The sequence below is a fragment of the Pongo abelii genome, chromosome 7, assembly GCF_028885655.2.
Source record: "Pongo abelii isolate AG06213 chromosome 7, NHGRI_mPonAbe1-v2.0_pri, whole genome shotgun sequence".
NCBI lineage: Eukaryota > Metazoa > Chordata > Mammalia > Primates > Hominidae > Pongo > Pongo abelii.
In genome coordinates this window covers 10,647,863-10,933,371 of record NC_071992.2, presented here as the reverse complement: position 1 = coordinate 10,933,371, position 285,509 = coordinate 10,647,863, and the positions used below count along the sequence as shown (strand labels likewise).

Sequence of the window (285,509 nt, the reverse complement as noted above, 5' to 3'; positions counted from 1 at the left end):
ACCCAGTAATGGGATTGCTGGGTTGGATGGTAGCTCTGCTTTAAGTTCTTTGAGAAATCTCCAAACTGCCTTCCACAGTGGCTGAACCAATTTATATTCCCACCAACAGTGTAGAAGCGTTCCCTTTTCTCCAAAGCCTCCCCAGCATTTGTTGCTTTTTGACTTTTTAATAATAGCCATTCTGATTGCTGTGAATGGCATCTCAGTGTGGTTTTGATTTGCATTTCTCTGATGATTCGTTATGTTGAACATTTTTTCATTTGTTTTTTGGCTGCTCATATATCTTCTTTGGAGAAGTGTTCATGTCTCTTGCCCACTTCTTAATGTAATTATTTGTTTTTTGCTTGTTGAGTTGTTTAAGTTCCTTATAGATGCTGGATATTGATCTTTGTTGGACACATAATTTGCAAATATTTTCATCTATTCTGTACGCTGTGTTTACTCTGTTGATAGTTTCTTTTGCTCTGAAGAAGCTTCCTTAGAGGTTTTTTTCAATGTATGAATATGCATGTATGGGTGCATTTAGGAAAAGGGAATATAATTTTACATAGAGTTTCGGAAGTAGGAATACTGGCCGGGCACAGTGGCTCACACCTGTAATCCCAGCACTTTGGAAGGCTGAGGCAGGAGGGTTGCTTGAGCCCAGAAGTTTGAGACCAGCCTGAGGAACATGGTGAAACCCTGTCTCTATTTAAAAAAAAAATTAGCCAGGCATGATGGGATGGGCCAGCTACTCAGGAGGCTGAGGTGGGAGGATCACCTAAGCCTGGGTGGTCGAGGCTGCAGTGAGCTATGATTGCACCACTGCACTCCAGCCTGGGTGAAAGAGTGAAACCCTATCTCAAATAGAAATAAAATAAAGTAAGGATATGGTATGATTATGTAACTATTTGCATACAGATATTTGGATTTTTTTCCCAATTTTCCCTATTACAAACCATGCTGGAAGTCTAATTTTTTTCTTTTTTATTTTGTAGGCAAGGCTGGTGGGTATCAGTTCTCCACAGGGACCAGATGATCTTAGGTCTTTCTCTTCATCCTGGGAACAATAAGCAAGCTGTTCTAGTCCTGCCCTAGTGTGGCTGATGTGACACGACCGGCTGTGCTCAGCGTCCTGCTTTCCTTCCCAATTTGTGTCTACGTCCACAAATCCAGCTAGTGAATCATTGAAAAGGTTGGTGTTGCTGAAGATTATTCCCAGTCCTAACTCATTATTGAGGTTTCAGCCTGTTCAGCTGGAAGACAACTGCAGAGATGATCGAGAGATTTTATTTGTTTCCTGTGGCCGTTATAACAAATGATCACAAACCTGGTGGCTCAAAACAACAGACATTTACTCTCTCAATTCTAGAGGCCTGAGTGTCAAAACAAGGGCCTTGAGGCCTTCTGACACCTTGAGAAAAGACTGGCCAAAGACTCCTTCCCTGACTTTTCCAGCTTCTGGTGGTTCCAGGTGTTTCTTGGCTTGTGGCTGCCTCACTCCAACCTATGCCTCCGTCTTCACATGGCTTCTCGAGAACTCTGTGTCCACATCTGCTTCTCTTCTGTCTGTTATAAAGATACCTGGCATTAGACTTAAAGCCCACCTTGGAAGAACAGGATGATCTTGTCTCAAGATCCCTCACGTAATTACATCTGCAAAGGCCCTTTTTCCAAATAAGATCACATTCATAGGTTCTGGGGCTTAGGACATGAACATATCTTCTTGGAGGCCATCATCCAACCCACTGCAGGAATCATTAGCACAGTCCTCTGCTTCACAGATCAGAGTACCCCTCCTTGCCAGGTGGTGGTAAATGCTTTGAAGAAAAATAAAGCAAGAAGCGAACAACTTGGGGTGCCAGGATGGAGATGAGCTTGCGATTTCAAATAGGGTGGTCAGGAAAAGCCTCTCTGGTGACAAGACATTTGACCGAAGAACTGCAGACATGGGAGAGCAAGTCACACAAGGGCTGAGGGAGAAAGCCTTCCAGGCGGAGGGAACTGATTGTTCTATTCTCTGTGTATTCTTGACAGTTTGTTCTTGCTGTAATAATTTGCCATATTGCTTTTATTTTTACCATATACATATTGCACTCCTGGATTAAACTGTGAGTTATTTGGAGATAGAGACTATGTCTTCTTGTAGCATCCTCAGCACTAGTAGAGAGCTTGATGCATGAAACATGGTCGGTAAATATTTATGAGAGAGTAAATAAATGACTGCGGTATAAAAGGATCCATGGCTTAGATGACTTGCTTGAGGTCACATGGCTGGTCAGGGGCAATGCTGAGACTGGAACACCATAATCCTTGCTCTCATCAGAAAGCAAGGTGGTGCATTTCAGGCTGGGTGTGGTGGCTTATGCCAGCACTTTAGGAGACCAAGGCAGGAGAATTGCTTGAGCCCAGGAGTTCAAAACCAGCCTGAGCAACGTGGTGAGATCCTATCTCTGCAAGAAATTTTTAAAAAATAGCCACGCATAGTGGCAAGCACCTATTGTTCCAGCTACTCAGGAGGCTGAGGTGGGAGGATTGCTTGAGCTTGGGAGCTCAAGGCTTCACTGAGCTATAATTGTGCCACTGCACTCCAGCCTGGGCAACAGAGTGAGACCCTGTCTTAAAAGAAAAAAAAAAGAAAAGAAAAGAAAAAACAAGAAGGTGGTACATTTCAAAAGAAGCTTATTTTCTAGCTGGCTCTTTTTAAGGAGACTGCTTGCTGTATCAAGACACATGTGATAGATCTGACATGATGGATGGAGGCCAGGCCTGCTCGGGTCATGAGCCTAATTGAAAAGGAATATCTCCTTGCTCTAAGCTCATTTTGAAACATTTCATAAATGGCTAGTCATGGAACCAAGAAAGAAGAATGGACAAAATCAATAAATTGGTTGGCTCTTGAAAGTCAACCATATTCCAGGGAACAACCACTCACCAAGCCAGGTGGCAGAGAGAGGAGGTGAGGGTGGAGCATGCAGTGCTGGAGGATTGGGTCAGCTGGTTATCAGCAGGGACAGTAGTAGCTAAGAGTAAGCCTTGACCAGCTTGAAGAGTGAGACTCAAGGTCATCATGGACTGCATCAAGTGAGCTCAGGTCCTAGAAAGTAAATGAAAGAGGACAGTGTAATGTGACAGGCCAGGTGTGATGAGGACTAAAGTCAGGAAAGGCTACAGGCCAAGGACAAAGGCAGAATAATGGAGTGGATTGATGATTCAGAGCACAGGTCAAAGCAGTTGCAGGACCTTGGATAGCTCCACAGGAAGCTCTGCCAAGGGGCGTTGGATGACTGAGCTTTTAGCCACAGATCCCAAGGGGTGATGTTTGGATCCACCTTTCATAGACCACTCTAAGATTTCAAGGACCTTGTGCAGTCTTGGTGGTTCTAACCCTTTGGCTGTGAGGGACAGAAAGGCTACGACTCTCTGGACATATTTCCCAAAGTACTGCCTTTCTTGGCATTTTTAAGGTGTTATGCTTACATGACTGACCATTGTCAACATCATGAGGCATGAGAGAGCAGTGGCCAAAGGTGGGGCTATAGCTGTCTTCCAGGTCTCCTAGCTCCAGCGGTGCAAACGCCACCCCCGGCCGGGCTTTCGGGGCTCGCCTCCAGAGGTTGGACATGGCTATGCCTTGGGTGGGAGAATCTTCTGCTAATCAAGAATCCCAGGCATCTTCAGGCCCTTCCAGCACACCATGGGGTGTCAGAGTGTGCATGGACTTTGAAAGCATTTCATAGCAGAGCAAGTTATTTTGGTTCTTTAAGCCTCTGCTCTTGCCACCTGTAAAGTGCGGATAACATCTTGCACAATGATTGTAAGGATTAGTCAAACAACAGAAGCTACATAGAAGAATCAGCTCAGAGCACTCTTCAGCAGACCCACCTCTTACCAACATAACAATGCTGAGGGGATCGTTTGTGGCTAAAAACCTGATCCCCTATAAGGAAGAGAAGACAGTGTGCTGGAATCAGACAGATCTGGATTCAAAAACTCTCTGGTGCTCACTAACTCTAGGGCCTTGGGCAAGTTGCATAACCTCACGGAGCCTCAGTTTTCTCATCTGCAAAATGGAGAGCTGACACCTACCTCAAAGAGCCATGGTGAATAGTAAATGAGAAAACATGTCTACAGCTCCTAGCGCATAGCAAGCACTCAACGACTGTGAACTCCCAACCCTTCCTCCCATCGAACTCAATATCAAGATTTTAAAGGGAATAAAAAGCCTGGCTTTTGGGTTTCATTGGAAGTGTTTTAAGTGAGCTAAACAATGACTTCTCACTTCTCATAGGTAACATAGAATCCCAGAGCTGGAAGAGCTCAGCAGTCACCTATATCATTGCCTATATTTTTACGAGGCCTTAGTAGCAAAGTGGGCTTTTGCATCACAACTCCTTTAGTTTCAAGGGACACACCCCAACTCAGACCAGGATAAGTAACAGTGAAATATTTGGGACCTTGGGTGATACTGAGACTCAAAGGAGGTTTCCAGAGCTTGTTCTGTCTCATCGTCTCCTGGCTCTCACTCCCTTTGGCTGTTGACCTCATTGCCTTCTATGGCTGGCAAGCTTTCTCCATACAGAGGAGAAAGAAATTAATGACAGCTCTAGACTCCTATTGTCAGTTTCGCAACCCCAGTAGGAACTTCCCACTGCCAACAGCCTATATCATTCATCCCAGGGAAGGGCACTAATGGTCCTGTTGGCTAATCATTGACTCCACCCCCTGAGACAGTGGCTGGTACACCAATGGCTGGCCAAGTTTGGGATGTGATGAGTGATCCAGGACCTCATGGCAGGTGCTGGGCAGAGAAGGACAGCATGTCTATCACTGTGTTTGCCAGGTCACCTAGCTGGTGAGGGATACTGATAAAATGAGCATGCAAGCGTTCTGGCTCCTAATTTTGTAGTTTTCCCTTCTATCATCTCACATTCCCAGGCCCATTGGTAGACACTATTGATCAAGTGTTTGAAGTGGATTTGTGCTATTATCATCCCTTAGGAAATTAGGGGGCCTACAGCTCCCACTTAGGGACCAGCAAACCAGAATTTGTGGTAAGGTCAATCTGCAGCTGTAAGACTGTAATCTGGGGGTCTTAAATATTCATCCATAACCAAACCAGCTAAGCCACCCCACACATGGATAAGATGTGCTGGGGGCAGCATTGTTTTCAACCTCCCTGCAATGGTGTCATCATGATGGCTAGCTCCGTCTCCCATCAGAAATTCAGCATCCTCCTACCCAGACACTAAGCATGTGCCCCCGCACTGTCAGAAAAAGGCTCTTATCTGTCCGTGAATCTGGCTGTGCCTCTATAATAAAACATACCAGGTTGATTGCTTAAATTGTTTATAAATCTGGTGCTATTTTACTGTTTATAAAAATTCCAGTGTGGTCAATATTGGTCCCTACTGCTCCAATTAAAATGGCCAAATGAACCTCAGCACCAGCTGGAATTTCAACTGTGGCCAATCCACGTGGAGCTTTTGCACTTCTGCAAGAGTGGAAGTCATGGAATAGTAGAGCTGGAAGCAGCTCTAGTGACTGTCCAGTCTAATTCTTTCCTTTTACAGATGAAGAAGGTGAGGAACAGGGAGAGAACAACATGACTTCAGGGCAGAGGTTTGCAACAACATTTGTTAATGAAATATTGTAGGGCTCTCCTAGTTCCCCTTCCATGGTCATTTGAGTCCTGGGGACACTGGATCTTCAGTCCTTCTGCCTCACGTGGACCAGCATTGGGAGAGTTGTCCTGGCATCTGAGGATTAAAAGCCAGCTCCCCTGATCCCCTGAGGCATCCACTCCCGCTCCCCAGAAGCACTCATGAGACCCAGCTTTGGCCAGCTGTTTCCCGTCTATCTGAAGAGCTGAAATTCTAATAAGGATGATTTATGAGTTTCTGAGCGAGGATAATGGGAGCCATGCTTTCCCCTGACACAGAGCCTGGTCCCGGGGGTGCCGGGATGAGTAATGCTCTCCCATGGAGCAAAGGGCTCTTGTCTGAGTCAAAGGATGATTTAACTCCTCAGAGAGCCAGAGTTTCCCTCCAATAACTCACCCTCTCTGAGAAAAGGAGTGGTACCCCCCTGTCTTGTTGGCATCTGTGCCCACTCAGAGGCAGGAGCTGCCTTGCAGGCAGTCAGCATGGATGTGCCAGACCCCATGGCCAGTGTCCTGCAGGGTGGGGGTGGGGCCAGCAGACACTCAGGGGGACCAGCAAGCAGGGTCTGTACACTGACTGCGTGGGCAGTGGATGCTCCCGTCTGCTGAAGGGACATCCCGAGGAAGAGGAAACAGACTTAGATGGGCTGATTCCCAGGGCCAGCCCAGGATTGTAAATAAAGGATACATGGGGATTTCAACTCAGTATAAGAACTTTCTAACAATCAGATTTGTGCCCCATAAAGAATAAATGGTTTTCTGAGGCTGTGCGACTTTCGTCAGTAGAAATATTAAAGTGCAGCTGGATCCCACTTCACACACATTTGGATAGTTGTTATCAAGGAAAACAGAAAATAAGAAGTGTCGGCAAGGATGTGGAGAAACTGGAACCTTGTGCACTGTTGGTAGAACTGTGAAATGATACAACTACAGTGAAACAAAAAACTGCTATGAAACAGTTCATCAAAAAATTAAACACAGATCTTATATCTAGAAAAACTCAAAGACTCTACCAAAAACCTGTTAGAGCTGATAAATACATTCAGTAAAATTGCAGGATATAAAATCAACACACAAAAATCAGTAGCATTTTTATGTGCCAACAGCAAACAATCTGAAAAAGAAATCAAGAAGGCAATTCCATTTACAATAGCTACCAAAAAGGAAAAGCCTAGGAATAAACTTAACCACAGAAGTGAAAGGCCTCTACAAGGAAAACTACAAAACACTGGTGAAAGAAATCAAAGAGGACACAAGCAAATGGAAAGACATCCCATGCTCATGGATCAGAAGAATTAAGATTGTTACAATTACCATACTACCCAAAGCAATCTACAGATTCAGTGCAATTCCTATCAAAATACAAATATCATTTTTCACAGTAATGGAAAAGATATCCTAAAACTCATACGGCACCAAAAAAGAGTGCAAATAACCAAGGCAATCCTAAGCAAAAAGAACAAAGCTAGAGGCATCACACCATTTGACTTCAAAATATATTACAAGGATATAGTAATCAAAACAGCATGGTATTGATGTAAAAACAAACACATAGACCAATGGAATATAATAGAGAACCCAGAAATAAATCCACTTATTTATAGCCGACTGATTTTTGACTAAAGCACCAAGAACATACGTTGGGGAAAGGACACTCTCTCCAATAAATGATACTGGGAAAACGGGACATCCACACATGGAAGAATGAAACTGGAGCCCTATATCTTAAAGCAACTGAAGATGAATTAAAGATTTAAAAATAAGACCCAAAACTATATAAGTAGAAAAAAAACACAGCGGAAACACTTCAGGATATTGGTCTAAGCAAAGATTTTCTGACTAAGACCTCAAAAGCATAGGCAACAAAGACCAAAACAGACAAATGAGACTATATTAAACTAAAAAGCTTCTGCACAGCAAAGGAAACAATCAACAGAGTAAAGAGAAAACTTGTTGAATAAGAGAAAATATTTGCAAACTCTTCATTCAATAAGGGACTAATATCCAAAATGTAAAAGGAACTTAAACAACTCAATGGTAAAAAAAAATCAAATCATCCCATTAAAAATGACTGAAGGACTTGAATAGCCATTTCTCAAAAGAAGACAAACAAACGGTCAACAGGTATATGAAAAAATACTAAACATCACTAATCATCAGGGAAATGCCAATCAAAACCACAATGAAATATCATCTTATCTCAGTTAGAATGGCTATTACTAAAAACACACAAAAAAAACAGATGCTGGAGAAGATGTGGAGAAAAGGAACACTTATACAGTGTTGGTGGGAATGTAAATTAGTACGGCCCCTGTGGAAAATGGTATGGAGAGTTTTCAAAAAACTAAAAATAGAACTACCATATGATCCAGCAGTGCCTCTACTGGGTTTTTATTCAAATGAAAGGAAATTAGTATAAAAGACCTGCACTCCCGTGTTTATTGTAGCACTAGTCAGAATAGCAAACATATGGAGTTAACCTAAGTGTCCACCAACAGATGAATGGATGAAGAAAATGTTGTATATATATACACATATATATGTATATATATGAATATTACATGATCATTAAAAGAATGAAATCATGTCATTTGCAGTAACATGAATGGAACTGGGGGTCACTATATTAAGTGAGATAAGCCAGGCAGAGAAAGACAAATATTGCAGGATCTCACTCATATATGGGAGATAAAAATGTTGACCTCATGGAGGTAGAGAGGCTGGGAAGGGTGTGTTGAAAGGGAGTGATAAAGAGAGGCTGGTTAATGGGTACAAACATTCAGTTAGATACAAGAAATAAGACCTAATGTTGATAGCAGAGTAGCATAACTATAGTTAAAACAATGTATTTTATATTCCAAAACAGGTGAAAGAGAGGACTTGAAATGTTCCTAACACATATAAATGATAAATACTGAAGGTGATGGTTATCCTAAATACCCTGGCTTGATTGTTTCACCTTCTATGCATGTAACGAAATATCACATGTACCCCATAAATATGTACAAATATTATGTACTAATGAAAAAAGAAAAATTAAAAAATTAAACATAGTATTGTCATTTGATCCACCAATTATAGTTGTGGACGTTGAAGTAGATATATTGGGTACATTTGGGTATATATATATATATATATATATATATATATATATATATATATGCATTATTCTCAATAGCCAAAAGGTGGAAGCAACCCAGGTGGCCATCGACAGATGAATGGATAAATAAAATGTGGTCCATCCGTCAAGTGGATTATTATTCAGCCTCAAAAACAAGGAAATTCTGACACATGGGTGAACCTTGAGGACATCATGCTAAGTGAAATAAGCCAGTCACAGAGAGACAAACACTATATGATTCTGTTTATATGGGGCACCCAGAGGAGTCAAATACATAGAGATGGAAAGTAGAATGGGGGTTGCCAGGGGCTGTGGGGGAGAAGAAATGGGACTTCGTGTTTTATGGAAGTAGAGTTTTAGTCGAGGACATTGAAAAAAATTCTGGAGATGGATGGTGGTGATGGTTGCATAACAGTGTAGCTATTCTTAATGCCACTCAACAGAACACTTAAAAAATAATTACAATGGTAACTTGTAGCTAGGTTTTGTATATTTTATTACAATTTTAATTTTAAAAAATAAAGCTGGATTCACAAAAGAAGGGACTCAGACTTCTCAAGGGCCCATATGATTCTGAAATGAACAGATTGTGAGCACTGGGGAGAACTCGGGCTGACCCTGAGACAGAAATGGCAGAGGATACTCTGGGATGTGCACAGCTTGGTGCCTCCCAGCCCGAGAGGATGCACGCACGAGGAAAGCGAAAATTGACGCAAGGGGCACATCAGCCCTGACCATCAGCCTCCTATGCCACTCTTCTGCAAAGCACCTCCCCGATAACCTTCCTGTAGTAGTGACAATCACTACAAAAATAACCATGGCTGACGTTTTTGGAGCATGTATTCTGTGCCAGTCACTGTGCTGAGCACACTAGAGGCTTTGTTCCTTTAAAACCCACAACAAGCTTAGCAGACAGGAAAACTGAGATGCAATATGACGAAGTATCTTGAGCCAGAGACTCGCCCACCACCCCCCTCCCCAGCTCTGTCCAGAGTGCTCTGCAGCCCCAAGGGGCTGGGGGAGTGGGTGGAGATGGTAGGAGGGCAACATGATGAACTGGGGCTTCAAAGCACGTGGGCCTCTGGCTATGAATCCAGGCATTGTACTCACTGTGGATCACTTAACTCTAAGCTTCAGTCTCTTCATCTGTAAATAGAGGCTAATGATCATTGTACCCACCCCGTGGCTTACCGCTAGGATTCAATGAGACAGCAATGTGAAGTGCTCAGCCCAGCTCCTGGCAGGGAGAAGGGCTGAGAACGTCAGACTCTCCTTGTTGGCATGGTCTCTGCCTCCTCTGCACCTCAGAGCACTTGGTTCCCCCCATCTCTTTGCACGTAGCAACTTCCACCGTGCATGAGAGCGCTTTGATTCAGCCCAGCAACCTCCTCACTCTCCACAGAGGATCTGCTGTTTGGGGCCAGAGGTCATATTTGGCTGATCCCTGGGCTCCAGCAGCAGCATAGAAGTGCTCAGGCAACGTCTGAGTGAATGGTAAAATAATAAATGGATGCATGGTGCTCTTTGACCAAAAAACCCTCCAGTAGCTATAATAGGAGCCACAGCCTAGCCTGCGAGAGGAACGGCAGTGGAGACCCCGCTAATGAGGAAGGCCAGAGCACCCGCCAACCGGTCCCGGCTCAGACAGCCAGACGGCTGGCCGGCCCCTTCCAACTGGCTGGGCTGATCTCGCAGAGGATAAGAGGGAGCCGGCGGCTTCAGCTTGGCCAGGGAGACAGCCTTGGGCCTGTGGGTGCCGGTGCCGGCTCCCGGGCAGACAGACAGACAGGCCAGGAGGAAGTCACAGGCCTGGGCCCTCAGGCCGGGGCGGCAGCGGCTCCAGAGGACCTGACCATGGAACACTGGAGCCTGTGAAAAAAAATGAGAGTGGGAAATGGGAGTCAAGGAGCCAAGGGAAATGGCGGATCTGTTAACAGGCTGTTTTTGCTTTTGTCTCTGGAGAAGGAAAAGAGTGGAGAATAAAGAGGAGCGTCGCAGGCCGGCTTCCTGTGCCCCGGCCAGGGTGGATCGCACTAGATAATGACTGATAGCCGTGGAAACGGGGAGACAAGATAAAGGGGAGGCCAGCTGCAGCGGCAGACCCCCGGAGCCAGGGAGGGGAGCCGGCGGGTCGAGGAAGACGCTGAGGAAGCGCAGAGGAAGGGCTAGGCGAGGGGAGAACTGCGGGCCCGGAGCAGCCTCCCAGGGTCCGGGCCAGGGCCTCGTGTCTGGAACCAGGCTGGGAGGCTGGGCCTGAAAGCAGCCTGGCACGTCCCACTTTCTCCAGCAAGTTCCTAACCAGCTCCAGTGTCCCTTCTCCGCGGAAAAACGGGGCTGTGGAGGGTGGGTTGTCAGAACTCGGCTTCCTCCGTGGGTGTTTGTGGTGTGAACAGAGGTGCTGCAGGGTGAATGGCTGGGGCACCAGGAGCTCAACTAAGTGACTGTTTCCTTCCCTTCCCTGAAAGCGGCTTCAGGCGGAGGTTGGGTTCCTCACTGCCACCCCAGGACAGCCTGGGGGTCTCAGCTCCAGCCCCTGTGAGGCTTGGGCAGCCGCTTCCTGGGGACCAGGGCCTCCTCCGGCTCTGCTATGGGAGGAGAATTGGGAAGCCTACGGCTCCAGCGTGAAGAGTGGTTCATTGTGAGGTTCTCCGGCTGGCTGCATGCCGTTCCCCTCACCACCTTCCCTCCTGAGACGCTGCCTGGTGTTGCCTACCTGCCCAGGGCCCAGACACGGCATGCCTGGGTTCTGACCTGGTCACCGAGGAGGAGGCACGCTCACGCACCGCTCCCTCACGGAGCCTGGCAGGCGCTGACTAGGGCTGCAGAGACAGAAGCAGCCAATGGAGCCAGGGAAGAGCCCGGGGAAGACTCCCCTCCCCCGTGTCCGGCCCCGGCAGGTGGTTTTTCTTCCTGAGCCTCCATCCTGCTCTTCTCTTAAAAGTCTCCAACATCTCTCTGGCTCCTGATCTCGGAAGCTGAGATGTGAGTCCAGGGTGGCCTCCTCACTTGGATTCAAACCCTGTCACTTCTCGTCGTCAAGGTCTGCCTGGAAAACTCAGGGCAGTCCATCTTCCCTGCAATTACTGGTGTTTGCAGAGCACACTGGTCTTTATCCTCATATTTATTCATTCACCCTGTGTTTACTAAACACGTCTGTGTGCCAGCCACCATGCCAAGACACGAAATACAGTGGGAACAAGAGTGGCAGTTCCTGCCTATGGGGCTTAGAGCTGGGGGTAGAGACAAGAAATGAACAAATCATCATCACACAGCATAGCAAATGCTAGTAAGAGTTTGGTGAAAGATACAAACTGGGAAGGAGGTGCCGATTTAGGTGAATAGTCAAGGAAGAATACATCAGTGACCTCTAGGTCCAGGTCACTGATTACTGGAGTGAGTCATTATTTCACAAACAAAATTGCAAATCCCAACGGAAAAAGGATAGAAATGTGAAAGACAGAATAGAAGGGAGGGAGAAAGGAGAAAGGGAACAATTAAAAAGAGGAGCTGGGCATTGTATGCTAACGTGGGTTTTGTAAAGCCAAGGGGCTCTGATAATGCTGAACAAAGTTGTTTGTTCTGGGAAGGGAGAGGGCACTTCAACGTATGTAAGAATTTTCCAGGAAACCCAGCCAGACCCTCCAACACCCTGGACATGAGACACTGAGATCACTGAAGCTTAAGGAGTGTAAGTGCTTAGTTAAGCAAAGAGGCACCCTGGAAACGCCGCCTCAAACCCAAGGATCCAACCGATGGAACGTGTGTTCTAGGCATAAGCTTGACAGGAGAGAAAATCCCACCCTTAAAAAAAAAAAAAAAAAAAGTGGCAGATCTGGAAAACTGTCAAGAACTGTTTTCTGTTTCTATACCCTCTTCCTCTTGGGCCTTGTCTGTTCTCCCCTCAACATCTTTGGTCTGCACCCGGCACTCTCAGAAGAGTACATGTGAGTTGCTCATTCATGCTGAAGTGTTCATGAATTTGTGCGTTGGCCTGCCAGAAATATTTGCACCTTAAATTAGGACAGATGGAAGTCTCATTGGTGGGATTTTACCCCATCCACAGACCTTTGGAAACCCTTCAAGTCCCTTAGGGTAAGAGAATTTACACTGCTTAAAGCTGCCCCCTGAAAAGCACTATCTCTTCCTATCCAGGCCACACACAGTATTCCTGCTTCCTTCTTGTTTCCCGATTTCAGCCTTTGGAATTTCCAGAAGCGTCCTATCAGGAAGGAGAAGAGGGGTCTCTTGCTATCTGGAACCAGGGCAAGGTAGTATACCCCTATCCTGGACTTCTGGCCACCTTAGTCCTGGGCTCTGGGCCAAGATCCCCAAGGACTGTAGTGCTCATGAGAACCTGGCAAGACCCTGAGGAGTGACGATCACACAGTAAACATGGTGACAAAGCAGACAGACCCTGCTCTCCTTTTTAGGCCTCTCTTCTTCCCAGGAATGTGTGTTTCAGAGACAAAGTCAAGTGCTTTATCTGGTGTCACTTGAAGTCACGGAAAAGTCCTGGATTTGGACGCGGAAGGCCTAGGCTTGCATTCTAGCTCTCTGTGAGCCCCTATAGCTTCCTCTGCTCAGACATAATGATTCCTCCCTGATGTGTTTCGCAGAGTCTGGTGAGAACCAAATGAGATGGTATTCCCATGTGGCCCCTGACCCTCAGGGGCTGTGCTGGTCATTACTCTAGGGTCGGCTTCACAGCAGTGTAAGCAGCTCCTCTGTAAGACATGGGGCAGGGGGCTGGAGCTGGGTGGCTCAAGAGCACGGCCACATTCTATGTGTCATCAGACTGGTCTTGAGCCTCTCACCCTCTTGCAGAGAACAGGACCTGCTCGCAGAGTTTGTGTGTGTGTTAAATTAGATTACCGTGGTGTGGCCACTTTGCACAGGCAAAATGCACCTTCAAGATGCATTTGCCATCTGTGCGCTTGCCATCTGTGTCCCAAATTGCATTCCATCAGGAGCACTCCAGAATATACTCATGGTCTATACATGTTGACTCCATAGAAAACCGCAGCCTCCAAATGCTTATGGTATGCACTTATTTGCTTTTTAAAGTTGATGCAAGAACTTGAGGCCCAGCAAGCTTGCTTTTTCCACACAGGCTGGCCCAGCCGGAGGGGACCTCAGCCTCCCTGTCCCAGCTCTCCAAGGAAGAGTGCCAGGAGAATGGCACTCTGCCGTGCTCGCCAGTTCCCAAACTAGGCTTTTGGTCAAAGCCCACAGAAAGCTATACCGGTAATAGCTGCCATTTCCTGCATGCCTACTATGTGCCAGGCAGCATGCTAAGCACCTCAATCGTTTCATTTCAGCCTTCACTGCAAGCCCCTGGGAAGCTGCCTTGTGGTACCTGTTTAACAGACAAGGAAGCTGGGTCTTGGAAAAGTGAAGCAATTTACCTGAGCAAACCATAGCTGAGACTACCCCACTCCAGAGTGCACTGCGTCCTCTCTTAACCAGATTCCCTGGGGCGCTGTACACCAGCTGCACCTCTAAAACACACACACATTCGCATACGCATGTGCATCAGGCATACGTGCTGTCTCCCTGTGTGCTGACCTCCACTATGAACGAACAGAATCAGAGAGGGACAGAAGGACAGGGCATGTGGGGAAGGCACAGAGTGTATTTCTAAGACTTCCCTTAAGAGCTGACGCAATACGGTGGGGTTTAGGAGAATGGAGATGAAGACGGGCCTCACATTGTCTATGTTCTCAGACTGGAGCTTCCGGCTGGCTGCCATTCGCATTAGCCCCTCACATATCTGTGGAGCTCCTACTAAGAGTGGTCTCTGGTGGGGCCGTCAGGGGCTGCAGAAGATTCAGAGAAGGAAAAGTCCTGTCCCACCCACCCAGAGCTCTCCATCTACCAAAAGGATAAAGCAGGTCCCCAAAATCCCCAGCCCAAAGCATGGTGGGACGAAAGTGTCCCCCTGTCCTTGCACCCACCTCGATATTTCAGCCCTGAGGGTGGCCAGTGGGGTTGAGACCCGGTGTACCTACTTAGGGAAGAGAGACAGACCAGGAATCACAACTAGGAACCCACCCCACCAAGCCTCCTCCGTGGCCCTGACTGAAAGGAGGAACGGGGTGAATTCTCATGAGAATTCTGATAAATGGGCTTCTCCACCCCTCCTCCTCCCCCACCCCCAATTAAAGTGAAGCTGTCCCAGGGCCGAGCAGCAGAAACCACTTCCAAGCCAGGCATGACATCAACATTTTAGTGATAAGGAGTGGACAATGGGGTGTTAGACTAATAGAAAAACACCACTGGATAAGGCCGGCTCCTGATACCCAGGCTGATGGGAAATACCATTGTCCGTCCGCTGTCAGCTGAGTCCCAGGGCGACAGGGATTCCAGCGGCCACAGGCAGGGCGGGGGAGGGGTGGTCCTGCCAGATCCAGCACTGGCTGAGTGCCAAGGAGGGTGGGGACGGGGGCTGAGCCTCCGGGTGCAGCCCGAGAGTGGGTGGGATGGGCATCGTGCAGAGGTGGGAGTGGGGAGTTGGGAAGGAAGGTGTAGGGGGAGGGTGGTGTAGGGATAGGCAGAAATTACATATGACCCACCCCTCTGTCCATGCCACTTGGATGATGCTTGTGTGACCATCTTAGCAATGGCTCACAGGTGTACTTGGTTCATTGATTTTCACAGAAATTTCTTTAAAAATTTTTTATCAAAGTAATATGTACGCATAGTTTTTGTATTTTAAATCAATTCATATTAAAAGAATATGTAACAGCAACAACTAGAAACTGGTTTCCTGTCTACCACCTCCCAATTCTCCTCCCAGCCCCTTCTCTGCCCAGTCTTGCTCACCAGAGGCAACCAAACCAGCATCAACTCCCAGCTGCTGCTTCTGGTATTCGCCTGTATATTTCTGAATAATTTGCTTATATGGCTATGTCATCACTTACCAATTTTAGGCATCGTCTCGTGGCTTCTTTGAATGGCAAAAGAGAACTTAGCAATGTTACACTGCACTCTCCTTCACAGTTTCTCCCTCATCCTTCCATTATCAGGATGATATTGGACTCTCACTCTGTCGCCCAGGCAGGAGTGCAGTGGCATGATCTTGGCTCACTGCAACTTCTGCCTCTTAGGTTCAAGCGATTCTTCTGCGTCAGCCTCCTGAGTAGCTGGGATTACAGGCATGCACCACCATGCCTGACTAATTTTTGTATTTTTAGTAGAGACGGGGGGTTTCACCACATTGCCCAGGCTGGTCTTGAACTCCTGACCTCAAGTGATCTACCCATCTAGGCCTCCCGAAGTGTTGGGATTACAGGCATGAGCCACCATGCCCAGCCGTATGGCATTTCTTGAAAGAAATTTTTGAGCTTTTGTATGGTGGTGCTGCCTGGCTGCCAGCAGCTTGCCTCTGGCCATGGCTCCCACTGTCTCTGCCTGTTTACCAGGCTTATTAATGCAATTATTTCTATTATATTAGCACATTTTCCTTCACTGTGTTATCCAACTAAGTAGAAAACAAAAATAAAAGCACTGATACTAGTGATGGGAAGGATTAGGTCTCAGGAACTTAATTCAATAGAGACAAGAAGACACAAGTGGCAGATCAACTTCAAGCTGAAGTGTGTGAATCAGCTTGGCTGGTCAGTTACGTTCCTCTGTGAAGGAAAATCAGAGGAAAGGCACAAAATCAAAGACCAGCACGATGAGAGGACAAGTACAAAAGGATATCATCAAACATTAAGTTTAAAAGTAAGTTGTAATTGGAGCATTTATAGTATTGTTTTTAGTTCTTAGAGAATAGAATCCCTTTACAATATATAAATCTATTGCCTAGCTTAGCACATTTGAAACTGTCTTAGTGTGTGTGTGTGTGTGTGTCTGTGTGTCTGTGTGTGTGTGTATTTGACTTAATGAATTTGGAGGGAGAACGTGGATAAGACGAGGAGATTGTCAGTCTCATTGTTGCCTGAAACTGAACCAGGATCAGCGTCCCACCCAGGCAGCCGCTGAGCCCATGAAAACCCGCAGAGAAAGCTGCCAGTCCAGAATGTTCTTAGGATTCTCTGACACCTGTGTATGAGGCTTTGTTCCCTCCTCTTGCTTCCTGGACCATCTGCTTCCCCAGAGGACGGCTCCCGGGGCTGCTTCAGGAGGGGGCTTCTCTTGCTCGTCAAGGCCCCACTCCTATGCCCAGCCCAGTATCCCTGTTCTCTGTGTCTGCCAGGAAATCGGGGAGTGGTGAGGTCTGACCAGAATAGGCAGGCTGGCTTTTCCTACCCTGCCTGGTTCCCATGCCCTCACTCCCCTATTTCCTCCTCTCCCGGACTTCTTGAGGCTCAGGAGAAGACAGAGGGCTCACACACCTTTGGTGAAGTCAATGAAATGCTCACAATATTCCAACTGTGTTCCCCAAGTCACTGGAGCCGAAAGGCTGGGAGCCATCCTCACTGCCCTGGAGCCTCAGGTCTGACCTCCAGCCACCTCCTGTCAATTTCCATCCAAAGCCCCCGAGAAATCCCCACCGAAGCCCCCGAGAAATCCCCACTGCTGCTGCTCCGGCTCAGGCCATCACTGCAGCTCCTCTGTGCTATTTCAACAGCCCCTGCTACTCTTTCAGCCCCAATTTGCCTCTGTCTGCTTCATTCTTCCCACTGTTGCCTAAGGGATCTTTCCAGAGTGCCACTCCATCACCTCAAATCCTGATGAAAACACTTCAGGGCTTCTTACTGTCAAGGTCCAGCCTCAGCATTCACAGCCCACCTGCCTCTCCAGCCTTACTTTCTCCTCTCCTCCCCACCAAGCCCAAGCAGAAGCCACAGGAGGCCATCAGCGAGTTTACCCACAGTGTCTAGAACACCCCTGCTCCTTAGGGGCGTTCACACCCTTACATGTCAGATCTGCCTTGCTGCTATTCCTCATCCCTTTCCCCAAGACGAATTAATTCCTCCTTCCTATGCTTCCACAACACTCGAAAAATATCTATTCTCCCTTTAACACACCCTGTGCTGTAGTGATGACTCTCATCTCTCTTCTTTATGGTAATCTTCCCAAGGAAACCCCATCTTCCATCTCCAGCTGCAGGGCCTGGTCCAGCCTTGGCACGGAGTTGGCACTTAGTAAATATCTATTGAATTTGTTTAATTAGACTGAAAATATGTAGCCCCTGACTATGTATGGTTTACTATCAAAAAAGTGGTTACAGAACTGTTTACATAGAATCAAAGATATGCCTCTAAATACCAAGACAAAGAGTTTGCTTTTAAAATAATGTATCAGCAGCGAGGCAGGGTGCCACTCAATCAATGCATGTTCACCAAACATATGCAGAACTGGAGAGACTCTCCCATAAACAGAGGATGCCCTCTTTATGGGACCATCTGCTAATCCACATTCCAGACACCTCAACCTTCTCAATCAGAACAGGAGATAAAATTATTGGCATGGGAAGGAGTGGGAATTAGCATCCCTTCTCTGTGTAATGCAGAAATTAAGGGTAGTAGCAATAGCTATCGTTTCCTAAGTATCTTCTGCATGCCAGACGCATCTAATAACTCATATCTAATCTAATATCTAATAATGACCACACACTGTGGTTATAGTAGCCTCTCCTCACTTCTTTTTCTTCTTCTTCTTTTTTTTTTTTTTTTTGACATGGAGTATCGCTCTGTCACCCAGGCTGGAGTGCAGTGGCATGAACTTGGCTCACTACAACCTCCACCTCCTAGGTTCAAGCGATTCTCATGCCTCAGCCTCCTGAGTAGCTGGGATTACAGGTGCCCACCACCATACCCAGCTAGTTTTTGTATTTTTAGACTTTCCGCGCATGTCCAGGCTGTCTCCCTGCCCCTTTCAGCCCTCCTGTGCTCCCCATCTCTACCCTGCCACCCCCTCACTGCCAACAGCTGAGGCTAATTTCATCACTCTTCTCCAGCCATTTTGTTTATCGTTGACTCCAAGCTCCTAAGCATTTCTTGGCTTCCCCCAGGTGCCCTGTTTTTGAATTAACCTGAGATTATGGCAGACCACAAGGGCTGCTGTTCTCCCCAACAGCCTGTTGGATCCTGTTCTCCCCAAGATCTGCCAGATTTCCTCTACCACCAGATGGGGTTCAAAGTAGGGTGCTCTCACTGATGACCCAAGACTCTTGGGTATGAGGATCAAAAACCCAATTCAAGCCAACCTGAGTGGGAAAAGAGAAAAATCCCTGGTCCTAAAACTGAGCAGTCTGGACTATAAGGACTCTGGGCAAGGCTGAAATGTCCAACAACATCATCAAGTGTTTGCTTCTTTCTCCAGACCCAGCCCTTGCTTACCTTATGTGGCTATCTTGACACTCATAAAAGGCTCACAAACATAATAAGAAATAGGACCATGGGAGCCTTTGGGCCATGTCTTCATAGCTCAAAATCCAAAAGGAAGGCAGGCTCTTCCAGACTCCAAGAGCCAAATCTTGTGGGAGGATTCTGATTGGCTCTGCTCAGGTCACCTGCCCACATCTGAACCAATCACTATGAATTGGGGTTGGGGATATAAACAACTGGATTTGGACCAGTCTAGGTTGGATGTCATCCCTGAGGCTTTCGTGCTCAGTGCCTCCATAGGAACTGCATGAGGTTGGACTGTGTTTCCCCCAGTGAAAGCTTGTTGGCAGACAAAACATGTGTCCTACGGTCATGCACGCAATGGACAACTCATGAGCTCCTTCTCAGAATAAGGCACTGTACCAGGCTTAGTGGCGGAAAACAATGATGAGTCAGACTCATCCCGGCCAAAAGGGGCTTAGACTCAGCAGGAAATTTAGACACAAACACAGATGTCTATAGTAGGATGCAGTGGGCCTTAAAAACACAGTTTTAAAGGACACGGGAGGGAGGGATCAGACGGGTCAACCTTGGGACCCAGTGCAGAAGAATAATCCAGTGAACTTGGTGATTCCGTGGCTGGTAGTTTAGGGTGAGGCACCAGCCCTGTCTACCCAAGCTGGCTGGATGCATGGACATGACTTTCCAAGGTTCTTCCAGGCATCCATGATGCTGTTTGTTCTCAAGTCTAACCTCCCAACCTTCAATTCGCACCTGGCCCACGTCAGGGCCCTGATTCTTCCTTTCATAATCCACCTGTCTGGTCCATCCAGTGCCACCTACTTCCTGCCTCCATCATCACAGACATTTCTATGAATACTACCAATGCCTGAGCCCCACAAGGGACCTGGGTGGTGAAGCTCCTTGTGTCCAATTTGGGCCCAGGCTTTGTTCTCAGGGCCTCCTAACCAAATGCTACAGCCTTTCAGCCCTATCCTCCTAACTGTCCTCTGCCAGCCAACAGGCACTTTGTCTGCAATCCCAGAGGCTCAGTGTCTTGGGACAGCCTCCTTCTCATCCCACCACACCCCAGCCTGTGACCCCAGCAGTGGCGAAGCTACTAGAAATCTCTATTTTAAGTATAGATGGGGTTTCACCACGTTGGCCAGGCTGGTCTTGAACTCCTAACTTCAGGTGATCCACCTGCCTCAGCTTCCCAAAGTGCTGGGATTACAGGCATAAGCCACCACGTCCTTTGGAGGCAGGGATGTATCTGGTTAGGAGGAAAATCTCAGCCAGCTAGACTAGCTTCTGGGGTTCAGCCAGTTCATAATTTCCGTTTACGCAGTACATGTGTTTTACGACTCTGCTTTGTTGAAAATCAATTGGCCATGGGTGTATGGGTTTATGTCTGGCTTATTCTGGTTTAGTTCTGTTCCACTGGTCTATATGCTTATCCTTATACCACTGCTGCAGTGCTGTAATGACCACAGGGTTGGAGTAAGTTTTAAAACTGGGAAGTGTGAATCCTCCAACTCTATTCTGCTGTGTTAATATTATTTTGGTAAATGAATGCAGCTTTTATTGCAGGAGGGTCTCTGTGATTGGGGAGATTCACCCTTGCCATTCCAGGAGACAACTTTTTATAGAGTAAGGATCCTTGGGGGAGGAACCTAGAGACCAGGGTTCCAGTTCTGGCTTTACTGCTAACTCGCTAGGTGTCTGTTGCAAACCACTTCTTCTTTTTTTGTTGTTGGTCCTCTTTTTTTTTTTTTTGATTTCCATTTTCATCACCTGCTATATCATGTGGTAACATTAGAGTGTGGAGGTGATGGCGGCTCACACACGATGGGGGACCAGGGGACCGATTGCATCTGGCAGGGGGACAGAGAGAAGGAGGCATTGAGAATGACTCTGAGATTTCCACCCTGCAGCCCTGTTTAGTTGGTCCTATTCAGTGGGTTCAGAAGTACCAAGGGGACCAGGTTCAGGGTGAAGAGCGGGGCCCCACTTTGCTCAACGACGCCTGTGGACTTCTGCAACACTGGCGTCTTGAGGAATATCATGTATTCGGTTCTAGGCAAGTTATGTTTGAGGCATCTTTGTGGCATCCAAATGACATCAGAAAGGAGGTGGATGAAGAACACAGGAGAGCGCAGGGCTGGAGACATGTGGATGGTGGTAGAAGCAGTGGGTCAGGATGAGCTTGCAAAGGAAGAAAGTTGAGAATGGGAAGAGAACCCAGACCTGAGCCCGGAGGAATGCCGGCTTTCAAGTGCTGGAGAAAAAAGGCTTCCTGCAAAGAAGAACTGGGCTGTGTGGTCAGGAAAACAAGGAGCAGGAGGACGCACAGAAGCAGAGGAAGAGAATGTCCTGAGCAGTGAAGGGAAGTGACAGTGTCCAATGCTGCCAAGAAGGCAAGATGAGGAGAGAAAATGTCTACAGGATTTAGAGACACTGAGGTCACCAGTGGCCTGAGTAAGAGCTGTGTCTGCAGCGTGATGGGGGAGGCAAGGTTGGGTGGGCCATGGAGCAAGTAAGGAGATGGGGAGAGAAAGCTGGGGCAAGTTGTTCAGGAGGTCTGGCTTCCACAGTCTATTCCCAGTCCTTCCCTGTCTTGGCAGACACTGGGGAACTTTAGGGAAATCTCTTCACTCCTCTGCATCCCAGTTATTCACCAAAGAATGGTGGGGAGGGGGCTGTACGCTATCCCAAGCACATTGGTGATCAATTGCAAACCCAAATCAGCATACACAATCTGAAAACAAAAACTGGGCATGCAGAGGAACCGCGGATCAAAAGAGAGCTGGTGGAGCATTTCTCCAGGGCTTCCCTGTCTCTGAGTTGAGAGGAGGCACAGGACATTTCAGCCTGGGGGACGGAAGGCACTGGAGCATCTCCAGGGTCCAGGGAAGTAAGCCTGCCTAAGGAAGATTCTGGAGGAAGCAGAGAGTCAGAGATGGCAGAGGGACAGGACAGACCTGTCCCAAAAAGCCTCAGAGAGCAACCAGCGCAGGAGGAGAGGAACCTGGTCTCACTGAAGTGTTCATTTCAGAAACTGCAGAGAGGCGAGGGAAGCCAGGCAGGACTGCATGCCTGCACCCAGCAGGCCTGGGGCAAAGCAAGGCTGGGCTGGGAAGGGCTGAGGAAGGCAGAGAGGAGGGGCACAGGAGTAATGACCAGAGCTGGCAGCCAGCCTTGGCTGGAGAGTGACCCCTGGGACCCAGGGTAGAAAAGAGCCGAGGGCGCCTTTAATGGCCACAGGTGTTGGAGTAGAAAATTTTCCATGGAAAGGGGGCTGTTCCACATGATTAAAGTAACCACTTGGGCCCTCTTGGCAAGCCCAGGCCCTGTTTTTTTCACACTTTGCAGCATGTCCCTCAACTCTTTTCAGAGGCTGTTCAGAGGATAAACTGCAAAAGAAATTCCTTTTCTTTTCATGCACGCTAATAAGGAAGGAGTGGGAGAGAGCAGCCCCCCAGGGCAGGCTGGGGAGGTGAGGCAGGGGGTAGGGTTTTGCTGAAGACGGTGAGGGAGGCTGGGGAAGGCCAGATGAGGTGGGGCTGGCCGAGGTGAGGTGGGGGTTGATTCAGAGACGTCGCTGGGTAGGGGCTGCTCTGCAGGAAAAGTGACCCCAGAACCATCTGAGCATGGGTGCCCTCACACTGGGCACCCCCTGGCGTCACGTCCAGGCTTAGAGAGTCCTGGGGTGAGTTGAACAGAGCAATAGGTTGTGAGGACGCTGGGGGATTTCCTTGGTAATAAGCAGATAAATCTCTATCCCTTGGGGTGGTTTGGAGGCTGTGCCAAGAGACAGCCTGAGAGCAGGTGACACTCATTCCTAAAACAGCTGTGGGATGCCTTGCTGTTCTAGCTTCCTGCCTGCAGAATGGCGCTGCTGTGGGGAGGCAAGAGAGCATGCCTGGAAAGCACGTGACATGTGGGCCATAGCAAATGATGATGACATTGATCATTACTGACAATGATGACATCGATGATAATGATGACATTGATCATCATTGATAATGATGATGACATTGATAATCATTGACAATGATAATGACATTAATAATCATTGACAATGATGATGACATTGATAATCAATAATGATGATGATGATGATGATGATGATGATGATGATGATGATATGATCTATCAGTCCTCATTCAGCCCAAGATCTCCAGGGTTTCCAACCATTCTCATCCCCACTGAAACCCTAATTGCACTAAGTTTATTTTATTTTTTAGTCCTGGACCAGGCATTAGACACAAGTTCCTTCCTCTTCACCATGGAAGGTCCATTTAGTCCCTAGAAATGTGCGTGGAAAGGCACCCAATTCCACGGAGGCTAGGTGGGCAGAACACTTTTTGGCTTTGCATTTGTGACATCATGGTTACTGAGCAAAAGCTGACCATGGCCTTTTTCTGCTCACCTAGCTTCCTACAGATTGCCCTCTGCCCTGGTGGCTGCCCCTCACCACAGGAAGACCCTGAGGCCCTTGCCCAGGCTGCCCACTGACCTGGGTCTCTCTCCCTTCACCCCGCCACTCTTTCCCAGGTTTTCCAGGCCCTGCTAGGGGACATGAGACTGCCTGGCCTCGACCCTAGGTGGCCTTCCCTGACTGTTTCAGGTCTCACTGACCCTCTATCCCTTTGAACAACACTCTCCAGGCAGCCGTTTTACAAGATGTGCTCTATGGATCACCTACATCAGATTCCCTTGAAGAATTTGTTGGAAAAGTGGATTCCTGAGCTCCTCTCCTGTTCTGAATTAGAATCCCTGGGAAGGGTCAAGGAATCTGCAATTGCAATAATTTCTACATGAGAACTTTAATAGATACACTGGCTTGTCTGTCTGTACCACATAGTTAGACAAGTAGTCATCTGTCATCCCTCATCTTCTGTTCCGGTGGGCAGGATTGAGAACATCACAGCACCTGTTGCAGTGTTTTGTCCACGGCAGGGTTCAATAAGTGATTGCTGCTTGTTGCCTAGCTATATAGGTAGACATGGATGGATGGATGGATGGATGGATGGATGGATAATGGATGGATGGAAGGATAGATAGATGGATGGATAGGATTGATAGATGATGGATGGATGAATGGATGGATAAATGGATGGATGGATGGATGGATAGACGGATGGAGAATGATGGATGGATGGATATCTGGATGGACGGATAAATGGATGGATGGATGGATGGATGGATAAATAGATTATTAGATGGATAGATGGATGAGTGGATGAATAAATGAATGGATGGATGGATAGATAGATAGATGGATATATAGATAGATAGATAGATAGATAGACAGATAAAGTAAAACCTTGTTACAGTAGTGTTGGTCACAGTTCTTCTGGTATCTTGTGGAACTGAAGTGTGAGATGTACAGAAAGTTCTCATGAGAGACCAGGGCCTGGATCTACAAAGCTGCTGGGAGCAAAGGTAGGAGAAATGTTACACTTGGACTCTGTAACTCAGCAGGACGGGGTTCAAGTCTCCCTCTTATTGGCTGTGTGTGTTTTGGTGAATTACTTAACTTCTCTAAGCCTAATTCTCCCCATGTATAAAAAAGGACCTTAACAGTACCTATATCTTAGGAGGGCAGTGAGGGTTGGTTTAGATGATATATGAAGCAAAATCATCCGCAAGCTGGGCTATGAGTTCCTGGTCTCAGCTCCTCTGTGCACCTCTGCCTCCTCCTTCTGTCTCGTGGTCTGGTTCCCACTGCTCCCCGCTACAGACAGCCCATAGCTGGTTGTATCTTGTCAGAGGCAAACACCCAGAGATGGAGATGTGTCTCTCTCAGTCCTAAGCCCAAGTCTCCAGAGAAGAGAATCTGGAGGGCCCTCCAGGGTCCATCCCAATCCAAATCATCTATAGTCAAGAACAAGGAGCCAGTGGTGCAGACACAGATGCAGTTCCATCTCTTGGGCCCCACCAAGGAGAGAAGCAGTTCTCAGAGGCTACAGTGGAGGATGGAGACAGGCTGGGTCCACACCCCCATGCCCCACAGGTACCTACGGCGACTCCCCAGAAATAAGCATTTCCCCAGTCCTGACTCCACGGCTGCCTTTTATCTCCCAGAGCCTCCCCTCCACATTTTACTGGGATTGAGGTCTCTGGCCTCAGAGCTGCCTGCCTCTACCCCTGGATCTGTCCCCTGTTCCCACAAGCCCACCCCTCACCAATATTACCCTCCCAAAGTTACCAGTGTGCCCCCACTAGGGACGATCCCAAAAGTGAAGCCCTACCCTCAAGGTGCTTACAATCTAGTTGGTGATACCAAACCAACACACAGGAACAGACTGAAGAAGTGTCTGGTGCTAAACCGTAACCCAGGGCTCCAGGGTAGTAGGGATGCAGGGAAGGGGGCGTCCCATGGAGGCTGGTCAGGGACAGCTTCCTTGGGGAGGGAGACTAGGGAAGGAGCTATGGAAGTTGGAAAGAGCATTCTAGGCGGGCACTGGAGGAATGGAGAAGGCCCGGCTGATAAGCTGCCCTGGTGGGAATGATTGCATGAAGGAGCGGGAGAGACTGCAGGTGCTGCCGTCATGGAAGGCCTAGTTGGCTAAGCACAGGCCTTCAGACTGCATGCTGGAGGTTGGGTGAGCCTGGCCTCCCTCCTGTCCCACTGAGGCAAGCTGGCCAGGCCTCCCAGAGGTCCCAGGGATGCTCATTGATTAGCTTGTGAAAGGCCACTGGGCTAGCTGGTTGCTGAGAGACGGCCCCAGAGGCCAGGGCTAGGATTAGTGAGTGGCCCTGTTTGCTCTTCTTGCTGGGCGGAAAGAGGACTTTGGTCCCAGCTTATCAAACTGCCCGGGTTTGAAAGCCCAGGAATGCAGCCTTGGGCAAATGTGCAGGTTCACAGGACACCCATTAATCAAACAGCTCCCTTCCCTCCACCCCCAATAACCCGACCCCCACTTCACACACACACTCCTATCGCACTCACGTGGTCTTTCAGAGGTCCCAGAAAAGAGCGGGTCCACCATGTCTCAAGCCAGCTGGCAGCTGTGCAGGCCCAGGTGGAGGTACTTCAGGAAAGCGGGCCAGGCAGACTCTGTCTTTCCCTGAGTTTGCCCAGTGGGCCCCAAGAGGCAGCCGGAGGTCCCTCTGGGGGCTACCAGATGGTGGACAGAGCTGGCCCCAGCTGCCTCACTGCTCCACACAACTAGCAGTGTTATTCTCTCAAGATGGAATGAAAAATATCCCAGGCAGCAACTTCTAGGGAAAACTTTTGCAAAATATAAAATTCTTTTTTCAAACTTTTTGGAGTGAAAAAGGGCATGATTTATGTTTTTATAAGCAGATGGAACTAAGGTTGAAAGTCACAGATCAATCCAGAGGCCAATCCTCGAGGCTTCTGAGCCAGGGCTCCTGCTTTAAAGGGGAAAGTGGTGCAGGTGGGAGGACTTGAATCGAAGAAAATTGAATCTCATTGGGATAATGCAAAGAATAATCATAAATGTGGGTTCCTGTTATTAAGCACTAGACACCAACTGCCGAGTTCCACAATGAGGGCAGAGGGAGTCGGCTTGAAACAGACAGCATGGAGGAGGTTTGGGGTCTTCAGGACACACTGTGAGTCCTGTAGGAGCCTACTGTGCTCTGTGGCTACCAGGCCACTAGTGTCAACCTTGGTGGCAGAGAAGATAGAGGCGAGAAGGAGGAAAACAAAGTGCCGAAATAGCCCACACTGTCAGATGTCACCTAGAAGTCTGCATCCATCCTGAGCACTGCGTTTGAACTTTCTCGACCTTGCAAACGGGGGCCAAAGAGAGGGAGCTGGCTGACCAGGGAGGGCTTCGAGCTAGATCCGTAGACATCTGTGTGGACTCTGGAGCTCCATGGCCAGAGGAGAGAGGGCTTGGTCTGCCCAACTCCACCTACAGCTCCGAAGCCCCGTGGCCACTGCCACAACTCACACTTAGGCACCACCACCTCTCGCCAGAGCCACTGCAGCCCCCCGTGCCGGACTCTCTGCCCACACCACTGGATAGCCCCTGAAACCCCTTCTCCACCTAAATTCGCACCTAGTTCTGCACCTCCTGCTGAAAACACTTCAGAACGCTGCTACCCTCCCGCCCCTGCCATGGTCCTCAGGACAAGGCAGTGCCCTGATGCCCTGCACACGCTGCCGCTGTTTGCAACCCATATTTTCTTTTTCACTTAATTTTAATTTTAGGTTTGGGGACACATGTGCAGGTTTGTTACAAGGGTATATTGGATGATGCTGAGGTTTGGGCTTCTATGGATCCCATCACCCAGACAGTGAACATAGTAGCATATAGAAAGATTTTCAGCCTTTGCCCCTCTCACCCTCCCATTTCTTTTGAAGTCTCCAGTGTCTGTTGTTTCCATCTTTATGTCCATGTGTATCCAAGGTTTATCTCACAAGTGAGAACATGTAGTATTTGGTTTTCTGTTCCTGCATTAATTGGCTTAGGATAATGGCCCCCAGCTGCATCCCCATGTTGCTGCAAAGGACGTGAGTGCCTTCCTTTTTATGGCTGCATAGTATTCCACGGTGTATATATACCACGTTTTCTTTATCCAGTCCACTGCTAATAAGCACCTAAGTTGATTCCATATCTTTGCAATTGTGAATCATGCTGCAATGAACATACAAGTGCAGGTGTCTTTTTGGTAGAATGATATATTTTCCTTTGGGTGTATACCTGGTAGGCTTGCTTGAGACCCACACATTCTGAACCACCTGCAGGTCAGGGCACTGTGCTGCACCCCCAGCCTTTGTGCATCCTGTCCCCTCTGTCTGGAGCACCTTAAGGCCCCCAGCTCCCCAGCTGAGTAACTCCTGCATGTCCTCCTGCAGGCTTGCTGTCCCCTCCCCCAGGCTCAGCACACTGACCAGGGCCTGCTGTCTGCCTCCTCCACTAGCCCACCAACTACTTGTAGCAAACCATGTGTCTGTCCCCAGCTCCCAGCACCAGGCCTGGCACCCAGTCAGACTTGAACTTTCCCTAACTTGCAAATGGGGGCCAAAGAGAGGGAGCTGGCTGACTGGGGAGGGCTTCAAAGCTATATGTATCTGAATGTATGAATGCAGCTGTTTTCACATATGTGGAAGAAGGGTTAGTCCTAATCTGAGTAGCTCAAGAGGTGCAGTTAGGGCCACTAAGTGGAAGTGACAGAGAGGCAGAAACCTGGAGAGGCTCCCCCATCCATAGGCTGCCCCTGGTAGCAGTGAGCTCCCTGAATGTGTCAGGATGAGCCCTTGAAGGGAATGCCAGCACAGGGGGTTCTGTTGGGATGACATGACCTCCACAGCCCTCTAGCACCAGGACTCTCAGGGTTAGCTCAACCTGTGGACACCCACACATACACACACCAGTCAAGTTGCAGCTGGACCACCTCCAGCCTGGGATGAGTCTTGGAAAATCTGTCACCATCCTGGAGAAGCTGCTTTGGGCCTGCAAAAAGGCAAGGGGGTTGGAGTCGGACCCTTAGCCTGCAGCCCCTAAGGGAGAGCTGGGCTGTTCTCCACCTGGGTCTGCAGAGCAGTGCTCTGCCCTCACCTCCACCCTGAGAGCTGGGCCTTGTGTTTCCGACACAAAGAAGGCCAGGAGCCCAACCGGGAATGGAGCGGGGGGAGGTCTTTGACATCAGAGCCGACCCAGGTGCAGCGGGGAGGAGAGGTAACCTCAGCTCTGCCAGCACAGCTCCTTGGCCTCGGCGGGGCCGTCCTCCCTCAGCAGCAAGGTCACTGTTATCTGCTTTGTGAGTGGCTTGCAGGGCCTGGAGGCTCTCCAAATATGTGGAGGGAGTTTACCCTAACCCAAGACCAAAAGGCCTCCCACGCCTGACATTTTCCAAGTGCTGTAAACTCCAGACAAGGACAAGAAAGAAAGGCCCTTGGAAGCACTTCTACAGCCACAGGCTGTCAATGTTACCTGTGTGTGTGTGTTTGTACGTGTGTGTGTGCACGCGTGTGGGCACACATGTGTGTCAAGTGTGTGTCAGAGCATGTCAATGTACCTGCACATATGTGCATGTGTCCATGTGTGTGTCCCTGTGTATGCAGGTGTCACTGTGTGTCTGTGTATGTCTGTGTGCTAATGTGTGTGCCTGCGTGTGTCCATGTGTGTGCACGTGTGCCGAGAAACATGTAGAGATCTTGAGACTAAATTCATAGAGGCGTTTTGTTTAGAACTTCTCTCCAAGGCCAGAAAGACAGGCTAAACGGCTCCAAATCTCAGCCTCCAAGTGCTTGTCGGATGTGGCCACCTGAATCCCAACAGCGCCTTTGATATCTTTAAACGTGAGCCATCTCCATTCCCACAGAAGCCGCCCCCCTTTTTCCTGTTTCTGTCAAAGCCCCCGTCACTTTTCCGCTTTGAGAGCCTAATCCTCCAAGCAACGTGGAAAGAGTGGAACCTTCACATCACAGTCCTGGATCCCAGCTGCCCCAAAACCAGCTGTAAGTTTGCCTCTCTGAGCTTTAGTTTCCTTCGCTGGCAAATCTGTAAACGTTCTGGGTCTGCCTGAGGTACAGCGCAGATAGGACGGTCGTGCAAGGCTGCCCAAACCCCTAGGGACATTCTCTCCGTATTTTTATGATTTCCTTATTGTAAATCCACTTTCCCAATGTAGAATTTAAAACAAAACAAAACAAAACAAAAGCAAAACACACATAAAAAGCTGTTTCCCAGCCTCTGAGGCTGCAGGGCACACAGGCACGGGACTTGGATTGTAGCGGAGGCCACATGGGGTCAGGGTCTCACAGCCCGGCTCCTGACCAGGCCAATTTCATAAGGCCCAGAAAGTCGTTCCTGCAAGATCACCCCCAGAGCCTGTGCCCCCACTGTTCAGTGAGCCTGGAGCTCACTCACGTCTCTCATAAAGGCTTTCCTGTCTTCATTATCAGCTTATGCTGCTTCTGCGGTCTGCAACTAAGCTGGTCAAGCCCTGAGAATTCACTCTCACAGCAGGCATTTGAGAATAAGAACAATTCAGATCGTGAAGGTTAAATGAGATTATGTGCACAAAACATCCAGCGTGGTGTCAACTGCTCCCCACAAACAGGCTCTGGCGTCGTCCCTTGAAAGAGAACTAGGCTCCCCGGGAAGCACCTGCCCTTTCCTCTGCTGCAGCAAAGCGTGGGCTGTGTGTGTCAGGCTCTCCAACCACTGGGGGCAAGGCCTGGACCTGTCTCGTCTCTCCTGCTCTCTGAGCTTGGTGCTGGGGAAGACAGTGGAGATGTGGTGAGTTCAAGAGACCGAACTTCGTGTGCGAGGCCCTGGAAAGCAGCCCCAGGGCCTTACTGCCTAACTTTGAGATTCCCCTCCATGGCCAACGAAGTCCCACCCTAGGACAGAGACTGGGCAGTCTAGGGACTCTAAAAAAAAGAAAATGCAAGATTCAGTATCCAGCACTAAAGAGGCTGGTCTGATTGGGGAGACATCTCAATTGTGTGGGGAAGAAAAAAGTGGGCTGGGCTCACCATTACTGAGGGTGTGGGGGTATGAGATGGTTTTTGCTGGAGTAGACAGAGAGGACCTCCCAAAGGAAGCAAGGCAGGGTCTCAGTCTTGAAAGGTACACAGGACTTGGCGGAAGAAAGAAGTCTGAGAAGGGGGTTCCAGGACGAGGAATAGCAGAAGTACAGAGGCAGGGGAGTGGTCCGTGCTCAGGCTAATCTGCCAGGATGGAGGCTTATGGGGAAGTAGAGGGCGATCTCTCTCCAGAAAGTTCCAACTGCGGGCTTGGACCAGTTCCTGGGACCACTGAGGCCTGGATTGAGGAGCTTGGGTTTCAGTCCAGGATGAACATGTGGCTGGGTTTGAACAGAGGTGATGCCGACCTCACCTGTTTGACTCCAATATTTCGACTCTGTCATTTTTATCTCATCCCCTCTCCTCCTGCCTCCTGGGGTCCAAATGCCCTGTACCCATTAATGGAAGGTTAATCCACTGTGTTGTTCCTCTCCTCCTCCTATTCCACTGAAACTGCACTGGCGAGGGACACCATGTCCGCCCTGTTTCCCAGCGCACAGCACTCTTTCCAGGCTTCGTCTCTGTGGACCTGGAGTGTGGAACGCTATACATTTCTCTTTGTTCTTCGAACCCTCCTGTGGCATCATCCACATGCTCCTCGTTTCTCCTCCCCCTTCTCCGACCATTCGGCCACCTTGGCCCACTGCAATTTTCTGTCTATGACCTGGGTGGTATCATCCATCCTCACCATGCCAGCTGCTGTGGATCTGCTGACAACACCACACCCACCACCCAGCCTTCTCCTCAGAGCTTAGACGAGCATGCCAGAGCGCCTGCTTAGCATCGCCGCCTGGGTCGCAACACCTTCTAATAAGTGGAACACGATCCAGGCACTCCAGGCACCTTAACTCCAACACTTTCCGGAACCAAGTCATCTTTTCTGATCCTCCAGCACCATGGTTCTTCCTTAGACAGTTTCCCCTCCCTGTGTTAATGGGCAGTGGCAACCAGGCCAGAAACCTGGCAAAGGCCTTTTATCCCTCCCTCATCCCCACCCCTACTAATCACAGGTGCCCTCAGATCTACCCCGTCCATCTCTGCCCCTCCTCTCCCACTGCCCCTACCTGGGCCGAGGCCTTGGCACCCCTCCCCAGCCCTGCACTAGCTCCCACCTGGGTGCCCACCTCCCTTCACCCCACCTGCCCTGGGGCACTCCACTCACCTGAGCTCCTGACATACAGACCTGACTGTGCCATGCCCCTTCTTGACACCTCTCAGTGAGCCCCCAGCACTCACAACGTAAAGTCCCAGTTCCTCAGTGGAACATATCTGCTCCTCCATGGCACAGCCTCATCCCGAGTCACACTCCAGGGGAACCCATAGCTGCTTGTAGAGCCCTGAGACCCATGTTGCTCCCTGCCCCGATGCCTGCAGCTGGGCTGTTCCCCCTGCATGGAATACCCTTCCCTCCCTCCACTATGCCTGCATGAGTCTCATCTGCCCCTCAAGACAATCTCAGGGAGCATCTCCTCTGGAAAGGTTTCTGGCCCCAGACTGGACTAAGCGTCCATCGTATGTGTCCTCAGTGCACCCCATATTAAGACCCATACACTGCACTGCGATGCTGTTACCTGATGACAGCCACACCTTCCCCACTAGCCTGTGGGCTGAAGGACTGGGACTCAGAACTCATTCCTATACAACATTGCAACCCTGTCCCCTAGCTCCATGCCTGGCACATTGCGGGAGCTCAATACAGTCTGTCCAATGGAACTAAACAAACTACAGGATGCTTTGGAAGGGATTGGCCCGGGAGCAGGGAGGACAGAGGGGAGTCTGGTACAGGAGCCAAGGCACAGGTGATGAAGTTCAATCGTGAGCACTTTCCTTTTTTCTTCTGAAATCAGGAAGAATCCCTGCTGTAGGCAACTTAGCAGGTTGGGGAAGGAGAAATTTCTCTTCTCCCTGGGGTGCTCCTCTCCAGTGTCCTCTTGCCCTTCAAGGAGGTATTGAGCCATAGGTCAGAATAGCCTGGGCCACGGGGAAGGGTAGAGGCATCTGGAGCCTTGGCCTGCAGGACCTGCCAGCTATGGAAGAAACAGGGGACACAGCGTCAAGCCAGAAGACCCTGTCAGGGAAGTGACCAGAAAAATCCAGCAGGGGAGACAGCGCATAGAGCTCCACCAATTAAAAGAGACACAGGGAAGTGACAGCCAGGTGCAATGCATGATCACAGACTGGGTTCCGGTGGGCACGTCAGGAGAAACTGAACACAAAATAGAGGTTAGAGAATACTAATACATTATTATTAGTTTCTTAATATTATACTGTTATTTTGACTGTATATTAGGTCGTTCTTGCATTGCTATAAACAAATACCTGGCCTTGGGCTGTGGCTCACCCCTGTAATCCCAGCACTTTGGGAGGCGGCTGCAGGTGGATTACCTGAGGTCAGGAGTTCGAGACCAGCCTGATCAATGTAGTGAAACCCTGTATCTACTAAAAATACAAAAAAATTAGCCAGGTGTGGTGGCGGACACCTGTAATCCCAGCTACACAGGAGGCTGAGGCAGGAGAATTGCTTGATACTGGGAGGCGGAGTTTCTGGTGAGCCGATATTGTGCCATTGCACTCCAGCCTGGGCAACAGAGCGAGACTGTCTCAAAAACAAACAAAAAACAAGAAATACCTAAGACTGGGTAATTTATAAAGAAAAGAGATCAAATTGGCTCACAGTTATGCAGGCTTTACAGGAGGCATGATGCTGGCATCTGCTCAGCTTCTAGGGAGGGCTCAGGAAGCTTCTGATCATGGCGGAAGGTGATGGGGGAGCAGGCACGTCACATGGCAAAAGCAGGAGGAAAGGAGACAGAGAGACAGAGAGAGAGAGAGCATACACTTTTAAATAACCAGATTTCACAAGAATTCACTATCACGAAGACAGCACCAAACCATGAGAGATTTAAACACCTCCCACCAGGCTCCACCTCCATCCTTGGGGATTACAAATCAATAGAAGATTTGGGCAGGGACACATACTCAAACTATATCAGACTGTGTAAGAAAATGGTCTATGTTTTAGAGATACATTTGGAAATATTTAGGGGGGACATACCTGCAATTCACTTTAACATATTTCAGCTTAAAATATATAGTCAATTTACAGGGGAAGATGCAATTGTGAGAAACTGCAAGTTAGAAATACTATGAGTTTAAGCAATTATCTTATGAAAGTAATTACAACTGCCTGAGTTCATGCTGCGAATAGCTTCATGTCATGTTATCTATGTTATGTGTAATAGGTCAAATTGTTCATAACTTTGTCATACAAAGAGCTGTAGAGGTGTGAGCAAAATCAGTGTATTCAGTCAAAATGGTGTTCATGACAAGGGGAGCCCCTTGGGTATCTGAGGCCATGCATGTGCAATTACTGGGGAGTCTGAGAGTTATCCGAGGGGGGAGGGGGTTCAAATGCCCGAGGAGTGACTGTAGGATGATATGCAAACAGTACTTGGCAATGACCAAGACCATGTACCTGCAAAGCTCACTTCCATGAAGACCAACTCAAAGACCAAAACCAGACTCCAGGCTATGCTAGAAATTTAGAAGCCAGAACCAAGGAAAAGCTGGCAAGAGGAGCCCAGAGGGAGGACTCTGCAAAGATGAGGAGCCCAGAGGGAGATGTCTAGGACAGGCTCCACACAAAACCATGCTGTAGGCATGCTGTGGTCCTCCTTTGTCACGGCCTGTGTGACATCCGTCCAGTTAGTGATTATAAACTGTGTTTATAATCACAGTTATAAACATCGATTCTGCAGCTTAAAGGTGGTCACACTGCAGTAAAGCAGTGAGTGTGTATATATGTGAGGGTGTGTGTTTGCCACAGGGTCTGACCCATGGCACACTGAAGGGAGATCCCGAAGAGAAAGGAATGCTCATATTAGTGAAAACTGAGAGCTGACAACCTAAAGATGGGATAGGAAACTTAACTTACTTAAAGCAGACCAATGTGGACATATAGTTTCAGGGTAGATAGTGTTCTACATCTCAATGGTCATGGAGGCATCACTGTGTTACTCTTTGTCATCAAGAATAGATTAAAATAGGCCGGGCACCTATAGGCATGGCTCACGCCTGTAATCCAAGCACTTTGGGAGGCTGAGGCGGGTGGATTATTTGAGATCAGAAGCTCAAGACCAACGTGGCCAACATGATGAGACCCCCGTCTCTACTAAAACTACAAAAATTAGCCAGGTATGGCAGCATGTACCTGTGATCCCAGCTACTCAGGAGGCTGAAGTAGGAGAATCACTTGAACCTAGGAGGCAGAGTTTGCAGTGAGCTGAGATTGTGCTACTCCACTCCAGCTTGGGAATCAGAGCGAGACTCCGTCTCAAAAAAAAAAAAAGTATACATAATAATAGCCTTTATTTAGGGAAACAGAGAACTATGTGCCAGTTTTTGAGTCATTAAACATTATTAACATCCTTTAAAGTTTTGTTTTCAGTGTCATTTATGAGACAATGCTACAAACGTCTCATGTACAAACACCACATAACTGAAAGTGACTGCATTAAGTAGCCTGTACAAATTTTTTCCCAATACACAAGTGATGGAAACCAATACTCACAGTGGAAGGGCTCTTAGAGACTAATTTATTCAAACGTTCTCCTACTATAGGAAGAAAACATGAGGACCGGAGATGGAAAAAGACTTGCCGTGTACACAAGTTAAATGTAAGATTAAACCAAGGCTGTTCCCCGATCCCGTCTCCTCTAGCTCAAATCACATCCAGGGGCTCAACTTCTCACAGAACTATGTGATTTTATACAATCAAATTGGATTCCCCGAGATACTTGTCCTGGCTACACCTTCATGGGACAAACAAGCCTCATATGCTTATTTCCTCATCTGTAATGTGAGGATAATGACCCTGATTTCACAGGACTGTTGCAAGGGGAAAAGAAAGGATTCTGTGTATTCTCACATGTCCTGTGATCAGTGAATGAAGGGCTGTCATCATCACCATCGTTACTATCACTCTCATTATTAGACCAACTCCATAGAGCGGAAGAGTGCAAGGTCACAAGGCAACAGCACCATTCATTTATTTAACAACAGAGCTCCCCCATACACAAGTCCCTGAGGGTGGCAGTGTGCAAATCAGAGACGCTGCCCATCTGTTCTTCTTCAGGGACTCCAACATACAGTCTCACAGCTCACTAATGTTCCATTTGGGCTTTTATTTTCCAGTATTTTTCCCTGTGTTTCATTTTGTCTTCCTTCCTTCCTTCTTCCTTCCTTCCTCCTTCCTTCTTTCCTTCCTTTCTCTCTTTCTCTCTCTCTCTCTTTCTCTCATTCTTTCACAGGGTCTCACTCTATCGCCCAGGCTGCACAATCATGGTTGACTCCAGCCTCAACCTCCTGGGCTCAAGTGATCCTCCCACTTCAAGCCTCCCAGGTAGCTGGGACTACAGGCACATGCCACCACACCCAGTTAATTTTTTAACTTTTTGTAGAGACAAGGTTTCACCATGTTGCCCAGGCTGGTCTCAAATTCCTGGGCTCAAGCAATCCACCTGCCTTGGCTGCCCAAAGTACTGGAATGACAGGCATCAGCCACTCTCACCTAGACTCTCATTTTCTTGTTTCTTTTTTTTGAGATGGAGCCTTACTCTGTTGCTCAGGCTGGAGTGCAGTGGCGCGATCTCAGCTCACTGCAACCTCTGCCTCGGGTTCAAGCGATTCTCCAGCCTCAGCCTCCCGAGTAGCTGGGATTACAGGCATGTGCCACCACTTCCAGCTAATTTTTGTATTTTTAGTAGAGACAGGGTTTCTCCATGTTGGTCAGGCTGGTCTCAAACTCCTGACCTCAGGTGATCCTGCCTCAGACTTCCAAAGTGCTAGGATTACAGACGTGAGCCATTGTGCCTGGCCTGTCTGGACTCTCATTTCAAATAGTTGCTATTGCTATTAGGTTGGTTCGAAAGTAATTGCGGTTTTTGTAAATTACTTTTGCACCCTCCTGCTATTTCTTCAAGTTAAGTAATGTTTTCTTTTTTTTTTTTTGAGACGGAGTTTCACTCTTGTTGCCCTTGTTGCCCAGGCTGGAGTGCAATGGCTCGATCTTGACTCACTGCAACCTCTGCCTCCTGGGTTCAAGCGATTCTCCTGCCTCAACCTCCCGAGTAGCTGGGATTACAGGCATGCGCCACCACGCCCGGCTAATTTTGTATTTTTAATAGAGACGGGGTTTCACCATGTTGGCCAGGCTGGTCTTGAACTCCTGACCTCAGATGATCCGCCCACCTTGGCCTCCCAAAGTGCTGGGATTACAGGCATGAGCCACTGCTCCCGGCCAAGTAATGTTTTCTTGTACAATGTCAAAACTGTCCCATCCTGTCTAGTTGTTACCTCAGACATTGAGATAACAACTAGGTTTGTTTTTCCATCTCTAGAAGTTATATTTGGGTCTTTTTCTATCTTTCATATCTCTATTTTAAGTGTTCATGTTTCTCTTGACCTTTCTGAACATATAAAGAAATACTTATAATAACAGTTTTAGTGTCTTTGTTTACTATCATCGGTATCACTTCTAGCTCTATTTCTATTGATTGCTAGTTCTCTTCACGAAGGGTTGTATTCTTTGTGTTCTTGGTAATTTCTACTCGGCTGACAGACACTGTGAATTTTACCTTCTTGGGTGATGGATATTTTTACATGTTCTTCAGATGTTCTCGAGTTTTTATTCTGGGATCTCATTCAGTCACTTGGAAATAGTTTATTCCTTTCAAGACTTGCATGAGATCTGTTAGGACCAGAACAGCCTTAAGTCAAGGGCTAATTGGACTAATTGCCACTGCTGAGGCGGCAGCTTTCTAAATGCTCCTCCTGATGCCCCATGTCTTACAAGCTTTCTCCACTCTGGCTGGCAGGACCAGGTTCCTGATACCTGTGAGCTCTGGGAATTGGTATGCCCGTTCCTTCAAGGGGCTGTTTCCCCAGGCTCCAGTAGTTTCCTTGTGTGAATGCCACGGTCTGGTCCAGTCCATTGTCTGCTGAATGTTCAGCGGGGACCTTCTGCAGGTCTCCAGAGTTCTCTCTCTGTGCAGCTCTCTCCAGGGACCTGCAGCTCCCTGTCCTCCCCAGATTCCCGGGTCCGCCTCTGCTCGTGGAGACGACCAGGCTCCACCTGACTCTCCGGTCCCAGTGCTGCAGCCTAGAAACTCCCCAGGCAGGCCGGGTGGGGTGGCTCACGCCTGTAATCCCAGCACTTTGGGAGGCCGAGGCGGGCGGATCACGAAGTCAGGAGATCAAGACCATCCTGGCTAACGCGGTGAAACCTCGCCTCTACTAAAAGTACAAAAAAATTAGCCGGGCGTGGTGGCAGGCGCCTGTAGTCACAGCTACTCAGGAGGCTGAGGCAGGAGAATGGCTGGAACCCGGGAGGCGGAGCTTGCAGTGAGCCAAGATCGCCCTAGTCCACTCCAGCCTGGGCGACACAGTGAGATTCCATCTCAAAAAAGAAAAGAAAAGAAACTCCCCAGGCAGAGAGCAGGGGCAATTGGGGTCTCAACTCATTCTTTTGCTTCCCTTGAGGGTCCCTGTCCCCAGCTGACTGCTGTTTCTTGTCTAAAAACCATTGCTTCCTATACTGGTTTTGAGTGTTTAAGGTAAGAGTGAACATGGCCTTTCACTCCATCTTGCCTGGAGCTGGAGGTCAGTCCTGCTTCAACTTTTAGAGCAGAGAGCTCTTCTTCCCTGGGCCTGGACCTCAGAGGACGCCAGGGATCCCGGTGGTTGTTGCCATTTCACCTCTTCGAGGAGCCTGAATCTAAAGCCAACACAGTAAAAGGCAGACCCAAGAGGTGGAGAGAGATCAGCTGCTGGTGACATCCTTGCAGCCCTGAATCAAGCTTGTTCACTAGATTCTTAACTACAAGAGACAGAGAGGAAAACAAAATCCCTTTGCTCAGGCCAGTTGGAGTCAGGGTTTTCTAACATTTTTGCAAGCGAACAAGTCTCAAGTAATTCGCTCTACTGTTTAAAAACGCATATGATGACGGCATGTGTGTACCGAGCTGGGGCAGAGGTTAGAGAAATTTAAAAATGCGTATGAGTAACAGCATGTCTCTACAGAGCTGGGGCAAAGGTTGGAGAAAGCGATCTATGTAAACGAGCTGCCAGGCCCGTACACAGTAGGTGCTCCGTGAAGGCTGTCTCCCTGCCCCATCCTCAAATATCTGCTTCTTGATCTGGGCTTCAAAGCTGATCCCATTCTCTCTCCCGTCACCTCTCAAACTCCTCCTTCTTTTCTGTTAAGTAGCAAGTCTGGTCCTTGCTTCTCTCCGAGCAGGACCCAGAGCTTTACAGTTAATATCCTGCCGCCTCTGATTGCAGCTTTAAGAGGTGTAACATTTGATAAGCTCCATTTAGCTTGGCTGAGCTGCATTGTTTAAATTATTCGAAGACAGATTGCTCCCTCCCCCTACCCCGAGGATTTCTGCTCTACTGAGCTTGCCCACAGCAAGTTACCAGGAAATACGGCAGGGAAGTCAGCAGGGCAGTTTCTCACCGTGAGGCTGAAAATCAGTTCCAGCCGCTGTTCTGCAGTCATCACACCCCATTATTCCCTGCTAATTGCAAGCCTGGTATGCAGGTTAACTCTTTGAGAACAATGCCAGCTTTGATTGCTGAGGAGGCTTATTCCCCACCGCACCGCCTCCCGCCCGCCCCCGCCCTCTTCTCCCACCGTCCTCAGCTGACTCTGCCTGTCTGGGATTCCAAGCACCTCACACTGGGGAAGAAGAGTCTGGGTTGGGAAGGAATCTGAAGTGAAGCCCGTTCCCCAGGCATTCCGATTGGGGGAGGGAAGGAGGGCACTGAGGGGACGGCTGGGTGAGTCCCAGCCCCCTGAGACGTGAGCAACCTCCATTCTAAATGATGTGGAAGAGCCGGCAACCCAGACACAGCTGCTCTGCAAGCCCATCTGCCCAGCTCAGGGCTCAACCTCAGGACACGGCCACTCCTCCTGGTCCAAACGAGGATGGGGCCCCTGGAGCCTGTGCTCATGGGCACTTGTCTCACTGCACCCGAGCAGTGCTTAAAACACACTGGATAAATGCGGATCGCTGTCAGACGCTTTTAATGAGGAAATATTAGAGGAATATTAGAGGAATAATGAGGAAATCATAGAAAAATCAGAGACTGTGGTTTTTTAACCTACAGAATCTATTGGCCTAGATTTGCCAGACATTCATTTAGAAACAATAAAAATAACTGTAAGGGTGACTACATGGCCTGCAGAGCCTAAAACATTTCGTATCTGGTCTTTTATAGAAAAATGTTGCTAACCCCCACCCTCCCAGCCGCCAGAATTTGGATTAAAAGAGACTAAAGTGATGTGACAATGAAATGCAATGTGTGAGCCTGTCTCGAATTGGATCCTAGACCAGAAAAAGGACATTTGAGGGGAAACTGGCACAATTTGAAATGAACCTGCAGATTAGACAATAGAGTGCCTCAAGGTCAGTTTCTTGATTTCACTGGTTTTACTGTGGTTCTGTGAGCTGTTAACCTTTGGGAAATCTGGGTATGTGGTGATTCTTTGTACTATTTTTGCAACTTTTTTGTTAAGTTTGAAATTATTTCAGAAAAGAAATCTTTAAAAAATGATCATAAGGAGAGGAGACTCTTACTCCCCAGAATTCTTGGAGCCTGGGAAAGGTGGGTTTGGTGGGGAGGAGTCTGGGAAAGAAGTTCTTAGAGCAGATGCAGTTACTCCCAGAGAGCTGGAGTGTCGGGGGCGTGGAGTTGGGGGGAACCCAGGGCTCCGGGGAACATGGGCTTTTGGAAAGGACGTGGAGTGAGGAGGGAGGCGAGGCAAGGTGGCAGAAGGACGTACCTGAAGTGATCCTTAAAGCTGCAGTGAATTCACTAACCAGATGACATACAAGAGTGGCGAGATTTCTGCTTGAAGAGGTGAAGGGTCCAATGTCGTGCCAGCTGGCAGGAGGCTGACCAGAGCTAACAGATCTGGATGTAGGGGCCAGGCCAAGGGCCATAAGGAAGAGAGGCTGGCCCTTCACAGGAGTCCCAGGAGGCCTCAGGGCTTCCCCAGGCTGTGCCACAGGATCAGAGCGAGGTGCACCTCAATTGCCAAGGGGCAGAGAGGCTCCAAATGCAGGGCTAGCCTCTCATGCACTACAGAACACACAACGGGCATTACTTCTCGCAAGGGAGCTTACCGCCTCTGCTCTCTTGAGAACACACAGCCCAGGCTGATATGGGGCCTAAGCTGGGCACCAGCAGTCACTCCATCAGAACTCAATGCACTCGCTGAGCTGTTTGCTTTCTCCAGCCGTAGAACCTGCTAACCAAACTCTGAAGGAGGCATATTTGCTGTGCTGTAAGCAGCATGATCGATCTGTGGATTACCTATGAATAGTAACTAATCACAAAACAGAGAAGTCTTGCACACTGCAAAAGTATCTTTAAGCAGTCATGGATGTAAAGAGGCCAGAAGATCCCTATCAGGTAGGTAGGAAAATGGCCAGGTTAGGCAGCGTGGCCTTAAGAATGCACCTTACAGACACCCTCCCACCCCACCTGCCCACTAGGGCAGCGCTAACTGACCAGGACGCACCGCTGCTCTGAAATCCAGGGCAGCTTTTCTAGGAAGGCCTCCCTTCCCACCATGCATGGGCTGCTCCCAGCCACAAATGAGTACAGCAGGGAGAGCGAGCGGGCTCCTCCGGTGGCCAGCGTGAGCGCAATGACACCTTGACTGCTTTGCCAGACTTGCCTTTGATGGCATCTTGGTCAAGAAATTTCCACCCAACTTTCTCTCCCTCTTTCCTTCACCCAATTTACACTAGCTTTGCAGACTGACAGTTCCAGATTCTTTTGCTCCTTCCTCATTTTCTCTCACACATGCATTTCCCCTAATAAAATCTTTGCATGTTTAATACCATCTTAGCATCTGTTTCTGGGAGGATCAAGACTGACCCAGGCGGTTTTGGAAGAGGCTGGTCTGCTTCCTGTGTGCTCTTCCCAAGATGCTTCCCTCCTCAAAGGTCACCCTCGAGGTGCTGCAGCAAGGCTTTGGGAGGAAGATATTTCCATAGTGCTTTTTAAATAGTTAAATTCCAGCTATACAACCTTTACTATGACTGTAAGAAGAGGTAAAGTATACACCCTGGGGGAAAAAAACCTTCAAACTGTTGATTTCTAGTTAGATACCTTCCTACCAGTTGCAGTGATATCACTTTTGTGCTACTTAGTGCCAATGTCTTTAAATGTTTTGTTGAACAATTAGTGAAGGCAATTTATAGGGAAAAACATGATCCTCCACCTCCGCCCCCCAAAAAGTGAGAAACTATTTCAGATGAATAAGCCTCAGAATTAGGGATCAAGTCAGAAAGCACAGTGGAAGATCATTAGATTGATTGAACCTCTATTTCAACAAGAATCACATAATGCATATTTACAATATGCAATTGTCAAAGCCATACAGTTTTTCGTTGGCTTTACTTAATTTCTGCAAATGCTTTCTCCAACATAAAAATATATGTATAGGTATGCCTATTTACAAACTAGGAAGCTGCATCAGAAATAGCATGATTTAGAGGGAAAGGGGGAAAGATGAAATAAAGGCAAGAGCCAGCAAGGAAACACAGAAGGGAAGAATGAGGGAAGAGTGTCCACTCTGTCTGTGAGTTGGCAAATTCAAATGACGTGCATTTGGGCAAGGGAAGGACCATTGGCTCTCTGGCCAGGGATCCCCTTCGGAGGACGAAGCAGGGAGATGTATGGGTTTACCAACCCTGCTACTGACAAAAATCCCAGCCTGAAGTGCCCAAGATGTGCCCCACGTCATCCTGATGGGTAAAAACGTGGAGGGGGAATCTTATCTCTCAGAGGAGGAGAGGGAAACATTTGGAAAACATTCCTATCTCCACACATGCCAAGGATGTTGGGAACATTCATTTTGTGGGAGCCCCAGGAGGAGGGACCCCAGATCAGTCAGAGCAGGGGTCCTGAGGAGGGCAAGGAAGACAGGCTTGGCACTGGCTTCAGCCCCTCCCTACGCTGAGGAAGCCAAAGGCTCCCTTAAAACAGTCAAGGAGGTAAAGAGCCCTGGAGGTTAGTACTGAGCAAAGCCTGGCCCTTTTGGTACCCAGTCCACTTGCTGAGGGTTAGGAAATGGGGCTTGGAGAGGCTGAAAGCTACTAAGTGAAGAGCTGGGGTTAGACCTGCCTGAGGGCACCGTGTTGGTGCCCTGACACTGTCCTGTGACTCTAATCAAGAAGACATTCCTGAACTCGCCTGATGACTGTCTCAGCACTCACTTCCTTGGCTGGACTTTGGACTCAAAGCTGCCCAAGTGATGACATCAGATTTGTCTTTGCTTAAGACAGCTCTTTTAAATTTTTTTCAGCACAACTCACAGTAGCAAATATATCTTTACCTGCGATCCAATACACACATGTGTGTATCAAGTACCTGAAACAAAAGTGTCACAAGACAATACTCATCCTGAAGATTTGCTATGCATCTAGTATCTTCTTTTCCTGTCTCTTCTTGTCCTTTCTCTATCATTCTTAAAAAGAAAAACGCGCTTGTAATTGGACAAGCACTAGCTGAAAGATCACAGCTCTGGTGACCCAGGGGCACCTGGTGGCCTCCACAGATTCCCCTAAAGAGGTAGCAGGTCATTAGTGAGGTTATATGGAATTATGTGGACCCTGTACACCATGGGTCAGTCCACTCCACTAAAACACTCGTATTCTAAGTCCAAGGGACATGCCTTAACTCACTCTTACAGCTTTTGACTACAGCAACAATGATTTATACTTTACTTACATATATTATCCCAATAGAAAATGCTCAGAATGGCCAGGCACAGTGGCTCATGCCGGTAATCTCAGCACTTTGGGATACCAAGGTGGGGGGAATCACTTGAGGCCAGGAGTTCGAGACCAGCCTGGCCAACATGGTGAAACCCCTGTCTCTACTAAAAATTCAAAAAGTAGGCCAAGCATCGTGGCTCACTCCTGTAATCCCAACACTTTGGGAGGCGGAGGCGGGTGAATCACCTGAGGTCAGGAGTTCGAGACCAGCCTGGCCAACATGATGAAATCCTGTCTCTACTGAAAATACCAAAAAAAAACAAAAACAAAACAAAACAAAAAAAAGCCGGGTGTGGTGGTGGACACCTATAATCCCAGGCACTTGGGAGGCTGAGGAGACTCTATCTCAAAAAAAAAAAAAAAAAGAAAAGAAAAGGAAAAGAGAAAATGCTCAACCTAGCAAAATAACTGATGTGATTTTCTTGTTTAACAGAGGGAAAGTTTCTTATGGTCATCTTACAACAATCTTTGCCCCTCCAATAGGGAATTCAGCCAAAGTCTGCTCCGCAAAGCACGAGCAAATGTTCAGGGTCTGGAGACAATAGATTGCTCCAGAAGAAATATGAAGGAGCCACCGTGATTCCATATCTGCCTGGGAACTCTTTTAAGCTGCTGAGGTCAGAAGAGATTTGCAAAGCCCTCCAAGAGACTTGACCAAAGACATTGTGTGCTGGGGGTTAATGTTTTTCTTCATTAGTTGTGTTTGTAGCTTCTTGAAATTATTGTACATGGACTGGCACCCGCCTCGGCCTCCACTCATCAGCACAACTGCATCGGGGGATGGCCTCCTGGCTTCATCTATCAAACAAGCCACTGTCTGCAGACGTTCCGGGATTTGTTGTATTTGGGATTAAACGGGGGAGGAGGGAAAATTAACGGGTTTCTATAAATAATCACTTCTCTGGTTCTTGTTAAAGCTCTGGGGGTCACAGGAAATCTCTGGTTTCAAACAACTATATGTGGCGTGATCTTGTTTACTTGAAATGTCTAGCTAAGGCCTAGCTTTGCCACATTAATACTAAATAAATAATATCCACAGAAGCTATTTTTTGGTCCTCTTTGCCAAAAATCTTCAGGAAGGGGTCCAGCACAGAAGCCTTACATGCATGTTTCATATAGAAGCCACAGGGTCAATGGAAACTAGGCTTCCTTATTTTTTTTTAAGCTGTTTCATGACAGATAAAACTCAGCTGGTAAGCCAATCCATACCAAATGACCCATCAGGGCCACCGTACTTGTTACCACCCAAGAGGTAGTTCCATAAGCTTCAAATTTATTCTCTTTCTATCTAAACTCCCTCTCTGAAATGGATCCAATGGACGTATTTACCTGAGGTGTAAATGGTTGGTAAGTAGAGTTGCCAGATTTTGCACATAAAATACAAACTCCTCAGTTGCATTTGTATTTCAGACGAATGATGAATAATTTTAAGTATAGTGTGTCCTGTGCAATATTTGAAACATACATAAGCTAATTTATTACTCGTTGTTTATCTGAAATTCAAATTTCATTGGGCATCTTGTATATTATCTGGCAGCCCTACTGCTAAGGCCCAATGTGCTACCCTTTAAAGGAACTTGATGTCTAACAGGAGACAATAATAGCCAACGTTGTGATTAGGAAGGAGGGCTTATAGGCCTGGGAGAGTTCCCCAGATGAGAGGAGCTTCCTTGCCTAAGAATTTGCTTCGTGTCAGAAGGGGCAGCTTATCCGGCCATCCGGTCCCTAAACAAGCTCTGTGCCATGGCCTGTGAGGATGGTGGCATTGCTGGGTGCCCACTGCTTTACATTCATGATGAGGGGGATATTATCATCTGCTTTTACAAAAGGGGAAACTGAGTGCAGGGAGGTTAGAAACGTGTCCAGTTCACCCCATGGGAAGCGGTCACCTGAGCCGTTCAGGACCAACATGGGAGGGAGGGAGCGCTTCCTTAAGCTGCTGCCCTGGGCACGGAGAGACATAGATGGATGGCAAGGATGCAGAGGGATGCTTGGTGTCCCCGACACTTCGTGGATGGTCCCAGCGAAAGGAGGTTTGTGCAAAGTGTTTTATGATGCTTATGCATCCGGGAAGCTTCAGGGACGAAGTGATTTTGGAGAAAATCAGTTAAAGATTTTTAAGGAGGGGATTTAATTGGAGGGAGGCAGAAGAGGTGCCAACTTGATTTCTGAAAATTATAATCCCAACTGCTCTCAGAGCCACTGCCTGGTACGGAAAGTGTATCCTCTCCCACTGGCTTTGCACACCATTTAACAGGAAATTCAAGTCGAAATCTCGGGGGGAAAAAAGCCTCCTAGCCTTATTACTAGAAGAAGGCCCCTCCCTCCCACCATTTGTAATAGAACCCACTTCAGGACAAGGCCTCCAGAATTGCTGTTTATCTCTTATTCGTGCTGTAATAAAATCAATATCTGTGTCCTACTAAACTTGGATCTACCAACAGTGAATTTCAAAAGATTCCGAACTCTCTGCAGGCCTACATCAGTGGTTCTCAACTAGGGGATTTTGTCCCCAGGGAATATTTGACAGTCTCTGGAGATGTTTTGGGTTGTTACAACTTGGAGGTGGGGGCAGGAGTGCTACCTATGTCTAATGGACAGAGGCCAGAGATGCTGCTAAATAGCCTACCCTGCACAGCAGCAAAGAATCCCTTCTTTGCGTCTCCCCAGCAAAGAATCCTCTGGCCAAAAAATCTGACCTAAACTATTCATTTATTTCCTTCATTTGAGAAGCATCTATTGAGCACCAACTATGCCCCCAGTTGCTGGGCTAGATGCTTGGGATGTGAGGATAAATAAAGCATGGCCCCTGGTGTCATCAGCTCACACTCTGGCAGGGAGGAAGACACACAGATGACGTGTTGCCACACTGCGTGCACAGCGCTGGAAGGAAAGAGGGAAGAGCTTCCAGGAGAGAAACACTGAAAAAGGACTTTGAAGGATGAATGGGAGTTTGATGGGCAGGAAAGGGAGGAAGGTCTCAGGCAGTGGAGCCCAGAGGCCCAGAGGCATGAGAGTAACATGGCATGTTCTGGAAACTATGCGGGTCCTGTTCAGATGTCCATGCAGCCTGTGGTGGAGGAGAGACATGGCTGGTCATGGAGGGCTGGCCATCCAGCCCAGCGATCTGGGCTCTCCTGGAGTCTAATGCATCAGGATCTGAACCCCGCCCCATTGTGTGCTTGTGTGCAAAGCTGACAAACATGCCTGTGGTGGAGGGTGGTGAGGAGCAGGCTCTGGCAATGACACAGAAGGAGACCTGGGAGGCCGAGGGTTACAGTGGAGGAAAAGCTGGGAGACTTTAGGATTTGGTGACTGGTGTTACTTGGGGGAAAGGAGAAGGGAGAGACGAAGGATTTAGACGTTGCAGGAGGAGGGTGAGTGCTGATGTGGCTGATGTGCTATAAGGCTGGAGCGGGGTTGAGGTGGGGAAGTGTATCTGTCAGTTAGGGCTGCCTAAAGTGCCACAGATGCAAGAGCTTTAACGACAAAAAGTATTCCTCACAGCCTGGAGGCTGGAAGTCCAAAGTCAAGGTTGGCAGGATCAATTTCTTCTGACGCCTCTCTCTGTGACTTGTAGATACCGTCACCTCCTCCCTGTGTTTTCAGTGGGTCTTCCCTCTGTGCGTGACTATGTCCCTAATCTCCTCTTCTTATAAGGATGCCGGTCATATTGGATTAGGGCCCACCCTAATGACCTCGTTTAACTTTAATTACCGCTTTAAAGACCCTCCAAGTACACAGGGAGTTAGAACTTCAACATATGAATTTTGGGCGGACACAATTCGGCCCCTACCCAGAAGGAAAGGAGTTCAGTCTCTTCCCCACATTCCCCCGGAGCCATGGGATTGCCACGACTCACGGCAGGAAGACTGAGGCACCTTCCCACAGACCAGGCAGCCCGCCGGATCTCTCATCCAGAAAAAAGAAACACCTGTTTATTGAGTGACTGCTGTGTGACAGTGCTTTGTGCACCATGGTGTCATTTCATCCACATGGTAACACTGCAGGCAGCTGCTGCTATCTTTGTACAGATTGAGACTGAGATTCAGATAGATTAGAAATCCTGCCAAAACTCTCAAAGCTCAGATGAGCAAAATTCAGCCCAACCTCACCTCCGGGGCTTCTGCTGCACATGGACATGCCTGTCTGAAGAACCCAGCTCTCCACTGGAGGGTCCTGCCACTGTGTCTCTCAAGGGTACCCTTTCCCTCTGTGTGGCCCGTCCAGAGCCCCAGCCAGACACATCTATCCCACTGCGCCAGGGATGTGCCCGTGGTAACCACAGGTAGCTCCTGGGACACCGGAGCCTCTGGTCAATATTTACCCAGTAATTCAAGCAGGTAATAAACAGCTTACAGGTAGCCTCCCTCACACACACACCAGCTTCCTCAGCCCTCAGACTGGGAACAGCCCCAGCAAGTCTCGGCTGGAGCCTTCTCTGTCTGCCCCAAAGAGCAGTAGCTCCCAACTGGCTGCACATTAAAACCCCAAGGGAGCTTTGAAAGCCTGAGCCCAGGCCACCTCCAGATCAATTAAATCAGGGCCTCTGGGGTGGGCCTCAGGCACCCACATTCTTATAAAGTTTTCCAATGTGCAGAAAAGATTAACAAAACACTGATAGCGACAAATATGGAAAGACTCTTCAATATTCGTCATCTGAGGACCAAAATGAGGGCTGTGACCTTCAGCACAGCAGCCCCTCCCTCTGTGCACACACCGCTAGGACTTCCCGCCTCCACACCCCGCCATGTAGATGGATACACCCATGTGTGGACATACACACACTTGGTCATATATGCACATATGTGCACACCCGCCAGGATCATCAAATGCCAGAGTTAGGCTTCTCCAGTAGGGGGAGCACAGGTCACCCCTGTCTTTTACCCCTCATCATCCGGAGCAGCAGAATAAAATCCACAGGCCCCGCCCCCAGTAATCTTCGTTCCAGATCCTGGGAAGGGTGATGCCCTTCCCAGCATGCACCAGTAGGGAGCACCACTGCAGGGAAGGAGAGGGGCCTTGGCCACGGTCCCACCATATCTGTTCTGTGTGGGGAAACTGAGGCCCAGAGAGGTGAAGGACTGTGCCCAAGGGCTGACCATCCCTGAGCACGAGCCAGCAGAAGGACAGGAAAGACCATCACACTCTTCATTGGTGTCACTGATCACTGACTTTGGGCTGGATCATTTACTGAGGGTGTTAGACATATCACAAATTCAACCCTCATCACTCTCAGAGGCAGGGAAGGCTTTTTCACCCAATTTTAGAGATAAGGAATTTGGAACTTTTTAAAAATTATTGTAAAATACACAGAACATTAACCATTTTAAGTGTGCAGCTCAGCGGCATCACATGCCTTCCGATTGTTATACAACCAATGTTCTCAAACAGAAACTCTGTACCCATTAAACACTAACTCCCATGTCTCCTCCCACTAGCCCCTGGCAGTCCCCATTCTACTTTGTCTCTATGAATTTGACTACTCCAGGTGCCTCATGCAGTATTCATTCTTTGTGTCTTGCTTACTTCACTCGGCATAATGTCCTCAAGTTGCATCCATGTGGTAGCATGTGTCAAATTTTCCTTCCTTTTAAGGCTGAATAATACTCCATTTATGTACATTTTCTTTATCTGTTCACCTATAATGGACACTTGGGTTGTTTGCACCTTTTGGCCCTTGTGAATAATGCAGCTGTGAACCTGGTATCCACATATCTCTTCAAGACCCTGCTTTCAATTCTTATTGGTATATACCCAGAAGTGGGATTGCTGAATTATATGGTAATGCTATGTTTAATTTTTGGAGGAAACTCCATGCTGTTTCTCACAGTGGCTGCACCATTCCACACTCCCACCAAATGCACAAGGGCTCTGATTTCTCCACATCCTCACCAACACATATTTTCTGTTGATAGTAGATGGACATAAGGTAATATCTCATTGTGGTTGTGATTTATATTTCTCTAATGATTTGTGATTTTGAGCATCTTTTCATGTGCTTGCTGGACATTCGTATATCTTCTTTGGAGAAATGTGAAACTTACGGCTTTTAAGTAACTTGCCCAAGTCTATTGAACTAGCAGTGGCAGGACCAAATTCATACCTAAACATTTACCTGCAGGAACTTGCTCCTAACAACTAGCACTAAGATGACACATGTAGAGCTCTTGAAACAGTGCCATGGATGTATTTATTAGTAATTGTCCAATAAATGTGAGCTATTACTACTGTATTAGTTTGTTCTCGCACTGCTATAAGGAGCTACCTGAGACTGGGTAATTTATAAAGAAAAGAGGTTTAATTCAGCTGACAGTTCTACAAGCTGAATAGGAAACATGGCTGGGAGGCCTCAGGAAACTTACAATTATGGCAGAAGGCAAAGGGGAAGCAAGCACATCTTACCGTGGTGGAGCAGGAGAGAGAGAGTGAAAAGGGAGGTGCTACACATTGTTAAACAACCAGATCTCATGAGAACTCACTCACTATCATGAGAACAGCAAGGGGGAAATCTGCCCCCACAATCCAATCACCTTCCACCAGGTTCCACACCCAACACTGGGGATTACAATTCAACCTGAGATTTGGGTGGGAACACAGAGCCAAACCATATCAACTACCACTAATGTTACTGCTATGGAAGTCCTAGTAGAGCAATCAGACAAGAGAAAGAAATAAAAGGCATCCAAATTAGAAAGGAAGAAGTCAAATTATCTTTGATTACAGATGATATGATATTATATTTAGAAAAACCTAAAGACTCCAGCAAAAAAACTATTAGAACTGATCAACAAATACAGTAAAGTTGCAGGATACAAAGTCAACATACACAAATCAGTAGCATTTCTATATGGCAACAGCAAATAATCTGAAAAAGACAACAAGAAAGTAATTCCATTTGCGATAGCTACAAATAAAATTAAATACCTAGGAATTAACTTAACCAAAGATATCATAGAGACAGAGTAGTTGAAACAACAACAACAAAACTTAACCAAAGAAGTGTAAGATCTCTGCAATGAAAATTATAAAACATTAACAAAAGAAATTGAAGAGGACACAAAATATGGAAAGATATTCCACGTTCGTGGATTGGAAGAATCAATATTGTTAAAATGTACATATTACCAGAAGCAATCTACAGATTCAATGCAATCCCTATCAAAACACCAATGACATTCTTCACAGAAATAGAAAAAACAATCCTAAAATTTGTATGGAACCACAAAAGACCCAGAATAGCCAAAGCCATCCTGAGCAAAAAGAACAAACTGGAGGAATCACATTACCTGACTTCAAATTATACTACAGAGATACAGTAACAAAAACAGCATGGTACTGGCATAAAAACAGACACATAGACCAATGAAACAGAACATAGCACCCAGAAACAAATTCATACATCTACAGTGAACTCATTTTCAACAAAGGTGCCAATAACATACATTGGGGAAAGGAGAGTCTTCAATAAACAGTGCTGGGAAAACTGAATATTCATATGCACAATAATGAAATTAGACCCCTATCTCTTGCATTTACAAAAATCAAATCAAAATTAATTAAAAACTTAAATCTAAGACCTCAAACTATGAAACTACTATAACAAAACGTTAGAGAAACTCTCCAGGACATCGGACTGGGCAAAGATTCCTCAACTAATACCGCACAAGCACAGGCAGCCAAAGCAAAAACAGACAAATGGGATCACATCAAGTTAAAAAGCTTCTGCACAGCAAAATAAGCAATCAACAAAGTGAAGAGACAACCTGCAGAGTGGGAGAAAATATTTGCAAACTATTTATCTGACAAAGGATTAATAACCGGAATATATAAGGAGCTCAAACAACTTTACAGGAAAAAATATAATAATGCAATTAAAAATGGGCAAAAGATCTGAATAGACATTTCTCAAAAGAAGACATACAAATGGCAAACAAGTATATAAAAATGTGCTGAACATCACTGATCATCAGAGAAATGCAAATCAAAACTGCAATGGGATATCATCTCACTCCAGTTAAAATGGCTTTTATTCAAAAGACAGGCAATAACAAGTGCTGGCAAAAATGTGAAGAAAAGGGAACCCTTGTACACTGTTGATGGGAATATAAATTAGTACAGCCTCTGTGGAGAACAGTTTTGAGGTTCCTCAAAAAACTAAAAATAGGACTACCATATGATCCAGCAATCCTACTGTTAGGTATATACTCAAGAGAATGGAAATTAATACATTGAAGAAATATCTGCACTTTCATGTTTATTGCAGCACTCTTCACAATAGCCAAGATTTGGAAACAGCCTAACTGTTCATCAACAGACAAATCAATAGACCAAATGGGTACATAGAAACAGTGGAGTACTATTCAGCCCTAAAAAAGAATGAGATACTGTCATTTGCAACAACTGGGTGAAACTGGAGGTCATTATGTTAAGTGAAATAAGCCAGGCACATAAAGACAAACTTCACATGTTCTTATTTATTTGTGGGAGCTGAAAATGAAAGCAATTGAACTCATAGAGATAGAGGTAGAATGATGAGATGAGATAGAGAGTAGAGGCTTGGTGTGGTGGGGGCAGTGCAGGGACAACACTATAATTAGAATGAATAAGATCTAGGGTGACTACAGTCAACAACAGGGTAACTACAGTCAACAATAACTTATTGTACATATAAAAATAACTAAAAGAGTATAATTGGATTGTTTGTAACACAAAGAAAGGTTAAATGCTTGAGGTGATGGATACCCGATTTACCCTGATGTGATTATTATGCCTTATGTTCCTGTATCAAAATATCTCATGTACCCCATAAATATATACACCTACTATGTACCCACAAAAATTAAAAATTTTAAAAAATTACTGCTACTATTACAACCATTAATATCACTACCACCATTACTACTATTAATAATTCTACCAGTTCTGCTGCTGTTACTAGAAGACTTCCCAAGACTAGAGTTAGATAGTTCTATCTCAAGACACAGTGGCAACCCCACATCTGTAAGCAGGGGGTTTTTTAGCATGGTTATGGCCAAAGGAAAATAGATCAAGGGATTTGTGATTCATTCCCTATTTCAGCATTTCTCAAAGAGTGGGCTGTGGACTGGCTGGAACAGAATAACATGAGTCACTGGATTTAAATCAGATTCTGGGCCTCCTTCTCAAACCTGCTGTACTGCAATCACTGAGTGGGAGCAGCTGGACATTTGCAGGACACAAGCCCTCAGAGGACTCTGCTCAGTTCGATGAAGCATCTTCGCCCACTGGAGCTGGGACTAGAGCCTTGTTCATTGGTGAGCACTGGATGTCTTTTTTATGGTAAAAACAATCCCCCCAACATACACAAAAATGAAATGAGTGATTTATCTTCTTTTTACTGCTTTCACAAATTTTTAAATTTCTGATTATCCTGTATTAGTTTTATGCTTTAGAAACACACATTTTTAAAGCAACTAAAATTTTTGAGAGATCTATAGTCTTTTTAACAGCTTTATGGAGGTAAAGCTGATATACAATAAACTGCACCTATTTAAATGTACTATTTGATAAGTTTTGACACATGTAGAAACCCATGAAACCATCACCACAATCACAAGGGTAAATATAGTAAATATATTAAATACTCTAAATGTTTCAACCTGCCCCTCTATAGAGATGTTTGTATCTTGTGCCTTCCTGCCATTCCCTTTATCCATGCACTCTCCACCCTTCTCCCAAGATCTTCAGTATTTGAATTTGTGGATTATAAGGCTGTAACTTTTCCCAGTGAGCACTGCCACCAAAACAACGCTGGTGACACTGCCTAGAACAGACCAGGTCTCAGCCAGTGGGAATAAACTAAGCAGGCCCTAGAGAAACTTGGGTTGCAGCAAACACAGTGCAGTGGTACCAGAAACAGAAAGGATGGGGCAGATCACCTGCATAAGCAGGTGCTGGTCTCTGTGCCCAGAATGCCTTCCTTTGACGTCATCCGATTTTCAAACTCCTATTCATCCTTTATAACTCACTTCTTCCTCTAGGAAGCCTTCCTTGGTCCACATGCCTCCAACAGCCTTGTCCAAGGTGGTATCCAGTGGTGGGGGGCATTTTCTGCCGAGCATTAAACAAAATCACAGGACTTGGGACATCCTCCCAGCCACCTCCCAGAAACTGTGATTTCTAAACCTGTCTCTCTTCTTTTCTTTAAACCTTCCAAGGAAGAGTCATAAATGCCCACGGCAGTGCCTAACAGCCTCCTCAGTTATGCCCACCTCCTTGCCCACTACAGCCAGTCATTTGCTACAGTCTTTCCAGCTGGTCCCACTTCCCCCAACTCCTGATCATAGTGCTGTTGGAGCCAGGCCAGCAGCCCTTCAGCACCCTACACCTACCTCAGCTACCAGTAGGGAGAGGGTGCAGGGGAGGGAAGGGAGGCAGGATTGAGGAGAATGGAGTCAGACCTGTTTTCTGAGTATTCTCCGGAAGAGGACAGAAGTGGAGCACAGTGAAGACCAATGGGCTTTTCTTGCTTAATGACATTACATATCTAGCTGTGCACTGGCTATGAGTTCTCCAAGCCAGGGACCATCAGTATAATAGTAGCTAAGTTTTGCTGAGCACTCACTATACAGTGAATTCATTTGCATAGAATATCTTGTTTAATCTTCACAACAACCCCGTAAGGTGGGACATTATTACTGTTACTCTTCACAGGAGGCATAGAGGGGCTAACTCCCCCAAGTCACCCAGCTAATATGAGGCAGAGCCAGGAGCCATGTGCTGACAGCTTGCCTGCTGAGTCTGGGTCCTTCACTCCAGCAGCATTCTGGCACCAGAACCAGCGTGTAACAAGTGGAAAATCAATGTCTGTGTGCACATTTGGCCGTGGAGCTCTCAGTTCATGACTTCATCCTGGGCGCTGGGAGCACTATACCCAAGGCTTTGAGAATGAGTCCAGTTCTTGTCCAGTAGCAGAGCTGAGGACAGACAGGAGAATGCCCTGGGACGTCTGGTTACCACTCACAGCTGTCCGGCTACAGCTCCGGCCCATACAGCCCTGGGAGCAGCCCACAGGCAGGTAAACATGAGGATGGCTCCTGTGTCCAAGCAGTGCTCTGCGCTCTCCAGTCTTCACCGCATGACCTTCTTTCCTTCTCAGAAGACGCCTGCCTGGGTCTTCTGGGAAGAGAAAGGTGAGTGGTGCTCCCTCCCTCCCCAGCCCTGGTCTGCAGAGGCCAGGCAGCCTGATTCGGAGCTGCCTTGTCATGTGTGATAAAGTGGAAGGAATGCCAGGTTTCCAGGCAGCTCCAACCAGGGAGGAGAAAAGGTGAGAACAGGAGGAGAGTGGGGAGAGGGGGAGCAGCACAGCAGCCAGTGGGGGCCTGAGAAGAAAGGTTCTCAGAGCAAAATCTGCCTGGGGGGTGGCCAATGAACCCCAGCACAATCATGTCCAATATTCGATTTAGATCCATGTGCTGTGTGGTCCTGAGAGGTGAGCTTCCCTCTCTGTTACCTCCCTAGACCTTAGTAAAGCCGGCCTCACACAAAGCTGGGATGTCCCTGATGCCTTGGGTTGTGAAGGAAGAGGAATGGCATCGGCAAAGGAGAGTAGAAGAGGGTGGCAGCCATATGGGCTGCAGAGGCACCTTATGGTGTGGGCAGATGAGGGATAAGAGCGGATTTATGGGAAACGCAGAGAAAATCTGGATCCACCGATGGGAGCATAAGCCCTGGAGACCGGGACACATCCGATTGCATCCCACCAAGTCCCCCTGAGGATTATCGAGCCAGGGGGTGGAGCCACATGCCTAAAGACAGGAAGACAGAGGACTTGTGTCATAGGGATTATGGAGAGAATGATGTCCTACAACTACTATTCTCCAGATGAGAAAACAGAGGCTTCTGCCCACTTGCTCCAGCCACTCAACCACGGCCGCTCCCACATCTCCTAAACAAAGGAGATGGAATCTGGGTCTTCCCTCCCCTGCTTCACTCTGGCTGCTCCAGTGACCTGTGGCCAACTGCATCACCCTGCTGCCTGTCCCCTGGTGACTGTCGGAGAAGATCTCTCTCGGTCATTCCTTGAGGGTAGAGCAATGGTTCCTTCCACAACCCCGGACTGTCCTGGCTGCACCTTTAGACTGCAAGTGCCACATGGGCAAGGACTCTGCTATTCGCCTGGGCTCCACCTTCTTAATTAATTCCCTGCCATCCTCATTTACAGCCCTATAAAATGACAGGATTCGAAAGAAATAAATAACCAAGTGGCCGTTGGCACTCCCTTTTCAAGAGAGAGGTTGGGCAGGACCCTACCTTCCAAGTTCAGAAGTGGAAATATCACCTTTCACCCACATAAGAAGTGGCATCCAAGATGTCTTGCCAATCTCACAGGGCTCCGAGCCTTGTCCTGCCTGCTTCCAGAGGGCGGCCACCCGAGGGAAGTCATCTTCAGGGCCCTCTACAACCCCCACTCATCCATCTCCACCCTCTGACTCCCGGCCTCTTCATGACTTGTCCCTATGCAGAGCTGCCCTAGATCCCCAGAACGCTACCATCCCCTGCACCTCTCTGTTTTCCTTTGCTGTGATCCCAGACTGGTGAAGTCCTTCTCCCTCCACCAAAACCCTTTTCCTCCTTTCCCGAGAATTCCCCTCTATGGAGAACCTCTCACCTTCTTCGTAAGTGAAAGAGAATGAAACTAAGAGTCCTTTCCCACTTCCCAGAAGCACCTCCCTCATCTCCCCAGAAGCACCAGCTGGCACCATAGGCCACCTGCCCCTGCTGCTGCCCAGTGGAAAGCATGGTGGACTTTCTCCCCAGGGCACCTTCGGGGAAGTGACAGGGTCAGCCTGCTCCTTAGTTCCCTGAGGGGCCTTCCAGACCTGTGGTCCCCACCCCAGCAAACTTGGTCTGCTCCAAAAGACCCATGTGACTCCACCTCACCATCTCTCTGAGTGAAAAATGTAACTTACGAAATGGGAGAAAAGATTTGCAAACCATATAACACATAAGGGGTTAATATTCATAATATATAAAGAATTCCAACAACTCAACCACAAAAAGAAAACCCAATTTTTTAAAATGGGCAAAGGACTCGAACAGACATTTCTCCGAAGAAGATATACAGATGGCCAGCACTCGTGAAAAGATGCTCAACATCACTAATCATTAGGGAAATGCAAATCAAACTAAGAAAGGGGAGTTTAGACTACACAGTTGGTGGGAAGATGTGGACAGGCCCATGCAGTTCTGAAGAAGTTACCCAGGGAGAGTGAGGCGTCCATTTCACTGGGGGGCGGGGGGTTGAAGCATAAGATTAGACACTCCTCTAGGTGGATAGAGGTGACATGCGAGTTCACACAGGATGTTCCACTGGGTGACTGAAAGGCCACTCCCAGGATTTTCACTCTGACCATCTTGTTATTCAACCAAGAGCACCTAGGAGTGAGAAAAAAGGCAAATTCAAGGCCGACTAGAGCCTTGTGGTCGCCCATGGTGGGTCCCAGGGAGGCGCGGCTCCAGCAGCAGCAGAGAAGGAGTATGTCGCTGCCTTCCTGCACCTCCCGGACCACACAGCGGGGACCACACTCATGGAAAACCAGCTCTGAAGCCTGGGAGTTGGAGGGGCTTGGTCACGGTCTCTCGGCAGGTTAGGGGCAGAGCCTGGCACAGGCCTCTCACTCCACCACACTGCATCCCCTCTTGACCTTCAGCCTGACACCAGCCATCTCAGAGATTTTTCAACAAGTGGCCCCCAAATATCAGCAACTTCCTCATGTCTCATGTAAACTACTCTCCCTCCTTTGACCTTCATCACCTTTCTGCTTTCATCTCCATCCTTATTTCTTTATTATCCAACTGAAGACTCCCTGCCTTACCCAAAGCTCCCCGCGTCACACCATTGTCACTGGCATTATTTTTTTCTGTAGGTGTTTGCAGCCGACCTGATGCAGGAACAACCGCCTCTTGGAGTCTGTGCTCTCTCTGCACCACGGCCCTCAAACTGCATGAAACAAGTGCATCAGTTTGTGAGACTCCGCGTCTTAAAGGCTTCTTCCATCGAGAGAGACGGTACCTGTTCTTTTCCCCTGGGTAGTCTAAACAAGCATCTTAAGAAAAAGACATTTATTGCCAAGACAATTGGAGATAAGGGAAAATCATCTGTCTGCCAAAATGGCTTGCGCTGGGCCTGAGCTGTGGCATTGTCAGAGTGATTTTAGCACAGACCCTGCTAGACATGAGCCTATTACAAAGGCTAGATAAGGCCCTCGTTTTTATAGAGCTCGGAGGAGTAGAGGGGAGACGGGGAGTTGCAGTGATAGTCGCCACTGCAGATAAGGAGAATATATATTTTGTTTAACCAAACCTGTCCGTTGGCTAGAGACTCCAATGCACTGGTATCCATCAAATCCTTCTCTGATTTACACAAATACCTGATTCCCCCGATAAGGAAAAGTGTAAGTCAACACTGCTCTGTTGTAATTGGGTGTTACCTGCCCCGATACTGGACTTTTTATCTGCAGCTCCTTTTGCAGGCTCGCTCCAGCTTTATCTGCCTCTTAGGTGTGACCAAATTGTCGTGTGTGTGTGTGTGTGTGTGTGTGTGTGTGTTGGCTCCAAAGGTTTATTCACGAATCGATCCCAAAGAAATGTCACAGAGCAATAGTGACTTGAAGTCCAAAGAGGAAATAAAGGGAGGCGGCAGGCACATGATGGATCTGTGCAATAGGCATACGTAAGCCGCCATGATGTCCACACCACGGAGACCCCGTCTGCTATGCGTCACCCATAGCACGGGCAGCCGAACCCCAGGGCTGCCCTGATAAGAGGCCAAAACTGTGGTAAATCATCCCACACCTCCATCCCACACCTCTGGACTCAGTTTCTCCATCTATGAAAGGGAAAATTCTGTCCACTGCCAGGTATTTATCATGAGGATAAATGAACTGCATTGCGCCAAGTGATCTTGAAACAGGAAGGCTGGTGGATTAAATAAAGATTTACAAAGAATTATGTCCAAATGATCCTTATTTATGATGTGCTTGGTGAGGGTAATAGATGAGAACTCGAAGAGACCCTGGGAGAACCTGCTTCCAGTGCCTCTTTTTCCAAATGGAAAGAAAAAAAAAAAAAAAACACCAAAATTGAGGCCCAGAGGAAAGAAAGAACTTGCCCAAGATAAACTAACCCCTTCCCAACCTCCATCTTCTTTAGCTGGGTAAGGCAGGGCTCAGGAAAGACAAGCTTGTGCTACAAGCTGTCCTCAAAGCCACCCTTCTAGCCCTGAAAAGGATGTGCCCAAAAAGAATTTTTAGCAATGCAAAGAAAAATTGTAGTAAAATGTTAAGGAACATAGCAGAATAAAAAAAAAATAGCTCACATCCTATGAACTGCAATAATTGTGTGTGGGAGTGGGAAACAGTATTTCCAAACATGAAAATAGTTGTGTTTGGAAGTGGGTTTTATTTTCAAATTTTGTTTCTATTGTTATTGCTTTGTTACTGGTCTGTTACAAATTATTAATATTACATTCTCTTTGGAAAGCTTTTGTTTTCAAGCAATGCAGAAGTGAATAAAATGTTTAAAAATAAATAAATAAATAAATAAAAGCACTGCTTTACTCCCACTACCCAACCCCCTAATCTCATTCTCCCAGAGTAACTATTTTTACATTTGCAGGATCTTTCCAGACCTTTCTTGGATACAAATTTGAACCTAAATGTTTGAATTTCTGTGTTTTGTAATGTAAAGGGGATGGTGGTGGTGGTGGTGGTGGTGGTGGTAGTTCCCTGGTACTATTATTCAACAAACAAGAACAAACCGTTCTGTGACCCAAGCCATTCAAGGGAGGCGAATGCACTCTTAGAGCCACCAGGAAAACGTGGCTTGTGAGCTGGGTGAGAACAGGGTTCATTCACCTCCCTCAGGAGAGACTTTACTCCCAGAAAGACTGACTCAGGCCAGCTCCGGGTGGCCTGGCTCCTTCCCTGTCAGCCCACAAGGCCCCCAAGTTTATTGGCCTCATGGACTCAACTAGTACCATTGTAGTCAGAGGTCAGTTTAGAGGGAGATGGCTCTGAGACAGCAGTGAATTGGTGTATTTGAGTGACTTGACAAAAACGAATAATAAGACAAGAATTCTGGCGAGAGTAGGTAGAGCTGACATTATGTCCAATATATTGTAATGTGTGTGGATAATATTCCTGGGAAATCCACCACCCTTCAGACACCATCTTTGTAAAGCATTCACTTAACTTCAATCCTGGGTTGTCCGAGTGTGCTAATCCAAGCTTTGGAACAGGACACTATCATGATGCCAGTAGCCCTGTGTAGGATCCCACCATTGACACAGCATCCCCATCAACGCTTACCCCATCCCTTGATCCCAGAACACTTGGAGCAGGCTCTCCATATTCAGGGTTTCTAGCTTTAGCAAATAAAAATGCAGGATACCCAGTCACAAGTGAATTTCAGATAAACACCCAATTATGTTTCTTAACTACTTAGTGTTGGTATGAAAGTTAATTTTTTCAGAAACTTCTTTTATAACCAGCTACCGTATAAAACTATCTTATGAGCTAGGGTACCAGCCAGGGACCAGTGAGGAGACAGAAACTATATCAGTATTTTTAACAGATAATTTAATAAAAGGAATCGTTAACTAGGCATGGAAAAACCACTAAAGCAGAAAGATAATCCTAATGTATCATGAAGGTAGAGACTGCAGAGGCAGATATTACTTGTAAAGTTGGGCAATCAGAAGAAAAAGGTTGAAATTATTAACATTTAGACACTTGGAGGAGAGGCCCATGGGGCTGGAAACGTATGTCTGAGGAGGGGGTGAGTGACAGACAGTACTGGCATCTCTGACAGCATCTTGATGAGTTTGTTTCTGCAAGAATAAGAAAAACTGGGCTGGGCGTGGTGGCTCATACCTGTAATTCTAGCACTTTGGGAGGCTGAGATGGATGGAACACTTGAGCTCAGGAGCTCCAGACCAGCCTGGCCAACATGGCGAAACCCCATCTTTACCAAAAATGCAAAAATTAGCTGGGCGTGGTGGCACATGCCTGTAATCCCAGCTACTCAGGAGGCTGAGGCAGGAAAATCACTTGAACCTAGGAGGCGGAGGTTACAGTGAGCAAGTATCGTACCACTGCACTCTAGCCTGGGCAACAGAGTGAGATTCCATCTCAAAAAACAACAAAAAAACCCCCTGAAAACTGGATTCAGCTGCTGCTACAAGAATGAACTGTTGCTGCCATGATAGAGAGGCTAGAGAAAAGCATTTATGACTAGGAAGCAAATGAAAGGTGTATTTCCTTCACCTCCACAAGCCTTGTAGTCTCCCTCCATTGTTCTCTGTGGGCAGAACCTGATACAGAGCCAGCCAGAAAGACAGAAAGGTGGATTACAGAATCTCAACCCCACAAGCACAAGACAGAAAACAGAAAGGTGGATTTGAGGCAGGGACTACAGTTTAGACCTCTGCAGTGTGTAGGTAAAAATGATTTTGCACCTTCCCTTCCAATTATTTTGTCTCATATTTTTCTTATATTATTGCATTGGCTAGCATTTCCAGAATACTGATGTTGGGCATCTTGCTTTTGTCCCTAACAAGAATGAGAATATCTCTTCTGGTTTTTCACAATTAAATAATGCTAGTGGTTGGCTTGAGTCAGATTTTAAACTTTTTTTTATTTCAATAGCTTTTTGGGTACACGTGGTTTTTCGGTTACATGGATGAATTGTACAGTGGCAAAGTCAGATCTTTATGCACCTGTCACCCAAGTAGTATACATTGTACCCAATAAGTAATTTTTTATCCCTCACTTCCCTCCCTACCTCCCACTTTCTTCTGAGTCTCTAAAGTCCATTATACCACTCTGTCTGCCTTTGCATACCCACAGCTTAGCTCTCACTTATAAGTGAGAACATATGGTGTTTGGTTTTCCACCCTTGAGTTATTTCACTTAGAATAATGGCCTCCAGCTCCAGTCAAGTTGCTGCAAAAGATATCATTTCCTTTTTTATGGCTGAGTAGTATTCCATGACATATATATTTGCTCTCTCTACTCATTAGTCAGTGGGCACTTAGATTGGTTCTACATCTTTGCAATTGCGAATTGTATTGTAATAAACATATGCATGTGGGTGTCTTTTTGATATTACTTCTTTTCCTTTGGGTAATTACCTGGTAGTGAGATTGCTGGATCAAATGATAGATCTACTTTTACTTCTTTGAGAAATCTCCACACTGTATTCCATAGAGGTTGTACTCATTTACATTTTCACCAGCAGTGTATAATGGTCCCTTTTCACCACATGCAGCCAACATCTATTGTTTTTTAATTTGTTAAATAGTGGCAATTCTTGCAGGGGTAAGGTGGTATCTCATTGTGGTTTTAATTTGCATTTCCCTGATAATTAGCGATGTTGAGCATTTTTTCATATGTTGGTTGGCCATTTGTATATCTTCTTTCAAGAATGTCTACTCAGGTCATTTGCCCACTTTTTGATGGGATTATTTGTTTCTTTCTTGCTGATTTGTTTGAATTCCTTGTAGATTCTGGATATTAGTCCTTTGTCAAATGAATAGTTTGCAAATATTTTCTCCCACTCTGTGAGTTGTCTGTTTACTCTGATGATTATTTCTTTTGCTGTACAGAAACTTTTAGTTTAATAAGGTCCCATTTCTTTATTTTGTTTGAGTCAGATATTTTTATTATGTTATGGGAATATCCTTCTGTTCTAATTTTTTAGTGAAAGTTTTATTTGTTTTAATCAAGAAAGGTTGCTGCATTTGGTTAAATGCCTTTTCACTCCTATTGGTATAATTGTATAGTTTTTCTTCCTTTGACTGAATACTGTAATAAATTATATTGTTTCCTAATATTTTGTTTTATTTTTTAGAGATGAGAGTCTTACTCTATCACCCAGGCTAGAGTGCACTGGTACAATCATAGCTCACTGCAGCCTTGAACTCCTGGGCTCAAGAAGTCCTCCTGCCTCAGCCTCCCGAGTAGCTGGGATTACAGGCATGAGCCACAGTGCCTGTCTCTTTCCTAATATTAATGACCTGGCTCCCTAAGGGAAAACCCTATTGAACATTGATATTTTCTTTTAATATACTGCTGGATTCAGCTTGCTAATATTTTATTCATTTAGAATAGTTACATCAATATTAACAAGAATAATTTCATTAAAATGACTCCAAATTTATACCAGTTTTATCCTTCATTTATCCTAAAAAAATCAGGCTGGGTGGAGCGGCTCATGCCTATAATCCCATCATTTTGGGAGGCCAAGGCAGGAGGATCACCTGAAACCAGAAGTTTGAGACCAACCTGGGCAAAACAGTGAGACTCTGTCTCTACAAAAATTTTAAAGAATTAGCCAGGCATGGTGGCACACATCTGTAGTCCCAGCTACTCAGGAAGGGAGGTTGAGGTGGGAGGATCAAGAGCCAGGGAAGTTGAGGCTGCAGTAAGCCGTGATCACACCAATGCACTCCAGCCTGGGTGACAGAGTGAGACCCTGTCTCAATTTAAAAAAAAAAAAAAAAGAGGAAAAGTTTCAAATCAGCTATCTAAGCTCTCACCTCAAGAAACTGGAAAAAAAAAGAGCAAAATAAGTCCAAAGCAAATAAAAGGGAAGGAAGTAATAAAGACAGGAGCAGATATCAATGAAATAGAAAATAGAAAAATAACAGAAAAAAAACCCAATGAAACAAAAAGCTGAAAAGGCTGGGCGTGGTAACTCATGCCTATAATCCCAGCACTTTGGGAGGCCGAGGCAGGTGGATCACCTGAGGTCAGGAGTTCGAGACCAGCCTGACCAACATGGTGAATGAAATCTCATCTCTACTAAAAATACAAATTCTTCTAAAAGTATAAAGTACAACCACTTACTTAATATGAAATCGGCCATTTGAATAGCCCTATAACTCTTTTTAAAATTGAAACTGTAATTAAAATTCCAAAAACACACCAATTCAACACGTTTTTTCCAAGAAAAAAAAAAATTTTCCAATGCATTTTGTAAGGCCAGTATTACTGTAACACTAAAACCAGACTAATATACAAAGAAAACACTACAGCCCAATATCCGTCATTGACATAGCTGCAAATCCTTAACAAAATATCAGCAAATAGAATGCAGCAATATGCAAGAATTACACATCATGACTAGTGAGATTTATTTCAGAGATGCATAACTGACTCACTAATTTAAAATCAATGCAATCCACCACTTTAACAAGCTAAGGAAAACAAATCATATGATCATACCAATTGGTACAGAAAAAAGCTTTAGATGAAATTGGATACCCATTCAAGATAAAAACTCTGAAAATTAGGAATAGAGGGAACTTCTATTCCTATTAACTCTGATAAAGTGCTCTTTATCAGAGCACTTACAAAAGACCAACAGCTAACATAATTAATGGTAAAAGACTAAAGCCTTTCCACAAAGGCTGAGAATAAGACAAGAATTTCCACTCTCACTACTTCTATTCAACATAGTAATGGAAGTTTTAGCCAGAAAATAAGGCAAGTAAAGAAAATAATAATGAAAGGGCTGGGTGCGATAGCATGTGCCAGTAGTAGTCCAATCTACTAGGGAGGCTGAGGCAACAGGATCACTTGAGCCCAGGAGCTCAGGCTGTAGTACACCATAATTGCACCTGTGAATAGCCACTGACCTCCAGCCTGGGCAACACAGCAAGACCCCATCTTTTTAAAAGATAGTAACAAAAATAAAAAGACAATGAATACAGGTCAGAAAGAAAGAAATCAAAGTATGTCTGTTTGGAGATAACGTGATCATCTACATAGAAAACCTCGAAGAAATATACCAGAAAAGAAAAAAAAAAAAACCTCCTAGAACTAACAAATGTGTTCAACAACGCTGCAGAAAACAAAATCAACATACAAAAACAAACTATAATTCCATATACTAGCAATGAACATGTGGAAAATGAAATTAACCATATAATATTACTTACAATTGCTCAAATAATTAGATTCTTAAGTATAAATCCAACAAAACATGTATAGGACTTGTATACTGAATGTTACAAAACACTGGTGAAAGAAATTAAGGTTTAAATAAATGGAGAGACATACCACGTTCATGGATTGGAAGATTCAACATAGTAAATATGTCAATTCTTTCAAAATTCATATATAGTTTTAATGCAATTCCTGTGAAAAATCTCAGCAAGATTTTCATATAGAGACAAGATTATTCTAAAATTTATGTAGAAAGGTGAAAAAATTATGTAGAAAGCATAAAAAAACCCACCCAACTAGAAGAGCTGGAAGAATTTTGGAAAAGAAGAGCAAAGTGGGATTTTATAGCTATAGTAATCAAGACTATGTAGCATTGATAGAGAAATAGGCACTACATCAGTAGAACAGACTAGAGAACCCAGAAATAGACCCACACAAGTATGGCCAACTGATTTTTGACAAAGGTGCAAAAGCAATTCAATGGAGAATAGATAGTCCTTTCAACAAATGATGCTGGAACAGCTGGATATCTTGAAACTAAATAAACAAACAAACCTTGAACTCAACTCATACTTTATACAAAAATAACTCAAAGTGGAGCATAGATTTAAATATAAAATGTATAAGTATAAAACTTTTAGAAGAAAACATAGGAGAAAATCTTCATAACCTAAGGTTTGATGAAAACTGCTTAGACATGACACTAAAAGTACAATTCATTAAAAAATTGAACTTCTTCAAACTGAAAATGTCTGCTTTGTGAAAGACCCTTTCAAGAAACTGAAAAGATAAGTTACAGATGGGGAGAAAATATTTGCAAACCAAGGATTCACATCTAGAATATATAAAGAACCCTCAAAGCTCAATAGTAAAATAATAATTATAATAACAATAGTAAAACCTAACTACCCAGACAATGGGCAAAAGACATGAGGAGGATGTCTTTTCATCAAAGGATTTACATCCTTTGTTATAAATCCTTTCATCGAAGGAGAGAATTTCCTTCTTTTTATGGCTGAATAGTCTTCCATTGTGTATATGTGCCACATTTTCTTTATTCATCTGTTAATGGACACTTGGGTTGATTCCATGTCTTCGCTATTGTGAAGAGTGTGGCAATAAACATGGGAGTGCAGATGTCATTTCTACATACTGATTTCCTTTTCTTTCCCACTACTCAGTAGTGAGATTACCGGATTACATAGGTAATTCTAGTTTTAAATTTTTTTTGAAACCTCTATACTGTTTTCTTAGTGGCTATACTAATTTACATTCCCATCAACAGTGTATAAGGGTTTCCCTTTCTCCACATCCTGGCCAACACTTGCTATCTTTTGTCTGTCTGACCATAGCCATTCTAAATGGAGTGAAGTGATATCTCATTGTCATTTTGAGTTGCATTTCCCTGATGATTACTGACGTTGAGCATTTTTTCACATACCTGTTTTTTATTTGTATGCCTTCTTTTGAGAAATATTTATTCCATCTATTCAGTTATTTTGCTCACTTTTAAATCAGATTTTTTTTTTTTTTTTGCTATTGAATTATTTGAATTCCTGACATAGTCTGGATATTAACCCTTTGTTAGATGTAGAGTTTGCAAATATCTTCTGCCATTCTGTGGGTTGTCTCTTCACTTTGTTGATTGTTACCTTTGCTGTGCAGACTCTTTTTAGTTTGATGTAATTCCATGTGTCTATTTTTTGCTTTTGTTGGCTGTACTTTTGAGATCTTATCCAAAAAATCCTTGCCCAGACCAACATCATGAAACATTTTCCCTATGATGTATTCTAGTAGTTTCATAGTTTTGAGCCTAATCTTCAAGTCTGTAATCCATTTTGAGTTGATTTTTGTATTTGGTAAGAGATAGAGGTCTAGTATCATTCTTCTTCATGTAGCTATCCAATTTTTCCGGCACCACTTATTGAAGAAAATATCCTTTTCCCCATGTGTTTTCTTGGTCTCTTTGTCAAAAATCAGTTGGCTGCAGATGTGTGAATTCATTTCTGGGCTTTCTATTCTGTTCCATTGGTCTATGTGTGTGTTTTTATACCAGTATCATGCTGTTTTGGTTACTATAGCTTTGTAGTGTATTTGGAAGTCAAGTAGTGTGATGCCTTTACCTTTGTTCTTTTTGTTTAAGATTGCATTGGTTATTCAGGGTTTTTTGTTGTTGTTGTTGTTCTATACAAATTTTAGAATTATTTTTGGACAGACAGCTTTTTCATTATTAGCCCTGGCTAAAAAGTCCCAGGAAAATTCTTAATGGATCTTCCAATTGGCCAAACTTGGGACACCTGTTGCACCTCAGCCACAGGGAGTGGATGTCCCATAGGAAAGAGGATCTGTCCCTTGAAGAAGGGATGAGAGAGGCCATATGATGGGACCAGCCCTCCAAAAAACCCTCTTGGCCCTTAAAAATGAAATTACCAGATGGCCCTTGGCCCTGTAGACCTTATGTCCATATGTCCCAAGAGGAGCAACAAGATGAATCCAAATACATAATTAATACATAAACACCAGAGATGGGAGATTGCAAATATGCACACACTCAACTTATGAAAAGACATTGATCTGACTAGGACGTTAAAGGCTGAATAATGAAATGTTGAGCTGGTCTCCCAAGTGACTGGAGAGTCTGGGATCAGACAAACCTGGTGCAGAGAGACTCCAAGGAGCAGGGTCAAAAAGGAGGGAAAGTATGAAAACATTCTCCCCTCACACACACAAGGTGGATGGGAGGATCAAATGAAGCAACAGAAGAGAATGCTTTGTAAACTGCAAGCTGCTACACAAATTACTGTTGGTATTACTTCAAGGAGTGTGAGCTTGAGGGTGGGTATAATGAGTAGGTCAGAGTCAGCCTGGCAAAGAAAGAATGAAATAATTTTTTTTTTGAGACAAGGTCTTGCTCTGCCACCCAGGATGGAGTGCAGTGGTGTGATCATAGCTCACTGTAACCTCAAACTCTTGGGCTCAAGTGATCCTCCTGCCTCCGCCTTCTGAGTAGCTAGGACTATAAGTGTGTGCCATCATGCCCAGCTAAATTTTTTATTTTTTGTAGAGACAGGATCTCACTATGTTGCCCAGGCTGGTCTTGAAGTCCTGGGCTCAAGTGATCCTTCTACTCCGGCCTCCCAAAGTGCTGGGATTACAGGCTTGAGTCACTGTGCCCAGCCACAAGAATATGAGAGTGGAAGCCAGAAGACCTCAGTTCTAGGCTTTCTTGTAAAATTAGATAATAAGAGAGAATGCACACAGACGGCTTAGCACAGTGTCTGGTACTGGGAGAACCCAAGAAATGGTGGTCATTGATCAAGACAGTCCCAGTTCACCAGTGTCCCAGTTCAATGTTAATGTGTCAAGGCAGAGGGAGGGAGTGTGTGGCTCAGTTGCAGATGTGGACCAAGAAAAGTGAGCCAGCATGGAGCTGGGCCAGCCAAACTCCAAGGAGCACACTAACTACAATAGCTGGGATTTTACACAAGAAACTTCCAGTAAACATTTACTGAGTCCAATCAAATTGCAGCCTTGGGGGATGACAATGTTAAGATTTCAATACTGATGATGGTTGCATAACATTGTGAGATACTAAAAACCACTGACTCGTACATTTTTAAAGGGTAAATTGATGGTATGTGAATTCTATCTCATTTTGTAACAGTGGAAGCCTAACAGGCTGGAACAGAGAGCATCGCTCATTGCAGGATGGAAATGTCGAGGTTCAGTCGGAACCTGGTCCATCAGGCCACTTGGTTTCAAATTGTTCTCACTTCTGCCCATGCTGTTGGGACTTCGGGTAACTCCAGGGTCCCTTAGCTCTTCTGGAGACTCAGGTGCAAATAAAGTGCCACTCACCAGCAGTTCATCACTTAGGGCTTCCCAGTCCCAAGGGGACACTCTTTCCAGCAGTTCTGTCACCACGATGGGAGAAGCTGCCTGTTGAGCACACCATAGCCCTCAGCTCCTGGGCCTGGAGCAGCCACAGCTGGTGAACACTCAGCAGGCAGATGTCCTCAGGTTTTGGTTTTCTGCCCTAAACACAGGTCAGTCTAGGTGGCTAGAGCAGCGTCACCAGGCTGAATGCAAGATTCCTTTTACCCACAGCTACTAATAATATTAGCAGTGGTAGTAATAGCTAATTGTTTTTAGTACCAGGCATCACACTAAGTGATTCTCATATGGTTATCTCATTTTAACCCTGGAAAGGACCCTATGAGATAAGTATTATTATTGCACTCACTTTACAGATTTGAAAACTGAGGATTAAAGATGTTCATTCATTTGCTACACTAGAGGAAGAAATGTAATTTCTGGAGACTGTCTCTTAATCACATGCTTAATGTCAAACAGCTCAGAAAAAGGACAGTCCTCAGATGGGAAGTCGGAATAGAAGAGCTGGCTGGGGACGGGGAAATGGCAGATGGTCAGAAGACTGTTGTTTTCTACCTTCTGCAGTACTTTTGGGCAGGACGCAATGGCTCATGCCTATAATCCCAGCAGTTTGGGAGGCCGAGGGGGAGGACTGCTTGAGGCCAGGAGTTCAAGGCTTCAGTGAGCTCTGATCATGCCACTGCACTCCAGCCTGGGCAACAGAGAGAGACTGTCTCTAAAAATAAAAAATAAAATACAGTACTTTTAAGTTCAGCAATAAATATGTAACACCTTGATAAGAAAAACTAATAAAAATTTTGTGCACATGCACGCACGCATGTGTGTGTGTGTATGTTTAAAGAACACGGACAGCAGGCCTCAGAAACACTCTGAGGTATTCCCCAGAAAGTCTCTCTCTGGCCCTCTCCCTGGTCTGGATTCCAAGTAATTTTTGGAGTTTGGACTGGTGTTATCAGCAGTCACATCATCCTCATCATCTCTGGTGGCCCGTCTGACTCTACAGGACAAGTGTGGGAGCACAGAGGCACACCAGCCTCCGCCCAGGACAAGGATTCTCACGAGTCACAGCAGGTGGCTTTGCTCACGATGTCTGGATTCCCTGGGCCCTGTCTCCTGGCCCCATTCTCCACCATCCCGGGCAGTAGGGGCCACTGGGCTTCGTTAGATTTTTTTCCCAGGGAAAGACTCATGCTGGCCTGGGCTGGCATAACACCCTGAGATGGGCCTCAGGACAGTGGAGTTTTAGGTTGTCCAAAATATATAAAACCCCTGGAAAATCTGAAACCATGGGGGACAAAAATGGGCTTCCTTTCACCTCACAAGAAATAATTCAGAAATGTAGGGAGAAATAAAAATACCTGACGGTTCACTAACACTCCCATGATTCCTTTTATTTTTTTAATTTTGGAACACAAAAGTGTGTTCTCTAGGACTTGAATACTTTTCCTGGACATTGGTGGCCTCAATAATAATGCCATGAGGTCCCCAGAATCTTGTAGGCACATGTGGAGGATGGAGGCAATGGGATGTCAGAGGTGAAGGTCAAACACAGGTGCTCTTGTTACTGTACCACAAGGCTGGAAGTTATGCTTCCTAATTTTTTAATAAAGAAGTGAGTGTTCTCTCTGCTCCAGTGCAATTCTCAAGAGAACTTCATGTTCCACCTTCTTCCTTACTGCACATCACTCTCTCACAGAACTTTGGAGCAGGCAGGGCAATCTGCCCCTGAATATGACCCCAACTGGGAGAAGTGGATGCTGCTGCTCCCAGTTACCTGCTACATAAACAGGATGATGGAGACCTCCTCTCTAAATTTTGGGTCAAAACTCCATAAGAGGTAGAAAATGGTATGGCAATTGCTCAAAAAACTTGCACATAGATAGGTCCATGTGAGCTGGCAATCCCCCTTCTAAGGATATACCCAGAAGAATTGAAAGCAGCAACTAAAACAGACATTCGCACACCTATGTTTATGGCAGAACTAGTCACAGTAACCAAAAGGTGAAAACAACGCAAATGCCCATCAACAGATGAATGGATAAACAAAATACAGTTTTTGTGTGCAATGGAGTATCACCTGGTCTTAAAAAGGAGGGAAATTCTGGCCTCTGCTACAACATGGATGAAGCTTGAGGACATGATGCTAAGTGAAATAAGCCAGCCACAAAGGAATACATACTGTATGATTCCACTTATAGGAGGTACCTAGAGGAGTCTCATTCATGGAGATAGAAAGTTGAAGGAGGGTTGCCAGAGGTTGGGGAAAGACGGGAATGGAGAATTAGTGCTAATAGGTGCAGGGTTTCTGTTTGGAAAGGTGAAAATGTTCCGGAGATGGAAGTGGTGGTGGTTGTACAACAATGTGAATGTACCTAATACTATGGACGTGTACCCTTAAAAACAGTTAAAGTGGGGCCGGGCACGGTGGCTCACGCCTGTAATCCCAGCACTTTGGGAAGCCAAGGTGGGTGAATCACAAGGTCAGGAGATTGAGACCATCCTGGCTAACACAAAAAATACAAAAATTAGCTGGAGATAGTGGCGCGTGCCTATAATCCCAGCTACTTGAGAGGCTGAGGCAGGAGAATTGCTTGAACCGGGACTTGGGAGGCAGAGGTTGCAGTGAATCAAGATCACACCACTGCACTCCAGCCTGAGCTACAGAGCAAGTCTTAAAACACACACACACACACACACACACACACAAAACCACGGTTAAAGTGTCGGAAGGCTGAGACAAGAGAACTGCTTGAAACTGGGAGGCAGAAGAGATTGCAGTGAGCGGACATCAGGCCACTGCACTCCAGCCTGGGTGAGAAGAGCGAAACTCCGACTCAAAAAAAAAAAAAAATAAAAAAGGTTCAAGTGGCAAATTTTGTAGCATGCATATTTTACCATAATAATCATAAGTAATAAAAATAACTCCATAAGGCCGGGCGCGGTAGCTCACGTCTAATCCCAGCACTTTGGGAGGCCGAGGCGGGCGCATCACAAGGTCAGGAGATTGAGACCATCCTGGCTAACACGGTGAAACCCCGTCTCTACTAACAATACAAAAAAATTAGCCGGGCGTGGTGGCGTGTGCCTGTGGTCCCACCTACTTGGGAGGCTGAGGCAGGAGAATGGCATGAACCCGGGAGGTGGAGCTTGCGGTGAGCTGAGATCATGCCACTGCACTCCAGCCTGGGCGAGAGTGAGAGACTCTGTCTCAAAAAAAAAACAAAAAAAAAACTCCTTAAGGGAAAGCTACAAGTGAACAAGGATCCTCCCCGGTGAAAATGACAGGGCCCTTGGAAAGACAAGGCCTGGCCCTGGCCTCTGCATCTGTGCCTTGTACTGTTGGGCTCATGCATCAGGAATTTTAATGATCCGACACCACAGGGAGCTTTACACTAAAATCTTCCTGAGGCATACTTTCTACGAGTCATTTGGCAGGGGAAGAGTATAAAGACAGATAACAATAATGGACACTTTATTCATCATTTGCAAAAATATTCAAAACCAAAAATTCTTGGAAGGGAAAAAATATTCATGTTTCTTTCATATTTTTCCTCTCTTCTCAGCCTGATTCACCTCTCTAGTTCTGTTCCCACCATATGACCATACCTTTACTCTTTGATTTCTGGCAATTCACTTACCTTTTCTGTTTCAGTTTCCTGGCCTACATTTGGTTTTTTTTTTGTTGTTGTTGTTTGTTTGTTTTGAGATGGGGTCTCGCTCTGTCACCCAGGCTGAAGTGCAGTGGCATGATCTCGATCTCAGTTCACTGCAACCTCTGCCTCCCAGGTTCAAGCTATTCTCCTGCTTCAGCCTCCTCAGTAGCTGGGATTACAGGCACCCGCCACCACACTCGGCTAATTTTTGTATTTTTAGTAGAGATAGGGTTTTGCCACGTTGGCCAGGCTGGTCTTGAACTCCCGACCTCAAGTGATCTGCCTGCCTCAGTCTCCCAGAGTGGTGGAACCACAGGTGTGAGCCACCAAGCTCGGCTTCCTGGCCTACATTTGGAAAAAAAAAATATTAACTTGTCTGGTTTCTCCCTACCTTGCAGAGATAGTTCTAAGCATCTCGGGAGACTGTGAACTGGGAAATACGTTAAAATAGAAAGTTATCGTGTTTCTTCCTTTCCTCCAAACTGCCTTTGTGAGATACCAACTCCCAACAGGGACAACTTCCCTAAATAAAACCAGGCAGGAGAGCAGGGAATTCCACCGCAGACCTGTCAAGGGAGATCTGTTTGCCCGGTTCCTCAAATCACATGACAGCGGCAGCTCCCTGTGCCTGTGTTCCCAGCCCTGCAATGCTGGGTCATTTGGGAAGCAGCAAAGTGTGGTGGTCAGCAGAGCTGCACACCCATGGCACGCAGAGAATGAGCTCCCCATCACCAAGAGTGTTCAAGTAGAGTACGGATAATCGCCTCGGAAGGGATTCCTGATTTAAGCAGCAGCCTGGAATTCTAAGGTCTCTTCCTATTCTAAGAAGCCATGGATTTCTTTAATTTGAAATTCAATACCGGTTCCATTTGTTTCTTGCCGTGTGACTTGACCACAGGCACATTCCTAACCTCTCTGAGCCGGTTACCTCATCCAGGTTAATAATATAGCATCTACCTGCTTGACCCTATTGTAAGGAGCTCAGAAATGCTGTTATAGTAGTACTTGGAAAAAATTGTAATTTGTAATTGGCATGCTAGGAGGAGCTGCACTGCTGTTACTACTATCCCACGCCCAGAGGGCAATCGCACAACATAAGCAAATGCCACAAAGCAGCCCTCCCTACCTCAATCTAAAGGCAAGACTAGAGTCTGAGAGGAGTCCTGGGGTGCAGGAAGAACATACGGTGAACTGAGCATTTCTCCCCATGAACGGCGATTCCTCACGTCCTTCTGAGTGAACTTCCAGAAGCATCTCTGTAACCTTGTGAACATTGACTTTTTAAAAACTGTCCAGCCAGAACTTCATTCCCTAGCAGAGTTTCCTTCCACTTTTACACACACCAAAAAAAAAAAAAAAAAAAAAAAAAGAGGCTTGCTGAATTAATGAACCACTTCTCTTATCTATTTTTCCTGTTATCTAATTCTGAGAAGGAAGCTGGGAGCTCAGAGGGAGCTGGGAGACACGGCTCACAACGTCTCCCTCCCACCCGGCTGAGAACAGCCTGGAATCCCTCGGCAGATTCTGCCTCACACCAGGCCTTGAGCAGCCGCAGGGACGCCGCTCCCCACCGCGGGTGAGTCCCCTCCTGGCCCTCCTGGTGACCGCTCTGCCGGGGGAGGCTGGGATGCTGGGGGAATGGAAGGCTTGGGGAGTCTCCTTGCTCACCACAATCTCCAGCTGTGGGGAGAGGGAGGTGGAGGAGGGGAGGGGAAGCCTTCCCCAGCGTGGGGCCGAGGCGGAGGCTTGTGGAGAGGCTTTGAGGCCTTTGCGGACAGGAAGGAAGGATGAGGCTCTGCTAAGGCCAGGCCGCAGACGCCGGGCTTCCGTCCCACTTTCTTTCTGTGTCTCTCCTTCTTACAATTAGGTGGCATTTTAGTTTCTCTATTTCCTGATGCAGCTTCCCACTCCGACAACTGGAAACGGAGAGGGGTGGCTGGTGTCTCAGGAAAAACCTAAATCAATACATACACACCAGAAATCAAATGGATCTGACCAGGTATCCCAGAATCATCTGGCCTCTGCTTCCTCTAGCACACCCAAATCCCCTGGGGTCCCCCGCAGCCCTTGGTGTCCTCTTAAGAACGCCCTTGGAAAGTTCAGGCAAACTCTTCCTGGCCCCTATCAGACCCAGCCCAGTTTGCTTTTGGGGTCAGAAAGTCTATGCTGTTTCCCGTCGGTTGGCTTCATTAGTTAGTAGCTAGGTCTCAGAGCCCTCAGTGTCGGGTACTTTTCTTTGCCTATTCGCAGATCAAGGGTCAGCCAGGCTTGGTATAGGGTTTAATTTTCGTTTATTCTGGAGCCAGACCTGTGATGGGAAGGAGGGGTGGGGGTGGGTCTTGCAGGTGGACCACAGAGATGGTATTTTTCTTCCCCAGGCCCACTGCCTGCCTTGCAGAGCTTGGTCGCTAATGCTTTTGGTTGCACACGCTTTTGCATACAAGTCGAACTTACCTCTACTTCCTATAAAGCCAAAGTCTGGGCAAATGAGCCTTGTATCTGATTTGTAGCTGAGAAAAGGGCTGAGTGAAAATAATAATAATAATAATAATAATAATAATAAATAGGAGTGACAGCTTTGAGAAGGAGTGCAGCTTTGAGAAGGCACGGGTCAGTGTCATAACCAAGGCTCTGAGAGTTTGAAACCTACCAAGTTTCCTGTGCCTCCTCCACATGCTTGCAGGTTGAAAGCAGACAATGCCATTTGTTCACTCTGTAGCCTCAGGAGGACCCAGCAAGTGCTCTTCTGGAATTGGGTAGGATTGAGGGCAAAGCCTCTCAGTCCTGGTGTACCTATTACAAATATTAGCTTTGCGAAGCAGAGAACAGAAAATTGTTCCCTTTGACTATCTTTCCATCTCCAGCAGCCCGGCCGGCTTCCAGGGGATGAATTGAAAAGCTGTCACAAAACTTACACTCATCTGCATTGCTTATCTTTCCCCTGCCCGACTCTCTGGCTTGCTTACCCTTGCTAATGTTTTCCCAGGGCTGATATTCCTGCTCTTCTGTACGCTGTCCAAAAATAAGGGAAATTGAAAGGGTTTTAGTGGGAAAAGCAGGGACGGGCCAATCTGAGTTGAGGGAAAGCCGTATTATGTAAGGTTGCTAGAATCCTGTGATTTATCATCACAAAATTGGATTGGCTTTTTAAGTAGTAGTAGCAGTAGTTGTTGTAGTATTTGTAGTACTAGCAAATGTTTTGTTTCTGCTGGTCTCATTTTGATAAATCAGTCTAGAGTAAAGGATACTTGAAAGTCCCACTTTATGACCTTTTTTTTTCAGAGTTCGTTTTTAGTGACATAATCATTGCCACAAATTTCCTTTTTCTTCTAAGAATTTGTCTCTGAAAGTGATTTTGCATTCACAAGTTCGATTGGGGGGGAGCCTTAAAGACAATTTTGTGTGCTTAGTATTGAGGAAGTGTTTATAAATTACTCTTTCTCCCTGTTCTAGTCTCAAGTCTAATAAAATATCAATTTCAAATAGCTTTCTAATGTCTTGTTATATTTGCCAAGTGATTTATAGGACAGAAAATTATAGTTTGCATATGTAAAGTTCAGAGATATTTTAGAGCTTGGAGCAGAGGAGAGGAGAGGTTTTAGGGTTCAATTCAAGCCATCAATCTCCAATTGTCTAAACACGGCACGAAGTGGAGATTCGAGGCAATTATCCGAATAATTGGGGGGGGCACTTTCGCCTGAATTATCTAGATAAAAGTGCGACACAGGAGAATGTCAGTGGCCCTGAACGCCCTGCCTCGGATCTCCACGGTCGCGCGAATTCGGGCAATTTTTCTGAAGGTTCTCAGACTCGGGGATGGGGGAGGAAGGGGACGTTTCTAGAAGAAGCTTAAAGGGGGCTCGCGCCGCACGACTGTAGGTGGAGGGCGTGCGCCGCGGGACGCCCCAGCCGGGTCTGATAAAGCCCCGAAGCCGATCTAAGGTCAATAAACCAGGCGGCGTCAGGCTCGGGCCGAGAGCCGGGAGGGGAGGGGAGTGGAGCCCGCTCAGGCTGGCGGCAGAATGAAAAGGAACCCGGACTGCTGTGGTCCGAGCCCTGGGCCGCGTGCGGGGCGCGAAGCCTGGGAGAGGAGCTGGGCGCGCGGCCTGGGCCCCCCACTTGCCCGACCCCAGGGCAGCCAAGCACCCGCGGCCTTAAAAGTATCCCGGCGAGCCCTGAGTGGGCCGGGTCCTGGGCGAACAGTCCTAGCCCTGCACTGAGTTTGGAAAAGCGAACGGAAAGTGACATTTTTACAGGGGCGAGGTTGGGGTCGGGAGGGAGATGGAGACCCCCGAATAATGGAAACGCAGAAGCCTCAGAGACACCACCAACAGGCAGAGAAGTGTCCCTAAGAGGGGAAAATGAGGAAGAGCGTAACAGTATTGTTAACTGGCCATGAATTTTAATCCCTGTTGTGTGTCGCCGAATAGTTTACAAACTCTTCTTGCAGTGGGGTTTTGTTTCTCCCACTCCCCGCATGATGAGAAGAAAGAAAGATTGGGACAAGTTAATTGGCTCAAAGTCACGTCGCCGGAGTCTCCTGCCAGGGGGCTTGGACCAGTTGCTAAAGGACTTCCCGCCGGAGGTCTTCCCAAGAGAGACTCCCAACCACAGCGCGCAGCCCGCGGGGAAAACATAACTCGCGCTTGTAAATGACGCCGCTCCCACCTAGGCCGCTCTGGGGCCGCTTAACGTCCGGAATGTCCCGACCCCCGGCTCAATCTTTGGTGCAAAGCCTGAGTGGGCAGGCGGGAGACGTGGCGGTGCCGGTGGAGCGGGGTACTTCAGCAGCTCGAGGCTCGGAAGATCCCCGCGGACAGGCGCGACAACGCGCCCTGGAGCCGGCGAATCTCTGCAAGTAACTAACCAGGCCCCTCGGATTCATTGCCACTTTCCCGCCCTCCGCCCACGAGGCCGAGGAACTCCCTCTCATCGCCTCTCCGTTCCTGGCAAGGCCGAAGCCGGTTTGCTTTGGATGCATTTCGATCAGTCTGGCCACATGGGCCAGGTCACCTCGGACGGGTGTCGCGCCCACGTCCTTCGTGGTCGCATGCTGGTGGGCCAGGAAGCCCAGGCCATGCCCAGCCGGGTCCGAGCCGCGGTCGGTGGCGTGACCTCTTGCCAGGCCTGGCGCTGCTGCGAACGTGTCTCGGGTCGCCCTTTGTGCCAGAGACCCCCCCTTGGGGAACCCGGAGTCCTCCAGCCGCTGCGCACGGATACCCCGGGAGGCGAGGAGCGCCCGGCTTCTGCGCACCCCTCTCCAGGTGCGAGGTGCTCACCCGCCCCTAGCTCTGCTCGCCCCGACGCCGCTGTCCCCACGCTCTGGGCAGCAAGACACATAGCGAAGCCCCTGACCCATTTCTTCTCAGTTGCGACCCCCTGTGTGAGACCCCTAAAGAGGCCAAGGATCACAGTAGGTGTTTCATCCAAACGGTCACTGTGTCCCCCAGGTTAGGCTGCTGGCATCTCAATATCCCCCTGCAGAGAGACCCCGCACCCCCGAATCCCATACCCCAGCCTGCAAAGCACAGATCCAATGCCTTCTTTCTCTGGCCGGGTTTGGAGGGACACTGAGGGGCATGGGTGGCACCCCAGGCTCGCAGGTTTCGTGGTCCCGAAAACCGAGCCCAGGGAATCTCCAGCTCCGTTCTGTTCGCAAAACCTTCGGGTGTTAGTCATAGGCCCTGGCCCGCGCGGGATCTGGAGGCAGAGATTTCTCGACGCTTGGGGACTTATGCCTTGTCTGGGAGCGACTGGATTCCCAGGCCTCTGCACGCTGAGGTTCCGGGGAAGAGCACTGTCTTCACCACTTCTCGACCTGCGCCTGAACCCATCAAATTTCCAGCGCTCGTCCCCTTAGGTCTCACAAAAACTCCTGGCAGACCCTTCCAGGGCCACTCGTGGCTCAACTCGGGGGCCGTAGCTACGATCCCCGTTGAGACGCCGGAATTCCGGGCTCGGTCCCCGCGCGGGGTGCAGCGCTCGCGGGGGAAGATGGGGTCGGTCCCTCTCGGGAACGGCTGCTGTTGTTTCTTTAGATACTGAATATAATTTCTCCCTCATCCACCCCACTCGCTGTTCTTAACAATTTTATTTATTGGTTTACTATTGTCTTGTGAACGTTTCTTGTCTCCTTCTTGCCTTTTTTCATCCCCTTTCTCTCTTCATTTCTCTCTTTTTCCTTAATTCTGTTGCAAAGTTTCCTTTTCTTACTTAATCAAAATCCTCCCCGCTTACTTTGTTCTTTGCCCACAGCATTCGTTCTTCTTTTCTCCTTGCCTGCCTGTCTTCCTTCCCGCTGTTCTTGGCCGTGGGCAGACCCGGCTGATTTAAGAACTGCAGTTTTTCCCTGGCATACTCTGCGCTTTCAGATGTGGTCCGCGTCTGGCTGGGTCTTTTCCCACCCCAGTCTGAGGTCCTTGCCCCTCACAATAAATTCGTTTTTATTCATTCTGATGTTTGCATACAGAAGTTACTCGATAAAGATGTTTTGTTTGATGAATCAAAAGGCTTCTTGTCTGTGAATTATTTTAATTTCTGGATATTAAACTGCACAGTAGCTATTTTATTTGCCTTTAATAAATTTCTTAAGTTTTCACCTCTAACTAATGGCACATTATAAATAATTTTCCAAGCACTAGGTGGTGTCTGACAAGACTGATTCACTAAAAAACGATGCAGAATTTCTTAAATGTAGAATCTTTTAAAACGGTGTCAGATGGCTTCTCCTGCCACATCGTTTATTTGTGGCTTCCACTAACTCTAAAGATTGAACAGGAAACTGATATGGTAGAAATAGATAACTTTTCCTTGTTCACTAGCTAAGATTTTATTTGCTTTCTGTTAGATCACAGTAGTTCTATCATAATAATGATAGAACAATTAGTCTTTCTTTGTAGATAAATAATGATTTCGAGTGCTTATTATTTGTTTTATGTAGAATTTGTTGTTAGATCATACATGAGAATTTTATTTCATAGAATAGTGCTGATAGATAGTAGATGCTTTTCATTTCCAACAAAACGGAGACAAGATTTTGCTTGTAAGAAGTTTTTTTTCCCTTCAAGAAACTTAAAGAAAACTTTAACTCTTAAAAAAAAAATCTAACAAAACTTTCCTTAAAGAAACAAAATTATTAACGGGGAAAAACTTGACCATGAGAAATTCAGAAGGAAGATGTGAAAGTCAGTTGTGTCTCCTCTGCAATGACTGCAGAACTACAAAAGTTAGGAAAGCTACTATCCTACTGGTCAGACGTAGTAGTCCCCGTTTGTGCAAAAACACCTCTTGGTCGTGTCGATGTGGGGAGGGAGTGTGGTCCAATAGTCCTTCTCACTTCTCAAAGGTTGACACAGAATCTAACAGTTACCCTCTTAGAACTACTCCCGAGAATTCAGTAGGTAGTAGCTAGTTTCCACACCGGGGACCTGCTTTGTTAAATGCTATGGGTTTGGGGACAAGACTTTGGGTTCAGAGAAAGTTCTGGAACAGTCTTGAGGTGGAAACAGCCTCGGTGCGCGCGGGTTTCCCGACAGCTCTCTGGTCTCTCTTACCCCCTAAGTTTTCCCAGCCTTCTCGCCGGATTGCCTTGGAAAGCTCTTGGTGTGGTGGCCACTGGGGTTTGCTCCAGCAGAGATAATGGAGGGGCTCGCTATCTAATCTGGACAGCAGCAGGAACAATCCATTAGACCGCAGCATTTATCCGGGGCGGGGGAGGACGGAGGGACGGGGCTGGCGTGCTCCACCTGGCCCTGGGAGGCGCAGAGCTGCCCCATAGGTGGCAGGGGGATTAATCAGAGAGTTTTGTGCTCAATCAAAACTCACCACTGCGTATTATGCTTGCTGATGCTGGTAAATAGTAATTCTACCCATTGGGACTGTTAGGAAGTAGCAGAATCCCTTTGGGTTGGAGGGATCGTTTTTTTCTTTTAAGAAGTTCAATGTGCTTTACATTGTCTCATTCAAACTCACCCATCAAGGGGCGCGGTTCGATTCCAACTTTCACCGTATTCCTTGAGACTAGGGAGACTAAATCCATCCGCCCATTCTTTCATTCATTCATTCAGCAAACATTTACCAAGCTTTCCTCTGCGCTAGGCATTATGCCTTGTACTGACAGGTTAAATTATTTGCCCAAGATGAGGACTAAAGCCGGCGACTGGGGCGGGACCCTAAATCAACTATTTCAGTCCCGCAACTGCTCACTTGTTTGCCCCAAGACACACAAATAGGAGATGTTTGGCGTCGGAAGGGCCCCAGGGGTTATCTAGCCAGCCTTCCATTCAGTGCAGGAATCCCTCCCCACAATGCCCGGGCCAGGCCCCTACCTGTACTCTCCGCCAGCTCAGGAAACTACAGCTCCCGGGTGGGCTTCCCATTTGAAAGTGGCCCTGTGAACGGGAAAGAATTTTCCTGGGAGAAAACGGTCTTAGCCTGCCCACACCTAAACTTCTTAGACTGCTGAGCCCTTAATGCTACATGACTCCCAAGTCTCTGGGTTTATGCCCCAAGAGTAAGGGTTCCCCTGCCCAAGGGCAACCCATGTCCTCAGCCATAACTTGCTGGCCTCGACCTGGGCTGTGCCATGGCTCCCTTCAGCCTTGCCCTGGTGATGGAGATCCCTGAGCTGCTGGAAACTAGAGCCCCTGCAACTTGAAGACGCTGTGGGCCTTAGTCAAGCCAACCTTCCTCTGTTGCTATGGTGGATATTTGCTGCCAGGTGAGAGAAAACACTATAGGGAGTAGCCAAAGAATTGCCAGAGCCTAGATTCTAGATTCTAGTTCCCACACAAACACCTACAAGCTGGGTGACCTTGAGTAAGTTATTTCACTTCTATTTCTAGCATAGTCTAAAAATAAGGTGCAGGAATGTGCTTCTCAAAAGTTGAAAATGACATCTTTTTCAAAGATAAAATTTCTCCTTATAGTATGTGCTCACAAAAGGCAATTTCTGAACCATAAACTCATTACAAAGAATGTTCTGGAAACTTTTTAGATTTGTGGAGATCCTAAATGTACATTGTCCCTAGATCAGTGTAAGAGTTTAGACTCCAGTGTTAGAATGATGTGATTTGAATTCCATCTCCGCCACTCACTGGCTGTGTTTTCTTGGTCAAATAACTTAACACTTCTGTGTTTCAGTTTCTTATATTTTAAAATCCTTATAAACCTTAGAGGACGGAAAGACTGCCCTAATCCCTGAGATAATCATGTGTTCAGCTGGATGCTAATGTTCTCCTTGTTTTTGTTTGGCTTTGTGTGTTTTGTTTCTTAACCTATTACTTCAAAACTCTTCAGAAATTAAATACATCTAATAAGAGGTAGAAATTTACCTGACACATTGATAAATATATTTTTTATTTAGCTTACCCAAAATTGACTGCTGCTAGTGGTTGTGGAAATTGTGTGAGTTAACCTTTCTGAAAGGCAATTTGGCAATAGACATTCAAAACCCAAAAAGTGGTCATATTCTTTGACCCACTTTTTCTGGTAACAGAAATTTACCCTCAGGAAATAATCAGAGATTTACAAGATGCTTTACTTAGCAAAATTTATGATTTGACAAGGATGCACCAAACATTATGAATTGAGGTGAAAAATAGAAAATAACCTAAACTCTAAACAATAAGAGTTAACTTACATGAACTAATCTAAATCCATTACATGATCATTAAATTATGTTTTCTTAAGATATTCAATGACATGAGACCTCTTGATTCTTAAGAAATAAAAAGTAGATTGTGAAACACTTCTACCACAATCGAGAAAGAGAAGAGAGAAGACTAATGTTTCCAATTCTTTCTGCCTAATGTGGCTAAGGATGGATTTGGTTGTCCCCGTTATACTTTTCTGTATTTCTGTGACAAACTCGTGTTTATTTGAAAGCAGAATAAACAAATATTTTGAGAGAGGTGAGGAAGATTGGCCAGATCCAACACATGTCAGCCTTCATCAGGCTTCCTACGTACGATGTTTATGACTGTTGTGCTTTCGTAGCAAAGCATTTGTTCCAGAGAATTCAGTTTTAGGGTCCCCAAAACTCAATGGACTCAAAACTCCAAGAACAGCCCTGGACTCCTGATTCCAGGCTAGAGATGTTCTCAGGTGGTAGGAGTGATTTTTCCACAAGGAAGAGATTCCCCTCCCCGTTTAGAAAATGTTTTCAGGTTCAAATTTTCTCAGAATTTCACTTGCAACCTTGAGTGTTTCTGAAATTGAAAACAATCATCTAAGTTCTTGTAACTTTTCCCTCTTCCACGACTCCCTTTTCTGGCAGGAGGATGTGGTGGGATGTGAGGCCAGGTGTGGCGTAGTGATGGGGGGCGCTGCAAATAGAAGCTGATTATTCAGACCTCAGGGAGGGAGAAAAGGAGGAGACTTGGTGGGGGGGAAAGTCAGACCTTTGGTGGTGGCCAAGAAGCCAGGTGTTCAGAAAGGAAGGCCGTGTGAAGGCAAGAGAGCCAAAGCGGAGGACAGGACTGCAGACTGAATGAATCACAAGACAGCTCTTAACAAATGTCAGGTGCCGGTTTTGAAACTGAAATAGTTTGTGCTTGTAGAGAAACAAGTAGCAGATGCCTTCCTCCCGCTTTACAAGCAGGGTGTGGGATGGGGCTGGGGGAGAGTGGTCACAAAAGGAAGTAGAAATAAGATCCCACCATAAACTTAGGAGACCTTCAAAAGATCTTGTACTGGGTCTTTTTTTTTTTAATCTTAGTGTAGCACATCCCAGTCAACGGAAGGTAAAAGTAACATTGAGATAAAGATGAATTTCACTTTTATTAATTAGCAAATAAATAGCAAATAAATTGCATTCTGAATATAGCATGAAATATAAACTTAAAATACCATTTAATAATGGTATTTTCTTTCTCTAAGTCCTGCATTTAAAAAAAAATTTTTGAGGTTGGCCTTTTTTGGTTGGGTGGGTGGGTGGTTGTTGATAATGGAGTATGAATAGAATTTTTGCAAATCACAGAATTTTCTGAAGACTGGAGGCAGCTCCTCCTAAGCTCATCTCTCCCCTTCTTCATCTACAAGGCAAGCAGGGCTGAGACAGGCACCATAGCCATCTTCACGTAATTTTCCAGCCCCTACACTGCACAGGCACAGTGGTAGGAACTTTCCTGAAGGACGATTCTTGCAGGGGTGAGTTCCAGACATCTTTGTTGACTTAATTCTCTACAAACAAAATCCTCAGGCTGGGTGCGGTAGCTCATGCCTCTAATCCCAGAACTTTGGGAGGCCGAGGTGGTCAGATCACGAGGTCAGGAGTTCCAGACCAGCCTGACCAACATGATGAAACCCCGTCTCTACTAAAAATACAAAAATGACCTGGGCGTGGTGGTGCGCGCCTGTAATCCCAGCTACTCAGGAGGCTGAGGCAGGAAAATCACTTGAACCCGGGAGGCGGAGTTTGCAGTGAGCAAAGATTGCGCCATTGCACTCCGGCCTGGGTGACAGAGTGAGAATCCGTCTCAAAAAAAAAAAAAAAAAAAAAATCCTCAACCACAGTTGTTTTATCTGCCCCTTTTCTGGGAAGGGGATCAACTCCAAAGCCTGAGCAGACATCTGTGTTCTTGATGTGGGGAGGACACCTCCCAAAGCAAGGGGTGTGAGAAGCGAGGAGGACACAGCTGGGAGGGAACAGATTTCCCTTGCCTTTGAAAAATGCTTCATTCTCTGCTAGCTAGGCGTTCTAGGGTGGGTGTGTCAGTATGTTGTTGACTGCTTTTCTTATCGCTGTACCATTTAGCATTCCCAGAAATGGCTCCTCAGGCACAGATTTTTTTAGGCATCCATAGACCACCCTCCCCCCCCCAGAGAATTATCTAGAGAAGTGTCCTAGGTGCTCCATCTTTGTACAATTTTGTAATAATCTCCACCTGTACTCAAAATAGAATCCGGGAGGTCAAGCAATCCTCCTCTTGGCCCTGCTACAAACTGCTGAACCAAACAGTGCTCTGTGCCCTCATCTGTGAGTTGGGGGCAATGAATAATTGTTGTGGTTTATCAAAGTGCTATCACATACGTCACATTTGAACCTCACAGCAACTCTCTGCTGTATTATTTGAGCAATTCCCCCTTTTTATAGATGAGAAAACTGAGACTCAGAGATGTTGTAAAGCCAAAGGTCACAGTACTAATAAGTAATAGAATTGCACTCAAAATGCCTTGCTCTAACTACCAAGTGCTGCCTCCCTCACCTTCCAGAGAAAAGCCAAGGATAAGGAGATTGTCTACATGAGCTGATATGTAATAGCTCTGACAGGTTTTACTGGGATCCCTTACTCATCCAAAAATCAAAAAATGACACAGCTACAAGTCTCCTAGAGCTGATCAAGCCCTGCCCCCGTTTCATTTTGCAGGTGTGGCCCAACGAGGTTAAGCGATTTGCCAAAGGTCACTCCATGAGTTCGTGGAGAATGACCAATGTCATTTTTAAAAATTAGTTAAAAGTACCTTCTACCAAGCCCATTTTTATGGCTTATTTTAAGCGGGTTAATAAGTATACCAGGCACAGCTTAAACCCAACTGAGTAAATGCTGACACCAGTTTATAGATTCAGCAGATAAGTAGCAATAAGGAATTATTCATCTCTCATTTATCATCCAGCCTCTCCAAGGTGCAAGTTATAAAGTGAAGCAAATAGCAGTTCAAGAGCCCCCCACACACGTGAGATCAAAACAGTGAAAAACAAATTGATTTTCAAAGCTATACATTTATAATGCATCTATGCCTGAGGTCTCCTGAAATATGAAAAAGAATAATATTTGGGAACATTTTTTGCATTTCAGAAATAGGCACATTACTTATACAGAGCTCTATATTTTACCTTCAGACATATTCAATCATTAATTCATTCTTTTGAGTATGTATTGGGTACCCACTCTGTGCAGACTACTGTAGGGGATTATAGAATTACTAAATGATATTCCAGCCATGAAGAAGCTTTTAAACCTAATGAGGTGACAAAATAAAGCACACATGCATGCATGCACACACACACACACATACACTTGAATCTCAACCCTATAAATCTTTGTGTGGGGACGTTATATGATGCCCAGTGTCAGTGGGTGTCAGGGGAGTGTGTGCATGGGGACAGGAGGGAATGGGAAGATTGCCTGGTGTGACTAGGGGAGTCACAACTAGGAACACATTGAGGAGGTGGCCTTGCCTCAACCTTCTCCCCAGTGACATATCTTTCTCATGACAATAGGATTAGGACAATTCATAGGCAGAAAATAAGACAAAGAATTGATGGCCCCAATTAAGAACCTAATCCCCGAATCCCCTGAAGCACAAACTGGTGGAGAGATGGGTGAGGGAACAATGGGGGCAATAGCAGTTATAATACTTGTAATGTCTGCAGAAAATGAATAAAATCAACAGATGATTTATTTGGGAGGTGAGCACTAATGAATTCTCATGTGTTATTCAGAAAGGTTGGTTTACCTTATATTTTTATCGCTCCCAGTCTTCCAGTGGTGGACCTGAGACCCAAAGTTCAATGTAAATAACAAAGCAGCGACAAATCCAATAAGCGACTTTGCTCTTAGCTGCCCAGACAAGAAGCTGCAAGATGACTTCTGGAACCTCCCATGGGTCAATTCACTGTCCCTCCCCAGGGATGGGGCCTGTTTCTTCAGGCCAGTAACCACTTATTTCTGGGCCCTGCATCCATGAAACTGAAGCGTTTTCCAGTGTAAAAAGAAATGGGAAGACATTTACTCAAAATCCTTTACTTGGGATATTGGGAAACTGAGGCTCAGCAAATTCAAATGACTTATACACAGAGTGACTACATAATTTATGCGAAATTATAAGTGAATGTGTATATCACTGATGATTACCCAGAACAGCAGCATGCACCTGACCTGTTTCAGGCATCCAGGACATTGGATCACCCCCAATAAACAATGAGAATCAGAACAAGGACCCACCCGTTATGCCCCACACACACTTGGCTACCTTCTTTTCTTTATTTTGAAGGCTGAGTCCACAAGACCATTAGGAAGATATTCAGCCTAGAGATGCAATATGTGCCTGGTGCCCATTTTGGCTTGGTTTATCCCCACTCTAAGTAGGGCATGGAATGACTGTGGCTTTGAATGTCTATGACCTCCCTTTACCTCATCCTCAAGCCCTCACTCACCCCCACCCTTGGCTGGGCCAGGGTCACTGTTTCCAGTGCCCTGCAAAGGGTGTGGGCAGCAGCTCTAACCAGGCTGCCAGACTTCTAGGCTCTGCCCGAGAGCCCAGGGCTGCCTTATCTCTGATCCTCTCACCCTAGTGATTACATCAGGGTGAGGGAATTTTGGCCTTAGGAGTCAATGTATAGAGGGGAGTTATCAATTCCTATAACAGCATGTTGAAATGGAAAACAGAGTATGACCAGGGTGCCAGGGAACCTTGTCCTGGCTGTGCTGCTGTATAGATGTGTGGCTCTATAGCCCTTTCTGGATACTAATTGCCTCTTCTGCAAAATGAGTGGATTGGATGAGAATCCTTGAAGTCCCTTGCAACTCCAGGGCTCCACATCAGCGTCAGAGAGAGGCTGTCTCAGGACTGATAAGTGGGCCAAAGGTACCTGGTGCCATAATCACCCACCAATGGAGGACGAAGTTGTGATGAGGCGCCACGTGGCATCTTCCTCACGTGAGCCTCTGTGTTTACACACAGTGGAAGAGACCATGGTGCCCATGTCTCAGCCACAGCCCTGATACCACATCAAGGATGGGGATTTACACTGTATTAGGACAAAGTGGAAACTCCACTTTTTAAAATTCAATTCAGCAAACTTTTTAAAAACACGTCTACTATATGTTAGAAACTGGAAAATACAAAGATGTCAAAAATAAGATTTCTGCCTTCAAGGAGACTAAAATTTTGGAGAGAGAGGTATATAGAGAGGCAGATGTATAGAGAGATTAAACTAAAATACAATATGATAAAGGCTGTAGAAACAGAAGGGGAAAGAGACTGATTCTGGAATAAGGATGGAAATTAAAAAAAAAAAAAAAAAAAAAAAAAAAAAAAAAAGCTGGCCTGGTGTGGTGGCTCTGGCTCAGGGCTATAATCCCAGCACTTCAGGAGGCTAAGCAAGACAGCAGTGGGAGGGTCACTCCAGCCAGGAATTCCAGACCAGCCTGGTCAACATAGCAAGGCCCTGTCTTTACAAACAAACAAAATAGCCAAGTCTGGTGGTGCGGACCTGTACTCCTCGCTACTCTGGAGGCCGAGATGGGAGGATCGCTTGAGCCCAGGAATTTGAGGCTCCAGTGAACTATGATCGCACTACTGCACTCCAACCTGGGTGAAAGAAAAACACCCTGTCTCTCTCTCTCTTTAAAAAAAAAAAGGTTATGTAAGAAGATACCCTGCACAATACCAATGCCTTGCCCAGAGGAGCAGCTTTTGAGTTCTGCAGTCAACCTACCTGAATTTAAGTCTTGGCTCCACCACCTTATAAGCGGGGCAAGTTACTTAATAGTTTGTGCCTTGGTTTCTTCATCTGTAAAGTGGAGGAAATAGAGTGACTGTGTGGATAAATGATTGTGTGGATAACCAATCCATGCAGCATACTTGGCACTGTGCCTGGCACATAGCAATGTCCAGTGTTACTCAATAAATGTTTGCCCAGTAAATGGATCCCAGTTTTCATATGCAATCCAAGCCTTTTATTTTGCATATTCAAATGGGCCTCCCATTTTTAGTTCCTCACTGAACGTATTCATTATGAATGGCTAAGATTGAGTTCAGACTTAGGATCCTGGTGTTCCCACCCTAAGAGATAAGGCCTCACTCTGTTTCCCAGGCTGGAGTGCAGTGTTGCCATCACTGTTCACTGCAGCCTCAACCTCCTAGGCTCAAATGATCTTCCCACCTCAGTCCCCCTGGTAGCTGGGACTACAGGCACGTGCCACCACACCCCGCTATGTTTTTGTATTTTTATTAGAGATGAGGTTTCTCCATGTTGTCCAGGCTGGATTTCGAGAGCTTAAAGTCACAAAATGTTGGGATAGGAAGGAACCTGGGAGACAGTTTAGTAGTCTCTTCATTTTACGTACAGAAAACTAAGGCTTAGAAAGTTAAGTGACTCGCCTGTGGGCATGGCACTCCTCTGGTGGCAATCGTGGGATTAGAATCCAGGAATCCTGACTCCCAGACCAAGGAGCTCCCTCCAGCCTCAACTAGACCCTGATCCTCGAGGCCTAAGCTTCGCTCTACACTGACACTCAGGCCACAGCAACCTGGGGTCCCTCCCTTCTCTTTCTATGGCGCCCCAAACAAGAGACTACCTGTTTCCCAGTTCTTAGGGCACATCTAAGGAAGAATTTAGGACCTTTCCCAGTCCAGGGCTAGCTCTCAACTCAAAGAGGGAAGAAAAAAAAAAATCAAAAACCACTTCAGACCATAAATGGTCCACGTTGCTTACAGTGTTGACTTTCTCCTTTAATTCTCATTCAAGGAGACTGCTTCGCGGGGGACCTGTTCATGATCCTCAACTTAGTGTCACCAACAGAGGTGGCCGTGGGTGCTTTCTGTAGAAAGGACAGATGACACGTGAGGCAGGCAGGAGCTCGGGCCACCTGTTCTCCAGCCTAATGGCCTCAGGTAACAGCCCAGCGGCCTCGCTCCTCCTTCCCCAAAGGCAAGGGAAGAAAAACGAGGCAACAACCAGAGGGAGGAAGGTGGAACTGGAGGAAACTGAGCGCGGGGGTGGAGAATAAACTAAGCTCCATCACACCTTTTCAAGCACAGCAATGACAGTGTGTGCTGTTATAAAAGAACACTTGCTCCATGAGAACATTAGAAACGTACAAAAAATTTCACGCAAGACCTCGCCGTCTTTATACGCAGATGTATTTACGTTGATTTCTCTACCTATCTTATGTATCACTATATAATTCGAATGAACCCTAATAGAATATTGACCGGGGTCCTGAATTTTCTCCTCCCTTGCACAGCGTAATTCCCGTGAAACTGTGCTCATGCCAATCTAGATTGAATCCGATCCTTTGGGCCGCGGCGGCTCCGCCTGGGAGGGCGTGGCCCCGGCGCTGGGGCGGGAACCGGCTTCTGGGGACCCGCGGCCTCTGCGCCTCAGCTGACCTCCACCGCGGGGGGGTGCGGGGGTGCGGGGGTGCGGGGTGCGGGGCTGCCCCGCCGGGAGGCTGGGAGGGAGAGCAGGCGCCGGGACCCACGCGAGGGCGCGGGCGGACGGGGGGCGGGAAGCGAGGCTGCCGAGGGGAGGAAGCGGGGCCGGCGCAGCGGGCGCCAGGCCGGGCAGAGGCGGGGGCGGCCGGCCGGGGGCTGACCCCGAGCGCCGCCGAGTCTGCGCCGCCCGCCGTCGCGCGCTCGCCTCCAGCCGCCTGGGGTTCCGCGGCGGCCGTCAGCGCGCACCTCATCAATAAGGCCTGCCAGGCGCCGGCCCCGCGGCCATCCATCACCCCGGCTGCACCCCCGGCCGCGCACCGAGGCTTCTGCGAGCGCCTGCGGGGCCTCTGCGTGGAGTGGGCCGGCAGCGTTGTTCTACCCGGCAACAAATATATGGCTTTATTCCACTTCTTAATCCCAGTGTCTGTTAACGATGTGGTGTTCATTTGTTCCTAAAGAGCTGTAAGGAAGCTTAGAAATGATTCGGCAAGCTGGGCGCGGTGGCGCATGTTTGTAATCCTAGCACTTAGTGAAGCAGAGGCGGCAGGATCGCTTGAGCCCAGCAGTTCGAGACCAGCCTGGGCAGCATGGCGAAACCCCATCTCTACAAAAAAATAAAATTAGCCAGGCGTGGTGGCGCGCGCCTGTGGTCCTACTGGGGAGGCTGAGGTGGGAAGATCTCCTGAGCCTGGGGAGGTAGAGGCTGCAGTGAGCTGAGATCGCACCACTGCACTCTAGTCTGGTGACAGAGTGAGACCCTGTGGAGAAAGAGAGAAAGGGAGAAAGAAGAGAGAGAGAGGAAAAAAAAGAGGATAGATTCAGCACACACACACACACACACACACACACACACACACACACACACACACACACAGAGAGAGAGAGAGAGAGAGAGAGAAAGAGAGAGGGAAAGGATTGATTCAGTACAACCGGTGCCTTTCACAGATGAGGAGACCGAGGGCCAGAGTGGGCGGCTGGAGTGCCTGAGGCCACAGCAGGAGGTGGTGATGGAAACTATACTGGGGCCTGCATCTCTTGCCCTACCCCCACTCCCAGCCCTTGTGCCCTCCAAATGGGCACTCCGCAGGTCCAGGATCGATATGAGTGTTTGGCATTGAATGTGTGAAAAGGGCGAAGTCATAGCTTATGGGTGTGGGTGTCAGTGCATGAACAGCACAGAGTCCGCAGGCATTCTGTCGCCCAACTCAGGCCACAGCCTCTGTGTGTGTGTGTGTGTGCATGTGCTTGTGTGTGTGTGCATGTGTGTGTATGCGTGTGTGTGCATGTGTGTGCGCGCGTTTGTGTGTGTATGTGTGTGTGCATATGTGTGTGTGCGTGTGTGTGTGTGCGTGTGTGTGTGTGCATGTGTGTGTGTTGAGGCCAGAAAGAGTACTAGGTAAAAGAGAGGGAGAAACACATCTACATTAAAAGCAATGTGTTTCCTGAATTCATTTAGGTCGTCTCCCACCTGCCCTTTTCCCCAAGGAGGTGCCGTGGGTCGCTCTTACTGCTCGTGTCTGCCAGCACTCACTCCTCCTCCTGTCTGCAGGACGCTTTTGTTCTCTGGTTTGCGGGTAGAAACTTGTGTTCATCCTTGTATCTACAAGTTTGCATGATGCCTGGCACATAATAAACATTCAATAAATGTTTGCTTTGTGAATTGTAGCTCTTGTGAGTGAATTCGAATAATTCTGGATCAGAGGGCATGTAGGCTGAAAGAACTCACAGATCAGGTGTCCAATCTCTTTTCATAAGAGGGAGACTGAGGCTCCCAGCATTGCCCCATTGAACAATTGCCTGGTTCACTCAAGGCCTTCCTCTGTAAGGTCAGAGCTGGCATGGCCCTCAGGGATCCCTTTCTTTTCTTCCCCCAGAACATTGCGCTGCCACCGGCTCTCCGAGCCATGGACTGCATCCTCATCACTTCTTTCCCTTGCCACCTTTTGGTTCCTCTGCTGCTTAATTAGCAAGCTCTCCCAGGGTGAGGGACAGAGAAGATCACGGAAGCCAAACTGTCTGCTTTGTTCCTAAGAGGAAACAATATTTTGTGGGGGATTGTTTTGTTTTTGTTCATGGTGTTGTTTTCTTAGTGTTGGTGGTGTTGGATTTTAAATTCAAATTCAAATGATGAAATTGAAATCAGTGACCAGTGGGTGTCCGCTAATCTTAACATCCATTTTTCTTCCATGATCACAGAGGTATGACTGGAGTTAGAAACAATCATATTATCAAGAACTCTGTGAAGAGGTAGAAACAATCTCTCTCTCTCTCTCTCTCACACACACACACACCCCCCTCACTTTTATTGAAGAGCAAAGGTAGCAAAGACATCCTGTGGCCCAGGCAGTCAGTGGCTTTGGGCTCTCGTGTGATGTCCACTAGACTATAATTGCTGTATATACAAGCCCGGAGTGTGGTTTTACCTGGCACAGAGCAGTTTCATCCTGCTACCTTGCGCCCTGATGGTAGCCCATCCATGTGAACATCGTGACCTGCAACTGAGCATAATGGAAATCGACTTAAGAATCAGAGCCAGAGGCTGGGCGCGGTGGCTCATGCCTGTAATCCCAGCACTTTGGGAGGCCGAGACAGGTGGATCACCTGAGGCTGGGAGTTCGAGACCAGCCTGACCAACATGGAGAAACCCCGTCTCTATTAAAAATACAAAAATTAGCCGGGCATGGTGGCACATGCCTGTAATCCCAGCAACTTGGGAGGCTGAGGCAGGAGAATCGCTTGAACCTGGGAGGCAGAGGTTGCAGTGAGCCAAGATCGCACCATTTCACTCCAGCCTGGGCACCAAGAGTGAAACTCCATCTCAAAAAAATTAAAAAATAAAAAATAAGAGCCAGAGTAATGGGTTCTGCAGAACGATATCATCTTGTACAGAAAAAGCCATGTTTCACTGACCGCTTTTCCCTTAGTCCATTCAGAAATACAGTCCTACTCTCAAGGGGCCAAAGCGTTTCTCCTTCAAGGCCAGTCCTTGGCTTACCCTTGCCTCAGGGGAACACCTGGACCAAACTCAGTTCCAAGGACTGACCGCTTCTCTCTGCTTCCCATCACCCTCTCCCAGGCAGCCATCAGGTTGTTGAAAGGGACTTAGCAATCCCTGAGCTTCTGCTGTTTGGCTTCAAGACCTTCAGGATGTGAGAGGAGGATAACCCTCACTCTGATGTCACCCTTCCTGCAGCCTGCCCAAAAACATGAGTGCACCGGCCCTCGTGTGTTTGTGCCATACATGCTCAAGATAGGCACTGGAGCTGTACCCAGGATGGACCACTGTGGCCATTCCTGTGGACTGAGGATGAGCAATAGGGAGGACCAACCTTGAAAACTGATCCTTTAAAAAGAAATGCAAGGCTTTCTTTTGTATATAAATCACTCTTCTAACGTATTTTAGGTGGGAGTCAAACGTGTACCAGGGATGTGGACTCGCAGTAAAGACAGGATGGGGCTGGAGAAAATGGGAGCTGAAGAGTCTTATCCTGCTCCACCTCCGCTCTTTTTCCTTCTGCTTTTTTCAAAGCCAGATTTATTGAAGTGCAACTTATATATGGTAAATTCACTCCTTTTAGTGTACAGTTTTCAGAGTCTCGACAAACACACAAATTATGTGACCACCATCACAAGATATGAGAATAGTCCCAGTGCCCCTCCAAATTTCTTCCTCCCCCTCTATAGTCAACTCTTTCCCCTCCTCAGCCCCTGGCAGCCTCTGATCTGTTTTCAGCCCCTATTGTTCTGTCTTCTTCAGAATGTCATAGAAAATGGATTTTGTCTATCATCTTTGGAATATTCTTTCACTTAGCTGAATGCATTTGAGATTCATTAGTGTTGCTGGGTGTTTGTTGTTCATTCCTTTTTGTTACTGAGTAGTATTCCATTGTATGGATGTACCATGGTTTACCTATTTCCCTGCTTAAGGATCATTTGAGTGGTTTCCCTTTTGGGGCAATTATGAATAAAGCTGTAGGTTTTGAAGATAACAACAATACTATTTTAGAGTTTAAAGTTTAAAACACAACTTATATTTAGCTCTTCTTGTCCTGAAGCTCATTGCAAATAGTATATCTGCTGGGGCATGTTCAAAGACTGGGGTGAGGACGTCACAATCCCTGACAAAAAGTGGTGTATGGAGGGGGTGTGTGCATCTGCATTCGACGTGTGGAAAGAAAGATATGAATACAGAGCTTCGGAAGTGCAGTAAAGACAAAGTGCTCACAGGGTGATTGAGAAACTGAGGTGGCAAGTAAATCTTTTATTTGCTCTACCTGTTCTGAGCCCACCAGCCCCTGAGCCCACCCACCTGCTCAGGGAGAGTGCGGGACCCTGGAACTGGGCATCTGCAGAGACTTCCTGGGGGAGGGGTGTACTTTGCCCCTCACTGGGGGAGGCACCCCGGGGGAGATGGTGTGAAATAGGGGAGGGAGGAGGTGATGAGGTCGGGATAGCTCTGCACCTTCCTGAGTGACATCCTGCCAGTGCCCTCCACCTAGGTGCGGAGGGCTCCATATCACTTGCGCCCCTTTGCACCTTGGATTTTCTCTCTTCACTTCCTTGCCCTTTGGCAATTTGCTGTTCATTAGCACCTGTGCTGCAGACCAGGGAGCAACACCAGAAGTCCCACTTTAACCGGAGAGCCCCGTCCTTCTGTCAAACACACGCACAGGACTAACGAGGGGGTTGAGTGGAAACCAGCGGCAAAGAAATGGAGTGGGAGGTTCTTCTTTAAAATCCATTCCGTTCAGAACACAGTGAATACCCTTTGGCAGAAGAAGGACTATCTAGCTATTCTAAGCTCCGTGCCTCCCTTTCTTGAGACTGTTGTTACAAGAAACCAATGATTTCTAACAATAGGAAGCTCCCAGCTCGGGAAGCGGTGTTTGGAGGGGAGCAGCGCTCTCGGTGGGCACCTGCTGCAGTTGACGTGGGAGGGGTGGTCGTGGAGGCCACTTTCCCGTCCACCGCCAGGGAAGCCTGGTCTGTCTGAAGGGGTCCTCGCCTGCGCCGAGGACGGCCGGAGGGCCGGGCCTCCGGCCTCAGCACAGCCCCCCTTTCAGAGGACCCCAGGTCTCCGCGCCTGCGGACCAGAGGCTGTTTTCGCACTTGGGCTTCGCGCTTCCTTGACACTTTCCTGTCTCTGCTCGCCGCGCCAGGTCGCGGCGCCTGCCTGGGCGTCTTCCCCAACTCCGGGTCACCTCGGGGCGAGGGCAAGGGTGCCGGGCCTGTGGGGCGTTCCGGCCACCACGGGGCTGGGGAGGGAGCGGCCTTTGAGGAAACGGGCCGAGCTGGCTCAGGGAACGCCAGATCTCTAGGGTACCCACCAGTCCCCTGATGTGCGCGTTGAGGTCTTGGGCCTGGCGGCGCTCCAGCCGCGGGTGTCCCTACCGTCACCACTGTCCTCCCTGGGAGCTGGGCAAGGGGAGCCCTGGACTCTGGGTTGACCTCGTCCCTGTCGGGTTCTCTCTCCTCCCACCCAGGCCCGGCCGCTTTCTGGCGTCCTTCCTCTCCCAGGAGGTCCTGGCCTCTCTCTGCGTCGCCAAGTCTCTTGACTCTAAGCTCGCCTTACTTCCCAGGGTCTGTGGTCTCTCTCCTTTCTTTGTCTCTGCTCTCTCTGCCCGTCCATTGCCTGCTTTGGTTTTTCCATAATATTTCATCATTCAACATTGTATTTGACTTACTTATTGTCCGTTTTTCTCTTATAGCATGTAAGCTGCTTAGGATAGAATTCTTCTCTACTTTGTTCCATGCTGAGTACTCATGCCTGTAGTGTTCCTGGCACAGAGTAGGTGCTCAGTCAATGTGAAATGAAGGAGTGGGTGAGTGAGTGAATGCACGAGTGAATGAATCCCCATCTCTCCCTCTCCGCTGCTGGCCAGTCATTTCTCTCTGCCCTGGCTCTTCCTGTCCTCCTCTGTCTCTCCCGCTTTTCTCTCCCTTCTCTTGTTTCTCCTCCTCCACTCCTCACCCTGCATTTTTTCCTCTATCCTGCTGACTTGGTCCCTCCATCCTTCCAGAATTTATGGGTTGGGCTCCCTATGCCTCAGAAAGGGTGCACCTGGCTTCTGGTCAGCCTTCATCCCCGGAGGCCCGGCGACTCCCTCGCCAGTCTAACAGCCTAAGCATCTAGCCAGGTTCCCAGCTCAACTTCCCAAATCCTGGCTGCGCACAGGGAAGTCCCTTCTTCCTGCAGTCCCCAGGACCTGGGGACCCCGGGGTGTCCTTAGAAGCAGCCTAGATTTGAGCTGGTGGTTTGTAGGTGGGAGCAGCTCCACAGGCAGATGAAGCCACCGGGGAGATTTATGCCACCCAGGGTGGGCCCCTCCCTCCAGTTCTGGCCGGTGTTCTACTCTGAGAAATGGCAGTCCTGCCCACCAGTGCACCAGGTCCCTTGAGGGGAATGTTTCATTCTCCATCTCCCAGCAACTTTGATGGATGCTATTAGCAGCCCTTTTTAAAATTTTAATCATTCACCCAACACTTATTGAGCACCTACTGTAATCCTTGCTTTGGGCAGACCAGGATTTTGATCACTGCCTTCACAGAGCATACCTTTTGGGGGTGTAGAGGGGAGGTGAGTGGTGCATGTGTGTGGACAGCCAACCCCATATAAATTACTTTATAACTTCAGGGGGCATGGACAAGTGAATAAAGCGCAAGATCATTTTACTAGTCCAAGGATGTTAACCATGGTCTTGCTCTGGGCTCAGCGCAAACAGCACTGTGACTTCAAAAGTCTCTAATTGGGGAGTAGCGAGGCCCCACATGTAAAAGAATTGGGGCCTGTGTCACCAAGAGAGATCTCAGAGGAGGCAATCCCCGAAGGAAAGGGCCCCTTACAGACTCAAAGAACCTCTAGTCTGGGAACCAGACCCCCTATGGTCTGGGTGGTGGGTGGCCTGGGCAGTAGGTGTTAGCAGCTCTTTCAGGCTGCTGTTGTCTCCAGGTCCTTGGATGGGGAGGGAGAGAGGGAGCCAGGTTGGCAGCGGGAAAAGAAGCATACATGGCGGCGCGCGGCCACTGCCCCTCCAGCGCTGGTGCTCCTCAACGTGCTGGAGCCCCTGCCTGGACTTGCAGGCACTGGACCAGGCTTCAGTCCTAGCCTCAGCTACGCTGGACCTGAAGAGTTCCTCCCTATTCAAAAAGGCTATGGTGTCTGTCCTGAACTCAGCAAAAATGTTCAGAGATTCCTTTTCACTTTTTCCCCTCTTCCTGTGGGCTCTTAGATTATGAGATATAAACTTTTTTAAACATTGATTTTATTTTTTAAATGTTAAACATGCTCTTTAAAGGAAACTCAGAAAAATTTTTTAAAGACAGTTTTAGAAAATACGTTTTCATGGTAGAAAGTCGATATTAAATAGAATGGAAAAAAAAAGAACTAAGATTCAGGAATCCAGGTTCTAGACCTGCAGTTTTGCCCTTGCTTTGCCACCTCAGACAAGTACCTTAACCTCTCTGAGCCTCCATGTCCTGGTTTCTAAGGTGAGGGCGATAACACCGTCTTTCCCTCCCTCTTGCTAATGATATTGTTGTTCCCTAGAGAAAAATGAGATTTGAAAGTGTTCTGTAATCTGGAAGTGACTATAAAATATGAGGGGGTGTGCCAGAAACTCTGGTCCTCAGGGCTGGAAGTACCAGGAAGCATTTGCGGAGGTCTACAAGGGAGAACATGTATTCGCTCTGCAACCCAGAGTAGTAATTTCGAAAGGAAGACCATTAACAAGAGTTCCTCCTTCCTCTCCTCACGTCTGTAACCGCTGCAGAGCACGGTTCCGGGGGAACAGGGCGGGGGCTCTACGTCCACTCCGTACCCCCAAGAAAGAGTGTCCGAGGCACGGACCATAGGAAGTGAAGGAAGGTTGGTCGACCTAGCCTTGCAGCTGAATTCGTTCTCCATTTTTCCTTCAGCAGGGACGCATCCTGCTCCGCACCCTGGTTCTCGGCGCTGCGCCCGCGGAGGCTCGTGCAGGGCACTGCGGGCCGCGCGGGTGAGGACCGAGTGCCGCGCAGGGAAGGAGTATCGCAGACGGGCGCCCAGGCCCAGAGGGGGAATCCAAGGGCTGTGTTGCAGGACTCGGCATTCGTTCTGCGCGGGTCACCTTGAATGTCTGCCCGGAACCCTCGCCGCAGGTCTGCAGAGGCGCGTCCATATCTTGGAGGAATTCGTTCCATAGAATGAGGATTGATTCTCTCTGGGGTTTCTTGTTTTCCATTATAAGACTCTGGCGACCTTGGTGGCGCCAGATTTTTTCAGACGTTGCTTTTGTTCCGGGTGTAGCGGCCAAGATCACGGTCCCAGGCGTTGCACTTGGTTTAAAGCAAACTCGGACAGATCCCACCAAAAACTCGCAGAAACTCAGCGCTGGAAAACCATCAGTGGTTTCACTGTGAATTCCAGCATCCACCGTTTATTTTTATTTTTGGGGGGGATCCAGTGTTTAGATTCCTCTGTACACAATACGCAGCCTACAATTTGCCTCTTCTAGGGTATGGACCAGCTCAAGTCCCAAGAGCCTTAATGGAACAGGGTAAAGCAATTTATTCTTGCCTTAGAGATATTTTTTAAAAGAGTACAGTACACCTAAGTAATTCTTATTTGTCTAAAATCTGACGACCTGACGCTGGGTCATTAGACCCAGGCTCTTAGAAAAAAAAAAAAAGTCAAAAACGTTCACAGTGTTAAATTCTCCTCCTAGACTATGGGAAAGGAAACCCGAGAGAGGACTTGAATGGGGATTGGGCCTCTCTACCCAGGCCAGCCCAGGCATATCTTCCTTAAAAATAGCCAAGAGGCCGGACCTCAGAGCACCCACCGGCTGCCCCCCTTCCCAGCGGCCTCTGGAGCGAGAGAGAAGCCTGGGAACCTAGAGAGGCGCCGATAAACCTCCTCCAGCCGGCGGCCCAGCGAGGCCTTGAAATGCTCCGCGCTCCTGGCAACGCGCAGCCAACCTGCAGGCTCCCGCTTGGCCCAAGGGAGGGAGGGGGCGAGTGGCGAGCGAAGGAGGAAAGGAGGGAAAAGGAAACACCCCCCAAAAGCAGGCCGTTTGCCAACCACCCCTGGTTTGTCCTTTAGCTGAGGCCTTGGGGAGAAAGTTGGGGCGCTGGACCTAGAGGAAAAAGCCACAAGAAACATAATTTTCTCTGTTCCAGGCGCCTTCCAGAGACAGCGAACATTCGTGGGTCAGGGGATCCCAGGTTTCAGTCCACTAGGAGTGCCAGCGGAAGGTGTGGGTAAAGGACCGGGGTGGTGGGGGGTGGTGGGAGGTGGTAGGGGTGGCCCAGGGCTGGCAGAAAGCGGCGGCTCAGGTAATCTGGGGTTCCTTGCAAGCAAGCACCCAGCAAAAGCAGGCGATCCCACTCAGCGGTGTGGCAGCGGCCATCCACAGCACAGCCTGTTATAGCCCCACCATCCGCAGCACAGCCTGTTATAGCCCCACCATCCGCAGCACAGCCTGTTATAGCCCCACCATCCACAGCACAGCCTGTTATAGCCCCACCAGTGTACAGAGCAGGGGACTGAAGTTTAGGAAGGATGGGGAGGGCGAGGGTGAAGGATCGCCGCAAGGCACCGCGCCTCCCGCTGCAGCCCATCCCGCACTACTAGGAGAAGCCGGCGTCGGAGCGCCGCCTGTGTCCTTGGCTGTGGGGAGGACGCTCAGATGGCACCCCGCCAGACACTAAGCCCCAAGCCCCTGGCTTGTTGCTAAGAAAATTCACTGCCTGGTCCAGACTCAGCCCTTTTCGCCCTTTGAGGGTCGCGCGTGGGAGGCAGCTCTGAGACCCCGGGCAGCGCTGGAGCCACAGATTTCCTCGGAGAAAAGAAAGGCCGGGGTAGCATCCCGCTCGCCCAAGCCCAGAATTTCCACTCTCCAGGAAGGCCTTGCAGGTCCCTGCCGCAGGCCTTGGCTTCGCGCCTCTCTGGCTCACCCCCCACGAGGATGATTGCCGGTTTCAAACAGGGAACAGGGAGTCTGCTTCCTTCTCCGCTGCGTCCGAAGGATCGCAGATTGGAGCGTGCTCCGGCGACCGCTTTTCCGCAGCGCCGGCCTCCGAGATCTCCAGGACCCCTTCAGCCTTAAGTTCCCACGTTTCGGGTCCGTGGCGCCAATTCTGCTAAGTAGCAGGCTAGGAATTGGGGGGAGTCGGAGAAGAAACCCTAAGTGTGCCGCCCCCAGCTTCCGGGGTGCAGGCCGGCCGGGGTCTAGAGGGGCGGCTGCAGTGCGTCCAGCCTGTGCGCAGGCCTTTCGCCGCTCGGCGCCCCACGCAGCCTCAGTTTCCTTTCCTCTGTTTGCGCTCCAGTGAACCTCCGCACCTCTCATTCAGGGAATAGAATTCCCCGCGCAGCCGCGCTCGTTTCTTCCTCTGGGATTTTCCTGAGAATCCCCAGGAGTTGGCCACGATCCCATGGGGGGTTTCCTTCTACCCAGCCCCGCGTCCTGGCCTCGTCCTTAACGCCCGGGTCGCCTTCACTCAGGCTGGGAATCCACGACTGATTTCCTACTGCGGAAGCGGGTGGCGTCTCCAGCCTGCTTTCGGAGCAGCACGGGTTTCGTGCAGGGTGTTATCCCGACCCCTTCCCCCATCCCTCTAATCTGGTTTGAGAAGCCTGTGCTGGAGAGAAAAACGCGGCCTTAAAAAAAAAAAAAAAAGTTTAACCGAAAGCGTGAGAGCCACCCGCCGGCTGTTATCTGGGGCTGAAGGCTGCGGTAATCGATGGGTTATTTTTACGCGGTAATAGAGCCCTGTGATTGCTCTATTAACCTTTAGACCTGTCTGAGGGACTCTCCGGCTCGCAGCCCCGCTGCGCTGGGGCCTCCAGGCCCTGACGCCGACTCCCAACTCAGGCCTGACACATTCCCCTCCCCCATTCCCTGGAAAAGCCCCCTCCACGAAGAAGCTCCCCTGGACCGCCGGGCTCCCCAGCCCTTGCCACGTCCCTTGGATTGGTGCAGCGGCCGCCGCAGGCTGCAGAAAAAACGGGGAAAGATTAGAAGACAGGAGGCCACAGGAGATGGGAAGTGTCGCCAGGAAGGGATGCAGACTGCATAAATACATAAAATTGAGGTTGAGGCCTGGGCTCCCGACCATCTCCCTGGGCTTTTGGGAAGGCAAAACGGAGGCTTCAGTCTCTACGCTCTGATTTTAGGAGGCAGTCTGGGTGTCTCCGGAACCTCCAAGGAATCCGGGGCTGGGAGGATCCCCACTTCCCCTGCCCAGAAACTAGCATCCAGCCGGGCACCCCGGGTGACCCAGTGCCCCACACAAGATCGAGAGTGGAGCCCAAGAGGTCACCTTCTTCTCTACTGGCCCCGCCCCTCGCCCACCGCGGCGGGATGAGGACCACAGGAAGGGGGGGCGGGGAGGGAGAAAGGGAACTCATTAATAAAGCTGACCCTGGGCACCACAGCGAACCCAATCGACCTCCGGCTGGGCTGCGGGTGATTCCCCGCGCCCTGGCGGTAGCACTTGGGCGTTTGCCGCGGAGACCCCAGAGCCTGGACTTTGTCTGCTGGGGGAGCTTTCCGCACAGCCCCGCAGCCTGCGCCCAGCGGAGGTGTAGCCGGGGCCGCGCACCCCCGCCCCGCCCTTGCACGTGACTCCCACAGGCCAGTCAGCGCCCTCGGGCCGAGTCGCAGGGCCGGGGACCCGAGCCGCGAGCTGGGGACTCGGAGGGGGCCGGCGCAGGGGCCGCGAGAGGCTTCGTCGCCGCTGCAGCTCCGGGGGCGCCCAGGGGAGCGTGCGCGGAACCCCCAGGCCCAGCAGGTAGGGCTTTTTTCTTCCCTTTCTTTGCTCCTTCCCGCGGTCCCCCAAACTCGGAGCTTCTCCGCCCTTGCTTGTCTGGAGGTAGAGAGGTAGCTAGTGGGAGGAAAAGAGACATGCGCTACTCACTTCACCGAAGTTGGCCAACCCCTGCTCTGCTTTTGACTTTGCCTTAGCAACTTCTTTAAGTCAAAGTAAGACTTGGGGGCAAAACAGAGAAATATTGGAAGCGCCTTTGGATTCTTTCCGTGTGAACTTGAACGCTTTCAATCCCTGTCCCCGTGTGCACATTCTCTAACCCTTGTTTGCATATCGCAGGCTGGGGCCTGGGTGGTGATGGTGGCCGTGTGAAGTTACCGGGACTGACGGACCCGGGACAGGCCGCACGGCAGCTCGCACATGGAGGGAAGTAGACGGAGGCGTGTCGCCCACCAGCGACTCCGGGGACGCAGGGTGGCGGTGCCAGGCATCGCCCCTGGGCCTCGGGGGCTCCCGGGAGGCGCTCTGAGGTGCGGAGAGGCTGCTGAGTGGCGGAACTGTTCATGCCCTTTCTGGCCGGCCTCCTCGCCCTCGGGGCTGGGGTCTAGGGACTGAATGCACCTCTGGAAGCTCACCACCCCAGTTACCCGCGCTGCTTCTACCTGAAACTGGCCAAGGGCCCGAGCCCGGACTGGAGCCGTGACTTCCCTCCGCCGGCCACGGCGCTGCCCGGATCCGCCGGGTTACGTTGCTTGACTTTGGGCTCAGGGATCACCCTGGGCAGACGGGGGTGCTGGGGTCGCGGACTGCCACCAGGTTGAGGAAAGGAGGGGCCTTTTGGTTGGGGAAAGAGCGTGGTGGGGGACCCGCGGCGGGTGGAAGCCCTGGGGCAGCGCGGCCCACACTGCGGAGGTTGGGAAAGCGCCTCGGGGAAGTGTTTCCTGTGTTCCCAGAGAAGGAAGACAACCGAGAGCAGGTTTCAGACTTTTAAAGAAAGCCTGGGGTGTGGAGGTGATGCTCCGCACACGTCTGTGTCTCCTCCCGTGCTGCGGCCGGCTTGGTTGTGCCGGCTAGCGTGTGACCGTCCTCCTCGCTGCAGGCCAAGAGCGGAGGCCAGCGAGGAGTGTCCTATAAAGGGACGGGGACATTTGGGCGCTTGCAATTCTCCTATTCTCAAAAATAGATCGGAAGAGGGCTGTTGGTTGATTCTTGAAAGGGGAGCGCATTTCCTGTTGGCCTGCGAATTTGGGGTGAACTGGGACGAGTGATCAGAAGGAGAGCAAAAGCTCCCCCGATTCTGGCAGCCTCGGGAGCTGCTGGGCTTTCTCTGCCAACTGCAGGATCCAGGCTCAATTTCAGCAACCAGTCAGAGGCGTTTTCCAAGAGTAGCTAATTCCTTGTTTTTCCAGAAAGTTATAGAGGAGTACTTTCTCCACCTTCTATTGTTCTAGTAATCCAACTCAGGCACTATCAGCCATTTGAAAAGGCAGAGAATGTGATAAAGACAAATATTAGATTTATGACATTTTTTGCGTTTACATTTTAAAGTCTGCAAGTTACTACCTGTGTGTATACTGGAAGTTGGATTATAAAATTCTAAATCTCCTTTCTTTTCCAAAGTTATGAGAGAAAAAAATTACATTATCTTGAAGAATGCAGGAGTTGAGTATCCCATAAAATGCAATGAAATAGGTCAGCTACTTGATTTTAAAAGTCAAATACTGGATCTTTTATTAAGGTAAACCCATAATTCTTTAACTTTATTTTCAAAGGGAAAAGTTGGTGACCTCAGGTCAATTTTTTTTTAAATCTATTCTCTAACCAAACTTGCTGGAATGAACTATTTGCCAAACCAATAGTTTATTGCATATTTTGAAAGCAAATAAGCTTTTAAGAGTTACCATGTGACTATATAATACAATACAGTACTATTCCATTATTATTACTAGTGATGTTGCAAAAAATGGTGAAAAGCATTATGTAGTGTGTATTAAAGATTCCATTTCCAGATTTTTACAGTAATAAAGATGATCATTTATTATAGTACATACATTTGAGGTACTTTCTTGTATTATACTAGAAATCTGTAGTAATAGTCAACTGTTATTTAGAACTTTCTTTCTGCCTGTTAGGACAGTTTTATAAAAATCTGTTATAAGTGTTTTACAAATATTAATTTATAATCCTCACTCCTAAGCTTCACTATGACTCTACAAAATAGGTACCTTTAATATCTGCATTTTGCAGATGAGGAAACTGAGGCACAGAGACGCTAAGTAATTTGTCTAAAGGTATTTATTCCATAAGTGTCAGAGCCTGGATTCATATATAGTTAATATTCTTGTAAATCTACTATTGAAATAAAAAAGAAATCTTTGTCAGGAGTAGTTGCCTCTTCTTAAAGAGAGAAATGGAGTGTGGTGGACAGCTTCAAGCCCCTGGAGCCCTACTGATCCCATCCCCTTCCCCCACCCCTTCTGATTGTACTTTGATCTTAGACAAGTTTCAAAACTTTCCAGTGCTCCAGTTCCCTCTTGTAAAATGAGGAGAGACACCTGTACTTAGTAGAGTTGTAGAGAAAAGGACCTGGAGGTAATTCAGACAGCAGGTAATTCAAAAAGTGGAGCTCTTATTTTATCAGAAAAATTGCCTGATAATAACAAAATGCAGGATGCTGGGAAGTATATAATCAAGTTCCACAAACTGCTCTTTCCCCAAGCACCCACCTTGGTCTTATGATTCTGCTTATGGGTGGACTTGTGATTCTATATGAAGAACCCATTCAGTGAATTAGAACGGTCCAGTGGGTTATTCTGTAGAGCGACATTGTACATTCTTCTCACTTTTCTGGTTCTGATATACAATTTGCAAAACGTCTAAATTATAACTATTTGCAAGAAACCTGTAACTTGTCCGATTTGACGTCCACATGGTTAGTGTATGGAAGAGAGTTTCACAACCCTCTTCAGGAGGCTTAGCAGACACCGTTGTTCACTTATAAACATTTGGACTCTACTTCTGTTTTTTTTTTTTTTTTTAATTACAAACAAAACTTTGTTAGGTTTTTTTTTGTATAAAGTTTGTCCTTGTCCCCCCAAGGACAATCTAAAGTTCTTTCTAGGCCAGTAATACTTGGGGAGAGATGGGGAACAGAGGAGATGAGAGATTTCTTGGGTCCCAGGCACTCTGCATTAACCCCAAACTTTTGGACTTACAAAAATATGCTTGCAGAATAAGGTAACATTAAAGTCCTTCCTGACAAGCAATACAAAAATAATTGACCAAGATCACAACCAATAACTGCACACCCAAGACCCGGGAAGCCCCTGGTCCCTGGGGCGCCTCTCCCCAGGCTTGCCTGGGCTGCCTGACCCAACGCCTGGACAAAACAAAGGCCCCTGCTTCCCGGTACCGCGCGGCCTCCGGAGCTGCACCCCCAAATCCCCGTGGCGACTTCGTTTGCAGCGTGGAAGAAGCAACCACGCAAGTGGAGAGTGGATTCTGAAAGCTCTGGGATGAACCGCCCTCTCTCTTTCTGTCGTTCCTCCTTTAGGACCCCGGCTGCAGCGAGGAGGAATGAGCCAGCCTAGCAACTTCTGCGCCCGTGGCCGCGGGTGTCCTGGAGGCCTGTCGGTGTGACGAGTGGGGGACCCGAAGGCTCGTGCGCCACCTCCAGGCCTGGACGCTGCCCTCCGTCTTCTGCCCCCAATAGGTGCTCTGGACCTCCAGGCCCTGGGGTGAATTCAGCTGCTCCTGCATCAGCTTCCGGAACCACCAAAAATTCAAATTGGGATTTTCCGGAGTAAACAAGAGCCTAGAGCCTTTTGCTCAATGCTGGATTTAATACGTATATATTTTTAAGCGAGTTGGTTTTTTGCCCTTTGATTTTTGATCTTCGTGACAGTTCCTCCCACGCATATTATTGTTGTTGCCATCGTTTTTTCTCCCCGCGTGGCTCCTTGACCTGCGAGGGAGAGAGAGGACCTCAAAGCCGGGAGCTCGCAGGGACGATGTACCAGAGCCTGGCCATGGCCGCCAACCACGGGCCGCCCCCGGGCGCCTACGAGGCGGGCGGCCCCGGCGCCTTCATGCACGGCGCGGGCGCCGCGTCCTCGCCAGTCTACGTGCCCACACCGCGGGTGCCCTCCTCGGTGCTGGGCCTGTCCTACCTCCAGGGCGGAGGCGCGGGCTCTGCGTCCGGAGGTGCCTCGGGCGGCAGCTCCGGTGGGGCCGCGTCTGGTGCGGGGCCCGGGACCCAGCAGGGCAGCCCGGGCTGGAGCCAGGCGGGAGCCGACGGAGCCGCCTACACCCCGCCGCCGGTGTCGCCGCGCTTCTCCTTCCCGGGGACAACCGGGTCCCTGGCGGCCGCCGCCGCAGCTGCCGCGGCCCGGGAAGCTGCGGCCTACAGCAGTGGCGGCGGAGCGGCGGGCGCGGGCCTGGCAGGCCGCGAGCAGTACGGACGCGCCGGCTTCGCGGGCTCCTACTCCAGCCCCTACCCGGCTTACATGGCCGACGTGGGCGCGTCCTGGGCCGCAGCCGCCGCCGCCTCCGCCGGCCCCTTCGACAGCCCGGTCCTGCACAGCCTGCCCGGCCGGGCCAACCCGGCCGCCCGACACCCCAATCTCGGTGAGTAGGAGCGCGAGGGCTGGGGCGCGTGAGGGTCGGGGCAGGGACCGTCTTGAGCCCTGTCGAGGGCCTCTTGTTTTTCCACGAACGCCTTCGTTGGGCTGGGGATGGTGCTTGACTACCTCGAGTTTCTAGGGAAGGCAGAAGCCAGTGCGGGGCTGGCGACATCACAGCCCCAGGGACCGGCTTCTGTGGAAGGGGCCGGGCCCGCCCGCCGGGGCCTTTTCTGAGATGGTGTCAGGGTCGGAGTGCGGCCTCCCCGCCATCCCGGACATCGACCGTGGCCGCGCTGCGCTGTGGGTGACGCGCGAGGACAGCAGGCTCCCTGGAGAGCAAGGGGCAGTGGCCTGGGATCTCCTCGTGGACGGTGCTGGCGATTGCTGTTTCTGCGCCACTTTCCTCTCCGCCCGCGCTCGGGCCTCCGCAGGGAACTGATTACAATGGTTTGGACCTCAGACCTTCTGGGCCATTTGGCGGCCCAGTTGGAGGATCCCTCGGGGTAGGTGATGATTTTCCCGTCGGGGGTCTCACACCGAGAACAAAGGAGGGATGGACAAAGGAGACGCCGGGGAGATGCACGGAACAGGAGCCGGCACCGTGCGGGTGCCACCGGGCCGGGCGCGTGGGTGCATCATGCGAGCGGCCGGGGGGCCGACATGCCCGGTCAGTGTCCGGGAACACAGGGACCCCAAACGGGCTTGTTTATGACGCCCGAGTTAAATGGAGACTTTCCAGCCGCTTGCACGCGTGGAGCCTCCTCTTCTCGCGTGGGCCAGGGTTGGAAATAACCGTTGTGGTAGGTTCCATGCAGTGTTTCCATCGGATGTCAGACGGGGAGGGACGGCAAACGTGTCTCAACCTCCACTGATTCACAAAAAAACGCAGCGGGATCTGAGAAGGGACCTGAGTACAGGGGCCGGGGGAGAAAGGGAAGTGGCAACCCGTAGTTCAAAATGCAAACGACCTCTGGAATTTCGGGAAGAGACGGAGGAGTGAGTTTGGATTGAGCCCACCCTGTGGGGGAGGGGAAGCCCGGGCTTGAGAAGCAAAGCTCGCGTTTATTGACCACCTACTAAGTGCTAAATCCTTCTGCATTTGTTCTCACTTTGAAGAGTAAAGGCTACCCCTGCCAGGTTTCCAGTCTTGGGCTGGCTCCGAGAAGGGCCTAGGCTTTGAAGAGTTTTTAAATTATCCTCTGGCCCTGGGTGACCAGGGAAGGTCCCCGGGGGTGCAGCCAAATACACATCGCCGGCAAACTGATTAACCCTGGAAGTGGCGCCGAGGCCCGGTCTGTGGCTCTTGGTGTTCCCCTCCCCCTCACCCCTCTTGGGGGAGCCAGACGGCCACCCCCAGGGGAGGAGGGGCCCGGCCGAGCCTCGCCGCGACCTTTGCCAGATAGCGCGGCGACATTGCCACACAACGGCGCCCGCAGGCGGGAGTGCGGGGCAGGGCGCGGCGCCCTGGCCTTGCGCGCTTACGGGGTCTTCTCCAGGGCCCTCTGGAGCCTCTGACTTAAAATAGGGAGGACTGGGCCAGGAGATCGAGACCATCCTGGCCAACCTGTTGAAACCCCGCCTTTACTAAAATACAAAAAAAAAAAAAAAAAAAAAACTAGCCGGTCGTGGTGGCGCGCGCCTGTAGTCCCAGCTACTGGGGAAGCTGAGGCAGGAGAATCGCTTGAACCAGGGAGGCGGAAGTTGCAGTGAGCCGAGATCGCGCCACTGCACTCCAGCCTGGTGGCAGAGCAAGACTCCGTCTCAAAAAAAAAAAAGGAGGACTGGTCCAGGGAGAGTTTGCTTTGTAACCCCGATAATCCTGGAGGGAATTTGGTGTTTGGTTAAGGAAAAGAGAGAAGTTCAAAGTCATGAGTTACATCCAGCAGTGTAAAAACGAAATACCCGCCGGGCACGGTGGCTCACACCTGTAATCCCAGCACTTTGGGAGGCCGAGGCTGGCGGATCACAAGGTCAGGAGTTCCTGGCCAACATGGTGAAACCCAATCTCTACTAAAAATACAAAAATTAGCTGGGTTTGGTGGTGTGTGCCTGTAGTCCCAGTTACTTGGGAGGCTGAGGCAGGAGAATCACTTGAACCTGGGAGGCAGAGGTTGAGTGAGATTGCTCCACTGCACTCCAGGCCTGGCGACAGAGGGAGTATGTCTCAAAACAAACAAACAAAAAACTGAAATACCATGTGAGTGCACACAGTATTCAGATTTTAAAATGTCAGCCATGCCATGTAGAGGCTGCTGATGAAGTGATGTTTCCCAAATTCCCATGTCAGCAAATGGCAAGCTGACCTCCCTGTGCGTGTCTCTGCCAAGAACTGCCACCTGCCTTCTCTGGGCTCTTCCCGGATAGCTTATGAAGTCCACAGCCTTTGAATCTGGGCTAGAGGGTGGTTTTTCTCTTCTGTACCCAGCCAAGTGTTTTAGGAGAGGTGTGGTTCTCTGTGAGGGAACACAGGGCATGTTGAACTTGTTGGCATTCATAGCTTCAGCGTGTTATGCAGGTGGCACTTACATAAAAGCAACTGAAATTAAAAGCAGTGCATATGGCCAGGCGCAGAGGCTCATGCCTGTAATCCCAGCACTTTGGGAGGCTGAGGCAGGAGGATCATTTGAGGCCAGGAGTTTGAGGTCAGCCTGGGCAACATAGTGAGACCCCATCCCTACAAAACATTTTTAAAAATTAGCCAGGCATGGGGTGGCATGCCTGTAGTCCCAGCTTTGGAAGCTGAGGTAGGAGGATCACATGAGCCCGAGGTCACAGCACTCTAGCCTGGGCGACAGAGTGAGACCCCCTCTCAAAAAAAAAAAAAAAAAAAAAAAAAAAGCCAGTGCATGTAAATGTACTTTTTATATGTTCTTCCCATCACTTGGGCTCTCCTACCTGCCTAGCAGCTTTAGTGAGGACCAGCATCACATACTAGCTGACCCTGAGTCATGGAGGGAAGATGAGAACTGACCCCAGCTTTCTGAGGAGTTGCCACTGAGCCCTAAGATGGCCAGACAGTGTGGTGGGAGGAGCACAGGGTTTTAAAGTTGGGCAAACCTAGATTCAGTTCCAGGAGCCTCGTGTCATCTTGGGCAAGTTACTTACCTCTCTCGGCCTCACCTCTTTTTCTGTAAAATGGGATCATCCTAACAATTTTTAGTGTTGCCTTACATTAGAAAAATAAGGTAATACTTTTGAAGAATTTGGCTTTGGCCCTTCATAAATGACGGTTATTTTATTGAATAACCACTCACTATCATGTAGAGTTACCAATTTTGCTGGTGTGCCCAGGACTGAGGGTTTTCCCAGAATGTGGGGTTGTTTGTGGTAAACTTGGGACAGCCCCCAGTGAATGCAGATTGTTGGACACTCAATGTGAAAATGGGTGCATTACCCATCGTTGTGGTTTGGTAATGAGCTGAGAACAAAGAAGAAACAGCAGAGGAAAAGCAGGTGAGAGCAAAGGAGAAGCAGCATCGTTCTTCCCTCTGCTGAGATTCTGGAAGTAGTCACTTAAGTGCTGCCAGCTGCATTTGGTCTTGAAGGGTGAGTAGGAGTTTGTCAGGAAAAGAACCAGCAATTTTTTAAAAAAAGAAATATTGACCATTTTATAGGAAAAAAAAGAAAGACAAAGAAAAAGAGGCCAGGTGCAGTGGCTCACACCTGTAATCCCACCCTTTGGGAGGCTGAGGTGGGAGGATTGCTTGAGCTCAGGAGTTTGGGACCAGCCTGGACAACATAGTGAGACCACATCTCTAAAAAAAAAAAAAAAAAAAAAAAAATGAGCTGGGTATGGTAATGCATGCCTATAACTCCAGCAACTCAGGAGGCTGAGGTGGGAGGATCGCTTGAGTCAGGGAGATTGAGGCTGCAGTGAGCCGTGATCGCACCACTATACTCCTACCTGGAGAACAGAGCAAAGACCCTGCCTCAAAAAAAGAAAAAGAAAAAGAAAGGATATGCTCTACTTTACTAATATGTTGTGTAGTACCATGAAATAATACAATGCAACCTGGCCTTTGGTTTAAATAATATATTTGTCACAATAGGTAAAACTATATAGACTAATTCACCCTTAACTCAGGAACTGTTTTTAATTTCAATGAGGAGAAATAAGAGAACACTTTTATTTCTCCATGTAACTGCTGTAGTTTTAACAATATCTTGCCATAATTCTTATGTTGATTATTTGAATAGGGCAAAAACCAAAATAATAATAAATAATAAAAGTTAACAGGGGCCTCTGTAAATCCCTGAACTTAGGTTGGAAGAAATAAGTGTGGCCTGACTGCAATGTATGTGAACGTTAATTCACTCCAAGTTCCATATGAGCTACGACCCTAAAACAACTGTTAAAATCATTAATTAGGCTGCATGAATGGAATTATGTGACCTTACTGAGGGCAGGTACAGAGTCTTACTCATTTTTAAGTGCCTGGCACATGTTGGGCACTTAGCAAATATTTGCGTAGGGATCTTGGTGGTAATTGCCCCAGGACTCTGCCCTGCCTGGGTCCAACCACACAGAATGGCTGCGTGAGTCCTTTAAGAAGCAAACTGGAGAGCCCTAGGGGAACAATGGGCAGGATGGAAGAGGGTTCTGGAAACTTCAGGGAACCACTGGAGGAAAGCAGGGCTTTTAGGCTGGAAAAGTCACTGAGTGGATGAAAGCAAGATGGAGTATGACTGTGTCCAAATTTCTGAAAAGCAAAAAAAAAAGAAAAAAAAAAGACCATGGCCTTTTAACTGTGTGTTACTGAAGGTGAGCAGATATTAGATGCGAGAAGAACACTCTTAGATGATTGTGGTTGTGTGGAAATGCAGTATGGAATATGGCTAGTCTTCATCATAAACTCCTGGGCGCTGGAAGCACTTGTGGTGGAGCTGTGCGGGTAGTTCTTGCCTTGCAGGGGCTATGATCTGCATGTGCCTGTGAAATGGACTTAGCCGGAGAATGCAGTTGTTTCCTTTTAAAGAACCCAGTCACGGTGGTTACACATGTATCTCCATATGGCAAAATTGTGGAGCTGTGCTCTTAAAATGGGAGTCTTTTATTGCATGTACATTACACCTCAGTGAAGCTGATTTTTGTACCAGTTAATGCTTGTGAGTACTTAAGGCTGAAAAGGAGACCGAAATGGAAATAGATTGTAAATATGCCTTGACGGATATATGGTGGTAGGTGTTACTGGAAAGGCTAGGAAAATATACTTTACTATGGAATAACAATTATTTTGTGTAATGGAGAAATAAGCAATTATGATATTCTCCAAGGATTTCAAAAATTTTGAATCATTTTTAGAGTCGATAAAAATAACAACACAATGAAATACATGTACAGTATATCACTGTGTTATCCAAATAATTTATTTAAAAGAAGTTTTGCCCCATTAGGGATGGAGTGGGGGCATTCAAGGTGTTCTCAGAGTTTGTTTATGGTGCAGGTCAGTGAAAAACCCTGAAGTGTTTTCTGGATCTTTTGGGACCTGCTTATCAAGTATGCTAGTGGCTTTCAAAGCCGGTTCATTTGTGCAGGGAACTTTGTGAGACTGGAGAATGATTTGTCGATCTTCAGGAAAACCAAAGTTGTTTAACTTTCCGGTTACCACCCTGAGCAGGTCAGTCAGAGTTGGGGTTGGTCTGTGGTGCTTAGCTGAGAACGAATTAAATAAGGAAGGTGTGTTGGGGTAGCCAGGGGTGTGTCACTACCTCTAGTGAGCCCTGTCGCTTGCCCAATTGTGTCCCATCAAAAGGTCAGGCCACATTTGCTAGGCACTTTCTAAGCACTCAGGTGGAATGATGCCCGGGAGACAGTTCTAGATAACGCTTTATTCTGTATCCCTCCCCATTTCTTTTCTTACTTAAATGCACTAAGAAAACAAACATACTGAGGTGTGGGGAAACAGGAACTCTGATACCTGTTGGGGGGAGTGTAAATCGCTCTGACCTTTATGGAGAGTCTTAGGTGCAGTAGCCATAAAATTGCAAAGTAGACAGCCTTGACTCCGGAATTTTCACTTCTAGGGATTTGTTCCACAAATACACCAGCACGTATTAATTTCAGCATTGCTCGTAATAACAAAATTGGAAATAATCTAAATGTGCATCCTTAGGGGACTGTTTGTATGTGGCACATAGAAACCATAAGCTATGTAGGCATAAAAATAATGAAGTTCTTTATCTAATGTATGGAATCCTCACAAAGACATTTACAAAGGCAGGAAGCGTATATAGCACTTTACTCGTTGTATTAAAAAAAAAGGAAGAAAAAGATTATATTCACTTGAAAATACAAAATCTCACAAGAAATTTGTAACACAGATTTGCCTGTGGGGAGGAAAGCAGGTAGGTGAGGGATAATGGTAGAAAAGGGACTTTCACTATGCATGCCTTGGAAATTTTTGAATTTTTTAACCACCTTAATCATTTTTATACTCATTTCTGTGCTTCATTAATCCATTTAGTAACAAGAAAATACATTTAACATACAGGGAAGTTAAAGTTAAGTTTAATGTAAAAATTTCAAATCATCGGCTGGGTGCAGTGGCTTACACCTGTAATCCCAGCACTTTGGGAGGCTGAGGCGGGCGGATCGTGAGATCAGGAAACCAGCCTGGCCAATGTGGTGAAACCCTGTCTCTACTAAAAATACAAAAATTAGCCGGGCATGGTGGCATGTGCCTGTAATCCCAGCTATTCAGGAGGCTGAGGCAGGAGAATTGCTTGAACCCGGGAGTTGGAGGTTGCAGTGAGCCGAGATCACACCACTGCATTCCAGCCTGGGCAACAGAGCAAGACTCCATCTCAGAAAAAAAAAAAAATTCAAATAATCTTAGCCATTTTTAAGTATACAGTTCAGTAGTGTTAAGTACATTCGCATTGCTGTGTATCAGATCTTTAGAACTTAAACTCTGCCCATTAAAATACCACTCCCGTTCCTCTCCACACCAGACCCTGGTAACCCCCATTCTATTTTCTTTTTCTTATGAATTTGACCACTCTAGGGACCTCATACAAGTAGAATCGTACAGTATTTGTCGTTTTGTTTCTGGCTAATTTCATTTAACATAATGTCTTCATGATTCATCCATGTTGTAGCATGTGCCAGAATTTCCTTCCTTTTTAAAGCTGAATAATGTTCCATTGTATGTGTAGACCACGTTTTGTTTATCCATTTATCCATGGATGGACACCTGAGTTGCTTCTCCGTCTTGGCTATTGTGAATAATGCTGCTATGAACATGGGTATGCAAATGCAACCTTTTGAATTTTGAAGGATGTGACTATATTACCTAATTTTAAAAACATATTAAATTAATTAAGTTTAAAAAAACAGATATATGATATTTATGAATCAAATTCCTGAAAGTAGCATCTTTTTTTTTTTTTAAAGAAGATTCTATATTTAGTGTTCATGGATGCACAGGAAAACTGCTTTAAGGCATAAGTTGTTTTTTATTAAATTTGTCTTTTATCTATTCTTTTACAATTTTGGGGGTTTTCCTTTATACTCAAGCTTCCTCAAGATTCTTAAAGGCAGATCAAAACCATCCTCAGTGGCAATCCTGTATTTGGCTTTTGATTTTGCTTATCTCACAGGAGGTTGCTTTACTGAGAGGGGGAAATCTCTACTCCTGGTCTCAGTACTGGTAGTGGATCTAAATCAGCAATGGGCAGACACCCCAGCCCCACACTACAGTGGCGTTCCCCACTTGTGGGCACGAACAGTCACATACTAGGCAATGGTGACCTCTCCAGGTAGGCAGTTTTCCCTCAGGTTATATTGGAGTTAGAACCTGCCTGAAAACCGCTAACCGGCTGCAGTGGTGGGATTGTGTGAAGAACAAGTTACCTTCCTCCAGGGCAAGGTGATTCTTTTAAACAAATTTTAAGACAATTTAGTTGTACTGAATTTAGAGCTGAAGCCAGTTGCAAATGTAGCTGCTTTTGTCTGCATAAGAAAGAGGAAGTATGCTAGTTTTCCTTTCCTTGTTACAGAAGAGGGGAGTTCTTGCCAACGAGAGCTGCTGCTTTAAGAACTTGAAGCAACTTTTCTGACATCTGAGACTATTTGTCTTTTGGGAACTTATTTGTCCTAGCCTGCCTGCAGAACCAGCTGATAAGGCTCTCTTGGGAAGGAGTATCGCTCTGCTGTATTGACCTCTTGTAGACCATGACGTGGCCCCATGTACCATACAACATAAACCCGTTACTAAGACTAATTTAATGGCTATCTCTGGAGCTATTCTTTTGTCACCTTCTAAAGAAGACAGGGAAGAAAATATAAATGGGGTTATAATAGGAATAATCTTGAATCTGTTTTAATTTATACAAAATACATTTATAAGTTTTGGTTCATTCGTGTTTGGATACTGGCTAACAACTTTTTAGTAAGAGTAGCCTGTATCTTGCATGTCATTCCATTGAACAGTAAGGTGGATCCCTGTCAATGAAGAAATCATCTGATGCCAGGGACTTTGAAGTCTTTCTCCAAGAGGTAGATATGATGATCTCTGTTTTGCTGGAAAGGAAGCTGATACCCAGAAAGAGGCTGTAATCTCAGGTCCCCATGGGTAGTAAAGAGCCCTGGTTTGGAACCCAGGTAAGTCCAACCTACAGGATTGTACTTTCCCCCTTTCCCCACACTTTGCATTTGCCAAATCTGATATGAGGGCACTTAGCTCTTCAGAACCAGAAGCTATGTGTGATTGAAGGGCTCTATTAAACCTTAGGATTTTCCATGACTTGTTGCTCCCATCCGCTTCCTCTCCCCAGGGTAGCTTCTTGTCTGAGTTTCCGTTTGCTTCCCACCAATGACTGTCTCTCTAGGAGCAATGTCGTCCTACGGAAACTTCCGTATCATTCCTCAACTGTAAGCTCTGCAGTTGAGGAATGCAATGTTCGGAATCCCAGTGTTGCACGAACTTCCTTTTTAGCCCTTGGATTCTGGTGTGCAGAGAATTAAAGAGACTTCCCAGGATTCAGACCCTTCCAATGAGAGGATTCTCCTAACTCTAGGGGAACTGTTGGCTGCTTAAGAGCAAAACCATATGGCTCCCTCAAAAATCCCTTTCCTAAGAGAAATCTATAACTCACCTCTCTGTCTTCCCTTTTCTCTGAAGATTTCAAATATATTTGTGGTAAAAGCAGAGACAGAAGAGGAGAAAATCATAATAAAATCACAATAATGATGATTTTAGTAAAGATAAGAATGGGGCATGGATCAAGACAGTGACTTATACCCCAGGCAGGAAAAGCCCCGGGGAATTGGTCTGAACTGAATGTAGCAGCCCATCAGTGGAAGTTTTCTTGTTTCTGGCAGGTGGCCTATGCTTTATCTATTACTGCTCTGTAATCAGAATTGAGCCACGATATTCAAGTTTCTTATCTGTATGATTGGAATTTGGTTTTCTGGCCTTCTGCATTTTGCAGGAGCCCAAGAATTGACCTGATGTTTTTAAATATATTTTCCCTCCAAAGGAGGAGTAAAATCCAGACAGGTGGGCCATTCTGTGTGTTTAAAGTCATTGAAAATCCTCTGCAAGTAAAATTTGAGGCTGTCTGTAACCCATATTGAATAGTTACAGATATATTTTATTTTGGAGGAAAAAAAATCAAGAAGTTAACTACCAGAATTTGGTGGGAATTTTGAATTTTGGAGTTTTCCTTTGTACTCAAGCTTCCTCAAGATTCTTCCAGGCAGATCAGAGCCATGGGTTTTGGGATCCCCTAATCACAAATCCAGTTTTGCTTCTTAAAATCTAATCAGTCCTTAAGTTATTTTTAAAATCTTCCTTTCTACTCCCCAGTTTAAATCTCCATTTCTACTTCTAGAAATCCAGTCAAACCTTATCACCTCCATTTAGGACTGATCGATAGCAACTGGTGAGCAGGTTAATTATAATCGCAGAATAAACGCTGAAGTCTCAAAGTTCACCACTTTTGCAATGTTTCCAAACCCCTCGGGACCATGCCAGGAGGCGCTCATTGACCCATTCCGAGCAGGTGTGGGAGTTTGAACCAGGGGCAGACAATCAGATCTGATTCAAACAACTCAATTTGGTTTCTTATCTAGAGGTTTTCCTATCTTATGATGTCTGTCATTTTAGATAAAAAAGAGTTCATCAATTGAGCTGGGAAATGGCAAAGTTACATTTTATTCTGATAAAAGTTTTCTAGTTGTTGTTTTATCAGCTTGGGTTGAAATTGTGTCTCCGTCAAGGTCTGCAATGACCTTTTCAGATATTTTATCAGGTATTAGGTGGGGGAGTCCTTTTTTTTTTTTCCTTCTTTGACCTAGAAAAGAATGACCTGACTTCCAAGATCATAAATCAAGGCAGGTAAAGACAGGCAATAATACAGGTTGCCCCTCAAAATTGAGTAGGCGGGGAAAACAAACAACAAATAAAACCTTTCCCTAGCATTTGGGGAGAACTTAACTTGACCCGAAATAAAGAATGTAGTTCCCACGGAGTGCACAGATGTAGGAAAATACTGCTTATTTTGAAAAAGAAAATGCTTTCCAGGCAAAAATGGCTTCAGAAAAACACGTAGTATTTTTTTTTTTCCATATAGTATCAGGGAAACTTCTTTATTTTATGAAACTCAATGTATATTTATTACAGAAAAATGGAAAACACATAAACCAATGTAAAAATAATTGGTAATCTTACCATCCAAAGATAACCACTGTTAGGCATTAATCCTTGACTTCCAGTTATCATACATACACAGGTATGTGTATAACTACATTATTAAGTAGTCATACAAGTTACTGTTTAAAGTCATTTCAGCACTGATGGCAGTTTCTGTAAAATTAGTGACCCAGATTGGATCCTTAAACACTGATGCCATTTTTAAATAAAGCAGAAATGAGAAATTGACCAGCACTGTCAATAACAGCTGAATGGAAGAGTTGGGTGTAAAAACATATTTTTTAATCTTATGGTACATAATTTATAGCCACTTTAAAACTAAAGCATATTTGTAAGTTTTAAATTAGGGTCCCTGAAGCGAGGTGTGCCCCCAGGTGTGATTTACTAGGCCTCACTGGGGAATGGGAGTTGCAGCGCTGAAATCTGCTATTTGAAAAGGGGTGACCCAAGATCCCAGCAGCCGCAGGGAGGTGAAAGCACATTGGTCTGGCGCGGAGAAACCCCGGGCTCCTCTCCCAGACCCTTCTCTTCCTGCCGTGTGACTCATTGTGCCTCTCTCTGCTTGTGTGGCCATTCGTAAGGTGAAGAAATCAGGTCAGGTACAGCAATGGTGAGAAGGACTGCTCTACCGCCCTTTGGAGATGTTTAAAATCCAGTGTCTTCCGGCATGCCCCGTGATAGTCATTCAGGCTGACTTTGGCTTTCCCGGTACCACAGAGGCCTCGTTAATATTAAGCCTTCCTGCGCCTGTGTGGACATCAAACTCGAATTCATGCCTGCCTGTGTCAGGTAGGTTTCCACAGCTGCCTGCCTTGTTTTAAGCAACTCTGTGAAATCTTGGGTTTGATGGACTCATCTTTTCTTTTTACCTTTTATTTTAGATTTGGGGGTGCATGTGAAGGTTTGTTACATAGGTAAACTCGTGTCATGGAGGTTTGTTGCACAGATTATTTCATCACCCAGGTATTAAGCCGCAGTACCCAATTCTTACCTTTTCTACTTGTCTCCCTCCTCCCACCCTCCACTCTCAATTAGGTACAAGCGTCTGCTGTTTCCTTCTTTGTGTTCATAAGTTCTCATCATTCAGCTCCCACTTATATGTGAGAACATGCGGTTGGTTTCCTTTCCTGCATTAGTTTGCTAAGGATAATAGCCTCCAGCTCCATGTATGTTCCCTCAAGAGACATGATCTGGTTTTTTTTTTATGGCTGCATTGTTTTTCTTTGCAAAGTGACCTCAGGTGCTCTGAGTTTCCTGCTGCTTGGGCTTTGCTTTTCAGTTAACAAACCCACTCAGTGACGTCTGCAGGTCTAGGCAGTGGTGGAGATTTCATAGAAGGTCAGCTCCTTTCACACCCCAGCTCCACATGCCCGATGTGCTTCATCCATCCACCAGCCAATAAATACTTCTCTCCATTCCCTGTGAGCCTGGCACTGGTCAGGCTGTAAGGATACAAAATGAACAGAAGTGTCTCCGAATCTCAGCAGCTTAGAGCTTGCTAGAGGAGGGAACACGTGGATGTGCACTCTTAGGGGCAGGGGATGAAGCGCAAGGGGGCGAAAGTGGGTTCTACAGAGCCCTTAGGGTACCGAAACTGGCCTCGGCGCCTGAAGTCAAGGCCAGGCTTCCTGGGCAAGGCAGACTTGTGGAATCCTAAAGGATGAGTAGGAGTTTGCTGTCTATGGGAAGGTCATTCTGAGCCCAGGACTTAGCTTGAATCAGGCTGTTCTGCAGTCCCGGGTGGAGCTCGCGAGGCGGGAATGCAAGCAGAAGCATGGCGTTGAGGGATGTTAGAAGGCTGGAAAGGTGAGCAGGATTCGAGCAGCACTTCGGATATAGCGCTTTGGTTATGGTATAGAAAGGCGCAAGCGCCTGGCTGTTGGTTTTGTTTTGCAGCCACGCAGGGTGATGAGCGCCTCCCGCTGAGTCACCCATTTCCCATCGGAGAAGGAACTCTGGTTAAAATGAAGCCACACGCTACAGGCCAGTTTTGGAGGATTTATGTGATGTGCGTCGGCAGTAGGGCACGGCAGCTGTATGGTTTGAGTTCAAGTTGAGGGCCAAGAGGGGACAAAACTCAAGCCAATTTTAGTCCCCAAATCTGGATCCCTGCCCTGGGAAGGAAGAGGAGTGTTCGTCTGACCCAGGAGGTCAAGCATCTTGTAACTCTGCCCTCTTCTTGTACTTTCTCTAAAGGTGGTGGGATCAAATAGGATTACAATATAGATAATTACAGGGGACAATACTATGATGCAACGATGGATTGCCAGACCCCGTAGGGTGGATTCACCTACCTCCCAGGAGGTGTAGAGATGAAGAGGAAAGGCTCAGATGAACTGGTCTTTCTTTCTCATTTGAACCTCTCTCACTTTGATCCATCACCCTTCTTTTAATTTTAAGTTCAATTTCTACCTTTTAAATAAGTTAAAAAACATTTTTTTGAGACAGACTCTCACTTTGTTGCCCATGCTGGTCTCTAACTCCTGGGCTTAAGTGATCCTCCTGCCTCAGCCTCCCAAAGTGCTAGGATTACTGGTGTGAACCACCACACCCCACCTAAATAAGTTTTTTAATGTGAAAAATTTCAAACATAATAAAAATAGAGAGTAGAATATTCATCCCTCAGCTTTGACAAATACCAATTCGTGACCAGCTGTTTAATCTATACATTACTCACTTTCCCCCACAAAGTGTTATTTTGAAGCATATTCCAAACAGCATGCCATTTCACCCACAAATACTTTTGTATATGTCTCTGAAAAGTATGAGGACTCTTTTATTTAAAAAAATACAGCCCCAGTGCCATGTTATCACCCTGAAACAAATTGTCACTCTTTAATATCATTCAATATCCAGTCACTGTTCAAATTTCCCAGTTTGTCTAATTGACTTTAATGCCTTGTTCCAATCAGGATCTAAATGAGGTCTAAGCATTGCCTGTGTTATGCCTCTTAAGTTTCTTTTAATCTATGGGTTTCTCTTTCATCTCCTTTTCTTCTCCTTGCATTCTGTTTGCTAAAGAAATGAGGCTTTTCCCAGAGGACTTCTGCAGACTGGATTTTGTTGACTGCCTTCTCTTCATGACATTGAACTTGTTCCTTTGTCCCGTGGCTCTTGTAAGTCTGTGGTGGGAAAAATAGGCATGCTCAGATTCAAGTTTGTGATGGCGGCAGCCCTGGATGTTCATCGCCTAGACCCTTTGGTTTGTTAGGCGTTGCTAATGGTGATATTCTAATGCCATCATTCCTTCTTCATTTGTTAGCTGGAATTCTTCTATAGCAACAAGTACATTTTTAGCTTACTGAATATTTGGTTACCTTGAGGTACAGTTTGTCTAGGAAAGGCAGGATACATGCCTGCTACAGTCACTTTACTTTTCATTGTTCAAAAGAACAAATTAGTTCTCTAGCATCCTTCAATGATTACCAATGAAATGAAATTGTTTTCAGCATGATTAAGAATTCATGGACTTCAGCTGAGTATAGAGGCTCATGCTTGTAATCCCAGCACTTTGGGAGGCTGAGGCTGGAGGATCGTTTGAACCCAGGAGTTTGAAGCCAGCATGAGCAACATAGTGAGAGCCTGTCTCTACAAAAAAAAAAAAAAAAAATTTAATTAGGCAGGGGTGGTGGCAGGTGCCTGTAGTCCCAGATACTTGGGAGGCTGAGGTGGGAGGATTGCTTGACCTGGGAGTTCGAGGCTGCAGTGACTCATGGTCCAACCACGGCAATCAGCAAGATCCTGTGTAAAAACAAACAAACAAACAAACAAACAAAAACCCTCATAGGTTTAAACAAGCATGATGTGTTTCTATCCATATATCCTGATTGATACTCAGATTGTCCTATCTTTGCTGGAGGGAACTTGCTTAACCTGAGCTCTTTTGACAAAATCTTAGTTTAATAGTTTCTTGCTTTCCATCCTATAAAATGTCCTAATCTCTTTTTATGAGTTTTCTCTTGCCAGGCCTGGATTTGGCCATTTCCCCCAAGAAACCTGGCTCCTGTTAGTGAGGAATGGCGTTTGGAGATCAATCTCAGAGCTAGCTCTGCCAGCTGGGCTTATTGCTATTGGGTTAGTCATTCAACATGCAGAGTCAGGAAATACGTACCCCTCCTACCCCAAAGATAAGATAAAATACAGCACGTCTTCATACTGATGCTTTCAATTCAAATTTAGGGCTAAAAGGCTTTTGCTTGTTTCATTCATCTTTTTAAAAAAATTATCTTAAACTATACATAAGATAAAATGTACCATTTTAGCCATTATTAAGTATACAGTTGGGTGGCATTAAGTACATCCACAGTGTTGTACAACCATCACCCCCAGCAGTCTCCAGAACTCTTGCATCTTCCCAAGTGAAACTCTGTACCCATTAAATAATGGCTCCGTACCACCTTCCCCCCAGCCTCAGGCAGCCCCCATTCTGCTTTCTGTCTCTCTGAATGTAACTACTTTAGTTATGTGGAAGGACACAGTATTCTCTTGTGATGGGCTCATTTCCTTTGGCATAGTGTCTTCAAGTTTTCTCCATTTTGTAGCATGTCAGAATGCAGCATGTCTTTTTTTTTTTTAAGGCTGAATAATACTCCATTGTATGGATCGATACTGTATTTTGTTTATCCATTCATCCCTCCACAGACAATTGGGTTGCGTCTGCCCATTGACCATTGTGAATAATGCTGCCATTTTTACATAGGTGAACAAATATCTATTCAACTCCCTGCTTTTACTTCTTTACGGTATATACCCAAAAGCGGCATTGCTGGATCCTAGGGTAATGCTATGTGGTTTTTAGGGACCATCATCCCGTTTTCCAGAGACTACACCATTTTATATCCTTCATGGCGTCTTTACGTCTGTCAATCTTTCCAAAAATCCCATTCTCAACATCTCCAACATAATTCTTCATTTTCTTTATGTCATAACATCCACATCTCTGAGTAATAACAGCAACACTTCACCAGCAGTAGGAGTTCTGAAACCCGCCCTGTGTGGCTTTCCTTGTCTTGCCTTTTGACATTGGGCTCACCTCCAGTGTTTCTAGCTGTTGGCTGTGGGCTCCTCATCACCTTCGTGAGCTGGTGGTGCATGGGCAGGCATGATTAAATAAGTGCCTTAGGGACACATGCACACAGAAGTGTGTGTGTGTATATCAAATGCATTGCCCACATGGAGGCTGAAGGCAGAGGCTTGAGAGAGGAGGCGATCAGAGGCCTAACCCAGCCTTGGGAGTGAGTGGGTGATGGCAGAGGACGTGGAGGGAGGGAAAGTCACAGGCCAAATAGGGAAGGAAGGCCATGGGGGAGCCAGTGGCCATCGTCTTTCTCTTGAGCTCCTGTAGCCACAGTGTGAAGGGAAGAGCTGTACGTGTAAGACACCTTCCATGTGCCCCTCATGGCCGCAGTGTCCACGGGCTGGGGGTGGGTCATCCTGACATTGCCCGCTCAGGGGTGGCCTTCTTGTTTGCTTCATAGCCTTTCATTCTCTGCTGTCCTCTGTGTTGTCATGGAAGGAGTCATGCTCTGTCCTTGGAGCCTCGTGCGCAGCCCACGCAGTCCCTGCGGGGCTGGGGTAGAGACGAGGGAGGAGGGATACCCCGTAGTAAATGGGATGCAGTCACTGGGCCCGGGCCAATGTCATCGCACTCCGCATCAGGGACTTAGATCCATGTTTTCCCAATAGCTTCATTTGCTGGGTTGAGAAAGTCTGGAGGAACTTTTGAATAGGAAGTTGAGTACATTTTGAGTAGGTTGTGAAAGTTACGAAAGACTATCTCACCCCCAGTCCCATTGAAGCCCCGTGCATCATGCAAGGGCTGGGGAATCTGATTTCGCACTGGCCCTCACCCTCAGAAGCCTCCGGTTCCGGGCACACGCTGGGAAGTGGATGCCACTGCTGGGGAGGGAACTTGCAGAACCAAAGGCCTCTTTTTGCCAGGTTTCCTGTTGGGAGAAGAGCAAATTCTACAGTATTTCTGGAGAGTGCTTGGGTTTTACTGCGCAGGCTGGGGTGAGTCTTGGTCTTAGTGGGGATAGCCAAGGTTCGTGAAACTCCTGCCCCTCGCTCTTGACTCTGGAGGTCAGACTTGCTGCTGCCTGCCTGCCGTGGCGGGGAAGAGCGTGGACCCAGCAGCCTTGGCCCATAGCGAGTGCTGACCCTGAGCCATTATTACTCGGCACCTTGGCAATCCATCTGGTACTGATGGCCTCAAAGACGGAAGCAGAAGGTGCGTCTTGCAAGTACATGAAAGCCAGTGGCGGGAAAGGGGCCTAGGCCCGGGCGGTGGGGCGGTTTCTGGCCTCTGCATCTCTGTGTGGCTTGTCTCTGCATGCAGCTTTTGACTCATCTCCAGGCAGAATTCCTGAGCATCAGCCTGTGGCCTCTGTTCTCACTCTGCTTTCTGGTGCTATCCTTTTATTTGGATTATAATTCCACTAGTCTGGAGGTATTTTCAGGGCAAGAATTATGCCACATTTCCTTTTGGGGTCCGGAATACAATCACCTGGTACATACAGGACACATGCGTGTGTTCCTTCACGGAAAAGATGCAGCCCGGAATCCATCCTGAAGCATTTGGCAACGTCGGCTCACATATTCAGACCTCTGTGAATGGCTCTGCTGAGACATCTCCCGGGGGAGCGGAGCCATCCTTGTAAAAGGAACCTGAGAAACAGAAGCCCAGGGATGAGCCCATGTGGATCCCTGGCCAGTTTTACAGGGAGAAGCACCCTGAGAGATGCCAGGGAGATTGAGGGAGCAAAGACACCCAAAACCTAGAAGGCCAGGAGGCAAGAGGAGAGTGCAGAAAGTTCTAACATTATGTTCTCAAAAGTGGTAACACCGGAACAGGGCAGTGAGGTGTGGCCAACACCGGGGACCTCCTGGGTATGAGGCAGGGAGAAAGGTGCAGGTGAAGATGTCCCAGGGACAGGGGGACAGGTGGCGGTGGCTGGGCTCTGAGGGCTAAGGACTGATGCACATGGGGGATCTTCCAGCCTCTATTTGAACCCCTGAGAGCAGGAGAGAGCCCCCAGGGGAGTGGGGGCGGTGCAGAGGGGTACAGGAGGAGCTCTGCAGAGCTGCCTTCTGATGCAGTTGGAGGCCTTGGGAGGCCCAGAGCCAGGCAAGGGAGATGAGGAAGTGGACAGGCGTGTGCCTTCGTGTTTGCCTGTAGACACTCCTGGCCTTCTCACTTGATCCCTTGATGCTCTGCTGGGCCCTGATGGTGCCCTCCTGGTTTCCAAAGGCCCCCTGCCATCTTCACATTCCATCAGTGTTCTGGACCTGCAGCAGATGACTCACAATCTTTCCCTGCCAGCTCACAGAGACTTCTGGAGTTTTCAGTCATCTAGTTTGTCCTTTCCCATCTTGGGTGCCTCAGTCCACTGTTTTTCCCTCCAACTCACTCTGAGTAGATTCCCTAGGATCCTTCCTGGAGAGCCCTTTGAGGCACCAGGAGAGCTGTGTGTGCCAGCCATGCCTCTCAGCCTCATCATAACAAACACCAGAGGGAAACAAGCTCCCTTCAGACCCTGTTTAAAGGCGCTTAAAGGCGGTAAGTGCCTGTCAGTCTTGGAGGATAGTGACTCCCTGCCTGAAAACCTTCACAGAAGTGACAAGACACTTTCCTTCGGGGAATGTTGATATTGAGTTTCCTCCCCTGTGTAAACACATCTCCAGGAGTGGCATTAATAATGGGGACCCTTTCCCCAGGACAAAGCAGAGGATGGGGGGAGAAGGAAGAGGAGAATGGACCCACCTGCTGGGAAGAGGGGAGAGCTGGTCATATAAGCAGCTGTTCCTGGTGAAGGGGGAGCCCATTAGCCAGACCCTTTTTTCCTTTGTTTTCAGGGATTTTGCTTATAATCCTTATGGGGACTGCCAACTTTTTATTTGACAGTTGATAAGGAGAGGCAGTAGAGTCTAGTAAGTGGTTAAAGAAGCTGCAGTCAGGCACCTGATTTAAAATTCCTGCTAGCCTGGGTGCAGTGGCTCATGCCTGTAATCCCAGCATTTTGGGAGGCTGAGGCAGGCAGATCGCTTGAGCTCAGGAATTCGAGACCAGACTGGGCAACATGGTGAAACCCTGTCTCTACCAAAAATACAAAAAATTCTCCCGGTATGGTAGTAGTGTCTGTCTGTGGCCCCAGCTAGGGAGGCTGCGGTGGGAGGATCACTTGAGCCTGGGAGATGGAGACTGCGGTGAGCCATGATCTAGCCTGGGTGACAGAGTGAGACTCTGTCTCGAAAAAAAAGTAAAAAAAATCCAGCTTTACCCCGCATAATGTCACCCAGTTTTAATGCCCATAAAATTGGAATGGAAACTACTCCATAGAGACTAAGAAATAATATTCATAAAGCATAGTACTTGGCATGTAGTAAGTATCTATAAATGTTAGTCTGTATTTATTTATTTATTTGTTTATTTAGAGATGGAGTTTCACACTTGTTGCCCAGGCTGGAGTGCAGTGGTGCAATCTCAGGTTACTGCAACCTCCACCTCCCAGGTTCAAGCGATTCTCCTGCCTCAGCCTCCCAAGCAGCTGGGATTACAGGCGCCTGCCACCACGCCAGCTGATCTTGTATTTTCAGTAGAGATGGGGTTTCACCATGTTGGCCAAGCTGGTCTCAGACTCCTTATGTCAGGTGATCCACCGCCCTTGACCTCCCAAAGTGCTGGGATTACAGGCGTGAGCCACTGCACCCAGCCAAATATTAGTCATTAAGCCAACCATTAATAAATGCTATTATCATTAAAGGAGATATTTAAAATAGGATCTTTTTGGTTTTACTTTTATTTTTGAAACAGGGTTTTGCTCTGTTGCTCAGGGCTGGAGTGCGGTACTGTGATCATAGCTCACTGCAGCCTCGAACTTCTGGGCTCAAGCACTCCTCCTTCCTCAGCCTTCTAAGTAGCTGGGACTACAGGTGTGCACCACCATACCCAGCATTTTTTTTTTAAATTATCATTTTACTTTCTGTGGAGGCAGGGTCTTGCTCTGTTGCCCAGGCTGGAGTACAGTGGCATGGTCAAGGCTCACTGTAGCCTTCAACTCTTGGGCTCAAGCGATCCTCCTTCCTCAGCCTCCAAAAATGCTGAGATTATGGGTTTGAGCCACTGTGCCCAGCCCTGGATTCAATACCATAAAGGGTTAGATTGCACAGGAGGCTGCCAAGTTGAATTAAGTGGGGTTTTATATTAGTGAGAATTTGCCTTCCTTCTCAGTATTAATCTACATTTAGGTCATAGACCCCATATCCAACTTACTGTCTATAATTTCTCTTACATAGGGGGGCACATTTAGGTAAGCACAGACTAATTGGAGTTATAGTCATAGCTTTAGAATAGTTTAAAGATCTAGCTGAGGGCCAGGCGTGGTGGTTCACGCCTGTAATCCCAGCACTTCAGGAGGTCGAGGTGGGAGGATCACTTGAGGTTAGGAATTCGAGACCAGCCGGGCCAACATGGTGAAACCCCGTCTCTACCAAAAATAGAAAAATTAACCATGTGTGGTAACAGGTGCCTATAATCCCAACTACTCAGGAGGCTAAAGCAGGAGAATCACTTGAACCCGGTTGCAGTGAGCCATGATCGTGCCACTGCACTCCAGCCTGGGTGACAGAGCAAGAAAAAAAAGAAAAGATCTAGCTGAGGGAGTTGGGACCAGATGACTTTCTCCAGTGGTGTTTAAACAAAAAGAAAAAATGCAGCTGGGCGCGGTGGCTCATGCCTGTAATCCCAGCACTTTGGGAGGCCAAGGTGGGAGGATCACGAGGTCAGGAGTTCAAGACTAGCCTGGCCAACATAGCGAAACCCCATCTCTATTAAAAATACAAAAAATTGACCAGGCATGGTGGCATGCACCTATAGTCCCAGCTACTCGGGAGGCTGAGGCAGGAGAATCACTTGAACCCAGGAGGTGGAGGTTGCTGTGCCACTGCACTCCAGCCTGGGCAACAGTGCGAGACTCTGTCTCCAAAAAAAAAAAAAAAAAATGCAGAAGCTACTTAGGTTGAATACAGAAAGGAAGAAGGACTGTGTAGTTCAGTAGTGTGTGTTCTGAGAAAGCCCTCACAGCGTTGGTCTCTAGTAATCTCTGGAAATAAGTGAATCATTCCAGCTTGAATTATCATGATGCAAAATTGTGTTCGCTGAAAAGCAGGGGTTAAGTCTGCTGCCTTGTGAATTTCTGCCTGGAAATGCATCTGACCCATGGTGGCTGCTCAATTCTGAGTGAGTTTGGAGAAGGAAGGAAAATGAGGAGGAGTTACTTATTAGTTAGTGGTTATGCATTTTTGGTTTTTAAACCCAATATATAATTCCTGGATATTCCTACCACTTACTATTTGTTGTTGTTGTTTTTATTGTTTTTGAGACAATGTCTTGCTCCATTGCCCAGGCTGGAGTGCAGTGGCATGATCATGGCTCACTGCTGTCTTTACCTCCAGGGTTCAAGGAATCCTCACACCTCAGCCTCCTGAGTAGCTGGAATTACTACCATGCCCAGCTAACTTCTATATTTTTTGGAGATAGGGTTTTGCCATGTTGCCCAGGCTGGTCTTGAACTCCTGAGCTCAAGTGTTACTCCTGCCTCAGCCTCTCAATGTGCTGGGATTACAGGCATAGGCCACCATGCCTGGCCTCACTGAGTGGTTTTGTGGGCTGGAGTCAGGATCCAGCCGTCTTCACTGCGGGAGTGACATGGACGTGGTGTCTATCTCAGAGGAGCCAAGTGGGCTTGCCTAGGCTTTCGATTCTTGTGAAGATGAGAGAATGGAAACCAGACACCTCTTAAATCTATGGGCCCTTCTACCTCTGATGATCTGTGAGATTCAGTGAAGGTGAACAGTTGCTGTCGGGGATGTTTTAATGATTTTACTAAAAATCGGAATAAAATGTGAAACAGGGGAACTGAAGGGTGATTATTTGTACTGTTCTGATCAGGAGCTGGGAGCTTTGTCTGGCCTCCATGTAGGGGCCTGAGGACAAGAACTAGGCAGAGGTGCAGACAGCAAAGAGGAGGATGGCTCCTGGGTGTTCAGGCCATGGCCAGCCCGGTCAGCAGAGCAGTTGTGGGAAAAGGGATGATATTTGGTGGTGGTAATGAGGCCCAGAAAACACTGAGCGCTTAGGATGTTCCCTGCTGTCCTGGCATTGTTTTGTTATTTATTCCAGCGACTGTCCTGTGGGCAGGAACTGTAATGTCCACGGGCAGAAGAAGAAACCCAGGTCACAGGGACCTGCCCAAGGCCACAGAAGGCCCGAGGCTGGCGGGACCTAGGTCAGCCTGACTTCCCCAGCCAGTGCCCTCTCTGTTTGTCTCGTGTCATCTGCCTTGGGAGCTCCCATTTCAGGGCATGTGGCCCAGTGCCCACTGAAGTGCAGGCCGCGTGCCTGGACGGCTCTGTCAGGGTGAGCTTCTCAGGCAGTCTTCCTTCCCTCTCCATTTGTTGCTGCAGGATTCTCCTTTGGTCCTGACTTTTCTGGTTTTTCATTTCCTTACCTGTAATCTGTTCATTCTTGGTCAGCAAGAGAATAATATTGCAGATACCACTGCCTCTGAGTTTCTTCCTGGAAGACTGAGTCTTATGAAGACCTGGTCTTGAGGGGTTTCCTGGCTGGATCAGCAAAGCCACAGTGATCCACATTTGATTGATGTATTTTGAGGTTACATTTATTCCCAATGTTTATTTTCTTGTAAAAATGAGCGCATTATTGATTAAAAGAGAGAGACACAATATCCAAAAGGTGGAAGCAGTCTAGGTGTCCATCCGTGGATGAATGAATAAACAAATGTGGTCTGTGTGCACAGTGAAGTATTACTCAGCCTTAAAAAGGAAGGAAGTCTTGCACTGCTACAACATAGATGAATCCTGAAGACATTACGCTAAGTGAAACAAGCCAGTCACCAAAGGACAAATACTTTATGATCCCACTTCTGTGGGGCCCCCAGAGCCGTCAAATTCATGAAGACAGAAAGTAGAATGGGGGTTGCCAGGTGGCGGGGCCAGGAGCGGGGTGCGGGAGGATGGGGAGTTAGTGTTTAATGGGTGCAGAGTTTCAATTTTGCAAGATGAAAACAGTTGTAGAGATTAGTTTCACAACAGTGTGAACACATTTACTATCACTGATCTGTACGCTTAAAAATGGTTAAGATGGCTAATTTTATATGTATTTTATCACAATTTAAAATAAAGAAGAGAAAAATGGAGAGGCAGTGTACAAGCTTAGCAAGTAGAAAGTAAATTGTGAAAACCTTTTTCCTAACACTTCATTCTATTTCCTTCTTTGGCCAAAGGTGTAAGTAGCATTAATGGAAGATTAGGTAGAACTAGCCATCCAGAATTTGTTCTATAAGATTGCCTTTCTGGCTCTTCAGTGTTTCTGTTTGCCCAAGCCTCAGTGTTATCCTGCTATCACAGCGGGGCTGATCACTAAGGAGAAGGTTATCCTTGGTGAGGAGGTGGAAAATGGTGATTTTTAAATGTTGTACTACAAGCAACCCAATTTTGATCTGCAAATCTATCATGTTTATAATCTGCATTAAAATTTTAACTCATTCATAAAATATAGCAGTGAATGCACTTTTAACATTTCTTTGGAATGCAAATCAGATTGGATTAAAACTATTAACCACGTGTAATAAAAGACTGTAGATTTTGTAGCAGCTTCATGCTCTACCTAAGATGTCTGCCAAGTAAGTGAAATGTATTTGTAAAAAGGCAGATTGAACTACTAGACATTTTGTCGTCGAACTATGCTCCAGGAGCACTGATTTCAGCGCAGGTGCTTTAGATGGGAGGAAGGCTGAGAGCAGGGTCTGTGGGGCCCCTATTGCAGAGAAGCTCTGTTTCATCTACTTTATATTTGATTTGTAAACGTTTGATTTGCTTGGCTAAAGAATTCTGAGGCTAGAGCAACAAAACAAAACAGAAAGAGAGAAGTTGGGAAGAAAAAGTGAAGTAACACCAAAAAACTAACTGCTGCTGCAAAACAAGGATAAAATAGATAATTCAAGATAGATGTGATTGATTGCCGTAAAGATTCATGAACACGTCAGGTGAACCCGAGTCTGAAGGCTAGAGGAAGAGGAGCTGACAGAATTTGAGGAGGATGTATGTTTGGTCTGAAGAAGAGGTGGAGACTTCCTGTGAAGGCTAGCAGAGTAAAGGTTTGCTTTCTCCCTCTCCTCCCTGAAGACCAGCACATCAGATGAAAAGAACCCCCCAAATCAAGTAAAACTTTTATCTGCAGTGAAATTAAGAGACAATTCATATCCCCAACTATAGAAAACTGCCAAATATAATATAAATCCAGACCACATTGAGGGAAAGACTTCGAGAGCTGGTCCATACCTCTCAGCTCTCCTGCCTGTTCACCTCCCAAAATGCCCAACCTCCAAATACCATCACATGTGGGTTAGGATTGCCAGGAGTAAATTTCCTTGTTAATAAAATAAATGAGATAGGAAAGAAAGCGGCAATGTTTTCATTATTTGCAGATAAAATACTGGTCAACTTCAGTAAACAAATGTAAATTCCCTATGGAGGGAGCTATAAAGCTTTACTGAAGGGCATAAAAGAAGACATGAATAAATGCAGAAAGATACTAGATCCTTGGATTGGAAAAGTTGGCAGCATTCTTTATTCCAAACTCCCTCAAACAAATCTATAAATTTAACACAGTCTCAGGAAACATCCCAGCAAGATTTCTTAAATACGACATGTCCAGCTGATTTATATGAAAGAGTTATTGTACAAGAATAGCCAAGATAATTTTTTAAAAGGAGACTTAAGAAAGGGGAACTTGCCTTATCAGAAATCAAAACAAACTAGAGACGCGCTGGCACAGAAGCTAAAGCAGTGATGTTCATTGCAGGCCTGTTGTGTGTAGCAGTGAAAAATTACTTGCTGAAATGCAGCCAAGGTACTAGGAATGGGGAGGCTGTGGCATAAAAAGATTGGCATTAGCATTGAATCCTTTCAAATATCATGTACAGCTAAACAGCTGTGAGAATTATGGAGTAGAATGTAAATGTTATGTGCCTTAACAATGCAAAACTAATAAATCCTCTTCGAAGAGACAAGTAGATCTGTGCTGATATGGAAAAATGTCTAAACAGATATGCTTCCCTGCAGAAACAGCTGCAGAGGAGTATCCATGGTATGATCCCACGTGTGTTCAGCACACTGCTCTGTTCTTTCCCATACTGAGGGAGCCCATTTCTGGTGAGGATTATTTCCACCACCCCGATGACACAGGCTTGGCTATGAGACTTGCTTTGATCAAGAACATGTGACTCGAAGTCACTATGCAACTTCCACACAGAGGCATTAAGAGCCATTACGTGGTTCTGTCATGACTTTTTGCCCCCTGCCACGAGGCTGGCATGAACCACATAGAGGTTTTGCCTTCAGCCTGCGTGTCCGATTGAAGCATACATATAGAATTTCAGCCAACTTGCAGCTGACATGTAATGTGAACAGCAAACAAATAACGATTTGTTTGTTATAGCATAACAGCTTAAACAGCACCAAACCAAGCATAAGTGTTTTATACATATACATGTGAACATGGCTAAAATATATCTCCTATATCCTAGATACACTTTTCTCATGTGTATAAACAGACATGTACAAGGATCCCTGATGAAGCATTGCTATTGCAGCAAAAAATTGAAAACAATCTGAATATGTATCAGTAAGTGTCTTAGTCAGTTTAGGTTGCTGTAACAGAATACCATAGAATGTGTGGCTTTAACAACACTTATTTCTCAAAGTTCTGGAAACCAGGAAGTCCCAAGATCAAGGCACTGGCAGATTGGTGTCTGGTGGGAGTCCCAAGCCTGCTTTGCAGAAGACCATCATCTCACTGCATCCACGCATGGGGTGGGTATAGGGAGATATCTATTCTGTCTTTTCTTTTCTTTTCTTTATTTTTTATTTTTTTGAGGCAGAGTTTTGCTCTTGTTGCCCAGACTGGAATGCAATGGCACAACCTCAGCTCACTGCAACCTCCGCCTCCTGGGTTCAGGCAATTCTCCTGCCTCAGCCTCCTGAGTTGCTGGGATTACAGGCATGCACCACCATGCCCAGCTAATTTTTGTATCTTTAGTAGAGATGGGGGGGGTTTCACCGTGTTGGTCAGGCTGGTCTCGAACTCTTGACCTCAGGTGATCCACCTGCCTCGGCCTCCAAAAGTGCTGGGATTACAGGAGTGAGCCTCCGCGCCCAGCCTCTGTCTCTTCTTATAAGGGTACTAATCCCATTCATGAGGGCTCCGTCCGCTGGCCTGTTCATCTCCCAAATGCCCAACCTCCAAATACCATCACATGTGGGTTAGGATTGCAAGATTTAAATTTGGGTTATTCACAGACATTTAGTCCATAACCATAAAGAAATGAAAAAGTAAAATGTGATTTATTAATATAATGGAAAACTGTAAATCAACTCAAATAAAGCAGATCCACATGTATAATTAAAACTGGGAAACATAATGGGCAAAAAAGAGACTGGAATTGTGGGTTACACAGAGGCATCCACTGTATCTGCAATGTTGTATTTCTTTAAAAACATCTGAAGCAAATATGGTAAAACAAAGATTTGAAAAAGCTGGTGGTGGGTTTAAGAGTGTTTGCTATATATTTTTTTCTCAGTTACTGAAATATTTCATATTTTTTAAAGAAAGCTTTCATGTAAATCTTTAAAATTGCAAAGCAATGCTTATGTTCTTCAGAGGAACATTTATCCCTGTGTGTAGAAGTATATAGATTAATTGGAAGGATATACACTAAATTCAATATAGTGATTGGATAGCAGATGGTGGGGGAATAAACAGAATTGTTACAGTGTCCTTTGTGTTTTTATGTAATTTTAAAATTTCTAAAAATAAAAATGTTAATTAATGCAGTGGAAGATATCTGGAAAAATAGGAAAATTGTTAGCCACCTCTGCCCCTGGGGGTGGGATAATGGTGATGGTGGAGACTTTTTGTTTCTTTTTGTTTCTTTCTTTTTTTTTTTCTGAGAGGGAGTTTTGCTCTTAATGCCCAGGCTGGAGTGCAGTGGTGCAATCTCGGCTCACTGCAACCTCCTCCTTCCGGGTTCAAGCGATTCTTCTGCTTCAGCCTCCCCAGTAGCTGGGATTACAGGCATGTGCAACCACGCTGGCTAATTTTGTATTTTTAGTAGAGATGGGGTTTCTCCATGTTGGTCAGGCTGGTCTTGAACTCCCGACCTAAGGTCATCCGCCCTCCTCGGCCTCCCAAAATGCTGGGATTACAGGCGTGAGCCACCGCGCCTAGCTGAGACCTTCTACGTGACATTCTTCTGTACCGTTTGCCTGTTTGAAAAAAGAATTTTTTTTTTTTGAGATAGAGTTTTGCTTCCTGTGATCATAACTCGCTTGCAGGCTTGAAGTCCCAGGCTCAAGTGATCCTCCTACCTCAGCCTCTGGAGTAGCTGGGTCTACAGGCGAGGGCCACCAAGCCCAGCTAATTCTTATTTTTTTTAAGAGATGTGGTGTTACTATGTTGCCCAGGCTGGTACTGAACTCCCGAGCTCAAGCCATACGCCCACCTCACAAAGGGCTGGGATTACAGGCCAGAGCTGCCATGCCTGGCCTGTTTGAATATTTGTAGCAATTAAAAATTGCATAATTTAAACACAAATTGAAGGGGACAGGGACTAAAAACATAAATGAGAGTTAGAATGCAGTGCCACGTTGAATGCTTTCACAGGTAGGAGCCTAGAAATCATCTTTTCCAACTACTGCACTTTTGAGTTGTGGAGACCAGACCAAGAGAGGTGAAACGACTGTTGGCTAAAGCGTCCACCTCTGTTTGCGTCTGGAATTGCCCCTGCCTCTGCCTTTAAGTCTGGTCTGTGTGGCTTCTGATAGCGAAGCCAGGGGCGGACGGACCCTGTTCACTGCCATCAGGCGAGCCCTGAGCAGCGCTTGGCAAGAACCGTGCAGCGTAGGGCGCCCTCTAGAGGCTGGAGGACCTTCGTCAAGATCCCGGGATGTGTGGATGTGGACCTGGAGGAGTGCTGGGCAGAAGGTGGAGCCACCCTTTCACCCAGTCAACTGCATTCCTCTGTCTTTAATGTTGGGCTTCCTCAGATTAGATTTTCTTTGAAGAAAGAGTTCTGCAGCTTAAAAAAAAGTGACAGAAAAATCACTGGTGCACAGTAAGGTATAGCGTTAGCATTTGATCTGATATTATCTAGATTATTTTCACACTAGGAAGGACCTAAGTCATCTGGTCTAACACCTTCCTTTTACAAAGAAGATCTGAGGCCTATATAGGCAAAATGTGTGCTGCCCAGGTCCATGGCTGCAGGGCACTGTCTCCTGGCCCTGGTAATGTGGTCTTCATTCTTATTTTTTGTTTTGTTTTGTGTTAACTGAACTTAGAACTAAACAGATCCCTTGCAACTTGGCTTAGACTCCATATTTCATGCAAAAAGCTTTCAGGGTAGCAGGGTAACTGGGTGGATTAGCAGGAGAAGAAGATGTAAAGTGATGGCGATTGGAGCTTAACCTTGGTTTGATTAAGTAATCCCCCAGAAACCCCCGAGAGGGGAAAACAGTCCCCACGTATAAATTTCTACACCCTTGCTCGCCTCCTCTTCTGAAAGGCGTAAATCTCCCCTGAAATGCCTCCCTAGCATTCAGGGCAATAAAGAGGTCACATTATATCTCCATAAATCTCCCAGCTGGCTGCTGCTGCTGCTATTCCAGAGGCGAAGGGGAAGTTGTTTCTTCCTGACGGCAGGCCATGGGCCTGGAAGGAAAAGCCTCTCCCTGCAGACCCATTGTCTCGGTCCCTGAGGGAGCTGCCCTGGCAATTTATTCAATATTCCCTTTCCGTCCTGCCAGCTCCTAACTGGGGTTGCAGAGTCAAACGGCCCAGACTAGCCCAGCTTAAGTCTCCTCTGGCCAAAGCTCCATTGCAATCTTCCTAATAAATAAAAGGAACCAGGACCATATCACTGAGCATTAGAAGGCAGGCCAGGGTTCCCCGGGGCTGAGGCTGCGGCTCCCTGGGACAGGAGCTAGGGTGCTGTGAAAGATGACAGTGGGTCAACAGCTTTAGGAGTGCAGCAAAGCTGAGGACCCACTTGGGAAATGGGTTCCATTTTCCCATTAAGGAATTAAGGTGCTTTTGTAGGAAAGTAAGGTGGGAGAAAAGATGCTTTTATGGAAAAATCTGAAAATGGAACCTGCCCAGCTTTAAATAAAAAATGTTACTGCATGAAAGAGTGATGATGCTAGCCCCTGACATATTTATGCATTTTATTTAACATGCAAAATAATCATAGGACGGGTATGGTGGCGCACGCCTGTAATCCCAGCGCTTTGGGAGCCCGAGCCTGGCGGATCCCCTAAGCTCAGGAGTTCAAGACCAGCCTGACCAACATGGTGAAACCCTGTCACTGCTAAAAATACAACAATTAGCCAGGCGTGATGGTATATACCTGTAATCCCAGCTTTTGGGGAGGCTGAGGCAGGAGAATTGCTTGAGCCTGGGAGGTGAAGGTTGCAGTGAGCCAAGATCATGCCATTGCACTCCAGCCTGGGTGACAGAGCAAGACTCTGTCTCAAAAGAAAAAAAAAAAATCACTATCACAAATAAGAAATACATTAACGTTAACATAGTTGAGTATTTAAAAGGTACACAACAGCAAACAATGAGAAGTACCTCCGTGAGCCACCAAGATGCCTCCCTGGAAACAACCAGTATGATCAGTTTCTTGTCTGTCCTCCTAAAAATGTTCATTCTATATATAAACAAATCCATGTAGAGATTCTTCTCCCCCTCTTTTTGTAAGAGAATATCAATGTATTGTCCATGCCTTCTAATATGTCATAGCATATACTGCAAGAATTCCATATCAGTACATCAAGATCATTGTTTATGGCTACATACTATGCCTTAATTGAATTAACCAGTCCCGTATTGATGAACATAAGAGTTGTTTTTCCAGTCCTCTGCTATGGAAGAACATGCCATAGTGAATATCCTTGTATATAAACCATTTTACACAAAAGTACATCTGGAGGATAAATTCCTGGAAGTGGAGTTTCTGGATCAAGTGACACATGCATTTATACTTTTGATAAGATATTGCCAAATTGCTTTCCCCACTGGCTGCAGGGCTGTACCATGTCACACTTCCCATCAATGCCCAGAGTGTCTGCTTCCCCACATCCCCAAACCCCAGGGCACACTAAAATGACTGAGGCAAGCTGGGAGGAGCCTGGAGAGGGGCATCATCACAACACAGTGACTTGGAGGAGCCATGACCAGTGCCAGACTTTATCCACAGCGTGACTGGCAAGCTCATGTACATTGTACCCTGGCTGGGACTGTACCCCGAAGGGAGGGGCTCTCCCTTTCTTTCTGTAGGGTGGGAGGAGTCGTTGGTGCCATAGGATTCCTGAGCCCAGATGGGGCTGCCACTGTGGTGGGGAGGCAGCTGGGACCAAGGTGGAAAAAGTACTTTGTATTTTTTCTTTTGGGCCAGGAGGATCCCAGGAAATTGAAGAAAATAAATATCTCCAATCCTGCAATGCCTAGGCAGAGATGCTTGTTTAATTAACTGCATATTTAACTAATTTAAACCATGTTACAGGAAGAGAAAATCTGAAGAACATAGTCTATCCAGTTGTCATTTAATAAACCAACTCCAATTTCCGTATGGCTTTACTGAAACGTTGTTTTTGTACTTATTCCACTACCATTGGGCATTTTGGTTGCTTCCAGCATTTGGCAGGAACATCTGAAAAATAGACATCTTCCCTTTAAAAAGGTTTATTCCAGTGAATTATTAGGGCAGTTTTATTGCTAGCAAGAGTGGGCTGGCTTTTAGTGCAACGTGGTGTAATTTTCCATATATATCCATTATATATGATTTTACATACACACATATACACACATGTATGTGTACACACACACACACACACACGGAAACTTCTGGCCCTGCATAGATAATTCTCACAGCTGAATTATATTGTGTGTCCAGGAACATGGCATCTGAGTGGCCAGGCAGCCCAGCTGGCCGGAAGCCAAGCCGTGGGACTGACGCTGTCCCATCGTCATTTCGGCCGCCTCACGGGACTCTCTAGGCACTGGGTTTGTTGAAACTCGATGGCTCTGTGTGCAGAGCTTCTGTTGTGTGCGGAGCTTCTGTTGTGTGCGGAGCTTCTGCCGTGTGCGGAGCTTTTGCCGTGTGCGGTGCTTCTGCTGTGTACAGGGTGCTACAGGTGGCGGGGTCCAGCGGAGAGCTGTGTGGTGCTGTGGAAGGCGAGGACTGGGAGCTCAGATGAGGCACTTGCCTGGCCTGCTCTGCACCTTGGTTTCCTCTTCTGAATATTCACGAAATAGCCCAGACCCAGCTTGCAGGTTTTAAGACTGTACCACTGTGCCACCTGCCCCTTCCGCCTGGACCCTCACAGCCTCTCCCACAGAAGGACTGGGGATGTGCAGAGCGAGCCAACTCAACAAGGCAGTGGACAGGGAAGCGGTGGCAGGGGCACCCTTTGCATGCAATCCCCAGAGGCCAGAAAGGAGCAAATATTTTCAAGTGCTGATCCCCAGCCAGGGCTTCCCTGGCTGTATCTGAGCCTGAAGCCGGAAGCCTCGGGAGCTGCAGGACCCAGCGCCCAATGTGGTGCCTGGCCTCTTTCCTGGCATGCTGCGTGTGGCTTGTCTGGGAGGGGGCAAGTCAGCCGAATTACCTGTCAGCAGGGACACTAGGGAGACACAGAGAGGAGGGATCAGCATGTCAGGGATGCAGGTCTCACAGCGAGGTCTGCAGAGGATGGCCACACACCCTGGTGTTAAGACTGTGCTTTCAGAATAATTAGTAATATGCCCCCTCCCCTCAGAAGTGTCCCATTTTGTATGGTGGGTCACAGGGCTCCCAAATTAATCCGGGGAGGTGGACAGCACAAAGAGGAGAACCTTGTCCCAGGTTTCGGGGTGGGGATTGCTGGGCAGGGTCCCTGCAGACACAGCAGCTGGGAGGCCCAGGCCCCTCCACTCTGGGACTGATCGTAGCTTCCCACACGCAGGCCCCCAGGAAAACTCCATAGCTCTTTCACCTGAGGGTGACAGCTGGCAAGACAGTCTTTGTAAAAAATGTATTGGTATAGGGGCAAAATGCTGGCATTGGGGAGAGTTTTCAAATAGAAATGTAGAGCTCACTGCAGTCTTTCCGTATTCCCTTCTTTTCTTTGTTCCTTTTCCGTTTTTTTTTGGAGACACGGTCTCACTCTGTCACCCAGACTGTAGTACAATGGCATGATCACGGCTCACTGCAACCTCTGCCTCCTGGGTTCGAGCAATTCTCCTGCCTTAGCCTCCTGAGTAGCTGGAATTACAGGCGTGCACCAACATGCACACCTACTTTTTACATTTTTAGTAAAGATGGGCTTTGACCGTGTTGGCCAGGCTGGCCTTGAACTCCTGACTTCAAGTGTTCCACCCACTTCAGCCTCCCAAAGTGCTGAGATTACAGGCATGAGCCACCACACCTGGCCCTTTGCCTATTTTTAAAATGGTATCCCAGCCTGCGGTTCTCTGGTGGGAAGGGGCCATGGTGACCATTTTCTGGGAGTCTGCATGTTTAGTGTCGAGATGCAGCAAATGAAGTCATATTTACCACAATACTTTTGTTTCATTTGTTTCAAGAAAGTGCTTGTGGCCAGAAGTGGTGGCTCATGCCTGTAATACCAATACTTTGGGAGGCTGAGGCGGGAGGATTGCTTGAACTCAGGAGTTCAAGATCAGCCCGGGCAACATAGTGAGACCCCATCTCTACAAAATGCTAGAAAAATTAGCTGAGTGTTGTGGTGTGCACCTGTAGTCCCAGCTACTTAGGAGGTTCAGGCAGGAGGATCGCTTGGGGCTGGGAAGTCGAGGCTGCAATTAGCTATGACTGAGCTACTGGACTCCAGCCTGGGTGATAGAGCAATACCCCATTGCAAAAAAAAAAAAAAAAAAAAAGTCCCTGTAAGAGTAATGCAACAGTCCACAAGTTCACGGACTTAGCTCTATGGCATTGTCGTTGCAGAGGCTCAAATTTGAATTCAGAAGCATCCTACATTTCTCCTGGAGCCAGCAACTGATCCTGCATTTTATGGGGAAATCTTTATGCTGTAATTATAGGCCCACATGTAGGGGTTCTCAAAGGTCTCAAAATCTAATCTTGACGATGAAGGCCAGGAAGCGTTTCCCAAGTGGGTGAGCTGAGAAGCATTGAAACAGAGTTGCTGGGAAGTTTCTGAGATCAGACAAGATGGGAAAACAGAGCATGCTTGGGCTCTGAACTCCTACAGCCCTTGCTGCTCACAGGCCAAATCGAGACTGATTTTCTATCTGCTGCCAGCTACTGTCACTGGGGAAGGGGTCAGGGACGGCCAAGGCATCTGTGGGCAGCGCTGGTGGGACACTGGCCTGCAGTTAAGAGACTGACTGGCCAGCCTGGGTTTGATCCCAGCTCTGCTGTTGATTAGCTCTGTGGCCCTGGGTAGGATCTGTTCTCTAAAGCGCATGAACTTTCTTCCATTGCCATCCTCTCCTGGACCAGCCTCCCATGCTCACACTACTATGAGCACAGACCAGGCAGGTGCGGAGGTGCTGGGAGTTCTTAGACCTCCAGGGAGGAGCCACTGGGGCCCAGGGTGTCGGGGGCTTGAGTCTTTCCACAGTTCCTCCAGTGACAGGTGTGGTTGCCCGTTACAGCCTTCAAGCTCATCTTTCTCTTTGTCATTTGTAAAACCTCTTTGCATATGAGCGGGTGTATTTTCCCCTATCATTTGTTCTTCAACCTCTTCCTCCTCTCTCTACGTTCCCCCCTCCCTCCGTTCTTGTTTTTGGTGTTTTTTTTTTTTTTTTTTTTTTCCTTTCACGATGTCCTTGCCTGTTTGTGATTTAGGAAAAACAAAACAAAACAAAACTGAGTCACATTCTGTCACTCCAGCCAGCCAGCGTCCCGGGTTCTTGTCCTTTATAAGGGTCAGAAGCAGAGGCCTTGGACTCTGTGGGGTGACTCTGCAAGGTGGGCGGTAACTGGTAACCGCCTCTGTTCAGCAGCTGCAGGAGCTTCCAAAATAGGTGATTTCATCCCCCGGCCGGAGTGCCGCTGGAGCTGTGTGGGCCTCCCCGTGACAGCCTCCTGTCACAGGCATCTGCCGAGCCTGACGAAGCCCAGAAGACCCAGGGCTCAAGAGCTGCCAGGAAAACCTCAGGCTTTGTTTGGGCCTCGTGCCCCACACCCAGGCGCCAGCCACAGGGACAGATCCGGGCCTGTCGGGAAATCCAGGCTCCATCTCTGGTGAACTCTGGTTGGGACATGGGCCTGGGGTTCAGCAAGGGACATTTGGGTGGGGCTGAGACTTTGCTCTGAAGCCCCTTTGGTTCCCAGGGAATGGTTTCTGGGCAGGTCCCTCCCCTCCTGCCCAGTCTTGGCTGGGGTCTGGCCTTTTCCAAGAAAGCCTTCTGGGTTGCATCTCTTTGGCCCCCTCTGGCCCCTCTTGTGTAGCACTGCCCAGCTGCCCCGGGCACAGGCCCTTTCCACTGTTGATGTGTCTCTCCCTGAACGTCCAGGATGCTGAAGATCTGAAGCTGGAGGTGGTGGGCTGGGCACCAGTGTGAGGCCCAGGTCCACTGCAGTTTGTCACCTTAAAGGTAGTGATTATTTTTGAGTTATGCATCCCCAGCTAGACCAAAACAACTTTGGGTAAGGAGTTAGCATGGATTTTGCCAACATGTTTGTTATGTCTAGCACTTGGACAGGGGCGCGTATACAGACACATGGCAAGTGTTTGAGCTTCAGACATTGCAGTAGAGGAGCTGAGACCCATCAACTCTGCCTCCAGGCGTGAGGGTGAGGGTCTTCCAACGCAAGCTGGGGCTCAACACCAGCTCCCCCCAGCGGGTGGAGGTCTGAGGGGTGCATATGCAGGAGAGCAGACCAGGCTCTGTGGCGCCGATGGGGCGGCAGCAGTGGCCTGAGCTGTCTCCCCAGCAGCCAGCGGTGCCCAGGGGAGGGAGTGGAGAGCGGAACCGTGACCCTGGCCTCTGATTCCTCTCCCTTTCTTCCTCCCGTGCCTTTCCTCTCCCCACCCTGACTGGCCTCCCCTTGTTGGGGTGGGTGGGTTCCCCAAGATGGATGGAGCAGGTCAGAGGAGAAGAGAGGTCGGTGTCTTTGCCTCTGGTTGCGTCAGTTCTTTGTAGGGAAGTCAGGGGTGGGATGTTTCAACCTCCTGGCCTGCATTCTTCTTTCAGGCGCTAGGGTGGGAGCAGCTTGCTTAATTCGTAGGAATATCCATGCTGCACTGGCTCTCTGAGAAATCAGACTATCAGACTTTGTTTCCTCTTTAAAAAAACTTTTTTTAGCAAGGTATGGATGGAAGTGAGGAGTGAGATCCCCATCCTTGGAGTTAGGACATGATTTATTTTGTGCTTTTCATTGCTAAACTAATCATTAATTAATACTTCCCATGAGAAGCAACTTAGAGACTGAATAAGTGTACATGGTCAGCCTTGCTGTCAGTTGGTTCCTGGCTTGCAGTCTCAAACCTGACCGCTGAGAGCACAGACAATTCTGAGCATAGCCCCAGTGGTTTAAGAAAGGTCAGATTCCCCAGTCTCCTAGCTCTTTTATCTGTCCTCCCCTCCTCCATAACCAGCGCCAAGGTTTGTCCTGGTCTTTCCCACTCCCTCCTCACCCCTCCAACTTCAGCCTCCTAACAATAATCCATCATTGTTATCTCATTTGATGTTTGCAAAGCACTTTACAGCCATTGTTGTAAGTTTTTCCTCTCATTTGCAAAGTACTTTACAACTATTATTACAAGTCTTCCCTCCAAACGTGGGTGATGCCTTCCAAGTGGCTGGAGCAGTTCCCGGGATGCCAGCACTGGGTGGGAGGGGCTGCATCGGAGGCCACAGCTGTGCCCCCCGGCTTCAGAATCACTCTTGCCCCCAGGGAGGTTCCTCTCAGTGCCTTTCCTAGGAAGGAATGAGAAGTGGTGCTTACCGAGGTTCATACCAGATGTTAGTGCTAGTTTGGGACTTAGTGCTGTGTTTGTCATTTAGCATTATAGGGCCAACATTTTCCTCTATGTTTACCTTGTTTTTGTAATAATTGTTGAAAAATATGTGTAACATTTCATTGAGCAGGTTGGATGGCAAGATTTTGTGGTTGGAAATTACAGATTTGGAGGTGTAGCGGGTTGTCTATTGGATGTCTTTAAGAATAGCCTTTGCTTTGGCTGTTTTGGTAACCCCGACCCTTCTATCGCAATGGGATTTTATGCTGGTGGGAATTCCACACTTTCTGCCCTAGACAATTAGGGTCTGCCATGAGTCAGTCCCCCACTCTGCTGAGGGTATGTTCTAAAAACGAACCTAGTAATATTATTACTCATTATTGATATTCACATCCAATTTGTCCAAATAGATCATTAGCATTCTGAGACCTGGGTTCCCTCCTAGCTCCTGTGACATCTATCAGAGTGATTAAATAGCAGATGCTCAGTAAATATTTGTTGGTGACAAATACATACTTGGCAACCTCCAGTGACTTTACCTGGACAGTAAAATAGCTGCTTGAATGCATAACCCAACTTTGAGTTGAGCCTGCAGGATCTTCTGAGGCAGACCTGTGTGTTGGGTTCTCAAGGCAGCCAGAGGTGAGTCAGCAGCTGAGAGCACACTCCAGGGATTCCTGGGTCCTTTAATAAGATTCTGGGATGGGCACAGTTCTGGGGTGGACATGGTGACTCACGCCCATAATCCCAGCACTTTGGAAGGCTGAGGTGGGAGGATCGCTTGAGCTTAGGAGTTCAAGACCAGTCTGTACAACACAGTGAGAGCTTGTCTCTACCAAAAATACAAAAAAAAAGAAAAAAAAATTAGCAAGGCATGGTGGCATGCACCTGTAGTCCCAGATACTTGGGAGGCTGAGGTGAGAGGATTGCTTGAGCCTAGGAGGTTGAGGCTGCAGTGAGCCGAGATCACAGCACTGTACTCCAGCCTGGGGGACAGAGTGGGACCCTGTCTCAAAAAAAGTTTTTCTTTACATCAGTGTAGTGTGGGAAAAAGAAAAAAAAAAAGACTCCATTCCTGCATATAAAACAATAATTGTGAGGAGAAAAGAGAATCTCCCCTCCGAACAAGAAGAACACATTATGAGATGTTTTTGACTTAAATGAACCAGAATGCAGGAGAGAAGCCAGTTTGCTTATTTTTAAGAGTGTGACTCTATCTGTTAGAGCAACATACTGAGATATTTGTGAATAAAGTAATAGAAGTCTGGGATTTTCTTCAGTAACCCACTATGGGGGAAAGCGAATGGAGGTATAGATAAAACAAGATTGACCACAAATGATTGGAAGCTGGATGATAGTTAAGTAAGAGTTTGTTTTCGTATTCTGTCCACTTCTGAATATGTTTAAATTTTTTCATAATAAAGAAAAATAGGGCTGGGTACAGTGGCTCATGCCTGTAATCCCAGCATTTTGAGAGGCCGAGGCAGGAGGATCACTTGAGCCCAGGAATTTGAGACCAGCCTGGGCAACATAGTGAAACCTTGTCTCCACAAAAATTAGCTGGGGATGGTAGCGTGTGCCTGTGGTCCCAGGTTCTAAGGAAGCTTGAGGTTGCAGTGCCCACTGCACTCCAGCCTGGGTGACAGAGTGAGACTCTGTCTCAAAAAAAAAAAAAAGAAAAAAAAAAGATAGAACAAGAAAAATAGACTGAGGCAGGAGGATCTCTTGAGGCCAGGAATTGGTGGCTGCAGTGAGCTATGATTGCACCACTGCACTCCAGCTTGGGTGACAGAGTGAGCCCGGTCTCTAAAGAGCAAAATAAAATAAAAAAGGAAACCAGAATGAAAGGGTTGCGCTAGGTTTGGACTGGAAAGGTGATCTTACAAGGCCTGTATGTCCAAGTGTGATTCAGGCTAGACCGCGTGTCTTGGTTCAATTTTGAGATGGTAGTGCCACCTAGTGTTTATTGCGAACACCCAACAAAATGACAACATTGCCCGTGCCCCGCTCTTGCTGTGGAGTTGGCTTGGTCTAATGTCCTTCTGTAAATTCCTGGCCTATTTAATCCCCTCATGGGCAGGCCTGGATGAAAGAAGCGGGGCTGGCAGCCTGTAGGCATGGACTGTAGAGGTGGCAACAGTAGTGTTGATTGTGGTGGTCCAGCTGGGAGCAAGCTATGGGCGGGAGTGGCCGCATCTCATGGGCGGCTCTGAGGGCAGGCGACCTTGGTGGAGGCTGTCAGCGTGACCCAGGTGTAAAAATAGCCTCTGCTGTGACGCCTGTGCTCCGCTCCCTGGCCTGAGCAAATAGCCCCTTACACCTGCACACTGTTTACTTGGTGTGGACACACAGCTACCTGTTTGCAGGTGCAAATGACTGTTTGTGTACCCAGAGTTGTGGGGAGGGCCCCCCACCATCCTCTTCTCTGGCCCACATTCCCCTAGAGCAAGTAGCTGGGCCACAGAACTAGCAAAATGTGCAACCTTAACCCCCTCCCGGGCTGGGTCCCATTGGAAAGAGAGCTCTTTACCACCTGTCCTCCCAACTCAATAAAAGCTCCCCTCTTCACTAGAGAAAAATCTGCCCTTGCCTCTGGCAGCAGCATAGGAAGAATCTGGAGACCAAGGTAGATGTGTTTAGGGACAGCAAATTAGGATAACATGAAGTCAGAGAGACTTCTGGACATTGTGAGCCAGGCTTTATGTAGACTACGGGGAGGAAGAAAACTGGCCCAGCCTGTCTCACGAGGGTGAAGAGAATGGACACAAGTGGAATCTGTCAATTGTAACATTCTGTAGACATGGACGATAAAGGTGATGGCGGGGAGGGGTGAGCGAGTGAAGGGAGCGGCAGACCCCGGCAGCCTTGTGGTAGCTGGGGAGATGCTACACTTATGTGAGCAGCTCTAAGGTGCCATTGCTTATAATATGCACTTTTATTTTATATACCAATAAGCAAGAAAAATGTCCAACTATGATACGGCAGCCCATACAGGTATATTAAAACAGAAAAAATGAATGAATGAAGCTTTTTTTTGCAGGACAGTTAGAAAATTCCAAGAACTTAAAAAGAAATTTAGTGCCTTTGACTCAGAAATTCTACTTCTCAGAGAATATCTTAAGGAATAACTAGAAATGCACAGACTTAAGTAAGGAGCAGTGTTTATGAAGCAAGAATCCAAAACTGGATGAAGATTAATAGCTGAATGATACTAGTTAAATGATGGCACATTTATATGATGGAATAATGATATATGAGTTAATAAAGAATTTTATAAAATGAGTTTATAAAGAATTTGCCATTGGGAAAATGTTTTGGTATTAAGCAAAAGACCCACACACTCAGAATTATATAGCTTGGCAAAAATATATATCAACATATGAAAGTCTCACAAGGCCGGGTGTGGTGTACTCACCCAGTACTTTGGGAGGCCGAGGCGGGTGGACCATTTGAGGTCAGGAGTTCGAGACCAGCCTGACCAACATGGTGAAACCCCATCTCTACTAAAAGCACAAAATTATCCGTGTATAGTGGCGCATGCCTGTAATCCTAGCTACTTGGGAGGCTGAGGCAGGAGAATCGCGTGAACCTGGGAGGCAGAGGTTGCAGTGAGCTGAGGTCGCACCATTGCACTCTAGCCTGGGCAACAAGAGTGAAACTCCATCTCAAAAAAAGAAAAGAAAAGTCTCACAAAGGGCTGGGCACAGTGGCTCATGCATGTAGTCTCAGCACTTTGGGAGGCTGAGGCTGGAGGATCGCTTGAGCCCCGGGGTTCAAGGCTGGACTGAGTTATGATTGCACCACTGTACTCCAGCCTGGGTGACAGAGTGACCCTGTCTCTAATAAAAAGAATAAAATAAATACAGTCTTACAAAGGATACAAGAGAACCAAATGCTCAAAACATTAGTGACAATCTGGATTTTCCTTATATATTTTGGCACTAATTTTCCTAAGGTAAATATTTATTATATCTTTATGCAAAGGGAAAAGTAATCTTACTAACTTTGAAAGGGAAAAAGAGAGAGCAAGAAGGTTTGCGTGGACCTCAGTGTGAGGTGAGAGGCCTAGGGCTGGAGGCTCTGAATGTGATATCTGGACTGAAATCCAGGTGTCCTGCCTCCCAGCCCAGGACGCGGTTGATCGCTGCAAATTTTTCCTCTTCTCATGCTCAGGGGAACTCTCATTGTCTGGGATTAGGGAGCAGGGGCTGAAGTCAGAGTGAGGAAGAGCAAGAGCAGCCCGAGGTGGTCTTCTCCTTCCAAGGAAAGAGCATTGTTTCTGCGCGCTCTAGATTCTCAGATGTGAGAGCTGGGCATAAACAAAGAATTAATCCTCTGTGTCTTTTCTTGTCTGTTCCCCGCAACTCAGTAGATATGTTTGATGACTTCTCAGAAGGCAGAGAGTGTGTCAACTGTGGGGCTATGTCCACCCCGCTCTGGAGGCGAGATGGGACGGGTCACTATCTGTGCAACGCCTGCGGCCTCTACCACAAGATGAACGGCATCAACCGGCCGCTCATCAAACCCCAGCGCCGGCTGGTAAGCACGTGCCTCGCAGCCTCCTCTCGGCACCTGGCTGCAGGGCTCTCGCCTTGGCGGGACGTCCTCTGGTTTTGAATTTTGGAACTTGAGGGTGCGGATCGGGGATTACATGGGTGAGAGCCCCATAATAATTCTCACAACTTTAGAGTTAGCTGGAGCCACCAGAATGATCCAGGCTGTCTAGTTCAACCTCTTCGGCACACAGAAACTGCAAGTGAGGCTCAGAAAAGCTAGTGGCCTTGCCCACAGCCACTCATGTACTGAGTCTCCCATCTGGAACTCTGGAAGCAGAATCCAGGTTTCCTTGTTCCCAGTCCGGTGTTGACTGGAGTGTCTTCTCCATCCACACCAACCCTGCAAGGAAGGTCACCTCAGAGGCTAGTCTGTACCCTGACCTCAGCTGATCAGTTGATAAATCCCAAAGCCCAGAAGTGCCAGCAGCTTGTGTTGGGCCCCGTGGCTGGGGAAGAGTTTGGGCCTGGGGCTTGGCTCCTGGCTTCCTGCTCCTTTTTAATATAATTTGATTCTGATCAACACCAACCAGCTTGCACTATATTAAGGAGGGAAGAACAGAGGGGATAAACCTGGTGCCTCCCTTTCTTGAGGTCCCAGGGCCATTCAGACTTTGATACCATTTGGACACCGTGATTCCTCACTGTCCGCCTGCCCCCGGCACCTGCGGCCCCGGTCAATCCTACTCTCAGGAGAAGCTTTCCTGCCGGCAGTGCCCGGCGCTCACTGGGTTATTTGCCTGATGGTGAATGATGGTTAGGACTGGAAACCAGGTCTTCGATGCCCACGCTCGCTGTCCTCGTGCAGCAGAAACCTTGTTCTGATTTACTCCTCGCAGTGGCTCAGGTGACAGGAGAGTTAGGTGCCGTCACAGGTCAGAGATCTCATGCAGGGTCATTAGGGCCCAGCCCTGCCTCCCGTTAGGGTTAGGGAGGCCCGGCTCCGCAGCCACACGCGAGGTGGAAGGGCAGTGCCCGCCTTTTACTTGGACATGAAGGGTTTGTTTTCTGTCTTGCAGTCCGCCTCCCGCCGAGTGGGCCTCTCCTGTGCCAACTGCCAGACCACCACCACCACGCTGTGGCGCCGCAACGCGGAGGGCGAGCCTGTGTGCAATGCCTGTGGCCTCTACATGAAGCTCCACGGGGTACGTGGGTCCCACGCCCACGTGGCATCCTTGCCTTCTGATGCCCATCTCTCAGTCTTCCCTTGTCTTCCTCCTTTGAACTAGCATTCATTTTTCCTTCTTAACAAAGATACTTAGATTTGGAAGGGAGTTTCAACTACTTTGCTGGCCTCTTCCATCCTTTACATTGTATAAGTGAATTTTCCATTTTACAGATGAGCAGGCTATGTTTATATATAGCAGCTTGATGTGTAACAAAGGTGACATTTCCATTCAGTGGATAAGAAGCTTAAGGATAGTTGTATTGACAAAATTGGCTGTTCATTTGGAAAACAAAAGGAAAGCATGACCTCCACCTCCTATCTTAAACAAAAGTAAACTTAGGTGAATTAAAGATATTAAATGTAAAACATCTTTGAAATAAACTAAAAGTAAGGCCAGGCATCATGACCCATGCCTGTAATCCCAGCACTTTGGGAGGCTGAGGCAGGAGGATTGCATGAGCTCAGGAGTTCAAAACCAACCTGGACAACATGGTGAAACTTTGTCTCTGCTAAAAAAAAGAAAAAAAAAGAAAAAAAACAAAACTAGCTGGGCATGGTGGTGCATGCCTCTAGTCCCAGCTACTCAGGAGTCTGAGGTAGGAGGATGGCTTGAGCTCAGGAGTTTGAGGCTGCAGTGAGCACTGATTGTGCCACTGCACTCCAGCCTGAGTGACAAAGGGAGACCCTGTCTCCAAAAAATAAAAATATTAGACAATAAAATACTACAAAAAAAATCAGACAATAAAAACACTGGAAGAAAATGTAAGGGAAAGTATTTACATAACTGTGGGGATGGGAGAACTTCTTAAACAAGATTTTAAAACTTTTTAGCCATATAAGAATAGTTAAATATATTTGATTTTGTAAATATTTACTATTAGTGCCTGGAAATACACAGAACACCTCTGGGAGGATATGTACAGGTTGGTCACGTGGTCACATGTATGCATATATATGTACATTGGGTGCCTCCAGGAGAAAAACTGGGGTCCTGGGGAGAAGGGATCGGAAGGACGCTCTTTTTACTGTGTACCCCCTTGGTACCTTAGACGGTACATATGCAAGTCTTAATTGTTCAAATACAAGTTAAATTAAAACCACACCAAACCAGAAACAGATAGATCTTGTAGCCTAATAAGAAAAGAACAATTGATCTTTCCCCCACTTCCCCCAAATGGGCAAAAGATATGGACTGACACCTCACAGAAGCTGCCCAGATAGCCATGAAACATGTGCAGATATGCTGAATCTCACTGGAAATCAGGGAAATGTACCTGAAAATGACCATGAAAGTCCCTATTTTGTCCATATATTTGGCAAAAATTAAAGTGTGTGCTGCTATGGATTTGGGGAATTAGATACTCTCATATATTATTGATTTGTATTTGAATTACTGCATCTATTAACTTAGTGGTATTTTTTAAGGTTAAAACCACGAACACCTTTATATCTGGCAGGTATACTGTTGGGAAACTAGCCTATAAACAATAACCAGTACATGATGTCCTCTGAACCATTTATTGCTGCATTGTTTGTGGTGGCAGAAACTAGAAACAACCTTGAAACCCCATAAAGGAACGGTTGAAAAAATTCTGGTATATCCCAAAATGTGGAATATTGAGGATAAATTTGAAAATAATAATCTAGAGCCATGTATCTTGATCTAGAAAATGAAAAAGCACACTGCAAAGAAATATATGTAGCATGACCCCACACTATGAGTGCTGAAGGTGCATTAAACACACATACATATGGATGGGTGGACAGACCGGTGGATGGGTGAACACACACACAGAAATATACATGTATAGGTGTATTAGTCTGTTTTCACACTGCTGATAAAGACATACCCAAAATTAAAAAGTGACTTAATGGACTCACAGTTCCACATCGCTGGGGAGGCCTCACAATCATGGCGGAAGGTGAAAGGCACGTCTTACATGGCAGCAGGCAAGAGAGAATAAGAGCCAAGCAAAAGGGGTTTCCCCTTATAAAACCATCAGCTCTCATGAGACTTACTCACTGTAGTGAGAACAGTATGGGAGAAACCGCCCCTGTGACTCAATTATCGCCCATCAGGTCCATCCCACAACACGTGGGAATTATGGGAGCTACAATTCAAGATGAGATTTTGGTGGGGACACAGCCAAACCATGTCAGTAGATATATATGTGTACATATGTTTGAGAATTTTTTTAAAATGTAAGAATATATAACAGGCTGTTAAATCCAGTTGCCTCATTGGGATAGGATTGACGGTAGTAGAGTGAGAGGGCTGTTGTTAACTTAGTCTCATGTATCTTTTCATGATTTCTTGTTATAATGAACAAGCAAATGGCTAAAGTTATGAACATTCATAAGAAAATATTTCTTTCTACAAAGCATATATACAAGGATGTTTGTTAATCACTGTAATAGCAAAAATGGAGGAAAGAAAACCTTTGGAAGGAAAATGGTTGAACTATTGTTCTTCAATATGGGAATGGTACAAGAAACTTATTGGGAAATATTATATAGGTATTAAAAAGATTATATTCTCCGAAAATAAAAAAATAGAATTACCACATGATCCAGCATACCATTTCTGGATATATACCCAAAAGAATGAAAGGCAGGGTCTCAAAGAGCTATTTGTGCACTCCTGTTTATAGCAGCATGATTCACAATTGCAGAAAGATGTAAACAACCCAAGTGTCCATGGAGAAATGAACTGATAAACAAAGTGTGATATATATACATGTAGGATATTACTCAGCCTTGAAAAGGAAGGGAATTCTGGCCCCTGACACCACATGTCAAATCCATAAAGACAGAAAGTAGAATGGAGGCTGTCAGGGGCTGGGGAAAGGGGGAATGAGGAGTGATGTTTAATGGGTATGGAGTTTGAGTTTTGCAAGATGAGAAGAGTTCTGGGGATGGTGGTGAGGGTTGCAGAACAGTGTGAATGTGCTTAACACTACAGAACAATATACTTAAAAATGGTTAAGATGGTAAATTTTAAGTTACATGTATTTTATTTTACTGCAACTGAAAAAAAAAAAGCATACCTAAGTGAATGGAGATTAACATGAGGGGAAGATTCTTCTGAGGCCAGAATAGGCTTGAACATTTGAGGCATAGCTAGGGGGTTGGGGTGGGGGAGGACACCCTTCCACAAAGTGGGAAATAGGGGTCTGGATGTAGAGTCACAGACAGATGTGCAGATGGTGGGGTCGGGGGGTGCAAATGCTGCCCCATCTACCCACAGTTAAATAGAAGGCAAGTTCAAGTTCACATATGCTGGTGCATTTCTTGCTTAACCATTGCATGTTCATGTCTCCGAAGCAGTAATTGCTTTTCTTTCTGTATTTGCAGGTGTGGCCTTTATCAATCCCACATGGGAGACAAGCATAGCATAGAACAGGGGCTAAAAGACTTGGCTCAGCCTAAGAGAAACCAGATGTGGGGAAGGCACCCTGCAGTCCTGCTCCCCAGGACTGGCTTAGGCATCTGTGAATGGCTCTGGGGCCTGCCTCCCAACAGAACTGTGGTCAAAGTATTGTCCAGGGACATTTTATCTCAGAACCTGGTCACAGGGCAGTCTCTAGCATAGTCTCTTACTGCTCCCTACCATTCATAGAAGCACCAGTGGCTCCAGCCAGACCCAATGCAGTACAGAGCTGCTATAAGTAGAGTGATGTTACATCTCAACTCACTGGGACTGTTGCTGTTGAGGCCAATTTTCCCAGCACAATTATTGATAGCACCCCCGCACCCTCACCCCTTTTTAAGACAGGGCCTTGCTCCATCGCCCAGGCTGGAGTGCAGTGGCACGATCATGGCTTGCTGGAGCCTCGACTTCCTAGGTTCAAGTGATCCTCCTATCTCAGCCTTCTGAGTAGCTGGGACTACAGGCATGCACCACCATGCCCAGCTAATTTTAAAACTTTTTTGTAGAGATGGGGTCTCACTATGTTGCCAAGGATGGTCTTGAACTCCTGGGCTCAAGCAGTCCTCCCACCTCAGCCACCCAAAGTGCTGGGATTATAGGCATGAGCCACTGTGCCTGGCCTAGCACCCACTTTTTGTTTTCAGGGTCCTTGTGTGGATGATAAAGGCTTTTGAACATTCTGTCTCTGCTGCCTGAAATGCCTGCCTCTGTCTACTCAAAACCTTTTACAAACTCGGTGTCACCTCCACACTGAAGCCTTCCTTGATAGCCTCACGTGCCCCTCCTTCCCACTCCTCACCCCAGGACAGAGTTTAGTGTTTCTCCGTCTTTTTACATCACCTACCAGAGTCTGGTTATTTCTACTTGTCTGTGAGTTTCTGAGGGTAGGAACTGTGTGTCTTTAGTTCCCTATTCTCCAGGCTCTAGTAAAGTACCCATCACATCACATAGGTGCTCGATAAGTTTTTTAAAAACGGAATTGATTTCTTTCTCGCTGAGTTCCAGGGGCCTGTGCAGCCCATCTGAGCCCCAGGCTTTGTGGAGAGATTGCTTAGGTGTTGCCTTCTCGCAGCAGGTGTGTGTCTTTCAATGCTGTAGCAGATTATGTAGAAATGGAAAACCCTATATATTTACTTGTCACCCTCCAGGTCCCCAGGCCTCTTGCAATGCGGAAAGAGGGGATCCAAACCAGAAAACGGAAGCCCAAGAACCTGAATAAATCTAAGACATCAGCAGGTGAGGAAAAGATCTGTGAGTGATTATATGAATACATCAGGAGCCCTCAGAGTGCATAAGAATCATATCTTCCGGGTTAGGCAGGCCAGCCCAGGCTGCCAGGGTGTGGTGACAGCATCGTACATCCCCGGCCTTTCAGGACAGGATGAAGAGCCCAGCAAAAAAGTAACAATTGCCGTGGAAGGTGTTGGGAGCTTTCGAAGCAGGCTCCACTCGAGCTGGGGCCTGATCATTGCCGACTGCAAAGACCCAGTGGGCAGGCTGGACCAGCCGAGGTCCTGCAGGAGAGAGGAACTTTACTCAGTCTTTTCGTCTTTGGTGCTGCAGCCACCCAAAAGCTCAGTTCCTTTCAATTCTCTTTGGGCTAACGGGGATCCAGGAGGACAGGGTCCAATTAATCATGTTCCTAACAGATTGATCTCTAAGCCAATGTATAATTAACATCATGCAGTGCTTTGTGCTTTAGAAAGCCCCTTCAGAAATATTATCTCGGTGAAAGTAAGACTCCATGAGAACCAGTTTATGACCCCATTTTACTAACAAGCAGACTGAGGCTCATAGAGGACAATGATTTAATGAGGGTCATACAGCTGTTAATGGGTAGAGAATTAAAACCCAAGTTTTTATGGGTCAATGTTCTCTTCAATATACCATTCTGCCTTCTTAATTTCTAGATTTAGAATAAGGGCTGCTCAAAAGTTTGAGGCTGCAGTGACCTATGATCGTGCCACTGCACTCCAGCCTGGAGAGCAGAGCAAGACCCTGTCTTTAAAAAAAAAAAAAAAAAAAAAGAAATACATTTAAAAAGAACGAGGGCTGTTCTTTTTTAAATTTATTTTTAATAAATAAATTTATTAACCATTTATTAAATTTAAATTAGACTTATTTATGAAATTATATATAAATTTCTGACAGAACAAGGGCTGTTCTTTAATACGTTTATGTTCCCTACCAAAACATTTCTCACTCAGTACTGCTACCCAGTTAAAGATTTGACTGGTCAATGCTGCAGTCACAGAGAAAATGAATTGGCTGATCTGATGAAAAATTTATCTTCTAACCTAAGGCATGACAGAGTCAGATAAATTGGCCCTTTCCACTACCAAGAACATGATCAAAGTTCTACTTTTCTACATTCAACCATGGCTTACCCCTTCTGGCAGGCATATTTCCTACTGGAATTTTCAGTGTCTCACACCCGTGGTCTTCCACCTCTCCTCCTGCTTCCCTACTGCTGACGAGTACCCTATGTCCCCTGGGTAACCTTATTTCCTCTCACGTAGCAATCACAGGTAGAGAAGACATTCTGTTCAGGCACACAATCCCCAGTCCAAAATTCCAAATCCAGGAAGCTAGATTCGGCAGCAAAACCTATTTTGAACAGACACGAGGCTGTTGATAGTCTCTGTTTACTCCATTCAGTATGATATTCACATGTTTTGCTGTGGGGATATTAATGTATTTAATTACAGAGTATTATCTCAGGCCCTGCTGGAGGTATTCTGTAATAATACACGGTATTTGGATTTTTAAAAATTTGAATCTTCGAGTTGAATGAGGAAGAATTTTTTTTGAAGTTTTGAATACTGAAACACATGTGGCCTCAAGGGTTTGAGATGAGATGGGGGAAGAAGCCATCCCTGTGAGAACTGTAGCTCTCCACTGATAAGGACCCCGGCTGCTCTCCCCAGCAAATGTAGATAAAGCCATTAGCACGGACCCATCCCGGCTGTCTCGCAGGCTGCCGGCTGTTCATCTGTCCCTGCCGCTGATTTGGGTGTGCTGACTCTGCTTCATTGCAGCTCCTTCAGGCAGCGAGAGCCTTCCTCCCACCAGCGGTGCTTCCAGCAACTCCAGCAATGCCACCACCAGCAGCAGCGAGGAGATGCGTCCTATCAAGACAGAGCCTGGCCTGTCATCTCACTACGGGCACAGCAGCTCCGTGTCCCAGGTACGTGCCATGGGTGGGGCGCCGGGGCTGTTCGTGGGGAGACCGACTGCAGAGTCCCAGAGGCCGGCCTAGTATTGGGTGGGACTTGCAGCCAGGCCTCGCAGGTGCAAGCAGTGAGCTACCCTCTGGGCTAGGAAGACCCAGCCTTTGAGCTGCGTGGTGCCCTCAAGGCCCCACAAGGCTAGGGGCATCTGCATCGGGCTGTATTTCAGGACATCTTATCAAGCTATGGTGATGTGGACACGACTGTGACTCACAATTTTTTAATAGCTGCTTTATGCCACCATCTTTCGAAACACAGAGAGGGGAGCCCGGGGCTGGCATACAGCATGGGTGACGGGGGCAGAGAACAACACACAAGTACAGCCTGAATGAGACTGCGTGCTGGGGCGAGGGGAGGCGTGGTTCCGCCATCAGAGGCAGAGTGGGGGTTCTCTAGGCAATCTGCCTCCTATGTGCAGGGAGGTTAGACTTCAACAGGAGAGGGTGGGGAAGGAGGAGGAAGCTGGCATGGGGAAAGGCCTGGACCCTGCAGAGGGCAGGGAGGGCAGGCTGGTGGGGAGGTCACAGGCAGGATGCCACTTTCATGAGACCCAGCTCTGCACGTGTGTCAGGGGACGCCCGGGGGCAGCCCATGTTCCCTCTCGCGGAGGACGATGGCGTCTCGGCCTCCCTGCCTCCACGCCTCTGCAGTTCCCTCTCTTGGGACCAGGATGCACCAAGCTTGATCATGGTCTCCTTTGACCAGCCCCTGCTGTGATCTTGTCTCTGCTCTTAACTGAAAGAGGCTGTGTCTTAGTGAGCTTGTTATTGTCTGGGAGAACGTGATCCCACAGAACCAGGGGCACCAGGAGCCCCTTCTGGGCCGGGCAGATGGCTTACCTGTTGGAAAGTGGATGTGGTGGTGACAGGATGGTAGAAAGTGTCTCCTGTAACCATCAGAGCCTTCTGGGCAACCACGGTATCCACAGGGCCACCGGGTCATAGCCCTGGTTGTGTACTGTGCTCAGAAGCAGCTGATGCATCACCCAGACCCTTCATTCCTAGATCACCGGGATCAGGAGAAACAGAGAGAAGTGCTCCTTGGCCCCTTCCTGAGGGCTGGAGCCATGCTGGGAACATCTGCATAGTAGGGCACCCTCCCCAGCCTAGACCTCCTGAGCCCTCAGGAGCATCTCCATGGGCCTCATCGTGTACTTTCTGCTTTTCAGACGTTCTCGGTCAGCGCGATGTCTGGCCATGGGCCCTCCATCCACCCGGTCCTCTCGGCCCTGAAGCTCTCCCCACAAGGCTATGCGTCTCCCATCAGCCAGTCTCCGCAGACCAGCTCCAAGCAGGACTCTTGGAACAGCCTGGTCTTGGCCGACAGTCACGGGGACATAATCACTGCGTAATCTTCCCTCTTCCCTCCTCAAATTCCTGCACGGACCTGGGACTTGGAGGACAGCAAAGAAGGAGGCCCTGGGCTCCCAGGGGCCGGCCTCTTCTGCCTGGTAATGACTCCAGAACAACAACTGGGAAGAAACTTGAAGTCGACAGTCTGGTTAGGGGAAGCGGGTGTTGGATTTTCTCAGATGCCTTTACACAGTGGTGGGACTGGAGGGAGCCCACCCTTCAGCACGAGCACACTGCATCTCTCCTGTGAGTTGGAGACTTCTTTCCCAAGGTGTCCTTGTCCCCTGCGTTCACCACTGTGGCCTAGACGGAGGGTTTTGCATTGTGTTTCCAGCACCGGGGATCTGAGAACAAGCGGGGGGCTGGGCCCTGGGACCCCTGCTCCAGCCCAAATGATGGCATCTGTTTGCTGTGTACCTGGATGTGACGGGCCCCTGGGGACAGGCCCTTGCCCCATCCATCCGCTTGAGGCATGGCACTGCCCTGCATCCCCAATACCAAATCTGACTCCAGAACTGTGGGGTGTGACATACAAGTGACTGAACACTTCCTGGGGAGCTAGAGGGGCACATCACCCACCACAGAGCGCAGCCTCATCAAAATGCAGCTGGCAACTTCTCCCCCAGGTGCCTTCCCCCTGCTGCGGGCCTTTGCTCCTTCACTTCCAACATCTCTCAAAATAAAAATCCCTCTTCCTGCTCTGAGCGATTCAGCTCTGCCTGCAGCTTGTACATGACTCTCCCCTGGCAAAACAAGAGCTGGGTGGTTTAGCCAAATGGCACCCCCTCGAGTTCACTGCAGACCCTTCATTGACCGTGTCATACATAGAGGGGTTCTGAGTAAGAACAGAATGTTCTGCTACTCAAGCCAGTCTGGCAAGCACTCAGCCGAGCCTCGAGATCCTTCTGGGGAGAGTGTAAGTGGACAGAGTCCTGGCCAGGGGGCAGGAGTGTCCCAAGGGCTGGCCCACCTGCTGTCTGTCTGCTCCTCCTGGCCCTTGGTCAGATGGCAGCCAGAGTCCCTCTGGACCTGCAGCCTCGCCCCGGCAGAAGTCTTTTGTCCAGGAGACAAAAAGCCAGAGATTCTGCAACACGAATTCAAAGCAAACAAACACAACACAACAAAACTCGTGGAAAGAAGACAACTGCTAAGACACGGCAGGGGGACCTGGAGGGAACCTCCGACTCTGAGCTGCTCCGGGATCTGCGCCTTCTCCTCTGCACATTGCTGTTTCCGCCCCTGACTCTGGAGCTCATGGAGACTCATTCCTCTTTCTCAGCAGAGCTGTAGCTGACTGTGGCATTACTACGCCTCCCCACATGCCCAGCCCCCTCACTCCAAAATCCTACTGGCTGTAGCAGAGAATACCTTTGAACCAAGATTCTGTTTTAATCATCATTTACATTGTTTTCTTCCAAAGGCCCCCTCGTATACCCTCCCTAACCCACAAACCTGTTAACATTGTCTTAAGGTGAAATGGCTGTAAAATCAGTATTTAACTAATAAATTTATCTGTATTCCTCTTTCCCTCCTCCCTTAGTGGTCTTCACTGGGAGGTTCAGCGTTGCTGTTCTCTTCTGGGGAATCTTGAGGCTGTGGATCCACTGACCCACTCACAGCTGCTTCCTTTATTTTTGGCCATTGGCCAAGGCTCCCTCTTTAGGTAGCAGTGGGTCCCGAAAAGAACACTCATCCCAGCCCTGCTAACGTGAGACATTAGATGGGGGTCACCGCTGGGCTTTAATTTCCTAGGAGAGGGTTGTACCTATCCATAAACAAAGTTCCTTGTGGTCCAACAAAAGCTGCTCAATGTATTTATTGATTTATTGAGACAGGGTCTTGCTCTGTTGCTCAGGCTGGAGTGCTGTGTGCCATCATGGACCTACCTGGCTCAAGCGATCCACCTGCCTGTCTCTTGAGTAGCTGGGACCACAGGTGCACACCACCATGCCCAGCTAATTTTGTATTTTGTAGAGATGGGATCTTGCTTTGTTGCTGAGGCTGCTCTTAAACTCCTGGGCTCAAGCAATTCTCCCGCCTCGGCCTCCCAAAGTGCTGGGATTACAGGCATGGATCACCGCTCCTAACCATCTGAGGGCATTTTTAGAGCTCTCCTCCAGACATCAGGGTCTGGAGCATGAGACTCCATCTACCTGGAAGAAAATGTTCTCTCTAGCCCCGTCTGACTTAAAAGTGTGTCCCTCCAGGACAAGGAGCTCTTGCCATTTAATGGTTTGATCCACACAGGCTAAGGGGCAAATTAGGTCCCACAAGAATGAGAGAGGAGGCTGGCACTTCCTCTCCTTTATCCATTTGTCTTCACCACCTCAGGCCACAGGGGTGCTTAACCACTTCATCTTAAAAGTATGCGGAGTGGGGCTGGGCACGGTGGCTCACCCCTGTAATCCCGGCATTTTGGGAGGCCACAGCAGGAGGATTGCTTGAGCCTGGGAGGTGAGGACAAGCCTGGGCAACATAGGGGGACTCTCTCTGTACAAAAAAGTAGAAAATTAGCCAGGTATGGTGGCATGCCCCTGTGATCCCAGCTACTTAGAAGGCTGTGGGAGGATTGCTTGAGCCCAGGAAGTCAAGACTGCAGTGAGCTGAGCTCATGCCACTTACACTTCAGCTTGGCTGACAGAGCGAAACTCTGTCTCAAACAACAAAACAAACAACAAACAAAACTTTTTGAAGCCCACATCAAGTCTTTTAACAATTAAGGAGAGCATTTATCTTTAAAATTAGACTTATATGCCTCTAAGATAGGTGAGCAGTAACAAAATTAATTTTAGCTGGGATTATGCTGTGATTATGTTTGGCTTAACAGTAATGAAAATAAGTTTAGGTTGGGTGTGGTGGCTCATGCCTGTAATCCCAGCACTTTAGGAGGCTGAGGCAAAGGGATCACCTGAGGTCAGGGGTTTGAGACAAGCCTGACCAAGATGGAGAAACCCAGTCTCTATCAAAAATACAAAATTAGGCAGGTGTGGTGGCACATGCCTGTAATCCCAGCTACTCGGGAAGCGGAGAAGAATCGCTTGAACCCAGAAGGCAGAGGTTGTGGTGAGCTGAGATCTCACCATTGCACTCCAGCCTGGGCAACAAGAGCGAAACTCCGTCTCAAAATAATAATAATAATAATAATAATAATAATAATAATAAGTTTACAACCTCTGAATATGTACCAAATGGAGCCAGGGCTGGGGAGTATTAGGACAAGCCCCGCACTGCAGAACCCGCAGCTCTCACTCGTGGACCGAGTGCATGGGACACAGCCATTCGGAAAGCTCTTTCTTTTGGAGTGGGACTGGGTGTTCTGGTTTTAGTTTGCTTGTTTTATCGTTTTGTGACATTGGCGCCTATTCTTCAGTTTGCATCCTTGCCTTGCTTGCTTGAAGCTGGAGCACAAATGTCCCGTCACCCTGTAACAACATAAGCATGCGCCATCCCTGCGAGGCTTAGCTTGGGAAGTGGAGTCTCCAGGAATCTCCTTCTGTGGTCTGTCTGCCACTTTACACTGTTGCTCTCATTTCAGTCACTGAGGCCCTGTCCCTTATCCTCTAGGGACATGGTGCTGCCCTATGAGCTCTGGCTCCTGTGTGACTTTTACATTGCTCCTCCAGATAGCAGTGGCAGTGGCATTTGCAAAAAGGCTATTTGAGAACAAATAAGAATAAAATCATCAAAATGAAGATGATAGCAAAACAGCCCTCATTTTTCAAAGTCCATTCTTTTTTCTGGTCCATGCACTGCCAGCTCACTTCTCTGGCTAAAACCCGGGGGCAGCGGGGGTGTGTGTTGGGGGGGGGTTAGTTTTGCAGAAAGTAGTGATGGCACAGCTGTGCTCCAAGTTAACCAGAACACAAGAATCGAAAAAGCCTGTGAGATACTGGTGCTCGTGATCGTAAGCTCCAGGTAGGGGGGTTTTCAGATGAACACAAAAAGGGGGCTTCTCCCATCCCAAGATGAGTGATAAATGAGGCACTTCTCATACTCGCACTCATACTCACTCCATTCCCTCTGGGATGACTCTTCCGTCCTACAGCTGTGGCTGATGTTATTCCCCTGATAAACTTCTTTCCCTCTCCCTCCCTCTGACACAGAAACACACACACACACACACCACTGGATCTATAAGCAGTTTGTAACAGGATGCACCAGTTCTAATCACTTTTCAAGTCAAATGAACCAGTTGCAGCTTCCTAATAAGTGAACAGCTGACATAAGGAGTTAATTCAGAAGCAGCTCAATACTATGGACAATACTAGTGGACAATATTAGCATACTGCTCATACAACAAAGATACCATAGTCTCTTGTGTTGCCTCTTCAAGACAAATTTGCTGAAAGTGAGTTGTAATTAGAGATGTTAAAAAAAACATTGGCTGGGCACGGTGGCTCACTCCTGTCATCCCAGCACTTTTGGAGGCAAGGCAGGTGGATCACCTGAGGTCAGGAGTTCGAGACCAGCCTGGCTAACATGGCGAAACCCCGTCTCTACTACGAATAGAAAAATTTAGCCAGGCATGGTGGTGGGCACCTGTAACCTCAGCTACTTGGGAGGCTGAGGCCGAAGAATTTCTTGAACCCGGGAGGTGGAGGTTGCAGTGACCCGAGATCACACCATTGCACTCCAGCCTAGGCAATAAGAGTGAAATTGCGTCTCAAATAATAATAATAATAATAATAATAATAATAAAACCTGAGATTTATCGTTCTTCCTCTCTCCTTTTCCTTGAGAACTTAATAAAAATGGAAAATATCCATTACTTCTTGGGTTCTTGATGATCTCAAACTGTTAAGCCGGGATGGAGGATAGACGTGGTCGGTAAACACTGAAATCACAGAACCCTAAGGGGGCCACGGCTCTGCTGAGCAAAGCAATGGGTCCAGAGTGCCCCAACATGCTTTTCCGTTGGAAGGAGCTGCTATAGCCTCCGAGGGGCCCAGGCCCTGCTGGAGACTCTGGGCTGGAATCCCCTGTGATATCCTCCACAGTCGCCCATTGTATACCTTTCCTTGGGGATTCCTCAGACTGCTTCCAACCTTCCCACTGGCAGAGTCCCCTTTACCCACTCCCACCCCTGCCATGGGCTCCATTTTTGTTTCTGTTTTTATTTTTGAGACAGAGTCTTGCTCTGTCCTCCAGGCTGGAGTGCAGTGGTGCAATCACAGCTCAATGCAGCCTCCACCTCCCGGGCTCAAGTGATGCTCCCACCTCAGCCTCCTGAGCAGCTGGGCACTACAGATGTGTGCCACCACCACATTTGGCTAATTTTTTTGTATGTTTAGTAGAGACAGGGTCTCACTATGTTGCCCAGGCTGGCCTCAAATTCCTGAGCTTAAGTGATCTGCCCACCTCGGCCTTCCAAAGTGCTGGGATTAGAGGTGTGAGCCACCACACCCAGCAGAGCTCCCATGTTTTGAAGTAGTTTTAACTAATCATTTGGGGTTTTCCTCATTTTTTGTAGATCAAAAACAAACGCATGAAAATTATACCACAATTTAAAAATGAACAAGTCGGGCACGGCTCACGCCCATAATCCCAGCAATTTAGGAGGCTGAGGCAGGTGGATTATTTGAGGTCAGGAGTTTGAGACAAGCCTGGCCAATGTGGTGAGAGCTCCTCTCTACTAAAAATACAAAAATGAGCTGCGGGTGGTGGCAGGCACCTGTAATCCCAGCTACTTGGGAGGCTGAGGAAAGAGAATCCTTTGAACCTGGGAGATGGAGGCTGCAGTGAGCCGAGATCCCGCCACTGCACTCCAGCCTGGGCGACAGAAAGAAACTCCATCTCAAAATAAATAAATAAATAAAGAGATAGATAAATAGATAGATATAAAAATGAACAAAAATCATAACTCTTCATCTCTGCTAACAAGTACCAGAGAGTCAATACACCAAGCTGGGTTCCTGCCTAAGGCAAAGACATTCCATTTAGTTTACTTTGTGGCCTTGTGACAGATACTAAATGGATGGTTACTTAGATGTTTTCTGACTGTTTTTCAATGGCTTGTGGGTTCCTCTGGGTCCTCGGGCCTCCAGGAGGGGCCACTGCCGCACACACACACCTGGAAGGATCCTGTATCCATAGACACCTGCGCTTCTGCCTTCTTAAAAAAAAGGAGGGGACCAGAAGTGCCCACAATGGGGAATTCTGAGACTTGTCTTCCAGCACAAGTTTGGTCATGGGCTGGCTGTGTGCTGTTGGGCCATTTACCCAACTGCTCTGACCTTAGCATTCTCATCTGTAAAATGGTTTGGCCTGGGCAGCTTCAGGTGTCCAAGACTGGACCAGCAGCTACGGAATCACATATCAGAGGAAAATGACTCACCTCTCTCTCTGGGCCTCACACACTCTCATTGGTACAGATGACACCTCAGGGCCCCCAGATTTGAAAATGCTCTTTCTGGAGACTCAAGATTGATGTCTTGGCTGAGTGCGGTGGCTCACACCTGTAATTCCAGCACTTTGGGAGGCTGAGGTGGGTGGATCACCTGAGGTCAGGAGTTTGAGACCAGCCATGGCCAACATGGCGGAACCCCATCTCTACTAAAAATACAAAAAATTAGCCAGACGTGGTGGCAGGCGCCTGTAATCCCAGCTACTCGGGAGGCTGAGGCAGGAGAATTGTTTGAACCCAGGAGGCGGAGGTTGCAGTGAGCCGAGATCATGCCATTGCACTCCAATCTGGGCAACAGTGCGAGACTCTATCTCAAAAAAAAAAAAAAAAAAAAAAATTGATGTCTCGAGTCTCAAATGGAAAGCAGCGTCTTCATTGTGACCCAATTAATGAGGCTTAAAAAAAATGATTCCAGGATCACACATCCAAAGAGCATTGTTCCTCAAAGTAACCTTGGAAACTGAACTTCTCCCAGGAGACAAGCTGCTAATGACTGGGAAGTTAGCACCCTTAAGTTTCCAACAGCTGGAGGGAGAGACTGAATGGAACAAAGAAAACTGAACCTTGCTAAGGAAAGGAAGCCCAGATTGAGATACCATGCCTGACTCATTTACAAATCATGTCGGGTCTCGAGACCATCTGGTTCAAATCCTTTTGTCTCTCAGTCAAGGGAACTTGCCCAAAGCCACAGAGCTGGCGTGAGGAAGAGCAACATTTCACTGACCGTCCACCCTCACTCACTAGGAGGGCCGTGGGACCGACCCAGGGTACTGCCCTTGCAGTTAATGCGCCTACCACGTGGGGGCGCACGTGTTCTCCCTTTCAGCTTCCACTGCAGCCTGAGTTTTCCAGCCGTCAATCCGTAAGCAGCCCCGAAATTCTGCCAACAAAAATCACCTGCTGCTAATTGAACACGACTGCATGTCAAACGCTGCTAGCAGCTTTCTATAGCCGCAGGAAACACTTCCATATCCCCCCACTCACGTTTTGCACATAAAAAAGATATGGCCTACGGATTTTTAGTCACTTGTTGAAGGTCACAGAGCTAGTAAGTGCAAATCAGGGTTCAAACAACATCTATTTCACTCCAGAATCTGGGCTTTTACACCCCGCTCTTGTGTCTCCTAAACAGTGGAAATCTACAAGCTGAGAAGCCCTGCCCAGTCTGGGTTTAGACGGCAGTCCAAGAGGAAGAGTCTTTCAGTGTCTTTGTAGAAGTTGAGGAGAATCCTTGGTTCCAAATTCTCCCAAATTATACGTGATGAAATAAAGACCTAGAGACATTGGGGAATAGGGCTTACTGTCCACGGCTCATTCCCCAAAAAAGGGGCAACTGGAAGAGCCTGCGGAACCTCACTCAGCCCCTGCTCCCGAGGTGCCCGTAGAGCCACATGGACCCTGAACCGTGTGCTTCACAATCCCCAAACTCTCAGCAGCAATTCAAGCCATTACAGGATCCTAGTATTTTTCTCTTTCACTCCCTTCCTCGCATTTTTTGGGGCGGCTGTATTTTAATCTATTTTCATGTGCATTACAACTCTAGCTCTGTTGGAAAAAAATGGGCACAAAGGAAGGGGGAGCAATTGATTCTGCGCCTCTTAGAAAGCTGGGCGCCCATCCTTTTGGAGCTGAGGCCCACTCCAGTGGGCTTGGGGGTTGCCCCAATCCAGGAGGCAGACAAATACTACTACTACTACTACTAATAATAATAATATAAATAATAATTACTAAAACGTTTAGTGATGCTATACACCAGATCCAGTGCTGGAGACCCAGTGCAGTCACCAGACCCAGTGCAGTGATGGAAGCGAATCCTTTAAAGAAATCCCACAGAGGCCGGGCGCAGTGGCTCAGGCCTGTAATCCCAGCACTTTGGGAGCCCGAGGAGGGGGCAGATCACCTGAGGTCAGGAGTTCGAGACCAGCCTGGCCAACATGGTGAAACCCTGTCTCTACTAAAAATACAAAAATTAGCAGGGTGTGGTGGCAGGTACCTGTAATCCCAGCTACTCGGGAGGCAGAGGCAGGAGAATCATTTGAACCTAGGAGACGGAGGTTGCAGTAAGCCGAGATCACACCACTGTACTCCGGCCTGGGTGACAGAGTGAGACTGTCAAAGAAAAGAAAGAAGAGAAAGAGAGAAAGAAAGAAAAGAAAGAAGGAAGGGAGGGAGGGAGGAAGGAAGGAAGGAAGGAAGGAAGGAGGAAGGAAGGAAGGAAGGAAAGAAAGAGAAAGAAAGAAAGAAAGAAAAAGAAAGAAAGAAAATAAATCAGTAAGGTCATTATTTACAGATGAAGAAACTGAGGTACAGAAAGGGTGAGTTACTTGCCCAGGCTCTCCCAGCTGGGTGGTGGGATGTGGACCCAGGCAGCCTGGTATGGGAACAGGTTTCTAGCAACTCCTCGTGGAGTCACTATTCCAGGCTGGCCTTTTCCAGGCAGATTATTCAGCCTTTTTGTCTTAGAATGATGATTGCATATGCTTGCACAGCATTTGCATATACTTACAGTTTATGTGTGTTTCTTGGCTAGTATCTCATCTAATCATTTACATAACATGGATGAATTGAATCATTCACTCAATTTCCTGAGTGTCTACCAACTGCGAATCGCTATGCTCTAAATTCTTGCTGCTCAAAATGTAGTCCCTAGGGCCGGGCGCGGTGGCTCAAACCTGTAATCGCAGCGCTTTGGGAGGCCGAGGAGGGAGGATCACCTAGGTTAGGAGTTCGAGACCAGCCTGGCCAACATGGAGAAACCCTGTCTCTACTAAAAATACAAAAATTAGCTGGGCATGCTTGTGCGTGCCTGTAATCCCAGCTACTTGGGAGGCTGAGGCGGGAGAATCCCTTGAACCCAGGAGGCAGAGGTTGCAGTGAGCTGGGATTGCGCCATTGCACTCCAGCCTGGGCAACAAGAGTGAAACTCTGTCACAGAAAAAAAAAAAAAAGTGGCCCCTAGACCAACAGCATCAGCATCACCCAGCAGCTTGCTGGAAAGGCAACATCTTGGGCCCTGGTATAGACCTTAGAATCTGCATTTAAACAAGGTTCCCAGGGGATTCATAGGTACGTTGAAGTTTGAGAAGCGTGGCTTTGTAATATTTCTATAATACCATTTAATAGATATCCCATTTAATGAAGTCAGAGATACTGTGACTTGCTTGTATCCCCACAACTAATAATGAAGCAATATATGCAAAGAGCTCACAACAGTGTTTTGCACATAGTATGTGCTCAATAAACAATAACCACCAATGACAGAGCCAAGCTGTGAACCATCTGATTTACAATTGCATAGCCCCTTAGCTTCAGAAGAACCCCTTTAGGCACCAGGCATTCATTCCACCCGGTAAGGCGAGGATTGTGGCTATGGCTTCCCTCCCGGCTCAGCCAGTCTACAGAAAGGGAAGCTCGGGGGCCCAGAATCTACCACTGTGGTGAGCCTGATCCTATAGCAGGGGCATCCTGGGGGTGGGGGGGATGTTATTCTCCAGAAAAGGCCAGATATAGAAAGAGGGGGACCAGAGGCTCTCCAAAGGATGCCTCCTGCAAACCCATGCCCTCCAACCTCATCCCCTCTGCCTCCAGATGCCTTTCTAGATGAGGACCCTACACCCTAGGCCTCTCCAGGCCTCCCTCTCCTCACCTCCTGCCCTAGCCTGTTCAGTAGGTGACCACTGTGGGAAGGCCACTTGTACCCTCCCTCTCAATCAGTAGGACACAATCATGTCTCTGACGGTGGGCTGGGCTTGTTTCCCTGTGCTGACCAAGTCCTTTCCCAGGGCCCCCTCAGCTAGGGTCCATGGTGACTTCACCACAGCCTATTAGCCTATTTCCTGAACACCTGCTGGGGAGTTCCCCAGACTTTCCTCCCAACTTCCTGGAAAGCGCTGGCTCCCCATCCTCCTTCGAGAACTAAAGACAAGAAAACATATGTATCTTTAAACAGCCTATTGTTTTATCTCTTTTATTCTTTGAAATAAAAAATTTAATACACAAATATTTTAAGCAAAATTTGCTTATAGTAAAAATTCAAGTAATAAAATTCAAATAATAGAAAGCAAAAAAAATCCCACCCGTTCAGAATTTCGCGAGTCTTGACCACCTGTTTCCTTTGCACCCGACTTCATTAGGCTCGGAGGCCAAGCAGAACCCACGGAAAGGCTTGCCATTGTGGGAACACCCAGGCTGTCCCATTCACACACCCATTGACTTTTCCCTATAACTGTCTCCTTGAGACAAGAAATGTTCCAAAAGGGCCGGATGCGGTGGCTGACGCCTGTAATCCCAGCACTTTGGGAGGCCGAGGAGGGCGGCTCACCTGAGATCAGGAGTTCAAGACCAGCCTGGCCAACATGGTGAAACCCGGTCTCTACTAAGAATACAAAAATTAGCCGGGCGCCAGTAATCCCAGCTACTCCGGAAGCTGAGGCAGGAGAATCGCTTAAGTCCAGGAGGCGGAGGTTGCAGTGAGCCGAGATCGCGCTATTGCACTCCAGCCTGGGTGACACAGCGACTGTCTCCCCAAAAAAAAAAAAAAAAAAGTTGCAAGAGCGTCTCTCCAATGTTAGTCCCAGCCTGCACCCTTCTTCCATCCCTGCTTTCACTCTCGACCGTCTAATGCAGCCCTGCCTCCAGCGACCCCCGGGACGGAACCCCTCGCCCACCCGCAAGAAAGCAGCCTCGACCTAGACCCATTTTCCAGGGAATGAGCCCTGCGCCTGCGCGCACCCCGCCACCCCCTCGAGGTCCGAGTCCGCGCTCGCTTGGGGGAGGAGCCCCGCAGCGTCCACCTACAAGGGCGTCCCCTAAGGGGACGGAGGCCGCAAGGGTCGCCGCGCCGGGAAATCTCCGCGCCCAGCTGGAGCGGCTGTGCGGGCTGCGCAGCGGTGCTAGGTCGGGCCGAGGTGCCACCCTCCCGGAGCCGGTGAGTGCAGCCGCCCGCCCTACGGTAGATCCGCGGCCTGGCGGAGAAGTCGGGAGGGGACAGGAAGGGAGGGCGGGCGCGGGGCCCTCCTCCGTCTCAGCCGCCTGCGGAGGTGCTGCCCACGCCTGGAGGCCCCCAGTGACCCTCAGACCCGCGTCTGCGCCCCTCTCCCCACACCCCGAGGCAGAGTTGGGAAAGCAGTGGTCTTAGACTCCGCCTCGGGCACTCCGAAGAGAACGGCGGAGGCGCCCCTCCCCCTCCCTGGCTGACGCAGCGCCAGCCTCGAGCTCCTCGGTAGCCCCCGGGCGGGGAGGGCCCGAGGGTGGGCGCGGCATCCTCAGCGACTCTTCGAAGTCCCTTCCGCGTCTCATCTTTCAAGGCTGTTGCAGAGGCGGCTTGCTTCCCACCTGTCCATCTCCATAAAAGGCCCTAAGGGAAACATGCCCACGTGTCCAGAGGTTTTCAGGACTTGGTGCATTTCAGATGAAGGCTTTTCCAGAAGCTTCCCCGTAGAAGAGGATCAGGCTTCCAACTGGTTAAGGTCAGCAGCGTTTGGCACGTCTCCTTCCAGCCTGGCGGTTTTGTCAGGATTCCCTGTGGAGTGTCTCGAAAGCCTGATGAGGGGAAATAGTACATCTCAGTGAATTGGCACCAGCGAGCGTAAGATGCGCGTTATTGAATGTGCTGCTGCCGAAACTAGGAGAATGCTGAGATTGTGAGCCATCCCCCTTTCTGAGATTTTAGAAGTGTTCTAAAATGTTTTTTAGAATCACTGAAATATAATAGCTACCACGTGCCCGATATCTACTTATTCTTTTCGATTTTCATCATAACTTATAGAGAGGCTGGTGCAGGAACAGATGGTTAGGCAGCTGCCCTGGGTGAGGCTGCGAGTCTCCTGCCCGAGCAGCCCAGGTGTAGACCACTCAGACCGCCTCATGTAGGCGGCTCTCAGTGGACTGGAATGATTGGGGCAGGGAGAGTAGAGGTGGCCCTAGGAGCCCTGCGTGGTCATTAAAACAGAACCACAGCTGTTTCTCGGTGATCAGAGATAACTATCTGTATTTTACCTACGTGGCTGGGGGTCTCACTTATGATTCTGAGCTCTGTCCGCGTATTGGTCGTCTCATGCACACCTCCCCCATGCGAGTGGCCGACGGTCCTGGAGGGCGGCATCTGGGCCCTTCAAAAGTGGGAAATAAGTCGGCAGCAGTGGGTCGGAATGGCTGTTATTTGAGAGCGGGAGGAGGGGGGACAGAGAAAGTCAGGAGGTGTTAGAGGTGCACAGCCCAGGCAAAAAGTAACAAGGGCCAGCTCCTGGTGTGGCAGGTGCCGCTCAGGAATAAAGTGGATGGTGCCCATGATGTGCTGCCTAGCACACTGTTGGTGCTTAGTAAGTGTTTGCTGCATGAAGAAAGGTAAGAGGGGCTGCCTTTTTTGCTAAGTTTGCCACACCCTGCCACAGCTGGTCTTCTCTATGATCTGACCCCCTCCCAGCCACACTGCCTTTTTGGCCATATTTGCTCTTAAAGTTAGTTGGCAGCAAAAATGGCGGCATGGAGGATGCTTGGCACCTGTTAAAGATGCTAGAGATAAATGAGCTAAGTCCGTGGCCTCTTTTGCCCATTTCTGCCCACAGGGATGCCAGAAGGTCCGTTGGTGAGGAAATTTCACCATTTGGTCTCCCCCTTTGTGGGTCAGCAGGTGGTCAAGACAGGGGGCAGCAGTAAGAAGCTACAGCCCGCCAGCCTGCAGTGTCTGTGGCTCCAGGACACCCAGGTGAGGCAATCCTCCTCTGAAGGGCCGGCTTTGTCGCACATCCTGCGCCTCCCCTAGAATCTATCCCCATATGTCTCAGGGTGTCACTTCCCTGAGTCCGGAACCACCAAGCTCGGACTCCATGCAGCTCCGTCTTTCAGTCTCACGTGTCTCAGCCAGAAGTAGATATCGCTGTGGACTGTAGAACTGTAAAGAACGTGTGTGGATGAGCTGGAGACCCCGATTCAGAGGGTCTGGAGTGCTTCTGTTCTCTCCGGCCACAGCTGATGGGCACCTTTGGCTGGGAACTGTGTTCCATTCCCCTGAGCCGGTGGAGAATTAAGGAAAGAGCAGAACCGGCTGGGCACGGTGGCTCGCACCTGTAATCCCAGCACTTTGGGAGGCTGAGGCGGGCGGATCACTAGATCAGGAGTTCAAGACCAGCCTGGCTAACATGGTGAAACCCCGTCTCTACTAAAAATGCAAAAATTGGCTGGGCATGGTGGTGGGTGCCTGTAATCCCAGCTACTCAGGAGGCTGAGGCAGGAGAATTGCTTGAACCCGGGAGGACGAGATTATAGTGAGATGAGATTGTGCTACTGCACTCCAGCCTGGGTGACAGAGTGAGACTCCGTCTCAAAAAAAAAAAAAAAAAAAAAAAAAGCAGAACCTTCAGATCTAGATTCAAACCAGCTCATCCTTCCAGGGGCTCACGGGGCTCCCTGTTTTCTCACCCCTACCTCCCTCTCTAGCCTTCTTATCCTGCCCCAAACTTGTCTTCTGATCGATGGAACTGCCTTTGACTCTTCTTAGTCTTTCCGTCCGTGGTTTTGACTCGCTGTCCCTGCTCAAGCACTTCTTCTTTTTTCTCCCAACTCTGCCCCTGTCCCCTCAATTTATAATGGTAATTCCTGGTCTTCCAGCTTCCACTTGGCCATTGCATCCTCAGAGAAGCCTGCCCTACCTGCTTTAGGTGGGAAGGAGACTCCATCTCTGTGCTTCCAGGACATTGTGTACTTCCTCCTGTTCTTCTTCCCTTTTTACTGAGTTGTTCTGCTTTTTGAGGGGAGAGGACAGATGCAGAGGGCAGGGGCTGCTCCTCGCCAGTATTGTGCCCCCAGCACTTAGCTGAGTGCCGGCACGTAGGAAGCACGGGTGGTGCCTGCAGATGAACTCACACGCTCTGCAGCTGCTTAGCCGTGTGCTCTTAAGCATGTTCATCTCATAGCTCTTTCTTCTGTTGTAGAATGAGGATAGGCCATTGACCTCTTAAAATTGTTGTTTTAAGTAGACTTTATGCCTGGCACATAACGGGCACTCCATAAGTACTAGTTCCCTTTCTTCCATCTTGCCCTCACCCCCCACCGCCGCGACACACACACACGGAGGTTTTAAAACCGTTCTTAGTTAGAACTGGAAGAGATCCTGTAGCCTTTACCCATAGTTGATTCCTTGGGAGACTGAGGCTCGGAGAAGGGAGTACTTAGCCCAAGCTCAGGTGGCTGGCAAGGAACAGGTGAGAGCACGGGGTCCCATGGCCTCCAGGACTGTGGCCTCTTTGTACACACTGTCCTGCGAGGTTTGCAGGGGCAGGATTATGTCTCTGTCTCTGGATCCCAAGCACTTACCAGGGTGTCTGCCACAGAGCTGGCTGTAACAGAATATTTCCCAAGTGGATGGGTGGGCAGATGGATGTGCGGTGAAGGAACCTGTAGACGGGACTGGGAGCTGCTTTCCCAGTAAACCAAGCAGAAACCCATGTTGCAGGGAACCTTTGGGGCTGCCTGGCAGTGCTTTGAAGTGAGCGCCCTTCCCTGCTTCTCCCTGTCGGTGGGTCCCTGACCCTAGGAACTTAGAATTGAATTGAGAACATAGGGCTTGTATCGACACAGGCCACACTATTAAGCTACGCTAAATGGGGAGGGCAGAGCACATGATGAAGGCCCAGGTAATGGCCCTGACAGGAAGAGGTCCCGGTGGCCTGGAGAAGATGCGCAGGAGGTAGGACTTGAGTTGGGCCTTGAAGGCTAGAGGATTTCAGTGGACTGAAGAGGGAGGAAAGGGCATTTCAGGCTTGAGAAGCAGTTATAGGCGGGCTGATGGAGGTGGAGTGAGCGGGCTGAGTTGATGAGGCAGGAGGGAGCTTGGCTGCACTCTGTGCCATCTGTTTGTCTGGCACATCCTTTCCTTGTCAGCTCTCCATTTTCTATATAGGAGTTGTGTTGGATTACTCATAACAGACTCAGAAAAATGGCTACTCCAACTCAAGGTTTTCTCCTCCTCCAGTAATGGAACAGTCCAGGGTGGTATAGGAGCAACATTGGAAACCAAGCTCCTTCCACTCTCCCCTTCCAAGACTGGGTAATTTATTAAGGAAAGAGGTTTAATGGACTCACAGTTCTGCATGGCTGGGGAGGCCTCGCAATTATGGCAGTAGGCGAAGGGGAAACAAAGGCACATCCTACATGGTGGAAGGCAAGAGAGCTTGTGCAGGGGAATTACCATTTATAAAACCATCAGGCCAGGTGCAGTGGCTTATGCCTGTAATCCCAGCACTTTGGGAGGCAGAGGTGGGCAGGTCGCCTGAGGTCAGGAGTTTGAGACCAGCCTGGCCAACATGTTGAAAACCCATCTCTACTAAAGATGCACAAATTAGCTGGGCATGGTGGTGGGCACCTATAATCCCAGCTACTTGGGAGGCTGAGGCAGGAGAATTGCTTGAACCCAGGAGACAGAGGTTGCAGTGAGCTGAGATCGCACCTGCACTCCAGCCTCAGCAACAGAGTGAGACTCCATCTCAAAAAACAACAGCAACAACAACAACAAACCCATCAGATCTCTTGAGACTTACTTACTATCACACGAACAGCCCCCATGATTCAATTACCTCCCACTGGGTACCTCCCACCGGGTCCATCCCATAACACCTGGGAATCATGGGAGTTATTATATTATTCCACCCCCAGGCCCTTCCAAAGCACAAGTCCTCACATTTGAAAACCAATCATGCCTTCCCAACAGTCCCCAAAAGTCTTAATTCATTTCAGCATTAACTTAAAAGGCCACGGTCCAAAGTCTCATCTGAGACAAGGCAAGTTCCTTCCACCTATGAGCCTGTAAAATCGAAAGCAAGTTAGTTACTTCCTAGATACCATGGGGGTACAGAAATTGGGTAAATACACCTGTTTCAAATGGGAGAAATTGGCCAAAACGAAGGGGCTACAGGCCCCCATGCAAGTCTGAAATCCAGCGAGGCAGTCAAATCTTAAAGCTCCAAAATGATCTTTGACTCCATGTCTCTCATCCAGGGCACGCGGATGCAAGAGGTAGACTCCCACGGCCTTGGGCAGCTCTGCCTCTGTGGCTTTGTAGGGTACAGTCCGTCATCCTGGCTGCTTTCACAGGCTGGCATTGAGTATCTGTGGGTTTTCCAGGGCAGGGTGCACGCTGTCAGTGGATCTACCATTCTGGGGTCTGGAGGACAGTGGCCCTCTTTTCACAGCTCTACTAGGCAGTGCCCCAGTGGGAACTCTGCCCTGAGGCTCTAACCCCGTATTTTCCTTCTGCACTGCCCTAGCAGAGGTTCTCAGTGAGGGCTCTGCCCCTGCAGCACACCTCTGCCTGGACATCCCGTTGTTTCCATACATCCTCAGCAATCTAGGTGGAGGTTTCCAAACCTCCATTCTTAACTTCTGTGCACCCGCAGGCTCAATACCACATGTAAACCGCCAAGGCTTGGGGCTTGTACCCTCTGAAGCAGCAGCCTGGGTTGTACATTGGCCCTTTTTAGCCATGGCTGGAGGGGCTAGGACACAGGGCATCAAGTCCCTAGGCTGCACACAGCAGAGGGGGCCCTGGACCTGGCCCAGGAAACCATTTTTTCCTTCTAGGTGTCTGCACCTGTGATGGGAGGGGCTGCTGTGAAGGTCTCTGACATGCTCTGGAGACATTTTCCTTATTGACTTGGTGATTAGCATCTGACTCCTAGTTACTTATGCAAATTTCTGCAGCCAGCTTGAATTCTCCCCAGAAAATGAGTTTTTCTTTTCTACTGCATCATCAGGCTGCAAATTTTTCAAACTTTTGTGCTCTGCTTCCTCTTGAATGCTTTGCCACTTAGAAATTTCTTTCACCAGATACCATAATCATGTCTCTCAAGTTCAAATTTCCATAGATCTCTAGGGCAGGGGCAAAATGCTGCCAGTCTCTTAGCATAGCAAGAATCACCTTTACTTTAGTTCCCAGCAAGTTCCTCATCTCCATCTGAGACCACCTCAGCCTGTACCTTATTGTCCATATCACTATCAGGATTTTGATCAAAGCCATTCAACAAGTATCCAGGAAGTTCCAAACTTTCCCACATTTTCCTGTCTTCTTCTGAGCCCTCCAGACTGTTTCAACCTCTGCCTGTTACCCAGTTCCAAAGTTGCTTCCACATTTTTAGATGTCTTTACGGCAATGCCCCCCTCCCAGTACCAGTTTACAGTATTAGTCTATTCTCATGCTGCTGATAAAGACATAACCAAGACTTGGTAATTTATAAAGGGAAGAGATTTAATGGACTCACAGTTCCACATGTCTGGGGAGTCCTCATAATCATGGTGGAAGGCAAAGGAGAAGCAAAGGCATGTCTTACATGGCAGCAGGCAAGAAAGAGCATGTGCAGGGGAACTGCCCTTTATAAAACCATCAGATCTTGTGAGACTTACTATAATGGGAACAGCATGGGAAAAAACCCATCCCCATGGTTCAATTACCTCCCACCGGGTCCCCCCCACAACACATGGGAATTATGGGAGCTAAAATTCAAGATGAGATTTGGGTGGGGACACAGCCAAACCGTATCACACATTTTATGGTCAGTGATGTCCAGTCATCAGTTGTTGGACATTCGGATTGTTTCAACTCTTTGACTTCTATGGATAATGCTGCTGTGGGCATTCATGTGCAAGTATTGGTGTAGACGTATGTTTCCATTTCTCTTGAGACTATTCCTAGGAGTGGAATTGCTGGACCATATAGTATGTTTAACTTTTTTAGTGTCTTCTGTAGTGTTTTCCAAGGCAGCTGCACCATTTTATCATCCCACCAGCAGTGAATGAGGACCAGTCCTTCCATTTTTAACCTCTTGCCACAGCACCTGGGGCCTCCCTATCTCCAGCTCACCTGGGGTCATGGTGGGTAGGTTCCCTGGGTTCCCTCTTCCTTGGGGTGCCCCTGTGCTGCAGCAGGGGTCTCTGCTCTGCCTTATCAGTTACCCTTCCTGTGCCTGTTCCTCATCTTCTGGGGGGACTTTATATCTCCTGTCTGCTCCTCCTCTTGATCCTGAGAGTTTAGAGCTCTTTGGTTCCTATAGCGGGTTTGTTGGGAGTAGTGCTAACAGCGCACGCCCTGGCTGCTGTGTCTGACCAGGAGCCCCTGTCCCAGTGTGGGGTTTCCACCTCTGCCTTCAGGTATGTCCCCTCAGCTAGGAACACCCTGTCTCCTCTGTCCTCCACTCTTCTTGTGAAGCCCAGCCCAGGTAACGGCCAGCTTCCCCTCATCATGTAGACTCTTCTTCCGTGTGCTACCTCTGCTTCTACCCACACTTTTCTTTTCTTTTTTTTTTTTGTACAGATGGGTGTTTCACTTTGTTACCCAGGCTGGTCTCGAACTCCTGGGCTCAAGCAGTCCTCTCGTCTCAGCCTCCCAAAGTGCAGGGATTACAGGCATGAGCCACTGTGCCTGGCCTACCCACACTTTTCTCCGTGCTCTTGTGGTATCTGTTTTCATAGTTGTCCCCCTCCCACCCCCACCGCCTTTTAAAATTTTTAAAAATTGTTATGAAAAAGACATAACAAAATTTACTGTCTTAGCCATTTTAAAGTATATAGTTCAGTCATGTTAAGTATATTCACGTTGTCTAACAGTTTGCCTGAACTTTTTTATCTCCCCAAGCTGAAACTCCATGCCTGTTGAACACTAACTCCCCCTTTCCTCCCTCCCTGCAGCCTCTGGCAGTCACCTTTCTACTTTCTGTCTCAGTGAATTTTACTTCCCCAGATACCTCATATCAGTGGAATTATACAGTATTTGGAGTTTTTTTGACTGGCTTATTTCACTTAGTATGAAGTCCTCAAAGTTCACCCATGTTATAGATAAGGGAAGATTGGAGATTGTCCTCATCTAATTTTGCGGCTATTACAGAATATTTGAGACTGCGTAATTTATAAGCAATATAAGTCTATTTAGCTCACAGTTCTGGAGCCTGGGATGTCGAAGGGCATGGCATTGGCATCTTGCCGTGTCATTTGCAGTTGGCATTATTCCATTCAGGAGGCCAGAGCTCTGTGGCCTAATCTCAAAGTTGCCATCTCTTACCACTGTTCCACTGGGGATTAAGTTTCCAACACATACTTTTTGAGGAACACATTCAAACCATTGCAGAGCCTTATTCATCTGTTTGCCCTTGGAGCCTAGCACACTGCCAGGCACATTGAATAAGCTTAATTAATGATTAGTGAATTGAAGTGGCTGCAATGTCACAGGAACCCAAAAGAGGGACAGCGGAAATTGCCATAGTTGGAGAGGGTATGAGGACATCCTGACCTAGACATTTTTGACCTAGTAAATGTTTTGTTCATGATGGGCACTTGACAATTATTTTCATCAGAAGTATATCAACATTGGTGAGTTTATACCAAGAAATATTTTCTGCAGCAAATTCTGTTATGGCTGCTTAAATCCTTGCTCAGGTTTTTTTTTTTTTAATGTAGGTCAGTTAAACCATTTCTAATATGTGGCAGATAACAATCTGTGCTCAGATTTACAGATAAGCTATTCTGGGATTATTTCAAAAGGTAATGCTCTTTTGGGTAGAGGACTTCAAGATTAATTTGTATACTAATTAACAAGTTAAAGATCATACCAGAACAGTGATCTTTAAGCACGGACCTGTAGTGGTCAAAAAAGTAACACAGGCATTTCCAGTATTAATGCCAGATATTTTGGTTTATACTCCTTGAAAGACTGCCTGAATTTCAGGCTGTGTAGAACTGACTCATCCTGGAATCTAGGCACACATATTGTATATCAGGAGGTGCAATATGAAAATAAACTGAAAGCAAGGGCCGGGCATGGTGGCTCATGCCTGGAATCCCAACACTTTGGGAGGCCAAGACAGGCAGATGACTTGAGGTCAGGAGTTTGAGACCAGCCTTGCTAATGTGGCAAGACCTGGTCTCTACTAAATATACAAAAATTAGCTCGTTGTGGTGGTGTGCACCTATAGTCCCAGCTACTTGGGAAACTGAGGCAAGAGAATCGCTTGAACCCAGGAGATGGAGGCTGCAGTGAGCCAAGATGGTGCCACTACATTCCAGTCTAGGCGAGACTCCATCTGAAAAAAAAAAAAAAAAAAAAAAAAAAAAGCAGCAGAACATCCTTTAACACACATTTTCTATATTTATTTTCTTTTACTGAAATCATTTTCAGTGAGATGACGTGGGTCCTTTGCCTTGTACATTTTACAGTGGTGATTTGATTCATTGATCAATTTTTGTTTCAGTATCTAATTTTTATTGATTACTGTTTTCTTATCAAGTCCAATATGCTGGTGGAGGGGGTAGCGAGGGGTACCCAGTTTTACAGAGTGTTGTCTTTAGCTGCTCTGTGTGCATTCCCACACACTGCTTATTTCTGGCATAGAAAATGTATTATGAATGGAATGAAGGAATGACAACTTATGTTCATTTCTTAGCTACTGCATGAAAAAATTGGGAGCGATTCCCTTCAGGTATTCCAGGGTGGCCCTGCCATCTAGCATGGGTCTGTTTCACTGCCAACTAAGTCTACTTGCTCCCAGTCACTTTGAAAACCACATGCGAACTGCTCACACCACTGGAGCAAAAGAGCAAAAGGCAGAGCCCAAAGACTTCATTTGGGAAGGCCCCCCGGGAGGGGCGAGAAGGAAGACCTTTGCAATAGGATAAATATCTGCATTCCCCAGTTCCCCTCTCTGGGTCTGTAAGGCTTAGATCTCTGTTCATTTTTTCTAGGTCAATGGAAAGAAATTATTCCTTAGATTTGATCCAGATGAAGAAATGGGGCCCCCTGGCAGCAGCCCACCACCAGAGCCTCCACAAAAAGAAGCGCAGAAGGAAGGGGCTGCGGACCCAAAGCAGGTTGGGGAGCCCAGCGGGCAGAAGACCCCTGATGGATCCTCACAGTCTGCAGAACTCGTTCCCCAGGGCGAGGATGATTCTGAGTATTTGGAGAGAGACGCCCCTGCAGGAGATGCTGGGAGGTGGCTGCGTGTCAGCTTTGGTTTGTTTGGCAGCGTTTGGGTGAATGAGTTCTCCAGAGCCAAGCAAGCCAACAAGAGAGGGGATTGGAGGGACCCTTCCCCGAGGTAATGGTGTGGCCATCTGATTCTCATGGGCTCTCATAGTCATAGGGCCCTGCTTGGTGGGGTTTGGGACTTCAGCAGTGGGGACACACTGAGGATGTCCAGTCTGCCCACCAGGGCCCTGCTGTCTTGGGGAGAGAGGCCACCTCTGTATCTACCTGTGATAGGAAGTAGACTGTGGTCTGCATGCAGGAGAGGGTTGTGCACCAAGAGGCGGCTGGGAGAAGGGGAGAATTTTCCCAACAAATGTGGCACTTGAGGGTGGACTGTCCCTGAAGAACATTTTATTGCCTGGCTCCTGACTAGTGTGCTTTGAGTTTAGGGACAAGATTTTCCCAGTTTTGTTTTAAGTATATTGTTTATGTGTTTATTTTTTATTGAGATATAATTAACATTCAGTAGAATGCAGATCTTAAGTGTTCAGCTTGATGAGTTTTTTTGGTTTGTTTTGAGACGGAGTCTTGCTCTGTTGGCCCAGGCTGTAGTGCAGTGGCACAATCTCGCCTCACTGCAACCTCTGCCTCCCAGGTTGAAGCAGTTCTCCTGCCTCAGCCTCCCGAGGAGCTGGGACTACAGGCGCGTGCCACCACACCGGCTAACTTTTGTATTTTTAGTAGAGACGGGGTTTCACCATGTTGGACAGGCTGGCTGGTCTGGAACTCCTGGCCTCAAGCGATCCGCCTACCTCCACCTCCCAAAGTGCTGGGATTACAGGCGTGAGCCACCGTGCTTGGCCCCAGTTTTTATAATCTATGAATGTTGAGATCAACATTTTGTGCATAAGACTCTATCTAGGTTTAGGATATGTCCTCAGTGTCAATTCCCAGAGGAGTTATTGCTGGTCAGAGGGAATGCACATTCTTAGGGCTGTACATTTTTCTGGCCTTAGGAAAGTGCTAGCTGAGCTGAAATCTCATGAATGTTAGGTCGTTTGTGTACTTCTTATCAATGTATTGAAGCTTTTGGACAGAAAGTGTTTGTTTTTGTGACATGTGTTGCCAGTATTGTTTCAAGTCTGTCCTCTGTCCTTTGACTATGCTTATGATGCCTCTTGGCATTCGGGATTTTAAATTTTTATATCATCAATGGTGGGTATTTTTCTTGGTTGCTCGTAGGTTTCCCCTTTTACTAAAAAAAGGCCCCTTCTGCCCCCAGAGAAAGTCACATGACTTCTGTTTTCTGAAGTTTTATAACTTGTAAAAATGTTTAGAACTGTAGTCTTTATTTGTGGCATGATGTAGGTACCATAGGATGCTATGGGCTGTAAAAATAACTCGGAGTAGCTTCTGTGGTCTGGAGATTTTGGGCTTACATGACTGGAAGTTCAAGAAGGAGGGTGGGCTTTGGGGCTGCAGTTCCGAGGTTCTGGCTTCACGTTCTTGTGATTCTCCTGGCTTTGCACTTTCCATGCATTGGTTTTGTCCTTAGACCAGCAGCAAGAGGCTACTGCAGCTCCAGGATTTTATTCACACCAAAAAATCCAGAAGAAGCGAAGATCATTTTTAGAAGTTCAGATGAGGAGACTTTTCTTAGAACCCCCAGCAAACCTGTCATCATCAGGAGCCTGCCCTTTGCTGAGTCCTGGATTAGTCACCAGCTGGAGGCATTGAAATGCCCTCCCCGAAGCAGGCTCACCCCTAGGTTTTCAGATATAGTGCCATAGAGTGAATGTGTATCATGCCATTATTTTTAAATCTCTTTTTACCTGGTTATGTCTCTTTTCTCATTTACATGTTTTATATTTATTTTGCTTTGTCTCTTTTTTCTTTAATAGGCTGGCCTGAGTTTTATCTACTTTGTTGGTCTTTGAAATAAATAATATTAGCTTGCCAGGTATAGTGACTCCTGTCTGTAATCCCAGCACTTTGGGAGGCTGAGACAGGAGGATCACTTGAGCCCAGGAGTAAGAGACCAGCCTGGGCAACATAGGAAAGACTCTGTTTCTACAAAAAATAAAAATAAAATGAACCGGGTGTGGTGATGCATACCTGTAGTCCCAGTTACTTGGGAGGCTGAAGTGGGAGGGTAGTTTGAGCCAGGGAGGTTGAGACTGCAGTGAGCTGTGATTGTGCCACTACACTCCAGCCTGGGCAACAGAGCGAGACCCTATCTCCAAATAAATAAATAAATAAAATTAGCTTTATATATGCTTTCTATATGGAAAGGGTTATGGAGTATTGAAAATATTAGGTCAGGTGTGGTGGCTCACACCTGTAATCCCAGCACTTTACGAGGCTGAGGCAGGTGGATCACCTGACGTCAGGAGTTCGAGACCAGCCTGGCCAACATGATGAAACCCCATCTCTGCTAAAAGTACAAAAAATTAGCCAGGTGTGGTGGTATACACCTGTAATCCCAGCTACTCGGGAGGCTGAGGCAGGAGAATCGCTTAAACCCGGGAGGCGGAGATTGCAGTGAGCCAAGATAGTGCCACTGTACTCCAGCCTGGGTGACAAGAATGAAACTCCATCTCAAAAAAAAAAAAATTATAAGTCAAAAATGTATTTAATATGCCTAGCCTACCAAACATCTGGGCTTAGCCTCACCTACCTTATATGTGCTCAGAACAATTACATTAGCCTACAGTTGGGCAAAATCATCTAACACAAAGCTTGTTTTATAAAATGTTGACTATCTCATGTAATTTATTGAATACTGTACTGAAAATAAAGGTTTTATAGGTACTCAAAGTATGGCTTTTACTGAGTGTGCATTGATTTTGTACCGTTATAAAATCAAAAATTAAAAGTGAACCATTGTAAGTCAGGGATGTGTGTATGTGTGTACGATCCAACCACAGAGTGTGCTCTGATTACATTGTGGTAACGATGTATACATATGACCTGTTCTTTCTTCCCAGGTTGGTCCTGCACTTTGGTGGTGGTGGCTTCCTGGCATTTTATAATTGTCAGATGTCTTGGAGCTCTTCCCCAGTGGTCACACCCACCTGTGACATCCTGTCTGAGAAGTTCCATCGAGGACAAGCCCTAGAAGCTCTAGGCCAGGCTCAGCCTGTCTGCTATACACTGCTGGACCAGAGATACTTCTCAGGGCTAGGTATGACTCATGGGAAAGGGGTGAGTCCACAGAGTTGCTTCATGGAAAAGTCGCTCCTGTGGGAGTCACAAGACCTGAGGCCCACCCTAATTGTGCCAGTGCTGTTGGTCTTGAGGTGCCACTTGCTTAATCTCTTTTGTTTTACTTCCCTTGTTTTTAGACTGAGGGCATTAGATCAGGCAGTTTTTAACTTGTCTCTCGGCTTCAGAATCCACACCCTAACTGTGTTATCAGTTGTGAGCCCTCTGCCAGCAGCGTTGGAGCATCACCTCCTAAAGGGCGGGGTCATGTCTGGGGTACCTGTGTACCCTCCACTGCACAGTGCAGCGCCTGCACATAGGAGGTGCCTGACCTGTGTCTGTAGGAACTGAAGTCGTGCAGGCTGCTAACAGAGGAGTGAGTGCATGTTCTAAGGGATGCTGCTCTTGGGTGGATGGAGCTTCCTGCCCTGGCCAGAGCACAGAGATGACTCAGTCTACACTGGGTTCTTATGCGACGCGAGTGAAGGAGCAGTTTCCCTCTCTCTATTGCAGCGGCATGAGCAATGAAACTGCGAGCATTTCAGGATAGGGAGAAGAGCTAAACAATTTCAAAAATACATATAACAGCTAATTAGCGGGACTATGACAGCGTGCCATTCTTATTACTCACAGCAGGGGAATAATTGTGCCCAAAATTGGCTGCTGAAGCAATCAGGCAGGTTGGTGGTGACAGAGTCACCTCCATATCCAACATGTGGCTTTGCTGCCTGCTCACCACCCCTCACGAGGGTTGGAGGAGGCCAGGTGGTGCAGCAGGCACCAGCCTTGCATTTTCATGTTAGGACCATGGGAGTCCCTGTGCACTCAGGAGCGAAGAGCCGTCGGAAATGGCTTTTTGGGTATATATGACAAGAGCTAACAGTAACAGTAGTAATTAATAACAGCCAGTGTTTTCCAAGCAGCTCTGATGTGCCAGGCACACGTTTTTGTCCTTACTGCTGTCCTGTAGGATGGTTATAGTGGTTTTCCCTTCCTTCAGATGAGGAAACTGAAGCAGAGAACACATCGCTAGTAAATGGTGCAGCTGAGACGTGAATCCAGGTATTCTGTCAACGAATTCTGGAGAGACTGATGTGTGTAATGAGGAGTGTGACTATGAGGCTCTTGGAAAGAGCAGGAATTTCCTTCACCCGCTCACTCCAAACACACAGACACTCACTTGACTGTCACGCTCACCACCTCTCCTTAAGGAGATCATTGTTTAATGGCCCAGCAAGCACAGACTCAGTCCACTGTGGGTTACTAAAGATTGCAGTGAATGCCTGGTGGAGCTGAAAGAGTATGGTTGGAACATTCCAAAGAGAGTTACTGGTTCTGGAAGGAGGGATCGAGGCTGGCTTCACAGAGAATGAGGCAGGAGTAGAAACATAATAAGATAACACCGCCCCAAACGCTTTCTACATAACAAGCATTATGCCTGGTATTTCATTTTATTTTATTTTTTGACACAGGGTCTCTCTCCTCTCTGTCGCCCAGGCCGGAGTGCAGTGGCACAATCACAACCCACTGCAGCCTCAGCCTTCGTGGCTCAAGCGATCCTCCCACCTCAGCCTCCTGAGTAGCTGAGACTACAGGTGCATGACACCGTGCCTCACTAATTTTTAAAATTTTTGTAGAGACAAGCTCTCACTATGTTGCCCAGGCTGGTCTTGAACTTTTGGGCTCAAGTGATCCTCCTGCCTCTGCCTCCCGAAGTGCTGGGATTACAGGCGTGAGCCACTGTACCTAGCTATGCTTGACATTTTGTTTTTAATTTAAAAAAAAATTTTTTGAGACAGAGTCTCGCCCTGTTGCCCAGGCTGGAGTGCAATGGCACCATCTCAGATTACTGCAACCTCCGCCTCCCAGGTTCAAGTAATTGTTGTACCTCAGCCACCTGAGTAGCTGCAATTACAGGCAGGTGCCAGCATGCCTGGCTAATTTTTGTATTTTTGGTAGATATGGGGTTTCACCATGTTGTCCAGGCTGGTTTGAACTCCTAGCCTCAAGTGATTCACCCGCCTCTGCCTCCTAAAGTGCTGGGATTACAGGCATGTACCAGGCTGACATTTTAAATAATAACAACAGTTAATATTTATTGAGTACTCTACATACCAGCCACTGTGCTCAGCGTTTTTTGGTGAATTCTCATTTACTGCTCACAAAAACCAGGTAAGCCATCCCTGCCTTACAGATAAGGAAACTGCAGCTAATTGAGGCTGAGGAGCTTGCCAGGGCCACATGGGAAGGATCTGCTTGAGCTGCGATTCAAGTGCGGGCAGTCAGATGCCCAATCCCTTTTTGATAGCCTGTTTGTCATGACGGGCCATGCATGAGTTTCATTTCATCTTCACAGCAACCTTAAAGGTAGGAGTTGTCAACTCCATTTTACAGACAGAGAAGTGGAGTCAGAGATCGCAGACCCGCCCAGGGTCCCACAGCATGTGGAAGAGCTGATTTCTGCCTTGTTAACTTTGTGGGTGGTTTCATCATGCCGTGTGTCCTTTCTCCTTCCCTTATGTTCCCCCGCTTTATTTCAGGGAACATCATTAAGAATGAAGCCTTGTACAGAGCTGGGATCCATCCCCTTTCTCTTGGTTCAGTCCTGAGTGCCTCGCGTCGGGAGGTCCTGGTGGATCACGTGGTGGAGTTCAGTACAGCCTGGCTGCAGGGCAAGTTCCAAGGCAGACCGCAGCGCACACAGGTCTACCAGAGAGAACAGTGCCCTGCTGGCCACCAGGTTATGAAGGAGGCGTTTGGGCCCCAAGATGGGTTACAGAGGCTCACCTGGTGGTGCCCACAGTGCCAGCCCCAGTTGTCAGAGGAGCCAGAGCAGTGCCAGTTTTCCTAAGGAGCTGGTGGTGCTCTTCATGGAACCTTGCCCCTTGGGGAACGTGACGTCTAAGTGTCCAGAAAGGAGGATGTGGGCAGGGACGGGGTACAGAGGATAGTGTGGGTCAGAGGTGCCAGTATTACAATATTCATCTCCCTGGAGTTATATTGAAGGCAGAGTTTTCATAGGGTTAGATTTTTTTTTATCCTTTTCTAGTTCAGTTAATTCATCCTATGGAATTGCACCATAGTGAAAGATGAGAAAAATCGTGATAATGGGTAAGGGGAAAACTTCCCGGAAGGCAATGGGGCGAGGAAAAAGAAAGCCTATGGGAAATGGCTGTGCTCCCAACATGGCTTTGCGGATGATGTGGGGTTTTTTTTTTTGGTTTTTGTTTTGAGACAGAGTCTTGCTCTGTCTCCCAGGCTAGGGTGCAGTGGCGTGATCTTGGCTCACCGCAGCCTTGCCCTCCCAGGCTCAAGCAGTCTTCACCTCAGCCTGCAGAGTAGCTGGGACTACAGGCATGTGCCGTGATGCCCGGCTGATTTTTGTTTACTTTTTAGAGAGATGGGGTCTTGCCATATTGGCCAGGCTGGTCTTGAACTCCTACAACTTAAGTAGTCCTCCCACCTTGGCCTCCCAACATGTTGGGACCACGGGTGTGAGCCACCGTGCCTGGCTAGCTCCTGTGTTTTGTTTTTGTTTTGTAACTTTGGTTGATGTTAAGGCCCTCCATTTTGGAAAGCAGGAAAAAAGGATTTTTTTTTTTTTTTTTTTTTTTTAATCTTGTTCCCCTGGAGGATCCAGGGATGAGGATAGAGTGGCCTGAGAGCAGTGCTTGGATTCAGCCTCCTGCTGGGTCCTTCCTGCTGGACACAGGCACCAAGAGGCGCAGGGGTGGAGCAGGGAGCTGTGCCTTTCTGGGGTGCCTGGTGGTCTGTAGAGAAAAGCTGCGTGTTTACTCCTTAAGTCAATGTATTGGTGACTGTTGGTATGTTGAACAATTCAGGAGTCAAGGGCTGTGGAGAAACTCCCTCAGGTTGTTGGCAACAGGTGAATGAAGCTAGAGCGGTGACATGAAAATAAAGCTCACTGTTACTTGCTGTTGTCATCTTTATTTGGTAGTAAAAGGTCTTTAAATACACAACTATTCGTGGAGGTGGCCTCCAGGGCTTACTGGGTTAGCTGAGGAATCTACATAAAAGGAGCAGTGAGAGGAGGTGAGCGCACACCTGCTCTTCTGCCCCAGGTGAACAGAGATGGACTTGACCTCTGTCACCATGATGTCTGCACAGAGATTTGTGAGAGTGAAGCTGAAAACACTGGCTGATGTTTCTGGCTTTCCTTTATTCTTCTCTTTTTTTTTTTTTTTTGAAACAGGGTCTCACTCTGTTGCCCAGGCTGGAGTACAGTGGTGTGACCATGGCTCACTGCAGCCTCGACCTCCCGGGCTCAGGTGATCCTTCCACCTCAGCCTCCCTAGTAGCTGGGACTACAGGTGTGCATCACTATGTCTGGCTAATTTTTGTATTTTTGTATAGAGGGAGACTCACCATGTTGTCCCAGCTGGTCTCGAACTGCAGACCTGAAGTGATCCACTTGCTTTGGCCTCCCAAAGTGCTGGGATAACAGGCATGAGTCACTGTGCCTGGCCTCCTCTGTCTTAAATGATTGACAATTGTCAACAGTGCAGAGAGCCACTTGATGGCAGAGCAAGTCTCTTGTACTGAAGGCTCCTCCTGCACCGGGTGCTCTTCCTGTGTTGAGGGCTGTCTCTCCCTCACTCAGTCCTCACCACTTCACTTACTTCTTGCACGTGATCTACAAAACAACACATGAAGATAGGTGCTCACCCTTGTCCTTAAGTTATAGATGAGAAAACGAAAGAGTCTAGAGAGGCTGAGGACCTCGCTAAGCTCACGCAGTTAACGAGCGCCAGAGCCATACCTGAGTCAGCTCTGGCTGCCATAGTGTGCCATAGGGGAGGTGACTCAAACAGCAGACTGTTATTTCTCATAGTTCTGGAGCCTGGGAAGTCCAAGATCAAGGGCTGGCTGACTCGGTTCCTCAAGATCACACTGGGGATTAGGGCTTTATATGTGAATTTTAAGGGAACACAATTCAGTCTGTTACAGGCTACAAAGGAATTTGGGAGAAAATCCTCAAATTCTCAAAGGTCATCTCCTCCCACTCTTTTGAAAAAACGTACAATAGCTTATAAAAACCTCTTTCCCTTCATGAAGGCCTGGATTTAAGAAAAAATGAATAAAACCTCAATTCCAGAATAGACGATGGGAAAATATTGAATAATGGATTTATTTGTATTTAGAAGAGTAGAAGAGCATACTCATGCACTTGTGTGTATATATGCACATATATAAAATATGTAACATCAAAGAATGTGGGCCGGGCGTGGTGGCTTATGCCTGTAATCCCAGCACTTTGGGAGGCAAGGCAGGTGGATAACCTGAGGTCAGGAGTTCAAGACCAGCCTGGCCAACATGGTGAAACCCCGTCACTACTAAAAATACAAAAATCAGTCTGGTGTGGTGGTGGGCTCCTGTAATCCCAGCTACTTGGGAGGCTGAGGCAAGAGAATCGCTTTAACCGGGGAGGCAGAGGTTGCAGTGATCCCAGATCATGCCACTGCACTCCAGCCTGGGCCACAGAGTGAGACTCTATCTCAAAAAAAAAAAAAAAAAAAAAAAAAATTGTGTGTGTGTACCGAAATGCACCTTTCTAACCCATATGGACTATGACTAGGACTCCAGGCATGAGCTGCGGCAAATGAGGCTGAGACCATTTCCTATGAGTGGGTGTCTACAGGACAGTGGTCCAGGGGCTCCCCAGACGTGGCGGGCACTGAACACCATGGCCTGCGTGTGGTCTGCTCCAACTGGGATTGGTAGAAAGGAAAAGGCAGTTGTGGCGCCAAGAAGGAAGTTGTTGACAAAGAAGCGATGGGGTGGCTGTAGCTGTAGGAATGGAGAGGGTGAGAGGTGCGGGCCATGGCGGCAGTGGGCTCTGTTGGTGTCAGCTGGCCAACAGTGTGGGCACCGGGGCAAGGAGGAAACACTGGAGCGGGTCAGCCGGCACTGAGCTGAGCACTGGCAGAGGCCACCGCCTGGCAGATGGGGAAAGGCACGGCGGGTGAGCAGGCACTGTGTATCACCCCCTGAGGCGTGTTGAGCTCGAGCCTGCGACCACCTGTGCTGTGGAGATGGAGACAACGTAATTGGGGAGCAGGCCTGGCCCCCCCCAAGGACAAACTGGTCTTAGAGGCACCGATGGGACAGCTTTCCTAGTAGGAGTCATGATGAGCTAGAGAGGCTCACCAGGGTGTCATGGAGCATGAGGAAAGGTGCAGGGAATCCTAGAGAAAGTCTTGTGTTTAAGGAGCAAGAGAGGAAGGAGAAACCAGTCAGTGAGATGGGTCAAATGTAAGTGGAGAAAGGAACGTCCAAGGAGAAGTGGGCTGTCGCTATCGTGAATCATGCAGAGACGAAGGCGGGACGATGGAGCAGTGGCCCCTTGGGCTTGGCAGGTGATCAAATTCGAGGTCATGATGACCTTCAGGAGAGCACTGTGTGCAGAGTGCCAGCAGTGGGAAGCGACCGGGTGGGAGGGAGGACGTGGAGTGTGAGGGTGGTCTCCCCTGCAGGAAGTTTGGCCTTGGAGGGGATGAAAATGAAGGGCAGGGAGGAGTCGCGAGTGAACAAGCAGGAGGGTGTTCGACTGCTAGAGCCGAGCTAAGCGATGCCTAAATCAAAGGAACTTGTTTCTTCAAGCTCTTCTGGCAGTGATTCTGACAGTGAGGTTGACAAAAAGTTAAAGAGGAAAACTCAAGTTGCTCCAGAAAAACCTGTAAAGAAGCAAAAGACAGGTGAAACTTCGAGAGCTCTGTCATCTTCTAAACAGAGCGGCAGCAGCAGAGATGATAACAAGTTTCAGATTGGGAAAATGAGGTACGTTAGCGTTCGAGATTTTAAAGGGAAAGTGCTAACTGATACTAGAGAATATTGGATGGATCCTGAAGGTGAAATGAAACCAGGAAGAAAAGGTATTTCTTTAAATCCAGAACAATGGAACCAGCTGAAGGAACAGATTTCTGTCATTGATGATGCAGTAAGAAAACTGTAAAATCCGAGCCATATAAATAAAACCTGTACTGTTCTAGTTGTTTTAATCTGTCTTTTTACATTGGCTTTTGTTTTCTAAATGTTGTTCTCCAAACAATTGTATGTTTGGATTGCAGAAGAATTTGTAAGATGAACTTTTTCTTAATGTGCATTATTAAAAATGTTGACTGAAGCTAATTGTCAACTTTATTAAGGAGGATTGCTTTGTGCCCACCACCTAGTGTAAAATAAAATTGAGCAATACAGTCTTAACTGTTGTGGCCTTTTTTGATCATAAGAGTTGGTACTGTTTCAGGCCAAAAGTAATAGTTTTTATAAATCTTTTAGTTTCAACTCAGCTTTTACAATAAAAAGGATTTGTATTGCATTGAGTTTATAAACTTTTGGTTTGTGAAATCCATATTTGATGTGTTCTCTTCCAATCAAATGTTTATTTGGAAAGTCAGTGAAACTGTCAAAATGTTATCTCAATAAGATATTTATAATTATATAAGAACTACAATCACCAAATCGACTGTATTCAGTATTAGCATATCTAGTTTGATAAACAAATGGCTTGTGTGAAAACTGAGCAGGTGTTTGTCATTACCCATAGTGTTCTGTGTAGTTATTGCTTAGTCTGCAGAAAATAATGACCTAGATGAGATGTCTGACTTGCTTTCACTTATTAAACATGTTCACCATGGGATGATGTCTGTAACATCAGATATTGTTAAACTAGACTAGGATTTAATAAAAATTGTGAAAGCTTACTGGCCTAACATTTTATTTTATAATATTAAGTATGAATTATATGTAAGCAGAGATGTCAATAAGGCTTACTGTCAGTAGGTAATATGGTTAGTTTGTAGGGAAAAGGGCATATGAGCACATGCTTATGTATTTTGGCCTTTGCCCCAGCAGAACAGACAATGGCATTCTAGACTTGACGTTACTAAGTTTTAGCAGACACTAGCAAGTGGTTTGTATTTAACCATACCCATGAAGCAGACAGATTGAGGCACAGATTTTAGTGGCTTTGTGGCAATAAATAGGGCATGGTGTGCCTTAGGAAAAGAATGTTTATAAAGGGAACTATAACTGAAATTAAAGGAGGCGGCAGTGAAGAGGAAATAATTATCTTCTATCTAAATGATATACACATGATATTTTGAGATTTTTATAACAGTGGAACACAATTCTAGGTAGAGTAGAAAAAGGAAAGGTTTAAAGACATATAAAAGATTCTTGTTGACAATTTATTTTTGGTAGCAAATCTCAAATGATTACCTGCTATTAAGGGCTGCCATATCAGAGTTTTGCACTATTTTGCTACCAAGTTTGATTCGTACATCTAAAACATTTTGTAGTTGATTGTCAAGGACTTAATTTGAAAATCATTTGCCAGGCCACATAGTTATCAATTTTTTTTCTAGGAGCTATTCTGTTGTATTTTTAAAACATTTTTAGGTGACTTTTTAAAGTCTATTTAGCAGTAACCTTGAGGTGCAAATTAGTAAAGTAAATCTCTTCTTGTAATTTAGCCTTCATCAAATAATAGGTACCAATGTATTAAAAATATGTGGGTTTTTTTTTGCTGCCCCTTGAACCAGAGTAGGTTCAGAGAAACTCCCAAAATTTGTATTTTAGACACGTCATGCTTGATTGGTAACTTCCCTCCTTTTTTGGGGAACATGTTTGTGTCCTATTAACATAATTGGATAGATTTTTAAGTATTTCTTATTTTTGGCACACAGGATGGTTAGAATACAGAACTTTGATTTTTGGTGTAGATACAGAATGATGGGTAAATTTCCTAGGTTTATATGAATTTAGGGGTTGTATGCATTTTGAAACGCTATTAACAGATGGTGCTGAAATCTATTACCTACATGTTTTCTAGCTCTTTAGCATTATGTTAATGAAGCCTCCATATAAGGAGTGTTTCTCTGGCACAGTTGGTAAGTTGACTGCTAACTTCATTTAAATGTGTTACTGGATATGCAGTATATTGAAATTATTAATCTTTTCTGTGTATAGGAAAAGAGAACTGGGTTAAAAGAAGCAAATGAACTTGTTCTGAAAAGAAAGTATAGATTAATTTTGTTTTCTGTTTAAATTTTATCTCCTTGGTAAGATTTTTTTTTCCAAGGCAGAAAGCTTGGCATTTTTAGGCATAGATACCTTACCTTATAATGTCAAAATGAATTTAATTCCAGTACTCAGGTTTTTCCCTTTAACAGACTCTAATGGGTTTTTCCTCTTTGTTTTTAAAATGTGAGCAGCTTTTGACCAATTTCCAGTGCTCTTAGCATTTTACTTAAAGAACAACCACTAAAATAGAAAAACTTCGTAATTTGATTGTCTTTTGCTTTGCTTTATTAATACCTAAAAACTTAAGAATACTCCTACCTCATTAGCTACTCAAGATGCTGTGACGATCAAATCTATTCTACATAATGTGTTTAGAGACAAAGACTTGAGTGAAAAATGAAATAAGTATATTCTGACTTGGCTATTGAGGGTAAAAAGAAAGAATTCAGTATTAAGTGTTCCTTATAGGAGATATGTTAGCAGAATACTATAAAAGTTTGAAATTTTTAAAAAGTACTAATATTTAGGTATCCTGAAATCATTTGCAGTTCATTTTTTATGGAAATTAATCCAGCGAAACACACACAAAATTTTTTTTTAATGGTGTTTTTCCAGATAAACTCTAGGGTAAACATTCACATAATCACAAATATGCAATTCTGTAATTGTGAAATGCCTGTATGCTTTGTTTTTATACATCTTCCATGGAGATGTCTGAATATAATACTCCATCTATGAATATTTTAAATGTTGAAATAAAGGTAAGAAATGTGAAAAAAAATGAAAGGTAGGGAGGAGAGCAGAGGATGAATATAACGTGAAAATTTATGTATAGTTAGTTCAGGGAGAAAACCAGGAGAGAGAGAGAGAAAGCTCACAGCAGTGCTGTCGCTTAAAGATGACTGGACTAGGATGGGAAGAGAAAGAATAACAGGTCCCTAGAAAATTTGCTAAAAGAGGCCTTTGGGGTACAGAAGAGTGGGCAGGTTTGTAACAGCTGTAAGGGAAACGTGATCACTTCGGGTTAGAGGGAAGGGCTGTAGAGCCACATGGCAGGCCCAGGACACTTGTGCATTTCCTGACTTTCCCTGACAGCATCCAGTGGCTTAGGATCAAAAATGAAGACATTGGATGTTGGATTACCCCACAATGGACGTGGACGTTTGTCAGAGTAAGGATGGTGGGAGACCAAAGGGACAAGGAGAAACATTATTTTTTAAAATTACAGATGTTAAAAGAGTCACACAATACAAAGTTTATAGAGTGAAACATGAAAGAATGACCTTCATCCCTGCCTTAGGAGGATCTCTGGAGCAGCCTTGCTAATAGTGTCTCTGACTGCAGTGACTTACGGAAAAAAACTAATAATTGGGAAAATACTAGTACCTAGCAGTTGAGAGTAAGTGTTGTGGTTGGTGCCGTTGGAACTCCATGGAACATGTTCCGCATGGAAGAGGTGGGGAAGGGGGAATGTGGGCAGGTAACAACCCACACTCCCATGCTGCTCTCCCAGTGAGTGAGATCTAACTCACCCTGGCAGTAGGTTCACAGTGGGTTTCAGGTTGGTTCCAAAAGGAGGTAGGGCCTGGTGCAGTGGCTCACACCTGTAATCCCAGCACTTTGGGAGGCTGAGGCAGGAGGATTGCTTGACCCCAGGAGTTCGAGACCAGCCAGGGCAACATAGCGGGACCCCATCTCTACAAAAAATACAAAAATTAGCCAGGCATGGTGATGCATACCTGTAGTCCCAGCTACTACGGAGGTTGAGGCGGGAGGATCACCTGAGCCCAGGAGGTCAAGGCTGCAGTGAGCCGAGATCATGTCACTGTACTCCAGTCTGGGTGACAGAGTGAGACCTTGTCTCAAAAATAAATAAATAAAAATTTTAAATAAATACATAAAAGGAGGTAGGCACGATATGGTGTAAGTGGACTGAAAGAGAGAAAAGGAGATGGTATAGAGACAGCAGGGTGGAGCGTGACCAGTGGTGGTTATGCCTTTTGTGCCTGTGCCTGTTGCCTGAAGGAGGAGAGGTTTTTGCTCGACAGGACCGTGAAGGAGGGCATGGAAATATGGGGGTTCGGGGGGTGAATCTAGGCTTCCATCATAGTAAGGAGAGGCGGGATACTTGTGAGAGGTGACAGCGTGCTGGCAGCCCTGCAGCCCTGCAGCCCTTGCTCGCTCTCGGTGCCTCCTTGGCCTAGGCACCCATTCTGGCCGTGCTTGAGGAGCCCTTCAGCCCACCGCTGCACCGTGGGAGCCCTTCTCTGGGCTGGCCGAGGCCGGAGCCGGCTCCCTCGGCTTGCGGGGAGGTGTGGAGGGAGAGGCACGGGCGGGAACCAGGGCTGCGCGCGGCGCTTGCGGGCCAGCGCAAATTCCGGGTGGGCGTGGGCTCGGCGGGCCCCACAGTTGGAGCTTGCGGGCGGCCCCGCCGGTCCGGGCAGTGAGGGGCTTAGCACCTGGGCCAGCAGCTGCAGTGCTTGATTTCTCGCCAGGCCTTAGCTGCCCCCCCCCGCGGGGCAGGGCTCGGGACCTGCAGCCCGCCATGCCTGAGCCTCCCCCCCGCTGCCGTGGGCTCCTGCGCGGCCCAAGCCTCCCCCGCGAGCGCCGCCCCCTGCTCCACGGCGCCCAGTCCCATCGACCGCCCAAGAGCTGAGGAATGCAGGAGCTGAGGAATGCAGGCGCAGGGCGCGGGAGTAGCAGGCAGCTCCACCTGCGGCCCTGTGCGGGATCCACTGGGTGAAGCCAGCTGGGCTCCTGAGTCTGGTGGGGACTTGGAGAATCTTTATGTCTAGCTAAGGGATTGTAAATACACCAATCAGCACTCTGTATCTAGCTCAAGGTTTGTAAACACACCAATCTGCACCCTGTGTCTAGCTCAGAGTTTGTAAATACACCAATGGACACTCCGTATCTAACTAATCTAGTGGGGAGGTGGAGACCTTTTGTGTCTAGCTCCCGGATTGTAAACGCCACCAATCAGCAACCTGTCAAAACGGACCAATCGGCTTTCTGTAAAATGGGCCAATCAGCAGGATGTGGGTGGTGCCAGATAAGAATAAAAGCAGGCTGCCTGCCACAGCCGTGGTAACCCGCTCTGGTCTCCTTGTTATGGTGTAGAAGCTTTGTTCTTTGCGATAAGTCTTAATACTTCTCTGTTTGGGTCCACACTGCCTTTGTGAGCTGTAACACTCACGGGGAAGGTCTGCAGCTTCACTCCTGAAGCCAGCGAGACAACGAACCCACCGGGAGGAACGAACAACTCCAGACGCGCGGACTTAAGAGCTGTGACACTCACTGTGAAGGTCTGCAGCTTCACTCCTGAGCCAGCGAGACCACAAACCCACCAGAAAGAAGAAACTCCAAACACGTCGGAACATCAGAAGGAACAGACTCTGGACACGCTGCCTTGAAGAACTGTAACACCGCGAGGGTGGGCGGCTTCATTCTTGAAGTCAGTGAGACCAAGAACCCACCAATTCCGGACACACTTGGACTTGACAGATTCTAAGGTGAAAGACTGGTTTAGTTCATGAGTTGGGGTTTTATGATAACTGACATTGTGAAAAATGGGGGATTTAATGTAAACTTTTATAGGGGCTTTAGACATTTCATAAATATTTCTTAAATGCCTCCTAAATGCTAGGATTTGGAAATACAAGGATAAACAAAACACAAAGCCAAAGCCTACTGTAACGGGAGTGTGAAAAGTGTTTCTGTTAATGGAAAAAGTGCTGTGAGGATGGGGGATAAGTGACTGGACTGTCTGTGTTCTGAGCTTTCTAGGACAGATCTGATTACGCTGTAAAAAACACTCTGCTAGATACTGTGTAGGCCCGGTGCTTGCCCTTGAGGGGGCCACTGTGAGGTGGCGAAACAGACAAGAGATTATTAGAATACATGGAAGTTCAGGTTGGGAGGAACCATTGAACATGGTAGAAGTAGTGAGGTCTGTGAAAGTAAAGATCAGCCCAATGAGCACAAACAAATGAGGCTCTTGATTCGGAGCTTGCTCTAGTAAGGGAGTTTTGCACTTAGTGGACACTCCGAGGCAGGCAGGGGAGTGGGAAGCTTTACGGTGGAAAAGGGGAAAGCTGCAGGGGTGCTCTGATTGGAGGCTTCTGGCCTGGGGACGCTGGAAGCAGCTGATAGAGGGAGGCGTCTTAAGTGATTGGTTTGAGGAGCGTATTTGTCTTTCTGTGGTTGATTCTGAGTTGCAAGAGTCCTGACCATTTGGTGCTGACTGCTGCTGAGGTTGTGGTTTTGATGCAGAACAGGCAAGCCCCAAATTGGGCCTTAGCCCATGAGGGTCCTTGGCTTTCTCCAGGAAAGAATTCAAGGGTGAACCAGTGGTAAGGTGGAAGAAAACAACTTTATTAAAGAGGCAATGTGACAGCTCCGTGACTGCTTCTGCAGAGCAGGGCTGCTCCACAGGCAGTGTGCTGAAAGCAGCAGCTCAGGGCAGTTCTGCAGTCAGATCTATACCTACTTTTAATTGCATGCAGATTAAAAGACAGTTCCTGAAGACATTTCTAGGAAAAGACTAGTAACTTCTGGGTTGTTGGGTCATTGCCATGGAAAGGGGTGGTAACTCCTGCGTGTTGCCACAGCAATGGTAAACTGACATGGAACACTGGTGGGCGTGTCTTACGGAAGGCTGCTTCGGCTCCTCCCTGTTTTAGCTAGTCCTCAATTTGGTCGGCTGTCTGAGCCCTACCTCTGGAGTCGAATCTCGCCTTCTATCTCAGTTTGATTTCCTTGGACTGCTTGCAGCAGCGGTTGTTTAAGCCACAGTTCTGTTATATAGGGGTCTGGTTGTTATCCATTTGTATATTCAGCTTCCAAGTGGGCACCTAAGTCAGACTGAGGGAGCTAGATTAGGGGCTCCAACTGTGTCTCTAACAAATAGCACCATCACATAACACATCTGTCTCTTCCTCTGCATTGTAAGCTCTTTGGGTATGGAAGCTTATCTTACTCATCTTTGTTTTTTCCCATGTCTGCTGCCACACTGTAGATGTTCAACCAATGTTTGTTGCATTTAAAGAACAGATAAAGAATCACAGCTACTAGGGAAGCTGAGATGGGAAGATCCTTGATCCCAGGAGTTTGAGCCAGTCTGGACAACATAAGATCCTGTCTCTCTCTCTCACACACACACACACACACACACACACACACACACACGCGGTGGGGGAGGGGAACAGATACAGGAGAGGCCAGGAAACACCAGAAAAGGATTCCTGAAGCAGATTCCACCTGAGCTGTAATGGAGGCGTGGCAGGTGGCTAGGCAAGGAGCAGGAAGCCTATTCCAGGCAGGTGAATTGCTTGGGCCAAGGGCGGATATGAACTACTGTAGCTTGTTTGGGGAACAATAAGTGCTGCTAGGAGTGGATTAGGGTGTGAAAGTACAAGAGTGGGTGGACAGGAGGCTGAAATCCCAACAAAGGATGTAGATGCCAAATGGCAAGGATGTTTTTATTCTATGCCAGAAGGCTTAATTTCCTTTAAATCAATCCATTGATTCAAAGACATTTCATTTGAGGAATTTAAAGTGGAAGGATTATAATCAAGTGTGTGTTTTTATTTTTTATTTTTTTGAGACGGAGTCTCACTTTGTCGCCCAGGCTGCAGTGCGGTGTCGTGATCTTGGCTCCTGGGTTCAAGCGATTCTCCAACCTCAGCCTCCCGAGTAACTGGGATTACAGGCACCCACCACCACGCCCAGCTGATTTTTGTATTTTTAGTAGAGGCGGGGTTTCACCATGTTGGCCAGGCTGGTCTCAAACTCCTGACCTCAAGTGATCCGCCTGCCTCGGTCTTCCAAAGTGCTGGGATTACAGGTGTGAGCCACTGCACCCACCCCAGTGTGTGTTTTAGACAAATAACTCTACCTGCCATATGGGAAAGGACAGGGGAAGTCAACTTCAACATGGTTTGGGAAAGAAGATGTGGCTTAAACCAAGATGGAGCAGAGAGGAGAGATTAAAATGAAAGATATTTGTTTTCTTGGACTCCACAGGACTTGATGAATGATTTTGAAGGGGTGGATATAAGGAGAGAAAGGGAGTTATCAATGACACCTGGATTTTGTGATTACAAAACTTGAGAGGCTGTTAATGCTATTCACAGGAGAAGCAGATTCAATGGGAGAGAGATTTAAAGAATGGGCATGTTCACTAACTTTGCACTGTTTAGGCACCATCGTGTCCTACATGCAGCTCAATTCAGTAAATACTCATTGAGCACCCAATAAACATTCATTGAGCCAGTATGTGCTGGGCACTATTCTAGATGCTTGAGGGGACATTAGAGAGCAAAACAAAGATCTGTCATCATTGAGCTTAGATTTCTAGTGTTGACTTAAAAAATATGATTTATCAATTTTAGAAAGGAAGAAGAGACTTTATTTCTTCTGAAGTGTTACAGCATGCTTCCAGCTTAGACCAGAGACAGCACTTTGAAGGAGAAGGGGTTGAGGTAGGAGATTTATGCTGACTGGGTTGGCTAAACATACATATTTAACAGTTTACAAGAGGAGCTACGAATATTTATGATGGTGGACCTGACACATTGAACAAACATGTATGCAATATATGACCCATATTCACTTTGGGATAGAGACTCAACATGTGAATGCATTACAATTAGGCCCTATATGTCAAAAGGTCTTTTTAGGACAGGAAGGCACTTTGAGTGTACAGTCTCTGTAAACCGGCGAGACCAGTCCACGGTCAGTGGTCTTATCAGGAGAAAGTTACTGAAATGAGTCTCTTGACCAGTCAAAGCTGTAGTTATGGCTGGTGGAACAGGAGTCCAATTAGTCACTGTCTGGTGGAGCCGCAAGTGTTTTACTATTGCTTATCTCAAGGCCAGTGTTTAGCTGCTGGAGAAAAAGAAGAACCCTGTGGCAGTTAGAGCTTAGTTGATTGTTTAAGTGCAGGGGTGCCTGACTTCACCATTGCCTGCACGGCCTTAGTCCTGTTTATAATTGGGTATCCTATCACCACAGAGTGTGTTCCGTTAGTCTTATGATCTCTGTTTTAATGTTAATGCTGGTCAGTTGTGTATGAACTCCAAGGAGGGATACAATGAGGGCTGTCTGATCTCCCGTCCCATTATTTGAAATGCTTCTTCCCTGGTGCCGTAAAGAAATAGCACTTGTAGGCCGCGGGCTGTGGCTCACGCCTGTAATCCCAGCAGTTGGGGAGGCTGAGGCGGGCGGATCACGAGGTCAAGAGATTGAGATGATCCTGGCCAACATGGTGAAACTCCGTCTCTACTAAAAATACAAAAATTAGCTGGGCGTGGTGGTACATGCCTGTAGTCCCAGCTACTCGGGAGGCTAAGGCAGGAGACTAACTTGAACCTGGGAGGCAGAGGTTGCAGTGAGCCAAGATCGCGCCACTGCACTCCAGCCTCACGACACAGTGAGACTCCATCTCAAAAAAAAAAAAAAAAAAAGCACTTGAGGGCTGGGTGCAGTGGCTTGCCTGTAATCCTAGCACTTTGGGAGGCTGAGGCGGGCGGATCATGAGGTCAGGAGTTGGAGACCAGTCTGGCCAACATGGTGAAACCCTGTCTTTACTAAAAATCCAAAAATTACCCAGGCGTGGTGGTTGGGCGCCTGTAATCCCAGTTACTCGGGAGGCTGAGGCAGGAGAATCGCTTGAACCCAGAAGGCAGAGGTTGCAGTGAGCCGAGACTGCGCCACTGCACTCCAGCCTGGGCAACAAGAGTGAAACTCTGTCTCAAAAAAAAAAAAAAAAAAAAGGCGCTTGAACATTAATTTACTCAGCAAGGCCATTTTTACTTCCTGCAGAAAGGGTACACTCGCCAGCAGTTTTGCCACAAGAGTATACCAAACAAAGGAGACAGGGTCATTTATAACCTGACACGTCCACCCTACTGCTGTGTCTAGTTTCCATTGGCTGGAACGGGACCTCGTGTTCTGTTTTTGTCCTGATTGGCTAGCAACTTAGAACTTTTTAAAAGAGGCAAAGGTAGACGAGAACAAAGGAAGGAGCAAGTAACTTGTGGAATGATGAGAAAGGTAAAAATACCTTCAAATAAGGAAGAGGAACAGGCTATGACCTAATGCTTTCTTGGACCAGTATAAGCATGCCAGGGCAAATATTTAGGCTAAATTGTGAGAGCTAAGAACATAAAATAAAGTACATTGATTTCTTTATCATGGCTAGCAGATATTTCAGAATGTTAGCACAGGTCTTTGAATAAAGTTTGCTTCTAAGAGACGTTACTATTTATTCCTAATTAAATGGGGAGGAAAGTCTTTGAAGAGGAACCTCTACTTTACTTTTTACACTGTCATGGCTGGAAACAAAGTTCTTAAGATTTTTCTGGGGTTCCCTTGGCCGAGGTGGGGAGTGGGAGGGCTCCCCAGTGGTAGGGGCTTAGGATAGCAGGGGAAACACTCTGTAATCTAATACATAAGTAAATGGTATATTAGAATATGGTAAATATAGGAAGTAGACCCCCACTGGGATTAGCAGTGGTGGAAAAGTGAGAGAGGGCAAACAGGTGGGTCTAGATGAGGTGTGAGCAGACTCGAGGGGCACAGGAGTTAGCCAAGCCAGTATCTGGGGGATAGTGCAGGAATAGTGAACAGCTAGACAAAAAGTCCTGGGGCCAGAGAAAGCGAAAGCATAAGAGATGAAGGCCAGAGAGGTAATTTGGGTGCAAGACTGCAGCCTCTCGGGATCCCCGTAAGTGCTTTGGCTTTTGCTGGAGAGACTGAACAACTTTGGGCAGTGAACGGACCTGACAGGTTTCGTTTTTGTTTTTGAGATGAAGTCTCGCTCTTGTCCCCCAGACTGGAGTGCAATAGTGCGATCTCGGCTCACTGCAACCTATGCCTCCTGGGTTCAAGCGATTCTCCTGCCTCAGCCTCCCAGGTAGCTGGGATTACAGGCGCCTGCTACCACGCCTGGCTAATTTTTGTATTTTTAGTAGAGACGCAGTTTCACCATGTTGGCCAGGCTGGTCTCGAACTCCGGACGTCAGGTGATCCGCCTGCCTTGGCCTCCCAAAGTCCTCGGATTACAGGCACGAGCCACTGCGCTGGGATAGACCTGACAGGTTTTAAAAGGATTACTTGTTGCTGTGTTAAAACAGACTGCAGGATGGCTTAGGTAGCCAGTAGTGTTTTTTTGGTTTTTTTTTTTTTTTTTTGTGGAGACGTAGTCTTGCGCTGTTGCCCAGGCTGGAGTGCAGTGGTGTGATCTTGGCTCACTGCAACCTCCGCCTCCCGGGTTCAAGTGATTCTGCTGCCTCAGCCTCCGGAGTAGTTGGGACTACAGGCGCCCACCACCACACCCGGCTTTTTTGCATTTTTAGTAGAGACGGGGTTCACCATGTTGGCCAGGATGGTCTCGATCTCTTGACCTCATGATCCACCCGCCTCGGCCTCCCAAAGTGCCGGGATTACAGGCGTGAGCCACCGCGCCCGGCCGGGTAGCCAGTAGTTTCTAGGGCTGAAGAGATCTAGGATGAGAGAAGTTTCCACGTTGCTGTTACAGGCCCTCTAAGGCTTCAGCTCCTTTTTCTAGGACTAAATTGGATCTCAAGTAAACACTAGAGAGGGGGCAGCTGAAGCTCCAGGAGAGTGCGGGGCTCCCTGGGGCTGGATGGCGGTGGCGCGCAGGCGAGCTGGGCTGCGCTCGGGTGTGTTTCAGTAAAGACGCCCAGCTTGGCGCTGGGCCGGCCTTTTCACGGTCTTAGGCTCTACAGAGAGCGGCTGCAGAGCTCACCAGGCTGGCAGGAGCCACCGAGGCCGGACACGTGGGCGACTTATTGACCAAGCGGGGAGCACGCCGCCCTGCACTGTTCTCCCGACGCCCGACCACCGTTGGGCTCCTGCGCACCCTAACCCCCACTGCCTCAGGTCCAGTCCCCACAGCGTTCGCTCTCCTAGCCCGGGTAAGCGGAAGAAAACAAAGGCCCGGCTCTCTCAGGGCACCAATCCCGCTCGTCGGCCTCTTTCTCGGCCTCCAATGAACTTCTAGGGTGTTATCACGCCAGGCTCCTCCCGCCACTGATTGGCCGGGGTCTTCCTAGTGTGAGCGGCCCTGGCCAATCAACGCCTGTCAGCCCACCCCGCGAGTCCGGAGGTAGCCCCGCTGGCGCCCGAGGCCAGTTGAAGTGGGCGGAGCGGCGGGCGGGGCGTCGTCGTGCTGGGCCTGCCCCCTGTCCGGCTAGCCCCGCGCCGCGCCTACTCCACAGGTCCGGCCGGCCGGTGAGAGCCTGAGGACTGCAGAGGTGAGCGTCGCGCCCGAGAGTCCGCCGCCTGCGCCAGGATGGAGTTCGTGAAATGCCTGGGCCACCCCGAAGAGTTCTACAACCTGGTGCGCTTCCGGATCGGGGGCAAGCGGAAGGTGATGCCCAAGATGGACCAGGTGGGCCGAGCATCCCTGCTTCCCGGGGCGGGGAGGCAGCTCGCTGGGCCGGCATCAGGGCCTGAGCCAGGAGAGCAGGGCCGACGCCTGGGCGTTCCCGTCCCCCTTCCCTTGAGCCTTCCCTCTGTGGGGCCCAGGTGGACGCGGCCCTCCTGGCGGGCCTGTCCCTGCCCCCGCAAGCCGCCCTGGGCCTGAGCGGCTTCTGCGTGGTTCCTGGCGGTTGCGCTCCCCGTTTCGTCCCCTCAGTGAGCATCGGCGCTTACCAGTGTTCTAACCCGAGGGTTACACATCTGAGACCATGTGGGTGGGTTAAGTGAGAGAAAAGGTTAAGTGAGTTTTTTGGTAAACAGAATGAACTATGCAGATAACAGCACATGAACACCGTTTCTGGAATGAAATCTTACTCCTCCAGTTTCACCACCTTCTCCGGAGCTCTCTCCGCCTTGCTGCCGTCCATCGCTTCATCCTCGGCGCTTCCTGAGTTTTAAAATCGCCTATCTACGCTTCCAAGTTATAAAGAGTTATCTATACGTCTGTGGGTTAGCTAGGTGGTTGGTGGAAGGTCAGAACTTGGTTTTACTTAGATTTTATCTATCTCATGCCTGTACTATTTATTAACTGAGTGCATAGGAGGTGTTTTTATTCCAACAAGAAAATTATCCGTACGTGATTATTGAATGAATAGACAAATTCAAGCCAAGTTCTTCTGGTCTGGACCAGCCTGGCTGATTTCTGTGACTTTTTTGGGCCAACAGGGCAGTAGCAAATGTGACTCAGGCCAAGGCTTGATAGGTGCCTGAACATCGGAGTCTTTCTTTCAGTGTCCATGTGCTTCAGTAAACACACGAGAAAATAAATTTCTGGTTTTTGTCCCTAGTAGCCTACATCCTCATTTGGTGTTATTTTTCACGTGCTATCTTTAATACAGGTACATCCTTCAGCCTATTTGTAGAATAGTCAATTTCCTCCATCTTTTCTTTGCCGGTGCTACATTACTGTAATTATTTTGCTGCAGAATAACTTTTATTATTTGATACGGCAGATGTCACTTTTTATATTTGGATGTAGCATTCATTTATTTAACAAATATTTGACCACCAATTGTATATCAGATAGTGTTTTAGGTGCTGGAGATACAACAGTGAACAAGCTAGGTGAAGACCTTGCTTTTATAAAACTTACTTTTTAGTGGAAGAGAGACAATTCAAAACAAATGTGCAGTTTTTCAGGTGGAGAAAAGCACTGCAGAGGAAGATACTAGCAGGGCAAGGGATCTGAGTGCAGTCAGACCTCATTTGCGTCCAGACTTCGTTCCTCTATGTCTCTTTCCTTTCTACAGAAAGACTGTTAGAGAAAATGGTAGCATTGGTTACCTGTTGGGAGGGAAAGTGGGTGGTCATGGTAAGTGGGCAGAGAAAGACTTCACAGTATACTGTTTTTGTACATTTTGAATTTTTTTAAAAGCGAGACTTGAGCTATTTCTTCTAGCTCGGATAATGTGCAGTATTTGTTTTGTTAAGTTGTCGTCTTTCTGGGCACTTTTTAAATCCCCATGAGCCGTTAAAAAAATAACTGAGTGAACCTTTAATTAGGGGAAACGAATTGGAAAATACATTTCCCTTCACTTAACATTATCTTAGTTTCTCTTTTTTTTTTTTTTTTTTTTTGAGATGGAATCTTGCTCTGTTGCCCAGGCTGGAGTGCAGTGGTGGCGCGACCTCAGCTAGCTGCAGCCTCTGCCTCCCTGGTTCAAGCAATTCTCCTGCCTCAGCCTCCCGAGTAGCTGGGATTACAGGCACCTGCCACCACGCCCGGCTGATTTTTTGGTATTTTTAGTAGAGACAGGGTTTCACCATGTTGGCGAGGCTGGTTTTGAACTCCTGACCTCAAGTGATCTGCCCGCCTTGGTCTCCCAAAGTGCTAGGATTACAGGTGTGAGCCACTGCACCTGGCTTTTTTTTTTTTTTTTTTTTTTTTTTTTTGAGACGGGGTCTCACTCTGTTGTCCAGGCTAGAATGCCGTGGCCTGAACATGACTCACTCCAGTCTTGACTTCGCTGGCTCAAGCCAGCCTCCCACCTCGGCTTCCTGATCCTGAGTAGCTGGGACTACAGACATGTGCCACCAATGCATGGCTAATTTTTAAATATTTTGTAGACACCATGTCTCACTGCATTGCCCAGGCTGGTCTTGCACTCCTGAGCTCAAGTGATTTTCTCACCTCAGCCTCAAAGTGCTGGAATTACAGGTGTGAGCCACTGCACCCAACCAGTTTCTCTCTACAAACTAGGGAAAAAATTTACACTTAGCAGATACTGAGGGCTGATTATTTCTATCACAGAAGGATTTGGCTATAGAATTTCAGGGTTTAGTAAACTTGAGTTATACTGAATTTTTAGGAGCATATCAGTAAATCTAGGGGCATATGCTGCCGGCAAGTTGTGTGGCATCACCCAAAAGCCAAGTAATGGAAAAAGCAGGCTGTTTGTAATCGGGCAGATCTGGCTTCTGTCCAATCTAAATCCTGTTATTTAGACTAATATCTTTTCTTAAGTCTATTATTAAGTCCGATTTCTGACGCTATTAAGTTAGGTGAACAACCTTGGTAACTTAACCTCTGAACCACAGTTACTTCATCTGTAAAACAGGGATGTATGTATGGTAACGATTTTTTAACCACAACTTCCCAACTCTAAGATGGTCTGAAAACAATTTTTTGTCAGTTTGGCTCAGAATCACTTGGCAGCAAAACCTGACTTGAATTGAAGTTGAGGCTTCATTCATCCCACTTAGTATATTCATATGTTTTGCTAAAGAAATTATGAGATGCTACTTCACACTGACTGGGGTTGTATATGCATTTTATTGCCTATTTTCTAAAACACTAAAAATGCTAAATTCTGCCCCAGGTCTTGGCACAGATGTTTCAGTGGACTATGGGCCTGTGAGACCTTAAAGGGTTGATTGAGTAAGGATCACAGGTGATGTCCACATTTGCTTGGCATGGAGTTAAGTGCCTGATAAATGGTGGTTATCAATCTGATTATGTAAATTTATTTAAATTCAGTTCTCAAGTTTGTGGGTTTTTTCCCCCTCCTGGAGAAACCTATTCTATTTTAAAGTGAGAAACCTATTCTATTTTAAAGTGAGATTTATTTAAAATAAATCTATTTTAAAGGAGCCCCTTCCTGGGAGTCTGGTCTTGTCCTCTCCTGACCACCCCACACCCTTCCTCTAAATTCTCTCCATCCCTGTTTTCTCCCACTTGCGAGCTTTTGGGAGTGCACTGAATTTCAGACTGCAGTAGATAAACCCAGGAGGGACAGAAAGCCTGAGCTTTCTTTCTCCCCTAGCTCATGGGAATCAAGTGGTGGAAATTTTTAGTGAGTGGTGTTTTCCATAGTATGCTTACTAGTTGTGTCTTCCTGTTTTGTTCTTGGTGATTTAAAGAAACTTTTTTACAAGGTAAGGCACTGAAACAAATAGGTGACAGGAAAAAGAGCAGCAGGGGTATGAGCTGGAGTAAGTGGCTTAGCTTGCTCCCTTTCAGAATGGAGGGCTGTATGGAAAGGAGGGGTAGTGTTCTTGAAGAGTGTTGGGGTTCAAATCTAGGGGGACTGTGTCTTGACATTGATTGAAACACCGAGATTAACATCAGCCTCCAAACTGTTGGACTGAACATGACATTTGGCAGTGTAGTTAAAAACACTGCCTGCTGTAGCCTGGTTATGGTCAGGCTATGTGAAGAGCTGCTCTGGAGCTCAGTCCAGAGCGGGTATTCTGTTTCTTTCACTCTGAAATCTTGCCTCCCCATATTTTGAGAAGGAAGGAGTTGGTGAATTGTTTTATAAAATACTCGATGAATGTCTTCATTTATTCATCACACCATTACTGAATATGTTTATGTGCCAGACACTGAACTTTACTAATATTATGGTGCCCAGTAAATATTTGTTTTTACTAATTTTTTATGGCAATAAAATGACTTTTTCAGGATTATGTGATTTAAAAGATTGACCCTTTTGGCAAAATATATATTCATGATAGGAAATATACCCAAATAAAAACAACATAGTTCACTTAAACCCCCCACCAGAGCCCAGGGTTCACTGTTACCATTCTGAAGTGACTATGGAATTTCCTGGAAGTGGATATGCCATATTTTTTTAACCACTCCTATTAGATATTTGTTCTTTATTTTTTTTGAGATGGGGTCTCACTCTGCAGTATACAATATCATAGTTCACTGTAACCTGTATGTCCTGGGCTCAAGCGATCCTCCCACCTCAGCCTCCTGAGTAGCTAGTCTTGAGTAGCTAGACTATAGGTGGGCGCCACCACACCTGGCTTTTTAAAATTTTTTTTGAAAACTTTTTTATGAAGACGAGGTCTCACTATGTTGCCCAGGCTGCCCTCAAATTCCTGGGCTCAAGTGATTCTCCCACCTTGGCCTTCCGAAGTGCTGGGATTACAGGCGATGAGTCACCGCATCCGGCCCTGTTAGATAAATGATTCCCATCTCTCCCAAAAAGAACTGTTGTGAGACTGTGGGGTGACGGGAGGGAAGGGGCAAATAGGAACCCGCCATACTTTCCACTCCCTGTGGGCCTAAAACTGCTCTAAAAATAGTCCATGAAAAAATACACACTACAAACAGCAACTCTTTCTGATAATGCTTGCATTTAAAATAAGGCTTTTTTTCCTTTTTGGAAAAACACAGTCGTTGTTTGCTTTAGGGAAGAGTAAAGGTCAGTGCACTGCATTCCATTAATTTCGAAGGGAAAGATGAGAAGACATCTTGAAAGGAATGGCTGGCTTTCTAGAGAATAGTAGAGGCTTAACAGGTGTCAGAGAAAAACTAGAGTTGGACGGTGGTAGTAAAACGGCAAAACAGATTTGATTCAGAAAAACTATTGCAGTCAGAGGAGAGAGACCTCGGTACAGAACTGCTGCATCTCGAATACAAGGAAAAGTAGGAATTGATGGTGGAGGAGCCGGATGTCAGTGGATGGAAAATTATTAGGAGGAAACACAGGGGTGTGCCTTCTTGCTGAAGGCAGGCCAGAGTTATCAGACCTCACCTGAGGGATGGAGGGGGATGTGGAACCTGATCGGGTGTCCAGGGTGATCAGATATTGAAGTTGGGGGATTCTGGTCAAATCAATTTAGCAGGATTCTTGGTAAAATTGGGCGATGCAAAGACAGACGCGTTGAGTGCAAAGTCCAGGCCTTGTTGGGAAGAGGATTCAGCGGAGCCTGAGTAGAGTTTGGTCTAGGGAGACTCTGTCACTGGGAGGACGAGCGAGCTGCTCGGAAGTGCGCTGGGTTCCCTTAGCGGCCAGTGGGTTCTGGTGAGAAGGGCAACAGCGGGAGGAGGCGCCGGTGCCGAAGGGGTGCGGAGCGGGAGGCCAGGGGCGGGGCTGCGGGCCGGGCCGCGGCCTCCACGTGCGGGGCGGGCCCGTTCTGGGTCAGCCCAGCGCCTCTTCGAGTAGAGGGCGAGCCCGTCCCGCCCCTCGTTGGGCGCGTCCCAGATCTGCTCGAGTCTATGGAGGAAAAACCCCGTGGGGTCCGCGATTCCCATGGCCGCAGCCGCCTGCGGCACCAAGGCCATGGCCCTCTTCAAGCGCACCTTGGTGCTGAGTCCCGCCGCGGCGCCCAGGGGCCCGGGCTCAGGCACCGCCCCGCGGGGCTGCTGCTTGCCTCCTGCCGCCTGGCCCTGCAAGGACTGGCACCGGGGAGAGGGCGGCAGGCTGTGGAGCCGCCTGCCCCCGTCCCACTCCCACTCCCACTCCTGCTCCTCGACGTCTCCCACCGCCATGTGTCTTGTCTGCCCGCAGGACTCGCTCAGCAGCAGCCTGAAAACTTGCTACAAGTATCTCAATCAGACCAGTCGCAGTTTCGCAGCTGTTATCCAGGCGCTGGATGGGGAAATGCGGTGAGTGATGGAGGCAGCGCCTCTGGCTTGGAGGAGGAAAGCTTGTCCAGGGACCTTTGAGTGTGTTGGAAGCTACCTTTTGATATAGCGCTCAGCGTTGCAGCCTCGTTGCTGTGGCTTATCCAGAACATAGCCCTGCCCTATGTGTTTACTTTAGAAAGACCTTCTAGGCTCTTTGCCATCTAGTAGAGTCCCTGCGGGCCCAGCCTTTCAGAGAAGGGGGGGAGGGGGTGATGTTTATTAACTTTTTTTAGTCCTGGCAGCTGAACCTATCTGTGAGCAGGTCGTGTATTTTCTCGGCTTCTCTTATCCAACTTTGCATTTCTATTTCTAGCATATCGGGTTGATTCTTTTGAAGCTGTCTCTGTGCAGATTACACCCATGAACTTACACCAGTTGCCTTTATGTATAATCGTATTTATACTGAGAAGTTACTGTGTTTTTTGACTTTTTTTTCTATTTGCCAAATATTAGTTCGGTCTAAACGTTTGGTCTTTTGGTCTCTATAGTTGTTCTACATTGGTTAAATGCAACTCACTTCTGGGAGTAGTAGTGACACTCAACTAGTAGGCTTTTTAATAAACTACAGAAGTTCATTACTCTCATGTAAGGAAGGAAAACTAATGTAAGTTTCGTTAAGTATGAAAAGCTTTGGATATCCTTATAGTTCTTTGGAGTTAAGGATGTAGATGGCTTTAGAAAGTGGCCAGGCACAAGTTATTTTAAAATAAAATATCTTTGGCTGTTTGTTCCAATATATTAATAGTTTTTGCTTTTTTACAGCAACGCAGTTTGCATATTTTATCTGGTTCTCCGAGCTCTGGACACACTGGAAGATGACATGACCATCAGTGTGGAAAAGAAGGTCCCGCTGTTACACAACTTTCACTCTTTCCTTTACCAACCAGACTGGCGGTTCATGGAGAGCAAGGAGAAGGATCGCCAGGTGCTGGAGGACTTCCCAACGGTGAGTGTGGTTACGCATCTTGTCTACTGACTGTTGTGTTCATAATTGCTAATGTGGTTGTCTGGTAGCCTACATACCTGTGGAGAAAGGTAAAATAAGCAGTCTGAAGGCAGCGTAATGTGATGGTTAAGAACTCTGGTAGCCAAGACTCTGAAGCCAGGCTGCCTGGGTTGGAATCTCAAATCTCCCACTTACTAAACTGTTGGTTATTTACAAAGCCTCTCTGTGCCTCAGTTTCTTCGTCTATAAAATAGGTAATAATAACACCTACCTCATGGTATTCTGAGGATTCAAAGAATTAACATAGGTAATGCTCTTAGAATGTTAGCTACTACTGTTATTATCAGTATTGGAAGTCCAGTGTTTCTTCCTGTGGGAAGACGCACTCAGATTTTAGTGTTGTAAAAGATTCTCAGGCTAGCTCACAAAAGCCTGCTGACTGTATAATGCAGCCTACCTGTAACACTGCTGGCCTCTTGACTACCCTGAGCCTGGTAGCATGGGACTGCTGCTCAAGATGGGTAGCAGCCTGGCATAGGGGGTGGTGTCTGTTGGCAGCTAGGGTGAGCATTGAGAAGCAGGGTGAGCCTCTGCCACTTCACTTGTGATCCTGGGCAAGTTCCTTATCTGCTGTGTGTCTCCGTCTCCTCATTTATAAAGTAAGAGCGGAGAGGATTAATTTTGCACATATAAAGTACTTAGTGCCTGGTACAGCGTAAGTGTTCTGTAAATATTACCTATTCGGTCTATTTTGTTGGAGTGAAGTGGGTTATAGTTAAAATCCTAAGGTTTATAAAGTCCCTCAAGTTTGTGTGGACATCTGCCTAGGTCCTACTATCCTAGAATTCGCATGTCTTATCACACAAGTAACTGATTCTTCCGTGTCTTATAAATAAAGGTTTGATTTAGCAAAGTCACATGTTCTGTAATAGCCCAAAGAAGCCCTTTTTGTCCACAGTTGCCAGAGCTTTTGGAGAACAGTCCTTATGTTATTGAAACAAACCTAATCTATAGCTGAGTTGGGAGGGAGCTAAGTGGACAGACAGAGTCCTCCACCAAACAAAAGAATCTTTGATTCTTCTGCATAATGGGAGCAATATTTAAAAAAAAAAAAAGGAATATTTGGGGAAGACTCTTGCGGTGCAAAGGCTATTTCAGATTGCTGAGATCAGACCTTCAGTACCAAAGCCCAAATATAGTACAACACAATACAAATGAGAAGAAAATAGCTGAAGAATAATTCGAGTTTATACAGTACAATTCAAGAGAAGAAAGAAAATTTATGACGACTAACTGGGTAAGAATTAGAACTGTAACCCTGGGAAGGTCCTGGTGATTTGGCTCTCACAGGACACCTGATGACCAGAGGATGGGTTTCCTTTGATGGGAAATCTGTGGCCATTCATTGATGGGCCTCTGAATTCTGCTAAAGCAGAGGAAGTAGTCATACCCCATTTATAATGGAAGTGCATTCTCACTTAAAAACAACTAATATTATTCTAGCTGGACCTAGCCTCTAAAAACAGCCAAATTACTTTTGACTTGAGTGGATTCATAATAATTAAAAAATTTCTGGGGCATGGGATAAATGTCTTAGGTATTGCATAAGTCAAGGCAGCCCTATCCACTCAGCAGAAGTGAGAGAATATGAAAGTGTGTGAATGCTAACATAATTTTGGGGAATATCGCTGTCAAATTTCCAGATGATATTCCAACAAGTTTGTGAAACTTCAGTGTCTTCCTGTGTTCATACAGTGTTCCAGTGGAAAAATAATGCTTAGTTCTGGAAGGTTTCAGATGTGAACACTGAACTCATCGTTTTCTTTTTTGGGTAGTAGAGTTAAAGATTCCATCCTCTTGAAAGCACAGTTGCCCCTGGAAGAGTAAAAGGGAGCAGAAGGCGCAAGCCAGGCACCGCTGTTTTCACTGTTGTTCACCTTTTGTATCCTTACGAATATAAAGATATACTAAGTTGTGTGTTTTACGCACATATATAATTTTAAGCTACTTGAATTGTAGGTCCCTCCAGTTTGTGATTCAGCTTGAGATGGGACTGTATGGGAATTAATAGTGCCTTGTCTTCTTAAGGAATGATTTGTGTATGTGCTGATGTAGCTCAGTATCTCTTTGAAACCAGTTGTGTGGGGCTAGGCCTGCAATCAGCTTTTGGCTAAGAGGTCCCAGGATGGAACAAGTAGTGTAAAAGAGGACTGATAGCTTGGCCTCACACACACAGTACTGCTCTTAGACTTGGGCAAGTGGAACTCCTCACTTTAGAGGACCCCATTCTAGGCCCCGTCACTCCCAAAGGGGTCAGGGGTCACTGGGGCCATGGGAATGTGCTTGTTCAGCTCTCGTGGGCTCTCCTTCTGTAACACGTTCTGGACATCTGGAGTTCCTTGCCCCAGATCCCTGAGCCCACGTCCGCGCCCGCACAGTCTATTTTCCTAAGGTCCGTCCATCTCCTCCAGGTGGGAATGTGCCACCATTGACTGTGCCCTTGGGCCTGAGTGATGGCCAAGGGCTGTGTTGGGGAGTATTGTGGATGGATCAGGGCACCGAGGACTGGGATATCCTCTCAAATGAATGTGAGGTGCCTCCCAGTGCTGGAGAGAGCGAGATTCAGGAAGCGCAGTGGAAGGGAAGAGCCTGGGATATGGGGATCAGCTGTCTGGGCCCTGCTGCATTTTGTAATAAAACTCTGAGGGACTAAGAATTTTAAATTCAAACCTGAATCAACCAGGTTGTTATGAAGATATGTTTGTCAGTGCAGGAGGATAGAATATATTTTACTTAACAAGTTATTAGCTCGATTGATCATTTTTAAATTTTTAGCTACATATAGTATGTGGGCCTCCATTTGTCCTCTTATCCCAGGCCTTGCAGAATTTAGGAATAAGCCTCAATACAGTGTTCTAACCAAGTGACCTCCACCTCGATGTACAGTAGATTGAACCTGATGCTTTATACTTTAGTGATCATTAGTTGATACCAGTTCAAGTCAGGCTTTCTAGAACTCTCATTGTATGTTAGGGGTTCGATTGGAGCACAGTCATGCATCACTTAATGGCTACAGGATACATTCTGAGAAATGCATTGATAGATGATTTCATCATTATGTGAACATCATGGAGTGTACTTACACATACCAACATGGCATAGCTACTACACACGTAGGCTCTGTGGTACAGCCCATTGCTCCAAGGCTGCACACCTCTACAGGATGGTACTGTACTGAATACTGTAGGCAATTGGAGCACAGTGGTAAGTATTTGTGTATTTAAACATAGAAAAGGTATAGTAAAAATACGGTGTTACAGTCTTAAGGGACCACCATTGTACTTGCAGTCTCCGTTGACTGAAACATCGTTATATAGTACATGACCACGTATCTTTCTCACCTGGTACTAGTGGAAAGCTAGAAGGCTTAGAACTCTACCTGTAAACATAGTTTAAGTAATAATACAGCCTTATTTTTAAATGATAATAGCAATAATAGCATTCACTTATTGAGCATTTTACTATGAGTTAGTTACTAAATATATTTCATCATTAATTTACTCTTTGTGTTATTTTATCTATAACATCGTTTAACAAGGAAATTACCTAGTACATAATGTACTGTTATTATCTACATTTTATCTAGATGAGGAAACTGAGGCACAGAAAAATTAAGTACTTTGCCTAGGATTACCCGTGAAGTTAAGTGACAGAATCAATGAATCTGGAAGGTCTGGCTTCAGATCTCTTGTGCTTAGTCACTCGCATACTTTGCTACCTCTAAGGTTTATAATCAGAGGAATTTGTATTTGTATTCACTGCTACTCTTACCCCCTATGTGGGATTTGGCCTTTCTCCATTATCCCTGTGGACTCGCTCTGGTACCTTCCTTCTTGTACTTGGAATCATCAGAAAGTGATCTGAGAACATAGAAATCTACTGTGTTGTGAAACAAAATTACCTGGAAGCGGAAAAAGCCCTCCTGGCTCAATTCACGTGTCAGGGCTTATTGTTGTACCTGGGGAACATACGAAACTGGGCACTGAGTGTGGAGTCAGGAAAGCCCTGTCCGTCCTCTGGGTTTCTGGGAAAAACGTAGACCTCTTCATTGTCACTTTCTCCTGTATATTTTTGTTTTTACTTTTAGAACTGTACAATTAGGTAATAAATAACAAAAAGTTGTTGGAAGGATAGGTGAAGTTCAGAAGTGAAAGTGTTTTGGAGGAGTCTAAGCTCCGTCCCACCCTCATTGGCCTTTCCTCTCTAATAAATAGAACTGGTCTAACCAAGGATCTGTGGAATGAGCAGAGTCCTATGGAGATTCAGGGATTCTAATAACCTCTTGTAGAATCACTAGTTTGTTTCAGCCAGAAGAAGGAATTACTTTTTGACATTGGCTTGAACAGCTGTTCTGCAAAGAACAACTTTTTGGAAAGAGTTCTGAAAAGACCAGATTGATTTTATGGGTTTTTTTTTGGGGGGGGGGGGAGGGACATGGGGGTGTTGACAGTTGATGTTAATCAGAAATCCTAAATTATGTGAATTCCTGGTACGTTGCAATCAGCCGGCCACCTGGTTTTCCTCTGGGCCCTTAATTTTAGGTGTTTTCCAAGAAAGTTTTTCTAACTTTTCTGTAAACACAGACCGAGTATATTGCACTTTCAATGTTTAACCAAATCTCTTCACTGTTTGCAGTATTATGTGTAGGCTTTCATGTTTTAACACTTCCCATGGTGTTCTTATATTGTATTTTGCTAACCTATAAACAATTCTTTGAACTTAAAACAAGATATTTGGGCAGTAACAATACATTTTAAAAATATGAATTCAACTTTTCTACATTAGGACTTGGACTATGGAAAAGTATTGGGCAGCATGCCTCATATTGAGTTGTTTAATGAATTTAAAAGTATAGCCTTAATAGTGAGAGAGACTCTATAGCTTCATAATATAAATTGGGTAACTAATGAGATAAAATAGTTGGCAGATCTGCTCACTAGAATCTAAACTCTTCAAGGGTCTGAGTTTTTTTTTTCTTTTTTTTATTATACTTTAAGTTCTAGGGTACATGTGCACAACGTGCAGGTTTGTTACATAGGTATACATGTGCCATGTTGGTGTGCTGCACCCATCAACTCGTCATTTACATTAGGTATTTCTCCTAATGCTATCCCTCCCCTGGCCCCTCACCCCACATCAGGCCCCGGTATGTGATGTTCCCCTTCCTGTGTCCATGTGTTCTCATTGTTCAGCTCCCACTTATGAGTGAGAACAGGCGGTGTTTGGTTTTCTGTCCTTGTGATACTTTGCTGAGAATGATGGTTTTCAGCTTCATCCATGTCCCTGCAAAGGACATGAACTCATCCTTTTTTATGGCTGCATAGTATTCCATGGTGTATATGTGCCACATTTTCTTTATCCAGTCTATTATTGATGGACATTTGGGTTGGTTCCAGGTCTTTGCTATTGTGAATAGTGCCGCAATAAACATACATGTGCTTGTGTCTTCATAGTAGTACGAGTTATAATCCTTTGGGTATATACCCAGTAATGGGATTGCTGGGTCAAATGGTATTTCTAGTTCTAGATCCTTGAGGAATCACCACACTGTCTTCCACAATGGTTGAACTAATTTACACTCCCACCAACAGTGTAAATTTATTCCTATTTCTCCACATCCTCTCCAGCATCTGTTGTTTCCTGACTTTTTAAATGATTGCCATTCTAACTGGCTTGAGATGGTATCTCATTGTGGTTTTGATTTGCATTTCTCTGATGACCAGTGGTGATGAGCATTTTTTCATATGTCTGTTGGCTGCATAAATGTCTTCCTTTGAGAAATGTCTGTTCATATCCTTTGCCTACTTTTTGATGGGGTTGTTTTTTTTCTTGTAAATTTTTTTAAGTTCTTTGTAGATTCTGGATGCTAGCCCTTTGTCAGATGGATACATTACAAAAATTTTCTCCTATTCTGTAGGTTGCCAGTTTACGCTGATGATAGTTTCTTTTGCTGTGCAGAAGCTCTTTAGCTGAATTAGATCCCATTTGTCTAGTTTGGCTTTTGTTGCCATTGCTTTTGGTGTTTTAGTCATGAAGTCTTTGCCCATGCCTATGTCCTGAATGGTATTGCCTACCTCTTCTTCTAGGGTTTTTACGGTTTTAGGTCTTATATTTAAGCCTTCAGTCCATCTTGAGTTAATTTTTCTATAAGGTGTAAGGAAGGGATCCAGTTTCAGCTTTCTGCATATGGCTAGCCAGGTTTCCCAGCACCATTTATTAAATAGGGAATCCTTTCTCCATTGCTTTTGTCAGGTTTGTCAAAGATCAGATGGCTGTAGATGTGTAGTGTCATTTCTGAGGCCTCTGTTCTGTTCCATTGGTGTATATATCTGTTTTGGTACCAGTACCATGCTGTTTTGGTTACTGTGGACTTGTAGTATAGTTTGAAGTCAGGTAGCGTGATGCCTCCAGCTTTGTTCTTTTGGCTTAGGATTGTCTTGGCTATGCAGGCTCTTTTTTGGTTCCATATGAAATTTGAAGTAGTTTTTCCAATTCTGTGAAGAAAGTCAGCGGTAGCTTGATGGGGGATAGCATTGAATCTGTAAATTACCTTGGGCAGTATAGCCATTTTCACGATATTGATTCTTCCTATCCGTGAGCATGGAATGTTCTTCCATTTGTTTATGTCGTCTTTTATTTCGTTGAGCAGTGGTTTGTAGTCTCCTTGAAGAGGTCCTTCACATCCCTTGTAAGTTGGATTCCTAGGTGTTTTATTCTCTTTGTAGCAATTGTGAATGGGAGTTGACTCATGATTTGGCTCTCTGTTTGTCTATTATTGGTGTATAGGAATGCTTGTGATTTTTTGCACATTGATTTTGTATCCTGAGACTTTGCTGAAGTTGCTTATCAGCTTAAGGAGATTTGGGGCTGAGACGATGGGGTTTTCTAAATATACAATGATGTCATCTGCAAACAGGCAATTTTACTTCCTCTTTTCCTAATTGAATACCCTTTATTTCTTTCTCTTGCCTGATTGTCCTGGCCAGAACTTCCAATACTGTGTTGAATAGGAGTGGTGAGAGACGGCATCCTTGTCTTGTGCAGGTTTTCAAAAGGAATGCTTCCAGTTTTTGCCCATCAGTATGATATTGGCTTTGGGTTTGTCATAAATAGCTCCTTATTATTTTGAGATACGTTCCATCAACATCTAGTTTACTGAGAGTTTTCAGCATGAAAGACTGTTGAATTTTGTCAAAGGCCTTTTGTGCGTCTGTTGAGATAATCATGTGGTTTTTGTCATTGGTTCTGTTTATGTGATGGATGATGTTTATTGATTTGTGTATGCTGAACAGCCTTGCATCCCAGGGATGAAGCCGACTTGATCGTGGTGGATAAGCTCTTTGATGTGCTGCTGGATTCAATTTGCCAGTATTTTATTGAGGATTTTCGCATCGATGTTCATCAGGGATATTGGCCTAAAATTCTCTTTTTTTATTGTTTGTCTGCCAGGCTTTGGTATCAGGATGATGCTGGCCTCATAAAATGAGTTGGGGAGGATTCCTCTTTTTCTGTTGGAATAGTTTCAGAAGGAATGGTACCAGCTCCTCTTTGTACCTCTGGTAGAATTCGGCTGTGAATCTGTCTGTTCCTGGACTTTTTTTGGTTGGTAGGCTATTAATTATTGCCTCAATTTCAGAACCTGTTATTGGTCTGTTCAGAGATTCAGCCTCTTCCTGGTTTAGTCTTGGGGGAGGGTGTATGTGTCCAGGAATTTATCCATTTCTTCTAGATTTTCTAGCTTATTTGCATAGAGGTGTTTATAGTATTCTCCAGTGGTAGTTTGTATTTCTGTGGGATTGGTGGTGATATCCTCTTTATCATTTTTTTATTGCATCTATTTGATTCTTCTCTCTTTTCTTCTTGCCTAGCGGTCTATCAATTTTGTTGCTCTTTTCAAAAAACCAGCTCCTGGATTCATTGATTTTTTTTTTTTTTTTTTGAAGGATTTTTTGTGTCTCTCTTTCAGTTTTGCTCTGATCTTAGTTATTTCTTGCCTTCTGCTAGCTTTTGAATTTGTTTGCTCTTGCTTTTCTAGTTCTTTTAATTGTGATGTTAAGGTGTCGATTTTAGATCTTTCCTGCTTTCTGTTGTGGGCATTTAGTGCTATAAATTTCCCTCTACACACTGCTTTGAATGTGTCCCAGAGATTCTGGTATGTTGTGTCTTTGTTCTCATTGGTTACAAAGAACATCTTTATTTCTGCTTTGATTTCGTTATGTACCCAGTAGTCGTTCAGGAGCAGGTTGTTCAGTTTCCATGTAGATGTGTGGTTTTGAGTGAGTTTATTAATCCTGAGTTCTAATTTGATTGCACTGTGGTCTGAGAGTTTGTTATAATTTCTGTTCTTTTACATTTGCTGAGGAGTGTTTTACTTCCAATTATGTGGTCAATTTTAGAATAAGTGCAATGTGGTGCTGAGAAGAGTGTATATTCTGTTGATTTGGGGTGGAGAGTTCTGTAGATGTCTATTAGGTCTGCTTGGTCCAGAGCTGAGTTGAAGTCCTGGATATCCTTGGTAACCTTTTGTCTCGTTGATCTAATGTTCACAGTGGGGTGTTAGACTCGCACACAATAATAATGAGAGACTTTAAGTCTCTTTGTAGGTCTCTAAGGATTTGCTTTATGAATCTGGGTGCTCCTGTATTGGGTGCATATATATTTAGGATAGTTAGCTGTTCTTGTTGAATTAATCCCTTTACCATTAAGTAATGGCCTTCTTTGTCTCTTTTGATCTTTGTTGGTTTAAAGTCTGTTTTATCGGAGACTAGGATTGCAATCCCTGCTTTTTTTTTTTGCTTGGTAGATCTTCCTCCATCTGTTTATTTTGAGCCTATGTGTATCTCTGCACATGAGATGGGTCTCCTGAATATGGCACACTGATGGGCCTTGACTCTTTATCCAATTTGCCAGTCTGTGTCTTTTAATTGGGGCATTTAGCCCACTTACATTTAAGGTTAATATTGTTATGTTTGAATTTGATCTGTCATTATGATGTTTGCTGGTTATTTTGCCCATTAATTGATGCAGTTTCTTCATACCATTGATGGTCTTTACAATTTGGCATGTTTTTGCAGTGGCTGGTACCAGTTGTTCCTTTCCATGTTTAGTGCTTCCTTCAGGAGCTCTTGTAAGGCGGGCCTGGTGGTGACAAAATCTGTGAACATTTGTTTGTCTGTAAAGGACTTTATTTCTCCTTCACTTATGAAGCTTAGTTTGGCTGGATATGAGATTCTGGGTTGAAAATTCTTTTCTTTAAGAATGCTGAATATTGGCCCCCGCTCTCTTCTGGCTTGTAGGGTTTCTGCTGAGAGATCTGCTGTTAATCTGATGGGCTTCCCTTTGTGGGTAACCCGACCTTTCTCTCTGGCAGCCCTTAACATTTTTTCCTTCATTTCAACCTTGGTGAATCTGACAATTATGTATCTTGGGATTGTGCTTTTCAAGGAGTATCTTTATGGTGTTCTCTGTATTTCCTGAATTTGAATGTTGACCTGCCATGCTAGGTTGGGGAAGTTCTGGATAATATCCTGAAGAGTGTTTTCTAACTTGGTTCCATTCTCTCTGTCACTTTCAGGTGCAACAATCATAGATTTGGTCTTTTCACATAGTCCCATATTTATTGAAGCCTTTGTTCATTTCTTTTCATTCTTTTTTCTCTAATCTTGTCTTCTTGCTTTATTTCATTAATTTGATCTTCGATCACTGATATCCTTTCTTCTGCTTGATCGAATCTGCTATTGAAGCTTGTGTATGCTTTGTGAAGTTCTTGTACTGTGGTTTTCAGCTCCATCAGGTCATTTAAGCTCTTCTCTACACTGGTTATTCTAGTTAGCCATTTGTCCAACCTTTTTTCAAGGTTTTAAGTTTCCTTGCGATGGGTCAGAACGTGCTCCTTTAGCTTGGAGAAGTTTGTTATTACCAACCTTCTGAAGCCTACTTCTGTCAGCTCGTTAAACTCATTCTCCATCCAGTTTTGTTCCTTTGCTGGCGAGGAGTTACGTTCCTTTGGAGGAGAAGAGGCGTTCTGTTTTTGGAATTTTCAGCCTTTCTGCTCTGGTTTCTCCCCATCTTTGTGGTTTTATCTACCTTTAGTCTTTGATGTTGGTGACGTACAGATGGGGTTTTGGTGTGGATGTCCTTTTTGTTGATATTGATGCTATTCCTTTGTTTGTTAGTTTTCCTTCTAACAGAGGCCCGTCAGCTGCAGGTCTGTTGGAGTTGCTGGAGGTCCGCTCTAGACCCTGTTTACCTGGGTATCACCAGTGGAGGCTGCAGAACACCAAATATCGCAGCCTGATCCTTCCTCTGGAAGCTTCGTCCAAGAAAGACACCCACCTGTATGAGGTGTCTGTCGGCACCTACTGGGAGGTGTCTCCCAGTCAGGCTACACAGGGCTCAGGGACCCACTTGAGGAGGCAGTCTCCGTTATTGGAGTTCAAATGCCTTGCTGGGAGAACCACTGCTGTCTTCAGAGCTGTCAGGCAGGGATGTTTAAATCTGCAGAAGCCGTGTGCTGCCTTTTGTTTAGATATGCCCTGCCCCCAGAGGTGGAATCTAGAGAGGCAGTAGGCCTTGCTGAGCTGCGGTGGGCTCCACCCAGTTCAAGCTTCCTTGCCGCTTTGTTTACACTGTGAGTATAGAACCACCTACTGAAGCCTCAGCAGTGGCGGGAGGCGCCTCCCCTCACCAAGCTCCAGCATCCCAGCTTGATCTCAGACTGCTTGGCTAGCAGCAAGCAAGGTTCCGTGGGCATGGGACCCGCTGAGCCAGGCACTGGAGGGAATCACCTGGTCTGCCAGTTGCGAAGACTGTGGGAAAAGCGCAGTATTTGGGCAGAGTATACCGTTCCTCCAGGTACAGTCACTCACGCCTTTCCTTGGCTAGGAAAGAGAAATCCCATGACCCCTTGCACTTCCTGGATGAGGCGACGCCCTGCCCTGCTTTGGCTCACCCTCTGTGGGATGCACCCACTGTCCAACCAGTGCCAATGAGATGAACCAGGTACCTCAGTTGGAAATGCAGAAATCACCTGTCTTCTGCATCGATCTTGCTGGGAGCTATAGACCAGAGCTGTTCCTATTGGGGCATCTTGGAAGCAACTCTGGGTCTGAGTTTCTGTTTGTTTCCCTGATGTATATCCCCAGTGCCTAGAATGATACTTGTTACATAGGAAGTGCTTGATCCATGTTTGCACAAATGAATCTTTCTCATAATGAGGTTTGTCTAAACAAGCTGTTCTCCCAAAAATTCTTATACCCAGCTTTATGTTGAAGCATCTCATTATACGTTGGAAAGATGAAATGTGCAGTGAGACTTTGAATCTTCTTTTGAATCTAGAAACATTAGCATTTTTAGACCATTCTATTTTAATATTTATGAAATTTATGAAATAATAAGAAACGTGAGGGCGGGCACAGTGGCTTATGCCTGTAATCCCGGCAGTCTGGGAAGCCAAGGCTGGTGGATCATGAGGTCAGGAATTTGAGACCAGCTTGGCCAACATGGTGAAACCCCATTTCTACTAAAAATACAAAAATTAGCTGGGCGTGGTGGTGCATGACTGTAATCCCAGCTACTGGAGAGGCTGAGGCAGGAGAATCATTTGAACCTGGGAGGTGGAGTTTGCAGTGAGCTGAGATCGTGCCATTGCACTCCAGCCTGGGCAACATTGCGAGACTCCATCTCAAAAAAAAAAAAAAAAAAAGTATCAACTAAATTAGGCTTACAGATGAACCATTGCAGAGTCATAATTAATTCCACCATTGTTTGCCTTGTGATCTTTGGTGCCATGTCTGTACATATTTCATGATTTCTGTGTTATTACGGTTTCCATTTCAGATCTCCCTCGAGTTTAGAAATCTGGCTGAGAAATACCAAACAGTGATTGCCGACATTTGCCGGAGAATGGGAATTGGGATGGCAGAGTTTTTGGATAAGCATGTGACCTCTGAACAGGAGTGGGACAAGGTTAGTCTCATAAAACAGTGTCTGTGTGTGATGTATTAGACAGAGGTGGCAGTCCTCATAGTGAAGCTCAGAACAAGAAAAGTTGTCCAGTACTTCCAGCTCCTCTGGTTTTACAATTCATCTGTTTAGGTTGAGTGTCTCATCATAAACACTTTATTCCAGAGTTAATTCTAAACCAGCAGCTATGTAGGATATCGGCCAGGCTAGGAGTAGGGGACTGGAGAGAAGTGCTTATCTAGACAAAGGGATGTAATTGATCATGAAGATTAAACTACACATCAAAACATAAGGTAGGGTTAGGAGTCTTGCCTGTTTTTCACAGGAATGGTGTTTGTGAGACTTACTCATCACTTCTGTGGAAGCAAAGACATTTTATTTATTTATTTGAAAGCCAGTCAAATTTAGCAGGCAAAGACATTTCAAACATCTAAAGTGTTGATGTATTTCATACCTTTAACTGTGCTTAAATTAGGATCTCCAAAAAGATGCTGCTACATAGTCACCAAGTTAGTGTAGGTCCAAGGTCTTGGGCCTCTTAATTTTTTAAACCTCAAAACTTGACAGCAGTATCTTTGGAACTGCTGGTTTGTGCTTCCTAAGTTAACAGCATACAATGACTGCTAGAAATAAATTTCTGCATTTAAGATGAAGTTAGCCGGGCACCATGGTTTACCTGTAATCTCAGCATTTTGGGAGGCTGAGGTGGGAGGATCATTTGAGCCCAGGAGTTAGACATAAGCCTAAGCAACATAGCGAGATCCCGTCTTTCAAAAAATTAAAAAATTAGCAGGGCATTGGTGGCGTGTGCCTGTGGTCCCAGCTACTCTGGAGGCTGAGGTGTGGGAGGATTGCTTGAGCCTGAGAGTTCAAGGTTGCAGTGAGCCATGATTGTGCCACTGCACTCCAACCTGGGTGACAGAGCAAGACACCATCTGAAAGAAAATAAAGTTGAAGTTAAAACTTCTGGCCAAGAACCAGCACTGGTTATGATAGTAAGTCATTTTCTGTTGTGCAGATTTATTCAGGAAACTTAATTTTAGGTTGTTGAATAGAAGTTCTGTTCAGATAAAATTGAATTAAAAAAAATTTTTTTTGAGACAGGGTCTTGCTCTGTCATCCAGGCTGGTGTGTAGTGGTGTGATCACGGCTCACTGCAGCCTCAACCTCCTGGGCTCAAGTGATCCTCCCACCTCAGCCTACCGAGTAGCTGTAACTACAGTGCATGACACCATACCAGGCTCATTTTTGTATTTTTTTTGTAGACAGAGGGTTTTGCCATGTTGCCCAGGCTAGTCTCAAACTCCTGGCATCAAACAGTCCTCCCACTCCGGCCTCCCAAATGTTGGGATTACAGGCATGAGCTACTGCACCAGCCAAATATTTCAAGGAGTTATTTTTTTTCTTCTACTGTGGAGGAAGATGAATTATATAAGTCTCCATTTTAGGAGTATTTCTACCAAAAGAACTATTATCTTCAAATATATTTTTGGATAGTACTATAGATATACTAATTTTTTAAAAAATTTCTAGTAATTCTTTTTAAGATTTTTGTATAGCTGTCCAAAGCTAATTTCTTTCTACCTAATTTCAGCAAGATTTTACTCTTTTCATGTTACTTTTCTCCCATAACAAATTTCAAGTGCTTTCTCTTCACCTGTTCATTCTGCCCCCTGATTAGCCTCTGGCTTTGTATTGCTTTCAGTGAGAGACGACTTTTTTTTTTTGAGACAGGGTCTCTCTCTGTCACCCAGACTGGAATGCAGCGGCACAGACAAGGCAGCCTTGACCTCCTGGGCTCAAGCAATCTTCCTTGCCCTCAGCCTCCTGAGTAACTGGGACCACAGGCACATTGCCACCATGCCTGGCTAATTTATTTTAATTTTTATTATGTTTGAGACACAGGGTCTTGCTCTGTCACCCAGGCTGGCGTGCAATGGCATGATCAAGGCTCACTGCAGCTTCGACCTCCTGTGCTCAAGCAGTCCTCTCACCTCAGCCTCCCGATTAGCTGGGACTATAGGTGCACACCACTACACCCGGCTAATTTTTGTAATTTTTTGGTAGAGACAGGATTTCATCATGTTGCCTGGGCTGGTCTTGAGCTCCTGGGCTCAAGCAATTCACCTGCCTTAGCCTCCCAGGTATGAGCCACCACACTCAGCCTTTTAAAATTTTTTATAGAGATGAGGTCTTGCTTTGTTGGCCAGGCTGGTCTAAAACTCCTGGGCTCAAGCAGTCCCCTCTCCACAGCCTCCCAAAATTCTGGAATACAGGTGTGAACTTTGGTCATTGCCTAACTTGTACCCTTCCTAATGACACTCCAGAGCTTACCTTCTTTACTTTTGCTTCTTAAGTTAACTAATAGATAATTACTGTATGTGGATATTGCCTTAAGTTGTCTTAGGATATCCTTTTCAGAGGAGGATAGCTTTTGACAAATTGCTGTCGTGGAAAAAAAAGTATTTGACAATTAAGAGTTGCATTTACTGAAATCTCTGTTGAGAAGAGAGGAAGTTATGCTGTCTCTAAAAGAAAAACTGAAAAAAAAAAAAGGGGGAGGAAGTTTTAGCAAAGTTGTTAAAGCCTGACACTTAAGTCAGACTATCTAGTTTTGAACACTTAGCCCCTGCCACAGACATGGCAGCCCCTTGAACCTTCCTGGGTTCAAGCGACCCTCCTACTTCAGCCTCCTGAGTAACTGGGACCATTGGCATGTGCCACCGTGCCTGGCTAATTTTTTTTCTCACATGGGCAATGTTGGGCAAGTTAATTGACTTCTTTGTGCCTCAGTTTCCTCATCTGAAATGGAGATCATAATGCTGTGTACCTGATAAAATGTTTGTGAGGATTGAATGTGCAGATTTCTTTTTTTCTGTTGTTGTTTTGAGACGGAGTCTCACTCTGTCGCCCAGGCTGGAGTGCAGTGGCGCGATCTCGGCTCACTGCAAGCTCCACCTCCTGGGTTCACGCCATTCTCCTGCCTTAGCCTTCTGAGTAGCTGGGACTACAGGCACCCGCCACCAGGCTGGCTAATTTTTTTGTATTTTTAGTAGAGACAGGGCTTCACCGTGTTAGCCAGGATGGTCTTGATCTCCTGACCTTGTGATCCACCCGTCTCAGCCTCCCAAAGTGCTGGGATTACAGGCATGAGCCATCGTGCTCGGCTGAATGTGCAGAGTTCTTAAAACAGTGTCAAGAGCATATGATAGTTATTTGTTCTTTCATATAATGATGATTTTGAGGGCCTGTGGATCTTGAAATGTTATCAGATTGGTCAAAAAAAGATTAAACCATACTTAGTATTGTCTTAGTTCCTGTTACCAGAATATTCCATCTTTCATCATTGCCTTCTGTCACAGTTTTATGTATCAAAAAGTTTATTGTAAAGCTAGGCCGGGCACGGTGTCTTGGGCTGGTAATCCCAGCACTTTGGGGAGGCCAAGGCCGGCAGATCAGTTGAGGTCAGGAGTTGAGACCAGCGTGGCCAACATGGTGAAACCCCGTCTCTGCTAAAAATACAAAAATTAGCTGGATGTGGTGGTGGGTGCTTTAATCCCAGCTACTCAGGAGGCTGAGGCAAGAGAATCACTTGAACCCAAGAGGCAGAGGTTGCAGTGAGTCGAGATTGTGCCACTGCACTCCAATCCGGGGGACAAAGTAAGACTTGATCTCAAAAAAAAAAAAAAAAACTTATTGTAAAGCTAGACACGGTGGTATTTGCCTACAATCCCAGCTGTTTGGGAAGCTGAGGCAGAAAGATTGCTTGGGTCCAGGAGTTTGAGTCTAACGTGGGCAATATATGAGACTCCATCTCAAAAAGTAAAATAAAAAATAAAAATAAAAAAATGTTTAGTAGTTTTTTTCAATGGCCTTTCATTATAGTAGCAGTACATGTGCTTTGTAGAAATTTAGAAAATACAAGTAAAAAATAAAAACATCAAATTCCCATCAGCCAGAGACTGCTGTTAAATCTTTTGAGCACATCCTTCTTGGATGTTTTTTAAATCCTGGTATGTATATTTGTATTTTAAAATCAAAATGGATTCTTACCCATTCTGTTTAAAACCTGCTTTTTTGTAGCTAATGATCTCTAGTATGTCCCTTTCAGTAAAAATTCCATTATTAAAGTACTTTAAAAATCATCTCTTACAGTACTGCCACTATGTTGCTGGGCTGGTAGGAATTGGCCTTTCCCGTCTCTTCTCAGCCTCAGAGTTTGAAGACCCCTTAGTTGGTGAAGATACAGAACGTGCCAACTCTATGGGCCTGTTTCTGCAGAAAACAAACATCATTCGTGACTATCTGGAAGACCAGCAAGGAGGAAGAGAGTTTTGGCCTCAAGAGGTAACAGATTCAGGGTATTTTGGGGGAAAATAGCTTTAGACATTCTCTGAAAAATCATTTAACTCTTGTGGTTGCGAGTGACAGAAAAACAAGTCAGACCTCCCCGAGGCAACATAAGGGGATGTGGAAAATAGGATAGGTTGAGATGAGTTTGCTTCAGGTAGACTGGCTGAATCCCAGGATTTACACCATGTAATCAGTATATTCAAGCCTTGCTGTCCTTGCTTTCTTTCAGACAGTCTTTCTCCAAGTGGTGGATATGATAACAACCTACGTGCACTAGCTTAACAAAAAGTTCTTAGGAAGGGCTTTGTTCGGCCTGGTGCGGTGGCTCACGCCTGTAATCCCAACACTTTGGGAGGCCAAGGTGGGCGGATCACCTGAGGTCAGGAGTTCGAGACCAGCCTGGCCAACATGGTGAAACCCTGTCTTTACTAAAAAATACAAAAACTAGCTGGGCGTGGTGGCATGCGCCTGTAATCCCAGCTACCTGGGAGGCTGAGGCAGGAGAATCGCTTGAACCCAGGAAGCAGAGATTGCAGTGAGCTCAGATTGTGCCACTGCACTCCAGCCTGGGTGACAGAGTGAGACTCCGTCTCAAAAGAAGAGGAAGGGTTTGGTTCTTCTGCTCAGCCCTGAATCAGTTACTGTTGCTATACAGCTGAGTTCTCTGGCCTCACCTGGATTATGTGTACACTGTACACACGGAATGGATTTCCCCCAAAGAAAGAATTCTGTGGCAAGAAGGGGAAAGGGATGCCAGGTAGACAAAAACTCCAGGTGTGTGTAATAAGGGACAGGGTCGATCTTTAACTTAATTAAAACATGGACAGGGAACAGAAAGCTTTTGATACTGATTTTGTTCAGAAGGAAACTAGAAAATTTTATGACTGTTTCCTGAATTTATTGCAGCATTTACCTTTTGCTTTCCATAAAATTGTTTCCTGCAGCCAAGTACTTTAAAATTGTAAAAAGACAGGTGAGGCTAAGTGTGGTGTCTCATACTTGTAATCCCAGTGCTGAGGCCAGGAGTCCAAGACCAGCCTGAGCAACACAGCAAGATACCATCTCTATAAAAAATTGTTAGAAAATGATTCTGCTGAAAGAGAGCAAAAATAAAAATTAAAGTAGAAAAAATAAAACTAAATTTAAAAAATTAACTGAGCATGTTGGCATGCATCTGTATTCCTAGCTATTCAGGAGGCTGAGGCACAAGGATCTCTTGAGCCCAGGAGCTCAAGGTTGTATTGAATTATAATCACACCACTGCACTCCAGCCTAGGTGGCAGAATGAAACCGTCTCAAAAAAAGTGACAGAGGGAAACAATATTTGCAATTCATAGAGCAGATAAAGCGTTCATATTCCTAATATAAAATAACTTCTAAAAGTTAAGAAAAAGACCAACTGCCCCATAGAAAAATGGGCAAGGAGATAAGAACAGATTGTTCACAGGAAGAGACAAACAGATGATTATTAAAAATCTGAAAAGATGCTGAGTCTTACTCACTCCTAAGAAAAATTCACATTTAAACTACCCTGGGGGCTGGGCAAGGTGGCTCACACCTGTAATCTCAACACTGGGAGGCCAAGGCAGGAAGATCACTGAAGCCAGGATATCGAGACCAGCCTGGACAACGTAGTGAGACCTTATCTCTTTTTAAAAAAAAAAAAAAAAACCAGTAAAAATTGACCGGGCACAGTGACTCCTGCCTATGATCCCAGCACTTTGGGAAGCCCAGGTGAGTGGATCACTTGAGGTCAGGTGCTTGAGACCAGCCTGGCCAACATGGCAAAACTCCATCTCTACTAAAAATTTAAAAAATTAGCCAAGTGTGGTGGCATACGCCTGTAGTGCCAGCTACTTGGGAGGCTGATGCGAGACTCTATTTAAAAAAAAAAAAAAAATTAGCTGGGTATAGTGGCACACCCCTATAGTTCTTGCTCCTTGGGAGGTTGAGGCAGGAGGATTGCCTGAGCCCAGGAGTTCAAGGCTGCAGTGAACCATGATCACACCACTGCATTCTAGCAGCCTGGGTGACAGAGCAAGACCCTTGTCTCAAAAAAAAAAAAACAGAAAACAACAACAACAAAACCAAAACACTACCCTGAGGTCAGAAATGGCCTTTTAAATTTCCTAGGTGACTCGTGTGCAGCCAGGGTTGAGAAACCACTCTTGTCTACCCCTCTTTTGCAGACAACAGGGCTCAGAGAAGGGAAGGGGATTGTCTGGGGATGCATAGTAAGGCAGTGGCTGCCTTGGAAGTGGAGTCTCAGTCTCCTGGCTCCTAGGCCAGCACCTGACCATGGTTCCATTGTCTCCCAGACAGAACATCAGCCATGGGCATGTGATTCATGAGCATGAGTCACACCATCCTGCACACAGGGGAAGCAGAGCCCTGCTCTTCTCATTCACTTCCTTTATCTGTAAAATAGAATCATTTCTACCACAAGGTGGTGGTGTGAATAAAATGAGGTGAACTTCTAGCACAGAATGCTTAGTAAAGGTTCTGGACATTTCATAGTAGTTGAATCATGCCAAATGTGGTCCTAGGTGATTGGCTTATTTTGCTAGCGTGTTTTCGGGGCTCTTCTATGCTGGGGCATTGCATCAGTGCTTTATTCCTTTTTATTGCCCAGTATTATTCCACTGTGTGGATAGACCACATTTATCCATTCATCAGTTGAAGGATATTTGGGTTCTTTCCATTTTTTTGGCTGTGGTGAATAGTACTGTATACATTTGCATATAAGGTTTTGTGTGGATGTGTGTTTTCCTTTTTCTTGGGTCTATGCTGAGAAGTGGAATTGCTGGTTCATACAGCAGCTCAAACCTTGTGAGGAGCTGCCAGACGCTTTTCCAAGGTCGCTCCACCATTTTACATTCGTGTCAGCAGTGTGAGAGTTCCAGTTTCACCAACACTTCTTATCTCTTTTTAACTGTATGTATATATACTTAACATTTTATTATTTATAATGTACATAATAGAGAATTTGCCATTTTAACTATTTTTGAGTGTATCATTCAGTGGCATTAAGTACATTAATGATGTTATATAACCATCAACACTATCTTTCCAGAGCTTTTTGCTAGCTTCAGAGAATCCTCGAAATAATATCATTAAAAATCATCAAGCTGAATCCCACTGTTAGAATTAAAGGCTTTATTTTACTTTCAAGTTATCAGGATCCAGGGAGGTAATACACTTAGAGGACAGACTCAGCTCATTTCCCAGGTATGCCTTTCACCAGCATTCTTACCAGAGTAGGAATATAATATTAGTGATTATTTAGAGGCCTGGCCATCTTTAGAATGTTTACTGTTTAGTCTGCAGTACAATTTACAACTGTTTTTGTATATTGGGTTATTTTTTTCAGAAGTAGACCAATAGCTCTAACAGGAGCCTCTTTAGTCTGAATTCGTCCAAGTAGTGCAGTGTTGCACTAATTGTCCCTAGGGACGTGATCCCCAATACATAACTCACTCCTAGGTTGCAACTGGACCCTTACTGGTAGTCAGAAATAGCTATTGCATGGAGCTTAAAATGAACTTGATCTTGGTGAAAGATGAGTCTGCAGCTAAGAGACTATATCATAGTTCTTTTTTTTTTTTTTGAGACTGAGTCTCACTCTCACCCAGACTGGAGTGCGATGGCACGATCTCGACTCACTGCAACCTCCGCCCCCCAGGTTCAAGCGATTCTTCTGTCTCACCCTCCCGAGTAGCTGGGATTACAGGCGCCTGCCACCGCGCCCGGCTAATTTTTGTATTTTTAGTAGAGACAGGGTTTCACCACCTTGGCCAGGCTGGTCTTGAACTCCTGACCTCGTGATCCACCCTCCTCGGCCTCCCAAAGTGCTGGGATTACAGGCGTGAGCCACGGCGCCCAGCCTGTATCATAGTTCTTCATGCACAAAGACCCTTTAATATTGTTTGTAAATTCTCCCGTATGCACACGCTGACCTGCTCCTTAATCTTCTTATCTGTCTAGGTTTGGAGCAGGTATGTTAAGAAGTTAGGGGATTTTGCTAAGCCGGAGAATATTGACTTGGCTGTGCAGTGCCTGAATGAACTTATAACCAATGCACTGCACCACATCCCAGATGTCATCACCTACCTTTCGAGACTCAGAAACCAGAGTGTGTTTAACTTCTGTGCTATTCCACAGGTAGGAAACGGGGCTCCTCTGGATGGATATGGGGCTAAAGGGAGTGGGGTAGGAGTAAGGGTTGATTTTGCTGTGCTGTATTCAAGGATATGATTCCTTAAAAAGACGATGGCTCCAGTTTATTACGCCGGGAGTTTCATAGCACCCCGCTTTGCTTCCAGCCACCAAACTCAGCTCAGCCTTGAGGTTAAGCCCGCTCCTTTTCAGAACCTTCTTTCTGGATTTACTCTTTTCTACAACTATCCTAAACTAGTTAGGTTCTTATCCTCACAGTTAAGTCAAGGTCTTTGGCCTAGATTTATGGGGAGTGCTGGGTAAAACCTGGGTGAAGCTGTTATCATTAAAAAGTCTTCATTAAGCACCTAATTACTGCTGTCCTTTCCTAGACCCAGGATAAAAAGAACCTGGTCCTGTAGACCTAGCCCCTCAGTATGCTAGGAACTTACACTTTTTAGTTGCCTTTACCAAGTATTTCAGATACTACTGCAAATAAGTGAAGAAAGTAACAGCATTTAACTGATTTGGGAACTTGGTTTGATCTTGTTCTGATGACCAACTTCGAATGGTGGTTGAAAGTAAAATCCATATCCCCGTCTTATGTTTCCATTTACCTAGAAATACTTTACCTTTGAGCACAGGAAATTAATCCCCTTCTGGTTGTTCTCCCCCTGGCATTAGTTTTAAATATATAATGATTATGTTTGTTGTAGGAAAAATGGAAAAACAAGTACAATAGAAAATTCTTTCCATATATTATTTTGAAATACATATTTCAGATCTGATAATCCGTTGCTCTAGCATGGAAAATGTTGGATTTACTTGTGTTTGCTTTTTCCAAATAAAATGGAACTTTTGTGGCTAAACTATAGAATTGTTTTAGACTGCTTAATTCTGTGTGTTGTTGAGAAAGGGAGGAGTGGGGAAGGTAAAAATCTTGACATACTTTTTTCGTGGGTATTTTTTCTTGATTAATTACATCTTAGTTGATTAGCAGTTAGCAATTGTCCATTCAACAGAAGTTTTTCTTACCTTTTTGTGATAATGATAGCTAACAACATCATCTCTTCTTTTTTTCCCCCTCTCTTGTTCTCTGTAGGTGATGGCCATTGCCACTTTGGCTGCCTGTTATAATAACCAGCAGGTGTTCAAAGGGGCAGTGAAAATTCGGAAAGGGCAAGCAGTGACCCTGATGATGGATGCCACCAATATGCCAGCTGTCAAAGCCATCATATATCAGTATATGGAAGAGGTGGGTTTTTATTTAACTACTTGGATAATTTGTAGCTACTTTTATGATTTTAGTAATGTCACTATTTAAACAGGTTTGGATATTAGATGATCCTAACAATTCACTGTCCTATGGCCTAAAGAGACAGGAATTGATATCCTTTATAAGGAAAAAAATCTATTCACAGGAGTCGAGCAGATTGCTCACTGCTGTGTAGTACCCTGGTGAGAGGAGATAAGTGGAGCAAGGCTGTAGGATGGAGCCCCTGAGTAGAATCATAGATTTTGAGCTGCAAGGTGAGGCAGGAGGCCAACCAAGCTCCTTGTTGCTGGTGAGGAATGTGAGGTTGAAGCTTGTCTGTGCTGATGCAGTGTGTGATTGAGTGGATCTCTGGCTCCCGTCCATGTGTCCTGACACCCAGTCTGGTACTTTCATTATGCCACAGGCCTCAACTGAAAAATCACAGTAGGAAATTTAGGCCAAGGAAAGCCATCAAGTTGCAATTATTTCCTAAATTTTCTTTGGAAAATTTCATTTCAAATACCAAAACCGTCCTATAAAAAGAAAACATGCCTTCTCAGGTCAAATCTCTAATATTTGACTAGGTTCAAAAAGTTTATTTCTGGCCAGGCACAGTAGCTTACTCCTGAAATCCCAGCACTTTGGGAGACCAAGGTGGGAGGATCACTTGAGGCCAGGAATTCAAGACCAGCCTGGGCGACATAGCAAGACCCCATTTCTACAAAAAATTTAAAAATTGTCATAGTGGTGCACGCCTGTGGTCCCAGCTACTCAGGAGGCTGAGGCAGGTGGATCACATGAGCCTGGGAGGTCGAGGCTACAGTGAGCTGTGTGATTTCATCATTGCACTCTAGCCTGGGTGATAGAGTGAGACTTTCTCAGAAAAAAAAAAAAAAAAAAAATTCTTAGAGACCAGAAGTCTCTGTAATCTCTAGTAATCTCTAGGCCCTAGAGCAGTGGTTTGTAAATGGAGGTGATTTGCTCCCCTCCCCACAGAGGACATTGGGCAATGTCTGGAGACATTTTTGATTGTCCTAACCGGCAGGAGTTGGGTGCTACTGGCATCTGGTGAGTAGAGGCCCAGGATGATGCTGTGATCCTCAGGTGTGATCCTGTTGAGATTGAAACACTGTAGACTTTATGAAAACATACAAGACCCTCATCATTTTTCCTTTGCCTGAGCTCCCTCCCCAGAGGTTACCACTGTTCATGGTTTTGTACATCCATCTAGTCCCCTTGTTATGTGTTTACAGGAATATGGTTTGCAACAGTGTTTTCGTCTAAATAGAATTATCCAAAATAGCTATTTCTGATTTCTGTTGCATATTGCGCATTCTTCTTACACTTCCTCCCTACCTTCTATCTGACACAGAAATGCTGATGTCCAGAACTTATCAGAGGCACCTATAAAAGTCTAAGGGAAGACCAAATCGCTTTTAAAAATCCTAAAATTTTGTAGTCACTAGATGAAAGTATTCAGCCAGTGACCAAAAAAATTGCTACCAATGAGACTCTCCAGTTTGCCATGTAGCCAGGACTTATTTTGATCCATGTGCCTGGGGTAGTGACCAAGTAGGTGGGTAGGAGTAATCTCAGGGAAACTTGAGGCCCCAGCCTCATGGGCTAGGGTCATAATTTGAACCCAGGTCTGTCTGACATCAGAATCCATGATGTTAACCCCAATTGTAAGGGGTTCAACTACCCTTTCTAAATGGAATCCTGTGCCATATTAAGTACTATTTATTCATTTTATATAAATTAGAAACATTTTATGTAGTAAGTAGTTGAGAGTGTTTTGGTTTTGCAGTTTTATTCTGATCACTAGTTTTAGAAACCAGTTTTTAAACACTTTGTGTCCTGTTCCATTCCTATATTAAAATTCAGATTTATTTGGTTTTTCCTTAACTATTGGGATTAAATTCTCGTTGTAATTCATAGTTTGAGGGCAAGGATAGACAACCTACAGTTGGCTGAGCCCTGTTTTTGTGAATAAATTTTATCAGAACACAGCCACACCCATTTGCCTCTATGTCTTCTGTGGCTGCTTTTGCAACGTGACGGCCGAGTTGAGGAGCTGCAACAGGGGATGACTTGTAAAGCTAAAAATATTTTTTGGCCCTTGAATAAGAGGTTTGCTGACTTCTGACTTAGGGCATCAGTTGTTTTGTTTAAAGTTATCCTAGTAAAACTCAAGGCATTTGGGGAGAAATGTTAATACTTAAGTTGATTTGATTTAGGGAAATCTTTGAAGATTTCTAAGTCTTAAGCAGTAGAACCTGTTAATGGTTTTCGTTTCAGCAGTAAGGACATTTTACAAGTAAAGTTTTAAATGAAAACATTTTGTATGAAGCCACAAGTCGTCTCGCCTCTTGCTGGTGTCCAGATATTAACACTGATCCTATTTCTCCTTGCTGACCAAGTCTGTCCTTTGTAGTAAGAAAGGAAGAAACATTGACTCTGTCCGATCTCTGGACTTAGTGTTGTAGCGAGCATGCACCTGGAAGGGACTTGCCAGAGGACCTCCTCATGCTTCTCCAGTGCTTAGTGAGGACTTGGAGTGCAGCCCCAGGTCTTCCCGAGCAGGTGGCCACACTCTTCAGGGCCCTCACCCCACTCTGGAGCAGCCTCCACTTCAAACCAGCCTGGATGCTTGTCAGCTGGGGAGAAGATCAACCTGCTATTTTGGGATAGAAATAAATGCTCAGCCAAACGGCCAGAAACCCCCATTCCCTTCTCCGCCAAAGTGAATTCCTTGGCAGGGAGAATCTTGTTCATGTCTCTGCACACTTCCTGTGCCCTCCTGTGGTTAAGTCAGAGAATCATCAGGCTCTTTGAGCCCCAGGTGCCTCGCTGCTCAAGGATGGTCCCCAGCTAGCAGCTGCCAGGAATCACCTGGAAGCCTGTTAGACATCCAGTCCCCACCCAAACCTATCGAATCAGAATCTGCCTTTTTTTTCCCAAATGATGTTTTTGCTTTAATGGAAGTTTAGATGTTCATAGATGAGAGTTTTAAACGATTATCAAGCTGATTCCATATTCTGCTGTTGTTAAGTAGAACTGCTAAGACCTGGAAATACCACATGGACTCACAGAGGAGCTGCTGTAGCACAGCATTGCACAAGAGCTTATTTCAGTCCAGTAAACATTTATAGGAGCCTGTGTCATTTAATCATCAGGCCCGGCACTGTGGCTCACACCTGTAATCCCAACACTTTGGGAGGCTGAGGCAAGCAGATCACTTGAAGTCAGGAGTTCGAGACCAGCCTGGCCAATATGGCAAAACCCTGTCTCTACTAAAAATACAACATTCAGCCAGGCATGGTGGTGCACACTTATAATCCCAGCTATTGGGGAGCCTGAGACATGAGAATCGCTTGAACTCGGGAGGTGGAGGTTGCAGTGAGCTGAGATGGCACCACTGCACTCCAGCCTGGGCAACAGAGTGAGGCCCTTTCTCAAACCCCTCAAGTATTTGGCTTCAACTATATGACAGGCATGTAGATGAAAAGTCTGCTATGACCTGTCCTTGACAAGCAGATGTAACTCCTTGATTGAGGCTGGAAGGTTTTTAAGACCTGAATAATTGAGTTTGCAAAAACCTACTGTGTGCCTTCAGGTAAATGAAGAGTGGGGTTTGGGCTAGCAACGAAGCATCTAGAAGGTCCCTTTGGCCTTACTGGCTCTGTTTTAGGTAAGTCCACGTCTGAGTACCAGTGACTGCAGCTCTTCCGGTTGTGCTGTCATGCTTATGTATTAGAAATGATCATCAAAGGACTCAAAAGTTTTGCCACTAATGGTATTACCAGGGACCATCACAACCAAGATTTCTCTTCATTTATTCACCTTACTTATCTCCTGGAAGGGCATATTAAAGTGCTCTTGGAGTTCTCTAAAAGGGTTTTTGTTTGTTGTGTTTATTCACTTGGGTGCCAGCGATTGATTCCAAATGAGTAAATCTTTTTTCCCAAAAGGATATGAGATGGCTTATGGTTATAAGTACAATAGGATAACAAAGTACAAGTAGATGAGAAAGTAAAATGAAGAAATAAAGTTATAGGAGCCACAGAATTAACCCAGGAATGAATAAGTGTGTAGTTTGGTGCTGATGTTATCATCCTTTATTTGTACATTGCTTGTACAGTTGCTCTGAGAAGGTAAGTCTTAAATTTTCAAAAGTGAGATGTCACCGAGCATGGTGGCTTATGGCTGTAATCTCAGCACTTTGGGAGGCTGAGGCAGGTGGATCACTTGAGGTCAGGAGTTCGAGACCAGCCTGACTTATGTGATGAAAACCTGTCTCTACTAAAAAAATACAGAAGTTAGTTGGGCATGGTGGCAGGTGCCCGTAATCCTAGCTACTCGGGAGGCTGAGGCAGGAGAATTGCATGAACCTGGGAAGTGGAGGCTGCAGTGAGCCAAGATTGCATCACTGCACTTCTAGGCTTGGCGACAAAGCGAGACTCCATCTCAAAAAAAAAAAAAAAAAAGAAATCTACACTATACTGAAACCATTACTTACCTTAGAAACTATTCTCAGGGTCATTGTAGTGAATGCCCATTTTGATGGCATCAGGGCAGTCAGGTCATTTACAAGAGTAGTGCATGAGACCCTGTGTGTCACTGCCACTTATCTTGGCCTTCAGCCACTGCTGTAGCAACCAGTTTCAAGTAGGGCTGGACCTTGCCTTCTGCTCCAGAGACCTCTCGCTTCCTGCCCTTGGGCTTCTGACGAGCTGCAGGAACTGCCTGGCACGTGGGTCCCCACAACCCAGAGGAGGTGGGGGCCACCCCTCTGCTCCTTAGGGCCACCTTTCATAAGGCTCCTTGAAGGTCCCTCAAGATCAAGCCAACTCAACACATCCTTGATAGGCCTTCCTGCCTTCTGTTTCACTTCTCCACTCTTGTTTCCAAATAAATGGCTGCATGCAAGCTTTTGCCTCAGGTTCTGCTTTTAGGAGGAAGGCTAAGACAAGCAGTAAAGCAACATGGGCAGGCAGGAGGATGACTTCTAATATAATTCTCTCATCACTATATATTTTACTTTATGGATGCCTATATTTAAAAGTCTTGGCTGGGTGGAGTGGCTCACGCCTGTAATCCCAGCACTTTGGGAGACCGAGGTGGGTGGATCACTTGAGGTCTGGAGTTTGAGACCAGCCTGACCAACATGGCGAAACCCTGTCTCTATTAAAAATACAAAAATTAGCCAGGCATGCAGGCTTGCTGTGTGCCAGCACAGGGCTAGGCTGGAGATAAAAAGGTGAATAAGTAGGTGCGGTGTAGTCCGGGCGAAAACTACAGATGGTCCATTTCCACGTAAGTGGAAAGGTAAAAATATGTTCAACAGGGTGGCTCCTGGCTGAACCTGGAGGTGCAGACAGGTTTTCTAGAAGGCATAATCCTGAAGTTGAGACTTGGGGGCCTAGGTAGGAGCCAGTTGAAGGGATGTGGGAGGCGCATTCCAGAGAGGAGTGGTATGAGACTGGAACAGAGGTGTGCAGCAGCATCGCATGGGCGAAACAACAGCAGACAGTTGTTCTTTTGTTTTTGTTTTTTGAGACTGGGTCTTGTTCTGTCATTCAGGCTGGAGTGCAGTGGCATGATCTCGGATCACTGCAGCCTCTGCCTCCCAGGCTCAAGTGATCCTCCCACCCCAGTCCCCAAGTAGCTGGGACCACAGGCGCATGCCACGATGCCTGGCTAATTTTTGTACATTTTGTAGAAACAGGGTTTCACTGTGTCGTCCAGGCTGGTCTTAAACGCCTGAGCTTAAGCAGTCTACCTGCCTCAGCCTCCCAAAGTGCTGGGATTCCAAACATGAGCCACCGTGCCTGGCCCGGCAGTTGTTAATAGACTGTAGAGAGGGAGGTGGGCAAGGGCTGGTGACACGAGACAGGTGCAGTAGTCCTGGGCCGTGGGTGGCCTTGCACTACACATTACAGAGCTCAGGCTTTAGTCTGCAGGTGATAGGGCTGGTGCCACTGAGGCATCAAGCAGAGGTTTGAGATCTCCTTGGTGACAGGGTAGAGCAGACAGGTAGATTTGGGAATTCAAGCTGAGACTCAAGCTCACTTTGGAGACTGAGATAGCTCATCTGAGAGGCACTGAGGGCCTAACCTCAGGCAGTAATTCTAGGGATGTAGGGGAAGAGATGGATTCTGCACACACTTCGGAGGCTTGTGGAGGAGTGGGGAGGGAGGCACATAGGGAGGCACATGAGGCTCCAGGGTGGCTCATAGGGCTCCCTGCTTCTGTTCCTGTCCTCCTTTGTCAAGCTGTGGTCTGTACCACGTGTTGCATCTTGTTTCTAAGCTGCTTTTGCCCAGTCTTTCCAGCGTTTCCCTTTCTTCACGTTAGTCTGTGCCGGTCTGCATGAACTATGCTGACGTTTATTGGTCCTGGCACTGTGAGGTGCTGGGGATGTGAAGATCAATGGCTCAGCCGCTGCTCTCGAGCGCCTCGGGGTGCAGTATGCACACCTGTGCCTCCCGTTTGCTCAGGAAGACAGGCTTTGCGATGAGCTGGGGCTGACATCCCCACCTTATCATTTGGGGTGGCTTTGGGTAAGTTACTTTCATGTTCTCTGAGCCTCCCTTTCCTCATTGGTAAAATGGGTATAAAATACCTGCCAGTGGAGGGTTGTTGTAAGTAGCCATGGAAAATGTAAAGCACATAGCACTTACCATTTTTTCCTGTGTCTTTAACAGATTTATCATAGAATCCCCGACTCGGACCCATCTTCTAGTAAAACAAGGCAGATCATCTCCACCATCCGGACGCAGAATCTTCCCAACTGTCAGCTGATTTCCCGAAGCCACTACTCCCCCATCTACCTGTCGTTTGTCATGCTCTTGGCTGCCCTGAGCTGGCAGTACCTGACCACTCTCTCCCAGGTAACAGAAGACTATGTTCAGACTGGAGAACACTGATCCCAAATTTGTCCATAGCTGAAGTCCACCATAAAGTGGATTTACTTTTTTTCTTTAAGGATGGATGTTGATGTCTCTTTAGTTTTTTCTTCCTACTTTAATCCCTAAAAGAACTCTGTGTGGCTGGGACCTTTAGGAAAGTGAAATGCAGGTGAGAAGAATCTAAACATGAAAGGGTGCCTCACCCCAGCAACCTGTCCTTGAGGGCGATGATCACTGCGCTGCTTGTGGCTCATGGCAGAGCATTCTGTGGCACGGTTTAGGTGAAGTGGCTGCATATGTGACCGTCATGAGATCCTAGTTAGTGTGATCCTGGCTAGAATGATAATTAAAAGTATTTAATTTGAAGCAACATTTGAATGTTCCTAATAGTAGAAAATGATGTGAATTTTCTTTCTGTTTGGCTCCTATTTTTCTCATCATTTTGTTTTCTTTAATTGGGTTGAATGGAGTAGATAGCAATATTTATGGTTTAGGCAACAGATGTTTCCTAAGAATGCAAACTGCCTTTTGCACACAAAGGCTGGGAATAAAATTCTGGGTATTCTCATTTAAAGGAGTTTAGCTTTCAGAGAGAAACAGCAGGATTGCCTTTGACCCATTTTAGAAGATTGGCCTCCAGTAAAGGTGGACATTTTTGAGATTGTTATAATAAAGGATTTAATTGCTCTGCATTTGTCAAGTACAGCTCACTTGAAAGCCTGCCTGACGTTGGAAAAGATGGAGCTCAAGAATGGAGTTGATGGCCCAGCGTGGTGGCTCACGCCTATAATCCCAGCACTTTGGGAGGCCGAGGTGGGGGCAGATCACGAGGTCAGGGGATCGAGACCATCCTGGCTAACACTGTGAAACCCCGTCTCTACTAAAAATAAAAAAAAAAAATAGCCAGGCGTGGTGGCGGGTGCCTGTAGTCCCAGCTACTCGGGAGGCTGAGGCAGGAGAATGGCTTGAACGCGGGAGGCGGAGCTTACAGTGAGCTGAGATCGCGCCACTGCACTCCAGCCTGGGCAATAGAGCTAGACTCCATCTCAAAAAAAAGAAAAAAATTGTAAAAAATCGTAAAAAAAAAAAAAAAAAATTCCCCCCCAGCAGTTTTTCTTTTTTAAAATTACCAGTTTATATATTCAGGTCTTAAGAAAGGCAAAAGCTGTCTTCAGGTGATTGGCTTGGGGGCAGAACAGTACTTCTGCTCGGGGTTTCACCTTCCTCTCTACCCCAGTGCAGCAGAGCTTGTGATGTGCTCTCACTGAGGTGCTCAGTGTGGCAAGGAGGCCTGTGGACCCTCGAGTTGAGAATCGGTGTACTAGGGCATTCGGTACTTTCTAGAAGCCATTAATGCTACAGGTACTCATAATATAAAGTCTACTCTTCTGCAGCCCATCGTGGATGGTGGCTTAATCATTGAATTTGAGTTGTTTCGAGCTGCAACATTGGATTTGTGTTGTTTTAAACACACTTTCTTGCTGTGACCACTGACGCCAAAATTAGTTTGGGTCCAGGGAGACTTCAGTTAATTGGCTCATTTGAGGCTTAGCCCTGGACACATTTGTCACCAGCCAAGATAACTTGCCACATGGAATACAGCCAGACCAGGGGTCCCCAACCCCCAGGCCTAGGACCGGCCCTAAACCTACTGTTACGTGGCCTGTTAGGAACCGGACGTCACAGCAGGTGGTGAGTGGCGGGTGAGTGAACATTACCACCTGAGCTCCATTTGGCGTTAGAGTCTCATAGGTGCGACTGCGCGTGTGAGGGATCTGGGTTGCATGCTCCTTATTGAGAATCTAATCCCTGATGATCTGAGGTGGCAGTTTCATCCCAAAACCATTCCTCTCCCTCTGTCCTTGGGAAAATTGTCTTTATGAAACCAGTCCCTGGTGCCAAAAAGCTTGGGGACCACTGAGCTAGACTCAACAGTATTTTCCAAGGAATTAAAGCCTCAAGACTTGGTTTGAGATTTCAGGGTAGGTTGTTACAAATCTGTGTGTTGAAATCTAAGATTTAATTCTGCCAAAGTTCACGTAAGACAGAACAACCTGCTGGAAAGAGATTTGGTCTGAGTGGGGCCTGCGGAAATCTTTCCTGACTTGGTCATTACCTGTGGGACCACTTCCTGAGCTGTGTGGTTTGGGTGATTTCAGATTTTTTCTATCTATAAAGCTATGTACTTTTTTCTACTCACTGACTTGTACAAAGGTATTCGCTCTCATTCCATTCTGAAGCTCTTTGAAAGCTTGTTTTCCTTCTAAGTATCTTCTCTACTAAGGTTGCCAGATAAAATACGGGATGCTGGGCATGGTGGCTCACACCTGTGGTCTCAGCTACTCGGAGGGTGTTGGGGCTGAGGCAGGAGGATCCCTTGAGCTCAAGAGGTTGAGGCTGCAATGAGCTATGTTTGTGCCACTGCCCTCCAGCCTGGATGACAGAGCAAGACCCTGTCTCAATATAAATATAAAATATCAACTATCATTATATAAGAAAAGAGAAAAGAAAAACAAAACACAGGATGCTCAGTTAAACTTGAATTTCAGATAAACAATTTTATTTTTTCAAGATGGAGTCTTGCTCTGTTGCCCAGGCTAGAGTGCAGTGGCACAATGTCAGCTCAATGCAACCTCTGCCTCCTGGGTTCAAGCGGTTCTCCTGCCTCAGCCTCCAGAGTAGCTGAGACTACAGGCACATGCCACCACGCCTGGCTAATTTTTTTATTTTTAGTAGAGATGGAGTTTTGCCATGTTGGTCAGGCTGGTCTCAAATTCCTGACCTCAGGTGATCCGCCCACCTCGGCCTCCCAAAGTGCTGGAATTACAGGTATGAACCACCGTACCCGGGCAACAATCTTATTTTTTAGTAGAATTACACTCTAAATACTGCATGGGACATGTTTAGACTAAAAAAATTGCTTGCATGGCTGGGCGCAGTGGCTCATACCTGTAATCCCAGCACTCTGAGGGGGCGAGGGGGGCGGATGACCTGAGGTCAGGAATTAGAGACCAGCCTGGCCAACATGGTGAAACCCCATCTCTACTAAAAATGCAAAAATTAGCCGGGCTTGGAAAATATCTGTAGCCCCAGCTACTCAGGAGGCCAAGGCACAAGAATTGCTTGAACCCAGGAGGCAGAGGTTGCAGTGAGCCGAGATCACGCCATTGCACTCCAGCCTGGGTGACAGAGTGAGACTCTGTCTCAAAAAACAAACAACCTTGCGTATCTGAAAATTCAAAAGTAGTTGGCCATCTTGTATTTCTGTTTGCTAACTCTGGCAACACTACCCTCTACTCCCCACTTGTAATATAATTTTATAGCATCTCCGGCATACAGTCTATTTGGATCCTACCTAATGGTGGATTATTTTAAGTTTTCCTCAGAGGAGCCTCTGACCCATCTGAATCTAGGACCATAAACAATTAGAATGGTTGGGAGCAAGAGCTTGACATCTGCATATGGGAACTTCTAGATCCCTGTGGGCAAGTGCGGGGAGGACCCCTTCTTCCATCTACTGAGCCATTTCCCAGGGGCTCAGGGGTGTGTATAGGAGGAAGAGGGCGAGTCAGGCATGTTAACAAGCATTCTAGGTTATTCTTAGCAGTTTTGGAAACAGAGTTCTAAGGCTGTGGTTCTCAGACTTTGTATCAGAATTGCCTAATTGCTGGGACCAGACTTTGACACAGTAGGTCTGATGGGGTGCCCAGGAGCTTGCATTCCTAAATTCTCAGGCAGTTTTCTAATCAGGGAGCAGTTGGAAAGGTATTCTGAGCTTGAATGTACCTGGGAAACTACCTGGGGTCTTGGAAGATGCAAATGCTGGTTCAGAGGTCTGGCCTTCTCACACTCTGATGAGCATTTCTAACAGGCTCTCAGGTGACGGCTGTGCTCCTGGTCTGTGGACCACTTGAGTATGGCTGAGGCATATTAAAGAGGGCAAATTACTGCTTTCTTTAAAAAGAGTGGCAGCTGGGCACAGTGGCTCACACCTATAATCCTAGCACTTTGGGAGGCCAAGGCAGGTGGATCACTTGAAGTCAGGAGTTTGAGACCAGCCTGGCCAACTTGGTGAAACCCCGTCTCTACTAAAACTACAAAAATTAGCCAGGTGTGGCAGGTGCTTGTAATCCCAGCTACTCGGGAGGCTGAGGCAGGAGAATCGCTTGAACCCAGGAGGTGGAGGTTGCAGTGAGCCAAGATCACGCCACTGCACTCTAGCCTGGGTGACAGAGCGAGACTCCCATCTCAAAAAAAAATTTTAAATGCAGAGGTTGGACTGCCTACCTATACTCTACTTTCTATTCTGGAGTGACTCTTTGGAGAGTCTAGGTAAAGACTGAAAAGGCACTGTTACCTCCACCTGTCATGTCACTTGGACAAGAATCCAGGAGCAACTATTGAACTGAGGTGACAAAGTGATCATCAATGGGGGTGATCTGAGGTCTATTAAAACACTGAGCTCTTTCCCAGTCACAAACACTGCAAGGCAGGTGTTTCTAACAAAGCCTTAAGCTGATGTCGAGATGCCCCACAATTCCTTGTCACTCACTAGCACATCCCCGCTGGCTCCATGCAGAAGCAGGGAGTTGCAGGTGCGTATACGATGGAGGTGAGGGAGACAGTGCGCATGGAATGAATCAACTTAGTTTGGGAGCAAGTAGAACTTTATTGAGGTTATGAATATATTCTAGTTGAAACTGGAAGAATAAGTGGTTATGAATTTGTGGCTTTGGTAACCTTTAAGCATCTCTTGAGTGCCATGATGAGCATAACAAACCTTTCCTACAATGCTCCTCAGATTTTCAAAGCTTATTTGATGTAGCTTCTGGTTCCTAACTTCTGGGTCATATCAGAAGCCAAACTTCAATGCTTTTGGAAAGAGCTAGCCCCATACCACCTCAGTTGGGAAGGGGAGTACTGAGGTGTACGTTGGCAGGACAGTGGAATGATTGCTGGTTCTTCTAGTTTCCTCTACACCAAGAACTGCTGTAACATGATTCTAAACCAGGGCTATGCAAAGCACTACAGTTCCTGACCAGCAATGCAAACCAGTGGCATACAAATTCAAAATCCTGTATACAGGCTCTGACTCCAGCCCAAACCAAGACTGGAGGGCATCCAGGGGGATGTGGTTCTCCACGGGATAGCATCTTGGTTGTGTGAGATCACCAAGACACCAGGCCTATTTGATGAGCTGAATCCTCAGGTTGTTGCTGGATTTGTGGCTGATAAAAAATACAGGCCCGGCCCAGGGGCTCACGCCTGTAATCCCAACACTTTGGGAGGCTGAGGCAGGCAGACCACCTGAGGCCAGGAGTTTGAAACCAGCCTGGCCAACATGGTGAAATTCTGTATGTACTTAAAAATACAAAAATTAGCCAGGCATGTTGGTGAGTGCCTGTAATCCCAGCTACTCGGGAGGCTAAAGCAGGAGAATCGCTTGAATCTAGGAGGCAGCAGGTTGCAGTGAGCCAAGATGGCGCCACTGCACTCCAGCCTGGGCGACAGAGTGAGATTCTGTCTCAGCAACAACAAAAACAGAGCACAGCTATGTTGTTCTTAAGCAAGGGCAAGCTTACCAAGGACTTACAGAGAAGGTTGATGAGGATGACAGGGAACTAAGGGGGGGGGGATGCCATGGTTGAAAACATGGCTGGGGCAGCAGGAAGTTAAGATGAGGTCCCAAGAGTTGCAAGAACATGCAGTTCCAGGACGTGATTCTCTGCAGGGACAAGGATAGTCAGCAGCTATAAGTCTATAGGCAGCGACAAAGGATCTGAGATCCCATCAGAGTTGACTTCAAGTTGAAGGAGAAACCTTTTATTGGCACAGGCATTCCTTGTTAACTTGATAGGGTGAAGCTGTAGTTTTTAAAACACGGTAAAAGCTGGTTTCTCCTAAACTAGTTTCCTTGTGGTAGTAGAGATCAGTGGGTCAGAAACAAGTCCTGACCACTTGGTTTCGTTTTGAGCCGCGTCATTAGGAGGCAATCTGTAAAACTAGCACAGGTCTCCCAGCTGTTCGACTCGCTCAGCCACATGATTAGCAGAGTGCACAAAAAAGAAGACTTCTATTAAAGAATCATGCTGAGCACAAGATCAGAGAGGATGTGACATTGCAAACTCGGTAGATGCAGGGGGCCTGGGAGACTGTGGCGTTCTCCAAAGGGCTCCCAACACCATCTCTCCTCTGATCTTGTAGCAAATGTGGAAAGCTCCTTGCTTAGAAGTACTGGGGGAACTGACGGGGGAACTGTTAGGAACTCCTGTTAGGAACATCCTGTTAGGAACTCTGCTTTCCATTCCTGGGTCTCTGTCTTGCTCCCTGGAGATGGATGGATCGGGGAGGGGGCCACAGTTAGCTGGGGGAGCAGGTACTCCCTACAGCACTAGTCTACAGGGGGAGGATGCTGTGTGCTGGCAGCAGTGGCTCACATGGCCTAACTGTCTGCACTGTAACCACAGGCTGGGATGTAGCCAGGACTTGGGATGTGTCTCCTTGGAAAACAGGTCTGATGGCTGATGTTTGGCCAATCCAGTCCTTCAGACCCTGTCTAAAACTTGTATCTTATGTAAACTCAAAGAATAAAATGCATTTCTACCCCCATCTCGCCCCCATCCGACTGTATTCAGGGAAAACTCCCCCAGGACTGGCAGGACAGGCCCATGGCAGATTAGATCTTTTCCCAGTACTGATCGGTGCGTGGAATTCCAGCCACCACTTCTGATTCGATTCCACAGTGATCCTGTCCTCTGAGTATTTTAAAGAAGCCTGGGAATAAAAAGTAAGGTGCTTTTAAAGTGTGACAAGGGTCAATCAATATAGTCAGACTCATCCCTAAAAGACCTGGGAGTAAGTCACTAATCCCTGGCAGCTCCTGCTATTTGCCCAGTAGCACAGCCCTCAATACCATGAGGCTTCTGGAGCCGTGGGGCACACCTCCACTGACAAGCCCCATGCCCGGTCACCCTTCCCATCACGGCATCTGGGGCGATGCTGTGGGAACTGTGGCAGGCGTGGGCTCTGAAGCTGCTGAGAGTCTGCCCTCGCAGCAAAAGGGAACTCCTGGGTGCCTGGCACTTAGGAGGAGCTCACAGCCTGGCCGTAGGTCCAGGGTTTGAGGCTGTGCAATGGGTAGAACAGAGAAAGCCAAGATGGCCACTGTGTGTGGCTCACAATTCCCTGTTCTCAGCAGGAAGGGGGCCGCCACTCACCATTGTCACCCCAGTCAGTGTTCCAGGAGTTGGCAACCAGCCAGTAGGGTGTGCCGTTCTCCACTCCCCAGCCCAGGATGCGGATGGCATGGCCGCCCATCATCTCTCCGGTGACGTGTTGGTACACTCCTGAGAAGGGAAGAACTGGCTGAGACCAGGCCACTGCCCCACGCCCCACAGCACCCCCCCCCCACACACTCAGCTGGTCACCCTCCGGGCAGGAGAAACAGCTTCCAGAGGGACCCTGCTGCTCCATCAGGAGGCTCTGGGGGTTCTCACAACACTGGTGAATTAGTTAAATATATTTTTGAAGGCCCAACACACTCAAATTTGTTGAGTAAATATTAAAATAGATTCCTACAAAATGTGCTTGTTGGTTGGCTTTAAAAATAGACTTTCTAATACATTCTAATTTATAAAACATTTAATGCTAGAAGACTGATTCATCTGTTCTATATACTGGGATTCCATGTAAGTAAGGGTTTGTCAAAAGGGTTACACGGCTTAGAGTTTTAATAGCTGCTCTAGGTACGCCCTGGAGAGGTGAGGGAGAAGGGAGGGCTGGTGGCAGCCAATGCTAGCTGACGGGAAAGATACGGGCTAAGGGGCTCAGGGCTGCCCAACCAGGCTCTCCTCTGGTGGGGAAATCACTGTCAAAGTGGAAATGCATCTTTTAATAACATGGGCGAGGACTGTGCTAAGAAGTGCCATCTTTACAGAACTTTTTCTTGCCAGAATCATCTTCCTTTGTCAAACTTGTTTTACAAGAGCTGAGAGCTTTGGAGTTTCCAATCTAGCAAAATATTAATGGGATTAGATGCAGTCAGCAAAGACTGTTCATCTGGAACAAGGGATTTCTAAGACAGGACTTGGGGATGGGGACTGTCCAGATTCCTTGGTTCGAGTCCCTACGGCACTGCCCAGGGCAAGGTCCTCCCTGTGTGTTCATCCACTGGTGTGAGGCAAGATCTAGGCCTTTGCAAAGACAAAGATGAAGAAAATGTGTCACCCAGTGCAGACACCAACGACCTGCCATTATAACAGGAACATGCTGATGAAGCAATGCAAAGCCATGAAGGCGAGGGCAGGCGTGGCCAGCCACCAGGGAGGGGGGCGCTTCCACAGACAACACATATGAGCTGGACTCTAACGGATGGGAAGGAACTAGCCCAGAGGCTCTGGGAGAGGCCTCTGGAATTCTCTTGTGTGTTGGCACAACAGGTGGACAAAGAGGCTGTCAGGTGCCAGGCTGGTCCACAGAGGAGTGAGCCTGTATGGAAGGCCCCACACAGCTCTCTTCCCCAGCCCCTCGCCTGCCTGCCTAATCAAAGTCCTATTGGCTCACCTGAACCCACCTTGGCACCCAGGCTCCCCTCCCAACCCCCACCCTCTACTGCCGTCAGCCATCAGCACGCACCTGACTTGTATAGCAGGAAGTCCGAATACACAGAGAAAGCTCCCTCCACGGGGCCGTTTTTGTAGATCTCGGCCATGATGTCCCTCTCGCTATTGGAGACGCTGTAGGAATTGTATCCTGGAAAATGAACCGAGCTGGGGGTTGGGGAGGGCGGTGACAGTGCCTCGTGCTGTGCCACTGTCAGCCAGTCACTGATTTCTGGTGGCCTCCAGGGGAAGACTGTGCATCTAAGGGGACTTGCCCAGCCAGGGGAGCTCAAGGAAGGCTCCCCTGAAGAACTAAGGACGGGGCTGGGGCTGGAAGCTCAGAAATGGGAGAAGGGAGCAATGAGCACGAGGCCCCGGAAGAGGCCAGGATACCCCAGGACTCCAGGATACGCCACACCCTTACAAAATGAGGGCTTTGGTCCCTTCTGGCTTGAAAGGGCTGAGGCTGAGTTCAGGGTGGAACAAGCAGAAAGTGGAGAGTGTGCTGCTTCCCCAGGCAAAAGGGCATCACTCCCCCTCCTGTGTCCTAGAATTCCCGGACCCCAAGGCTCCTCAGCCCTGACCTCTTCCCCGCAGCGTGAGGAGGGATGCAGCAGCTCCCCAGCCTCCACGTGCGCCGTGGCCAGGCCCCAGGCCCCTTACCGTAGTGCTTGTCCTGTTTGTAGGTCGGGCTGTAGCCAGGCTCGCAGATCTTGCTACACTTGGGGGTGTCTCCCTCCCCTGTGCATGGAGGCCGGGAGCCGTTGACGTGGTGCTCACAGGGAGGAATGGAGTACGGTCTGCACCCTGATGCAACCCGAGAGAAAGCGGAGTCAACCTACAACCCCCACGGAGAAGCCCCAGCTGGGCCAGGCAGACCTGGGGCAAGGCCAGCCTCGTGCCTGCAGCATGGACGCCAGGCAGGTCCTGCCAGAGGCCTGTGCACCTGGCTAGCACCTTTCACCTGGCCGTCTGTCTCAACCTCCACTTTATAAAGGCAAATAAAGCCATGATGGTTAATTGCTTTAACAATCCATCTGGCCGGAAAGGGGCCGAGGGGACACACTCACCTACATGGGATTCATAGAGGCCACCAGAAACCAGGCCTTTTCTTGTCCAGAAGTTCCAAGCTTCAGCAGGATAGCCACCATTACAGCTGAAAAGACAGCCTCTCATGAAAACCTGAGAGAAGCACCACCTGCTCTCCAGACCACTGTGTGCTACCCAAGTGCCCGAGGCCACTGGTGGACCCGCCCCCACCTTCAGCAAGTGGTGCCAGCAGCCCTCCCAGACCACAAACCCTCCAAGGGACGCTCCCTAGATAAGCACAGCTTGCAGGGAATAACCACCAGCCCCACCCCTACCCACAAAGATCCTGGAGAAGACAGGACGCTCTCCTGTCCATGTCCGTACCAGACCAGGCTGCGAGTGCCCTTCCGGGTAGAACGCTGATTCTCAACTGAGCAGACACTAAACTTCCCTGAGGTACTTAAAAAACCACCAGTTCTCTGAAATGAGAATCGCCAGTGATTCCCATTTAACTAGTTTGGGCAGAAGCCCACGCGCATTTTTTTAAGCTCTCAGGCATTTCGGATCTGCAGCCGCCGGCGAACACCACTACTGCAGAACCAAGGCGAGGCTGCAGGCAGCTGCAGCAGGAAGTTCTGTGCTACCACCATGTTGTTAAAGTGGCTCCATCCCCTTAACTACACACAAGGAAATGCCCCAAACTGCTTCCCCAAGCAAGAAAAAGGAACATGCGATGACACAAACCAGGCCAGGGGCCAGACATTCCACCACATTTTCTGAGACTGTCTGTGTTGCTGGGATGCCACCGCTCAGACAGCTCTGCTGGGCCAGCCTTGGTTCAGGCACCTCCCAGGAAGCAGCAGCCTTGCCAGGCCCTGCCTGCCAGACTCAGAGTCTCCCCGAAACACTTCTGACTCGCAGGAGTCCCAGGAAGTCCTCAAAGTCCCCTCCACTGAGAAGCCGGGGCCCAGGGTCTCTCAGCACTAAACCCGCTGTGGAAGCACAGCCTGACTCACCCGTCCCCACACATGCTGCCACAGCAGGTGAGCAGGTCCTCCGCCGACACCTCCACGCTGACGTGCGCATTGGTGTGGATGCAGATCCGGTCAGAGATGGCTTCCACAGCCCCGAAGGCCTGCAGGAATGAGCCCCACCGGGTGAGGCCGCCACGTCCGGGCTGGGCCCTGTGCAGCAGTCCCCTCAAAGGTCCACAGGGACACCTCAGACCTTGTAGGCAACTGATCTCTCAACACCAGGGGAGGCTCCAACTCAGCTTTTATTTTCTTTGGTAGAAATGGGGTCTTGGTATGTTGGCCAGACTGGTCTTAAACTCCTGGGTTCAAGTGACTTGCCCGCCTCGGCCTCCCAAAGTGCTGGGATTACAGGCATGATGAGCCACTTGCCCTACTCTCCTGCCTCAGCATCTGCCCAACTCAGCTTTTAAAGCAAGAGAAGCACCACCATGAACCTCCGCCTGGGAACTTGGTTCATTTCTGAAATCTGTAAAATGTGTAATTTTAGTTTGTATGTGTGTTTCTTTTTTTTTTCTGGAGGCAGAGTTTCACTCTTATTGCCCAGGCTGGAATGCAGTGGCCCAATCTCAGCTCACTGCAACCTAGGCCTCCTGGATTCAAGCAATTCTCCTGCCTCAGCCTCCAGAATAGCTGGGATTACAGGTGGCTGCCACCACACCCAGCTAAGTTTTGTCTTTTTTAGTAGAGACAGGGTTTCACCATGTTGGCCAGGCTGGTCTCAAGCACCTGACCTCAGGTGATCCGCCCGCCTCAGCCTCCCTAAGTGTTGAGATTACAGGCGTGAGCTACCGCACCTGGCTGTGTTTTTTTCTTAACAAAAAACCCACAGCTCACCCAGAAAATAAATACTGTGTGATCCACTTGTATGAGGTCCCTAGGAGTCAAATTCATAGAGACAGAAAGTAGAGTGGGGGTGACCAGGGGCCAGGAGATTGGTGTTAATGGGGACAGAGTTTCTGTCTTGCAAGGTGAAAAAGAGTTCTGGGGACAGATGGTGGTGATGGCTGAGCAACACTGTGAATGTACTTAATGCTACAGAACTGTACACTTGAAAACAGTTGCTGGGCACGGTGGCTCACGCCTGTAATCCCAGCATTTTGGGAGGCCGAGGAGGGCAGATCAACTGAGGTGAGGAGTTTGAGACCAGGCTGTCCAACATGGCAAAACCGCGTCTCTACTAAAAATACAAAAATTAGCTGGGTGTGGTGGCACATGCCTGTAGTCTTAGCTACTGGGGAGGCTGAGGCAGGAGAATTGCTTGAACCCAGGAGGCAGAGGTTGCAGTGAGCCAAGATCCTACCACTGCACTCCAGCCTGGGTGACAGAGCAAGACTCCATCTCCAAAAAAAAAAGAAGACAAAAGAAAATTGCTAAGATTATTAAATTTTCTGTTATGCGTACTTTACCACAATTAAATGACAAAATTAAGACAGCTCGCTGACACTAAAGGGATGCTTTTTTGAAGCAGAGTAGCGGTGAGAGCTCCTGGTATTTGCGGACGGGGCAGCATGTGAGGTGAAGGGAGCTGCTTCGCCACCCGTACACGTGGACTTGCAATCTGCTGGATGCTCTGCCCGTCACTCCGCCTAATCCTTGCCATAATTCACGGCCAGAGGGATTGTGATTTTTGTACTGATGGAAACTGGGACTCAGAAAGTTTCTATAACTTGCCTTGTCAGAGTTGTCCCCACCCCGAATCCCCCAAGACTCCCCACTGCTGCTCCCACTTTGTCTCCAGCCCTTCCCCGCCAGCCAGCAGGGCCTTACCCAGCAGGAGCCACAGGAGCCCTGGTCTCTGATCTCTTTGATGGTGGGACACTGTGGCCATTGTTCCCGTGCATCGAAGCTTTCAGGCAGCTTCAGGTCCTCGGTAAACATAACTCTGGATAAAGGAAGGTCTTCATTACAAGCTCTGATCCCGCAACTCCCTCCCCAGTCCCTACAAAGGCCACTTGGTTTAAGAGCAGTCACTGTGGCTGGGCCACACTCCCCTAGCAAGGAAGTGAGCACAAGACATGCAGGAGAAGGCTGCAGACAGGTGTCCCTGGTAATTTCATAAAACAAAAGGAAATTCTGTTGCTCAATGCACCTTGTGATTTTTTTGGGGTGGGGTGGGGTGGGGTGGGGCGGGGCAGGGCGGGAGGGTGGGAGTGGACAGAATTTCACTCTGTCATCCAGGCTGGAGTGCAGTGGCAAGATCTCTGCTCACTGCAACCTCTGCCTCCTGAGTTCAAGCGATTCTCGTGCCTCAGCCTCCTGAGTAGCTGGGATTACAGGCATGCACCACCACGCCCGGCTAATTTTTGTATTTTTAGTAAAGACAGGGTTTCACCATGTTGGCCAGGCTGGTCTTAAACTCCTGGCTTCAAATGATCTGCCTACCTCGGCCTCCCAAAGTGCTGGGATTACAGGCATGATCCACCACACCTGGCCTGACTTGCAATGTTGGACACTTCTTTCTAGGCTTATGTAATGGATTTTTTTAAATGAGTTTATCCACAAATTATAAACTTATTTTTAAATGAGTTTATTCAGTCCAGATAGTGTTTCTTGCCCCGCTCTCCTGCCTCCACATCTGCCCAGGATCCTCTCATCATTTCTCATATCTTCCCCATTGTGCAGAAGGCAGTGTCCTGCAACTTAACTACCCCATCCTCACGTGGGAAGTGGCACGATCTCAGCTCACTGCAACCTCTGCCTCCCAGGTTCATGCGATTCTCCAGCCTCCGCCTCCTGAGTAGCTGGGATTACAGGTGCCCGCCACCACGCCTGGCAAATTTTTGTATTTTTAGTAGAGACGGGGTTTCATCATGTTGGTCAGACTGGTCTCGAACTCCTGACCTCAGGTGATCCGCTCGCCTTGGCCTCCCAAAGTGCTGGGATTACAGGCGTGAGCCACCGTACTTGGCCTCATCTGGCTTTTCTTAGATTTCCCTTAAATTATTCAAGATTGAGTCTGCCCACATAGTGGAGACCCAGACCTTGTCTGTCACACCTGGAGCTGAGACACCTTGGAGAAGCGTAATAGAAAACACTGGGGGTGGCTCATGCTGGTAATCCCAGCACTGTGGGATGCCGAGGTGGGCAGATGACTTGCTCAGGCCAGGAGTTCGCGACCAGCCTGGCCAATATGGTGAAACCCAGTCTCTACTAAAAATACAAATACTAGCCGGGCACGGTGGTGCAAGCCTGTGGCCCCAACTACTCAGGAGGCTGTGGCATGAGAATCGCTTGAACCCGGGAGGCAGAGGTTGCAGTGAGCCAAGATCGCGCCACTGCACTCCAGCCCGGGTGACAGAGTGAGACTCTCTCAAAAACAAACAAAAAAAAGCACCAGCATTTTCTCTACTAATAACTTGAGAAGGAAAAAATAAAAAGAGAAAGTAAATAATACAAAAACGAAAAGAGACAAGTACTGTACCTCAAGTGGTGTTGGCAGCCCTGGGCGGCATGAGCCCTGCGGACGCCAGAGAGGCCTTCACTCTCCCACTTCCACTGCCCCAAACCAACGCCCGCCACTCACATTACAGCGGTGCGGAGGAGCAGGCACTCACCTCTGGGGCGGCTTGGGCCCACCCAGGAAGGTACCACACAGCTTCTTCAAGTAGCTCACGTCCACGTTGTAGAAGTTGTGCCCGGCCTGGAAGAGAGTCACCCACTGGCTGAAGAGTCTCCTGGGATAGCGGTGGATGGGCACGCTGCCCACACACCAGGCCCAACCCAGGGAAAGCCAGGGGCCCTACCCAATTCAAGGGCCCAAGGGTTGGGGGGCACTGGGGAACAGCCCAGAGTGACACACGGGCAGAGTGGGTGTCTCCCCTGATCTGCTCCCATTTGCTGACAATCAGAGACCCTCTCCAGCCCTCAACATGGCTCACTCCTCATTCTTGGTTCTCAGTCCCAGGCTCAGGGCTGGGCAGAGACAAAGGAAATCAGGGGTGGGACTGATAAACTGCCACTCTGCCACGGGGGGCGTCACAGAGGCTAGCTGGTTTTGAACACTTCCAAAGCTCGGTCACTCCCCCACGCACCTCCGCGTGCACACAACCATATATTCATACACATGCACACACACACATGCACACACGTGGGGTATGGGACAGAGGAGGGGGGCGTGGTCCAGAGCCGCCATGACTCGGGGTCAGGGCCGTTCTTAACAGTCCAGGACAGAATGTTCTGTGGGCCACAGTGAGGGCTGGCTCCCCATTCCTGGAGTCAGTGTGCACAGACTGACCTGGGAGGGGACATACGTAGGACGCAGCCCCACAGCCTACCTGCCATGTGGTGTTCCGTTTGTTGACGTAGTTGACCAGCTCATCCGACAGGGGATGGAAAGAGGGCCTGCTCCGGGCATCGGCCAACGCCAGCAGGCAGCAGAGGGAGGCCCAGAGCTGCCACATGTTGGAAGCCGGATCCTAGATCTACCTGGAGAGGACAGAGGGCATCAGGACACCTCTCTGTTACGTGGGTCGAGGGCTCACACACACACAGGGGCACCGTCTCGGGCATCAGTGGGGACCCCCGTGCCCGTCCTGGCCCAGGCGGAGAACTCTAAAGAGCTGAGGTGTCCACGGGATCCCCGCCTCCCTGTAGCATGCCATGACCTCGTGTGTGTCACCGGGGGCCAGGCGGCCAGATCCAGGAGAGAAAGCCAAGGGGCTGCGCTGGACGAGACCGAGTCCAGGGCCTTCTCTGCTATTTTTAAACTGCTTTTGCATGGATTTGTAGAACAGCTTGAGACACTTTCCCAAGTGAGTGATATGAAACAGTGAAGAGCCTGTCTGTGTGATTACATCCTAAGTGGAGGACCCATGGGACAGGGAAATGTAAGAAAAGTCACAATCCAGGAGTCCTAGTTTCGACAGGACACAGACAAACAAGCTCGGTGTGGGCTGGTCGAGGTGGAGGCTGAGAGGTGGGGCTGGGCTGGCCATCCACCCACTCCCGGGGCCTCTGGTTTTTCCTGTCAGCCAAGGGCTCTGCTTCCGGCTGCGGAGATGAGGCTTCTGGGAAGGGAAACTCTCACCTCGATGCCTCAGCCGTTTGATCTTGGACTGGCTCATGAGTCACAAGCCAGTGCTTTCCAGCTTGAACTCTGAGTCACCCTCCTAAGCGAGCAGCTCAACAAAAGCAATACATGTCTCCTGGGCGCCTGCATCCAGGGCTGGGGAGAGCTGCGGCGGGGGGAGCTGGGTGAGGCGGGGGCTCCTGTCCCTCACTCCAGGGGCTTCCACGGATGGGTAAGGTGTTCTACCTCCCACAGGTCACAGGTCGTCATGAAAGTCACAGGACTGCGGTGTCAGTGCTTAACAAACTGCCTGGCACCTAGGGGATTCTACCTGAAGAACAATTTAAACTTCATTGTTGCTTAAGCAACAATTCATCTAGGAGAATAAATATATGAGGATAACAAGATGGCTCTGGAAAAAAGCTTTTTTTTTTTTTTTTTTTGAGACACGGTCTTGTTCTGTCACCCAGTCTGGGGTACAGTGGCACAATCTTGGCTCACTGCAGCCTCCACCTCCCAGGTTCAAACAGTTCTCGTGTCTTAGCCTCCCAAGTAGCTGGGATTACAGGTGTGCGCCACCACACGCACCTAATTTCTGTATTTTTAGTAGAGATGGGGTTTTACCATGTTAGCCAGGCTGGTCTCGAGCTCCTGACCTCAGGTGATCCACTGGCCTCAGCCTCCCAAAGTGCTGGGATTACAGGTGTGAGCCACCACACCCAGCCAGTGGAAAAGAGCTCTGACGGGAGCCCGGCCCTCTGGGGCAGCAAATGTGTCGTAAAACGCTGGGTGATGCTCATCAGCAGAGCACCCAACAGACCGCTCAGAAGCACATCTTCTGTGGAGGAATCAGCGTACCTAGGTGAGGCCACAGAGGAAACAGGACAGTGCTTGTACAAGTGGCTGCCTGAAGTCTGAATCTTCACACTGGACTCCTCACACACAAAAAGTACCACGTGCAACACAGATTTTTTTTTTTTTGAGATGGAGCCTTGCTCTGTCGCCCAGGCTGCAGTGCAATGGCATGATCTCGGCTCACTGCAAACTCTGCCTCCTGGGTTCAAGCTATTCTGCTGCCTCAGCTTCCCGAGCAGCAGGATTACAGGCATGTGCCATCATGCCCAGCTAATTTTCATATTTTTAGTAAAGACAGGGTTTCACCATTTTGGCCAGGCTGGTCTCGAATACCTGACCTCATGATCCACCCAACTCAGCTTCTCAAAGTGCTGGGATTACAGGCGTGACCCACCACACCCGGCCCACAGATCTTAATTATAAAAGTTTTATGAAAAAAATCAATGCCCTTTGAAAAACAGGCTGGGTGTGGTGGCTCACACCTATAATCCCAGTACTTTGGGAGGACAAGGCAAGTGGATCACTTGAGGCCAGGAGTTCAAGACCAGCCTGGACAACATAGTGAGACCCCCATCACTATAGAAAATAAAGTTTTTTAAAAAGGTAATGCTGGAGGAAAGCTTAGGATTGACAGGAAACAGAGCCTTCGAGGGAAAATGCTTGCATTACACTGAAAAGTCTCTTTAAAACAAAAACTGACAAAGCAGTACTCACATATACTTTAGGCTTCGTTTCCTTGATACACAAAAGGCTCTTCAAAGTCAGAAAAATGGAACCAGCATAATAGAAAAACTACAAATGGCCAACACAGATAAAAATAAGTTCAACCGGCCGGGCGTGGTGGCTCAAGCTTGTAATCTCAGCACTTTGGGAGGCCGAGGCAGGTGGATCGCCTGAGGTCAGGAGTTTGAGACCAGCCTGGCCAACATGGTGAAACCCCGTCTCTACTAAAAATACAAAAATTAGCCAGGTGTGGTGGCAGGTGCCTGTAATCCCAGCTACTTGGGAGACTGAGACAGGAGAATCCCTTGAACCCGCTTGAACCCAGGAGGTGGAGATTGCAGTGAGCCAAGATTTCACCACTGCATTCCTGCCTAGGTGACAGAGTGAAACTCTACCTCAAAAATAAAATAAGTTCAACCTCAGGGAGATGCAGATAAAATCAAGGAGGTATTCAGCAAGTATCAGATTGGCAAAGGCTGGACAGTTTGGCACTTCTTGCAGGGCTTAGAAAGTGGGGAGACGGAAGGCATGATAATGAGTGCCTAGGGGTGGGCACAACCACTGAGACGTCAACCAGCGACGCCCACCAGTTTCTAAATCTGCATGTCCTGGGGCTCGGCAAGCTGACATTTAGAAACGTATCCCACAAAATGCAAAGATACATGCACACGGGTGCTCACTAAATAATTTTTGCATTAGAAAAAGACCAGAAATGAAGCAAGTATCTAATAACAGAGTAACTGTTAAATTACGGTAAGTGGTTAAATAGAATATGAAGCAACCATTAAAAAAGCAATTAGTTGGCCAGGCACGGTGGCGCATGCCTGTAGCCGAGGCAGTTGGATCACCTGAGGTCAGAAGTTTGAGACCAGCCTGACTAAGGTGGTGAAACCCTGTATCTACTAAATACAAAAAATTAGCCAGGCGTGGTAGTGCATGCCTGTAATCCCAGCTACTTGGGATGCTGAGGCAGGAGAATCACTTGAACTCAGGAGGCAAAGGTTGCAGTGAGCCGAGATCGCACCATTGCACTCCAGCCTGGACAAAAGCAAAACTCCGTCTCAAAGAAAAAAAAAAAAAATAGGCCGGGCACAGTGGCTCACACCTGTAATCCCAGCACTTTGGGAGGCCGAGGCAGGCGGATCACCTGAAGTCAGGAGTTCAAGACCAGCCTGGCCAACATAGTGAAACCCTGTCTCTACTAAAAATACAAAAATGAGCCAGGCGTGGTGGTGCACGCCTGTAATCCCAGCTACTCAGGAGGCTGAGGCAGTAGAATCGCTTGAACCCAGGAGGCAGAGGTTGCACTGAGCCGGGATTGTGCCACTGCACTCCAGCCTGGGCGACAGATTGAGACTTCATCTAAAAATAATAATAAAATAAATAAATAAAATAAAAGTAAAAAAGCAACTAGTTGAAGTGAATTCTTTTGTACTAAAGAAGTAAAAATGCCCCAAGTCCCAATGTTAAGTGGGGAAAAAGCAAGCTGTGGGTGACTGAGGACCATAAGCGTCTGACCCTCTCAGCAACCTACACATGTAGGAACACTCCTGCCACTACACGCAAAATGCCGAGGAAGATGTACAGTAGTCAGTCACTACAGTGGGGAGACTTTTTTTTCACAACATAACCTTACTTTTAAGAAAAAAAAAAGTATGTTCCTATTATTTCAGTTTTGTTTCTTCTAAGAAAAATAGTTGGCGGTATTACTAAAGGCCGTGAGCCACCAAACTGATAAAAGGACATTTGTTTTAATGATTCCTCAGACCATTTCCAATTTGGTCTTCCTTCCCACCAATGAGGCTTCCTCCCTAGTGACTTTGAGATGGGAGTCTTGCTCTGTGGCCCATGCTGGAGTACAGTGGTGCAATCTTGGCTCACTGAAACCTCCACCTCCTGTGTTCAAGTGATTCTTGTGCCTCAGCCTCCTGAGTAGCTGGGATTACAGGCCTGTGCTACCACGTTTGGCTAATTTTTATTTTTTTAGTATAGTCGGGGTTACGTTATGTTGGCCAGGCTGGTCTCGAACTCCTGGCCTCAAGGGATCTGACTGCCTCAGCTTCCCAAAGTGCTGGGATTACAGGCATGAGCCACTGGACCTGGCCCCTAATGACTTTCTTAATAATCTTCCCCTTATTGGCCAGGCGCCGTGGCTCACGCCTGTAATCCCAGCACTTTGGGAGGCCGAGGCGGGCGGATCACGAGGTCAGGAGATCGAGACCATCCTGGCTAACACGGTGAAACCGCGTCTCTACTAAAAATACAAAAAATTAGCCGGGCGTGGTGGCGGGCGCCTGTAGTCCCAGCTACTCAGGAGGCTGAGGCAGGAGAATGGCATGAACCCGGGGGGCAGAGCTTGCAGTGAGCCGAGATTTCGCCACTGCACTCTGGCCTGGGCGAAAGAGCGAGACTCCGTCTCAAAAAAAAAAAAAAAAATAATAATAATAATAATCTTCCCCTTTTCTGTGACTCGTGGGTAGGCAGCGTCTCACGTGGCCATGCGTGTCAGTGACCCACACAGCCTCCACACTGTGAGGTTAGCGTGTCTCATGGGCAGACAGAAGTGTCCTCGGATGTCCCCGGGGGCTTTGTGCTGTAAAGATGTTATTTTAAATAATAAGCCAAGTCGAGGATGGGAGCGTTTCCATGGCAACTTGAATTTTTAAACCAAGATTTCTTTGGTTTCTGTGGTGGCTGAGAACACAGGCAGCGGCCATGTCCAATGGCTCTCAACTCCTGGAGGACAACCTGCCACGGCCATTCCCTGGAGTCCCACAGGGCCCCCTCGCCACTTGACTAGCAGGCGACTTCCCTGCACCCGCCCTCCTTTTCATGGTTCCCAGGCCCTCCCACACCTCCCCGTGCTCCCTACTCATTCCCAGACTCCCCGTGGCCACCGCTGCCAGCCCCAGGGCCCAGCCCATTCCACTAGTCCCAGGCTGAGCGCTGGGGAAGTTCTTTCAGCCCCGCACCTTGGCCCAGGGCTGTGGTGTTCCTGGCTTCTCTGCTCCTCCACTATGGCATCCAGGCTGGAGTTCAAGGGGCCGCCAGCCTGCTGCAACCGGCCGACAGAATGAGCCCTACACTTGGAGTCAGGAGACCTGCATTTGGATCTGGCTCTGCCACTGACTAAATGGCACCCTTGGGGTCTGACCTTCCCCAAGCCTCAGTTTCACCACCTATAAAATGGAGCTAGTAACCACCGTGTCTCAAGTGGCAGTCAAGAATGAACTGAGGAGGACCGAAGCTCCAGGACGTGCCTGGTGTGCAATAAGGTAGGAAGGGCAGTCGCTCCAGTGGGCTCTGTTCCCTCCCTCTCTCCTCTCTCCTCTACCACTTCTAGCTCTCAGTTCACACTAAACCTATTCCAATAGGTCCCCAACGCCAGGAAGAGTCTAAATGAAAACAAGTTTGTTTTTTTTGTTTAAGACAGGATCTCACTCTGTTGCCCAGGCTGGAGTGCAGTGGCATGATCACGGCTCACTGCAGCCTCTGCCTCCCGGGCTCAAGAGATCTGCTCCCCTCAGCCTCCTAAGTAGCTGGGACTACAGGCACGCACCACTGCGCCCGGCTAAGTTTTGTATTTTTTGTAGAGATGGGGTTTTGCTATGGTGCCCAGGCTGGTCTCAAACTCCTCGACTCAAGTGATCTGCCCGCCTTGGCCTCCCAAAGTGTCAGGATTATAGGCGTGAGCCACCATGCCCAGTAAAACAAGCTCTTAACTTCAATTAACCCCAGCATTTAACATCCAAAAATGCTTCCACTCTTGAGGGTCCCAAGACTGCTGAGAACTCAAAAAGTGTGAAGCCAAGCACAGAGGTCCTGATAGCAGTGGTTAGCAGTGGCAATCTCACTCCATTGTGCAACAGGCGCCTTTCTCTCCACAACGCAAATCTCAATCACTCTGGACAAATGCAGATGGTGAAAGTGACAAGCTGGGCTGTTAACAGGTTTCCAGGATCTTTGCATGGGACACCAACCCATTTTCACTTCCCTCTATATAGGCACCCACTTCCCTTTTATTTCTTAATTCTGTGCTTTCTGCTCTGCTTCTTACAAGAGATGATGAACACAAAGTCCTTATTTCATGAGGGAAGGATGTAAACTCTTGTGTGCCACAAGACCCCTTTCCAGGATGCGGGCGGGTGGAAGAACAGCTGCGAGCAGATGTCACCTCTAGACCTTGGTCTGCTGGGCTGCTTGGGCAGACCTGAGTTCCACTGCACCCCTCTGCCCCTTTTCCAAGCTAATCTTTGTGTTAAAACAGAAAAGGGTGCTCCTCATATCCTCTCTCTCCAAACCTGCAGAGCGCTTATGAGAAAGCACGCTCCACTCCAGCTCTGTAGAATGGTATTATGTGCCAAAAAGAGTGTGTGGCCAGGCGACTCTATCAACCAGAGCACCTTCCTCCCCCGGCAAACGGCACCCTAGACTACCTTGAAGCCATTTCCAGGACAAATAGGGACCTTGGGATCCTGGAAGGAGGTGGAATGAAAGTCAAAGGAGAGGAGGTGCTGCTAAGTCACAGGAAGTGTTAAGTCTTGACATCCTTAAAGAATCAGTTTTGGGCTGCCACCAAGCTCGATAAAGGCTTTCTGGCTGGGCACAGTGGCTCATGCCTGTAATCCCAGCGCTTTGGGAGGCCAAGGCAGGCGGATCACCTGAGGTCAGGAGTTCGAGACCAGCCTGTCTCTACTAAACTCCTGTCTCTACTAAAAATACAAAAATTAGCCAGGCACAGTGGTGGGTGCCTGTAATCCCAGCTACTTGGGAGGCTGAGGCAGGAGAATCACTTGAATCCAGGAGGCAGAGGTTGCAGTGAGCTGAGGTCACACCACTGCACTCCAGCCTGGGCAACAGAGCGAGACTCTGTCTCCAAAAAAAAAAAAAAAAAAAAAGAGAGGCCGGACACAGTGGCTCACGCATGTAATCCCAGCACTTTGGGAGGCTGAGGCAGGTGGATCACGAGGTCAGGAGTTCAAGATCAGCCTGGCCAACATGGTGAAACCCTGTCTCTACTAAAAATACAAAACTCAGCCAGGCATGGTGGCAGTGCCTGTAGTCCCAGCTACTCAGGAGGCTGAGGCAGGAAAATTGCTTGAACCCAGGAGGCAGAGGTTGCAGTGAGCCGAGATCACGCCACTGCACTCCAGCCTGGGCGACAGAGCAAGACTGTGTCTCAGAGGGAAAAAAAAAGAAAGAAAAAGCTTTCTTACATCGTCACAGAACCCTCAGGTAGACTGCACTTCCAATCTATGAAGGATTTAAGGAGACAGGACATGTACACCTAAAATTTCCAAATAAGCCAAGTTGCTAGCTCCTGGCTGATAGAGAAAAAAAGTGAAAGAATTATTAGCAAATCTCTCATGCAGTATTTGGCCCTTCCTCGTTCATTGGTGCTGTGGATATACTGCTGGCACCTCTCATAGTCAGCTCTAAAGAATTGAAAGTTGGCAGGGCGCAGTGGCTCACACCTGTAATCCCAGCACTTTGCAAGGCCAAGGAGGTGGATCACCTGAGGTCAGGAGTTCGAGACCAGCCTGGCTAACATGGTGAAATCCCATTTCTACTAAAAATACAAAAAATTAGCCAAGCGTGGTGGTTGTGCACCTATAATCCCAACTACTCGGGAGGCTGAGGCAGGACAATTGCTTGAACCCAGGAGAGGGAGGCTGCAGTGAGCTGAGATCGCACCATTGCACTCCACCTTGGGCAACAAGAGCGAAACTCCATCTCAAAAAAAAAAAAAAAAAAAGTCAAGGGCTTACATTTTGCCAGAAGCCACAAATGAAGACTGCGCCTTATAGGCCAGCAGAGCGGCTAAGAGCAGGGAAACAGTGGAAAGATGGGGAGACTGTGAAGGCTCAGTAAGACCTTCCCAGAGAACTTTCTTTCTCTTCTATAAAAACTAGTCTTGGCACTCACCGCTAATAACAGCAGTTGCTCCTGAAGTTTCGACCACTTAAGTGTACCCACAAAACAAGACTTTGGCGAGTTTCATCTTCCCCTACTTCAACCTGCCAGACGTACCCCAATGCTGGAGCAGCCCTGCACTGGGTGGGAGTGGGCTGACCTCAATTATGCTCTGGTGTGACCCAGAAGACCCCAGAGACCTTTCCTTTTTGAGTATAAATCACAGCCTTGCTGTGGCCTCTGATGTGTTACGTCTTTGCCCCTAGTGGAACCGTGTTTAGTAGATTCTTGGCTTATGATTAAATTAAGGACAAAAACAAAATCCAAAGGGCTCTCAGGCCTCGGTCTCATCAGTCCCCTGATGAACGGGCACCAGCGGCCCATCTGTCCCATGGAGTGGGCTCCCTGCAGCCATAGCCCCCAAGCAACTGAAAACCTGTCAGAAAACCCACCCAGCACGCAGGCGTGCAGAGGCAGCAGTGATGCTCACCAGCCTTGGAGGCTTCCAGGGAACCAGGGGAAGCAGAGAAGCCCCACTCCACCTCCCTCACCTGAACCAGGTTGGCCACTCACAAGTCCTTCCCCGTGCTGCCCACCTGCCAGTCATCTATGCAAACCAGGTACTGCAGGCCCAGCCCACGCAAGCTGCTCTCCATAGGCCTGAAGACACCTATGAGTGGAATATTGTACAAGATCAGCCACAGCAACCCCACATCCTGCAGACAAAATGACTACCGTACAACTTGAAAGAGCAGACACTACGAAGGCCCTCAGCAGTTGATTTTTTGTTGTTGTTGGTTGGAAACAAGACAATTTAGTCAATATTCTAGAAAGTTCTGAAAGCTTTTGCTCCCCATTCCTGTTACTGACTTGCTCAGACGCCGACAGAGCCAATGCATTCACCACGTCTGCATCGGATACCAAAGGACCTTGGGCGTGCTTTATAAAAGCTTTTAGAGATCCTTTGAGATTGCAGTAAGATTAGTGTTCTGTGCCTCTCCAGCTTGCAGAACATGGCGGTTCCCTAATTCAACCGCAGGCGAGATTACACCAGGGCAGTTGAGGCTGACACGAAGGCCAGCCACAGAAAGGCCTAGCTCTTGGATCCAGCTAGGTCCTGTTTTCCTCCCTTGTAGCCCTGGGAACAGATACTCATCTCGCAAGGCTGATGGAAGATGGAAGGAGACACTCTTTCGAAAGTGCCTACCCTGCATCAGGCTCAGAGCAGCGCCATCTGGGAGAAACTTCCTCAGTCACTGGGAGCGTGAAAAGCCATCTCCTTATACATAGGACAGCCAACGTTTGCATCCCAGAGTCATCATTTCTATTTTCAGAAGTATCCTAATTTGGATGAAAAATAATGGCAATTGTACTATCAGTGACAAGGCCTTAAAAGTTGATTTGTTCTGCTGTCTTGACTGCCAAAGCAAAGCACGTCCCAAACACCAGGGAGGCTGAGTGGGTTGGGAATGGGTGGCAGGTGGCCCCCAGCACTCTGATGTGGTTTGATAATACGCTTCCAACCCTCGAATGGGAAAAGCCTGTGGTTGGCACCGCCCTCCTGGGACTTGCGCAAACCAGGAAGCTGTGTGACTATGTGTGTGCACATTCTGCCAGAGTCCAGGTCAGCACGTCAGAGGGTCATGAGACAGCCCGGCCCTCCGAGCTCTTAAGGCAGAATATCTAGATGTCTTCTACAGGGCTCTCTACTGGTCCCGTTACCATCTTGGCCACATTGGGCCAATCCTCCTTCCATGCATGCTTGCTGGGGATGCTAGATTATCTTGATGACCAGACCAAAGAAGTTACTGGCCTGGTAAAGACAGATAACACAGTCAAGACTGCCAGCCACACATCCTTCTCAGCACCCAGCATTTACAAAACATCAGTTCTGGGCTGGGCACAGTGGCTCACATCTATAATTCTGACACTTCAGGAGGCCAAGGAGGATCAACTGAACCCAGGAGATTAAGACCAGCCTGGGCAGGATAGTGACCCCATCTCTATTCAGAAAATTAAAATTTAAAATAAAAAATAAATAGGCCAGCGGTAGCTCAGGCCTGTAATCTCAGCACTTTGGGAAGCCAAGACGGGCAGATCATGAGGTCAGGAGTTCAACACCAGCCCGACAAACAGCGACACCCTGTCTCTACTAAAAATACAAAAATTAGCTGGGTGTGCTGGCACACGCCTGTAATCCCAGCTACTCGGGGGGCTGAGGCAGGAGAATCACTTGAACCTGGGAGGCAGAGGTTACAGTGAGCCGAGATTACGCCACTGCACTCCAGCCTGGTGACACAGCAAGACTCTGTCTCAAAAAAAAAAAAAAAAAAAACCAAAAGAAACAAAAAAACCACCACATATGCCATCACTGACCAACGATAAAAACAGGAAAAGTGTCACTCAACCCATTTATGCCAGAGGTTGCAATTTTTTTAATTTTTGCATGAGTAAAAACATCAGACCTTGGCGATGACCTTCAGCAGTACGATGTAAAAACTCCCACATGCTTAGCGTTCCAATAATGTAACACTAGGCATAAGTGGGTTACTGTTGTCCTATGGGAAGGATTAAATTTGAATTTCTGGTCATGAAATTACAACAGGGGTACCACTTCAAACCCATCAGATTGGCAAAAATCAAAGTCTGGTAGTATCTAGTGTTGGTAAATGTGAGGAACAGGAACTCTGCACACTGCTGGGCGTGTAAATTGATGCAACCACACTGGAGAACCCTTTGCCAACATCTAGCACGATGGAAGATGAACACACCTCATGACCCAGAAACAAGCTCTCCCACATTTGCCCCGCAGAAGCTCTTCTAAGTATCTGGGAGACACAGGATATTTATTGTAGCACGGGATAATAGTGAAAACGAAATAACATAACTGTCCGTCAGTAGATAAACACACTGGGCACTTAACACAAATGGACTAGAACTGGATGTAGCAACAGAAATAAATCTCACAACCACGAGTGAAAAAGGATCCATGTAGTGTAACTGAAGTCATATTAACTTTAATAACATTGTTTATACACTGATGCGGAGTTTTAAAAGTACAAAAAGGCCTGGAGGTGACTCATGCCTTGTAATCCCAGCATTTGGAAGGCCTAAGTGGGAGGAGGGAAGGGGATCACTTGAAACCAGGAGTTTCAGAGCAGTCCTGGCAACAGTGAGACCCTGTCTCTACAAAGAAAAAAAAAAAGCTGGGCACCGCCTGTGGTCCCCAGCTACTTACTACTCGGGAGGCTGAGGTGGGAACCAGATCGCTTACGTCTGGGGTGGCTGAGGCTGCCGTGAGCCGTGGTCGCACCACTGCACACCAGCCTGGGAGACAAAGCAAGACCCTGTCATGAATCAAACAATAAATGAATGAATGCATGAACAAACAAATGTGCAGGAGAATCCAAAAGAGGAGCAGCAGACAGGGAATACAATGGCCCTTGGAAGGACCAGGAAACAGGCACAGGAGTGGTCTGTAGAGGCGGAGGATAAGGCTTGAAGCTAAAAAAGAGATTAGTTAAAAGTCTAAACACATGGCTGGGCACAGTGGCTCACACCTGTAATCCCAACACTTTGGGAGGCGAGGCGGGCGGATCATTTGAGGTCTCTACTAAAAATACAAAAATTAGCCAGGCATGGTGGTGCGTGCCTGTAATCCCAGCTACTCAGGAGGCTGAGGCAGGAGCATTGCTTGAACCTGGGAGGTGAGGTTGCAGTGAGCTGAGATTGTGCCACGGCATTCCAGCCTGGGTGAGAGTGAAACTCTGTCTCAAAAAAAAAAAAAAAAAAAAGTCTAAACACAGAGTGGAATTTGATCCCTAAACCTCCTACCCCACACAAGCTAGGGTAAATATAAACATTAACAACCATGCCAGGGCGCAAGGTTTGCCTCCCACACACTCTTTCTCAGGCAGCCTGGGACCAGACGTAGAGACTGCCGCCTGCCACCCTGATATCCCAGAGGCACAGCACATCTGTACATGCCTCCCCCAGACTCAACTGCCTGTCACCCCAACCATCTCCCTTTACACGAACCATGTGGAAGTGCCCAGTAAATATCACTCAACCGCACATTTTTCCAATAATTTCCTTAGGCCAGACCATCGAAAAGAGGCAGCAGACTGGGCGCAGTGGCTCATATCTGTAATCCCAGCACTTTGGGAGGCCGAGGTGGGCGGATCACGAGGTCAGGAGTTCGAGACCAGCCTGGCCAATGTGGCAAAACCCCCATCTCTACTAAAAATAAAAAAATTAGCTGAGTGTGGAGGCGCATGCCTGTAATCGCAGCTAGTTGAGAGGCTGAGGCAGGAGAATGGCTTGAACACAGGAAGCGGAGGTTGCAGTGAGCTGAGATCTTGCCGCTGCACTCCAGCCTGGGTGAGAGAGTGAGACTCCACCTCAAAAAAAAAAAAAAAAAAAGAGAAAAGGAGAAGAATTGGCATACCTGTAACTCCTCTCTCTCAATGTTTCAGTCCATATCTCGAAAGGAAAGGACGGTATGTTACTCTACACAACCACAACTCATTACCAGATTTAAGAAAATCCCCCCCCACCGCGCGGTGACTCATGCCTGTAATCCTACCACTTTGGGAGGCTGAGGCAGATCACTTGAGATCAGGAGTTTGAAAACCAGCCTGGCTAACATGGTGAAAGCCTGTCTCTGTTAAAAATACAAAAAAAAAGCCAGGTGTGGTGATGGACACTGGCAATCCCAGCTACTTGGGAGGGAGGCTGAGACAGGAGAATTGCTTGAACATGAGAGGCGGAGGTGGCAGTGAGCCGAGATCGCACAACTGCACTCCAGCCTGGGCGACAGAGGGAGAGTGTCTCAAAAAGAAAAAAAAAAAAAGAAATTAAGAAAAGAAAATCACCAACAGACATCCCAAGGCACCCCTGAAACGTGACCTCCCTTCAATTCACTTCCCAATCCAACCAAGAGCAACAGAAAATATCTGTTACCCCTAAAATGGGTGCAACTTCTCTTCCAACTCCCAGGTCCAGCAGCTGGGGAAAGAAAAGAACCTGCCTACAAGAAGAGCCTCACCAATCTGCTAAATCAGCACCACGTGTGCAGTTTCAACCTGGAGCCAAAGGGCCGCCCACCCCTCACCGCCTAACCAGTTGGAAACAGGGCTGACCTGAGCCAACATCCAAGGAGAGCTGTTGGGGCGAGAGCTGTGCCAGGGCCGTGTCTGGCCTGCGTTGCCACCTGGGGGGCAAGGGACCTGTGCCTTTCCACCAGGGGGTACACCCAGCTAGAGGACAAATGACCAAAGAGGAAGGGAAGCCTCTGTTCTCCAGGAGACGTTTGACTCTGTCTTTGGGAAAGCTACACAGGGTGGGCGGCCCAGCCCCTTTCTCCAGGAGCTGGCGGGTTCTAAGTCACCATCACCAGAGCCAACAAGAAACAGTTCTTGGCCAGGCACCATGACTCACGGGGAGGCCGAGGCAGGCGGATCACCTGAGGTCAGGAGGTCAGGACCTGCCTGGTCAACATGGTGAAACCCCATCTCTACTAAAAATAGAAAAATTTGCTGGGCATGGTGGCGGGCACCTGTAATCCCAGCTACTCGGGAGGCTGAGGCAGGGGAATAGCTTGAATTTGGGAGGCGGAAGTTGTAGTGAGCCGAGATCGCGCCACTGTGCTCCAGCCTGGGAGACACAGCGAGACTCCGTCTCAAAAAAAAAAAAAAAAAAAAAGAACGGATGTTATGGAAGAGAAAGAGCAGCCCTTAACCAAGAGCCAACGCCCTCTTAGGCCTCTTCGCTTTACCTTCCTGAACGTTTGGATTCAAAGAGAGTGCATCTCAGCTATCCTCTCCTCCGGCGGGAGGCAGTGGGCATCAGTTTTTCCAGGCTACAAAAAGGTGCCAGGTCTGCATTTGAGCCCCACAGCGTCACTTCTCCAGTGGGTTTGGGGGTCTCTCCTCCGTTAGGAGGAGGAGTGTGGGGCCTGCGCTAGGGTCCTTTTCTTTGCCAGCCTGCTTTCTCAACGCCTGGGAAGGGGGTGACAGAGGCCCACCAGGAAGCCGAGTGCAATTCACTTCCACCTGGGTCGCCCACCCCAGCCTGCCTGCAAAGCCCCCAGCACCCACTGCTCCCCAGAGGCCAACTCCCCCCGGCCTCCAGGGCTACTAACCGAGGGGGAGGTGGCGCCCCAGGGACTCTGCCCGGCCTCCCTTTACTGGAGTCCAGGGGCAGGGAGCGCCCCCGGCCTTCTCCCCACCCGGCATCCAATCGCCCATTCGCCTCTTGGTTTCGCTGCTTGGTTTCTCTTCCTGTTTATGGATTTAACACCGTGCGGGATCCTCCCCAACCCACCCAGTGCCAGATCCCTGTTCTTCAACAGGACCTGTTTTCTGGGGTCCCAGGAATTGCGTGGGATCTTGCGCAGAAAGTTGGCTAGGGAAATCCTTTGGAATGAGGGGGAAATAAACCGAAAATAGATGCCGGCAGATGCGATTATGTCGGCAGTTTGTCCCGGAGACACCGAGGCCCAGGCGCCGCGAGCGCGGTCCCAGGCAGCGGCCTCCGGACCCGGCCGAGCTCTTCCTCGCAGGCGTCTCCCTCGGCGCTCCCGGACGCGTCCCGGCTCCGAGGGCCGGGGTCCAGCGCACAGCCCGGGGAGGGGAGCGAAGGGGAGGGGCTGGCGGGCGCGGCTGTTTTCTGCTATTCTCGCCGACGCTTCGGAGCGCGCGGACTCCCACCCCAGCCCGCCCGTCAGGGACAGTCCCGAGGGTCCCGGCTCCCCGCCGGCCCCCAGGGACGCCGCGGGGCCGCCCCTGGGCCCGACTGGGGCGCAGAGGAACTCGTCTCGGCGGCCGGGTAGCACCGTCCCCGCCAAGGTCACTTCCGCCGCAGTGGCCCCGGGTCCCCAGCACTCACCGAACGCTGCAGCCGAGAGTCTGCAGCCCAGACTGCGCGCCGCGGAGCCGGTGGCGTTGCCGGAGCGGTTGCCGGAGCCCTGCAGCCGCCGTAGCCTGGGCCAGCCCCCGCCCTAAGTACCCTCCCGGCCCCGCCCCACGTGACCACCGCGCAGCCCCGCCCGGGCCCTCCCGCCGCCCGCGCACCCTGCTTCCCAGCCCCCACCCCCTCCCGCCACCTTCCGCCGCCCGCGCTCCCCGCTTCCCAGCCCCGCACCCCCCCCCCCGCCCCCTTCCGCTCGGGGTCCGGGGACACCGCCGGGGGCGGGCGGGGGCCTGAGCGCGCGGGCTGGGGAAGAGGGGCTTGGAGCCCTGCGAGCCCTGGGTGGCGAAACGCTGCGAATTGGGGCCAGGGGATGGGGAAAAAGCCCCTAAAGGTGGTCCCAAGGCCCCCACCCCACCTGGAAAAGTCCCCCCCGCCTCGCGGGACCGGCTCCGCCAGATCCCGCGCCTGGGATCCCTGCCTGCCGGGTTGGCGGGGGCGGGGTGGTAGAGAGGGCGCCGTCGCTTATTTCATTCATTCATTCAGAAGCCGCTGCAGGGGCTGGGGCTGGCGAGGCTGTGGACCCCACAGAACAGTCTTGAAAAGCTCCACTTTGATGTTCAGAGAACGTACCCACAAAACACTCCAGCTACGTACAAATAGAAAAGGGCGGCGGCTGTCACCGCCAAGGAACCTAGGAGCTGCGTCAGGATTTCTAAGAGGAGAAGGACCTTGGGGGCGGAAATCGGTTTGGCACAGGAGTTCCCGGAGACCTGCTCCGAGAGGACGGACAAAGTGCACATTTACTTGGGGTTTATTAGCGGGAGGCCCTGGAGGGGAGATGCAGGGGTTGGCTCAACACTCACCCTCCTCCAGACACTCCCCAGCTTTAATCCTTAAGACAAACCTGCAAAGCAGGCATGACCCCAGTTGTATGCAAGAGGCTCAGAGGGGCTGGGTTCGGTGGCTCACGCTTGTAATCCCAGCACTTTGGGAGGCCGAGGCTGGTGAGTCACCTGAGGTCGGGAGTTCGAGACCAGCCTGACCAACATGGAGAAACCCCGTCTCTACTAAAAATACAAAATTAGCCGGGCGTGGTGGCGCGTGTCAGTAATCTCAGCTACTCGGGAGACTGAAGCAGGAGAATCGCTTGAACCCGGGAGGCGGAGGTTGCGATGACCAGACATGGCCCTATTGCACTCCAGCCTAGGCAACAAGAGTGAAACTCTGTATTTAAAAAAAAAAAAAAAAAAAAAGGCTCAGAAGAATCGCATTTTATCCAGGCTGTGGCGACAGTAAGAAGGCAGTAGCCAGGTGCAGTGGCTCACGCCTGTAATCCCAGCACTTTGGGAGGCCGAGGCGGGCGGATCACGAGGTCAGGAGATCAAGATAATCCTGGCTAACACGGTGAAACCCCGTCTCTAGTAAAAATACAAAAAATTAGCCGGGCGTGGTGGCGGGCGCCTGTAGTCCCAACTACTCGGGAGGCTGAGGCAGGAGAATGGCTTGAACCCGTGAGCTGAGATCGCGCTACTGCACTCCAGCCTGGGCGAAAAGCGAGACTCCGCCTCAAAAAAAAAAAAAAAAAAAAAGAAGGCAGTAGGACTTCAAGGGACTTGGTTCCCTGCAGCCTGATCGTCAGCTGTCACACAGCCCTGAGCCTGCCAGGGTCTTCAGAGACATACCTGTACTCCCGCCTGGTTAGTAACAAACTAAGGATGGGAGTAGAAGGAAAAAATAATTTCTGGAGCCCAAACATGCTCACTAAGCCCCCAACAGAGTGGGATACCCGAGGAACCTGAGGACCAGTAGGCTGGAGGTCAAGGTGGTCCCAACTGCCTGCTCACCCTAGTCATATCCTGAGAGCCATGGACTCTGGACTCCAAATCATTTGAGACCTCTATAAGGAGCTCATAAGATGGCCAAAATGGGGAGGACACAGCCAGAACCAGGATAACTCTCTCCCCTCTCTCATCCTTAGAGTGTGACAGGAGGTATGCAGAGCAGAGTGCTTGACATGCGTTATGGCTATTTGATGGAATTTTCCATCAGTGTCATTATAGAAATCACTTTTGAGAGGTAAAAATCACTTTTGAAACAAAAGAAACAGGCTAGGCGCGGTGGTTCACACCTGTAATCCTAGCACTTTGGGAGGCTGAGGCAGGCAGATCACCTGAGGTTGGGAGTTCCAGACCAGCCTGGCCCAAATGCTGAAACCCAGTCTCTACTAAAAATACAAAAATTAGCTGGGCGTGGTGGTGCACGCGCCTGTAACCCCAGCTACTTGAGAGGCTGAGGCAGGAGAATCGCTTGAGCCCGGGAGGTGGAGGTTGTGGTGAGCCGAGATCACGCCATTGCACTCCAACCTGGGCAAGACTCCATCTCAAAAGAAAAGAAAAGAAATAGGCCAGGTGCAGTGGCTCACGCCTGTAATCCCAGCACTTTGGGAGGCCAAGGCGGGCAGATCACGAGGTCGGGAGTTCAAGACCATCCTGGCCAACATGGTGAAACCCCGTCTCTACTAAAAATACAAAAATTAGCTGGGTGTGGTGTTGCGGGCCTGTAATCCCAGCTACTCGAGAGCTGAGGCAGGAGGATCCCTTGAACCAGGGAGTCAGAGGTTGTAGTGAGCCGAGATCACGCCATTGCACTCCAACCTGAGCAAGACTCTGTCTCAAAAGAAAAGAGATAAATTACTACCAGAGTAGAATTCGTCCCTTCCTGGGACATCCAGGAAAGCTTCATGGAGAAAAGAACATACAGCATATTTACTTGTGTATGTTCCTTCCTGCCCTCACTGGATCTTAAGCCCCACCCAGGCAAGCATTTTTACCTGTGTTGTTCCCCTGCTTCATCCCAGCACATTGCAGGGTGTCTGGCCCATAGCAGAGGATGGAGAAATGTGAGTTGAGTGGATGTGTAATGAATGAAGTAGGTCTTGAAGTTGAGGAGAATTTTGACTTAACCTGCTAGATTTGGGGATCAGGCTTCAGGGCCTGGGGAACAGCTCTCAGAACTTACAGAAAGGCCTTGACTCACATGTGTAAAAGCTGTTTGCTTGTTGAACATCCGTAAAAGAGGCCTAAGTTAACACCTGAAAGAAATGAAAACATACGTCCTCACAAAAATCCGCCAGGCACAGTGGGCTCACGCCTGTAATCCCAGCACTTTGGGAGGCGGAGGTGGGCGGATTGCTTAAGCCTAGGAGTTCAAGACCAGCCTGGGCAACATAGTGAGACCCCATCTCTAAAACAAAAGTTAATAACATATGTATAAACTTACACCAGATGTTTATAGCAGCATTATTTACAGTAACCAAAAGGTGAAAACAATTCAAATGTCCATCCATTAAAAACCATTGCACGAATAAACAAACTGTCATAAATCCACCAAATGGAGTATTATTCAGTCGTAAAAAGGAATGAAGTAGTGACACACGCTACAACATCGATAAACCTTGAAAACATTTGCTAAGTAAAATCAGCCAGGTCCAAAGGACCCAGTATTGTATGATTCCATGAAATCCTCAGAATAGGCGAATCTATAGATAGCAACTAGATTCATGATTGCCTTTAGGCTGGGGGAGTGGCACATGGGAGGTTAGGTAGGTGACAGCTAAAGGGTGTGAGGTTTCTCTGGGGGCTAATATGAATTTTTTTCTTTTCTGAGACAGAGTCTCGCTCTGTCGCCCGGGCTGGAGTGCAGTGGTGCGATCTCGCCTCACTGCAACCTCTGCCTCCCGAGTTCAAGGAATTCTGCCTCAGCCTCCTGAGTAGCTGGGATTACAGGTGCCCACCACCACACCCATCTAATTTTTGTGTTTTTAGTAGAGACAGGGTTTCACCATGTTGACCAGCCTGGTCTTGAACTCCTGACCTCGTGATCCACCTGCCTCGGCCCCCCAAAGTGCTGGGATTACAGGCTTGAGCCACTGCTCCCGGCCATGAATGTTCTAAAATTGATTTGTGATGATGATTGCACAACCCTGTGAATGTACTAAAAACGATTAAACTGTGCACTTTAAAGGGTGAATATTTATGTCAATTGTATCCCAGTAAACCTGTTACCAAAAACAAACAAAAACTAAAAAACAAAAAGAGTTGATTTTGGAAGTCCTGAAAACAACTCTTCCCGCCCCTACCCTCTAAATGAGACCCTATTAAGAGGCCTCTTTTCTGAGGAAATGCCCGATTTGTTCTCCTCTATTTTACAAACACTTGTAAATCTGATTGCCTCTGACCTCCAACAGTTTGTAAATCCCAGGAAGTGAGACTGTGGTGAACGGTTTTTAATGGATGGTCTCTGTAGATATGCAGTGGGTTCTTCCGTAGTTGACAATTGGAGTCTGATGGTTTTGGGATTGGCCAGTTCTTTCTCCCAGGCATGGGCTCCACAGGGTGCCTCCTGATAAGACTGAATCCTCTCTACCATCTCTTTCCTCCCAATTAGTGCTTAAACCCATTAGTTCAAATTTGCTTAGAGTTCAAGGTCTTGTAAGAATAGACCAACCTTCCTACCCAAATCTGTTTAAAATAGGCCAGGCACAGTGCCTCACACCTGTAATCCCAGCACTTTGGGAGACCTAGGCAGGTGGATTGCCTGAGTTCACGAGTTTGAGACCAGCCTGGCCAACATGATGAAACCACATCTCTACTAAAAATACAAAAATTAGCTGGGTGCGGTGGCATGCGCCTGTAGTCCCAGCTCCTGGGGAGGTTGAGGCAGAATTGCATAAACCCAGGAAACAGGTGGTAGTGAGCTGAGATGGCGCCACTGCACTCCAGCCTGGGGGACAGATTGAGTCTCCATCTCAAAAAAAAAAAAAAAAAAAAAAGGGCTTAATAGCACATGAACAGACACTTTTCCTCCAGACCTTTCATGAGCCTGAAGGCATGATTTCCTGCGACCTTCAGCAGGTGGAAGGAATGTGTCTTTGGAGGAGCATTTCTCGCCTCCCTTGACACCCCCCAATTCATCTGAACCCACAGGTTTGGAAATACCAGATTCCACCATGAACCAGAGCTTCCCGTCGGGCTTGGGGAAAAGATTGAAACACTCCCTTGCACGGGGGTCTCCTTTCCCAACACTCTTATTTTACTCCTCACAGCCAGAGTGAGAAAAAAAAATTGAAGCCCTGAAATCCTGGCTTGGATCCTAGTCCCACAGTTACTTCCCTCCCCCCGTGTCAGAACATGGTGGTGTGAGGAATACATTTCAATTGGATTCTATAGGAGACACCAGCCACAGTGGCTTACAGATACAGCGTGTGCTGGTCGCAAAGCCCCTCCCATTTTCTAACACCCTCGGCCAGATACACTGAAGGTTCTAGTCTTACAAAAAACATTGACAGTACTAAAGGCTAGCAAGTACATGGTACAGTGGAAGTTCTCACATGTTGTTGGCGGGAGAATGAGAGTACAGCCACTTTATTTTAAGAAACACTTTGGCATTTTTAAAATTTTTGAGGCAGAGTCTCGCTCTGTCACCCAGGCTGGAGTGCAGTGGTGCAACCTTGGCTCACTGCAACCTCTGTCTCCCGGGTTCAAACGATTCTCATGCCTCAGCCTCCCTTGTAGATGGGATTACAGGCGTGCGCCACCACACCTGGCTAATTTTTTTTTTTTTTTTTGAGATGGAGTTTTGCTCTGTTGCCCAGGCTGGAGTGCAGTGGCGCAATCTCGGCTCACTGCAACCTCTGCCTGCCGGGTTCAAGTGATTCTCCTGCCTCAGACTCCCATGTAGCTGGTGTCATGTGCGTCCCTGTGAAGAGACCACCAAACAGGCTTTGTGTGAGCAATAAAGCTTTTTAATCACCTGGGTGCAGGCGGACTGAGTCTGAAAAGAGAGTCAGCGAAGGGAGCTAGGGGTGGGGCAGTTTTATAGGATTTGGGTGGGTAGTGGAAAATTACAGTCAGAGGGGGTTTTATAGGATTTGGGTGGGTAGTGGAAAATTACAGTCAGAGGGGGTTTTTCTTGTGGGCAGGAGCAGGGGTCACAAGGTGCTCAGTGGGGGAGCTTCTGAGCCAGGAGAAGGAATTTCACAAGGTTTATCGATAAGTTAAGGTGGGGCCGGAACAAATTACAATGGTGGAATGTCATCAGTTAAGGCAGGAACCAGCCATTTTCACTTCTTTTGTGATTCTTCAGTTGCTTCGGGCCATCTAGATGTGTACGTCCAGGTCACAGGGGATATGATGGCTTAGCTTGGGCCCAGAGGCCTGAAAGCTGGGATTACAGGTGCCCACCACCACGCCCAGCTAATTTTTTTTTTTTTTGAGGTGGAATCTTTCTCTGTTGCCCAGGCTGGAGTGCAGTGGCATGACCTCGGCTCACCGCAAACTCCATCTCCTGGGTTCATGCCATTCTCCTGCCTCAGTCTCCCAAGTAGCGTATAGGTGCCCACCACCATGCCCGGGGAATTTTTTGTATTTTTAGTAGAGACGGGGTTTCATCGTGTTAGCCAGGATGGTCTCGATCTCCTGACCTTGTGATCCACCCGTCTCAGTCTCCCAAAGTGCTGGGATTACAGGCATGAGCCATCGCGCCTGGCAATTTTTGTATTTGTAGTAGAGACGGGGTTTCACCATGTTGGCCAGGATGGTCTCTATCTCTTGACCTAGTGATCCACCAGCCTCGGCCTCCGAAAGTGCTGAGATTACAGGCATGAGCCACAGGGCCCAGCCTAATTTTGTATTTTTTGTAGAGACGGCGTTTTGCCATGTTGCCCAGGCTGGTCTCAAGCTCTTGAGCTCAAATGATCCTGCTGTCTCGGCCTCTCAAAGTGCTAGGATTACAGGTGTGAGCCACCTCGCCCAATCTGATTTAATTTTTAAAAATTATCCTTGAATACCCTACAGTGCCCAACTATTCGTAGTGTTGAAATGAACTGGATTTCTTATTTGGCTGTGATTGTTTCCAGTATTTTCAGAAATATGTCTCCATTCCTATCTAAACTCTAAGTTGGTTGGTTTAGGGTGCTGTCTTATTCATTTGTATTTCTCCTTCCTCTCTTCTCTTAGGACTTTCATGCCCTTTACCCCTCCTTCCAGCAGGGAGGTATGAGCCGTGCCTCTGGGCTCCTCCTTCTTCCTCCCGACAGCTCCCTTTCTGTGGTGTGACTGTTATCAGAGGGAGAGAAATTACAGTGCCTCAGCTTCAGAGAACTAAGTTTCTGGTTCTAGTCTCATGAGGGCTGACCACATTTTTTTTTTTTTTTTCTATTGGCTTCCAGAAGGATTCCTCTTTATTCTCCTACAGTGTCTTCTTTGTGGCTTATCCTACTGCGAGTGCACTTGTTTAACTGCAAGCAAAAGAGATGGCAGCCCCTCTAATATCGGTGGGGGCCTCGGCTTTCACATGAACACTCTCGGGAGGGAAGCCACGTCTGCAGCCAGGGTCTCAGCAGATGTCCACAGCCCCCAAAGCTTTGCCTCCAGAGGCCACCACTTCCCGCCATTTCTGTTTCTGGTGGGGCCCCTTCAATTCTAACTATGGCCTCCCCACCACAGAAGAGCAGGGTTTACTCACTTGTCCTCTTCCATGAGGAGCAAATGTATTATCTCACTCGGGGTTTCAGTTGCCCTTGTAGTTTTATTTATTTTTATTTTTCATTTATTTAATTTAAAAAAAAGTTTGAGACAGGGTCTCGCTCTGTCACCCAGGCTGGAGTGCAGTGGCAGGATCTTGGCTCATGGCAACCTTCACCTCCCGGGCTCAAGCAATCCTCCCACCTCGGCCTCTGGACTACCTGGGACCACAGGCACATAAAACCATGCCTGGCTATTTTTTTTTTATTTTATTTTTACAGATACCGGGTCTTGTCATGTTGCCCAGGCTGGTCTCAAATTCCTGGGCTCAAGCAGTCTGCCCGCCTCGCCTTCCCAAAGTGCTGGGATTACAGGCTGAGCCACCACACCCAGACCTTAAATATGGTCACATTCTGAGGTACTAGGGGTTAGGGTTTCAACATACAAAGTTTTGGGGACCTAATTCAGCCCATAATACTATGCTTGAGAAGAGGGCTGCTTCAGAGGCAGGCTGTTTGGAAACCCTGGAGAAAAATGGGGTGAGAACATTCTGTTTCTTTTCTTTTTTTTTTTTGAAGACAGAGTCTCGCTGTGTTTCCCAGGCTGGAGCTGGAGTGCAGTGGCCTGATCACAGCTCACTGCAGCCTCTACCTCTCATGCTCAAACAATCCGCTTGCCTAAGCCTCCCAATTAGCTGGGGCTACAGGTACATGCCACCATGCCCAGCTAATATTTATTTTTTGTAGAGATGGGATCTTGCTATTTTGCCCAGGCTGGTCTCAAACTCCTAACCTCAAGCAATTCTCCTGCCTTTGGCCTCCCAAAGTGCAGAGATTACAGGCATGAGCCACCACGCCTGATCTTGAGAACATTTTTTATGTCAACAAGGTAGTGAGCACAAAACGAGGAGGGGCAAGGCCAGTCATCCCTCCACAAATGCTAGCTGAGAACCTGGCCTGTGACAGGCACTGCAAACTGGAAGTTCAATGGAAACTTTGCTATAAGCCACCTAGATTTGGTGGCATATGTATTAGTAATCACAATAAATTTCCTTGAAGGTAAGTGCAATAGCAAGTGATCCTTCCTATATTCATTTAAAAATCTTTGTGTTGGCCAAGCATGGTGGCTCATGCCTATAATCCCAGCACTTTTGGGAGGCCGAGGCAGGCGGATCGCTTGAGCCTAGGAGTTTGAGACCAGCCTGGGCAACATGGTGAAAGTCTGTCTTTACAAGAAGCACGAAAATTAGCTGGGCATGGTGGTGCATGCCTGTGGTCCCAGCTACTTGGTAGGATCGCTTGAGCCTGAGAGCTGGAGGCTTCAGTGAGCCAAGACTGTGCCATTGCATTCCAGCCTGGGCAACAGAGACCTTGTCTCCAAAAAACAAACAAAAGAAAACTCTGTGTTGTTTCCTGATTTATAATTAGAGGTAGCATTCATTCATTTTTTTATACTGCAGCCAAGAATCTTCATTGGTTTCACATATAATTCTGGGCTGGCTGCCTGGCTGACACTTGATGTCTACCTTTACGCTGTTAAGCCATCCTAAATGGTAATACCTCTTTGCTGCCTGTAGCTGTAGTCAGAAGAGGGTTCAGTAGTCCCTGTTAAGAAGGACTCTTGGGGACTGGAGATGTATTCATCAGGGTAATAATGCAAGCTGCTATAATAAACAAGCCTACCCAACAATGGTTAATTTCTTATTCAGGTTGGAGACCATGAGGGTTCGTAAAGGGGGAGATGCTGCGCTTTGAGGTTCCTGAGGGACTCGGGCTGCTTTGGGATGCACCACCATCTCCTACACATGGACGCCAGGGTCCCTGCTCCAGGGAAGGGAGAGAATGGGAAAAACCCTCCTGTCTTGAAAACTGTCCCAGCCTGCGAGCAGGATATGTGCTCCATTGATGACAACTGTCTGAATGTCACAGAGTTGGGGAATGTGGTTAAGCTGCATTCCCAGGGAAAAAAATACGGTTTGGTGGGCTCCAGCTTGTCTGGGCCACAGGTGTATGATCCTTGGGTATGTTCACTAAACTCCCTGGGGCCTTCCTCATCTGCAGAAGGGTTGTGATGACGGGCTGGTGTCACAAGGCTGTTGTGAGATGAGGGAGTTAGTACCCCTGGTACTCAGTGAGAGCAAGCTCAGTTAACATTAGCTACCACCCAGCCCTGCAAACCACCTATGCTCCTACAAGTCCTTGCAGTTTACAATGCATTCTCATCTTCATAACTGTTTCCACTTTTAGCTTCTCAGCCAGCTGTGGGGTAGGCATTTCACAGATGAGAAAACCGAAGAGAGGCTGGGAGATTTGCCAAGGTCACATGGCACTTACAGAGCTCAGCCTCCTGACTCAGTCCAGCACTTTTCCTGTCTCTTTGCTGAGATCACAGTTACCATCTTGAGTGCAGTGTGGCCCCCTGGGCCCACCCCGAAGCTGCTGGGAAGTTTGCGAAGAAATCTGAGTCACAGAAAAATGAGGCATCTACTTCAGATCCTGTACCTTGGGGTTTCATGGAATATTTTGGAGTATTTTATCCTAGGTAGTAAATTTGACTTCGCTCTCTGTGAAAAATAGATCTGTGCTGTCAATGGTGGACACTGAATGTCCACTTGGCAAACTTATCAGTTCAGTTTCTGTGGACAAGAAGAGCAAACAATTGGATTTCTCAATCATTTTTGGTCCAGTCCATGGTCCAAATGGAAGAGACAGGCCAGGCGTGGTGGCTAATGCCCATAATCCCAGCACTTTGGGAGGCCAAGGTGGGTGGATCACCTGAGGCCAGGAGTTCAAGACCAGTCTGGCTAACATGGCGAAACCCTGGCTCTACTAAAAATACAAAAAAATTAGCCAGGTGTGGTGGCAGGTGCCTGTAATCGCAGCTACTTGAGAGGCTGAGGCAGGAGAATTGCTTGAGCCCGGGGGTGGAGATTTCAGTGAGCCAAGATTGCACTCCAGCCTGGGTGAAAAAGCAAAACTCCGTCTCAAAAAAAAAAAAAACCCAAATAGAAGAGACATTTCAGTACCACAGGCCAGCAGAAAGAGCTTCTGAATGAGACTCCTTTTGTGAGTGGAGTAAAGGTGGACAGTAAACCACTCCCATTTCCATGCATCATTGTTACTCTGACTTATTTATTTGTTTGTTTGTTTTCTGAGATGGAGTCTCGCTCTGTCACCCAGGCTGGAGTGCAGTGGTGCGATCTCAGCTAACTGCAACCTCCATCTCCTGGGTTCAAGCAATTCTTTTGCCTCAGCCTCCCAAGTAGCTGGGACTACAGGTGCATGCCACCACATCTAGCTAATTTTTGTATTTTTAGTAGAGATGGGGATTCACCATGTTGGTCAGGCTGGTCTCGAACTGCAAGTGATCTGCCAGCCTCAGCCTCCCAAAGTGTTGGGGTTACAGGCGTGAGACACCGCGCCCAGCCTATTTATTTATTTAATTAATTTTTTTTTTTTTGAGACAGGATCTCACCGGGTTACCCAGGCTGGAGTGCAGTGGTGCAATCGTGGCTCACTGTAGACCCAGCCTCCTGGGCTCAAGCGGTCCTCTTATCTCAGCCTCCCAAGTAGCTAGGACTATAATTGTGTGCCACCACACCTAGCTAATTTTTTTTTTTTTTTTTTTTTTGAGATGAAGTCTTGCTCTGTTGCTCAGGCTGGAGTGGAGTGGCGTGATCTCGGCTCACTGCTGCCTCTGCTTCCCGGGTTCAAAGGATTCTCCTGCCTCAGCCTCCCAAGTAGCTGGGATTACAGGTGTGCATCGCCACACTCGGCTAATTTTAAGTATTTTTAGTAGAGATGTGGTTTTGCCATGTTGCCCAGGCTGGTCTCGAACTCCTGGCCTCATGTGGTCCACCAGCCTCAGCCTCTCAAAGTGCTGGGATTACAGGTGTGAGCCACTGTGCCCGGCCACCTGGCTAATTTTTGTATTTTTTTGTAGAGATGGGTTTTTGCCATGTTGTCCAGGCTGGTCTCAAACTTGTGGGCTCAAGCAATCCTCCTGCCTCGGACTCCCAAAGTGCTGGGATTACAGGTGTGGGCCACCACACCTGACCTGCTCTGACTTATTTAGATACCAGGGAGATCATCCATGGAGAAGGTCTAAGGGCTTTATGGATTTCATTATCGTTGGCATGCTCGCTGTAGATGGCCATGAAATCATTTTCAAAAATGTACTCATCTTTAAAGAAGTGTTTTTATTATTTGTGAATTCTGCTTTGGTTGAGGATGTCTTTGGAGTTTAGAAATCCATGTTGAGGCATGAAATAATTTGTTTTCCCAGATGTTTACCTGCCTGAGCATATGACCCTTGTTTATTTATTTAGGGATGTGTGGGCAAGAGGACCTAATTGGCAGATGTGTCTGTGACTAGACACAGAAGACATTTTTCTTTTGTTAGCCATCTTGTTTGTGTGTATGGAGGGAAGTGGTGGATTAGTCACCCAGGAACATGTGGGAAGCTGGTGAAATTTTGCAACAAGAGCTGGGAAGGGCTTGAACATTCCATAGGGGCAGGGTACATCTTCAGTCTCAGGCCAGCTGGCTTAACGAGAGCTCAGGTTGACTGCCTTTCCACTGGAAGTGTCCTTTAGAACTGGAACCGGGTCGGGTGCGGTGGCTCACTCCTGTAATCCCATGGGAGGCCAAGGCAGGCGGATCACCTGAGGTCAGGAGTTCAAGACCAGCCTGGCCAACATGGTGAAACACTGTCTCCACTAAAAATACAAAAAAATTAGGCTGGGTGCGGTGGCAGGTGCCTGGAATCCCAGCTACTCAGGGAGGCTGAGGCAGGAGAATCACTTGAACCTGGGAGGTGGAGGTTGCAGTAATCTGAGATTGCGCCACTATACTCCAGCCTGAGCGACAGAGTGAGACAACGTCTCAAAAAAAAAAAGAAGAATAACTGGAACTGGAACAGGAGCTTCCTGGAAGATTGACTGGGGTTAGGGGTTGCAGGCGAATAAGCCTGTCTGAGAATGGAGCCTCCTGCCAACAGAGGGGAGCTGGCATGCCGAGGAAGGGTGAGAGTGTGGCCGGGCCTGTCATCAGAGTGGCTGTGGTACTGCTGGGCCAGATGCAAATCTGCAGCCAAGGGTGGAGACTGAGCTTTGCCCAAGCCTTCATGATGAATCAGCGCATTAGCTCAAGACCGGGGCAGGAAGGGAACCAGGGTCTGTGTGTCTCAGACAGTCCTGAGTTAATTCAGACAAAAGTATTGTGCTCTGTTCATTTATCCCTTTTATTCTTTTCTCTTTTCATGGTTGGGCTATAGGTTTCCATTTGTGGCCTCTCCTCCTTTTAGGTCTAGGTAAAATGGACAAAAACCTTCTGTTTTCATGATGTCTGGTGGCTTAAACATCTTGTCCCTAAGATGTTTGCAAGCCTCCAGGCAAAGAAGGAAGTGCTGGTGGAGGAGGCTATGGTTGTCTTTCATTCATGCTTTGATGTCTTGTCTCTAAGAGGACTCTTTCTGCATGTCTGTCTCTTGGGCATGCTTGATCCGGCTGGTAAAATTCAGTCTCTTGCTTGATTTCTATGTACACTGGAATCATAGTGCATTTAGACTTTTCTGGAGGCTTAGGGGTAGGCAATGAGGATGAGGAGAGGGTGACCAAGAGATACAGGAGGGATTTACTTGGTAGAAATGCTTCCAGAACACAGGCATTGCCTTTCAGATAACGTTCTTTGGTGACCCTTCCAGGCTAGATTTCATTTCACTCTGAACTTCCCATCTTTTTGGTTCCCTCTCACCCTCATTCTCAGATTTCTCTCCATTCCTTTCAGTGGCAAAACAACTCATTTCTTCCCTGTTCCCTCAAGAACAGCCTCCCTCATGACCTGCAGGCTCAGAGCTGACTTTCATCCCACAAGATGTCATCTGCCCCAAGCAAGTCTCTCCAGGCTAAAGATAGTTCCTTCACTGGTTAGAGTTCTGGGGCCAGCTGTTCTCTCTCTTTTTAATTTCACTTCTCTAGAAAAGCTTCTTAAGAAATTCCAACCTTGCTTAGCTCAACGGAGGGGGTCAGGGCAGGACTGCTGGTGGGGTCATGTGAGCCTGAACACCCAATCTTCTTGTGGCTTCCATGGTTCCCGATATGCCCATAGGAAGCAGACGGGCTGGCCAGAGGGGCGCCCAGAAGGGAGATAATGGGGGTGGGGTGGGGCCCCCTTTTCTCTGTTGGCTTGGTCTGGTGCTGGTGTCCCATAAGCTCTCCCAGAAGAATGACCTTGTTCTACAAACGTACCCACTTAGGCAATTTGCCCTAAAGTTTCATCTTAAAAATGTGTGTGAAATTAGACTTCTACGCCATGAGATATCCATGTTTGTATTTATGTAAAAATAATGTCCTTCTAAATTAGCTGGGGGTGGTGGTGTGTGCCTTTAGTCCCAGCTACTTGGGAGGCTGAGGCAGGAGAATCACTTGGACCAAGGAGGCAGAGGTTGCAGTGAGCTGAGATCGCGCCATTGCACTCCAGCCTGGGTGACAGAGAGAGACTCTGTCCCAAAAAATAAAATAAAATAAAGTAAAAATAAATAAAATAAAATAAAATAAAAGTCCTTCTCTAGGCTTGCAGTGTTCGTCTATTATTTTGCCTCCTGTGTGCCAGGCACTGCACCAGGCAGTGGGAACTGAATGTCAGCCCACCTGGAATGGAACTTGGGTCTAGGCTGGAGAAGACAGACGTCAATCAGTCAGCCCAACCAGACACAGTGTGCTTATCTCCCAGCTGCAGACCCTCGGGGGCCTGATAACCTGGGTTATCAAGTGCTGTCTTATGCTTCTCCAAGGGATTTCTGTAGCTGTTCCCACATCAGGCCCACAGCAGCACCTAGTAGATATCAGCTAGATGTGGTAAATGTGTGAATTATAAAGTCCAACTCTGGTTCTCATCTAGAAGCGTGGTATAGCCACTGTTGGTTAGGGCTAAAATCCAGGGAATGGAATGCAAAATCATTTTGCACTGAGGGTCTTCAGAGAGGATCAGGCACACCCTTAATGGAGAGTTGAGGAGGATTAGGCTTAGAGAGATAACATGGGCCTGTGGCTCATTCGAGCTGGAACTCCTGCAGTCCCCTGCCCCACTCTGCCTGTCCTTGAGACACACCCAGATGTCCACAAACATGACAGAGACACTCACATGATGAGGGTCATCCTCATGCTGGTGTTACCTGCGCCAGAGATAACAAATGCCAAGGTCATAGTGTTGATCCCACCACTCCCCCAGTCCCTGGCTGCCTGTTGGAGGGTGGGTCAAGGGTGTGGGGCTAAGCAGGGTGCTGGGAGCCACTGGGATGCGCTGGCAGGAATGTGCTTTCTGTGAACCATCTTTGGTCCATCACCAGCTGGGTACTTGCTTTAATTAGGTGGATGACAACCCTGGAGCTCCCCTGACTCCTATAGTGGTTTCCCCTCTGAAGGGGCTTCAGGGACCTCCTGAGGGTCTTCTTAGGGGTCTCTGGGGTAGCCCGAATGAGCCACACAGGGATGCCTTAGTGTCCTTTGGTTTCTCTCACTGCGAGGCAGGGTGGGGTGGAGGAGAGAGAACAGGCTTTGGGGGCCAGCACAGGTGAGCTTGAACTCAGGCTCTGTGCTGCCCCGTTGGTGCCTCCCTGGGTGAGTCACACTGCTTTTCCCAGGCCCAGGTTTATTCTCTGCAGCATGGGGATAGTATATTCTTCACAAAACAGAGGGTAAACACAACAGGCCAGGTGCGGTGGCTCACACCTGTAATCCCAGCACTTTGGGAGGTTGAGGTGGGCGGATCACCTGAGGTCAGGAGTTTGGGACCAGTCTGGCCAACATGGTGAAACCCAGTGTCTACTAAAAATACAAAAACCAGCCAGGGGCCAGGTGCGGTGGCTCACTCCTGTAATCTCAGCACTTTGGGAGGTTGAGGTGGGCGGATCACCTGAGGTCAGGAGTTTGGGACCAGTCTGGCCAACATGGTGAAACCCAGTGTCTACTAAAAATACAAAAACCAGCCAGGGGCCAGGTGCGGTGGCTCACTCCTGTAATCTCAGCACTTTGGGAGGTTGAGACAGGTGGATCACTTGAGGTCAGGAGTTCGAGACCAGCCTTGCCAACAAGGCAAAACAGTGTCTCTACTAAAAATACAAAAAATTAGCTGGATGTGGTGGTGCATGCCTCTCAGCTACTTGGGAGGCTGAGCAGGAGACTCGCTTGAACCCAGGAGGCAGAGGTTGCCGTGAGTTGAGATCATGCCACTGCACTCCAGCCTGAGTGACAGAGCGAGACTGAGTATCAAAAAAAAAAAAAAAAAAAGATCAGACATAGCATACGCCATGTGCCTAGCACAGTGCTCAGTGCATTGGAGGGGTTAGGCTGCAGGTAATAGTTGGCACCATAATTATTATTGTTCTGTGAGGGACCCGGCTCTCTGACACCCGTGACGACAGGCACTGAGATGGGAGTTAGTGTAACAGTTAGCACCACCTTCAGAGTATGCAAGGAATGGCTAAAGGTGGACTTAAGTATTGAGGACTTGACCCGGCACAGTGGCTCATACCTGTAATCCTAGCACTTTGAGAGGCTGAAACAGGAGGATCACTTGAGCCCAGAGTTCAAGATCAGCCAGGACAACATAGGAAGACCCTGTCTCTACATAAAATTAAACATTTGGCTGGGCACGGTGGCTCACGCCATAATCCCAGCACTTTGGGAGGCTGAGGTGGGTGGATCACCTGAGGTCAGGAGTTCAAGACCAGCCTGGCCAACACGGTGAAACCCCATCTCTACTAAAAATACAAAAATTACCCAAGCATGATGGTGTGCACCTGTAATCCCAGCTACTCAGGAGGCTGAGGCAGGAGAATCGCTTGAACCCAGGAGGCGGAGGTTGCAGTGAGCCAAGGTCGTGCCATTGCACTCCAGGCTGGGCAACAAGAGCAAAACTCCATCTCCAAAAAAAAAAAAAAAATTAGCCAGGTGGTGGCATTTACTTGTGGTCCCAACTACTGGGGAGGCTGAGGTGGGAGGATTACTTGAGCCCAGGAGGTCGAGGCTGAAGAGAGCTGTGATTGTGCCACTGCATTCCAGCCTGGGGAAGAGTGAGATTCTGTCTCAAAAAAAAAAAAAAAAAAAATGTATTGAGGACTTGACGGAGTTTCCTCCTCATGCCAGTGGTCATCAGGCCCACGTGACTTTGCTGTGGGTGAGACTGAAGCTGGCAAAGGCGTTAAATTGGTGTTGCCCAGCCTACTCGTAGGATTAGCAAGAAATCGCTCCCATTGGAAGGTCCTTCAATGACTGATCTAGTTAGTAACTAGTTTCAGTCAGATTCTAGAATATTTTTAGTGAAATGTTAATTTGACTAGGCAACTTGATATGGTAAAAAGAATGTGCATTTTGGCTGGGTGCAGTGACTCATATCTGAAATTTCAGTATTTTGGGAGGCCGAGGCAGGTGGATGACTTGAGGTCAGGAGTTCAAGATCAGCATGGCCAACATGGTGAAATCCTGTATCTACTAAAAATACAAAAATTAGCTGGGCGTGGTGGTGGGCACCTGTAATCCCAGCTACTGGGGAGGCTGAGGCAGGGGAATCGCTTGAACCCAGGAGGCAGAGGTTGCTGGGAGCAGAGATTGAGCCACTGCGCTCTAGCCTAGGCAACAGAGCAAGACTCAGTCTCAAAAAAAAAAAAAAAAAAAGAGAATGTCAGTTTTGCGACCATACAAACCTGATTGCAGAGCCTGGCTCTGGCACTCACTATGAGCTGAGTCAAATTAGCTGACTTCTCTGAGCCTTGATTTCTTCTGCTCTTTTTTTCAGGATAGAAAAAAAGAATCGGTGTAGCTCTAAGGGTGAAACGAAATACAACAGGTGTGTTACTTTGCTTGGGCCACCATAATGAATACGGCAGACTGGGCAGTTTAAACTATGTGTTCATTTTCTTACTGTTCTGGAAGCTGGCAAGTCCAAAATCAAGGTGTCAGAAGGTTTCATTTCTTCCGAGGCCTCTCTCTGTGGCTTGCAGATGGGTGCCTTCTCACTATGTGCTCACGTGGTCTCTCCTCTGCATGTATCTGTCTCCAAACCTCTCTTTTTTTTTGAGATGAAGTCTCACTCTGTTGCCCAGGCTGGAGTGCAATGGCGCGATCTTGGCTCACTGAACCTCTGCCTCCTGGGTTCAAACAATTCTTCTGCCTCAGCCTTCCTAGTAGCTGACATTACAGGCATGTGCTACAAAGCCCAGCTAATTTTTGTATTTTTAGTAGAGATGGGTTTCACCATGTTGGCCAGGATAGTCTCGAACTCCTGACCTCCAGTGATCCACCCACCTCAGCTTCCCAAAGTGCTGGGATTACAGGCGTGAGCCACTGTGCCCAGACGGCCTCCATTTCTTGAAAAAAAAAAAAAAAAAAAAAAAAATATATATATATATATATATATATATATATATATATATATATATATATATATATATATAAACTTACCTCCTCAAAAACCCTATCTCCAGATGGCCACATTCTGAGGGACTGGAGGTTAGGACTTAAATGTATGAATTATTGGGGGACACAGTTCACCATTATAGCTGTTCATTTTATATCTATATATTTGTTCAAGACAGAGTTTCATTGTCGCCCAGGCTGGAGTGCAGTGGTGCAATCACGGCTCACTGCAGCCTCAGCCTTCTGGGCTCAAGCAATTCTCCTCCCTCAGTCTCCTGAGTAGCTGGGACCACAGGCATGCACCACCACTCCCAGCTAATTTTTGTATTTTTAGTAGAGATGAGGTTCTGCCACATTGTGGCTAGTCTCGAACTCCTGAGCTCAAGCAATTGGCCCACCTCGGCCTCCCAAAATGCTACGATTTCAGGCGTGAGCCACTGCGCTCGGTCTAGCTGCTCTTATTACAAGAACTCTCATTCCTTCCTGCAGTTCCTCCTAATTCTGGACTATTTCCATGGTTTGGGAGTTGGTGATTCTGCAGGGAGTGCTTGCGATATTTTTCAGAGTTTCATGGGAAAAGCTGATGTCAGGAGGAGAAAAACATGTAAAGCCTGCTCAGCATCGTCTAGATGCAGGCTCTACTCTCTGGTACTTTTCTTGGGCTAGGAGTACTGAGGAATTGTTTGCTTTTTCTGGAATTCACAGAAATGTGTTGCAACCAAGTCAGAGGAGGAGAAGAAATAGGGGGGATAGTGGTTCTCACACAGATCCAGGTGCTATTTCTTCAGGAAGCAATAAGATCATCAACACTAGGGAAAAAAGAATATTTTTTCCTCAAATTTCTAACATTCAGACTCACCATTCAATCCCTGCATTTCCCTCTTCCTTACATTCAAGCAGCCTTATGAAGTCGTGCCCTTTGTTCTTATAAATAATTACATTGGTGCACTTGTAAAAATGTTGGCCAGTTACGGCAAGTCTGGTGTAGCAAACCTGTCCTAAATATTTTATGGATTTCTAAAAGCTGACTCTGTGGTTTCAGCTGAAAGGGGATGGCAGGAATTCCTTTCTCTTTCTGGAATAGTCTCAGATCATTGTGAGCTCAAGGATAGGTCACTCTCTTCTTGTAGTTATCGAAGCAAATTTTTATCTCTGGGTGTAAGGTAAAAATGGCTCTGGAATTTTCAAAGACAGATTTAAAGATATATGTTTTGTATACATAACAAGTAAATATAAATGGTTATATTAGTTAACATGTACTTTCAATGCACAATATTGTTCAGTCCTTACATCAATTTTAAGACCTTTTAACAGATAAGGAAACTGAGGCACAAGGAATGAGGTAAGCTGTCCAAGATCCCAGATCGGTCAGCAGTAAAGTCAGGACATGAACTCAATTTGGTGACCGGCATTCAGCAAAGATGGCCGAGGCAGTGATGGAGAGAGACTGAGAGAGACCGAGAGAGATGGAGGGTTCTTCTTGAGCGAGTAGGGTGGGAAAAGCATGGGGTGGGACAGAAAGCAGAGTGAGCCCCAGAGGCTCCCTCAAGGAGCTGGAATTCTAGCTGAGGATCCGCATGAGTTAGCACTTCAATACACACATACTCACAAATGCTGTGTCAGGGAGGGTGGAGAGGAGAGGCTGGAATTCAGACTGAGAGACTCAGGAAGGCTTTACCATAGAGGCTTTGGAGTTAGACTGGAAGACAGGGGGATATCTGTCTTTGAATCTTCTGCCAGTAGAATCTAGCTGGCAAGAGGACTAGATGTGGCTGGAAAGAGCGGCTGAGGGAGGGAGGTTAAGCACCCGGAAGGAATGGCGGCCACAGTAGACCGTGGGGCATTCTTTTGAAGAAGTTTCACATGGAGCCTTTCATAGCCATGCCTTTGAAATTTGTTTTTGCTGCTCTCTGTACTTCAAATGCCCTCCCCTCTCTCCATTTCCACCTGGGAGCTCAGGCCAAGAATGAATGCGTCTGTTTTCCGCAGCGTTATTGATCCCTGTGTTGGGAAGTGAACTCTCCCTTTCCTAAGCCTGCTGGAGTTCATTCTCGGTCATCACCTTGCCAGTGGCCTTGCAGGTACTTGTACCTTGCAGCATAAGTGCCACTACCCTGGGTTGCCCTGAAGGGAGAGACGACACCCTACACTTCCCTGCCCTCACTCAGGACTGGTTCCTGCCTGCCTCCTCCCTCAGCTCCTTCCTGCTAAATGAGTCCATGGATGAGATATGGGAGCCCCTCAGGCAATCCCCCACTGGCCTCAGGAGGTCTTGGCACTCACTATGCAATGCAGTTAGAATTCTCTGGGAAGCAGACGGAACTGAATCATGACCATTATCGACTCTCGAGATACCTCCCCAAGATTTGTGTTCCCCTTTACCAGAAAATATGCCAGGCAGAGAAATGAGAAAGTTTCATGCCAGAAGGATCCCTTGCAAAAGTCCCCTGGGTCTACAATCTACATTTGCTTTTTTTCTGTGTCAATTTGACAGTTAAAAAACAAAAACCTAGCCCGTCATTATTCTAAATAAGGCAAGAGAAGCATGACAGAATGCCTTCATGAGCCCCTTCTCTGCAGCAGGGGAAGAAAGAAAAGGGGCTTGAAGCCTCTCTGCAGAGGCTCTTCCAGAGTGTGGCTGCAGGGTCCAGGTGACCTGTCAATGGTGGTAAGGACCCTGGACAGCCGGGCAGTGAAGAGGCCCCTTTGGTGTGGGACTCCCCCATATTGCATGGCATTACTTTGGACAGGGACTAATGAGACTGTGAAAACATGTTGCCTGGCCTCTGTCTCTTGGTGTCCAGAAACTTCCACTTTACTGTGACGGAAGCATTCAGATGAGGCTGGTCTGGAGAGGCCACTGATGCCCTGCATGCGCCTGACCCTGCAGCCTCCTGCAAGCCCCCACTCCGCAGCCAGGACTGGTGAGGCCTCTGGAGGCCCTGGAGGTTTGCT

General features: G+C 47.4%; 6 protein-coding genes, 1 long non-coding RNA gene and 1 pseudogene across 17 annotated transcripts; 7 read left to right on the top strand and 1 right to left on the bottom strand.

The window, feature by feature from the left end:
• The first annotated feature begins 54,384 nt into the window (after positions 1-54,384).
• Positions 54,385-97,700, top strand: LOC129060826 (uncharacterized). Its single transcript, XM_054561092.1, has 5 exons — positions 54,385-54,467; positions 54,609-54,716; positions 56,113-56,224; positions 73,382-73,524; positions 97,026-97,700. The coding sequence occupies exons 1-5, from the start codon at positions 54,385-54,387 to the stop codon at positions 97,219-97,221; spliced, it is 642 nt and encodes a 213-aa protein (XP_054417067.1). The 3' UTR covers positions 97,222-97,700.
• A 3,077-nt stretch (positions 97,701-100,777) lies between these two features.
• Positions 100,778-156,493, top strand: GATA4 (GATA binding protein 4). Of its 2 annotated transcripts, none has more exons than XM_003777203.4 (7): positions 100,778-100,880; positions 104,410-105,482; positions 145,571-145,737; positions 146,771-146,896; positions 151,498-151,585; positions 153,388-153,536; positions 154,748-156,493. In XM_003777203.4, the coding sequence occupies exons 2-7, from the start codon at positions 104,867-104,869 to the stop codon at positions 154,928-154,930; spliced, it is 1,329 nt and encodes a 442-aa protein (XP_003777251.1). In that variant the 5' UTR covers positions 100,778-100,880; positions 104,410-104,866; the 3' UTR covers positions 154,931-156,493. The 2 variants fall into 2 exon arrangements, with proteins under 2 accessions (XP_003777251.1, XP_054417145.1); XM_054561170.1 differs by having other exon boundaries at positions 145,568-145,737.
• A 1,380-nt stretch (positions 156,494-157,873) lies between these two features.
• On the top strand, positions 157,874-158,671 carry LOC100441566 (putative uncharacterized protein C8orf49; annotated as a pseudogene).
• A 7,426-nt stretch (positions 158,672-166,097) lies between these two features.
• On the top strand, positions 166,098-183,418 carry NEIL2 (nei like DNA glycosylase 2). 3 transcript variants are annotated; one of them, NM_001132242.1, is given in 6 exon segments: positions 166,169-166,261; positions 166,641-166,802; positions 167,901-168,040; positions 176,056-176,408; positions 179,266-179,462; positions 182,023-183,413. In NM_001132242.1, coding segments are annotated over 4 exon segments (999 nt in total). In that variant the 5' UTR covers positions 166,169-166,261; positions 166,641-166,802; positions 167,901-167,902; the 3' UTR covers positions 182,334-183,413.
• LOC129060883 (uncharacterized) lies at positions 176,417-179,095 on the top strand. Its single transcript, XR_010141047.1, has 2 exons — positions 176,417-176,933; positions 178,786-179,095. It is a non-coding gene; the product is annotated as an uncharacterized LOC129060883 (long non-coding RNA).
• A 2,344-nt stretch (positions 183,419-185,762) lies between the features above and the next one.
• LOC129060882 (activated RNA polymerase II transcriptional coactivator p15-like) lies at positions 185,763-186,501 on the top strand. Its single transcript, XM_054561168.2, has one exon. It carries the CDS (start codon positions 186,072-186,074, stop codon positions 186,453-186,455), a length of 384 nt encoding a protein of 127 aa, XP_054417143.1. The 5' UTR covers positions 185,763-186,071; the 3' UTR covers positions 186,456-186,501.
• Positions 186,502-198,790: 12,289 nt separating this feature from the next.
• On the top strand, positions 198,791-235,235 carry FDFT1 (farnesyl-diphosphate farnesyltransferase 1). Of its 3 annotated transcripts, NM_001133004.2 has the most exon segments (8): positions 198,791-198,944; positions 204,781-204,878; positions 205,662-205,845; positions 217,744-217,872; positions 222,025-222,216; positions 226,207-226,383; positions 227,480-227,632; positions 234,340-235,235. In NM_001133004.2, coding segments are annotated over 8 exon segments (1,254 nt in total). In that variant the 5' UTR covers positions 198,791-198,845; the 3' UTR covers positions 234,562-235,235.
• A 3,957-nt stretch (positions 235,236-239,192) lies between these two features.
• CTSB (cathepsin B) lies at positions 239,193-264,755 on the bottom strand. 6 transcript variants are annotated; one of them, XM_063726326.1, is made up of 11 exons: positions 260,944-261,047; positions 258,302-258,375; positions 249,481-249,631; positions 248,761-248,846; positions 246,974-247,088; positions 245,189-245,307; positions 244,214-244,299; positions 243,807-243,950; positions 243,178-243,294; positions 241,761-241,889; positions 239,193-241,317 (listed from the first exon to the last, which is right to left on the bottom strand). In XM_063726326.1, the coding sequence occupies exons 3-11, from the start codon at positions 249,604-249,606 to the stop codon at positions 241,220-241,222; spliced, it is 1,020 nt and encodes a 339-aa protein (XP_063582396.1). In that variant the 5' UTR covers positions 249,607-249,631; positions 258,302-258,375; positions 260,944-261,047; the 3' UTR covers positions 239,193-241,219.
• Positions 264,756-285,509: the final 20,754 nt, after the last annotated feature.

What these genes read in the sequence shown, in the direction of transcription:
- FDFT1 (XM_009243530.4), top strand. Translation starts at nt 204,523, where the DNA reads ATGGCCGCAGCCGCCTGCGGCACCAAGGCCATGGCCCTCTTCAAGCGC. An exon ending in TGCTGGAGGACTTCCCAACG is followed by an intron (nt 205,846 to 217,743) that starts GTGAGTGTGGTT and finishes TTTCCATTTCAG; the next exon opens with ATCTCCCTCGAGTTTAGAAA. An exon ending in ACTTCTGTGCTATTCCACAG is followed by an intron (nt 226,384 to 227,479) that starts GTAGGAAACGGG and finishes TGTTCTCTGTAG; the next exon opens with GTGATGGCCATTGCCACTTT.
- NEIL2 (XM_009243529.4), top strand. Translation starts at nt 167,903, where the DNA reads ATGCCAGAAGGTCCGTTGGTGAGGAAATTTCACCATTTGGTCTCCCCC. An exon ending in TGGAGGGACCCTTCCCCGAG is followed by an intron (nt 176,409 to 179,265) that starts GTAATGGTGTGG and finishes CTTTCTTCCCAG; the next exon opens with GTTGGTCCTGCACTTTGGTG. An exon ending in GAGATACTTCTCAGGGCTAG is followed by an intron (nt 179,463 to 182,022) that starts GTATGACTCATG and finishes GCTTTATTTCAG; the next exon opens with GGAACATCATTAAGAATGAA.
- CTSB (XM_024250611.3), bottom strand. Translation starts at nt 249,606, where the DNA reads ATGTGGCAGCTCTGGGCCTCCCTCTGCTGCCTGCTGGCGTTGGCCGAT. An exon ending in GCTCCTGTGGCTCCTGCTGG is followed by an intron (nt 245,308 to 246,973) that starts GTAAGGCCCTGC and finishes TCATTCCTGCAG; the next exon opens with GCCTTCGGGGCTGTGGAAGC. An exon ending in GGCAGCATGTGTGGGGACGG is followed by an intron (nt 244,300 to 245,188) that starts GTGAGTCAGGCT and finishes CTGTCTTTTCAG; the next exon opens with CTGTAATGGTGGCTATCCTG.
- LOC129060826 (XM_054561092.1), top strand. Translation starts at nt 54,385, where the DNA reads ATGCCCTGGGACGTCTGGTTACCACTCACAGCTGTCCGGCTACAGCTC. An exon ending in TGGGAGCAGCCCACAGGCAG is followed by an intron (nt 54,468 to 54,608) that starts GTAAACATGAGG and finishes CTCCCTCCCCAG; the next exon opens with CCCTGGTCTGCAGAGGCCAG. An exon ending in GACGCCGCTCCCCACCGCGG is followed by an intron (nt 73,525 to 97,025) that starts GTGAGTCCCCTC and finishes TTTTTCCTTCAG; the next exon opens with CAGGGACGCATCCTGCTCCG.
- LOC129060882 (XM_054561168.2), top strand. Translation starts at nt 186,072, where the DNA reads ATGCCTAAATCAAAGGAACTTGTTTCTTCAAGCTCTTCTGGCAGTGAT.
- GATA4 (XM_054561170.1), top strand. Translation starts at nt 104,867, where the DNA reads ATGTACCAGAGCCTGGCCATGGCCGCCAACCACGGGCCGCCCCCGGGC. An exon ending in CGCCCGACACCCCAATCTCG is followed by an intron (nt 105,483 to 145,567) that starts GTGAGTAGGAGC and finishes CCCGCAACTCAG; the next exon opens with TAGATATGTTTGATGACTTC. An exon ending in ACAGCAGCTCCGTGTCCCAG is followed by an intron (nt 153,537 to 154,747) that starts GTACGTGCCATG and finishes TCTGCTTTTCAG; the next exon opens with ACGTTCTCGGTCAGCGCGAT.